The 217,343-nt window shown below is 40.0% G+C and overlaps 1 protein-coding gene across 1 annotated transcript; it reads left to right on the forward strand.

Annotated features, from left to right (window-relative positions):
- Positions 1 to 14,343: 14,343 nt before the first annotated feature.
- Positions 14,344 to 150,158, forward strand: BANP (BTG3 associated nuclear protein). Its single transcript, XM_014942091.1, has 12 exons — positions 14,344 to 14,483; positions 15,856 to 15,950; positions 17,275 to 17,474; positions 35,304 to 35,426; positions 36,169 to 36,344; positions 48,735 to 48,974; positions 69,961 to 70,128; positions 78,276 to 78,406; positions 81,973 to 82,035; positions 83,457 to 83,501; positions 144,863 to 145,006; positions 149,348 to 150,158. Exons 1-12 carry the CDS (start codon positions 14,414 to 14,416, stop codon positions 149,417 to 149,419), a joined length of 1,527 nt encoding a protein of 508 aa, XP_014797577.1. The 5' UTR covers positions 14,344 to 14,413; the 3' UTR covers positions 149,420 to 150,158.
- Positions 150,159 to 217,343: the final 67,185 nt, after the last annotated feature.

Here is a 217,343-nt window from a genome sequence, read left to right on the forward strand (position 1 = left end):
CGCCTCCTCCCGCCGTGGGACGCCGGAGCTGGGCCCTCGGTGGGAGAAAGGGGGGGCCCCCCGCTTGCCTCTCCCGGCGTCGGGCCCGCGGGGGGGGCGCGGTGTCACCCCCTTGAAGGGCTCCTCAGTGCCCCCCCTCTTGTACCGCTGCGGGGAGGGGGGGGGGCTCTGGTCAGCCCTGCGGGGCCTGCGGCCTTTGAGGCGCAGGGTCTGGGCTGTCCCTCCCCCGGCAGTGTCCCCGAAGACCGCTGTCTCCCCCCCTCCCTCCACCTCCCCGCGTCCCCTGTGTTCCCCTTCTGAAGGACGGGGCAGGTTGGAGCCTTCCCTCTGCCGCGCTGCGGGCAGGTTTTTGGGAAGGGGCATTGCTGAGCGCACTCCTCCTTCCCTCCCTCCCTCTCGTAAGAGAGTGTAAATGCCTGGTGACATTGGTACTGCCTTTTCCTTCTCCCTCCGCTGCTCGCAGGTAGCGGTAATGGGAAGGGGCTGCTTCTTTTCACATCCCTGGTAGCGTGCGGGAGAGAAAAAATAGTCTCCTGAGGTGCTGTGTTGCGTGTGTGGTCATTTTCTCATAGTAAGGGTTTTTCACATCCATATTGGGGTTGGTATTTTCTAGCCTGTTCATTTTAAGGATCTGTTTGACAACACACTCGGCCTTCCCTTTTTCCTTATTTGCAATTCTAAGTGTTGCTATTTTTAATTTACTTTTTTAAATCCTTGTACAGTGGGAAGTTGTGTGCTTAACCAAATATAGTAATTTTATCCTACTATGGGCCGTATACTTTATGTATCAGTTTATTTTTAGAGCTCTCAAGGGAAGCTTTTTTTTTTTCCTCTTCAAGTAAACAAGTTTGGAGGGCTATTAGAAACTGAGCGATTGCTTCAGTGGAAGCAGCTTTCAGATTGTTGCAAAATGATAGTTTGGAACGTTTTTTGCAATTTTTTTCCCTTTTATGTGAGGTTACCTTAGGTGTAGTACTGTGCTGATGTCAGTCTTTCAAAAAGCAAACATAAAAATTGTTGCATTTTGAGTACTCAAGCAAGATGTTAAAATGACAAGCTAAAAAACCCAAACAAAAACCAGCCTTTGTCTTAATAATTTTATAGCAGTTCCTCCTGAAAGGGTGGATTTTCTCTGTTAGAAAGTGTTAATATATGTTTGAAATGGATGTTACTTGAAATTGACCAGAACAACAAGAATTTCATTCTGAAACTGCATGAGCCTTACTCCCGATGTTGAATGACATCTTGGCAGTAGTTCAGTTTCCAGTAATACATGAAAAGATGTTGCAAAGAAAGACTAGTCAATTTACTGAGAAGAGCAAAAAGATTTGAGTTCCGAGTTTGGAAACATTCCATTTCCTTCAGAGGATGAAAATACTTTGTAACTTTTTTCTTTGTTTTGTAATCTAGAGTCTGCTTTACAATAACAGTAACTGATTTTAAGTTCTTAATTATCCAGCCATGTTTTAAGTTGTTGTGTGGTTACAGGACAGGTCTTAAAATTTAAGGTTCTCTTAAAGGAGTAATTGAATAATAACATTAGGAGTAGAGTAGTAGTATATTTAGCGCTAATTATGAATGTTCACAGTTGAAAGGCTTCTGTCAGCACGTGTTCTGCTAAACATGTTTGAAAAAGGCTTGTTTCCTGCCTGTGCTGTTTTTAACGCAGTAGAACATACATGTTTTACAGTGTTTTGTACTGATTAGGTGAAGGAAGAAGAGCTTAGAGTCAGTTCCGTGTAACCAGAGGTGCTATGTACAAGTTTACCTTGATTTTGCAAAGAGTGGTGCTGTCTTGTGGGATTCAAACCCACGTTAATTGGAGTAATATGCTCACATTTGCAAGGGTTTGAGGTTGTTTCTGGCTTTTATCTTGAGCTTTTTCCTAAACCTATAAATCAGTGTATGTGCAGGAAGAATACATGTATTTATTTTGTGAGAACTTGAATATCTTCATATCTTTCACTGAAGAATGCCTTGAATTGAAATTGCTCTGATGCTTCTTAGAAAGGAAAGACTCTCTTAGTACATTCGTTTTGAGAGGAAGAGATGGGTATTTCTCTTTGTGCACAGGAGCCCTTGTCCCAGAGATCTACAGAAACTCTTTATGTGAATTGAGCAGAAAGCAAGAGCTGCTTGTAGGAGAAGACAATGTGCAACTAATGATTAGAATTAGAACAACAAAATGTCTATGTATCCTAAACTTTGCCAATAAAATTTTTTTTTCACAGATTTGATTTCCTTTAGTTTGAAACTTGATTTTTAGTTGTTAACTATTGAAGTAATTTTGTTTTGTTTTTTTTACGTATTCATTAAAAGCCTAAATCATAATCAAAAATTAAAAGAATAAAATGTCTTTAAAGTCATGTCTAACACTTGTTTTCTTGCAGCTTTAGGTTTTTAAAGCTACTGTTAAGCGCTTAGTTTTGCCTACCACTTGTTAGACTGCATGTTAAGATGTTAAGCAAAAGTTCACAAAAGGATTAACTACGTAAAATCCTTTGCATTTGGGTCTTTAAATAAAATAATTTGTAATGTCGTCTGTTGAACAAAATTCTTTTATCTCGCTTCCTGTTTGTAAAACTCTGATTTAGATCACTTAAGGGAAAAATATGTTAACTTCAAATTTGCCTCTGAAAATTGGAGCCACCTGTATTTTATGATGAAAAAAGAATACATCTCTCCTAACCATGGAGTGAATTCATAGCAACTGTAAAGTTGAACACCCCTTCCTTCCCTGCTCCTTAGACACAAATTGTGTCTGTTATCTCTACCAACTTATCTCTCTTTACCATCCTGTGAATATAGAATCTTGCAAGTTTAATGCTGGGGTTACTTGTTTTTTTTTTTTTTTTTTTTCCTAGAGGAGGGAGGGGGAATGGCAGAACAGGATCAGACTGTACTAATCAAAGTATTTCAGAATGTGAAAAACTACTTGCTCTACATTTTTCTACTGAAGTGATGCTCTTCAGTTTATTTTCATAAGTATTTTTGGTAAGAATTTAAAAATACTAATATTATCCCTGTGCTATAAAGCGGTGTTAAGGTCTATTTCAGCAGCTTGAATGTTTCCTTTTTCTAGATAACTACAGGAGGTAAATCTATTAAAAGACTTTTGCATAAGCAGGTTAATTGTATATTTCATGTTGGCCATCATGCTTTTTGATAATAACAGCCTTTGCCAACATTGGGGTCTTTGTCCCCCCTGGAATTGCTAGATCAGAAGGTTTATCCAGTGTGTAGAAGATTAGCAGTGCATATACTAGGAAAAATATATAATGATAAAACCCAGAAAAAGTTATATTGTTCCCTTTTGCTTTCAAAGAGCCTGCTTTGGGTAAGCCCATCGCATAAGAATAAACCATTTTGCACGAATTTCCCTTGAACTTGAGCCAGGTGCTTGTCACGGTGCGTACTGGTCCTGGGGTGTCTGCTGTGCTTAAGAGTGGACAACTTTGCGAGGCAAGGCCTCTCAGTGATACAGCAAAGCCTCTTTCCTGCAGAGAGGAACTTAAGACTTTCTAATGCTGTAACCTTCAGCAGTTTAATTCCTTCTGCCCATGAAAAGTCTGCACTGAGCGACGGTGTCTCATAACGCACACTGGGGGAGGTCAGATTCAGGTGTATGTCTTATTCCCACATCCTGCCTCTGCATTTATTTTTTGTTTCTGTAGCAGAGCTATTTTTAACACAGTGAATGAATATGATAGAAGAAAACAGATCCTGGTGTAGTGTGTGTGCTCCACTCCACAGACCTGACACGCCATGTGTCGTGGGAGAGCACCCCGTGACACGCACACAGTGTTTCGCAGCCGAGGAAGGCAGCAGTTCTGGATGTAGAACAGTTGAGCCAGATGGAAGTGGCTTCTCAGCAGTGCTGTTTTGTTGCAAACCAGCACGGGGCAAGATGTTTGCCTCTCTTCTGGTTGGAATTTCACGCTGGTGGGGATTTTCATCACACAGTTCCAGTCCTAGCCTGCCGTGTTGCTGGTGATGTGCTGTACTCATGATGTGGGAGCTGCACTTGTTTGTCTCAGGGTGTACAAGGCTCAGGAGCTCAGCTCTGCTACCCAGGACACAGGGGTTTAGTTGCTGCTGCTTTTATTTTTTACCCAGACAGTGACAGGTCATGTCTGCAGTGTGACTGCTTCCAGAAACACATATGAGCAGTTTTCTGCACTAACTGAAGAAGTTAGTTCTTCGGAACAAGAAGAAAATGATCTTTTACTTGGTTTTAAATAGAGAACATTCTGAATCTTCGTGATTGAAAAATTTGGATGTTATTAAACTTGGAAAGGTCTGTCAGAGCCATTTTTTTTTTAATTTGATCAAAGGTATACTTATATTTGCCTAATGCTGTGATTTCAGTTTGGGATGCACCCTGAGTTTAGTGATATCTTTAACTCTTCAGAGCAAATAATACTTTCCAACTTAAATCAGATGTTTATGAAAGTGAATTAGGTATTTTTTTATTAATTAAAAAGGTCAGTTCTAGCTACTGTAACTTAAAGATTTTTTTTTCCCACTTTTAATGCTTTTTCCTCAGAAAGTGTGAGATTGTGTTATGTTTTTTTGCACGTTTTGGTTAATTTCTAATAAAAAAGCAGGTAATTTAACATATATACCCCTTCCCTTCTCCCCCCTGCCCTTAACATAAACTTTTTAGCAACATATTTAAAAGTAATCATTTTCTATTTACATTAAATTGCAGTGTTTGATCTGTGCAGTGAAGTAATATTTGCTTTGGCAGAGTTAGTAATACAAGATGCGTTTTAGGGACTTGGGAGTTCAGTCCTTTGGACAGAAGTCTTATCCAGCTCATTTTTTTTTTTCCCTACATAGCATGGTTGCTACCTTATTCTTCACTCAGTCTTTCTTCTGGGTCTCTCTATAAATCTGGAATAAATGTTGGAAGGTGTGAAGAACCACAGGCTCTTCTAGTAATGGAAGTGTTTGCACATGGTCATTGATGCCAAAGCTGGTGATGGGCCTTCCTATGGAGTCAGCGAGTCCCATGGCATCTTGGGTGCTTTTTCCCACTGAAGCAGAACCCAATCCCACTGAAGCTTTGTGGTTGTGAGGGGCTCTGAAAGAGGGAATCTTCCTGAAAAATTTTATCTAGTCTAAAATTTGTTCTTTGGTTAACATTTCTTAAGAAATAATTGCATTGAGTTAATGGCCTTGCCGTTTCAGTGGTCATTTGAAGTTTAAAGTACTATTTGTGATAGTATTCATTAAGCTGTTTTATTGAATACAGAGAATGATTTATTTTTTTTTTAATGAGGGGGAGAAATTACTCTATGATACTGAAATAATTGAACAACATAATGACAACCTTGGCTTTCAGCAGTATAAGTTGAAAGCTGTGCTTATTTCCCGAAAATCCCTTTATTACCCATCTTTTGATCTTGACTGTGTACCTTCAGTCTTGCTAAAGGGAAATAAAATAATACAGGTTGCATAAATTTTCACAAATATCAAACTTACACAGTAAAATAGAATTGCAGTATTAAGCAGGAAAGAAACTTATGGGATAAGTATTTAATATTCAAATAGTTAATGAAGCTACATTAGAGATATAAGCATTTGCATGTATCAGGTACAAATTATTATGTATGCTGTCATTTATTCAGCAAGTTTTCACAAGTGTTTCAATGCTTTTTACACCTCCTTTTCTCTCCCAGTAGCATCTGACAGTTTTTTTAGAATTGCTATTTTTTAGCAATTTTACAAATTGCTATTTTTTAGTTGCAACCCTTTTGTTATGCTATTTATTTCCCAATTTCCAAAGGGGATTGAAATACTGAATAAGGAGCTGGTATCTAGATCTGTTATTCTTCTTATACATATAGTCCTTAAAAAAATTCTTTGTGTACAAGCAGTTGTACAGAAAGTATCTCAAAGACTTTCTGACCAACACACAGTATTGTTTAGCTACAAGGCACCTACAAATGTATCACATACAGTCTTAAAAGAGCTGCTGAGCTTTTTGGTGTCCACTTCATATGGGAAATTAGAGTTAAAGTTTCTCAAAATTATTTTGGTCTACGCCATTGAGATTTCAAAATGTTTTCATATCAGTACACTTTTCTCTCCCCCAAATGAAGCAATAAAGCTCAATTTTGATAGAAATTGTGTTCTCCAAAGTCTTCTCTCATGTACAAGTGTAGGGGCCAAAATCTGGTGATAAACTTTGTTTCAGTGTACACATCCTTGTGGGGGGAAAAGTGTTCCCTTGATTCTTCATGACATAATTTATGTTTCATGAGCATAATGCACATCCCGCTGCTGCAGAGGAGGCTCATCTGAAAAAGACTACATTCTGATGCCGTAAAAGATGTTGGTATTGCTTGTGCCCTTCCTCCAAGTGATTTGATTCCTGGGACTGGAAGAAGACTTCACAGCTGTTCTCAGTCAGCTTCTCAGCTACCTCTGCAGATCTTTTGAATAGTGGTGGCGAAGCTCATTTGCTGTGTTACTTTGTCCTGCTGTTCGTGAAAATTACAGTGTGGTACAAGAAGTTTGGGTGTTAGTAGCTCTGAGTTAGTGCTAGGTTTGTTTCGTAGCTGGTGACTCTTCAGCTACCAGTGTTTTCTGGAGTATTGGCTTTCCCACCACCTCAGTTCTTAATCACTTCTCAGTAAGAGCCCTATGATATGTTTAAAAATCACTTGTTTCCCTCTGTTTCCCCTGCAGGAGGATAATACCAACTCATTTAGTATAACACCTTTTTTTCAGGAACTGGGCAGGTACTGCAGCTGGTTTTTTTTGAGAAGGAAGGATTTTTTTTCTTTTCTTTTTTTCCCTTTTTTCTTTTCAATCCCAGATGGGATAATTGAATCATGGATAGTGTGTGCAATGATCCCTTGGTGGACCAGTAGCACACACCGTACTAGACCAGTTGTTGCTGAAGTCTGTACGCTACCAGGCTTTCTTTCATATTAGATGAAACATAACATTTTAATGTCTTTTGGGTTTTGTGATAGAGAATAGAAAACAAAGCACTCAGAAATCAAATTTGTAAGTAGAATGTTTGGCCTGCTGTATAATCTGCTTGCAGTATTAAACTTCAAGCAAAGTTTTGCTCTTTCTCATATATGTAATATTCTGGTAAGAGCTTTTTGCTGAATGGGAGTGCAGCTGTATTTTTACTCCATTCATTTTTCATATTTGTTTGCGTTTCAACCAGAAATAGCATTAGTGTAGTATTTTTGTTTTACTTTTACCTGTTTAGCAGGAATGTCATTTTGCTAGAAACTTACGAAAGTGCTCCTGAATAGGAAATTTACAGGAGCAAACTTACTCTTTCTTTCTGAGGATAGTTTCTGGTGGAGAAAGGCCCAAGAGGTACAACCATCTCTATGTAATGGCACAGGCAGAGTGAGTTAGGTGTGATATTTTAAGGCGCGCTTTGGATCTGACATTGTGGAGCTGCCTTCATTAACTGGAGTACACTCTGCAAGCATTTAAGTCATGCTGATAATCTCACCAAAAATATGTCTATTCCCAACATCTGCAGGATGTTTTGGAGTTTGAGGCGCAAAACCCCCCAATTTATCAGTGTTATGGTTTTTGTAAATGTGTAAGATGTTCCCTACGTAATTCTGACCGTGTTAGGCAGTGGTTTGAAATTCCGAAAGTTGATATGAAGGATCACAGAAAAATAGACTTTATAGAGGTTGTATAGACAATATAGAGGTTGTATAAAAAAGTAGTAACTTCTAACTTCAAATGAAGGTACAGTTACCCAGTGGTCAAAAGGACATCGGGACTACCCATCTCAAAAAAATTCTGGTCGTGGGTAGAAGCTCTTTGAGACTTTTATGTGAATAGTAAGAAACTAATTCCAGAAGTTTGTTCTTTGGATTTAAGTACTTGCAGGGTTATTTTTTTTTTTTTTTTTGAGCTGTTATCGATAAAGATTCTCCATCTAGTGGTTGAAAATGATAAAACACATGACTGAGTCTGGTTCTGCATCCTGCAGTTGCTGTCCGGCCAGTTCTTATTTCATATTTGCTGGTTTTCAGCCATACATACAAATTGTGCCTGGCATTAATGACTTATGTCCTGAATAACTATACCCCAATGCAGAAAACTGACCTCTGCCTTAAGGCACTGAATCTGCAAGCACTTAATGTATATCCAGTCCATATGGGTAGTCTCATTAAGTTCAGTGGGTTTATATGTCTGTGAAATTAAATTCAGACTTTTTTTGCATGTGTAAGCACATGGAAGTGTAGTTGTAATAGGTGTTAACGTATCCTTCCTGGCTCACTTGGGAATAATTATATCAAAGATACGGCGGTTGGGCTGTTGGCACATGACAGCAACAAGAGTGTTTATAGAGGGTCCACAGAGGATTTGTGCTCGAGTTGCTGGTGTACGTGGCCACACGCTCAGCGCTGTCGTTCCTTGTGCTGGGAGGTGTTAGGCTGGTACGAGCACACCCAAAGCAGGACAGTGGTACCTCTACTTCAGCCTGTGTACATTCTGTTAAAATTGGGGCAAATGGCAGTGTCTTAGAAGAATTAGAAAAAGGCATCCAAGCAAAACAGTGGCTTGTACCAGGTGGAATGAAGGAAAGAAAAAAAAAAAAAAGGGGGGGGGGGTAATGCTTCTAGAAGCAAAACAATAAAACAATTATAATAATGTGAGCTTTCATAGCAATATCTAAGAATTTCTGCCTCCCTGCAAGATTTTGTACTCCAAAGGAATTTCAAGATCCTTTATTCTTGGAGCAGCTGGTTCCTTTTTTTTTTTTTTGGTTGCTATCTATATTTTAAGAACTCGTACTGGAGTCCATCAGCATAGTATCTCTGTGAGTGATATTTATTTTATATATCTATCTCCAGAATGTTATGGCTAGTGTCCGTGTTTTCACAGATAAAGAACATTTCTGTCATGTTTTGGGAGGATAGACTTTTTTCCTGATCTTTGGCTGAACCAAAGATGCCTGTATATTGTTACAGTGATTTTTAAAATTGTTAAACTGGAATGCTTATGTTGTTTTATTATGAAATTTACTTAAACCAAAATGCTTTTACTTGCATTTTAAGTTGGATTGAGAATAAGGATGACAGATAAACAGATGCTAAGAAAGATTAGAATCTTATCCTTTATAGTTTTTAGTAGTAATAAAAAAGTGTAAATTCTGATTTATTTTTTTTCCCTGTCCTCCCACTGAAAATAATTTTCCACTTCATATTCTGATAGACTGCAGCTTCTGAGAGCTGGAGCATAAGGGAGGCTGGGAGCTCTTGCATTTACAGTGCATTTAACACTGCATGCTATTAAGTTGTTGCTTTTTATTATGTTATTCCTTGTGTGTTACAGTGCATCAACATTTGCACTGACATGGCTTGTTGGGGAGTTATTAATGAGTGTAGGAAGGCTGTGTTCCAGCTGCCAACTAAAGTGACTTTATCTTGGAGAAAAAGCTAGACTTCAGGATTAGAAAAACATTGCAGGTCACAGAGCGAGGCTGAAAGAGCATTGTCAGGTTCTGAACCTTGCAATACCTGTGAAGAACTTCATGTATTGAGTTACGTGAACGTTTCTCAGTTCTTTCCATGGAACTACTCGTAGAGATGGTTTCTGTGAAGACACGACAGGCTTGTCAATGCAGGAGCCATGCTGCCAGGTTAGCCTGAATGTGCTGGTTATTCTTCTTTAATTTGCTTCCAGAGTGGATTAAACTGAGCTGCACAAAGACATTCTTGGCGTGGGTTATTCTTTGCACAGAGACTGAAAGCTCAGTGGTCCTTCTGGGCTGTTTTCCTGAAGGGACAGGTGCTCAGGCAAGTTGAACTGACCTAAAGCAGTAGAGTTAATGAGTGTTGTGTCCTCTATGGATCTTCACTTTCAAAGGGAAGATGATCTTTATACGATAATCCCTTTACAGAATAAGGTCATTTTACTTCTGCACAACGTTGTCCTCACAGAGGATTAATACAGTTGCATGCACATATAGAATACGTTCTTACCATTAGGCTTGCCTTTGTAGTCTGGGTGGTTTAGTGTTTCAGAGGAATAATATATATTTGTAACAAAAATTACATATTTGAAAATTGGCCTTAATTGATTTAAAGGAGAAGTGTAATGAAGAAGAGGAAAAACATTTGGTGCTTTTGGGTTGGGGAAATCCTGGCACCCTTCAGCTTTTTTCACACAATCATAAGTAAATTTTTGTCATAGTGCAAGTTGAAGTGTGAGAGAGTTTTTTTCATTTATCAATAGCACTGAGAAATACTAGCCAAGGGAGTGCTTAATTGCTTAAATAAGAGAAGTTCAATTAAACGCTCTTAACTAGATCAGAGGTTTGGAAAACGTTTTTGTTTGGGTTTTTTTTTTTTTGAGTATAGTGTTTATCTTCACTAATTCATATGAGAGAAAAGATAGATGTTTTGTGCACATTTTTATATGTTAACAAGGCGTTGGATGTTTTTGATTATACACTTTGGAATGATGCCCTGTGGCTTTGTAAAGCCATCAGATGTTTCAGTAAATAGGTTTGTTTACAAGGGGCTGCTCGGAAGAATTATTCTGAATTAATGTTTTAAAATAGATTAATTAAATTGCATTAAACTTGTGTGTGGAAAAACTAATCTGGAATTCAGGTGTATTTAATTTAGTTGTTTACAAATATTAATTTACTTAATTAAACAAAGGCAACTTCAATTCTGTGTTAAGAGTATCAATTCTGAGTAAGAGTATTGGCAGAGATATTTAGTGCACTTTTGCTAATCTACTTTAAATTTAAACCTTTACTTGTCTCTGATTAGGTTTTTCTGAGAGTTCCAGTAATAGGGCCACCTCCTAACAAGTGGCTGTAGGAGTGTTCTTTAGCCATTTTCCTCCCCTTTTTGCCTTTGTTTTTGGATATGAAAAGCCAAGAATGGGAAGGAGTATTTGTCTTTACTTTCAACTCATAATACATAAATAGGGAAATTAATATTTTTAAGTTTTGATGGGTGATGAAATAGACTGTATTGTTGGAAGATTTTGTTCTGTTACTCCATATTGATAGTTGTTTTGTCTTGGTATCTTAGGACTGTTTCCTTAAATTTTGAAAAAATATTTTTCCTTTGGGAGGTAAGAAGGAATTTAATGCAGTGTGTTTGCTATGTGTGATTATTTCCATTACGCACTGTGATTAAAACCTGAGACCATTTTTAACTTGTACTGCTTTATACAACAGGAATGGGTTTATTAGGCAAGGATTACCAAAGCAATGTCTGGCCTGGGGTGGTAAAACATTTGAGGTAACTGAGATTTGAGGGCACCCAGGGCTGAAGTGGGAGTGGAGGTGGGAGGAAATCCTTCTGATACACACTGTAACCTGTTTTACAGTAAGAGTTGAAGCGATCTCTTCCAACCCCCAAAAAAGCCCTCTGGGAGAAGTGATGAGCACAGCATAGATCCACCTAAGTAGCTCAGCTGGAGTCCATTTGAGTTTGGCTGTAGTGTATGTATTAGGCTTCCTCTAGTGTATGTATTAATGAGATATTTTCCATTGTCTGGTATAAGCTGTCTTCCCATACGCCTCCCCCAGATAATGGCAAATTGACTAGAAAGTACCGCTCTCTTGATCCAACTTCCAGATACGGATTGGGGGAGAAAAACTGGGCATGTTTCGTGTCCCTGTCGTAGTTTATCCCCGGCTTCCTGGCTTTCTGTTAATATTTTTTTCTTATGGCTTAGTATTAGTTCAAGGTAACATTTCAGCATTAGCTTCTTAATGCCAATGTACATATACTTAATTTAGAATTGATGGGGACAAGGGTTTCAGCCAGAAGAAAGAAAGGAAAAAAAAAAAAAGGCTGGAAAAATAAAGGAAATTTCAAGAAAAGTGTTTTACGTGAGGAAGTGCTGGTAAATAATTCACTGAGTAAAATATATGGAAACTATATTGGCAAAGTTATTATTTTGAATTTGTTGACTGAGGCTTTTTAAAGCTGATAAAATTTAACAGGATTGGGTTTAGATTAGTTTATCAGGCTTTTACTGTTGGTTCTCAAAGGAAGGTTAGACCATTGCTAAAATTATCTATTATAAATTGAATTTCTAAATTTGGAAGAGGAGCATTTTATTCAAGTTGGGAGATAGCTGCATTGGGCACTGCAACCACAATAGCTTACTTGGGCACTGCTTTCCTAATCCACGCATCTAGCATTAATAACAAATTTGTTTGTTTTCCCCTTATGTTTTGATACAGGAGCTCACTGTGTCTGGTGAGAGCAGAAGTATATTTTGTTCTGCCTGTTGAGGAGGCAAAAATGTGTTCCATCATGATGTTGGCTAATTGCCTATGAGCTGTGTCTGACTTACAGAAAATGTAATAAAAGTTGTTTCAATGGAAATAAATACTAATGTTGTGAAGACACATTGCCGTGTATGTGTAGTAGCTGTTCTGCCAGTCATAATTTGGTTGTTATGCCCTTGTTTAAAGACTTTGTGACAAAATATTTGGGACTCCTTTTTTGATGTGAGGTTGAATACTTTCAGACTATGACCTATGAGAGGTGGAAAATAGATGTCAGAGGTGGGAAATTATTTTTTGTTTCTGTTGAAGAAAGGTTTAATTCATTTCACTGATTATTTTTTTTTTATATATAATGAGTTTTGGAAGGCTCTGTGCATCACTTGAAATATTAAAATGGGTTTAAACAACTGCATTGGAAATCCTTCGGAATGTTGTATAAAATATTGTTGTAGCTATAACTGGCTTAAGTGCAACATGTGAAGTATCAGAGAAATCTTGAATCTTGTAAATAGACAAAGTTTTAAAAGTGAGGCTTTGTTCTAGTTTGTCCTTTTTTAGTGTTTGGAGTGGCGGATGTCTTCCTTCAAGTTGAGGGCAGGGTTCTTAATATTACTAGCAGTATGTGACATTATGAAACAGTAACTGCAGCACAGCTGTTTTATTATGCTCAGCCTGGCTGGTTACCAGGATTTCTCAGAAATGGCAAATATAATTTGCCAAAATGGCATCCATATGCACTAATGTATTGCCAGTTTTTTTTGGGCGTCCTGCCACGGTCTGTCCTGTCCCAACAGCTTTTCACCATGATCCAAATTTCAAATGACTCAGTATTGGCAGTGCTGGTATTTTGAGTAAACAATTCTGATATGTGGGGAGTCCTCCTTTTGAGATGGGCTTTCACATCGCGCAGCGGTTGCTGGGGCCAGTCTCAAAACTCTTCTGGAGGTTGCGTTGCTCTCTTCAAAAATTTGTGCTCCACCTGTCTGGCTTAATGACTTTCGTGTGCTCGAGTGGAAGAGGGAAAGAGGAAAATCCTTATGCATAGTTGGATTTGATTCAGTGTTGAGGGATGAATTACCATTTCCATTGGTAAACCTCAAATTATCTCTCCAGTGTTTTTTGCTTCAGGTTAGAAAGGAAAAAAATTGGCTGATGTCTCGGTCTTCATTGTCCATCCTTTTGTAAACTATGGGAAAGCACAGATATGAATGGTTCCAGTGATTTTAATTCAATTTTACAGGCTGAAGGTTTCTCTTAAAACGCTAATAAATAACCTTGACAGAGAATTCCAAGGGAGCAGGGCTGAGAAATATTTTGGCTTTAAAATCAGGACCATATTCTGAAAATAGTTTCATTGGAATTGAGCTGTAGAAAAACTAGGCAAGTTCAATATCCAAGAAAAAAAAAAAAGTCAAGTTTTGCTTCAAGTTGTAATTAGCTGCAAGGAAGCTCCCTGGTCTCACCGAATGTTTATGAAGATTTTAGAAGCCTGTTAAAATTCCTATATGCAAGGATCTTGTGTTCATATAGATCTGTACAGAATGCAGCAATTGCAAATCAAATGTGGCTTGGAAGCTTCATATGCTTTCGATACCTCAAGACTAAGTACTAAAGTCTGATCACTTCTGAGGGCTATGTAATAATTTGTAAATCAAAACCCTGCAATCTAGGCATGGTCTTGCCCACTCTTAAAACTTCTAAAACAAAAATCCATTTAAAAGAAATTATTTTATTTTGTATTTTATACGGATGAGCTGCCAAATCTCTGAAGCTAAATCTTCTCTTTATCCATTGGGAGAATGCAGAAAGGTGGATCAGCAAGGAGACCTTGAGCTCTTGTCTCAGTCTAGTATATAGAAAGATTACTCATGGAGGTGGTGCAGTAGTTCAATCCTTGGCTCTTTGATGAGGCTACTGAATAAAATACCAGTTGGTAGCACTGAATGATTGCTTTGTAGGTTGGTCACTTCCATTAGGAACTGCATCTCCTTTTCTAGAGGAAGAATGAAAAAATAAATGCATTATTGATCCATCAAGTATATCTACGTTCACACTCTTCTTGCTCTTGTTTTTCAGGATTGCATGACTTGTAAAATTACTTGTCTGGGGGCCTGAGGTGGTGTTTGACTGGATATTGCTGCCTGGTTCTGAATGATGTCAGAACAGGATTTGGCAGATGTTGTTCAGATTGCCGTTGAAGACTTGACTCCAGATAACCCAGGTACAGTAGAGATGGCAGTGATGGCATGAGAGAGATCATTTATAGTTTTGCCCATTGACAAGATGGAAATCGCTGTTGAGCTTTTCTTGACAAACTGCAGCACTACTTTTTTTTTTCTGAGGCACTTGTTAAGACTACATACCGAGTGTTCAATAACCTAACTTGCGTATCTTCAATGCCCCTTAGATCAGATTATTTGTTTTATTTTACTTTTATTTTAAAGTCCTTATTTTAGACATAGCCTAGTGCCAAAAACTTTGACTGAAATATGGCCTCCTGCAATCTTTTGTTTTTCTCCAGACAACATATGTGTTTTAGGCTTTTGCTCAGGTGAGAACCATCACTTATCTATTATGTGGTGGTGTTTTACTTGTAAAATAGTTTCTCTGATACATTATTAAAATTCTTTGTATGTATAACAAAATGACAGTAAAAGACTTCGGAAAGCAAATACTGTGATACCCCTTGCTTAGAACTTGACCTACTAAGGGAAAATGTGTTTAGATCAGCTATAGACATTAATGCTATGCTGCTGTTACAGCGTGAGTGACTGAAAGAACAGTACATTTATAGAAAGCAGAAAGACATCTCAAAAAACTTTTTTTCTGAAGCAGAACAAAAAAGTTGCTTCGGAAATGTTCCCAAAGAGTTGGAGGAGAAGCTGGGACCTGCATGTCCCAGCCCAGGTGGTAACTTGGTGTTTCAGGATTGTCACTATGGTATGGTTGACCTTCAACAAGTCTTTGCTCAGTGTGCTAAAGGAACTAGAACTTGGCCCAGTCTCAGGTGATGCTTTGACTAGGAGACTGTTCAGGGCTCTACCTCTTGATTTTACCAGCCAGACCTTCCAGTTGGAAATTCAGTTCTTTTTTGTTACTGTTTTCTTCAAAATGTTTAGGTGAAAGGCTATGAGAACATATAGGTCTGCATATGCAAGTATTTATTTTGGAAAGCTTGCAGGATTTCTTTCATCTACACTGAGCAAAAATAACCCGCTACTACACTGAGGTGTAACCCTGTCTTTGTTATAGAACTTCATTAGTACTTTTTCTGGTTTTGTATAAACGTGAGGGTTCAGAAGCCTGTAGAATCTGTGAAAGCAAAACAGCTCTTATGATGACTCTATTACCTTGTGGTAAATTCCTCATTAAAGTGAGTTTGAAACAAAGTCTCAGATTTGGATAAACATCCTTTGAGAAGCAGTAAACCATTGTCATATATTTAAGAGACAACCCAAGTAAGTTTAAAAAAATACAATATGTTAATTAAATGCCTTTCATATTTTTTTTTTGTTTATCCATTTAATGTATTTTTAATTTGAGCCTTGTCCTTTTATATTATAAATTATGGCAATGCTTATTTTTCTTCACAGTTGTGTTGGAGAATCATGAAGTGGCAGATGATGATGTAGAGCCTGCTCTGAAACGTCAGCGTATAGAAATTAATTGCCAGGATCCCTCTATTAAGGTTATGATAATGCCTTTTCCTGCTTTTATTCATAATACCAATTAAGTTAACTTCTTGGAGAAATGTATTAAATAAAAAGAATGTAAAATAAACTGTTTATACGTAATACTGGAATTATTCACAGTCGTCTTGTAAATGTTGGTTCCTTTTTGTGCATAAATTTTAAAACCTGGATGAATGGCTAATCTTCCACTGTAAAATCACTAGCAAGATTTTTATATGTGATATAAAATGTCATCAGAATTATTTTCAGTGACTCAAACATCACTATCAGCACATTTTTTGATAAAGTGAATAAAGTTGACCTAAAAGATAAACTTGAGCATGCATTTGTATTAAAATTTGTAGATACTTTCTGCATGCTTTAAATTATTATTTTAAGCTAACAGCTTTCTCCTTATAGTTAAGCCATATTTGGTTCAGGCTCAGTGGCTCAGGCTTTTGTGTACTTGCAGAACTTCCCCCTCTCTTCCCACCAGTGTGCTTTAGGTGTGGGATTTTTTTATGTCTCAGAGCACAAGTGTCTAAGTAGTACTTTCCTGCCTCACATGTTAAATGGTATGTAAATCTGTGTATTTGAAATTGACATAGAAATTGAAGCTCAGTGTTGAGAGAGCAGCTGGGGCAGCAGCATGGTAAACCAGCTTGATTAGATGGGTAAATTGTAGTGGAGGGCCACAAGATGGCATAGTTGCTGTTTGCAAAGGAGAATGTGTGTAACGTTACCCTTTAATGGCCTATTTTTCTCAAGAGAAACCAAGTAGAATTATGCTCTCTTTTAAATAAAATTGCTTAGGAAACCAGCTTTTATTTATTTGCTTTTCTTGATTTGCTGTTCAGGAGAAAACTTAACTGAGTGGCATTAATTGTCTCTGAGGTTATTTGTGTTGATATAATTTCCACTGTAATCATCTGAATTTATCTGTTTGGGCAGGAAAAAATCTTATTTAACTTTATCCAGGAGGATGCGTTCATAGATTTATAATCCTTTTGTTTTTACATGTATCGAATGAAAGGCCTTGGCATGTCATTTGAAATGATTTTGTGGTGTATGAAATCATACTAACAAAGTGCTTAGGTGAAAATGTGTTTGGCTCGGATGCTTTTGGCTTCTAAATAAAGATCTGGAAGAATTTGAGAATGCTAAAATGCTCCTGGATGTCATCAGTTTTGTACGTGGCTGAGTTTTGTCACTAGGAACACTGCTAGTTCCTTTAGAATTGTTTTCCAGTCACATTTATCTGGAGCTTCCTTATGTGTATGTTGCTGAAGATAAATGCTTAAGTCTTTAAAATCAGTTTCTTTTGCCTTCTCCCTTTTCTAGTCATTCCTGTATTCCATTAATCAGACGATATGCCTGCGGCTGGATAGCATTGAGGCAAAGTTGCTGGCGCTAGAGGCTACCTGTAAATCATTGGAAGAGAAGTTGGATCTTGTCATGAACAAACAGCACAGCCCCATCCAAGTCCCCATGGTGGCAGGTTCTCCTCTTGGCGCTACACAGACCTGCAATAAAGTGCGATGGTAAGACAGAACAGATTACTCATCGGTGTGCTTTTTAAAATAATGTAAATCCATTTCTTTGGCATCAAGCTCCGCAGCTTTCTGTATAGCTGTCAAGAGCTTGGTGTGCTGTTTATGAATGTAGAATTAATTTATCTTCAAGGTAATTTTTTGTACCAGTTTCATGATGTTACTTAAAATGAGACGCTGGTCCATGGACAGTTTGCAACTATTTCCACATTTCATTTTGACTTAAACCAGACTGATTCATCCACCCTCTGGAAAACTTTCATCATCTATTTTAGACAGGTTTTTTAGGCTTCCTTTACTTTTATTTATGTGGCTGTTTTGAGTTAATGAGTTCATTATCATTCTAATTGCTTTTCATTTTACTTTTATCCACCAGAAATACAATAGTTTGTTTTATGGGCTTGTTTTCTAAAGATTCTTCCTAGAATAATATCTCTGCTTATTTTGGGGTTAGAAGTTGGAGATGGAAAATCTGTTAAATAATCTAATGCACTTTGATGAAAGAGCAGGTTTGACCTGCAATACCTTTATGTATGAGTTGCCTAATATGGTTTTAAACGTCTAAATCTTGATGTGCCTGTCATCTTACTGTGGAGATGATTCCAGCCAGAGAAATATGCTTGTGAAGGGACTCTTTTGTCTAACAATGTTTGCCTCCTCATTCCTATTTTTATAGCTAGGGAAAAAACTTCTCTAAGGAATAACTTTTTATTCTCCATTACAAAGGTGTATAGGTAACTTTCATGTCACACCATTCTAGTTGACATAAACTGATTTAATATTTTAAGTCTTTTTTTTTTTCCCATCTACTGATCTTTTTCATTTTCTCTGAACTTTCTCAATATCTGAAATTTTTTTTGAATATATGTTTGGTATGTTGCTACTCAGTGCAGCATTTCAGGTGCAATCCTCTAGAGCTCTATAGAAAAACTTAGTTCCTTGCTTTATGTTGTGAGACTCATCAATATGAGGTAAGGGGGGAGGAGGGGGGGGAAACCAAAGCAAAGCACCACAAACATTACCCTTTTTTTACTAGGCCGCTACTTCATGCTGTATTTTTTTTCACTTTCAGAATTTCTAGTATTGTAATAGCTATTTTAAGTTAATAATGTACCTCAAGTTATAATTGTGTTTTAGTATGATATCTATCAGTTCAAGCATTTATGAAACAGGATGGAGTACAATCTTACTACCACAAGGGCTCAGAGCTGGAGATTTTTCCGTAGGAGGGTTACACTCTGCCTACGTAGCTCTATCTGTTGCCTTATCCAGACTGTTGCCTCACACTTGTTCAGTGAGCATGATTACTTCTGATAAATGTAGCCTAATCTTTGTAAAAGGTACCTTATCTGTATTTAAAAGTCTAAATGATGCAGAACCCAATGTGTTTGTTAATCTCTATTTGAAAAGTTCAAATGTCGTATTTATTTTCAGTGTAATTTCGAGTGCTTTCTGCTCTTTTTGCTAACAGTCATCTGTCCAGTTAGGAGCAGCTGATCTCCTCAAACTTTTCCAAAACAACTGTCCTTTTTAGATATCCAAATGTTTGAGCCACAGTTCAGACTTCCTTTACTGGTCTTTATTCTTGTGCTGGTGATGGATATCCTGACCATTGGACATTCTCCTTTTCCTGTTTTATATTTAATTTTTCTTTAAAATAGGTAGTGTGTCTACATATGCTTATACTTTTGAAGGCTTCCCAAATATACGTTGAAGAGGTCAATTATGGCTAAGTTCTATGGTAAAGAAATAAAATACATGGAATAACTCTTTGGATAATAGAGTAAGTAACTACAGTATTATACTGGTGGTTTTGCTAAGTACTCTAACTATTTCTCAAGGAACCTTCTTTAAATCTGTTATTTTTTTTTTTTGTCTTTATGTTGGAGATCTTCAAGTTCTTGTGCATAATCTGAACTTCTTAGTGAAGTTTGTGCACAAAAGAGACTTCAAATCCTTTTTCAGAAATACACGGCCCCTTTGGGAATCTATTAACTCATGTTCCATGAATGCTTTCCTCTGTAAATTGTACTATTTTGAGTTTCCTATGGGATTTGTCAGACCCGAGGTGGTTTTTTTTGTTTTGTTTTGTTTTTTAATCTCTATAAACATTGGAAATCTGTCCTGTGTGTTAATGATGGGCTTGGTGTTTAAACTTTTGTTTTGGGTGTACAAATTTATGATGGTGGTTTTTCAGACAGTCTGAACATAATTAAGATAGAAGTCTTGAAGACCATAAGGTTCTCTGTGAACCTTGGTGTGAAGTTGCACATTATCAAATTCATCTTGCCAATAAAGCACTGAGGGTTTTTTGTTCTTTTAGCAGTCTGTGGCCTATATGACTCAAAAGAAAATAGTTTGGGGTGTATGTGTTTAACTTGGCATTAGAAACACTTCAGTTTCACAGGGACAGAATGTTTCACTGAATTCCCTGTCTCTCATTCATAAAAAAACTTTTATCACTTGTTCATCATTTCCAATTAAAACCTACACAGACTGTTCTGTTGTATCAACTCTGCATTGTTCCCTCTTCCCCTCGCGTTGCAGATGACAGTGGAGAGCTGCCAACAAGGGTTAGCATTTTGGATAGTGATTTTCAGATTCTGCATCTGAATGAGATTCTTCAACTTCCTCCTCCTCTTTCTGCCACTACAATAATGCTGGGTTTGCCACTCTGACAAAAAATGGGTAGTTAGCAAAAGCATGTCAATCAGATGGAGCTGCGCTGCCACTGAAGCAGACTCTTATCCTTTTTTTCAATAAATACCTTAGGGTTTGTGGTCTTTTCCATTCTATAGTGAATTCTGTTTTTCTGGTATTTTAGTTAATTGCATTAATTTGGTGCAGATTTAACATAATCAAAATTTATTTTACAGCAGTAAAATACACATATTACATACACACAGTAAAGTGTATGAATTTTGCGTTATAAATTCACACAGTTAGATTGCTTTGTGCTTTCTTCTTCTCTGGAGACATTCAAAACCTGCCTTGACAAGTTCCTGTGCACCCTGCTCTAGGTGGACCTGCTTTGGCAGGGGAGTTGGACTAGATGATCTCCAGAGGTCCCTTCCACCCACATGTGATTCTGTGTTTCTGTAAATGAGGAACCACGCCATGTTATTAGCTCCCAGGACAGAAATGTAGTGCATTTTAAAGTCTCATTCTGCTTTCTGTCTCTCTATTCAACACATGAGGGGTGATGTGTGTGGAAATCTTCCAACATCCTTTTCTGGGTATGTGATTTTTGAAGACTTGCTGATGTTTCTTGGAAAACTACAAAATGTTGAATTCAGAAATTACTGTCTACTGCTCTTGATATTTTGCGTAAGTTCGTTTTCATGAAAGCTGGATTGTGTTCTCAGTTCTTTTGTTCTTATTGTTTACTCTGATCTGCTGTTATGGTACTTCATTGTATACTAGCTAATTGCAGTGCAGATAAGGAAGAAAATAAAGGGTACACGGTGCTGTGTAATGAATAATTTGTATGAACAGTTGAGATACAGAGGAACAATAGGCTAACTTCTAGATCTCCAAGTAAGAAGTTTAAGCCACAGCAAAAACTGACAGGAGAAAACGCCTTTTGAAAGGAAATAATTCCAAATTTGTGAGATGTAAACTGTTTTTGAGGCGAACAGTGATAGACCACAAACAATATGGAAAGGCTTGTAGTTACATTTCAACAAATCATCACATGAAAAGCAGAACTAAACAAGGGTAGTTTCATAAGGGTTTTTGTCCTGTCCTCCTCTACCTTTGCACTGGACAAGCCTCATGTTTCCTGTATGGTCCACGATGCTTCGTGCTGTGGGATTTTGAAATCTTCTGTGCTATTCCCACAATAGTAGCACAGATGACTGCTGGAGCCAGCTGCTGTGGGGTTGTAGGTGAGACCTTTCTGACTTTCCCTTAGTGGGCTTTCTGGCATTTGGGCTTGTCCTTACCCCAGCCCCAGATGTTAACAGGTGTTTAATGTCTCTCAGACCTCTTTCTTTTTGTCAGATTTGGTCATAAGAGTGCAAATTGTTGGGATTGAAGAAACAGCATGATGTTAAATCTCATTTGCTTTGGGGTTTAGAAAGTATTTTCTCAATGTTTAGTAGTTGCTGCTTAAAAATACAAGTCTTTCAGGATTACCTACAAAGACATAGTGTTAATAGAGTTTTTAAAATTTCTTTCTTGGAAGAAAAGCTGTTGGAAGGTTTCAGAACTAGTAGAATGGATGGCAAAAATCCTTAGATTTCACGGAGTGATGTTGAACTATATGGAGCTTGAAAAAAGCCAAGAACGGTAGCAAAATAATGTAATAAATTAGTAATGGGAGTATGTGTATTGTCCCAGTGTTCTGAGCTTAGTCTGTCTTTGTGCAGCATTAGTACAGCCCTGCTTTTCCATCCAGGGAAGAGATTGTCTCTCTTCCTCCGTCTGCAGCGTTTCCTGGCAGTATGGCTATTAAAAACCTCTAATTTCTTTTCTTTATGAGGTACCATGCTGGTCAAAAATTCCAGTAGCTGCTGAAAGTTTCTTGGATAGGAGAATTGGTGCAATGCCCGATGGCCTGTCACTATGGCAGCCTCAAATGATAAGTTTGAAATTCAGCATGTGCCCAGGTCTTGAGATTTATAAATTGATGAACACACAGTATGACAGTGTGAATAAAACCTTTTATCCATGTTTTGAAGAAAATATTTCACCTGAAAGATTTCAGTCCAGAAACAGTGCTATTTTTGTCATCGTCTTTCCATTAATCATTTTTCTGAGTGGGTAAACCCAAGTATAAATGGTTAAGGTTGATTGCTTCAGATAACATAGGAATTTGTTTTGATTTCACAGAACCCTCTGTCATTTATTTTTATGGGTATTTTTTGCCAACACTCCATTGTACAGCTCTGCTCTGTTATTTTGGAAATTTTTATTGGGTAAATAGATGTAATTGAGAGCAGTTTTACAAATTATTTAATTTTGGAGAGGATTTAGATTTAAAATTGGTATTTTCTTCATAGTTAATAATAAAAGCTTTTCTGGTGAAATACGGAAATTCATAGGTAAATGGGGTTTTTCTTTTGTTCAGCTATTTTCCTTGAGCCTTTGTTATGGTAAAATTGAAATACAGACCACATACATTTGGTTCTTTACCATCTGCTTTTGTGGCTAACCTATTAAGCATACCGATCGCTAAGTGTAGAGATAGAATTGCATATATTTTTGTCTTTAATGGGTACTGGAGAGTTAAATGGAATTGCAGAGTTCAATGCCCTCAGTTCCTGTGCAAAGACCTAATGTGGTAGCCTTGAAGAAGACTTGTTGGTGGGTTGGGCATCAGCTTATTAAAGTGAGGTTGCTTCAGATAGTCTTGTCTGCAGTTAATTGTGGTGGTGTTAGATTCAATCAGTTGGATGTAGAAAACAGCATTTATCTTTTTTTGTCTTAAGATACAAACCAAATTGGTTTTTTTTTTTTTACATGGAAAAGAGAAGACTCTGCAGTTGTATACCAGATGGGATGTACGAACTTGCTTTATTTTTGTAGGTGTAGATCATTAATGTGTTTGTTTTACCATTAAGTTTCATCAACAGGGTGTAATAGGTTTTTGAAAAGCAGGATTTGTTCATCCAGTTGGTTTGCAGTGTGCCAGCTGGCAAGCCTGTTGGCTCCCAGTTGTTTCCCAAGTTCCAGATCTATGTTTCTGATGTGTGATTGTTTCTTCATTTATTAAAGTGGTTTTGTCGTCAATTAATGCAAAATTGAAAACTGAGCTTATTTTAAGTGAAGCTGTAAAGCAGGGGGAAGTGGGGTGCAAAGAATTGTAGGATGACTGTTCTCCTAGATTTAGAAAACTATTGTTGCTCCTGCAAGCCTTTAGGGGAAAAAAAAAGCAAACAAACCTAAAGAAATATAATCAAGGTATTGGTATAAGAAACAAAATAGCTAGAATTCTTTCTTTTTTTTTCCTGTGAGTTACAAACCCCTTGACCCACCTAATTTCATGTTATCAGGTGTTGAATAGCTTTTTCATTTTTGTTGCATTTTTATCATAAGGATTTTTATAGATTATAATAAACTAGCCTACTATACTAATCCAGGCTTTTAAAAAGAACAGTAATTCTTTAGTTCTTATCGCTAAATAGTGGCTGCTGAGTCTCTAGGGTATATAATTAACCTCTTCCCCACATTTGCTGCAATTGATACTATAACTCATTAGGTGATGTAAACTATTATCCAAATTTAATTTATGGCTATTTCTTCTTTCCTTTTTTTTTTTTTTTTTTAAATGCAATGATAAATAAATGAACATTGTAAACCTTTGGGGTAGTTAATGTCTTTAATTGAAGTTAAGAACTAACTGTACCTTCCTGGAAATACACCCCATTCAGGACTGAAGGCCCTCAATTTGCAGGCAATTTTTATTTTTTTTTTAAGTAGCTGATTTGAAACAAAGCCTGTATTGAGGAATATAGTATCCTGAAAGACGTATGGTATATGGTTTATTTTCAAGTTACTCAGCCTGCTATGAGCCTGATCTTGTGCACTGAACTCTAGGCTTGACAAAATATTTCTCTGGAAGCAGATTGAGTCCTCAAGACAACCCAGTGGCAGCTCAGCAGAAGATGTAAAATTAAGCCATGTTTTGGGGGTGAAAGGGAGAGGAGTGTTACAGATAATGTCTTGAAAATAGAGTTAGTGGTTTGGGATGTTAAACAGAATGTATTATAAAGGTTTTATTTGGAGAAGCTTTGGAGTTCATCAGGTTTTCAGAAGTTCTTGTGAGTTTCTATAAGCAAGGTGGGTTTATTTATCCTTCAGCACATCCCATGTTCAAGACTCTTTCTGGGGCCTCATCCAGCAGAGTCTTTAGTGCAGACCTTTCCGTCTGGGAGGGGCTGACAAAAACACAGATGAACTTTTGTCATTGTTTTGGACTGAACCCTGTGGTATCCATAAATTAACAACTGTCACTTTCTGTCATCAGTCAATGGTACTGTGTGCAAACATTTATTTTAAATTACCAGTTCAAGTGTCACGTCTGTAGCTTCAGCCAATAAGAGTTCTGTTTAAAATTAACGAGTTTGTTTCATGAAGAATTGAGGATGATTGTGCTGCCCTCGTGTGAATGGCTCTTTCATGCAAGTCCAGTCTGTTTATGTCTGGGCATGAAAGGGGTCAAAGGAAAGTAGCACAATTGTCTGTCATCTATTTTCACTGTGTTCATGTGAGCTACACTCACAATTAGGGAACAAAGTCAATATTAACAAAATGTAAAGTTCATAATTAAAACTTCCTGATTTTAGAGGATTCTACTCCTTTTTATGAATTTAAAAATTTTGTTTAGAATCTCAAGTTTTTTTAAAGGGCACATTAATAGAAGCAAAATTTTGGTATTTTGATAAAAAGTTTCTGGTAAGGTGGAAGTTTGATTAAGGGAGTCAGAATTTGAACTGCCATTCGTATTTGTATCGATTGGTCTTCACAACACTCTTACTTTCCATGCCTTTTGGGGCCTCTGTTTTCAATTCTACCATCTCCCATTGTTGTTTTTTTTTTTCAAATCCCTGCTGCAAAGCAGGTCATAAGGGGGCTTCTTATACATGCATTCATATATAAACATGCACAAACTCACATACTCTCATTTTTCAAGTTGAATGTGTGAAGTATGTTTTGTGTGGTTTTCTACAATGAAGGAAATTAGCTGTTATCACCTTGTAATGACAGCAAGTGACCAGCAGTATTTTAGTCTGGAAGAATGGTTGTGGCTTGAAGTATATAAGTGGGTTAAAAACCTAAATACCTTCTTGAGGTGTAGCAGGCATGTCTATCTGTAAATTATGGTTCTGTCTTGCATTCAAAAATTCAGTATATGAGTCGGAAGTAATTAAAGGAATACTTTGATTAGATGTCAGCCCCCCTTTATTTATGCAGGGCTGCATAGTGTTAGTTTCTTTGGCTGTGGTATGAAAAAAAGAAATAAATCTTGACATCTTTGATTCCCTGAAAAACAGGACAGTGCTTTCCAAAGTCTCTTAATTTGTCACAAGAACTTGTCAGCCTCAACATCTTGAGGTCTCAGCTTCAGGTTCTGCATAGCAGTAAGAATACAGAGTTACATCTCTTTATTTTACCTGCATTGAAACATGCATTTCATGTAGAAGTACCTGCTATGAATAAAGTGGGCTTCTTAGTTTCGTTATATTTAGGATCAATATAACTATGTTGAAGATAGTTTAAGAACTCTCATAACTGTGATTGCTATTGTTATTTGCTGTATCCTGTAAGACCTGTAGCAGCAGTAGTGCTGCAGACAATGATAATTCTTGCTTTTGACATTTATGCTGGAGACACATATTTTGAAATTAAGCTTGCCCTGTTATTTGTCTGTCTGGGGTTTTTGTTACAGACCATCAGTAAGTGAAGATATTTTGTTACAAACCATCACTTTGTGAAGATTTTACATTTACTTCCTTTCACTGTTGGGGATTAAAATTCACAGAGGACTAAGGAGAAATGGCATCTTGGATTTAAGAACCCAGTACAGCAGTGTTCTCATTGGAATTTTGCATTCCATTGTTGTTGCACTAAGATATTGAGAAGCCAAGTGTTCAGTAATTTGTTGTTGGGATTTGATAAATTCAGAAACAATGTATAACTTCCAGATAGCCTTTAGGTTGAGAGTGCAAGGTCAGCCATGGAATTAAAATAACAATTTAATACCAACATTTCATCCGTGTTTTGGAGAGTTCAATAATTCATGTATGTATGTGATGGAACTTAATCTATGAAACTCTTCAAACTGACCAAGATTTGAACTGTGTTGATTCATTTTTCCACGTCCAATTTTTCTTAAGTTAATGGTTTCTGATGCAATATTGCTTATAATAGTCCAGCGATTCAGATGAGAGCCTAGCAAGAAGCAGCTGAAATGAAATGGATGCAAAATGTGTGGCTTGGATTTTTTTAATTGTGGTGTAGTATTTAAAATGTGCCTGTGGGGCTTGAACACTAAAAGCATCTTTTAGAAAGATGTAATTTTGAATTCTTAAATATGATGCTAGCTAAGATTTTTCAGCAATATACATTGAAAAGAAAGCCTTAGGTAGTAGGCTTCCTTCAGTTTTTAGACAAAGGTTTCAGTCTTGTCTGTGTTACAGGGCTTAATATCTTGCTGTTTGCCAGGTAATGGTAGAATAAGATTTCCTGGTTGTTACTCTCAGCCCATGACAAATGTGGAAAGCATCGGAAGTAATTTGTGCTTGCTCTGAACCACATGTGGGTAAACAGTTTGTTTATTCCCACTTAGCTAATACACAGGAACTTTGTTCTGCGCCTGAGACCTTAGTGAATCCTTTTAGTCTCATTTTGTAAAGAAAAACCTTATGTGAAAGTTATGGCACCAAAACCAGAAATGCAGTTGTGTGAAGTCCCTTGCGGTGCAATATGTTGCTATTCATAATGGTAAGCTAAGAAGTGAGGGAACTGAACGCGCACAGAATTTGCCCCTTGTGCCAAGACATTTTAGAAGTCAACATCCTTTAATTTTATCTGAGAATGAGAGAGAGATGTGTACCTGGGGATGAAAAAGGCTTTGAGTTTTATACACAGATTAGGGGGACATTTACTAGTATAATTAGCATCTAAGAACATTTAAAACCAATTATAGTCGTATTAAAATGTGGGTTAACCTACCCCCTTGCCAGATCCCATAAGGTCACGTTAGATGAATTCTGGGGAAAGCAGAACATTTACTTTAATTCTACGGTTCCATGAGCAGAGCGAGCTCTTGCACTCAAGAAATAAATGGAAAGGGTGCATGGCTTGAAATTTGGTTCAGGACAAATGGCTTCGTATGGCTCATACTTTTCCGGTTTCCTAAATAAATAACTGAAAAGAATTATTGTGTTTAATGAAAGTGGACAGTTTTTACCTCATGAATGTTGTAAAATGGATGAAAATTATTATTAGGATTATATTTTAGTGAAACTCGAAAAATCTTAAATATATTTAAGGCAGCACACCAGATTGTGGAAGCATATGTTACATACTATATATTTTAAGAGGTAATTTATCAACCATATAATAAACAGAAGGGGGCAGAAAAGCCTTATATATTCATTTAGATTCCAGTTTTGAGTATTTAAGTATTTTTAATGTTATAGCCTCTGGAGATGCTTGGGCGTTTGAAAATCCAGCATTAAGAGCACTCCCAGGAAACTTCTCCTGTGTATCGGGGTATTTAATTCTGAGAGTACAACAAAAGAAGTGAATGAAGAGGAGAGCAGCTGATCAGTTTGGGATTAAAAGGGGCACGTTTTCATTTTCTTTGGAAATGACAGAAATTTAAGTTGGATTTCACAATAATTTATAATTTGCATACCTGTTTACACCAGATAAAAGTACCAGTAATAATATTTTTTAAAAGTTGCAGAAACAACTGGTCTTGGTATTTACGGAAAACAATACATAGTAGTATAATTTTGAGATCGATAACCTGCAGTGTTTTTGGAGAGTCCTAGTTTTACTTTAAGCAAGGTGGAAAAGAGCTGTAGATGGATTCAGAGCTTCAAAAGGATGAAACAGCCTAACATCTAGCAAGGTCTCGGCAAGGTTGGTGAGATGGCAAAGAGCCAGTCTTCCATCTGCTTTATTTGGCAGCAGATGCTATTTAACTGATACATTTCCAGACATAAAAAAATACACTGTTTGGAATCTGAATGTCTTTCCAAACAGAATTTTTCCTTTTTGTGGAACTGTACATTTTTGCATATCTTTAGCTCAGTCTCTTTGTTCCATATTGAAGGGTGGAGTATGAGACAGGAAATCTGCTCCTAATAACTTTTTAAATTGTATTCTTTGTAAAAAGCAAAGAGTGGTGTTTCTTTAACGTCCCTTCAGGCTATATGGAAATTAAAGATTCAGCACCAGCTCTCAGAGCCGCAGCATCTTTGGCCTTTATGTAAAAATGTGTGTGCGATGGCAAGTGTACGTACTAATTGATTAATCATGAAAAGCAAGAAAAACAGAGATACATGGTGGAAATTATTTACGAACCGGCTCTGAGAGCGCTGTGAGTTTGAGTTCAGTTTGCAGAAACCCAGTGTTGTGTTTATATTCGGTTTGTTATCTGGTGACCATCGAGGCTTCAGTTGCTGTAACTACTGTCTTGAAAGCCAGTTTATAACGCTGCTTCCTTCACTCCCAAACTTTTAGTGCCACATGAGTCGGATTTCTGCTGATATTAGAATTTGTAAGAAAATTTGGAAAATAAGTCTGGAAGTTGCTAACTATATAAAAAGGATCATACCTGCATCATTTGAACTTGGGTTGTGGATCATAAAATATGCATTCTTCTTTGTAGTTTATAAAACTTAGTGTACTTAGTCTCCTATTCATAACATAGCTTAACTTAACAAATTGACCTAAACATTTTTTTTAATTGCTTCTGTGTTGACTGCCAATTCAAAGTCTTTACGTTTGTTGCATACAGTGTTTTCTAAACATGCAGCAGTTTCTGTTTGAGTGGTAAGGCTGCAGTAGATCATTTAATTCCTAGTAACTGTGTCTAAGATCAGTCAAGCCCGTGTATTTTGTTACGGAAAAAGACTGTCCTTCCCTCATGGATCAGTTTTTCTCATTTCATGTTTAATACATTTTCCAGTGGGCTGCAGTACTACTGCTTATCTAGCACTAGTTCAGGAAGTTAAGGCTCAAAGACAGTACTAACTGTAAACTTCTTTCTATACCATCTGGGAAGAAAGATGTCTTTGCTGTTGTATTTTTGAGTACGTATATCTTTAAAGGGTATGATGTTGCTTGTGCACACACATACAGGTGTTGTAAAATTTCTGAAATAACAACCTTGACTTTTTAAGTGGTTACTTGTAGCGCTATCTGGTTGTTGGCTGGTTGGTGAACTAGCTGGAAATGGGTGTTGTCATTTATGAATGGTTACACTTGGTTGTACAGGTGTGTTTAGCTTTCCTCAGAACAGAATAATCCACAACAGATCTTAACAGCTTTTTAAATTGTTTGATAAAATTGGTTTTAAAGCCAGTAATTCACGTCTTTCTGGTTGTCAGCCAATTCAGAGGCGCTCTCTGTAGGTAAGGACGAATGCAATAAATTCTACATAGATTTATTTTGTAACTTGGAAATTTTCTGGCTCTTAGTTATTTGAACTGAAGTTTGATGTTAAATGTTCTTAAACTGTTAACAGTATGTTTTAATAAATGGTGCATTAGCTTTATCTTTATTATAAATTGATTACAGCTTTCTCAGTTTTCAGGTCCATGCATCTCTCTCCTGTGACAGCTGGTGTACTTTGGCTTGTGTTTTTACAGGACCTAATCATTAGTGTTATCTTTATAATGTCTGCTCTTCTGTGATGTTCCAGATGCAAAGAATCCAAAGATAATTTTTGATGACTGAACTCTTACTGAAAATGATGGATAACGCTGCTGCTTTTCTGGCAACTGCCTATGACTAGGCAAATGCACAGTTTAGGGAGGTTAAAACTTTAACTGTTCAAATACCCATACGGCTCTGTACCTTGTAGCAAGTGTCCCACTGGTCTTCTCTTGGTGAATGCTTTGGTTGTTGGCAAGTTTTCTCTTTCCTGGGAGGTGAAGAGCTGTGTTCATTTTTTTGGGCATAAATCCAAGATAATTATATGTATGCTTTGCCTGTTTGTGGTTTTGTTCATGTATACCACTGCTTAAATTCATGAGTTTTCTCATTCTGATTTGGATAGGGAGTCTTAACTGTGTGTGCAGAAGGCAAAGGAAGCAGGTGGTCATCAAGAGGAAGGAGCGTTTTAATATTATCTTCCTGAATAGCGATATAAAGATCCAAATAGTGGCTGTTCATACAGATGAACACAAGTGTTAGTGAAAGATAAAAAAGGAAGGAAAACACCACACTTCTAAAATGCTATTTTTCTATATAATTTGAAAAACAAATAGATTTTCTTCATGGTAATATTCTAATTGTAATATTCTTCTGGAGCTCCCCCACCTGCATAAGCTATACATGTAAGTCTTCATGTGCAACCCCAGCAGTAAATACTAGAGTTCAAGGTCTCTTTCCCAGACTTGCTTTCCTTAAGACTGTGTTTGGGAGAAGAACTTTTAGTACAAGCAGTCTGCCAACAGGAACTCCAACTCTTGCCGCCTTGATCTCCTCTCGTTCTGCATCTCCTTCTAATATGTGCAAATAGAAGAAGGTGAGACTGGTGTCCTCAGGAGCTCAGCCTTCCAGATAAGCAGCACACACCATGTGGGCGTCGCAGTGAACACAAAGTATTCTCTAGGCAGGAAAGAGCAGTTGATGTGGATGTGGGTAGCTGAGTGTCTCTGAGCTGAGCTCTGTCTCCGAGCTCTTATTTACCTACTTGCAGATGTTCACATGTCCAAAGGAGGCTCAGAAATGGTCCAAACAGACAACTCTTCTTCCTTTAACTGGTTGAACACTGCTATAAATATTCCATTAACTGGTCTATGTTAATGTGTCTAGGAAAAGAAGAACAACAACTTCTCATCTGAAAATTTCAGTCTGAGTTTTTCCACAAGTAATTCTCATGCATTTGGAGAAATACTTTCAATCTTATACCTTGTGGAAGATAGAAATGTCAGATAGTTCCTTTTGCTTTATTCTTCTATCCTTCTAAATGAGAACCTCATCTGGGAAGAGGAGGAGATGATAGCCCTGGTATTGCCAAAAGTTCTTTTATGTCATTGGCTGCTTTCTGTGTGATTGACAGGTTATTGGCAAAGAAAAAATTAGTCTTAACAGTTAAGACTAATGATCATATCTATGACTCACAAGTTTTCCATGCTGAAAATTACCTTTGGCAGCAATTTTCTTATGCAAAATATAGAACATCCTTTTATATTTAAAAAAAAGGCCAGGGTCTAAATATTCATGCTTGAAAGTCATTATCTGGTAAGTTTGGTTTTTTTAGAAATATTTTCACCTGTAATTTAAGAGATTATCTGGTAAACTGCATTTTTAAAAAAATCACAAAATATAATAATACCTGCAGGTTGCATACATTTTAAATGTTTTTACTAAGTTGTGTCCATGAATAGGCAGAGCCAGTCTCTCCAAATTCTAATACTTATGGGGAAGGGAATATCTGAACACAAGTGGAAAGTACTGCAGCCTGTGCAACAGCACTGGGTTTCTGAAGCGCTCCCCCTGCCCCCTCTAATATTTTCTTTCTGTCTTCTCCACGAGTATAGTACTGGCAGCACTCATAGAAGAAATTGCTTCATTTGGGATCTGAGTGTATATCAGAAGATTTCCTCCTCCTTCTTCGTGATTTTTGTTTTCCGTATTTTAGTACGTAAGTAATGATCACAGCGGACTCATCTTCAGTACAAAGATGTACACGCTGAAGAAAAAAAAAAAGAGAATACCCTAGTATGAGAATGCACTAGGCTGCAACAAGTTTTAATGATTTCCTCTGATGGACTTTGCCCAGTTGGCCCAATATTTTGACTTCACGTAGAATTCCTTGTTTAACTTTTTGTATATTCAGCATCTTTCTTATTGTTGTCTCTTTAAAACAAATAAATAATTCTGAAAACAGAGAATAGAACATCTCACAGGAAAGTTAATGGGAAGCACATTCCTGTATCTGCAGGGAATCTTGTGGTTATCCGTTCCTCCTGTGTACAAATTGGATTTGAAGACAGTCCTGGGAAACACTCTGTTTTCAAGCATAATGGTGCCTTTTTCTATTGGTCCCAATTGTTATTTTCTCTTTCTTCCAGATAAGTAACTGTTCAAGTTTCACAGCATCAGCTCTGAAAAACTTCTTCCTCTTGATGCCTCATTGTCTGAATTTGTCAGCAAATCCTGTAGCCATTCTTGTTCCCTGTAGCCCATGGACCAGAACTGTAGTGTCTTGGTTAACGTTTATGAATGGAAGGTTACCTCATCTTCCCCGTGCAGGCTGATTTTGAAAGCATCATTCTTCAGGAGTTAAGCATTAAACATAAAAAATTCCTTCTCCTTTAACACTGAAAGAGAATTGAGTGAGTTTTACTGGAGTCTTTGTGTTAGGAGATACAGAACACAGAAATAATCTGTTATCCATCGCTAATGATTCCTGGTAATAGAGAAGAAACTTCATGGAGTTATTTTCAAACTAGATGTCAAGTTCCTACTCAGGCAGGTTAATCACAGAGAGTGGTTCATTAGTGGCTGTAGATTTGTCGTGCTGGGTCGAATGTTTCCAAATGGTTATGTTAGCTGTTCTCTACCACTGTGACTCAGTTTTCTCTTCAAACTGCTTTATAGATTTGAGTCTTTTCAGCTTGATAATGGTTCTTTTCCAAATGTAGAACAATTGATGGACAGTTTGGTGGTTGTGGCTTGTTCCAGAGGTTTACCTTGTGTATGTGGTGTCTGGTTTTGCCTTTGTGCTGTATAGCCAGGAAAATGTGTCAGTAAAATGTTTAGTTTGTGGCTTCTCCCAAAACAACTGTGAAGGTGGATTTTTCCTGTCAATAATTCACTCTACAAACGGGGAAAAGTTAATTCTTAGAGAGGAGCTGGTATTTTCGTGGGTGTTTATTGATATTGACATACATTGATGTGTTGAAGAGGGGGTAAATCTGTACTGGTGGGTTGTATAAAAGTATAAAAAAAAGTATAAAAGCCATCTGGCTTGTTCTCTAGATTGTCTTTCAAAAAAAAAAAAAAAGCCAGCCCCCCCCCCTTTTCCTTATTTTATATCAAGTTTTAGTGCTAAGACCCTTTTTCAAATATAAACTTAATAGGAGCAAAATCCTAAGGACTTTATAAATGTAATTTTATTGCATTTATCTCTACAGCTGAAATTAATTATTCAGAGTGTTCATTAAAAATAAGCTTTGGTAAGTGACATTTTAAACAGGCGTTCAGAAGTGATTGCGAGAAAGATGGTGATAAAGAACAATGTCTAAAAGGAAGTGTAAAATTCTCGAACGTTTTAAACTGGCCTGTAAAAGCTTCAAAAAATGTAGCTGTTTGGCCAATTTGGGAGACGGAATGAGAACATGTATTGATGCTAGATGGGGGGGGACTACCATCATTGCCACAGACCAGTATTTTATCAAGTATTTGGGGTAGTTTTTTAAAATGTGCAGTGCTGGCATTGAGAAAATAGACAGATGTTGCCATTTTCTAAAAAATAATAAATGGCCCTTTTTTTTTCCTCTAAATAAGGGAGAAAATTTTGAAAAGGTGATTGTGAAAACATCATAAACCCATATACTGTAGATAGCAACTAAAAGAAAACCACAACAGAAACCCCTTGTTTATTTCTTAATACAATTTGAATTTCTCATATCCATGAAAAGCTATAGTACACTCTGTACTTGTCTGTGATTAGACAAACATCTTGCAGAGCTTCTCAAGGTTTGCAATCCAGCAGACCATTGGCAGCCCATGAGGAATCCCATTTGTTGCCAGTAACAGATGCAATTACTTTAAGAGGGAGGCAGGACTTCAGGCCCTGGGGCTTTTTATATCCAAAAAAACTGTGGTCAACCCTTTTGTTTGTGCCAAAATTGAGATCCATTTACTGCTAGCTCTTATGACAGTTTCTTATCTCTTCTTTAGGTCTTAATGATGGATATTGTAGCACGTAAAGTCTTATGTAGACCCATGAAAATTCTGCAAGCAAGTGCTCAATTACAGCTGAAATAAACAGAGAGTTGCTGTCACCAGATTTGTTTAATTTGTGTTTCAACAATTAGCCAAGGAATACAGTTAGGAAAAATAAATGACCATCAGTCACGTTTGAGATGTTGGACCAGTAAAAACAATAGTGGACTATTTACTGTGGGAAGTGAAGAGAAAGAATAAAGCCTTCTCTGTCACTAAAACACAAATTTTCTTCAAAGTTTTCTCCTTAAGTTTACCATAAGCATAGCGGAAACAGTCTTAAATATCAAAACCATGCATTACAAGATTGACTAATGGTGTGGGAATAATGGTAATAATCTCTGAAACCAAATTAAATGATAAGCTGCATGCTGGAGACAATTATTTACTTCATATTTACTTTTGTATTACAGTGTAGACTTAGTACGTTTTCCTATGCAACACTTCTCTAGTTATTTCCTTCCACGTTGTCATCATAAGCAATAGAGAAGGCTTTCTGGTTTCTCACACACTAAATGCTTTTCTGTTGTTTGCTTTAGTGTTTGTTTTTTTTTTTTGTATGGGAAATGCACACAAGAAATAATTTAGTATTGTCATTATTTAAAGTTACAGTCTGTCCCCGTTGTGCTCTGATGCCCCTAGTACCACTCTCCTCTCTCAGCCCTCCAGAAGCCTCAGCCCTGGAAGACAACACATGCATTTTAACTAAGCTCATCATCCAGTTTTGCTATAAATACTTCTACATTCTTTTCCCTGTGAATTATCCTATGAAAAATGGTCCATTACCATGTAAGTTGGCCATAATAACACTCACTCTCAGACTTTTCAAAACAAGAATTTGGTGACTTTCTGGAGCTGTGATTTACAGACTTCCTCTGGTGTATCTTGAATCGATGAATTCTTTATCACTCTGCCAGGGGCTGTGGACTTTTATATAATTTCATTGAAGCCATCCGTCCTCTGAAAAAAATTGAGTACTTGAGATGGTACAGATGTCAAATTCGATGGATTACCAGGTTTTGCATTCGATACATAACCAAGATGCTGGGAGAAAGAGCAAGGCTTAGAGGCAGTCTCTGTTTTTAAGTAGACTATTTAAACTATAAGCCTGTGTTAATGTATTATTTATAAGGTCTCCTCCTTTACATTCCATTTTCCTCTCTGATTTTTGTCTTGTAGTGTTGTCCCTCAGACCACAGTAATACTGAACAACGACCGGCAGAATTCGATTGTAGCCAAGATGGTTGGGCAGGAGGAGCCATTGAGCAGAGCAGCGGATTCTCTGGAAAATATCCTTAGCAAGTTAGTAGCAGTTATGGGAATCCTCCCCCTTCGCTCCTTCCTTTGACAGATCAGTATCAGTCTCTGCAGCAATTTGAAGTGCAAAGTGAGGAACGTTCTAGGTAATAGTGGGGGGGGGAAACATTAAACCCGTACTCGAATATTTTATCAGGCTGACAGTGCTGCTGCAGGAAACCTCATACGAGCAGCGAAGGCACAGAGCGATGCTTCGCTCCTGCTGGGGAGAGAACATCTTGGAGAAGCTGCGATTAGTTAGTTCAGTGTTAGTTGACAGTTAAATGAAAGAATGCCTATAGCTGCGTATTTTTAACGTGGGTGTACAATCAGGTGGGAGTGTGCCAAGATCATGTATTTAACCCACTGAAGAAAGAAAGTGCAGTAGCCCAGTAAGGCTTGTTAAAATTTTAAATTAAGTGCAAGTGGAGATTCTGGGTAGAAAATGTTCTTAAATGTTACATTTTTATAAATTTCTTACTATTTTTTTTTTTGGACACTGGGCCTAGACTTTTCCATTGATGCAAATGTAGAAAGTGTGCTTCTAACATTTTTTAGTTCTGCTATTTTCCTTCTGTTTTATTTTGCTGGATCGCTCTTAGTTATAAACAGGAGTAGGCTTGTTTAAAGGACTGTGCTTTTATAATAATTTAATTTTGTCAGTTAATGTTTTTAATTCCCTTATAACGATGCTACTCCTGATCAAAGATTGTGTTTTCCCCGAGTTACCTACTTTTCTTTTCCATAGTGCTGTTCCTGGCCGTAGGCAGAACACCATAGTGGTGAAAGTTCCAGGACATGACGACAGTCACAATGAAGACGGAGAGAGTGGCTCTGAGGCCAGTGACTCAGTTTCCAACAGTGGACAATTAGGAAGCCAAAGTATTGGGAACAATGTCACGCTTATTACGCTGAACTCTGAAGGTACGCTGGGCTAACTATAAAGCTACTTACGCAAAGTACATGTGGTGGTGGAATGAACTAAGATTCAACTGGAAGCTTCAGAGATCATTTCATGGGTCCAACCTTGAATGGTTAGGCAGTGTGGCAAGCATCAGGCAGGAGTGAAGGAATCTGAATGAATCGTTTGGTTGGTTTTTTGGGGTTGGGTTTTTTTTTGGCTTGTTTGTTTCCATTTGTACCAGTTTTACAGGCAGAACAGCTAATTAAAATGACTTGTAAAATTTAAAAAGCATGCCCCAGTGTAGCTTTATATTTTAAAGGCTTGAAATTAACACATTCAACCTGCAGGATTTCTTATCAGCAAGTTGAAATACTGTTTCAGGAAAATAAATGACTTCTCTGGGAAATAAAAATCTGCAAGTCCATCTCCTCCTGTAACTAAAAAATAGTTACGTTGGCAACTGTAAGCAATATTTATAGGGAAATTCATATTAAAACCACACTGTTAACCTGATAGTGTTTAGTGTCAGATTTTTCTGAAAATTGGTCACAGCAATCAAATGTAGTGAAATCTAAGAATTTTAGATTGGCCTTATAAAGACATTCTGTTTTATGTGGTTGGAAATATTGAAGTGAATGTTAGCTCCTATATTTTAGTCACAAACACTATCATATAAGGGATGCTGAGTTGTAGGTAAAAAAAAAAAAAAGATAAATTATGTTTTATTAGTTTGAAAGTATCAGTGATTTTTTTTAATACAGATGTAATTGGAATCCTAGACTTCAATTTAATGATTTTCCTAATTATTTTTAAAAACATATTTATTGAACATTTAATTAAGTGTTATTCTGGATGTAGTAGTTCATATTTATGTTCAGGTACCAGAGAAGAATAAGCTACTACAGGAAATGGTTGTAGCAGAATGTACTTAGCGGGTGACCTTAGTACTTAAGAGGTAAATGTGTTGTCTTTCGGATTTCTAACATTGAAACAGGACCCTAATTTAGGAGTGATTCAGTTTCTTCTGCGTGGTCTCCATCTCCACTGGTAAGAGCATGTTGGCTGTGAACAGGTTAGGATACAATTAGTGGTAAGGATTAATTCCGGATAGCCTGCAACCAAGTATTTAAGAGTGCATTCAAAAATTTCAGAACTGACTAACAATTCAATGAAATGTTTTAAAACTTTGATACTTAGAAAACTTCAGAAGTTAGTCTACTGAAAGTCTCATGCTTTCTGAAAAGGTTGTTCAAAGGCATTTGAACCTAGGATCTTCACCTTCAGTGGATACTCATATAACATATGTATATTAGAGAGAGTTTTTAGGTTCTGTCCTGTACGTGTGTTGCAACACAGAGTACCTTCCATTTTGGGTCAATGGAGAATGAAGGGAGACTGAGGCTGGCTGAGGAGTTGCTCTCAACAAAACTGACTGAATTGCAGATAGTGCTGATATTATGATGTGAAAGTACACTAAAAAAATGTATTCTTTGTGTAGTCTGTTAATATTTCATCCAGCTCTGCGTCAGCTATGCCAGGAACAAAGTTTCTAGCATTATGAGGATATTTGTTGTATAATGCCCTTTTTGACTTGGTTGGCACAGATTTGCACAGACAAATGTGATGTTGGCCTTTTATGCCATTGTTGTATATGTAAATTTTGAAGAAACAGCTAATCCATTAATGTCTTCAAATCTGATTTTCTTCAGACCTTTAGAACACTCATCCATTAAAAATCTCTGAGATTGATGAATGCTTTGAGAATCAGATTACTAATCCCCAACACCTACCTCTTCTTGCCCTCGCGGAGATGAGAGGGGACTGCTTGCACAGAAGGAATGCTAAGCGAACTAGCCTGCAGTGTGTCGCAGAAATTAAATTATTAATAAAGGAAGTGATGAAGAATAATAGATCTGCTGTGCAGGCTTATTTTCTTCAGCAGTAAAAGGCAAAACTTAGAGCACCCATCAGCTTGCTTTCATCGTCTGTGAAAGAATTCTGAGTGACTTTCAAGTTGCTCAAAAGAATCTTGATTGATTGTAAGATACAAGGAGCTGGGAGTGGTTGTACTTCAGCCCTTACGGACTGAGACTAAACAGCAGGTTTTCACTGTGACTCCCATCTGTCTTCTGGTGTCTGGAAGGCAAAACTAAAGCGTGTTTATAGTTGGGCTTTAGCTAATTTTGGATATGGCACTGACCTGTGGATGTTTTCAGAATTTAATTTAAAGTTTTCTATAAAAGCATTGTTTGTTCTCTGCTGACTGTTTTCAAAGAGCATTTAATCACATGTGGTAGTTTAAAAATACTAGTGTTATTGACTTTCTACTGAAAAATAATTATACAGAAGCAAAAAGCCCAGTTATTGCTATAATGGTTTTGGGTTTTTGTTTTTCTTTGATTAACAGTGTGACTTTATTTGATCTTCAGTTGTATGTTACTTTTTCTGCTTGTGCAGTAAGGCACGTTGCCTTTTTTCTTTGAGCAACAACGATCAAGATTACTTGATTTTTTTTTTTCTTCTGCTTTTCAGAGAACTGAGAATGCTCATCCATTTTACAGATGCAGTTAATGGTCTGCATTTTAAGATGTAGTATTTATGAACTGAAAGCTGAGAGATACTGAAATTTTGTGATTTTTTTTCCAAATTTCATTTTGGAATAGTTTATGTCCTTTCACACGGGGATGACAGTAGAAATATTGACACCTGATATATTCATTGGACTGCAGTTCTAAAAGTGATGTTCATGAAGTAATCTTGCACAATTGAAGATAAAACCCAGCAAGAATAGAATTGTGCAGTAGTGAATTAGGGTGTAAAATCAAATTAAAATAGGGTGAAAGGTTTCCTAGTTAAGTGACTTACTATTTTATTAATGCCATATTTTTGGCATAGAAAATATCAAGTGTATCCTTATTCAGCAGACTAAGAAATAGTGGGTTTTTTAATTTCACTTGTAATTTTACCCCATAGATATTAATAACTGTCAAAAGTGATTAGTCTGTTGTTGTTTTGAACGCATATGTTAGAGTGTGTCTTTTCCACTCTGACTTTGTTGCAGCCCAAGTGGATCTTCTGGAGAAATTAGAGAAAAGCAGTTGGTATGATGTAGAAACAGCAGTGCAAGTTTATAATCATGCGTGCTTTAGATACAAAATTTCTTTTCTACAAATGGGAGGATTATTTAATACTAAGATCAAAGCTCAAAACTCTGTTTTACAAGCTTCTCTTTTAAGATAGTATCTTCCTCCAGAAACACTATTTGAAAGAATTGAATGCCACTGATCATCTCAGAGTTTAAATGGGGAAAGAACATCAAACTGATTAACTTTGAATCTTCAGTTTCTGGAGATCTGGATTGGAGCCTTCATTTAAATCTCAAATGAAAAATAGAAACCTTTCTTTACTGTACTGAACGAGGGAGCCCGGGTGTTACCCACTACTGAGCTCATATTTGTGTAGAAGTGAAAAAACAGAAAGGTGTTAAAACAGCCAACATACGACTTACCAAGTAACACTGTCTCGAGGCTGCTCTATTCTGGTAATTTAAACTGCTTAAGCAATGCTGAAATGTTAGTAGTGAACACTTCCTTTAAGGTCTGATTGATTTAATCACTGCCCATGTCTTTTCATTTTTCTGATTTAGGAAAAAAATCCCCTCCATGTATTTTTAACACAATACATTAATGATGTTTAAAAAGGTCTTTAAAAAGGCTTTTGGAGAGCTCCTCTGACAATTGTGAAACTGTCCTTAAGCGCGGTGTGCTTCACTAAATCAATCTCAGTTCTGGTTTCTTTCTTTTCCCTTTCTCTCTCTGCCTTTTGAAACATGGAAGTTGTGTAGGTAACTCGTGTACGGTGGTAGAAATGCAGCTGAGCAGTTTAAATCAGGACGTATACACCTTTGTCTTTTCCTAGAAAAGTTTTCTTTCTCAAGCATGGCTTTTAGAAATTTGAAGTACCCATCTCTTCCAGGGCTTTAGAAGTCTTTTGTGTCGTAGTTTAGCAGAAGTGTTTTGTGGAGGAAAGAAACCAGCAAACATGAGTTACAGCATGACCTGTCAAACGTATAAACAGACCATTTTACTGTGTGAGTATCTAAGAATTTGGATGGAGGCTGGTTTTCTGAAAGGTTTTGGTAGATGAAAACAATGTAAATATAATGAAAATTAATGGTTTTGCTGTGTTCTCCTGAGGCACTGTGTGCTTTTTCTTTAAGCTGGAGGAAACCTGTATTTCAAAACACGGGGAACTTTTCTTGTTCATTGTCCCTTTTTTTTTTTTTCTTTCCTTCCTGCCCCCAGCATGGATTACACATCTTTCTTATTTTAATGGAATAAACCCCAAACATTTATCACTAAGAAGTGTTTAAAGTAAATGTCAACAATTGATAGATGTGTTTTTCTCTTTTAAGAGTCCAGTTGATTTTGACATGAATATGTTCTTACTGTAAGTTTTGGAGTACAGCATATTTTCAGCTTAAACAAAGTCATGCTTTTTTAAAATCTTGAACTTTCTAATTAGGCTTAAAAATGAGCAATTGATTGATGAAGAACATTTTTTAAAACATCATCATTTGTACATGTCTATGTATGTGTTATTTTTGTAACGAACAGTTGTAGATCTTCAGGAACTGTTACAAAACCCTTGTTTGTCCAGTTGTGTTTGAGGATTCAGTGGCTGTGTGTGCGTTAAGTGGTTTTTAATGCAGTGACTTTTATCCACCTGTTCAGCTGTGATTGGAGTGGAGTTGATACTTGTCTCAGGTGTATTGAAGCTCTGCAGAATTGTGTGACTTATAATGCAAGTAAAGATAGCACAGGAAGGGATTTCATTAATTTCACTGATAGGATTTTGGACTGGGAAAGCCATTAAGTTTTATATACTACACATGCTGATTTTTTTTTTTTAATAGTTGTGTGGGATTTCATTGTGTGCTATGTTAAGTGATGGCACTATTCTATTTTCCTCCTCAGTTTTGGATATTGTACTTTTTACACTTTCAGGGTGGTAGTAGAAGGAAAGTTTAGACTTTTTTTTGAGGAGATTATTTTTCTGTGCTTTCCAGAATTCTTGTACATTTATAAAGTTTTGTAGGCTCTGAATTGGATTCCACTAACCTAAAATGCTACATCTGATATTTAGTTTCCTTATTGCACAGAACTTAATTTGTGAATAGATTTTTTAGGCCTTCATATCTGTGAAGGTATCGATACTAGTTGGTTGCACAGAAAGTAATGCCTCGTGTGCAGTCTCTGTTCACGACAACTTTCATCCTAATGTTGTTGCATTCTTTTGGATTTTGCCTTCCACTGCAAAAAATTAAACTGTGAAGAACATTAGATCCACACAAGTTTTAAATTACAGAAGTTTTAAACCTATGATATTAAGTACCTATATTGTTTTCTGACTTTAATGAATTCTCTCGTACTGGTATGTGGCTGTAATCCCGTCAAGGGTTGGCTTTCAATTGACTAAGCTATAACCTGGCAACCGTATGCACTTCTGTGCTCACCACAAATCTGTTAGAAAATATTCTTACATTCTCAAATATATTTGTCTAAACTTTTTAACTGAAGAGTTTTAGCATTAGACAAAGAAAAGCAATTGCAGTAACTATGAGAAAATAAGTTTTGGTAAGAACAGAGAGTAGATTTTCAAATGATCAATGCTTAGAAGGAACCTTTTGTGTTCTTGATAGGTAACATCTGAGATGAAAATAACACTCTTTTATCCAGGCTCCAGTTACCTCACATCTTATTTACTGTAAGGCCTCCTCTCTGGCCTTATATTCAGATACATATTTACTATTTCAGATATATATTTACTATTATTATTTTTTTAATTAGTTTTGCTGTGGTCAGGCAGTTTTGTGTTTCCTCTAAATGTGTTGAATTTTAGTTTGAAAAATTTTACAAGATCTCGCTTTTCAAAATTTCACATTTGGTAAAACCAGAATTTTCATTTTTTTTAATGCAGCTTATGTACAGGAAAAAAATATTAACTGAAGCAGCTGCTTCAGTTTAGGTGAACAAAGCTCAAGTTTTGAATACTTACTTTTCAACTGAAGAATAAACTATGTAAAGGTGCTGTGATTATACTTGCACACTTCTGTAGGAGATATGAGGACACCATTATTTGGCTTAATAGTAGATATTGCTTTCAAGATACAAGGGACTTGAAGATGTAAGGAATATTGTAATAATACACATACTCAGTGTATGGTGGTAACCTTTAAAATATTTAATCTGTGACTCACTGTACAAACAAGAGGAGCATCTGTTCCGAAAACATTAATGCACATTATGTTACCCTTTTAAATCTCTCACAATGGAGTTACTGTCCTATCTTTAATACGAGAGGGGGAAAAAAAAAAAACGGGACCTCTCATCTTTGTGGTATAAGAATGTCCCATTCAGCATTACTCTGCTGCTTTAAAAGCAGATATTTTTCAAAATGTCTGTGCTAAAGCCAAGACTTTGAAATTACTAAGAAAGAAACACACTGTCCTTAGTATCTCCCAAGTACGTGAAATGCTCTTGAACAGCGCTCCATGAAAGCTGTTTTTAAGTGATATAAATAAAATGGCAAGATCCATTGAGTTAGACCTTGGTTCAGTGAACTTCACACCTGATACACTGCTATAGGATGTTTGGCACCGTGTATGATAGTTTTCTATTTTATCTGCTTTCTCTGCATTACTTTTACTGCACTTAAAGACAATCAAAAAGATAGAACTAGTAATATAAATGTGCATTTTTTGAGAAGATAAGGGCAAACTGGTCTACATAGTGTGTTAATCAAAGTATGAATAATATTTTTCCAAATGAAATTTAGTCACATCTTGTCTCTTCAACTTTGCATCTGAAACAGTCATTTTACAATAGTAGTATGAAATAGTGCTCAGAATTTGCTTTCCGAATGTGAGTCCAAGCAGCTATTTGTACGTGTCCCAGACTTATCTGTCCACAGGATTTTCCAGTTCACTCTAAGATCAGATCTCACGTGTTATATGATCATTTGCAGCACTTTGCTTTTCCTGCCAAGCTCCTTATGACCAGATACAGACAGCGAGAACAAACTTTTAAATAGCAAACTTTTTGTACCTTAAACTAATATTATATGTAGCTGATGTGAATATGCTTATGAGACCTCAGGAGCTTCAGTGACATGTTAAAACCAAAGGAAACCATAGAAATTGAAGTGGTTTTCTTCAAGGTATCTATCACAGTGATGGCTGAAATTAACAATCCAGTCCACTGTGTAAAGTTAAATATAACAAAGATGGAATAAACAAGAAAGTCGGCAAATGAGAAATCTAATTTTCTGGCATGAAACACGCTTTCTAAGGGTTTAAAGAGCCCTCTAAGTCCATGGATTTTAATTTTCTCAATTTTATCTGGATTTTTTTTTTTTTAGCTGATTGTTTTAAATTACAGATGATTGTATGGTCCTGATTTTCTACTTCTGTTGAATAAATTCCCTGGCCTTCAGTGACTCATAAAGTGAATGAATCTCCTCTTTCTCTCGTGGATTTAACCATGTACTAAAATTGAGGCCTTATTTCTAAGAAACTAGTAATCTCACTGATGTTATGCTGAGACTTCTATGCACACTGTAGTATTTGCTGACGCATGTGCTTTGATGCTGTGTGCCCATATATGTTCTTTTGTGCTGTATGTTGTCTATCTGAGGAAACCATGAGGGCAGGCGAGCACAGGATGTATTTTCAGAATATCTCATATAATGTACTGGTCCTCCAACCATAGGGGCTTAGAAGTTAACTGGAACTGGCCATAGAAGTTAACTGGAACTCTGTCTCTATTAGCCTTTGCCGTACAGAAGATTATACTTGGAGCATGAGATTTTTATGGTTATATGTCTTTTATATTTACATGAAAATTAAACCTTTTTTTTTTCCTTCATGAGAATAGTCAGATGTAAAACTCCAACTCTGTGTCCAGGGTTTCTGATATTCCTGGATGTGTGTGTGTGTTGGACGCTTCCTTTTGCCAGAACTCCCAGCGTCTTAATTGCTTTTTGTAGTGGGAGGAGATTTTCGTGAACATAGCTTTAAAGCTAGTTCCTTAACCTTTCTTTTAGCACAAGCTTTAAATCACATTGCTACATTTGTAGGCTAACATATCGTTGCTCTGATCCTTATATTTAATGATTGCTAGTTAATCAAGTCAGTATTCTCTGTCAGTTAATCACTACCTCCAGGAACTCTTGCAGGGGTAAAGACTTGGGCTAATTGATAGAAGTTTATTTAAAAATATGATGTTGAATCTTCTACACATCAGCTAAAATATTATTTCTCTAGAAGTGGGAGTTAATTTTTGTAAGTTAGGATTATTTTTTTTTAGGGTTTATTCATTTTTCTGCCTTTGTACTACAGCTGCCATTTGTTTTTCACCGCCGCAAGTGCCAGTTTTTCGCCCAGCCTTGTTCATAAAATAAACACGACAGCTCGGAATAATGGCACATGTTAATTCAAGTGTTTATGTGGGCAGGTGTTTTCTTTTGTTTGTCTTAGTTTTAAAGGAGTGATTGGCAGCACGAAGCGAGAGCGGAGCCCAGCTTTGCTTCTCCTCTTGCTGCTAATGCTCACGTGTCAAACTGGGGGAGCGTATCCCAATGGAAAGACGTGAGTAACAGTTAAATGTCTGTCATCTCCCTGGGTGGGAAAACACATACAACATGTCGAGAACGAGTCTGAAAGCCCAGCAACTCTTGTCTGGTTTTTGTTCTCTTGATATAGGTTTTCTTGATACTGACCTTAAAGCTGGCTCCCCCTGTTTCCATAGAAATGCTTGTTTGCGCAGCAGCCCCGGCCGCCTCTCGGCGTCTTGCATGTCCCTGACGAAACAGAGGAACGGTCAGCTGTGTTGTGAGATAAAAGAAGTGGACTTAATACAGTAAAAAAAGATATGAAAACGGCATTGAAAAGGGAGCTAGTTCTGGATTCAGTGGGATAGAGATAAAGGCAAATTTTCTGATCTTAAAAAAAACATTGAAGAGGAGTTAGAAATTAGTCTGTCTGTCATTGAAATGAGCTTCTGAGTACAGAGAGGAAATCGGATAAAAATGTCAGGACTTTTAACACTGGAAGTAGAAATGATCAAGAGCCACTTCTCTGATCATGTATTTGGCTTAAAGAAAGTACAAGGAAGTACCTTTCCACATAGTACTCAAAATGCAACAAGGCCATTAGGAAAATTAACAAAGGAAAAATACTTCAGAGCAGAACAAAAAAGGTGTGTGATTAACTGAGTTACAGATGAGTGAGTGCAATTATATACTTCATTATTTTTAAGAAAAGCGTTTTCTTTGACTGTATTCCTCCTTCCCAGCCCTTCAGGTTATTTGTGTATTGTTAGTTGTTAAGGAATAGAAGCAGCTGTGTGTGGTTGTACAGGGCATGGGGGAGTCCTGATTTGGTATCTGGCTATTACAATGTATGTACTAAATAACCAGACTCATCTAGATTCTATCTAGATAATACATATAATGCCTGATAATACACGTAAAGAACCATTTCAGGAAGCATAAAAGGATTCCTGTGTACTAGGAACTTCAAATGATGCAGCTTTAATCAATAGTATTTATGTGCTTAATTGTCCAGAGAGAACTTCCATCAGACTTCCAGGCTTTTTTTCCTCTTTCCTTATTCAGTCTGTCTTCTCCCATAGCACACCACTTTTTCAGAGCAGTTCTGCCTCCCTCATAACCAGCACTGTAGTTCCTCTTTTCACCAGGTTTTTGTGTGCCAATCTCATCATATTTGCTTTATGCAAAGTGCCAGATGTGTTGGCAGGCTGGTAGGAATTATTTTTATATATGATAAGGAATAGTTTAGCTTTTGTGCCCTGAAGTAGCGGCAGTGAGACAGTAGAGTCATGTTTAACTTCAGTCATGGGAGTTCCACTTAATGCAAAATGATTATAAAGCACATTCTCTTTCTGCTGAAGCTTTTAAAGCAGGAGGAAAATGCAAGAGATGATTTAATGTGGGGCATGTGTTCATAGGTCAGAATAACAAGATAGTGTCTTTTTTCCAGGCTGTAAGCAATAGAAGAACTGTTGCACGTGGTAAAAACAGTATGTTCTAGACTCTATGCCAGTGGAAAAAAAAAAAAAAGGAGATTATTTTGCAAATTGAAAAAACCCCTTTGGTTCATGTGGGTTGATAGCATTTGTTAAACAAGGCTGCAGGTTAAAGGTGTTCCATAAGTAGTAATAACTCTAGTAGTAATTCTGTGAACTGACAATGCATTAAGATTTCGATGAGATATAGAATCATTTACGCAGGCTTCCTAGAATTTCTTTGAAAAACTTAGACATTTATCCAGAGATGGTTTAACTTTGCCAGCTCTGCCCAAATTTGGATAAAACAGTCAGTTTATCTTCAGGAACAGACTGTTGTTTTCCCTGATAATGTTAACCAGACTTGTGGTGAGGCCAGACACAGTGGCATTCAAAACAAGTTGTAATTAATCTGAACCACTTTTTCAGATGGTACTTGGTACTGTGAGTAGAAAACAGCTAGTGCACCGTTACATAGCTCAGGATGAAAAGTAAGGTTTAAATATATAAAATATATATAAAAAAAATTGTGAGTGTATAAAAAGTATATTCAGAACAGAGCATTAGGTTCTGATTTCAACAGAAAAAGTTTTGAGGGACTACCTGCTACATAAATCAGCAATAAATATTTTCCAAACAAATTATTTGAGTTGATAGTCTGATGTTTATGATGATATATCAGTATTGTGTAATCCAACATTTGCTTCATGCTGTTATTATTCATTGCAACAAACTCGCATCTGACATGTGGTATGACTCAACACAAAGGTCATGTTGGAAAAGTGTTTTTCAGTGTTTGAGTTGCTTTTATGTTATATTTTATTGTGTGCTTTTGGCTTGAAGTGTAGTAAAATGCAGGCTCCTTAACCTATGCCAGTACTTGGAAATAAAGATGCTGCTTCTTCAGGGGTCCTATTCAGTGTGAAAAGAGCCTTGCTTCTCTGTCTGAACTCTCTAACCCTATTTTGTGACTAGAGGGGTTAGGGAAAACAGGACTTTGGTACTTTGTATATACCATGAAACTCTACTTTAAAGGCATTTATTTCATGTAGTTGAATGACTTCCTTCACGTTGTTAACCATTCTGAGGGTGTGAAACAACGACGAAATGCTGTCCAGCTCTAGTATGGAAAGGCTCAGTGACTCTGAAGTCAGGAAGCTTTGTTTTATTCCACAAAGTTGAGCAAACAAAAATCAAATCCAAATGGTCTGTGTCAGTGAATACTGTAATAGTACTGGAATGATGTTCTGTCAAGTTCCTATTTACATTGTCAAAATTTGTACTGGAAATTCTGTTTTTATCTGGGACGACAGTCTCATCCTAGGTCCTGTGTGACATCCTCCACTTCAGCAGGGATCGGTCAGCCTTACAAGTTCTGGTGTAGTTTCTGCCTCGTCTTGAATCCACAAACTCTTAGCGTTATTTGCAAAGATTAATTTCCAGTAAGGGCTTAGTATTCCTCTTAAAATGAATAGGTGTTTTTCCCACCACACTGAGAGGCTGGGACAGAAATCAAAGCAGTTTCTTATACATAAAAAGTGTGTGTGTATACACAAGAGCAGTTAGGTATAGGTCTGCTGCTAATGACCTTATACTGGAATGGAAGATGCACTTGGCAGATGATTAGTGATGGATTCATTATCTTTATGCTGGGCCTGTTCCTTGATTAACTATGTGGGTTTAGGAAATAACGTAGAATACTGGCCAGTAGGTTTGAAGAAAAACCGAAATGTTGATTGGGATCAACCTTTTGAATGATTGTCATTGCTTGAAATACTCTTTTTAAGTGATTAAATAAGTTGCTATTCCTATTGATTATAATTTCTTAAATTTATAATCTTGTTTAGACTCATTTTAATTGATGCTTTGAGGGAAACATGTGGTTCAAAGATGTTAGCTTCTTGAAATTAGCTGTACTTTAAGAATATTATGGGGTTGCAGTAATCTTAATTTTTAGGTGATGACTAACTTGATGAATGAGAACACTGTAAATATTGTGTGCTCTTTCAGCTGTTGACCTCTAATATGAGACACTTAAAAAGATGTCTGAGAGAGTTAGACATCTGGACTAATTGCACCAGTTCCTTGTGTAGGCCAGAACATTAATGGCAATAACTTTTGGTCACTATTGGTGTGGATTTGAGAATAACTTTTTATCTGTAGCAAATCTTGTGATCCTATTAGTCATGCTAAATTTTAAAAAAGTTCATGAGGGCTACGAAGAAAACTGGAAGAACTCGTGGTAACTCGAAATATTGGCTGTAACTTGAACCTGACTGTTTCATTCTGTGTCACAATTCAAACTTTCATAATCTCTTTTTTTAGAGGATTACCCCAATGGGACGTGGCTCGGAGATGAAAATAACCCTGAGATGCGGGTCCGTTGCCCCATCACCCCTGCTGACATGCTGCACATCAGCACGAACTGCCGCACAGCCGAGAAGATGGCACTGACACTGCTTGATTATCTCTTCCATCGGGAAATTCAGGCCATCTCCAACCTCTCGGGCCAAGGGAAACATGGGAAGAAACAACTTGATCCTCTCATGATTTACGGAATTCGCTGTGAGTATAATACTGAAACGTTTGAATTTATACTGCGTAGATAAGGCAGAAACTGTCTGCTGCTTGCAGTTAAACGACATTTTGTAAGAACCGGGTATGTATTTTTGTTGCCAGACAGATGTTTTGTTTGCTTTTGTTTATGCAGGAATCCTAATGGGCTGGTTTAATTTAGTTTGTTGTGGGTGTTCACCAGAAATTCCTCAATCTTGAAATCTGAATTCAGATTTCTTTGCAACTACCAGCTGTGAGCGCACCAAGTGTCGTAAATATCAGAGAAATACTGCTTTCTCAGATGATGGAACAAATAATAAAACAAATTGCACATATTTAAATATTGTTCAAGTGTTCAAAACAGTATGGTCTTGAATCTTAGATTTTTACTTCCCATTGAAGTGTATTATTTCAAAAGACTTTCTGACATTGAGATGGAAGAAATTTGCAATCTCTGCCAAAGGAGAGATTAAGTATCATAAAGTCTGTGGATTCATAACAGGAATGCATCTGATGCTAATGGACTTCTGTCTGCTCCAATGTGCATGAGTCTTTGGTTATTAAAGCTATTATGCAGTAATGAACAGATATTGCTTATATTGAAGCTGGAATTGTTGTCAATTTAAAAGGAATCAAATGTGTTTTGTGTATAGGATACAGTAGGCATAGCTAGTAGTTTGGAGTGAAGAAGAATCTGGGGATGTGCATCTTGCTCTGATATGTTAACTTCTAGTAGAAGATTACTTGGTGAATATGTTGAGGAAAGCCCCATCTGTTCCAGGTGCTGTGGTATAAATGGTTTCCAGCAAAAGAGGCCTCTCAAACAGCCAGGCATCTGACACAGGTGCACGGCTTGTGTGTGATGGCTTTGCTATGCATGTAATGAGGAAACAAATTTAAATGTTAGTGTGGAATTAAGAGGGAGTCTAAAAATGACCAGCTTCACTAATTGAACTAATTTTAATCGTAGAATGGTTTGGGTTGGAAGGGACCTTAAAGATCATCAAGTTCCAACCCCTCTGCCATGGGCAGGGACACCTCCCACTAGACCAGATTGCTCAAAGCCCCATCCAGCCTGGCCTTGAACCCCTCCAGGGATGGAGAAGTAAATATATTTACTATACCAGTAGATCTCACTGTTAAAAGGTTCTTTGTAGTCATGTCTTATGTAGGTCACCAGTGGATTAGTAGAGTGGGAATAATTCGTTATACTAGAGTATTTTGTATGCAGTTGCCAATTTGAAATGCCAATTAAGGCTTAAAAACATAGCCAGAGAGAGCTTATTTTAAATGGTGTTTTAAGTATTTGATGCTTTGTTTTTATGCTTCTGTTAGGGCAATCTGTTTGATAGTTACATGGAAGAAAATGTGAAGAATATTTGATGATGAGACTGCTGGGCTTTCTTTACACTGAGCTGAAGAAATATGGTCCTATTGACCTGCTTTTGGTTCTAGCAATTTGCCGGCTACCCTGGGGAAACTGATGGGCAAAACTAACCCTTTCAGTTTGCTGCATTAGGCCAATTTTTGTGTCGTTACATACCTGAAGCACGAGACTTCATGCTTATGCTGCAAATATATGTAATATGTTTTTTTCAGAGAGATAATAATTCAAAATAATTTTTGATGTCCAAAACCTTTTTATCTATTGATCTCATAGATTTAAGTAACCTTGTTCCATTGTGTTTTTAAAACTTAGAGGTTTTTGAAAACAGTTTTTAGAAACATAAAGAAGTGAATCTTGCTCCAGTGTTAAAGCAAGTCACCAGCAGCCCTTTTCCCCATCGCTTAAATCTCTGAGCAAGTTAAATCAAACGAGTGAGTTTATAACTATTTGTGTAGGAAGAACAGATTTTTGAAAACATGAACATGGGGAAAGAATGTGCTCATGTGACTGAGTGCTCAAGCTAGGGATTGTGTCATTTATACGAGGCATTCTGACCGTGAAGAAGCTGGATTATAGAAGTGATCCCTGCAGTTGGAAAAGGTCTGCGATGGCAGAAATGTAACAGCAGTGGATCCGAAGCAGCAGCGTTATGAGCAATGGGCACAGAAACCTCTGTCTGTGTCTTTGATATCATAAGCACTGTTCGGGAGGTTTGGGATCCAGGTACCTGAAACATCTGTATTTCTTCTTCTCGTTGACTAGTGTGTTGCTTTCTGTTGGGAACCAGTCCATAACAAACTATCTGTATTTCTTCTTCTCATTGGCTAGTGTGTTCCTTTCTGTTGGGAACCAGTCCATAACAAACTAGGGATTGTGTCTGCCTTCTGGAATAAATACACCCCATGTCAATCTGACCAGAGTTTACTCTTTTGGGTACCTAAGTGTTAATGGTTATTGAGATTTGCTGTCAGCAATGACGAAGGATCCTGTGGCAACAAATAATAAAAATGCACGTAAACTTGATGAAGCAGCAAATGTCCCCCTAATGTTAATGGAATTAGCATCCCTAATGTCTGTCAGAGGGGTACTGGGAAGAGCCCTGCCATGCCAGATGCGCTTTGCTTTGCCAGTCCACAGACCATCTGGTTTTTATTGGTGAAGTGTTGTTCCATAAAATCTACCAAAAACTGAGTGCAGCGCTAGCATGGGAACTGAATTAGGTTGTTGTCCTGACAATGTGGTTTGCTTCTGCTCTAAGCAGTAATACTTTGATGCATTATTTTAATTGATGCTTTGAGGGAAACATGTGGTTCAAAGATGTTAGCTTCTTGAAATTAGCTGTACTTTAAGAATATTATGGGGTTGCAGTAATCTTGATTTTTAGGTGATGACTAACTTGATGAATGAGAACACTGTAAATATTGTGTGCTCTTTCAGCTGTTGACCTCTAATATGAGACACTTAAAAAGATGTCTGAGAGAGTTAGACATCTGGACTAATTGCACCAGTTCCTTGTGTAGGCCAGAACATTAATGGCAATAACTTTTGGTCACTATTGGTGTGGATTTGAGAATAACTTTTTATCTGTAGCAAATCTTGTGATCCTATTAGTCATGCTAAATTTTAAAAAAGTTCATGAGGGCTACGAAGAAAACTGGAAGAACTCGTGGTAACTCGAAATATTGGCTGTAACTTGAACCTGACTGTTTCATTCTGTGTCACAATTCAAACTTTCATAATCTCTTTTTTTAGAGGATTACCCCAATGGGACGTGGCTCGGAGATGAAAATAACCCTGAGATGCGGGTCCGTTGCCCCATCACCCCTGCTGACATGCTGCACATCAGCACGAACTGCCGCACAGCCGAGAAGATGGCACTGACACTGCTTGATTATCTCTTCCATCGGGAAATTCAGGCCATCTCCAACCTCTCGGGCCAAGGGAAACATGGGAAGAAACAACTTGATCCTCTCATGATTTACGGAATTCGCTGTGAGTATAATACTGAAACGTTTGAATTTATACTGCGTAGATAAGGCAGAAACTGTCTGCTGCTTGCAGTTAAACGACATTTTGTAAGAACCGGGTATGTATTTTTGTTGCCAGACAGATGTTTTGTTTGCTTTTGTTTATGCAGGAATCCTAATGGGCTGGTTTAATTTAGTTTGTTGTGGGTGTTCACCAGAAATTCCTCAATCTTGAAATCTGAATTCAGATTTCTTTGCAACTACCAGCTGTGAGCGCACCAAGTGTCGTAAATATCAGAGAAATACTGCTTTCTCAGATGATGGAACAAATAATAAAACAAATTGCACATATTTAAATATTGTTCAAGTGTTCAAAACAGTATGGTCTTGAATCTTAGATTTTTACTTCCCATTGAAGTGTATTATTTCAAAAGACTTTCTGACATTGAGATGGAAGAAATTTGCAATCTCTGCCAAAGGAGAGATTAAGTATCATAAAGTCTGTGGATTCATAACAGGAATGCATCTGATGCTAATGGACTTCTGTCTGCTCCAATGTGCATGAGTCTTTGGTTATTAAAGCTATTATGCAGTAATGAACAGATATTGCTTATATTGAAGCTGGAATTGTTGTCAATTTAAAAGGAATCAAATGTGTTTTGTGTATAGGATACAGTAGGCATAGCTAGTAGTTTGGAGTGAAGAAGAATCTGGGGATGTGCATCTTGCTCTGATATGTTAACTTCTAGTAGAAGATTACTTGGTGAATATGTTGAGGAAAGCCCCATCTGTTCCAGGTGCTGTGGTGTAAATGGTTTCCAGCAAAAGAGGCCTCTCAAACAGCCAGGCATCTGACACAGGTGCACGGCTTGTGTGTGATGGCTTTGCTATGCATGTAATGAGGAAACAAATTTAAATGTTAGTGTGGAATTAAGAGGGAGTCTAAAAATGACCAGCTTCACTAATTGAACTAATTTTAATCGTAGAATGGTTTGGGTTGGAAGGGACCTTAAAGATCATCAAGTTCCAACCCCTCTGCCATGGGCAGGGACACCTCCCACTAGACCAGATTGCTCAAAGCCCCATCCAGCCTGGCCTTGAACCCCTCCAGGGATGGAGAAGTAAATATATTTACTATACCAGTAGATCTCACTGTTAAAAGGTTCTTTGTAGTCATGTCTTATGTAGGTCACCAGTGGATTAGTAGAGTGGGAATAATTCGTTATACTAGAGTATTTTGTATGCAGTTGCCAATTTGAAATGCCAATTAAGGCTTAAAAACATAGCCAGAGAGAGCTTATTTTAAATGGTGTTTTAAGTATTTGATGCTTTGTTTTTATGCTTCTGTTAGGGCAATCTGTTTGATAGTTACATGGAAGAAAATGTGAAGAATATTTGATGATGAGACTGCTGGACTTTCTTTACACTGAGCTGAAGAAATATGGTCCTATTGACCTGCTTTTGGTTCTAGCAATTTGCCGGCTACCCTGGGGAAACTGATGGGCAAAACTAACCCTTTCAGTTTGCTGCATTAGGCCAATTTTTGTGTCGTTACATACCTGAAGCACGAGACTTCATGCTTATGCTGCAAATATATGTAATATGTTTTTTTCAGAGAGATAATAATTCAAAATAATTTTTGATGTCCAAAACCTTTTTATCTATTGATCTCATAGATTTAAGTAACCTTGTTCCATTGTGTTTTTAAAACTTAGAGGTTTTTGAAAACAGTTTTTAGAAACATAAAGAAGTGAATCTTGCTCCAGTGTTAAAGCAAGTCACCAGCAGCCCTTTTCCCCATCGCTTAAATCTCTGAGCAAGTTAAATCAAACGAGTGAGTTTATAACTATTTGTGTAGGAAGAACAGATTTTTGAAAACATGAACATGGGGAAAGAATGTGCTCATGTGACTGAGTGCTCAAGCTAGGGATTGTGTCATTTATATGAGGCATTCTGACCGTGAAGAAGTTGGATTATAGAAGTGATCCCTGCAGTTGGAAAAGGTCTGTGATGGCAGAAATGTAACAGCGGTGGATCCGAAGCAGCAGCGTTATGAGCAATGGGCACAGAAACCTCTGTCTGTGTCTTTGATATCATAAGCACTGTTCGGGAGGTTTGGGATCCAGGTACCTGAAACATCTGTATTTCTTCTTCTCGTTGACTAGTGTGTTGCTTTCTGTTGGGAACCAGTCCATAACAAACTAGGGATTGTGTCTGCCTTCTGGAATAAATACACCCCATGTCAATCTGACCAGAGTTTACTCTTTTGGGTACCTAAATGTTAATGGTTATTGAGATTTGCTGTCAGCAATGACGAAGGATCCTGTGGCAACAAATAATAAAAATGCACGTAAACTTGATGAAGCAGCAAATGTCCCCCTAATGTTAATGGAATTAGCATCCCTAATGTCTGTCAGAGGGGTACTGGGAAGAGCCCTGCCATGCCAGATGCGCTTTGCTTTGCCAGTCCACAGACCATCTGGTTTTTATTGGTGAAGTGTTGTTCCATAAAATCTACCAAAAACTGAGTGCAGCGCTAGCATGGGAACTGAATTAGGTTGTTGTCCTGACAATGTGGTTTGCTTCTGCTCTAAGCAGTAATACTTTGATGCATTATTTTAAACTTAAATGAAAAATCTAATGTCATCAGCCTCACGTTTGCCAATCATAGCTAGAAAATCTCAAGCCAATGTAAAGGATTTTATTTTTCCTTTTGTTTCAAGTTTCTTAAACATTGTCAGTGGAAAGATATTCCTTCCTTTCTTTTTTCTAGAAGAAAAAGAAAACACCAACCAAATCTGTATTTAATAGAGAAAATATTTTCTGTAATATGCAGAAAGTATACAACATGAAGAGATGTATATTTATTAAAAATTCTTGATATACTGCATAAGGTTTACCGCAAGAGAGATGAAAGTTATCTTTGGAAGTATAAATTTTCACTTGTGGTATAAATTTGCTTGTGGAGTGGCAGTGGTATTGAAGAGAGTCTTTGGGCAAGAAACCAAAATGACTTAAACACAGTATATGTCATTAAGTAGCTCATTACTTCAGCCCTACTAAAAACATAGACATTTTCTGGTGAAATATAAGAACATCCACAGTTGTAATTCTTTGTGTAACAGAAAATATAGGTCTTTTGAGACTTTACAGCAATCACCCCAAATGAGTTTGAAAAAACAGATTTCCAAACTCAGAGTTTTGCATTTATAAGAACCTTAAATCACAAAGGATGATTTTGGATGTTGTCTTGGAAGAAATTGAGAGGGGATTTCTGAAGTTCATAAAAGGAAAGCTATCAGTAGTTCTTTTTCTTTAAAATAATCTAAGTAATTAAATGAAGGTAAAATAAGATTAGCTATTTCCTGTATGTGTAGTTTTGTTAGTGTGTCATTTCTGTGAAAGCCACTTGCATCTGCACATGTGTGTTTGCAGACTCTCACCAGTAATTTTTTAATATATATCTCAGTTTTGGCCAATTATGACAAGAGGATGGAAGTTCAATAGCTACAAGTTAAATGCCAAATGAGTGTTTGAGTGATGGAAGAAGATACCAATTCACTAATTGCGTTAAGGGGAACCTGTGCCCTTAGTTCAGTTGTGTTATTGGACACCAGAAATCCCTTTTTGGTTCCATACAGTTGTCTGATGCTCAGGGAACTATTTATGCTTATTGAAATAACTCTCACACTAGGGACACGATTGTTGTTTAAAAACAAAACAAGCGAAAAAACCCCCAAACCCCCCAGAACCCACAGAGGGGAGGGTACCGTGGTGAAAGATGCATGAGCAAGTGTTATTGCCAGTTTAGTACTATTCAGTTGAATTATCCTGTCAGGGATTTCAAGACTGCTTCGTAGAGTCAATTTTTGCAGATTTCCACTCATGAGTTAACATCTATTTCATGCAGAATATATCCCTGTCATTTAAATAGCATAGGAAAAAAGTGTTGTCTGAAAATACTTATGATAAAGTCTGATTTTTAACTATATGGAAAATGTCTATTCTGTTTCAAACGGCATGTAACTTTACTTTTTAAGATGCAATTTAAAAAGGAGGCTAGAAAGTAATTCCCAATCAAAGTTTGGCGTTTCTATTGTGTCACAATGTTGCTTCCAGTAAAGATGGGACCGTCTTTCTACTGTACTAATTGAAAGAGATGTTAATACGGTTTGGTAGAAGAGTGAAGCGTAGCGATGTCCTCTTCAGAGGTCTGTTCAAATAGAATTAAGCACAATATTGCTTTACAAAATCCATTGACACAATACAGCTTGGGAAGCAGACCACCCACCTTTGTTTAATGGGAAACACATTTGACTCCTGCTTGATCGTATAATGTAGGTCAGTTAGATGAGTGTATATGTGTGTGTATATATGTGTTCCTGCACACAACCCAAACATAATGCAGGTTGGGCCAGTTTAGGCAACTTGTCACTTGTTAAGTAAAATCTGCAGATCGCAGTAAGTCACTACTGTTTCAGCTTCTCATTTACATTTAATGAAGATTTTGATCTTAATAAAACAACAAATATACCACACCTGTATTCTGTCCTTCCCTAAGCATTACCATGCTTTTAAATGCTGGAGGAAGTACAGTAAGTTGCTTCTTATAAAGATAAATGGTTAGCTCTAAAGTTCTCACCGGTAGATCTATTTTATGAGATGCTGCAGACTGTTGCTACCATATAGAATGTTTTGTATAAATGAACATTACAGTTACTGAAGCTGTACACTATAAATACAGAATGTATTTAGTATTTTGGTTTTTCGCTTTTCCGCTTCAAAAAAGTCGGTTTTATTGCTGTGTTTCTACATTACACCAATTTTTCCTTTTATCTCCTTCTTTTCGCTTCTTAATCTTTGTATGCTTTATTTTTTGCACACTCTGTCTTCCTTTCATTTCCTGTTTATAATTCTTGGCTTCCTGTGTCTCATTTGTGAATATCGTACTAGTCACTAACCATCAGTGTACAGTGTGTATGTACAGTCGTTTCAAACAGTGTTACACCTGGATGCAGCAGAGATTGCTACAAGTCTTGGTTGCCAGCAATTGTAGATGTACATCTAGACCTTGAATTCCATCAGGACACTGGTGGAGAACAAGACAAATTCAAACTTTTTCAAATTGGCACTTTGTCCTATCTCTTTAATATTGCATCAACGCTAGAAATCGATGAATTTCTGTAATTTAGATTGTTGAAACTACATCGCTAATTGTCATTTCAGTCCATCCCCCTTGACAGACCACCTAACTCAAGAATCAGTCACGGTCTGAATATTCTGGAGATTTGGGGGGAAGAAGAATGCGTTAGTGGCAGTGCTCAAGCTAGTATTTTGGTGAGGATCTCTGATGTTTTCTGTTTAACTCGTGCTTCCGTTTCTTCATTATATAGGACATTAACTAATCTTCCAAACTATAGTATTCTGAAACGAAGTTGCGTGGTTTGCATCTGCATGGATGAGCTAATCTTGTGGTGCCTGGAAATGCTTTTTGCCAACGTTTTCTTCTCCTAGTAATAAATACCATGGACTGTAGCTCTTTGGAAATAAAAATTCGCTTCGGTCTGTTCTTTTGAGGACTGCGGTGTTATCGGATGCTGTAGTGAACTTCTCAGCTGCCAGATCACAGCTTAGAGGTAGGACAAACTTCATTTTGGAGGTTGAAGGGTTGAGTGCAAGCAGACAAGAATTTGCTGAATTCTGAAGCATCATGGCTGTGGGAGATGAGGGAGTTGAAGCAGGTTCTTCTGAGACGTGCTCATCAAAACCTCTGCTCTGAACCTCCCCAGGTGGACCACTTCCATCTGACAGTTCCAGAAAAGCTGCAGTGTGGTTCGTTCTGAAGTCTGTGAGGGTGGGGACTGTTGTTAGGGGCAGAACTTGGGAAGAGAGAAGGGAGAGCCTGAGAGTCTGAGAGTTCAGTACATCTTTAAATGGAAAGAAGTGAAAGAAAGCATTTGTTGTGCTTTTCTCATGTTCAAAAAGCATCAATTTTTTTAGGAACAGCACCCTTGGGAAAGGCCTTGTGATGCAGCAGTGCTGCTTTCTGCAAACCTGTTGGCTTCCTCAGAGCTGCAAAAGTCTGGCTTCAGTTCCAAATAGCTGCTTCTTTGTGAATCAATTAAATGCTGCCACATGGAGGGAAGTGATAACCTCTTTTGAGGCTAGGCAAGAAGATAATATGAGAACCCATTGAGTTTATCTCGGCACCGCAGTTCTCATAAATGGCATCAATGCTGGCACTTGCTTACTGACTTTATGTAAGCACTGTAATTTAATGCTGGCTGTTGTTTTCTTCTTTCCTGGGCACTTATGTTTATTTCAATTACTTTCCTGGCCAGTTACCGTTTAATAAACTGAAATAAAGGCAGCAATTTGGGGATATAATATAAATTGTTGGCAATGTGTTTTCTGTCTCCTCACACTTTTCTTGTTCTTCTTGCATTATACAAGCGATGAATTTAATTTTCCATTCTTGAACGTAAGCAGCTGCTTAGCCTGTCAGTCACAACTGTGACTGCATATAACTTGTGTGTGATGTGCTGTCAAGCATTTGTGAGTTTGTAGGCTCTACAGAAAGAAGGACACTAATGCATTAGGTCACTTGGACCATCTCTTTCCAGCTGATGCACCGTTGTTCCATCCTGTCAATACTTTTCTGCTTTGGCTGGACTTATTTACAATACATGCTGAAGTGCCCTGGTCCTCATTTCTTGAGAGGCAGCTAAAAACGTTCAGATAAGCCTGTGAGCATAAAAGCAATTTTCTCAGTGGCTTTAAATGTTGCTTCAGGAGTGTATAATACAAAAAGGGGTGAGTTGTGTAATTTGTAAGAAAGATGTGCTCATTGGGACAGTTACTGCTACAACTAGGATAACTTAGTTGAACAAGGGCTGGTTTTTTTTTTCCTAATGAAAATCAAGGGAGTCTAGTGTGGATTTCAGAAGTCATTACAGGTTCATGCCCCAAGCCCTGATGTCAGCAAGAAGTATTGGACCATTTATAATCAATGTGTTGAGTGTGATGCCCGAGGATCAACTTTATTGATACTGCAGATCCATCCAGGCTATGAAGTTACAATTGAAATAGAGGACTCCTTGTGTCATGGTTGCACTAATGAGTGTTTTCTTTGGACTGATGCCTCCATACGTGGAACTTCTCCAGTGTTATGACTGTCTGCAGGGTAGTTACTACAGTGTGCAGCCGTGGTGACCCTTCAGGGCTTAATTCGGAAGGATGTGGAGCGTGCTTTGCTCTCACCATCGGAGAGGAGGCTGGTGGTTACCCGGTATCACTCAGGCTGGGTGCCTGTGTAAATAATAGATCCTAATGAACTTTCACTGGGCTCCAGACAAGAAATATTTTCTTCACTATTGAAGGCCTATAAATGACAAAATTGAACTTTTACGGTGTGGTTTTAGAAGACATGAAGAGTCTAAGAAAGTATTTGATTCCTGACATTTTGAGAGGAATAGCAGCTCAGCCACCAAACGCAGTTTGATCTGCACAAAAATAATGTACGTTCATCTGGAAAATGCATTGCCGCCTTCAAGGAGAGCTGTGATTTCACAAAATCTCATAAACGGCGTTCCAGAAAGTTTGCGTGGCTTTTCCTTTCCTGGCTTTGAACTTTTTCTCCATTTTACAAGGGTTAAAAAGTGAAGTGAGGAGATGCCTCAAGCTGACTGCGAGTAAAATGTAAATAAATTCCCCCAGCGTTCAGGTTTCTGTCGTGCCAGCCTTTTCCAAACCCACAAGCTCCTTCGGAAGGGGGAGAAATTTTCGTTGTTGATTCATAAGTGAGTTTTTCTTGGCGGCACGTGTGGGGGAGTTTGCCATCCAGCTGGGCTCCCGAGGCTGCGGCGAGGGCTTATGTAAGGGGTGTCTCGGGAAGGGGTGGTGATGGGGGAGAAGCAACAACCCTCCTTTTTTCCATCGGCTCTGCTGCTGCTTCTGTCAGATCACATTGTGCTGCTGCGGAAAAGACAAACAGCTGCTTAATCAACTTCTCTGTAAAATCGTGGCTATCGAAAATGACCTGACGTGTGGTTATTGGCAGCGGCTCCCTAAAATCAGGAGCATTTATTTCGATCAAGCGTTATTGCTTCAATTTAGGTGATTCCGTTTGTTTTGAGCATCAGACTTTGATTTTAAACAGTAAGCTGATCTTTTGGCAGTAAACACATCATATACTTAGGTATGTTCCATTCCAAAACAGAATGACGTCTGATAAACCTTGTGGGATTGTTTCTCCCAGTGAGTAAAAGAAATAGCAAGATCTTTTTTTGCTCACTCTGATTGTAAATGAATGCTCTGACATTTTGAATGTGCAAAACTACAAGGTAAATTTAACTGAAGACTTAAAAGTATGATACCCCGTAAGTGCATTTTTATTATGCAAAAAGAAGGTAGTAGTTATGATAAACCCTTTTGGTATTTTATGTGGAAGGAGGTTGTTAGTGGCCAGGTAAATCAAACAAGCGTTGGGGTCTTCAGGTCCTAATCTTCATGCAAAGCCATTTCTGATGAAAATGCTTGTGCAGTCTGTATGGGATGCTGCCATTGCAATTTTTAGCCATGCAGCTATAGCTATAAGAAGGATATGATTTTGTGTTTTCTTTTAAAAATGAAGAAAGAAATGCAACCATTTTATATCCTTTGTCCTGTATCATTGCAGCAGAGTACCTCTCATGGAATTTGTGAACTGAGGCATCTCTAGTAGATGACATGAAGACCTTTCTGTTTTCAGATTATATATAAAGCCTCTAATTTGGTCTAGAATTATTTTCTTGTGGGGTTGATTGATTCATTTAATGAGTTAGATGCTTCATGTTTTTGATAATTATACTCTGGTTATTAAACGGTTACACTTATGCAGCTGTTGATATGCTGTCACCACCAGAGAAAAGTGATCAAAAGATCCCTATGGGTGCCCTGTGGCCACCACTGCCACACGCCACGTGGAACTCACTTCAATCAAACTGTGCAACCAGGAACATCAAAAATACTCTATTGCTGTAGCGATTAATTCGCTCCCTTCCATTTCAGAGCATCTCTCTGGTTCTGCAGCTCTGCTAACCTTTTGTAGCACTTGGCTCAGGCTGCAAGGGAGCCGGAGATTGAGCAAACATACACATGCACGGGTAAAAATGCTGTCATTTCTTGCCAGAATGGTAAATTTGAGGCTCCGCTAGATGGCATCATCTGCATGCTTATGGCTGGCTGTTGATGTCAAAATAAAACAGGTTCTGCTTTTGGTCAATTAGATAAAAATAGGCTGGCTGGTTTTCCAGGAAGGTGGTAAGGTTTGTCTGAATGTAGGAGCTCTTCTGTTTCAGGTGACACATTGGAATTTGTAGATCCTAGATGCTAATTAATTTTAGTTTTGTTTTTGAAACTTCTGGCAGGGTGCTGTAGATCTGCAATGGTCTCTTTACATTTGTAGAACTAGGGCATTTAAAATAATCTTTAATTTCATGTTTTTTCTGGTTCTGTGATTTTAAAAAAAAAAATTAAATACTCAGGCAAACATTCTAAATAAGTATTAATAAATATTAATGAAATATTTGGACAAATTAACTTTTAAGATTAGATGTTAAATATTCTGATAATTCAAAGCTAGTTATTATTTCATTTGAGGACCAGTACATTACCAGAATTAAATCTGAGCCAGATCTGCATAAAAGCATCAAGAAGGTGATGTAAACATTTGGGTTTGTAATACTTTAAATCTTCTAAAATACAAGACACACTCTCTGTGTTTAATAGAAAGCAAGAATAGAGAAAGAGAAACTTTATGCCTTTTGGGTAGTACTGCTTTCTTTTAACTTTAAGAACAAAAACAAACCAACCAACAAACAAAAAACTATCTGAATTTTGGAGACCATGTATGTTACCCGAAGCAGAAAAAGTTATAGCAATCACTTGTAAAAGATGCATTGTCTCCTGCAGCAGCCTTTGATCTGGTATGAGTGAGATAAATGCAGAAAAATAAATGTGGTTACAGCCATCTGTCTGCATCCACCAAATGGTCAGATCTGCAGCTTCCGATTGACAAAGTTGCAATGACTGAAGAAGTAAGTCACTTTAATCTGTTATTTGAGCCACATGCCCATATGTGTAAATGCTTCTTATGCTGTTTAGTAGATATATAAAATGAGGAAATATTTCAGAAATTAACTAATCTTGATAGAGTAATCTGAGGTTATTGAGGAAAACTTTCTTGCCTCTTCTTCCAAATAGTTTAGTGTTTTATTTACATAGAAATGTAATCAGCAGATTGTCTAAACAGTGTAATTAGCATTTTATAAATAGTTGCTGATTGCAGTTTAACACTTCCTCTGGCTTTCTTCGATGCTGGTACATCAAAATGCCCTCTTTTCATCCCAGAAAGTATTTCTATTAGATAGATACTTAATTTGAACTTGGCTTTATTTTAGGATCTGAGGCAAGAAAACCTTGTTTGAAATTGTTCGTTTTCTTGAAATGGCTAAAACATTCTGATTCCATGTGTATTAGAAAGGAGTTTTTAATTCTAAAAGGGAAGCAATGAATGATAAGATGTTACTTCGACCCATCCCGTTCTTGAACTCAGAGAATTTTATAGTAGTCATAGTTTGGGGCAGATGGTGTCTTGGTAATTGTAAGAGCTGTGTTACTGGATTTTTGGGGAGTAGGAATGGGATGCTGGCAGATTGCTGTCAGTTTGGTCTGCAAAAATTTATGTCCACAGTCTCACTTCTATTCCAGTTATCTTGTAAACGGTAGGAAATCGCAATCTTTAGAATTTGGTTCCTTAATGTGCTGACGTGTGTATTTGCAAAACACCCACATCATGATGGCATCTGGAAGCCAGGAGAATTAGGCAATATGATGAATGCACTCCTGGGAAAAAAAAAGCAATACCATTTTTTGGTGTCCCTGAAGTTAGTCCTTATTCCCTAAATCCTCTAATCACATGATCACACTTAAGACCACTGGCTTCACTGGCGTCTCTCACATCTGGAGTGTTTCGTTGAACGTGCCTGGCTTTCAATTGTGTTCTCAGTGGTATTTAAGAATTTCCTTACTCTCTTGTCATGACATTTAATTTTCTTAGTGTAGGTAAACAATTTGTAGGTATTTGTTGTAAAGCAGTTGTTGTAAAATTAGCAATTGTGTTTTGTCATGAAGTTACCTAAGACAAGACTCCTTGTGATCCCTCTAGAGTAGAGTTTCTGTTGTTTGATTAACATGGTTATATACAGGTTTATATATTATTATAACTTAGTTGAAGAGTACTATAAAATAATCCATTTTCTATGGAATCTTATTTGCAGATATCCTCTATAAGCATATCTTCTGCACCTAGGAAAACAGGCATTTCTTTAAAAGCTGACAATTGAAAATTTCCTGAAAAAGTTCAGATTTTGTGAACGCTTTATAGTGTTTGATTTTAATATTTCGCTGTTTAAAATATTCTGGTTACTGACACAGGTTTAGTAAATTCTTCTTTAGGTATGTGTAGTAGAACAGGATTTCAGTTGTATTCGAGGCTGTTCGCAAGTACCCCCTGGATAGAGTTTGTACTGTAATGTGTGCTCACTCCAGTCCCTGGTAGTCTGTAAATTTATAGCTGTTTGAAAGCTCTGAATGTAACAGTTAAACAAAGAAACTGTAGAAATAAAGTGAAAAACAGAGTAAATGCTTGGTAGCTGAATTTTCCTTCCCTCTTCCCTCTCTCCAAGTTTTTAACGGCTCCCCCCATCTCTTTTTGGACGTTGTGTAGCCTGTGGATGAGAGCAATGTTATGGAAAGTGATTATCTGGTGACATGACTAAGGTTCACAAGCATGTGACGTTGGAGAAGCTGCCAACGTTCTGCTATCCCACCGATGGGAACGGGACAAGTTTTCCTTCAGTGAGGACAATGTTGCCCTCCCCTCCTGCATCCCTTTGCCCAACCCTAAACACTTCTTGAGTTTTGGAGGGGGAAAGTGCCTCCCAGCTGTGGAGATCATACCCCCCCTCCCAGCTGTCAAATGAGTAAACAATTACTCTTTTTAAAATTGTTTCAATATGGTCAATGCATGACCATAATTACGTTTGAAGAATTGAAGCCTGAAGGCGCAAGAAGTAACTTCAGCGGTGCTTAATTTTTTTCCTCCGCTGTTCCAATATTTAGTACAGCAGATTTTGTTGTCATACGCTATTTGTTTAATAAAAAGAACTCCAAATGTATGACCCTTACATGAAAAAATGCATTTTGTTAGCCAAAACCCTAAATAATCGCCCCTCTTCATGATTCTGTGCAAGCAGAATCTGAAGCCCTTGTTTTTCATAATATCCATCATATTCTTGTCAATTAAAAAAAGATTCTCTTCATCAGTTTAATCATTTGAATGTTGAATATGACATCCTGTTGCTTTTCCTCTGGATGTTAAAAATTATGTTGAATTTGAAAATGGAAGGAGCGGTTAACCAAATCTGGTTGGATTACACTTTCAGTGTAAATGTGTCTTTATTTTACACATTTGGCTGTTAGATTCTCTGGGGGTAACGCTCTCCCTAATCTTTCAAAATGTAACAATCACAGAGGGGAAAGTCTGTGCCATCTCAGTATGATGGGCAGCGAAGTCCATGAAAATTATGATTTACCTTTTAATTTTCCAAAGATGACTGGTATTCATGGAGAATGGGAAGCAGCACAACCTCGCAATATCCAAATGCAAGCTATCGACGTGAAGTTTGGTTTTTAGGAGGCTGATTTTTGAACGTGGTATCAAGATGGAATATTTCGTGTCTGGTTTTGCTATTGCAAATGTCTTCTTTTCTGCCTCAATTTGTTCTTAATTAAATTTCTTTACAATTTAAGGTTTTATGTGGATTGTTTTGTCTGCTGACTGACTTATGACCTTTAAGAAAGCGAGGATTGCTTTCTCAGGAGCATTGTTTTCATGGAGTTTTCTTTTCCTTCTTATTAGCCCTGTTCTTGAAGAAAACACCCCTTTTTCCCCCTATTTTGTATACTAGATGCCTGAAAAGCTTGGGAGTGTATAGCCTTTTTTGACATCATTGCTGATGATCTTTGTGTTTGCACCAGGTGATCTTCACTGTATTTGCAAGCTTTTTTTCCTTCCTTTGAACCACAGAAAGATTTATTTTGCAGTGCACGAGAAACATTCTAGAACTTGTTGTGTCCATCGTCTTTTGAGTTTTATAGTAACTTTGGCAAAAATGTGCTGTGTTTCTAATCTAGGATCTGGAAGGCAAAACTTAGTGTGACGCACCTGTTGGCTTTTAAATCTGACTTCTTCAATTTTCCTGATGCACACGTGCCTTCCTCCTCAGCTTTTGCTTGATAAGATTTGAACGTTGGTTTTTGCTTGCAAACCAAAGGGATTTTCTCTACGCCTTTCAGAATAGCCCGTGTCTCTGTGAATTCTTTGTGGACCTTTCTGTCTTCCAGGCTCCTGCTAGAAGGTATCTGGTCTTCGGAAATCACTCAGGCTCTTGCAATTTATTAAATAACCAAACTGTTTTAAGACTCTGGCGTGTTTTCATAGAAAGCTTTGTTTAGGAAGTGAGGTTCCCAAATAAAGCAAACTTTGGAACCTTCGTGTTTTAAAAACAAGCACATCCTTTGTGTTGAATGTTGCCGGAGACCGTCTGTTGTCCTAAATAGCAAGATCGCTACAAACAGCCGTTCTTAGATGATCTAAATCCTTTACTTCAGTCTCCTTGTGTAAGTGCATCTGTCTTCCAAAATACTGTTGTCTTTTTGCCAACGGGCTGAATTATATTGCTGAATGTATTCTTTATGTGTTTTTAGCAGGGTTGTTATGTGGCTCATAGATACTGTGGCTGCTTACAAATTACAGTGCTTCATGCTGCTTTTAACTAGCAAATGATCCGAAAAAGTCAAATCCCTTCTCACTGAAGTATTTCTGTCTTTTCTAATATGGAGTTCCCCAAGTTAAATGTCTCATTTGCAGTATCTTGCTTTAGTGCTGCCTTTCTAACTTTTTTTTTTTTGATATTTGACATGCTCAGGATGAGACAGCTGAGAGCTCTCCTGCATGTGATCGCTTATGGATAGAGAACAGAAAGTCAGCATGCTTCAGTTTTCTATTATTGTTTGCACATGTTTTTGGGCTATATCTCTCTACTACAGGTAAATCATATTTCTAATGTTATAGTGAACTTTTTATCTGTTTAAAAAATACTCCACTGTTGTTAGCATTAGGTTTTTCTTCAGTCATCAGTGGACTGTTAAGAAATGTGGTTGCTGAAGACCTGTTTGTAGAATAACACTTTAGATTGTAACAACAACAGGGTAGATTTATACATCTGAAATTCATTTAATCTTTATATCAACTATCTTTGTACTTAAGGGCTAATTTTTCATGCCTAATTTGCACATGCAGTTACTGTGACTGAGTATGCAGTTCTGGTAAAAATCTGGGCAAACAGCAGGCGTTTTGTGTATCCCAGTTTTACACCTTCGACCACTGTAACAGCTAAGTAGGAATTTCATGAATAAGGAAAAAGAAAAAAACCACACCGGGCCTTGAAAATCTCTGCCTGATGTCTTAGGTCTCTCTACCCTAAAATCTTCTTCTCTGACTCTACCCTGTTTGGCTTGTTACTTATTTTCAGGCTTTCCTTTATAGTCACGGTCTCTCTATCCAGTCTTTCATGGCCATTCCTTATCATGTTGGTAAAATGACAGCTTTTGTGAGCAGGAAGTAGGTCTTTTCCTCTCTTCCCTCAATAGAGCAATTTCTGGGCCTTTTTATGTCACAGCTGTGGCACTTGTCATCTCTCTCAAGCTCTTGTCTTACACGTCTTGGATCTCCTAGTATGAACAGCTCAATGCACCTGAAACTATCTTGTCCCAAGTAATTTATGTTGTGTTTGATTTCTCTTTGAATTAAGTGACATCCTGGAATATCCCATGGGTTACACTGAAATAGTGAGAATTCCTCACTAAACTGCTTCTCTATGAGAGTTTTCTCTGACCTTCTCTGACCTGCAGTTGATTCACTCACTTCTCTAAACAGAGCAGCATACAACGTGAGAGTCATTTAAATGTATTTTTGAATGAAATATGGACTTTTTTTTTTTCAAAATAACCACAGAACTTATGACTGTGTTTTGTGTAGGACTACACAAGTACTTTTGTACGTACTGACAGCCCAAGTGGTATAAAGAGTTAAAGCACAACTATTTTTATTGGACATCACTGCAAACATTTATAAACCCATTCCTCTGTGTAGTGCATATTAGTAATAGATTACACTGAGAAGTGTGTTCTCAGTATTTACAATACAGAATGTGCTTTCCTTTTGCTGACATCTATGGAAAGTGTTGCACGGCAGCAGATGATCATTTCAGTTGATTTTCCTCCTTCCCTACTCCCACCCCCTTTTTGGAGACATAATGTAGGGGCTGTAAAGCAGTCTCTGAGTAATGCATTTGCCAGTGAGAAATCTTTGGGCCTTTAAATTGCTTTTGAATTAGCTCTTTGATGCCAGTATTTTCCTCCTGTATATTCTGGACTTTATTGCAAATTACTTTTTGACCAGATCTATGAAAAATATTATTTAGAGCATTGGAAAATAAGTGTGTTTAAAAACTGATGATGACTTCAGAGATACTGATCTAACATAGTCAATGCTGTAACCTGCAAATTTTAGTTTCTGAGGACTCTGGGCTCATTTGGAATACAAAGGAAAGTACAAAGCTCTTAGATTGTGCAACCCTGGAATTTTGAGGCTGCAGGCTTCAAATCAGTTGTTTTATGGGAGCAAACCATACCCCCCGTTTGTAGGACAATACAACAGCTTAAGCAAGTACTTCACAGGGTCAGGATCCTATTTGAGAGTAAAATTGAAAAACCCAGTAGGTTGAAAAGATCATTTTACTTTGCAGGGTCTGCAAAACAACTGATGCCAAAAGGAAAATAAGAATCTTAGATCCTTCAAGCATAGTCATGTTGAGTGAAAGCATATATTAGTACTTTGGATTGTTTTTCACCTGCACCATTGCACATCTGAATCTGGAAAGTTTAGAAGTACTGAAGTTTTAGAGAATGTTGAATGTTCATATAGTTCTGTTTTAATTCACGGGTTTTGAAACTTTGGGTTTACTTTTTCAAGTGCTTTTTCTGCAGCCAGGAGTATTATAAATTTCCTTAATATACAGTCAGATGCTCTCAACTGTCGATGCTTTTAGCAAAATCTAAACCACTCTGAAGCTTACAATGAAATGGTAAAAATATGTAGCAATATGAGGAGGACCTTGAAACAGCTGACAATGCACATGTTTCCTTCCCAGTTTTAAAGCCATTTGTCCAGATGTTGAGACAAGTATTTCTTGTCATACCTGAAAGAGTCTTTTTTGCTCCCTCTGTTTCTTGTATAACTCAGCTTTCCCTTTGGGTGCAGAGGTTGCACATGGTAACGAACCCGGTTTGAGCTGGCAGCAGGACTCAGTCTGTATGAGCTTTGTTTCAAAATACTCAGTTCAACCCAGGAGTCAACTTGGTGTTTATATTACAGTTTGGCAACTTAGCACCAAATGCTGGCAAGTGCATAATGTGGCTCTTTAAATGAGTTAATAGTAGTAGTAATATATTCAGAAGATTCTAGTTTTGTATTGCATTTTTATTGGATTCTGATGAATTTTGAATTGAGCTTTAAAAGAGGCTTTTATAGGGAGCTTTTTACGGCTTCCTACTGTCGTGGTTTAACCCCAGCCAGCAAATAGAACCATGCAGCCATTTGCTTACCCTCTCTTTCTCCCTCCAAAGAAGGATTGGGGGAAAACAAAAAAAAAAAGAAAAAAAAAGGGAGGGGAAAAGGAGGGAAAAAACGCCCTCATGGGTTGAGATAAAGACAGTTTAATAGAAACAATAACAGAAAAGGAAAAATAACAATAATAATAATGATATGGGTCACTTTCACTGCCTGATGAATTGGCACTGACCCAAGCAGTGATCATGGATTCCTGCCCCCCCAGCTAACCCCCATTTTTATGCTGAACATAACATCTATGGTATGGATATATTTCATTGGCCGTTCCACTGTTCTGTCTGTTCTTCCGTGGGAAGCTGAAAAAAAAGTCCTTGAATAGTGTAAATATCACTTACCAACAGTTAAAACCAGTGGGTATTATTGACAATCTTTTGACAGCAATCACTAGAAAGAAAATTAACTCTTTCCTGGCTGAAACCAGGATACCTGCTATCAGATTTATATGTATTACGGGGCGCTGTCAGTGAAAACTAAAGTTTTATCCATTTTTGGCTTCAGAGTGCTGGATCCTCCTGTTGGTCACTGTTGCACAGCTTGAATGTAATCATGGAGTTCCCATGGACTGACATTTAGATTAGAAAATTTCACAGACTGCTGACATTTTTAAGTATACAACTGTGCTATGTATGATTATTTAATTTGGTGAATTGTTGTTGAAATCACATCACTGTAAAGCTTTGGCATTTTTTGTAATGTCTTGGTATTCCTTTAGGTGATGTCAAGCGTGAGGGCTGTTCTAAAATGTTCAGAGTTGCTTTATTCACGCTGTGTGTGTGACAGTGGGCGTCATCTGAAAATATGAATTTATGCTGATTTTTCACCCTTTGTGTTTCTGTCTAATTGCAGGTCACCTATTTTACAAATTTGGAATCACAGAATCTGACTGGTATCGAATCAAGCAAAGCATAGACTCCAAATGCCGAACAGCTTGGAGGCGGAAACAGCGAGGGCAGAGTCTTGCTGTGAAAAGCTTTTCAAGGCGAACACCTTCATCATCCTCTTACAGTGGCTCAGGTAAAAAAAACCAAACAAACCCGCCAAACCCCACACAGACCAAACAAACCCCAACAGAAGTGGAAACTTATAGTAATAATTTGTTTTTTAATATACCTGAAGATGATTTTGATCTTAAGTTATATTTACAACAGGTGCATGTAGTAGCCACAAATGTGAATACTGTTGTGTAACAAAGGTAAATGCATAAACCCATGTTTTCTCACAGTTGAGTTTTTGGAATGGATTTTTTTTTTTAATTTATTTTGGAAGTACCATTTATCATTGGCAAAGAGGCCTCTCTGTTCCAGTGTATGTATATCAACAGTGCTCCTCAAGGAGTGTCTGTGTGTGCAAAGTGAAGCCAACCATTTGTAGTTAAATCATCATGGGCCTTCAGTGCAAGCCAACCACCTCCTGGTACATTCAGAGTCCTTTGCAGCTTCACGGGGCTTGTTCCAAAGTAGATCCCTGGTAGAATGAGCTTCTAATCCTATTTCATCTACAAATTGCAATCATGCTCCTGGGTACAGTGTGTTAATGGTGCTAGAAAGAAAGTAAGATGTGTGTGTGTTTCACAAAGAGAAGAGGGAGAAGGGAGTCTGTCTCTAAACCAGTAATAAAACACAGATTTGCCAGAAATTAAGGTGTACTGTATTGTGTACTGTACTGAAGGTGTGTGTGAGAGACTGGCTTTGTTGATTTGTACATTATCTGAATGCCTGACTTCACTGAGATGCTTGAGAACATCCATCCACATGTGTTAACTGAAAAAAATCAGCACATGCTGCTTCGTGTTATTACTGAACAGAAAATTAATTCTTTTTTACCTCAAACCAGGACAACGGGGGTTTTCTTACCATGTTCAATTCTTTTGAGAAGGTTAAATTGTTTCTGCAGTTGATGTTCATAAGAAGAGTCAAGTGAATAAATCTTTCTTGGTGTGTTCACATCATTTAGTAGGACGTGCTAAAGTTTGTTCCTGAAGTATTTTCCTCTGAAGAAATTAAATATGTTGTAGGTGATTCTATATTTCCATATAGGTATGCAGGCATGAATAATAATAACAAATGAAAAATACTGACCTAAGAAGTGTTCTCATAGGACATTTCTGGCTCATGCTTTTAATATAAAGCAGTGTTACGGGACATTTGTACATCATATATTAAAAACAGTGTTTTGGAAGTGAGCCCAAAGAAAAGGAAGTAAGTTTATTTGCCTGCATAAAATTTTTGGTTGCATGTTAACACTAACCACTGTATCTCATGCAAAGTATGCCAAAATCTGCTTTCAATGGAAAATTTTATGTGCTGGAACTTGGAATCATATCCAAAATTCTCAAATTAAAACAACTAATCAATGTAATGATAACCATAAGCCATATATGTTGATGGGATTTTTATTTTCAGTCTCTTAGCAATCAGTATTTTAAAATAAAAATGCAGTAGTAAGTAGATATTATGGGTCTGTGCTCATTAGACCATACTCTTTGACTGTTGTTGAGATTTATTATTAAAAAATACTAATCTTTAATCTCCTGGTTTGGAGATTTGGGGAGACCAGTGTAAAGATGTAGAACACAGACTCGGGCTCAGTGAATTCTTGTCCCCAGAAGGCCACGAGGTAGTAAGTTTTGGTGGAGGTTTTTTGTTGTGGTGAAGCTGAAAATTCAATTTCTTTCTCCAGTTCCATTAACCTGATTTGTGAGTAAATTGTTGCATGGGTATGAAGACATCTGAATTAACTGCTGGGATTTCAGCAGCGTGGTACAGACACTCAGGAGCTTGTTCTGCAAGAGCCACCTTGTGTTTTGCATTGGGTGGGCCGGGTGGCTCGTTTACCTGGAGCTGAGCTGTCCACCTTTGCTACATCAGTTTCCAGGGTTTCCCCAGGAGCTCTTATGCCACCAGAGTCCCCCATGGTATAGGCTCTCTCATCTCCCAAGTCCCCCAGATAGCAAAGAGGTGGCTGCGTGGCCTTTTAAAGATGCCTTTGGTCCTGAGGATGATGAAGGTCAGCCAAGGCATCTTGGCACATCATTGGCAGGACTGCATACTGTGCAGCCAAAAGCAGAGCACCAGCAATAACATTAACAGCTGCCTTTGGTAACGGTACATGAAAACGTTCCCATGGATCCAGAGTCTTTTGTTAATTTTCTTTAAAATATTGCTTTTACTCAGAATGTCGTTGGCATCATTTTCTGGGAGGCTGTCGGATGAATTCACCACTACATTTGCTCCCACTGTGAAAAAGCTCTTAGAAAAACAGACCACTTCTCGGAGTCAGGTGGTCCTTTGAAAAACTAATTCGGGTTCCACAGTGGGGTGGGAGTGGTGTTCCACCTGAAGAAAGAGGAGAAGGGATGAGGAAAAATGGGAGAGTGGATTGAGAAGCTGAACGAACATATAGGGAAAAGAAAGAGAAGATGCAAAGGGAAAATGTAGATTCACATAATTTTAAAAAGGTAACTTTTGCATGAGAGGGCTGTAATTCCACCACTCTGTTCAGGTAACTTCGTGAACTGCTCAGACTTTGCCTTTGTGGTTTGACATCCCTGGAACCTCTCAATGGAATTACAGCATCATAATTCACAGGCATCTGTTCCTTATTATATACAGTGTGTAGTGGATATAGCAGAATTCCTGCTGCCAGCTAGCAGGAAAGAGAAGTAATATTTCACAGCTCTGAAGTAAAGGAGGTCTGTATTTCACAGTTATGACAACATAGCTGTCAAATATGGCTTTTTAAAGTGTTACATATGAACCCAGACAGTTTTTATGGTAGCGTTTGTTTCAGGGGGCAATTTAAGGTGAGCCTTGAACGGTCTGGAATTTCAGCTACTTGAGAAACTGTCTGTCCCGCTATTGTTAGTTACAGCTATTGAGACCAGCGTGAAGGTGCTCCGTGTCGGTCTCCACCCACCTGTGGTTGCTGCTGTCTGCAGAAAAACTACCTGTTTTTGGTTTCACTGAGTAATATGTTGCTCCCTGTCAGTTCACGTATAACAAGCATTGGAGTTGATTGGGCAGAATATAGTAGCTCACAAAAGATATAATGAAAAAAAGGCTCTTAAAAGATGGTAAATGGCCACTGTGTCATGGTTACACCATGGGGATGTGCAAGGTGGTTTCTTGTATAATGTCCTCTGAGTTGTTCTCAGAAGCTCTGGGTTTTACTCCACTCAGCCTAAGACTGTATGAGTGCTGTAATGAGGGAAGCTGTAATTATTTAGTTGGATGAGGAAATTTAGGAGAGAGTAGCGCTGTCACTAGCAGGGTTAGGTCATTAAGGACCTTAAGCTGAGTGTGGCAGCTTCTCTGATTGTTTAGACACAGCAGTGCCGTTGCACGCATTCGGTAGGAAAGCACTTTGATTTCACATCTTGTAAATAAGCACTTCAGATTATGCCATGGGGAGAAAAAATTTAACACATCACTCCCCTCCCTCCTTTGCCAGCTTAAATATGATCAACATAAGCTATTTGTTAGAAGTACTTAAACGCACTGATTTTTAGCTAAATGACAGTAATTTGCTAGGGAAGTTTTAGGGCTTACTCTAGAAGATAGCCCCATAGTCTTCAGAAAGCAGTTCTTTTTAAGATGCGCTATTGCCATCAACAGACACCATGAGCAGGCGCATAGTATCGGTGTCTGCCATGCAGCTGAGCTCGTCTGAAAACATCATTAGGAGGTTTAAATGGGATTTCAATGTCCTGAGCCTGAATGAATGAACACCACGTTCCCTGTATGAACTTTTTCCAGAGTTTAGTCAGGTTTTTCCACTTCCAAACTTGTGATTGTAGTATTTCATATTAAAATTGGGACCAAGAGGTGCGACAGAAAAAAAGCTTAAATTCAAACCTGTTGTTTGATTGGCTTGAAGTAATATTTTTTTCGTCACTTATCTCTAGGGGCTGGTAGTAATAGCTTTCTGTTATGGTGTAGTAAAATAATACATGTTTCAATCACCAGAAATTTATTGGCACTTTCTTCAGGTGTTGTAAAGGAGCACTGTTCTCTTATGTGTTACAGAATATTGTCTTAAATGCTGGTATGCTACAAGTCTAGAATAATTGTAGTATTTTCTTTTTGGCAGTGAAAATTGTTGAACATCTTTATATATAATTAAAAAAAAATTTTTGTTAGTCCTGAATTAGTCTGAAATTAGCATGGTCACTGCCCTGCGGGACATCTTCCCCTGTGAATTAGGTGACTTGGTTGTCCAGAACTGCTTTTTAGCAAGAATAAATCTGCATCATTTAAAAATAATAGTAATTAAAAAAATATATAGAGAGAGCAGCCTGAAACTCACCTGTGTGTGGCCTGACTTTGATTTCTCTGGCTCTGAGGAATCTTGAGGATGGTTGAACACAGCAAGAGGTTGCTCAGAGAAGCTGCAAAGACACCATCCCTGGAGACAGTCAAAATCCACCTGGATGCAGTCAGAAGCAAATGGTTCTGGGTGCCCATGCTTTGAGGAAGAGCATTGAATTGGACGATCTCCAGAGGTCACTTCCAACCTCATCTATTTGGGTTTTGTGATTTTTATGGGCATTGAGTTAGTGCACACGTAACAAATAATTCTGAGTTATTTACATCTAAAGAGGATTGCTGTTCTTGAGCTTCATTCTAATGTACTTGTTGGACGTGTCAAAACTTTTAGGCTCTTTCTGCTTGTTGTGCATAAAAGTTTATGTAGCATATGGCTTTGATTTGAGTCATGCAGTTAAAAATTACAACGGATTTCCTCTCTGCTGTGTTTATCATATGGAAAAATTAGCTATGCAAATATCATAGAAAAAGGGGAGGCTGAGCACATAGTCCGTACGTAGCCTTAGAAGTTTTTGGCGCTGTAATTCTGTGATAGTGCTCAAGCATTAAGAGCTCAAGAGGAACTGATCTGCAGACAAAAACATGTCTAAGGAGAAGCTGGTAGGAAAATATGAATGAAAATCTCTTCTCTGTCCTTCACCCCCTCAAAGACGTTAATTGAGATTGCTCTACATTTAATTGACGGTACAGTTTTACAGTAGCCACAAGATTTATAGGTTGCATAAAGTTGGTGTAGCAGACTGTTATATTTAGGCAGAAGTTGGTTTCCCTTTTTTGATCTGGTGGTTCTGTTTGAAGCTGTTGCCTTTTGTTGGAATTGAGGTATTAATTGCAGTGGTTTGTTCTGCTTTTCTCAGAGCCAACACTTCGGTCCTTAATGTGTGTTTTTCTCTTTTTTTTTTTTTCCTTTTATTTTTTTTCCTGAGGAGTTGTACACATAGCTGCCATGATAATTTAGCAAGATACTCTTTTTAAAAACGTCAGCAGTCTGTGGAGGGAAGGCGGTAGGAAATGAGTTTTTGGGGAGGAGGATTAATTGAAGAGTGCCTTCTCCCTTTCTTTTAATTTCTCTTAAGATTGTTGAAGCTGTTATCACAGTTTTCCATGTTGGAATTTTTAATTAGTTCTATGACTTTGGGATTTATATGTAGATTTGGGCTGAAGTGCTCAGCCTATGCTGAGATGTCACATATAAAAATGGATGTGCAGCCAAATCTTCAAAGCCGTTCTGCAAAATTGAAGGCATTTAGCACGGGATGAGTCAGGCTGAGATAATAGTTTACAGTATACAGCTTTATTTCTATTAATTGTTCAGTTATGGTGTTTTTCCTGCTTTGTGGGTTTTTTTTTTTGAGGACTGCTTTGCTTCATCTGCCCATTAACCTTTCCTCGCTAGGACTGCATAGCAAGGACGTAAGGAAACACGTCCCAGTTTGTAAGCAGAAGTGTGAGCTGGGAGGCCTGTACATTAGGAAAACAATTTTGAAGAGCAACATACAAGGAGACTGAGCATGAATCCCCTCTGCTGCAGAATCTGTACCTCCCGCACTTCCTTCCAAAATGAGAAGCCAGATGCTCAACTGATAAATACGAAGTAGAATAGGAAAGAATTAGAAAATGCCAAAAGGTTTTGCCTTTGAAGTGGGGAATTTTAAACTGATCTTAGTTGAGAATTAAGCACACATAGTCTTGAAACAGTTATAAATTACATTTGTCTGACAAATCTAATCTTGTTCAGCAATGTCTGAGGAAGATTAGCTTTGAGAAACGCGGCAGAAATAACTGCTTCAGTGCGGGTGATTTTGCCAACTCTTGAACATTCGTCTGAGAAGAGGGACTGAGGCTAAATTTTCTTTGACTCGTAAGCACATGCAGGAAACAAAATTTAAAAGGCCCACTTGCAACTTGAGAGGAAGGAATATTTCAGCATCGGGGTTTTTCTCCCCCTGCATCACAACTTAATCACCTGTGGAATGGTCAGTGCAGCATCTTTCATTGTGGGGGTGGCTGCAGAGCTGTTGCCTCTAGTGGTGGGTGCTTTGGGGATGCCAAGGACAACGTGCTGAGCAGTGTCACTCCATCAGCTGGTCCTGTCATGTCAAAGTGCCCCATTGGAGCTACTGCCATGGAAAATTTCAAAGCAAGAGTTCAGCTGTGGAGCTTCTCGGTGCCAGGGATTCTCTAATATATCAAAGTGCTAAATGTGAGGCGAGATAGTTTACATGATAGTGATTTATAACTGTTGACATATCCTCTCTTCAAGCTGTGTGCTATTCATGTTTGTGTTTGTTTTTAATGGGGAATGTTTAAAAATGGATAAATATTACTTTTGTCTGGTCAGAGATTTAGAGGGGAAAAACAATACTTATAAAGGATGTTTTGTTTTTAGACACTGTTGAATCCTCTCTCTTCTTTCTTCCTATGAAGAAAAAAACCCCACCAAAATCCAACAAAAAAAGAAAGAAAACCCAACTGTGGTGGTTGCAGTGAAGCCAACTGAAATCCATTTATAAGTGACCGTGTGAGACGTACAGTATGATTGCATTCAGGCTGTATCTCCTGTTCCCACCTCTGAAAAGCATCATAATTTCTAGCATCTGTGAAGCAAAAGACTGTTTACAAATAAAGGCTTTTGGACTTTACAGTTAAAAATATTTTTTAAGTGTGCATATAATATATATGTAAATATATATTTTTATCTCCTGCAGCTCTTACTTCTTTGATACCCTTTTATTGTGCTTTTAAATTAGAAAATAAATACTTATTAGAAATGCATCTTCATGTTTTCTCAGAAGTACAGCAATTGCAGTTTGTATAATGATAAGTGTAAGCTCCAGGAAAAGTAGTGCTAGAAGGTTATTAAATTTGTAAGCAAAACACACATCTTGTCTCACTTGTGTCCCAAGTCTGGTTTTGCTGTTTGTGTATGTGTATTTACATTTACGCTGTATGTGTTTGAGCATATGAAGGTATGTGTGTGTGTTTATACATGCACACATCTAAATGAAGGATTATGTATTTGGACACTGTGGCTTGACTAGAAGTTGGGTTGTGACTCAACTCAGCTGTTGAGTTGCATAGTGGGGGACTGGGAAGCCTGATGGAAAGACAAAATCACAATGGAATGGACTGGTGGTAGCCTGTAAGAAGCCTTCTAACGCAAGTTGTTGTCCTTTTGAAATCATGTGATGGTTCTCCCGGGGGCTGTCACTGTTACCCCAAGATAACACCCAGGTGGCTTCCTTTTTGTAGGGGCATTTTCAGAAGGCTTTACCTTGCAGTGTGTTTAAATTCATCTAAGTCAAAAAATCAATCTCCCATTTTGAGGTTAAAAAAATATATAATTCCAGGCTTGTGTGTCAGTATGAATTATAGATGATGGGTCTTGAAAAACAATTGAGAAATATCCTTATTAATATGATAATTTTGATTAATACAGTAGGTTTTTAGATATATCCCTGTGGTGGTGGTGACAGTAGTAGTTCTCAGCTACGCAGGTGCACAAAATAAAGTGTTGAAATGCTTAGGAAAAGTATGTGCTTTTGCTGTGATATGACTTTTTACAGTTGCAGAACCTTTAATTTAGATTAAAAAGAGGCTCTTTAAAGATACGCTTTCTCAGAGTCAGAATAGCCTTTGGAACTCCTTTGGAATTTGTAGGAAATCTACAGGTGAGCAATGAACATGCATAAAGATATTAATGTATTAATGTATAAATAATCCGCATTTCCTTACTGACAGCTTTTGTTTTCCACAATTTTTATGTATGCATTGTTGCATGGCTACTGACATGAGACGTACATGTATAATAAAGCTGGATTTTTGTTTCTCTTTCAGAGGGTTCACAGAGTTCAGTTTCAGCTTCCAATGAGATCCAGCAGAACCAGCCACAGGCACTACACTATGCACTAGCCAACGCTCAGCAGGTTCAGATCCACCAAATAGGAGAAGATGGACAAGTCCAAGTAGTATGTACTCAATTTTATCTAAATTATTCCACTTAAACAATCTAGATTATTGCAAACTTTGCTTCAGTTGAAATTTCATTTTTGTTTTATTTTGAAGAACTGACCTATCACATGATTTTCAGAAAATAAACATTGAAGGCTTAGGAAAAAAATTTACAGTTTTTTGACACAAATCTTCATGCAGGATTTGTTCACACAATTGTTGCAAGTAAATACACATTCGTTATTGTATCTAGAATTGATTAGTCTCTACCTGGCAGTTTGCTTGCGTTTGCCATAATAACAATAACAGACCTCCTAAGTGTATGATTTACACTTCAGAGGTAGTTCTAGCTATGACTTTCAAAACAAGAATGCATTTATTTATATATTTTAATTAAAAAATCCTGCATTTTTAGCATTTCTGAGTATCTGTTAGCAGATTTTTACATGTGTATTCATTTAGATAAATGTATATAAGTAAAAGATATAAATATTGACATTTTTTAAGCCTGAGACTCCTACCATAACTCAGGCCATGATTATTTTCATACATGGTTTTAGTGTACTGTGAAAAAACTCACCTTGGCTTTAGTTTCCACGTGTCACAGTTTGACTACAAGGATTGTTTTAAATTCAAATTTTAAAAAAAAAAAAAGTAGAAGAAAATAATGAAGTAACGGATTGTGTGGCTTTTCTGACGTGCGGCATTCAGAAATAGTGAATTGTAGTTGCACACTCATTCTTCTGCGGTAGAAACCTGAGAATTTAATGTGTGAAATCTGTCTGCCATTAATTTTCAAAAACTTCAGGCTTTGCCGTTTCCAGCGTTTATGCGTGGTCGTATAACAGAGAACCTTTTTCACTGATGGTATTAGAGTTTTTGATGGTACCCAGAAGGCTGAGTATGGGCCAGGCAGTGTCTAAGCACAGACATGTCTGCAGGATGATCATATAAGCCCACTTTTCTTACATATCAGGCTAAAAAACCAGGTGGGCATGGGCAAGTAAGCAAGAATTCTTGAGTGATACTAGTCAACACTAACCTGTAGCACTCAGTGGTCTGGCTGTTGCAAAGGTTTTGGTCAACACCAGTACAAAGAAGAGTAGGATAATGAAACGTCTTTAGTAGATATTTATAATATTCTTTCCCCAAGTGCGAGAGGTGGTGCAGGAGAGAAGGAGCAAATGTGGCCAACTGAATAATTTGCACATAAAGAATGAAAACTCTCTATCAACACAGGGAATATGCGAGTCTGGTTCGTGTAAAGCTGCAAATAGTCAGTGTGGAAATGGTGAAGTTGCTCAGAAATGTGATGAAGAAAAAAGGGCTGTGAAGGACAGATTCTTTTGGAATGTTATCAAAAATAGACATGTCTGTAAGACCCGATGAAGGTTTAATGGAGTAGCAGTAGAAGAATCAGAGGAGAAAATTCATGGAAGTTAGGGGAAAATTTCAAGATGCGTGGCACAGTGTTGAAGGCAGCTGCTGGAGCTGTAAGCATTGCTTAAAAGGAGGACTTAAATATTAGCCAGAATATTTTTTCAGGAATGCATGGAAGTGGAAGGAGATGGAGAGGAATTCCAGACAGCAACTATAACAGTTGAGGAAATTGCAATAGAGACCACATTTTTCCAAAGTGAAAAAGGTTGCTTAGAAAGAGAAAAGCAAGAGCTGGAGCGTGGGTGTAAGGGCTGCTGGGAACCATGAGCTGGGAGATTCAGGTCGGGTTGGAAAGTCCAGGCCACCCCTTCAGTTTTCCCTTCCCCTCTCCTGTTGGGTACCTGGGTACCATCTCACTTACATGGAAGTTGAGGAGCTAATCCTAGAGAGTAATTGCTTAACGGACCTAGATCCTAAATGCTTTGAGTTACTATTATTAAACTTGGAAGAGAACTACAGAGAGGTTCAATAAATTAATTCGCAAACTTTTTTTCCCTCCTGTCAGTTGAGAGCATTCTCAGTGAAATACAGGAGCTGGATGCAAAGATTCTGTTTCCACTTCACATTTACCATAACTTTACAGTATTGTCACGTGAATTTTTCTCTTGGTTTCCCTATATATTCTACAGAGCATATCTTCTTAGCTGCTGTATAGGTCTTTTTATGAGATTTAATTGATGACCGAAAAGTATTTTTCAAGTCTTGAAAGACAAGGTAGAAGGGAAAATTGTATGAAATTTTTTTAATTCTAGGGAGTGATGCTTATAGATCAGGTTAAGAGTCATTAGCAAGGTAGCAGTTATTTATACTATAAAAAAAATAATCAGTATTGAATTGAATTTGTGAAGAAATTATAAGGCCTGTCCTTGAAGGCCAGCTACGTATCTGCAAAAGATGAGTGAGCAGTTCATTTTTTGGAATGCTGCATGGTACAAAGGTGAAGAAAATCACCTCTCCCCACTCCCTGTAGTCAGAAAGGTTTGATTATATTTGAAAACACTATAAATGGATCTTTTAAATGTTCAGTGCTTTTTCCTGGGAGCCCTGAGAGCTTGATGTTAAGGAGGGAAAGTGATTCTAATCTCAACATGGACTGGGCTGTGTTCTAATTTTATATACAGTCCCCATTGTCAGAGTGATACTTTCAGTATGTTTTTTCTCCCTATAAATAGACAGTTTCCTTCCAAAGGAAATGAAACTGTTTGAAATAGAGGGATCTGTGTTTCTTTGAAAATCACATGCAATTGTTCTTGTGTTATAAAATAAGAAGAGCCTTTGACAGAATTCCAAATGATTATCTTTAATCTCTGTCTCATGCAGGCATATTAAAATGAACACAAAGCCTTATAAACCCTGAAGTAGGTTATTTAGAATCCAATCTCCCTTCAGGTAAATCACAGTAGCAAAGACTTCGCTGGGCTGGTCAGGATGCGCAAGGAATTCCGTCCACTCTCTTATCCATGTTATGATCGAATGGTAGGCTTGATACCATTCTGAAGTGGTGGGTATGGTCAGCAATACAAAGTATTAACATTATTAAAACTGTTAGGGCAGATTCTCTGCTCACATAGACCGGTGTAACTGCAGTCACATCGATGACTTCATGCCAGGTTATAGCAGTTTGAGAGATAATCTTTAGCATGGTACCATACTTCACCGTAAATATGTGAATTTACAATGATACATGGATACTAACAGATAACTTTTTAAAACCTCACTCTTAGTGAGTAGTTAGTCTTGGTGTATCCATTTTAAGAGCTGAGTTTCCAAGGGCTTTAAATGGTGTTTCAGGCACAACTCTAATCTACCAAAGCGCGTTAGTCCCATGCTTTGTGTATCAGTCAAAAATGCAGATACTTTGTCTACAGAGGAATGCATTACATGAATGTTATTTATTATTATGCCTATTTTCTTTCCTCATACATTAAAATGAACCATTCTTCATTGTCACCCAGCTTACACTTTGCATAAAAAGATGGAGAAGTATGGATGCACTTTATTTTTTTTTAAAGCTATCTTTGATGGTTTTCATTGAATAAGCATGTATGTGAAGCTGTATTGAATCCAAGGTAACAGCTTCTTCCTCTAGTGATGATTTTCTTCTGATGCTCCTTGGTGTTTTCTTTTGTTGCGGATCCCACAGGGCCATCTCCACATAGCCCAGGTTCCTCAAGGAGAGCAAGTCCAAATCACGCAGGACAGTGAGGTGAGCCAAAAGTGTGGGTGCCTCTGGAGCACATGTTGGCCAGAACTTTGGGCCCCAATTCTAAAACCTCTGAGATCTGGTACAATACGCTATAGAGACCAGGGATTACATGAAGAAGCAATAGCAAAATAAGGTTAAACATAAATGCATAATACAATTTTAATCTGTATGATTTCCCTGTAGAGTTTTTTTACTCAATGTTAAGCATATCTGCTTGTGAGTTAGTTGAATCCATTTCCAAAGCACCCTAAATTACATCTCATAAAAACACTTTTGGTGCAGAGGAATACTGTTAACACAGGGAGCTACTCTAGAATAAATATTATTGTAAATATTATATAAATATTATAGTTAAATGCGCAGTCTACTTTGAAGAGCTTGTCAGACCTAGAGAGAAATAAGAAAGGATCAAAATGTTCTGGCTCTAAAGGAATGCAGAGTGTGTTAGAATAAAACTGAAGCAATTCTTGGGTAAAGAGCCACAGAAAAAATTATGATTCAGCAGATACTAGTTGTAATTGATCCGGAGGTTCAAGCACGCACGGGTGTCCATTGGCTTCATCTGAAGTTCCCATATGTAAGACTTTTAAGGACTACATTTGCCCGTGACAGATGAAAACATCTGGTTTTAAATTTATTACAATGTACACAGCTTCAAATAAGAGGAAGTGCTGCCAGTAAGAGAAAATGCAGAAAACACACAAATCAAGGAATTGGTATTTTTTCCTCAAATAAATGTGTTATTTCACTGCAAGTCACTGTGTTTGGGGAGCTGTTTTTTCTTAATCTAAGTACACTTTTGAAAAGACATCTCTCAGCATATAAATAAAAACTTCATTTTGTAAAGATACTGCTTCTATTTAGACTTTGTAGCTAAGATTCCTTTAAAATTAATTACAATTTTTTGCAATGGATGTAATTCCTCTAATAGAACTATGTTGATCTTTGGTATTGAATGTTAATAAAATAAAAAGTCTGTTAGCAGAGGCAGTAACTTTATAACAACAAATAGTAATTAGCATTCCATACAGTGTTATACAGCTAATTCTAGTTTAGTAAAGGTTAGACTCAAATTTGCAGTTTTATATAAATAAGGAAAAACAAAAGTCTTACCTCAAGCCATACAAACAGACTTTGCATAAAAATGCTGTACATTATACAGTAACTTTCAAAAAGCAAAACATCCTGGTGTTGAAAAATCTCCTTGCTTTTTAGTCTGTTTATCCTTTGTGGTTAAAGCGCTGACCATTGAATTGCAGCTGGATTGCCAAAAAAACCCTCAGCAGAATTTCCTAAATTAATAGATTTCCTTAATATTGAAGTTGTTATAATAATAAGATGAGAAACAGGCCTTTTTTTCCTGACAGAGCAACTTTTTAAATTCCGAAGTCATGTTCATTGTCAATGCTTTTGTTTTACAGGGAAACTTGCAGATACATCAAGTTCACGTGGGTCAGGATGGGCAGGTAGGAACAGAACTGAGCTTTAAGCAGTATTTTACTTTGGTCTTTAATGTTGCAGTTGGAATGATGTCACATTATTAGTGGCTGTTTTAAAGAGTAAAATCTGTTCTGGTCTTCCTGTTTAAATAAACAACTTGCAAGATGATAAAGTGTAAGCTAAGTATTTTGTCTCTGGATTCAAAGTATTTGACTAAGCTTATTTCATTACTCCTGCAAGATACTTTATCCCTGTGTTTTATATATTTTCTACCTGCTTGTCTTTGGCATCTTCACTCTTACCGTCACTAACTGGATTGATTATATTGTGTATGGTATGTTCTTTTCTCTGTTATCAACTGTCACTATGGCCAGATGTGAACTCAGTCCATGTAAACCTAAGAACATTTATTGCTGAGGTTTAAGCAGCTATTTTTTCATTATATGGCTGTCTTGGGAGAAACAGATCTTTCACATCTGCTTTTGTTCTTTTTGATAAGATGGCTTTATTAGGTGCTTATGCATACATGAGGTAAGAAAAAGAAGCTTTTACTTTGAGTGATGAGTCAACAAGTGATTAAATTAGCAGAATTTCCATGTCAGGTGTCAGGAAAATTGCTGACATTTGATCTCAGACACACTTCACTAAATGTTGAGTTATATTAAAATATCCACAGCACAAAAATATTCCTGTAGGAAGCTTTCTAGCCAGGCTGCTTAAATAAACGTATTATGAATTTTTTCTGCTCCTGTTGAATATTAATAAGTTGTGAGACATATGGCTAGAACTTGAATGTTGCCCTGAATCGAAAAGGCTGACATCATGAAGGTTCTTGAACTCAAAGGCCTTGAGAAGCTACTGGGACTCTGAACTTTTGACCGCATACAGTATTTACGTGGGGAAGCATTCTAACCTGTATTTAAAAAATAATAATTAAAAAACACTTTAAATGTTCTTAACTGAGACTTGAATCAGAAGTACCTTTGCTGAAGTGAGACTAGGAAAGGTGATTTTTTTTGAGATGCGTCAGAACCTTTGTTTTAGTACTTACTGTGGGGATTTTCCTTCTCTGTGAAATACTGCTGTTCAAATTACACGTTTTTAAAAGACTAATATTGGGTGGCGTTATGCCTCTCTAAGAGTGGCATGTATATTATGTTACATTTTTTTTTATTATAGCCTAGTACCATTATTTTTCCTCTTGAAATAGCTATTCATAGCAAGTATTCTACAAATTGATTTTCTCTTCCTTAAATAGAACCAAAGAATGTAGGTTTAAGTGTTGTTGCGAGTTCGTGCTGTGTTTAAGGGAAATGCTTGGATCAGCAGCTTTTCCTGAAACCACCCATGTTAGGCAGGGAGAGGTGAGTCTTTTTATACAACAGTAGCATTGAGCCGTGTCTTGTGTGAAAATAGTCATGGTAAAAAACTGTAAATTCTAGAGTAGAAAAAATTTACGAACTCTAAATGCCCATAAGTGGAGTCTTGCTGATTGCCTGAGTGACTGCATTCATATTTGTAGATTAAGGCTACACTGGAAGAAGGATTTTCTAAAAGTATGTGTTTGTAAATGTGTGTCTACATGTGTCTGTGCATATATATGGATACATGATATATGTTTGAAGTGTGAAGTGTGAGAGCATGCACAAGGTGGGGAAGAAAAGCATAATTTAATTGATTCTTTAGTTGAAATCCACATCCACTTACCTGTCTAAAAGCATCTGTACTGAGAGAGAGCAGAGCAGATCTACCTCGGTTCTGTTGAAGTGGTTGTGGCTGTACGTGTGTAAGTAGGAAATCAGTTTCGCATCCAATTTCTGGTTTTTTTTTTTAAGTAACTGTACTCTGGGCCCTGCTTCTAAACTTTTGTTGAAAACAAATGGTGAAATACTGGGGTTTTTTTTCTCTTCGTGCACTCAGCAAAAGAGTAAGTGCTGTCTCTGGAGAATCGGCAGCCCGGCGCTGTCACACTTCAGCTGACATCTGTGCAAACTCACAGCAACCTTCAGGCTCCTCCAAAAGTATTCGCTGCTTAACTGTTTTCCAGTGGACAGAAAAATAGGAGCAAGCAAATATTTGGGGGATTTTTTATCTCCATTCTGCGTTGAAGCCATGTGGCCCTGTTGTGCAGGGAAGGGGATGAGTAGCTCTCATGTGATTCCCTGCCACAGCTCTGGCTGGGGGAGATGTGAAAGGGGCAGAGGGGAGCTCTGGGGGCTCAGCTGTCTTCTGCTCATCAGCTGATGTGTGTTTTGAGCTATTAGCTCATAAAAACTGCAAAGGAAAATGAGCTAAAACTAAACTGTGTTTGTGGTTTAAAAATGGAAGTTGAAACTAATACATTTTCCTTGGCACTTGTAGCGGGATAAGAGCACAAAAACCTGTCATATGATATGGTTCAGTGGGAATGTAAGTCATAACAATCCAGTAGCTTGCAATCATCTGTACATGACCTGTGATCAAAGAGACTGCTGTAGTTTTCCCACCTGTCCGTTACTTTTCAGGAGAGTAGCCTTTTCTTCCGTGTTTGGAACTTCCAAGGGGCACTGAAGAATATCGATAATAAGGGGAGTGAATAATACGGCACTCTCAAGACTTCAGTAATTGAATATTCTTAGCTGATTAATATATACTTACTAATGGTACTAGATCTTAGCTTGACTACTAAATATTCCCTTTGAAAATTCCTCTCGTGCTGCTGTTTTCCACGTGTTACTGTACACTTACCAGATGTTAGAGATTCTCTCTCTTCCGATGAGGCGTAGTCCTGCCGCCCGATGCGGCTTTCACTCACAATCACAAGTGAAAGGTTTACAAGAAGCTGGGATTGCAAAGCATGGAGTTGTTGACTTCATATGAACTAAAGCGAAAAGTGGCATAAATCTACTGTGAAATTTTGTCAGTAAAATTTCCAAGCCGATAGATACATTTTAAGCTTCATAGCGCTAGTAATAAATACTGACTTCCCTGCATAGTGCTGCCAGTTGTTGATTTTAACTTTTTTTCCCCCCCTCTCGAATTGTCTGTCCTGGTAGTTGCACTGAATTTAGATCTTGTTTTTCTGGCATCATTGCTCGTGGAACTAATGAAATCATGCCAAAAAGAACGTTTTCTACCTACACATGTGTTCTATTAGCTGAAGGTTTCATATTTCAGTGCACGTTTAATAAAAATACCAAACTGCAAAAATAATTAGACTTCATATTAACTAACACTTGAAGTTGTGGACCAGTGGGATTTTTTTTTGGACTTGGCATTTTATACTTATGAATTACCAAGAGTTTTCTAATTTGTCTGTCTGTCCTCTGATTACCTGCCCTCCTTTCATCCAAACTCCATCCTTTTCTTCCTTTGAGCTGGAGTGTTTTGCATCCCAGGAGGTGTTCGATGTGTGCTCATGTAGTGCCACAATGTTGAGAAATACACATTGGGGCATAAAGAGGTAGAACAGGACAATTTCAGTAATTTGACGTTCCTAGATGCTGTATTTTAGACATTCCATTTTGTACATCCTCACAGCCAGTGTTTCTCTAATTTAGAAACTAATTGAAATGACACCGGGCAAATGGTCTTCAACTAATATCCTTATTTCTTAAATTAAAAAGTTAATGCAGTTTAAAATCTAAAATATGATCATGCATATTCCTGGAGAGCTGACAATTTGTTCTGCTCAATGAACAAAATATGAGTAAGAATTAGCAGCGTTTAGTTCATTTAGTATCAGTATCTGTAGGTAAGTTAGAAGCAGCAGGAGAATCCAGAGCAAACAGTATGTACGATAGGTTTAGCAGAAGAAAAGCTAATCAGTGTAAATCGCTTTTCTAGTATCAGTTTTCTTACTGTATGTGCATATGAAATAAACATGCAGAATTGTTTCTGCTACATTACAAATTTCCAAAAACTTGGCATCTCATATTGTTGTCGACACATTGTCTTCCAGATAAGTTTGTAGTCAAAGCTGTGCGATGAGACCCATCCCTAACTGCTGAGTTACGTGTATGTAGAGAGAGAGGGGATCACATTAATAACACATTTTTCTGCAGCTCAGCGAGCATTTTTGTGGAGCAGTGATTGCATTATCTGTTTCTGAACTTTCCCCCTGACCTTGCTGCTGTGGGCTTTGTGGCAGCCCTGAAGTCTAGGAGAGTTCAGATGCGGGGCTGGGGAGGTGGCTCACCAAGAAAGCTTTAGAAGAGCATCCTCATATGTCTAATGATCATATGAGAGTAGATGAATCTGATCTGAGAAGATATTCTTGGAAAATTGCTGTATTAATGGAGAAAATATGGCTGAGTTCAGCGCTATGAAGTAGCAGCTTGCTGCTGTTGGGCCTGAAAGGTTAGGATATAGATGGGTATGAGAAACAGATCAGTGAGAGTTTGTCTTTAATGTCCTCAGGAGGAGTATGAATCCGATGTCTCGTTCAGGTCTGGTTTCAATACACATAGTACGCCCTGTAATATAGCTCAGAAGGAGATGTGACCTCATCACCTATGTTTGAAACATCTGTCCTGTTTCTCTGCTCTGCTGGATGGAGTCTGAAGCGAAGGGCAAGCTGTTAAATCTTAAAGGAATGGAAAAAGGGGGAGAAATGGTTCCAAATGTTCAGGGGGAAAAAATCCCAACCTGTTCTAATAATTCCATGTACTATCCAGTGAATCTTATTTGTGAGTGGATCAAACTAAAAAGAAAATAGGTTGGTTTGTGGAGGTAATTATTTACAAACATATGGGACAGCCTTAAACCAACATTTTCAACATCTAGTTTTTGTACCTCTGTTTACTCCCCTGATCATTATTGAGATGCTCACACCTTGCGTTTCAGTGAGGGCACCGCATTTTTTTAAGGTCCAATTTAATCCATAACACAAGCATGATTTTCAGTTATACAAACAAAAATGTGTTGACATATTAACTCAGCTTCTGCTCACTTCTATGTGTTTTGCAGATGTTATTTTATTGGGAAAGAAACTGTTTAATGTATTTTCTGAATATGTATTTTAACTGCCTTTACTAAGCCTTTGGAATAGATACTGCAGTTTCTACCAATATTAACAGCTTCAATAACGTATTATCCAAAACTGAGAAGTATCTTCCACAGTTCTTAATTTTCATATAATGTGTTCTAATTAAGAAATTCTAGATTTTAAAAATTCTAAAATTCTTTATTTAAGTTCCTCAGTCAAGAATGAATAGGAGGTAGGAGTTCTTTTCCTGTCCCTGATTTTTAAGCAGTAGAGGGCAGTAGTATTAAGATGATTGTCGGTAACTTTCTCGGCGAAAGCTTGAAGAAAATGAGGAGGAAATTTGAAGTGCGAGAAACGCGCTGCTCCGACATCAACCTTGTAAAGTGTCGTACCGCGGGGACAGAGACGCATTCACCGCGTGAGTCTTTCTGCATGCCTTGCTGACACAGGGGCCGTGTGTGCACGCGCGTGTGCTTGTGTGCAACCGAGGGCAAGGAAGACGACCTAAACTTCTGCGTCAGCTGCTCTACGAGACTGAAAAGGCTTTTTCTTGTTTCAGCACATCTGCTTTGAATAATGCGCACGGAGAAACAAACAGGATTGTTAGAAGAAAAACAACAAAATTAAAAACCCAATATAGTTCAGCTGGAACTAAAAAACTGCTTGTATGGTTTTGAAAAAAAAAAAAAAAAGATTATTTTTAGCTTATAGTTCTTCAGTAATAGGTTGTACTGAAGTTTTGCAGGTCTGCTCTATTTTTAGGGACAAAAATGAAGAGAATAGTTTTGAAACAACATGTTCTTTACTCAAATTTCACATAGAAGCACAGTGTACTTATGGATAAAGTAAGATTGCTTAAAATACTTAGGTGTGAGCACTTTAGTGACAAGATTTTTCTTTTTGGGTTTGTTTTTTTTTTTGTGTTGCTGTTGCTTGAATATAGTGTCTTGTGCACATACGCTCACTAACTTGGCATTCCGTAGAAGAGGGGTTCTCCACTTGGACGGTTCCTCAAAGTAGATCTTCGAAAACACTCACCATAAGTTTTAGTTCTGAAAACTTAGTTTGCTAGAGAAAGTAGTATTTTAGCAAATTGAGTTATTTAATTTTAAAGCAGTTAAGTGCATGAAAACTTATAAATGTCTATGGATTAAAAACTTGGGGAAAAAACCCCTTCTGCTTTAGGTGATCAGTACCATAGAAAGTATCTCTAGAAAAATTAGCATTATAAGAAAACCAGTAAATTTTTGTTATTAATTGTGGGTAACAAAAAAAGTAGCTGTAATAAACTATGTTAAGTGTAGGTAAGTGCAGAATTTAAAATGTGTTTGTAGAGGTTTGTACCTTCTTTTATTGCAAAGCAGGGTAAGATGCTGTCCAGTAGGACACCAACTGGTCTCCAGCAGCCCTTGTTGTGTGCTAATTGTTTACTCCAGGTTATTATATTTGACGAGAGAACAACAGAATTCTTCTACCCCAATACAAAGAGACGGTACTTGGGGAAAATGCAGTCCTTCCATGGTAGTCAACGAAACATAACGAAATAGGGAAAAAAACACAGAAACGGAACTGCTACTTGGGAGCTATTGATGGGAAGACTCATTCTCTGTAGTTACAGAATGCAAAGCTAATTCTGGTATTTTTTGAAGATACCACATGTTTTTTACTACATAACATAATGTATCCACTTGTGAGGAAAATGGTGAGTGATTTAGAAGCTGATTGAGAGTCAGCAGCCCTTGCTCTATGACTGAGTTACCATTTTTGAAAAACACCTCTGTGGCAAATCCAGAGATTCTGTATTGTTTTGTTGAGGCTTAAATTCTAATGCACTTACGATGACAGGACCATTTCTTTCCATGTTTGTGCCACTGAGTTGAGGGATCCTTCTGCCTTTTGGCTGTCTTGGAGAGCCTGAAAGTGAATGCACTCTTTTATAGCAGTAAGAGTATGTATTTGTTCTTTGCGTCTAATTATACTTCTGTCCCTGTTAATTGTGTAAAATCTCAGAAATGAGTTATTGGATGTCTTACACTCACTGATCAGTACAGGAAGCTGTAGCAGATACTGAAAGCTACCATGACTGGAAAGTAGCTTCAATTTTTATTCTTACTGTTTTATATTTCAAAATGTGTAAAATTTTTTCTTTGTTTTCTTCAAGGAATAGAAAACTTAAATATTTTACTGGCACATTTTTTAATATTCTGTTATTTAACAAGTGATTAATAGTGGGGTTTTGTTTGGTTGGGTTTTTTTTAAATTTGAGGTAAAGAGAAAAGGCAAGAGTCTCTTAATTTTTTTTTTTATTATTTTTTGAGAGTTTCGCTGCATTTACCCGACCACATGCAGTAATTTTCTCACTTTTTTATTGCTTAAAGATGTATTATAACTCTTTCCTTAAGCTAAGATTTGTTAAAAAGGAGGTGGGAGGGATGACCCTGGCAACTTTTGAGCAGTGTACAAAAAAAGATACCTTGTTCCTGCTATTTATACAAGTCTTCACCTTATTGAGATTTAAGATGTTTTGCTTTCCGTTGTGCTGTCTCCATCTTCTTAGTCATTTATGGTGCATGCTGCTGGGAAGGCAGTAAAAAAACCTTCTGTACCAGAGAGGCAGTGGTATCGGATCCCTGCAGATGTTATTGGGTCATAAGTTTCATTTACAAACTGGCTGCATTTAGTTTTCTTTCTGCATGATTTTGTGCCAGAAAGTACTGCTTTATTTTATGGAGAAAACCAGCTACATCCACATCTGATACATCACCAAGAACAGTATCTTCAGCTGGGTCAAGAGGAAAAGTGGTTTTTTCCAGCAGCATGGCCCATTGTCAAATGTAGTAATTGTTACACCCTGCTGCCCTCAGGACTTCAACATTTTCCACTCTAAGACATGTTTATTACTACGTTTCTCTATTCCAAGACGTAGCAGGTATACATTGGCACTCCCTTGAAGTTGTTTTTAGTCCTCTTGAAATTTGATGTTATTTCATTCATCGTGATGGATATATGTGATATCTTTGTGATATCTCCAGCTATTGAAAAGAATCTTTCATTGCCTGGTTGCTGATCCTGAATGCTGGGTTAGCTTGTTTTCTTTTAATCAAGCATGAGTAGGGGCTGGTTAAAAGACTCTTTTCAAAATTAGCAAATATTTTTTGCATTTTCTTCTCTCCACTTTAAATCAGCCTTTATATGATGTTGAAATAAAAGCAGCATCTCTCTAGAGTGTGGGATGGCACAAGCAGTAACTGTTATACATTTGTGCACTCAATGCACAAACAAACTGATCTGATGTGTGGTGTGAAGTTTTCATGTAAATGTAATAAGAGGGTGGAAAGACGGTGCTTTTATGGTGCTTTTCAGAGAAATGTACCCAAGTAGATTTTACATGTGGGAAAGGAAGGAAACAAGGAAGAAAGAAATGGGCGTAACTAAGTTTATCGGGAGTGGAAGAAAAGAATTGCTACTTTGGAGATAAAGCCAATATTAAGTTGTTTTAGTGTACTTAAGGTTGGGTGCCTAGATATTTATGTGTTGTATTCTATCAAAGGTCATTAATTGTTGTTGTTAATCTGCAGTTCAGCACCTGGTTTAAAATGTGAGTTTAGGAAACTATGGGCATGTCTGCTCTCTGGCTCCACTAAACTTCGTGGGGTCCATAGTGATGGTCTGAGACCTAAAAAGCCATTTTTGTTTTACCATTTGGACATAGCACTTCTTGAAAAATGCTGGACTTCCTTGTGAATCCTTCATCAGCAGCTTTGTAATTGTTATTTGTTGGCACTTGCTCTGCTTCTTTGTGTGAAGTCCTAGATCTTGTCTTGTGGGCAGCTGTAATTGTGATGCCTTTGATTTTATTGTGGTAACACTTTGTCTCATCCAGGATCTTAGTATAGCACCTAGGAGATAACATGTAAGAAAGCTTGCAGTTGCCTTTCAAGTCAACTTGTTTAAGAAGCTTTTCCCCATCTACTAATTATCATTAAATACCATACATCAACAGCCACACAGTGGTTTTATCTTGTGGTTTTTTGTCTTTTCTAGTTTGACACCCAGTCTACCTCTATATGCTAAAAAAAAAAATTAAGTCCTTACTGAAGGCAAAGTAAACAAAGTCTCTGGCAGCAAAATACCATATTCAAGGCTCTTTTTTTTTTTGTCACTTCAGCTTTTGGCAAAATATAACAATAAAGAAATAGCATCCCATTAATAACAGAGAATTCAAATTTGACCCTGCTTTCATGCTTCATTTCAGTGACGCAGGTAAAGATTTGTTTTGGGAGCAAACAGTAAATTCCAGCAGATACTTGGCTGTAAGCACGTAATATAATGTCTGTGTTTTAAACATATGTTTTTTTTTTCCCTAGTGCTTCTCAAGATTTAGACATTATGTCACACAACTATTTTTGTCCTCTGTTCAGAAGTCCCAGTCCCCAATACAATGTCTCTCTTACTGACCCACGGAGCCTTGCACTGTTAGCTTTCTCTCATCACAGACTTGCTTGTTTTTCTTTGGCTTGCTGATCAAAAGTAGTGAAATGTACAGAGAAATGTTAAAGTCGGCCATTATTTTAACATTGATATGCATTAGGATTTTTTTTTTTTTCCAAATTAGTTGTTTCCATTTGTAAAAATGTTCTGACTGGTGGAAAGAATTAATAAAGGTGATTTGTTAAGCTCTTATAGGTATTTTCTTTGATACAGTCCCTGGGCAACAGAGTCCACGAGTGATCTGTGGTGGTTGTATAGCAAGGCTGTTTAATGAATGTTTTGGAAAAGGATAATATTTTCTGTCATCTTTTTTTTATTTTTCTCCTAAGAGGGTGGGTTGTTCCATTAAAATTCCATTGAAGCAGACAGGAGCATTTATAATGCTCCAAAGAATATGTTCTCTATTTTGGAGTATATTATGTTCTTTATTCACCCAAATCTTGTTTTAATATTGCTGTAAACTTAATAAGAAGAGATGAGATATGAAATGATAATCTTTTAAATATAAGGAAAAATAATTTTCTCCACCTTCATAGAAGGCATAGGTCTAAGCTGTCTCTTATTAGAGATTTTGGTAATAAAAATCTCTGCTTGTAGAATAGCAGTCATCACAAAGCTATCTTGCTGGGCTAATCTAGAGAAATCATTTCTTTTTTGTTTTGTTTATTTTTTTTTAGTGCTCTTCATTTATGATTTTTCTCATCATGTGATATGAACCCTGTCTTTATGCTGCAGATTTGCCCTTATCCCATCGCTGTTCCACTAATAGAACTGTATGCTCTAATAGTTCCATGCTCAGTTATTTTAAATATTAGGGATGCCTGTACTCTGTGTGTGTGTGTGTTCAGAAATCACCGTCCCACATTCTAAATCCCGACCCAAGAAGGATTTTTGGGAATGGTTGGTACAATTGGACTGTCAATGCCCGTGATGGGTTGATATTGGATACATTATAATGCTAATTTCCTTGGCTGGATCCCAACTACTTGCTTGCTGCTGGCAGACCCTGCTGATTGCTTAGCTCTTCAACGTGGGGAGATCTCCTTTTAGCCTAATGAAAACCAAAATAAGTGTGTGCATGTGTATGTGTTGTCAGGTTACTAAATGGCAAGTATAGAGTTTGGGCCATTAACTTAATTAATCTTTCCACTATGTTAAGTGCAACGGTAAATCTTGATGATTTAAATCTGTTTCCAGACTTCCATATTGTCTGCCCAGGTTAAATGATCAATGGGATTTCACAAACAGTGGTCATGACTTCAGAAATCTTTTGTGACTGATTTAAGTTTGTGGACATGGGAAACTGCTCTCTTTTTTTAATTTTTTTTTTTTTATTTTTGTCTCCTCTCCACTAAAACAATTGCTTTGTGCCAAGTTTGGTCACAAAAGCTATCCCTTTTAGAAATTAAACCACAATGGCTCTATTGCAAAAGAAGAATGAGCTTATCTTTTTAGAAGAAAACCTGTGATTTACACGGAGTTTTCAGGCTTTTAACAAGGTAATGTTAAATATAGTGAGATTTGACCAGCTGATTGACTTTTATGTCTGTTTTTGATGTATTTAATCCTTTCCATAGTTCAAATATGTTTTTAGTCCAGTTTTCCAGAATCTTTGAAATATTTCAAACTAGCTGAACGAATATATAATAAAATGAAGAAAGTTGATCAAAGACCATAATTTTGTGATTTGTATGCTGAGTTGGAACAAACCATATAGGATGCTGTGTAGTTCAGTGTATTTTTTAAAAGTTAATATATGTTTCTATTTCAAGAACATATATGAAAAAAACCTACAAGATGACCACTTTATTGCTTATTTTAGACATTGAAATCCCACGTCAGCAGCGCAGCTTTCAGTTCTGATCTCAGATGCTATTTTAATTAGCTGATATAAATTCACTTTATTCAAAGTACGCCTCTGTACTACTGTGAGTAGCATTTGGAAAGTATGTCTGGAAGATCACCCACTGTAACTTGTCTTAGCCATTTCTTTAGTGTTCTGTGAACAAAATTCTTCTTTGTGGAATAAGTACTTTAAATTATAAACTTGCTTCATTTTATTTGATCCAGTCTGCTGGGATTAGTTGTTGTATACTGGCTCCATCAATTATTCAGCTTGAGCTATCAGTTCCTGACTGCTCTGGAAGCAAAAACCAGTACTGCTTTACACACAGATATTCTTTTTTCTTTGATAGAAGAAACTCTGGGCTCCAACCAGGGTTGAGCTATGAATGAATCTGTTTTATAAATTGCTTCATTTTTTTTACAACTATTTTTATTCCTGAAATATGTCATTCCATGCTTCTGGAATGTTGCTAAATATTTGTGTTAAACAGCAGAAGTGTTACAGAGTTCACCAGGAGGAAGTGATAGACTTAAGTTATTTATCATGTTAGTGTGATTTTCTAGTTAACTGTTTTGTTAGAGGTGGCTTGTAACGGCACTGAAAATGAGGTATCTCAGTCCCACAGTAGGGACTGAGCAGTAGGACCCGTCTTCACATCCAGCCCATCTTACATTTAGTTTGTGTTTGGTTTCCAAAACTCACTCTGTTTTGCTTCTGAGTTGGTCCTGGAGTTTTAACTCCAAAACTAAGTCATTTCATGGGCTTCACTGGTAAAGGGACTGAGGGTTGCAGAAATTTCTGTAATGCATGAATCCAGTCAGAGGCAAAATGTCAGTGGTGCTGGTAGGTCAGTGGACGAAACAGCTAGCAATGAGAAAATACCTACCAGTACTTGTAAATTCCAGATCTGCCTTGTGAGATTTTTGGGGTTTTGAGTTTTTCTTGTAGCAGAAGGCAGGTATTACAGCAGGAAGAAAATAGTGTGCAGTTGAAGGATAGGACATTACTGTGCTGTAAGTATGAACAAAGGAGATGTCATGTAGAGAGGAGGAAACTGGAAGAAAGACCGAACCAGAGACTGTGCTTTGTGAAAAGAATGAGATCGTTTCAACAGTGGCACGGTGACTTTTCTTGTTGACTTTGGTGGGATCAGGTTTTCCTTCAAGATAAGTTTGTTTTATAATAGGTCAATCTACAAAAAGACTTAGTCAGATGATAGAAACTGGCTTTAAGCATATAGAAAAGAGAATGTGTCCCAGTGTTGCATACAGAGGTAAGCCAAAAGTCAGTAGTGAAGATAAAATTCTTGCCTATAATATTCACTCTGCGTGCGTCTCGTACAGCCACATGCTAATGGGTTGCATTCTGGGGTGAACCCAGGTTGTGAGTCTCCTAAAGGAATGGCTGTTCTGTCTGTGTATCTGTGCACTACCAGGGAACAGGACGCTGATCTTCAAAGGCATATGGTAAAATAGCATGTGATTTTACTTTTTGGTGTGTATTTGTCATTGTCGATGGTGGTATATCAGGGAGACGCTATCTGAAACCTGAAGAAAGGAGTGATCAGTGAATCATCTGGTCTGAATTAAAGAAATATGACTTAGAATTGCATAATGGGAATGGAACTGTCAAAAACATTTGTTGCTGGCCTAATTCTTTTCCAAGTGATGCTAACAATTTTACCACTATTTGGAATCCATTTAGTTCAACAGTGAATTTGTAACAGCAAAAAAAAAATCACTTATGAGTTTCATAAGTGTATTGCATTACCGTTTATGTAAGTATATACTTAAAAACCCCAAACACAAGGAACAGATGCTCCTTCTTCCATGGAGATTTTCCAAATTAAGATGATTCCCATTTGAGTCCATGTACGTTATCTGGAGTAGATAAGTAGTAGTTGAGGAAATCCAGGATTCTGAATGATTGACCTAGAAAAGGGTAGATAAAACTGTTCAGGGGGCACTGTCTTCTGTTCTTTTAGAAAATATCATTATATAAGAGCATTTATTAGGTATATCAGTTGCAAATGTCTTTATTAGAAGTGCTCCTTTCCTTTGGGAAAATTCAATTTAGATCTTTGCTTTGAAGAATACACGTCTTGGCTTAACAATATCTGTAACTTTCTGGAGTTACTTTATTGAAGATAACACAGATGCTTTAGTTTTCCATACATCGAATGGTGTATTTTTCATTATTATGGGAGGAAAGTGGAATATATTTGGAGACTGCTGTCAAACTTGATTTAAAAAAAAAATAATCAAGTATCTGTCATTGACCTTTAAAAGAGCATAATTTTGTCTCACTGATGATAGTGTAGATTGAGACTGACTTGGTTAATGAAAAAGGAAAGACACCCTTAAAAAGTAAGAACATCTGAATTTGGAATTGGGTCCTCTTTTTCTGTGAGCGTGTCTTTTTTTTTTTATAGTAATGTAACACATTTGACAACTTGCAACAGTGCTAGAAGCCACAGTTAAATATCGCTAAATTGTAATTTTCCTTTTCACTGTACTTTCATATCTCTTGGTTTTTCTGGAAAGCTCTCATGAAAACTTGCAGCAAAGCTGACAGTGTCAGAGGAATAAAAGAATTCCTAGAATGTTGCAAAATAACTGACCGAATGGACAGTATTAGTGCTCTTGATCTCGCTGCCAGCAGTAGCAGCACCAGCGCCTTAACATCGGTCTCTCGTTTCCTGTAGCACTTTGCAATGTGCAGTCACGCTATAGTGACCCCATTAGCAAAGTCAGGGCTTTATTAGCTTTGATCAAGAATGATGACTTCTATGGTGTGTTGGAAGCTGGCATCTTCCTGAGGGAAGTACCAACATTCCATGTTTTTAACAGATTTTTAATCTTTTTTCCTGTTCCGTTACATCAGGCTAAGCCAGATTGTTTCATAAGCATTAAATGTTTGTTTTATGATTTTTCTCCTGCCTGAAATACTAAGCTTTTCCTTTCAGCCTCTGTCTAAATATCTATATAAATTGTGAAATTGTAACGGTGCAATCCTACTTCTCAGACTTGGTCAATACTGAGTGAGAGAGATTTTGACCCATTGTTTCTCTCCTTAATGAATTGAAAATTTCAGGGAAATCTATAGTTTTTCCTCTTCAGGATTTCCTGGAGTAAAAAACTCACTCCTTTTAATTCCCTTTTTTACAATTATGCACTAGTCCACAGTTAGAGGGCTTAAAGAAAATCAATGTTATTTAAATTATCCCCTGAAAGTGAATGGTATCTCTTTAAATCTGTTTTGCTTAGACCAGGAAAACACAACCGACAAGTTGGTGGTTTTCCCCAGCTCCAGTTCTGTAATGGCACATGGCATCCAGCAGCTCTTGTTCCCAGCATTTGCAAACACTAATGATCAAGAAAAGGACTTAAAAGTCACAGACTTCAGGCATTGCGGTTAATTGGTTTGTTTTTTATTAGTCAGACCTTGATGTCAGTACAAGAACTGACATTTATTTTGAATTTTTTTCTAAATTCATACAAATGCCATATTAATTCCAAATGTTGAATTTGTTGAGAATTGCGTTTTCCATTTCAAGTAAAACATTTTATTAAAACGATAAATTGATTTGTCATCTGTTTGTGTTTTTACTGTAATTATTATTAAAGCAGAAATTGGTGCAAAATGTTTGAATGAAATGAAAATCCTTGCTTTTGTCAACCCAACTGAGTGCAAAAATCAAAAGCTAAAAAAACCCCCAGACTTCCTCTTTCCTGATTTGGAAAGTTTTTTCTGTATTTGCTTCAGTGAGAAAAACTGCAATATAATAAGCAGTAAAAGTAGGGAAACACGGGAGTAAAAACACACACGAAACATTTAATTTTGAGGCATTCAACCCAAAATGTTTTGAAATGAAATGTTTTTGTGAGGGGAAAAATAAAAGTCAAAATTGTTTTCAGTGTTAAAAAATAAAAAATAATCCAATGTGCATTAGAATCATCTTTTTAAAGAGTATGAACTTGCACAGCACAAATAATGATAGCTGCCTCCTGTGAGTTACGATGTATTTAGTTTTATGGTCCATTAAGTTTTATGGTTCATATGACACTATCTGCTTTGTTGGTGATAGCATCTTACTGGAAGGAATGATTTGTGCCGGGCTGTATAAGCAGCGAGAGCTCGTGTTTAAAGCGAGTTGACTGCGTTAAATTTTACAACCCTATGTGGTTCTGCGTGCGCAGGGTTTCTCCAGTGTGTCTCCTGCAGGTGCTCTGGAAATTGAATTTTAAAGCCCCAGAAGACAGTACCAGTGCCATCTCATTTGACCGTGCTCAGGCTGATGCTGTGGCATTGAGTTTGTAATGCATTCTTAGAGAAAACTATGTGAAAATTACACTTTTTCCTTCATATCTGTAATTGTTACGGGCAGGGCAAAGATTTAAGCGTGTAGTTAAGAGTAGAATTATTTTGAGAATATCTCCTTTAAAAAGTAAAAAATGTGGAGGAAGTTTCCCTTATGCCTTTCTCTGTGAAGCCTGTTACCAAAATAGTGTTGGGGAATGATGGTGCTACGGCCAGCGCAGTAGTTAAAAAATGCAAACAAAATTATTTTCTCTGACCAACAGATGCCGAGAGGAATTAAAAGAACAGTTTAAAGGAATAATTTGGTAGCCACGTGCTTTCTCAGACTGTATATATGCTAAAGGAAATGGACTGTTGAACAAAAATCTTTTGTTTCTGTGGGCAAAGTTTTACAATCTAGTAATACAAAAAAAGCTATAGGGCAAAGATGACAACAGTGGTGTTCTGGAGCATCCTGAGACATTTGTGTTCCTCAGCAACATAGATGATTCTGGCTGGGATATTTTTTGCAAACACATACAAAAATGTTTTCTAAGCTTTGTTGTGAAACCTTCACCTGAAGTGTGAATGCATCGTAGCTGAGAGCAACCCTTGTTACTCATCAAAGACAATTGTGCTCCCTCTATTAGAAAATATGTAGGAAATATGTAACACTTACCTAAATACATATTTATTTTTATATGAGAATTTGGTTCTATGAATTCCACCTATGTCATCTGGATAGCGAAGTCTGTTGTCATGTAGAAGCTTGTGCTATTGATTTTTGTTGTTGTTGTTGTTGTTTGTTTTGATGCTAAACACAACCAGCATTTCAGTTACTGAGACTTTTCGTTGTTAATTATTTCTCTCATCTTTGTATATGTTGGTGGGCACAAGGTAACTTTTCTTCTAAAATCTGTTTTAAATTATGGAAGAGGTGTAATGTGTCTTCTAAGGTGTAATGTTCCCCTGTAGCCTTAAAAATAGGGACATTTGAACAGAGAACCCAGTGAAATGGAGGACCTGGATGCCTTTTAAAATGAGGTTGGACTAGATGCATCCCCTTAAAGCACAGGCCATCTTTTTGTATTTTGGAAGCAGCGTTGATGGGTAGCAGGGAACCTTTGGTTTTGAAAGTAGGGACTTGACAGAAGACAGCTCTTTGTCTTGCACGGTTTGCAAAGACTTCACTAGTACTAGAATATTGTATTATATGCAAACTGTAAATATCAAGTTGCTTTAGAGTTGTTTTGACTCTAGATTTTTTTTTTTTTCTGTGGAAAAACAGGCATGGATTTTCTATTCTTAGGATTACAGAGCACTATCTTAAGAATTAGCTTAAATAAAAAACTTCATTTTTGTGCTGTTCTTTAAAGGCTTTTTGAGCTGTTCATTTGAGGTAAAAAAGTAGACTTTCTGTGCTCTGCTATATTTTATTTACAATAGTCATCCATATGTCTAATCAGGGGCTTGTTGCTCCCCCAGGATAGTCTTTGGCATCTTTTTTTCTGTAGTTGCTCCAGGAAAAGTTTGGCTCCTTAAGAATCTTATTTTGGCTTTGCTTTGGTTTCCCCTGGTCTCTGTTCTCATAGCCCCATCAAAGGCTGCCTGCCTGGCTCCTGGCTGTCCTGACATTCCTCCTTGGTTATGCTTTTTGCTGAATATACTGCGCTCTAGTGCCTTTGAAGTATGCTCATGCCACTTTTCTCGAACTGGTTTCAAAGACCTAACAGCCTTTCTCAAATTCAGAGTGATTTGGGCAACTCTGTCCCTTGGGTTCCACGGTGGCTGCCAGGTAAAACTTCAGCGGCTTGATCGCTGTCGGGCTTCCAGCTCTTTTATCCCGGCGCGGGCAGGAGCATAAAGGTTCTGGCACAGCACCATAAATGTGATCTCCAATTATGACTTCATGTAAAATTCACAACATTTGAGCGTGAGTGGTAATTGAGATCAGAAAGCACAAGGGAGTGCCATTTTTTATTTTTTTTCTTCTAATTTTCTGCACGGTGGTTTTGATATTGCCGTGTTAGTGTCATTTCGGTGGAGTTGCTTGAGACTGCTTTCCTCATCAATATCATATGTTTTCACTATAAATCAGTCCTGTCAGTGTTGCGTTACGTAGTCAGCCCTTCCTCCAGGGCATTTCTTGGTAGCCGTGCAAGAGCTCTAAAATACTTATTTTCAGGAAAAAAAGCTTAATTGTGCCAGGTTGTCACGCTCTCAGCAGCAAGGTGAGGTGTTAGGGGCAGCTGCTTTAAAAGCTGAATTTTTGAGACAAAATACACGTAGAGGGTTGTGAAGGTTATGTTGTTATTTTGCGTAGCCAACTTGGAACAGGAGATATAATTAAAAAACCCCCAACACAAACGTGCACATGCAGCCTTTCAGAAATCTTGTGTGATCGCTGAATTCCATGTGGTTCGAGGCATAAAAAGGAAATAGAAGATATCCTCAGTGGGAGAACAGAGGATGTAAAACATGCATTGGAGTTGAAATTTGCTAGGTGTACAGAAGAGTTTAAAGAAGAATGGACTGAGGACAACAAAAAAGAGTACGGTTGGACAGTAATAGCTGGTTTTGGCACACTTGAGGCGTTTAACAATTTTCTTTTAACTCGGAAAGAGAAAGGTAACTGTGAAATTGAACCAAGAAATTGGAACAGTGCTGCATTCCAGGAAGAATTGTAATACGGGGGAGAGAGGCAGTTTTACCTTCTAAGACAGGTGGTGTTAAAAGTAGTTGAAATCATAGAAAACCGTGGGACTACTCAAAGTTTCAAGAACCATTTTTTCAATTCTGAAGGGTTTTTTTAAGTGTTTCTGTGATAAGAGATCAGAGTGTGATAGCCATCTCATGGAAGAACCTCAAAAGCAAAATGCTTTTTAAAGCAGTAGAATTAGTCCATCAAAGCAAACCACTCGCTTTGTGGTAAAAACTCTGCTGCCGTGGGTGTGAGGGAGAATACAAACTACTACAGGAGAAGAGATCTGCAACCACAAACCACGTGGATCATAGAGCTAGAGTCCAGCAGAAATATATGTGTTAAATATTTTATTTTGTTTAATCCAGCAGCTCTGCCTCCTTATGAGGACAGGAAGACCGTAACAAGCCCATAAAAGGCATAATAATACTTCTATTTGCATTTTAATCCTTTTGAAAGAGACAGTTTTCTCAGATTATCATTTGAGTTCAGTTCAACAGCAGAGATGCTCTGTGGAAAATTGCAGCATGGTTTTGATAGCACAGAGTAGTGATGGCCAATGGACAACCCAGGGGGACAATTTGGCCTGCCAGAACTGTTTATTGACTGGATGCATGCTCATTGTAGCACTCTCAGCTGCGTTCATGTCTCTTTTGAGTCTCAACAGCACCGTCACTATATTTGGATATGTACTCAGCTGGGAGGAAAGGAGATAAATAATGTGCTGGAGATAGTCTGATTTATGGTCAGCAGAACTTGCGTACTGGAAAGGGCCCCGTGGAGAAAGGCAGAAGGTGGTGTATGGCTTGAAGCTCAGATGTCCAGTTCATGCACTGGGGAAGGACTGGAAACAGAAGAGAAGATGGTAATAGAGAGGTGTAGGGTGAGCCTAGGGGCAGAAGGAAGAGCAAGGGCAGGGAGGAGGACTGAAGGAGCACTGCTCTTCTGTGGTTTCTTATCACACGGCTTGGGGTGGGTTGGACAAATCCAGGGCAAGTGAGTGTGGGAGGGGAGGAGCTGATTTGGACATCTGGAATAGTGGATTTCAGAAGAAGCTGTATAGCCGAGTTCGAGTTTTCTTTAAAATTTAATGTAGAGTGTCAAATCCATGTAACGTCAGTAACACATTTGGAGCCACGCAAGAGAGTGTGCAGAAAGGTCACGTTGAAGATGTAGCAATTACTACTGTTCTGTCCTAGACAGCCTAGGTAGAGATGCAGAAGAGATTCCTATGTGAGAAATTGTCTGAACCAACAGCCTAAGAATGCTGATGGGTAAAGGCAGCTTATGGACTTGTTTGTAAATCCATAAATTCTGTACCCTGCCCCCCCAGGCCCCAAACCACCAAAACACAGGAAGCCGAAGGACTACAACCAGCACCAAAATGACTTGGGCTTTCTGGCTTCATACATTTCTTTTACCTCTGTGTCATCAGAACCGAAGGTCAGAAACTGGTATGTGTAGTTGCTAAAAAAAATAATTATGCACCGGTACAGTCAAAAAGAGGAGGAGGTTTTGGCATTAATACAGCTGTGTGAAAAGTTTTCATGATTTGCCTTTGAGAGGCCAGCTGACCATCAGCCACTAACTGGTATTGCCAAATAGAGCAAATGGGTGATATCCCACTGGAATATAAAGATTGCTCTTTCGACTGCAGATATACAATTAGCCAATGAAATACAGAGCTATTAGACATTTTATGTTTGCAGACATTGTTTCTAGAGCTTTTGCCAAAAGCACAGTGGAACGAAGACCAGAGTTAAATTTAGTACATGTCAATCTGATCAAAACCAACTATACACAAACAAAGCCTGGCCAGATTCGGACACAATGTGGCCTGCAGTTGCCAGAGCTACCACAGAAAATGGGATCTTCAGCTATTACAGCAGGAGGCTTGAGGCAGCATATCTCCAGTGTCAGTGTGTGAATTCAGTAGGCCTGGCAAGGACTAGAGGAGGCTTTATTTAAGGTAGCAAACTAGGGTTTTCATCGTTTTGTTCAAAATGAGTCTTTAAGAAGATACACTCTGACTGTTCAATCTTTTTTATTTGTTTTAATCGAAAAGTTTATGGTAGCCTCAGATCCATTAAAATCATTGCAAACCAATCTGTACTGGATACTGTTAAATTGCAGACCAGCAGCAATGAAGCATTGAGAATCATCTTGGGACACTTTGTCCAACAGAAGAATGAAAATGAGAATGCCTACACTGCATAGAAAGTGATGTCTGAAGGACTTGGACTGGAGGATGTCATGAGACTGACCTATTAATAATGTTTTTGGTTTTGTCTTTAAAAATGACACCATGTGGGTCTGCAGTGGGAAAGAATGGTTACAAGGAGCAGGGATGTCTTATGAGCTTGTCCTGTGGTTGTGTGAGAGAGTCTACCCAGACAGGCACAATGTACAGTAACAGAAGAGAGATGCACAAATTCCAGGAGGAAAGGAGGTTATTTTGCCAGAAAAGATTTAAAACATGCGGGGGCTGTAGGGTGAGATCGCGAATGCTGAGGCAGGGGGACCAAGCAACCCCATTGCCTTGCCAGTACCAGGACTTCGAGAGACCCCAGAAGGTTCAAGCACTGGCACAGAGAGCATTTTCCTACCTGGACGATAAATAACTTAACCACAAGGTTGACTGTAAATATTTCATGTTATGTTAATGTTGGTCTTTAAATCTTTTAATGCATTTCTGAGTTCTTACTTGGAAGGGGGGGATGTGATGTTAGGGACCAGGACTTTTAACAGCTGAGCCTCCCTGGTCTGGAGCCTGGGCAAGGTGTTGTGAAACCCTTTCTGCCTGCACGCAGCCAGTTGGAAAGGAAGGCACAGCGAAGCCACGCTCCAGCAAGTGTTTCAGCACTGAGCGAGCACAAAACCGCCACATGAGGCCAGATCATTCCAGCTCCTTAAATTTTCCTCTTGAGCTGATCTTTTAATTTAGGAGAAATAAGTTCTCCCAGCTGGGCGGAACAACCCGTGTTATCTTGTCACCTTTCCCTTTGAGTGCTTCCTGTCTGTGTCTCATCAGCAGGATAAAATGATGATCACTGAGTTCTTGCAGTTTTGATTTCTTCCTTCTGAAGAGAGAGATCTGTTGATAAACGTTTTCACTTGTTTTGTGTCAATTAATACTATGAGATTGTTCAGAGAGTAACTTCAGGCAGCCTTTATCTTTTACATCTTTATGGTAGTGTTTGTGTATCAATGTTTACAGGGAATTGTCTTCACGACGGTCTGTGTATTATCTCTGAAGCAGATTTTATTCATTAAGCCTTTTTCAACCACAGAACTGATCAGAATACGAAGTATTTCACAACAGAGTAAACAAAGGCAAGCTTGCGGTCACAAGTATCCGACATGTTCTCCCAGCGAGGCTGGGAAGCATTGGTTTCACGTTCCTGTCATTGCTGTGGCTTTTAATTCCCATTGCTTGCAGGCTCATTGGAGCAGGCAGGGTGAGGATGGAAGATACCATAAATTTCTCAGCGTTTAAACTTTGGGGAGTGTGAATCATTTCTTTCTTGGACTAACTATAATAAAAAACTAGGATCCAACCTGATGAGAAAAACGTGCAAAACCTTTTCTTCCTTTTTTTTTTTTTTTCCCCTGTTTGAATGGGTTTTTCCACACTATTTTTATCTTGAATGCACGAGCGCTTTGAGAGACCTAAGAAACTTTTGAGTTGTAACACTTACAGAATTAGAGCACTGTAAAGGAGTATTTTGTTAGGAGGAGCAATAGAGTTCCAGCCAATTATTAAAAAAAACCTATTTGTGTCTGGAATAGTTTGCTTTAGATTTTAAGCAATATCTGCAGCTTATGAAAGGTTAGAAATTAGTTGGATATAACATCATTTCTAAGATATTTTACAGCAACCTCAGATGTCAAAAGCATAGGAGAGCTTATATCTCAGAGGCAAGGCCAGAAGTATAGCAATGTGTTCAGTAATTCCCTGGTTTTACAAGAAGCAGTGGATTATATTCACTTGAATCTTACTCAGTTACTACGTAATTTTGGACGTTTTATCTTGATGATTTCAAAATACTGAACAAGCGAGAAGCAGAACCGGCTCAGTGAAGATCAATTTAGTGACTCCCATTCCTAAAAGAAGTATTGACATACTTTGTTGTTTTAGGACTTGAATTTATGCTTCTTGGGGATGTAGCCCATTCCTTAATGTCATATAATCTATTGAGTGCTGGACAGAAACCAAAACTACTACTTCTCAAATCCCGTGCCTGTCATTGCTAAGTGTAACTTTAGAAAAAGTACCTTCGCTATTGGTATGAAGGAGTACAGCCACTAAGAGGGTTTACAAAAAATGTGAGGCTATTTCTGCATTATGAAGCTTCTTAATATGTACTACTTTATTGTCGTAAGAACCGTCCCAGCACAGAGCGAGGGGTCACATTAACCTGCCCTCTCTGCGTGGCTGGAGGTGGAAAGTTTCACCTCCTCTTCCCCCTCTGGTGTGTGTCAAAAGGAGATAACAGAGAGGTACCTTGAATCTGGCTTAATGATTCTGAGATTGTAGTCTTACAAATGATTACTATATTCTTAATAGAACTTGACTTCATTTTGCCAGGTGGGATTCAATCCAGTAAGTTGAAGGAATTTTGGGCAAAAAGCTTCATTTCTATAAGCTTGAAATGATACCATTTCTAATTCACTGTGAGTGACCCTGATGCTGTTCTACTCTAAATCTCTGTGCTTCCTTGGTACTTCTAATTTTGATGAATTGACAAATAATAGTCAGGAAGTTGTTCACTTGAATGCCACTTCTTTTTGAGTGTGTTTTTTATCATCTCTCCAACAGTCCAGCGCCGCTTTTTAACTCTGTGGGATTATAGAGTGGTTTTGATGCAGTAGTGAAAAGGCAGCTTGAAATGATCCAATGCCAGCTTAGCCTGCACCAAGGAAGTGTGACTGTGATTATGGTCACTCGTGTTATTATTGTGGGCATCAGGGATGGTGTGTAGCTCACCCGTGTACTGTAATTTATTTGGCATCTCAAGCAGCCCGATACAGAAACCGCTGTTACAATGCAACTTAGCAGAAGAAAACCTGAAATGTCTTCCCTGCACCATCCCATTTTTGGGGCACCTTGAGCTGAGTAGAAAATGTGGGAAAATGTTTTATGTAGGAATAAATGAAAAATTCTGTTTGATTTACAGATTTACTATGAGTTTCCAGATGATCTTTTACTCCTCGGTGACAGACACTTGAGACAAAATCTCATCTTTGCTGATGAGACTTGGATAAATGTCAGTTGGAAAACTTTTTTATTTATCCATTGAGGAAGTAGCTTTTAAAAACTTTGTGGAGGAATTTATTTTTAGATAAGTATTTTCTTAAAAGAAAATTAATATGTTTACAGGGCCAAGCTCTAGTTGTAATAACATCTTTGACTTCTGTAGGTGCTCTGCTTCTTATTTAAGATCTTTGGCAATTAGGCTATACTGATAAAGGTATGTGTTCTTATCTTGTCCCTTCTTTTAGCTTAGAGGAAATAATTTGTGCATTATATCAGGGATAAGAGCTAGAAAGTGTGAAATCTGATCCCACTTCTGCCACTTGGTGACCTATAGGAAATTGGTTCACCACATCATTTCTTGTCTGTGTGATAGGTAAATGCTCGTCTCATCTGTCCTCCAGGGTATTCTGCAGCTCTTTAAGTATTTAAAAACAATACCAAACCTTTTAGGAAGCTCCTCTATGTATCATTTCAACTGAAGTAAAATAAAAATTAGGTTATCTGGAGCTTACAATAACTGTGAATTTCAGATTAACTGTGAAATCTTTCTGCTTGAAATCAATGTATCCCACTTGCTTGGAAACATTTTCTTATTCCATTATTCATTACAGGGGCCTTAAAATTATACTCCAGTGACAAAGCCTCTATTTATTTTCAGACAATTGGCATCCAACTCTGGCTGACCTAGAATGTTTCTTTGATGACAATGTCTGTGATCCAGCTGGGTTTGCTGAATGGTTGAATAAACAAAGACAGATAGTAAAATGTGGGAAAGAAAAGGCTATTTTTATTATATTAGAGAATCTGTCCGGCCAACTTCAGGCCTGGTTTTAAATGTCATATCTGTAACAGTACACTTCAGTTAAGTGCCCTTGTGGTCTCCATAATACCTCTGGAATTTTATCATTATTAGATTCCAAGGTTATGAGGAGGCTAGGTTCAAAAAGTTTAGAATGAAGGTGATTCACAAAAAAAGGCAATCAATTCGTTATCCAGCCTCTTCCTTCCTGAAGTATGTAGGTTAAAAATGGGAGTAAGAGGATAAGTTGAAGCTTGTTGTTTTCTCCCTTACCGTTTTTTCGTTGATGTTTCATTTGCTGACCATTTATGTTTTTAACAACAGCTTCAAAGTCAACTTAATTTTTGGATGATAATGCTGCCTATAGGCAAAGATCTCCAGGTAGTAAACAGTAGTCTCTTGTTTTGACTAAAATCAAAAGAATATTTCACTACACAGCATCATGATCTGAATTTCTCTTTCTTCTTCAAAAAGAGCAGCCTAAACAGTTACTAGTTACCATGCAAGCAGGTGTCAGAGGGCAAAATTTGGCTGTGATTCAAATTTCACACTAAATTTAGGGAAGTCGATCCATTAGGTGAGACTTAAGACCAAGTGACAAATAACTTTCTTGCAGGCATTTAATTTCTACATTACAAATAATAGATAATAATGAAAAGAACATCCTTATACTCTTATTTCTGACGTCTCAATTGTCAGTTATAGCCTTTGCACTAAATGCAGCTTCAGGGTCTCCCTGGAGCTGCCGGCAGAGAACACCACCCAGCAAGCCCTGTAATAGGATGGGGTGTAGTAGCAGTTTGGGCCAATAAAACCCATTACTTCCACTGTAAAAAGCAATGGCATAGCTTAAGAGTTCCAACATGAATATTGTTCAAGTATTTTAACAGGAAAAATAGTTGGTTTCACAATTTTTTTTTACAGTGGTCATTGCATGTTTGAACAAGAAGCCATTTCTAGTATGTGTAAAATAACCAGATGTGCTCTAGCTTTTAACTACAGCTGCTGTGCTATCAGTAGAGGGGTTATTTCTACCACATGAAACAATTAGAGTACCCAAGAAATGCTCTGCAGGAGCATTCCACAATCATAATCATTGTGTTTGTCTTGGATTAGGAGCCTTAAAGGATTTATTTAGAAGCCTTTCTGTTTATCTGTTTCCAGAATGTAAAAAATGGTCTTTCACATATAATATGCTAAGCTTGATGGCTTCCGTGTAATTTTCCATGGTTCATACTTTCTGCAGTAATAAATGAAATGTAATAAGGATAAATTATAAATATTTATAAGGCTATTTTTGTCTTTTATTAGGTTCTTATGATTTAGAATTTAATATCCCAGCCAAATCTTCAGTCAGAGCTCTTCTCTCTAACATCAGCATGACTGCTCAGAATTTTACAGTTGAAGGCTGATCTAGTTGACTGCAAAAAAACCCCTCACCTGTCCCAGTGCCAAGGAAAGCATCCGGTGAGATAGACCAAATACAGTCAGCAAACCTTAGGCATCCAGATTGGGGTTAGGAAGTTCATATGACCCAAGCAGATTCTAGCTCCCATCTTTATGCCCCCATCTCTCCATTAGTCACTCTTGCAGGCTTGGTTGCGTGCCAGGTGTACCGGATAGGTTTTATTGAAAAAATAATAAAAGAAAAACAAAGGCAAAAAGAATTCTTAGGGTTCTAGAATTCTAGAAAACTTGCTTTTTGTAAATGAGTAACTTTCTTTGCTTAAATTCCTATCACAAATAATGCTAGATGATTTAATTTAACAAATATTTTCTGAATGTTTTTCTTGTTAAATTTGGATTTAATTTATATGCAAAAGAATGTGGTTGATGGTGCTAGGAAAGAAATAAACACACTCTTCTTTTAGTTTATGAAAAATATTTAGTTCCTCTTATTTTGTGCCCAGACTTGAAACTGAAATATCTCCTTTATTTGGCTTGTGTTGATGTACAACAGTTTTGATTTTCATTTCCCTTGTAAAACATGTTGTTCTCAGTTTCATGAAAGTCTCTCCATATGTACGTTCCACTGTGGCTGTTCATATAGCTCATACTCCCGAACTGGGAGTTGTCTTTTGTATCAGTTCTGCATTGCAGAAGTTTTAAGCAGAGGGCTCACAGGGCAATGTCTGCTTCTTTTCACCCTTCGTATGAAGATAGAGCATACTGAGACTTTTCTCCGGTTTGCATCACTTTTTGATTTAGGTACTTTTATATAGCAGGACAATGAAATTAGGGTTTTCAGTTGTCATTGATAACCTCTGAGATTCTTTTAACGCAAGATGAAAAAAATTCTTGTGCCCACAATGGCAACAATCCTTGTTGTCTCATGGATTCAGATTGCTTGGATTTTTCATTCTGAAAGCAGTAAGGACTAAGCATCCTTGAGAGGTGGATTTGTTTTTCCTTCCACCTGCAAAGCCTTCTTCCTCTTATTTAATATCAGCAGGGTTGCAGTAAGATAGCAGCAAAGCATGGAGTCAGGAAACTGGTGTGTACAAGACTGCAAAACCTATCTGCTTTCTCCCATGCTTTTATCCATCCCTTGCCAGCTGAAGAGCAGTAGTGGTATTCTGCTCTAACGAGTCATCCTTGGCCGTGTAATGATGCTAGGGCAGAGTTAAGCAACAAAGAGTTTGCAAAAGGCTTACAGAAGCTGTGGGTTGATGCTGGATGAACCTGGTTGGCCACGGTTGCTGAAAGCCCTGAAATCTCAACACGTTTGGAAACATTTCCCAATCCATCCTGTGTCAGGATCGTTTCTTGCTATGAATGGATGTAATAGCGTGTTTGCTGTTACCTGCCTCTTCACTGGTGAATGTCTTCTGATCATGTTTAGCTCATTGCGTGGGTCCTTGGGCTTCTTCTCAGCTGTTTTCCAGGGCAAAACCAAGTTCACCCCAAGGGAGACTTGGATACAAGCGACGCTTTCAGTGTGTTCTGCCACTTGGGATTGTGTTGGCCTTGGATCTTAGTAAAAGTTGTAACGACAAAGCTGGATTGTACAACGTGAGAGCAGTTCAGTGACACTGTCTGTTCCAAGACTGCTAACAGCCCTCAGCAGCCTGTGCTTGGTGACTGTCCCAGCACAGCCCGAGGTTTGGAGTATGCAGCTGTACACATAGAGACATACTCAGATATTTGTACCTTCTCTCTTCTTTTTTTCCCCCAATGAGTTGGAGGAAGCAGGAGCTGCTCTGCACATCCCACAGCTGTCAGACTTCCAAGATGTTCTGCAGGAGCAGAGTATGGAGTGTTCATGTTTGTCCTCCTGACTTTAATGGAAGGACTCAATCCTTGCAGCTCTTCTCTTGAGCAAGTTGATTACACTAAGTTCAAACCCAGAAGCCTGGATTAATTAGGTAATAAACATATGATTCCATGCCAATGGTTTAAGGTCCATAATGGCCAAGCCCTTTGTTAAGATATGTAGCAGACTTGCGAGCAGCTTGGTTTCTCTGTAGGCAAATTACTCCCTGATGGTGGGGAGGAGCTGTTTTGCTGCCGTGGTTAGGTCAATTTGCGTGTTGGCCTATATGCCTTCAGTGTGGCGGTCACGTCGCGGTCAGTCCGGCTGATTTTTCCCAGAAAAAAAATATAAGAGCTGTGAACCTCCTGGATGAGATGTCCGCCTGTAGAGCTGCCCCGCTGCGGTTTGTAACCGAGGAGGCCTTTAGGTGACTCTTGTTGGCAAGGCTCTTTATGGCCTGGTGTACTCATTTAGTGACTTTCTGAAGTAATCTCTTAATTAACAATGGGCTTTTCTGCCGGCTCAAAGCATCTGCGTTGCTGAAAAGCTCATCCAGCTCAACACGTGTAAGGCTATATTCAGTCAATTACAGCTAGAATTTATTTATTTATTATTTTTTTTTAAGTTCCAAGAACTCAAGCCCAACTGTCACTACTGTTGACAGCACTTGCACCATTACTGCAGAGAAAAAACTTATTTACCTTGCAATAATTAGGCTAATTTTGGGGTCTGTTGCTGGTGTGTGAATTCCATAGCCCATGCTCCTCAGAAGCTGGGGCTACCAGGGGGCTAATGAAACTCTGCTCTGGTCCGTGCTCTCTGCCTGTCCCCGGCGTGGGGAGCATTAAAAAGCTCACAACATGATACGGGGAAGATCCCCTGTTGCAGGAAAAAGTCTTGTGTTTCAGCAGTGTCCTGGCAAAAGATATCACTGGCGTTAAGTACATAATTAAATAAAAAATCTAAGAAAAAAACTTATTTTTACATGTTAAATTATCCATCGTGTTGGGGAAAATATATCCTACAGCCAAGCAGAAAAAGGGAACACTTGGTAATACTCTTATTAAAGCTGATTTTTGCAAAGTTTTAACACATTCCTGACAAAGAAGAGAACAGGTTGGATGCTTTTTTGTTGTTAAGAATAACAAATGTTTTTCTGATCCCTTAAGTAATTTCTTCCCTGGGCAACATTCTTCATTGATAACATACTTATTTTTATTTTGAAGAATGGTCCAAAAACTGGCCAGAAGATAATGAATTAAAGGAAATATGGAAAAAATACCCTACTGAATATATGCTTTCTGTTAGTATTTTACTATTTATTTTTATCCTGTATAAAAATTTTTAAACCCATATGGGTGGGGATAGGATTTTACTGTATTAGTAAAATACACAGGCTTACATAAAACTACTCTCTAATTTACTACCACTGTTTTTACTGCTATGTGTAGGCTGAAGGATTTTAAAAAAGAAATTTTTATTTTCTTGATGTCAAACAGATGTGTAAAAAAGTAAAATTGGTCATTATTATTTTATGCAGATTCTACTGATGGTCGGGGATAGTTTTTTCCATGAACTGCCTCGGTGATTTTATCTGATAGAATATGCAGATTATAGGCTTTTGAGAAAGTATTATTTAGATGTTTGTGTAAAAATTCATAATACATAGAAAGAATGAGATAAGGCTATTTTTTATCAAAGATAAAAGTTTTCTAAACTTTTTCTATTTTAGAGAGTGTTTAGAAAATAACATTTTCTCCGATACTTGTTTGGCAAGGAGAGCCCTATTAACTTAAGAATTTTACATGCTAAAAGTTTGAGTATATAATGTCTTTGTGTTCTTTGAGCTGCGTTTCCAGCTGCGTCTGCTCTATTTCAGTTGACAATGTTTAACTCTCTTCAGCAAAGTAGTAAGAAATATGTATTTGGAATGAACGTCCTGAAAATTGTAGCTAGCAGATAGTGAATTGCCGTAAAGAGACTGCTCACGTTTCAGGAGGAAGGTTAAAGATGAGCCATTTTAGAGTGAGGAATTTGTCCTCACACTTAGTTTAGATTCTGCCTCACGCCCTGCGAGAGCGAAGAGCGTGAAACTGGTAAGAACTTACTATACTTTCGTGCTATCTAATAATTGTCTGGTTTAGTCTCTTAGTTTTCCCAGTTGTTTTTTGTTGAGGGTGCAGTAAATTCATCTGGCTGTGAAATCTACATTAGTAGTTGTTCATAAAGCTTCAGTGTTGACCAAAATTAATAAATATTGTTGTTAGTCCCTTCAGCTGTCGTCACGCAGCCGTTTGCTAAAGATACGCGGTGCTCTGTAGTATCAGTTTCAGTAGTTTTGTCACACATAAGTGTAACTTTAGTTACAGCACTTAGATGTGTTTTTCAATTCTATGATTAAGTCTTTCATTAAAAAAAAAAAAAACCACAAAACATCTTCCTGCTGCTCAAATTCAATTTGGAATTTTTTCTTTATTTGCAACAGCAGTGAAGAAAATAGGTTGATTCTTTTGGAAGCCTTTTCCATTCATTTCAAACATGGCTTCATTTAAAGAAAATTCCACTCATTTTATCCAAACAGCTTTTTTTTCACCCCGTAGCACTCTTGTCCTCTTTATCCTCAGCTCACCCCGTGGTGCCTAGGTGCTACAGCCGCCTTTTCTAATGCTGTGTGTGTAGCAAGGGGACTCCAGCAACGTCTGCAGTTAATCTTTGATAACTGGTTATTGGGTACGTAAACCAAATGCGCCACAAAGCCTGAAATAATTGTCCATTTGCTCTTGGAAGCTACTTAAAATGCTGCACAAAAGCAAAGCTGAAGAGCATCTCATGATGCTGAACTAAACCAGCACGGTGAAAGGGTGTATTTTTATTCAGTGTCACGGTGCAGCAAATGTGGCCCCGTTGTGCCTGTTTGTCTTAGTAACGTTTAAACTTTCCAACTCCTCTTCCACATGAAAGAACTTTTAGGTCTCGGATGTATTTTACTACTTCTCTCAGGGCCACTTGATTTTCTTTCTGGTTTGTTTCTACGATGGAGAAGCTAAAACTGAACTCAAAGGCGTAGTACTAAATGCTATTTTACAGAATGGCATAACATTTTTAATTTCCTTGTTTCCTATGCCTTTCGCATCTATTTAGCTTGAGGTTACAGGCTCTGTTTAACTGCATTTCTATTTTGTGAATGAACATAGTTAATTTGTATGTCTATGTGGTGTTAACTTGCACTCGTTGGTGATGAATTTCACCTGCCGCTGTGCTGCTTTGGTGTGTTGCTAAGTTGGTTTGGATTCTTTTGAAGGAGTTTCTGCTATACATTATCCTACTGTCACCGGAGTGGTTTGTCACCTCCCAGGGACGTGCAGGTTGCTCTGTCATCTGCCTTTCTGAGTGTTAAGGTTTAAAAAAAAATTCCTGCCAATTTAAAACTCTCATAGTGTTTCTCCTAATATTAGGACTTGATAGGGAGTTCTGGGCTGAAGGTTTGCCCTTTGCCAGCTAAGCTGACTAACCACCATTCTTAACAGAAGCTGTATTTATGCTGTTATTAAGGTACATTTGAGAAGAAAAGCATTCTGTAAGCAGTATATTTTGAGTAAAAGTATTGTGAACTACTTTAACATATGCTTTTTTCACTAGTAGATAAGACTACAGCTGAAACAAGGACTTTTTTCCCCCTTTTAAGTTGTTTACAGATATGGTCTATTACTGTTAAGTTGTGTGTAAGTTCTAGATTTCTGGCATTTCTCTCTTTTTTTTTTTGTGGGGGGAAGTAATTCAAAACACTCATAAGGAATTAAATTCATTTTGTAAAATCACTTGAGGGGAATTACATACATCTGCTTAGATAGTTCAGTCTTGCTAAATTGTATTAAATGCTCTTAGAGAAGAAACCCTCGACGTGCAGCTGCCCCGGGCGGGATGCGGAAGGTAAAGCTGTGTGGTTTTCAGCAGACACCCAAGCTCTCCCTAGATTTAAGTACTAAGTTTTTGTGCCGCAACTCACTCTGCCAACGGCGCGTAGCAGCTCTGTGCTCTGATCTTCAGTTTCTGCTAAATGTGTTACCACAGACCTCGGGCAGACAATAACAAGCTTGTGAGCGAGCCCATGGACACCCAAAGTTGCATTTACAAACTGGGGATAGGTTTTGACCCAAAAAAAGCTCAGGCTGTAAACTTCCCTCCTCCTGTATTCACATACACAAGAAAAGAAAAAGAAGTCATTGTTTTAAATGAGGAGATGCTTGTTCTGTGTGTTGCTGTGTGGTTTTGCAGCACTAGCTGCTAGGTTTTGGAGGAAGGAAGAAAATTGTTTTTATAAGTGTCATTTATCTCTCTGCAGATAGAAATAGGTTATCAACACATTTTCAATTATGAATGAATTGTAATGCCTGCAATTATGTACAGATGATCTACAAGCTAATAACTGAAGACATGGAATTCGAAGTTAGGAGACCTGTGTTCTCCTTGTGTCTGTAATTATTCCTGTACTCTTACTAAAAGAGGAAAAAAAAAATATAGACAGTATTTGCCTAATCCAGTTTATGTAAAACATCAAGTTGAAGCAAAATTCAGTTTCTTGAGCCACAGCTGAACCAGAGGCTTTGTTGATACAGAACTAGGACTGAATCCCTTCAAAATACTTTGTATTGCTAGTTCAAAATAATGAGTCTGCTAAAAAAAATATATATCTATGTATGTATATATCTAGTCTTGCACAAGACATCCTTTCAGGTGCGGGTCTGTAGAACACTAGTGGGCTGTTGCTTCTCTCCCTTTGTCCCCATGCACCCTTCCTTGTACACCCTGACACTCCGTACCGCAAACCCTCGTAGGGATATGGTTTTTCCTAATGCAGGAATTCGATCGGCAATTACCATGGGCTCTCAGAAGACCGCTCTGAGGCAGGGATTCCTCTCTCAAATGCAAGCAGAACTCCCCGGGCTTTCCCCTAACAATCCTGAACAATCCCACTTTTAAATCTTGCTGCAGATGCCTTTGTGAGCACCCGGTCTGTGTGCACGAGCGTGTCTGTGCTGTGTGTGCACGGTCTTGGGTTTACGAGTGGGAGAAGAGGATGCCAAGAGGGTTCAGACCATGTCTTTAACCCATCCTTGCTTCCTTAAGAGCAGCCCTTTCTCTGCTTGCTGAACTCGAGCTCTGACAAGAGGGTCGGATTCAGGGAGTTAAAGGTTCCCTTTGGCTGAAGCCCCATCCTGTGAGTCTGACCCTTTTAAAACTCTGCATTTTCCACACGAGACAGTTTCAACTCATATGAAGTTACTTATGCATTAAATCACTGTTTGCCTGAAACATCACTGCAGAAATGCAATGAAAACTGATCCAAAAATGCAGCGGTTTCATGTCCAAATTTTAAGGTCTAATTAACTAATGTCTGCAGGGGTTTTAAGATTCTTTGGTTGCAGCTGGATTTAGAAGGGCAAAATAACAGTAGCAGGGTGGTAAAGAACTGCTAAGGAATATTTTTGGCATTCTGTGTCTTCTCTACTGAATTGACAGCTCAAAACTTGGCATTAAATGAAAAGATAAGCTTTGGACCATCTCCAGAGTCACCAAAGTCACTGGGTTCAGGCTTTGAAGAAGCTTGAATCCAAATATCTCCCCAGAGGTACTTGTTAAAAAGCGCTATGTAGGAGCTAACGGGACTTAATTTATCTGGCAGAGGTTTTTTTTTAATTTTCTGTTTTTAAAACTGTAAAATATTTTTTTCTATGTATAGACTTGTATACTGTTATCTCTGTTTTCAGGGTTTTTTTCTTTTTATGGAAAAAATTGCATATGTAAAGCTTTTTCCTGTGAAAGCACTTGCCAACCCAATCTTTGTTACCGTTATCCAAATGAAAGGCCATTTTTACAAGAGAGACTTTTCCATATATGTTTTCAGACAAGGCACAAACGGCCAGCCAACAATAGCAGTGGCATTTTTCAACTTTAACCTTGTGTTCTCTAAAATTTGTTTAACAAAAAAAAAAGACATTCTAAGAACTTCCATCTTTTCCATGAAGTGACTCTTTTGAAAACTCAGATAACAAAAGAGTAGGAGAAGTGCGAACGTTCAACTCTTTATTTTGTATGCATGAAAAAAATCCTATAGCAAAAACATTGTGTTGCAACTTCCAGAAGTATTTGACTATCGGTAATAGTTTGCCATAAAAAGCAGAATAATACCAACTCAGTATACAGGGTAATTCGTTATTTCTCTTGTAATGAGAGTGTTCCTTTCAGGCAAAAATGTTCCTGTCTTGCATGTTAAAACAGAAACAGAAATCTTGGAGAGCCAAGGTAGCGCAGGGAATTAATCCCTTATGGGAAACCCATCCCTACCAGAATTAGTGGAAAATAAAATTTAAGCCATAATGAGTCAAGAAAATGGGTTTGGTGTTTACTAGGTCCAAGAAACACCCTAGTAAAATCTCAGAAATGACTGTACATCAGTTGTGAGTCTGGCAAAGGTGAAGCGTGGCCAAAAGAGGCCCAGGCCAGCAGGAACAGGACAAATCCCCTCTTTCAGGAGGCGATGGTGCTTTGTCTGTTCTGCCTTTTTATGACATGGAATTTTTCTCATCGCTTTTCCACTCATAATCCTTCAATATTCGACGTTATGTAAATATTGCTCCCATAAAAACTATTAGTAACTACATTGAAAGTTTTGTTTAGAAGGTGAAAGTTAACTCCTCTGTTGAGGTTGTGCCTGGAAAGGCGAGTGACCTTGTCACAGCTTCAGCGCAAGAGCCTCGGCTCTCAGCCCAGGGCTTGGCTTTTACCTTTTTGTAAATTCAGTGAAAATCCCTAAGACACAGCTACCAAAGTAAGCACAAGTATCAGCAATGTATAACTTGCTCCTGTTTTTTTTTTAGCTGTGTGACTTTAATTGGTGTGTGTTTCTGTAGATTGATGCATTAAAATGCTAGTGGGTTTTGTTCCAGTTTGTGTGTAACCGAGTGTACTGAAATGAAACCGTAATGTATTTGACCGAAGCTTTTCTTTTAAAGATTTTTCATGTAGTTATTTCTTGCTGCCATTAGCTACAAGTATTTGAAACAAGAAACAGAGCCCAGGAGTCTCCTAGGAAATAATTCTTCATTAGGGACAGGCATCACCTTCCTCCAAGAAAAGAAAACCTTAAACTTAATGACTCTATTAATTAAATTTTTGGTAATTTCTAAGACTGTTGAAAATGTGTAGATGTTCTTGATGGATATGTTGGGATACTCACTGCAGGAGGCTTCTAGGTGAGTGAGAGTTGGTTTAGGTTTTGCTTTGGCAGCGTTTCAAAAGGGATTGTAAGTAGATAAATGGAAAACACGAGTGGCGCTCACAGAATGCATGTATAGGTTACACTCGTATGTGGGATGGAAGTGCTCTGGGCTTTCTTTGCTTTTTTTAACACATGAAAAGCTGCATTGTGCTTTAGATGATAATAATTTAACAGAAGATTTGTGATCCGTGGGCTAGTATTGTATTACTCTATATTGTCATGCAAGTGAGAATTTGCGCCCTCCTGTCGTGTGATGATTTATAGAGCCGGGGGCTGCTTGTTTGGGGCTTAGTAACGGTGCAGGACGTGGCCAAACTTTGCAGCAGTTAAAGGGTATCATCAGGATTGTAAGTTACCATTTCAATTATAATCTTTCCAGGATGCCTCGGGACTTTCCCTCCCTTCTCCATTTTACTGAACCTCAGATGTTGGAGGTGTGAAAGGTGGAGGAAGAAAGCGGTATGTCCCCTGCAGGTTCTGGGGATCGTACACCTGCAAGTCTGATCTCGGGAGCATTTTAAATCTATTTCTCATAAAGCAGAGGGTGCTGCTTCTCACTCCAGACCTGGACTTGTTTTTGGCATCGGTTCCCACATTCCAGGAACGTTTGCCTCCCAGAGCGAGGGGAATACCCGAGGAGATTTGTTTGGAGGGAGGTAATATACAGTACTAATAGAGTTATAGCTGGAACTGGCTGGCCTCCAAAATATCAAAGCATAACATGGTCCAGGCATCGTTATGAAAGGCTGGTGGTGGGAGGGAGACCTTTTCTATGGCAATTGTAGAGGGGACAGAGTGGAAGTAGAGGATTACGGTCATGGATGTGGGGTTACTACGTACAGTAAATAAAGCTTTCTGATAAAAAGGGAAATATAATTGCATTAGAGACAAAAACGCCTGTGGTGGACATTGATAATCTTTAAGATGGTGTTCTAGAAGGTCAGATTTACTACCCAAAAAATGGTGCGTTTCCCATGTCATTCTGACAAACGTTGGCACCCCTTTGCTGACTTGGGAGACTGAGCAATAACGGGGCGAGTGTGAGATTCATTGCATTCAGTGAATGCTGCTTGGATGGATGCACCCAGGGGCACCCGCAAGAAATAGTTAATAAACATTAATAGTTAATGAACATTGCCAGCAGTAAGCACAGAGCTATGGCAGGTGATTGTTGTGTGCATCAATCTGCATTAAAAATGGGAACAAATTAATTTTTATAGTAGCTTTTAAAAGCATAATAAAAAAATTGTAGATTGAAGTATGAGAATACCTTTGATAATTTTGCTGAACTCATCCTTTAGAGAGCACCTGTGTTCTTTTGGGCTTCTCTGTACAAGAATACTTCAAAAAGCTTATCTAAATTAACCAGATATACATGTAGTGGATTATTTTAAACCATAATAAGCCCCTGTGTGGACACTATTTTACAGAATTCAGGCAGATTTAATTCATATATCTTAATTCACTTTTGAGTCTAATTAGATTGAATTTAATGAAAAGCACTTGAATTATAAATGAGAGTACTGAGGGATTTAATGTAGTTTAGCTTATTCACTTAATTTTTTTTTTCTATGTCCTGTTATAGATAGGCACTCTTAAATGTTTACTTTTACATGTAGCAGGACAGTCTCCTCTGGGTGGTTTGAGTCAGAATTTATCATTCCAGCTGATCAGAAGTACCACACAATATTCTTAGTCTGCTTAGTCAGTGTAAGAGCAAGAAAATATGCAATATATGCTCACTATTTGCAGGACGTGTCACACTGCAATTGAGAACAGAAAGATCCAAGATTTTGTAAGAGTGTGCGCGTGTATATATATTTTATCTTAACTCATCTGTGGCTTTAGCTTCCCTGATAATGTTCTCAAAAGATGGGGAATGGGGAGGCAGAGTGGAGGTATTTAAGGAGAAGCATATAGTTATGCACTTGTGGAAAAAAGCTGTTCCGGCCTTGGATGGGATACAACTTTCTGTGTTTACCTTAATTCTAGAGGTGACATCATCCTGCCACAACTTCTGGGGAGGGCATCTTGGGTTTCCTCAGCTTATCTCAAGTGTCTCAGCTCATGTGTCTGTTACTCATATTCTCGGCTGAATTGTTTTTTCAGAGTGAATATTGGTTATTTATGCTCTTTGTGCTTTTGTTTCATGCTATTCCATTTCAAGGTAGTGGGAATTTTGCCATTCATTTGACAAGACCTGGATCAGACCCTGAAGTTTTCAGCTCCAGCTACAAAAACTCTCATTATTTTGATTGCTTGGTATGTTGTGCTTTGTAGGCTCAGTAGTCGTTAATAGTTGAATCCAGCATTTAGTTACTCCTTCTCATTGTGTGATCATTCAGCTCAGGGTTGCATTTTACCAAGATATGTACTACTATGTTGTATTTCGTTGAAACTTTAGTACTGTGCTTGGAGCAACACAAATCCTATTCAGATGAGATGAGAAGTGGATTATTTTTTTCTGTTTTCCTCTGCAGTTGACAAAATCCTGCAGTCACACTCCTGGCTGTGCTCTTTCTGCCTTATCAGTTCGAAGTTTTAAGCATTCCCAAATATTCTGTGAAAACCCTTTTTACAGTCCCTTTTATGTCCTCGCAGGATTCGGAGTCCAGGAATGAAATATGTGTGAAGTGCCCCCTGGGTTTTGGGAGGAGGTAGGAATTGGTTCAAATTGGCAAATTGTGAGCATCTGACAACATGAGGACTTAAATTTTTTTATTTTTATTTTATTTTATTTTTTAAGAGAAATTAAGAGCATATTGAACCACTTTCCCTAACTGGCCAAGCTAGTGAAATATGTATGTATGCATATATATATACGTATGCCGTATAAAAAAAACCTGATTATTGGAAATATTTTCACTCTGTGACAAATGTAACCATTTGTTACTAATTTTTCATAGGTTGGAGCCGTGCTAAACGGTGCTCCCGAGGCTGGGAGAGTCAAGGCGAAGGGGAGAGGAGTGGGTTTTATTGGCACAAAAAAATAATCTTTGCCCGGATTTTTGCCTTTTATTCTTGCAAGTCACTTGTGAAAAGGAAAAAGAATATCCATGAGATAAATCAAGCAGAAGATAAAAACCCTTTTATTCTTACAAGGGTTTTTATTTTACGCATAGTACTGTAGAACATGTAAGAACAGGGTGTTGGCCAGAACAAACCCTTTCTAAACCTTGATATATTTGCTTTCGGAGAGATGTTGTGGAAAAAAGTTACAAAGACTCTCTGACTATAGGAAAATGATAGGAAAAGATTAAAAAAAAAAAAATGAGAAGAGGAATTCATACAGACTAAGTGTTGTGGACAGATTCGTAAGAATAAAAAATTAATTTAGACCCCAAGATATGTTAAATTAAGCAAAGATCCCATAAATGAAACTGATCTTCTTACTTTAAAAACATGGATTCTTTCTGTGGACTTAATTACATTAGAGTAAAAGTTTTGTGCTTTTTTAGAAACTTTCTAGAAATAGTCTTTCAAAAATATCGCAGTCTATGTGCACTGATGTACCACATAATATTAAACAAATATAACAAATATAAGAAAGAGCATCTGAAACAGTAGAAAACCTTCCTGTTTGTGAATGCGTATGCATGTCAGCTTTTTGTTCTTCAGTCTGCACAGGTTTTCTGTTGTTTTTTCATTACAGTTGCAAATGAATTACTGTCCAAATAATCATAATTAGCACATAAGAATTTGCCTGCTTTCTGCTGAATAGAGAGTTCACTTTTCATGTTATTCACAAAATTTTCCTCTTTATTAGGATAATGAATAATGTTTGAGATACAGGGTAAGGAGTATTTCCAATTTTAAAGCAGAACTATTTTTGCTTGATGATGCATGATTTAAAATCCATAAATTCGCAGTGAGGCAGTGATTGCAGTGTATGGCAGTAATGATATTCAGTGTTACTCCACCTTTTGCATTTTAACAGATGTTCTGCATTAGTACAAAGTCCTAATGTTGTTATAATTTCAGAAACACATCAATTAATAAGGATGTTGTCTTAGAATTAAAGTTCCTTCCACATGCAGTTCTTTGACTGCTGATATGTCTCTTTAATGGCAGTCATAGTTACAGTACAAAAAAAAATAGCCAAATTTCTGTGCATGTGCTGTTTAGTAGTAAGTTTTGATTACTGAAGTACCAGTTAGCTTTGTGGTTAATAGCAAACAAAAATCTCAGACTGATTGTGTAAATATTTCCAACAGTGGAAGTACAGCCACAGACAAATTTCAGCTATAGATCTATACACAGATCTATAGGATCAAAATTGAAAGAAACAAAAGGCAAAGGAAATTCTGTGAGATAAAAACTCATCCCATATAAAATTTCATATTTGAATCGGTTGCCTACTTCCAGAGGGGGATAGGGATTTATTTGCCATTTTAAATGTGGTTTTAAGTGCAGTTCTGACTGGAGTTTCTGCCAGGTGTCTGGAGCTGCTAGAGAGCAGCTTGTAATTTGTCTTTCAAGCCTTTATGTTTCCCGTTCTCTAAATGTCCCTGTAAGGAAATAGTAACAACCTCATTGCACAGGTGAAGAGCTGGTAGCAGTGATTTGCCCAAGAAATTATGAATTCTGGATTTCTTGTCTACATTTTTGAGCATTTTCTCTGATTTATGATAGATTTTGTTGTGCTTTTATTGAGGAAGAAGCTAAAGAAGCCACCTTTTTTTTTTTTGGAGGAAAATGGCTTAATTCCTTTCTGCCTTGTTTGAGATTCCATCGCAGCCCTTCTGCCTTGCAGAGGAGCTTATGGCTGTTAATGGAAAACTCTTCCAATTTTTCTTCTTTTGTGAAAAAGCAGAACATGCACAGAATTCTGTAGGAAAACTGTTTCAAAGTCCACCGTCCCCTGACCCTGTCAGATTTGAACCAGTTGTATAAAAACCACTGGATTTTCACATTCACCTGTATTTTCAGAGCTCTCTGATAGGCGGTGCAGGTTGTAGTGCAGTTCTCTGAGCTAACAACTCTGCTCAATTGCTTTGTGATTTTTAGTGGACAGAGGACCTTGACAAATTTGTGATGGGTTCTTTCCCGAAATCTTCAGGTTGGATTTGATTTTTCTTGTTATGTTTCAGATAAACGAATTCTCCTCTGTTGTGTTGCAAATGTAATCATTTTGGGGTTATTTCTATTTTAGTTGATGATGTGAGGTTACGTGTTTATTCTAAATTACATGTGAGCACACACTCATGTAAGAAACAAAAGCAAGAAACAAGGATTGAAAGGTTAGAAAGTGCCAGTTTTGTCCTTTTCTCTGTTAATACGGAATTGCCCTGGCAGGCTGCATCCCAGCCACGGGCTGGAGGGTCAGCTTGGCTGAGGAGGAGGATTGCAGACCCTTCATCCCACGGAGCCCCCATCTCATTCATTCAATAGAAGGACCATCCATGAGGGCAGGGCTGAAATGTGAACTAGCGATGGTAAATTTGGCACTCTCTATCTTCTGTGTGTTTGATATACGATCCCAATATTCTGCTGTTTGTGTCATTTTGTACCATTTATTTATGGGTTTTCAGTATTGGGTTTTGATGTGCATTTTCCTTAAAAAAAAAAGATTACAGCAAAGGTCCATATGCCTGTACAACAATTCAGAGCCTCCTTGAGAAAAATGTGTTCATTATCAAGTGAAGTTCAAAGAATTTAGAAGCACTTCATAGATTCTGCCTTCTGAAGCATGCCTTCTGAAGTGTTCACCAAATGTTAGCAGAAATAGCCCAAGGTCAGCTATTGGTGTCTTTTAATGAGTTTGGTTTTAATCTCACAATACCACAAATATTTGTTTCTTGTTAGGTAGCTGCAGAGTGTTTCAGTCATCTAGCAGTTGCCTACAGCTGCATATAAAAAAAAAAAAAAAGTAAAGGAACTTAGAGGCATTTATTTTCAGATAAAATAAATAAATGCTTTCCAAATGTTTTTATTTAAAAATATCTGTGACATCTTTGGAATATCTTCATCCTTGTTTTTTACTCTCTCATTCACATCATTAATTTACAAGCTAATGAAAAGGTTATGATCACAATAAAACAACACAGAGCAATAAATTACTAAGTTTGTTAAACTACTTGGCAGTTTGTAGATAGATACAATGTGAGATAACATGGTATGCTCTTCTGAAAAAAGGGTGTAAGAACAGGGGACCCTCCTGGAGCTTCAGCTTTGGGTCCCCAAAAACCTTTGTTAAGCCAGTCCCTGTGTGCGCAGGTTAATTAAACTCTGATTGCAGGATCTGGGTGAGACAGCGCTTGTTGCTTCTTGTCAGTAAACTGCACTTCAGTGTTTCTCAAGTGGAAGATACAGCTTAATTAAGTGTTAGATTTCCTGCTAATGCAAAGAATAATAACATTTTTTCTTCAGTTATAAAGATAAATGCTGGCAAAACCCATTACTGTAGCTGAGGATGTCGTGTCAAACAGATGTGTTTAATTCATAATTTTAATTTTGAAGATTTTCCTTGTTTATAGAGGCAAAAGTGATTTGTTCTCTCCTGACTTTTGCCTTTAAGCAACACAGGGAATGGGGTTCAGTGGTTTGTCCTTCAGAATATCTGGTCAAGGCTCTTCTACTGACTTCTCATTTTATTTGCTTAGCATTTTGCATTACTATTGTGGCTCTACTGCTTTCCCAAGTTGCCATAAAATTCTTTACTTTGACAGAAAAGCTCTCTATAGAAGAAAAGATGGTAACACCATTGAGGTATCTCTTTAAATTTAAAATGTGATATGTTTGACATAGAAAAATTAAGGTGGTTTCATTATATAATAAAACTTTCGTAGCCTTTGAACGTTCCTTCAGTTCAGCCTGTCCCATAGGAGTCCTTTCACAAGTCCTTCCTCTGCATCGTGTTCCCAAAAACACGCGGCTCGTCTTCAGCCAGTTTCCAGAATCTTGGACACTTTGCTGAGAACATTCTGTATCTGGGCAGTTCCTATTTACCTGGGATACCAGTGACGTAAGTCATCAAATTACTTGACAATTATTCACTCATTAGCCAGATATTTCAAAATCCTGAAGTTTTTCTAAGAAATTTTTGGTCGTAGTTCCGCCCTGTAAATCAAAAAGTAACAACATAGACGTTAAATAAACCCCCACAAATATTCTTCATTTAAAACTCTTGGCTTTTTATAAAAATAAGACAATAATGCTGTTAAAGAAATTTGAAGCAGAACTTTCAAAGTCAGGAAAATGTGTCTGATCCCCCCAAATTTTTAATCGGATGCTTTACACAGTGTTAGTCATAGGTAACCAATAGAAACTATATCCTAGTAAAGAAATGTTGGGACCAGTCACTTTTGTTACCATTGAATGAGTAAAAACTTGGAAATGTGAAGGAGATTAGCAGCTTATTACTCATTTTTGTGTGAGCTTTTGAGGTCTACCATAGATTTTATCTAATTAAATTCTGAAGCGATATCATCCTCCCTTTCTTTTTCTTTTTCAATGTACTCAATCATCACGATATTAAAACCGGTTTAGCTTTCCAGGTTGCCTGACGTGTTTAGTAAATCAACTTTATGAAGGTTTTATCACACTTGTCTTTTTCTAAATCTTCTCTGCCCTGGTCCATGTGGCAGGTCTGCTTAGTAGGAAAACCTGGGCATTATCCCAGGGGATAATGATGGTTTACAACCTCAGGGGCTTGTCTAAAAGCTGAAGAGAGATGGGGGGGCCGTGTGTCACGAGTGGAAGGGGGACGACAGAGGACCTGGAGCACTGCACCCACGCTACATTTCTGGCTGAACGAGCTCGGTGGCCAAAATCTGCTCGTGCTTTAGTGTGGAGCAGCTGCGCCCAGAGAAGGATCGAGGCCAGAAACATTTAGAATATTGGATAAGCGTGAGAAATTCCTGGTCCATAAAGCTCAGAGCTGTCTCTTTATTAGCACGTAATTTAACATGATTTGTATTCTTAATATCGCACAGACTGAATCCTCTCTCACCCTTTGGTTTGTCGGGTCGGGTTTGTTGCTTTATTTTCCTTGGATGGAAACCTTCCCTGGTTATCAACCAGTGAACGAACATATTTAGACATCAGACCGAGTATTGTTTGTCCTTTCCTTTCAATCTGAAACCTAACTTCCAGCTGCAGTAAAAACAATAAAACTGATGTTTGCTTCCCCCCGCCCTTTTTTTTTTTTTTTTTTCCAGTGATAAATATGATGCATTTAGAATTTTATCTGTATATCTAAAATATTCCATTGGAAGCTTTTGAAAGATAGCATTGCTTTTACTGCACAACTGGCTGCCGGTCAAGTGGTTTAAGCTGAACGCATGAATAGAAACTTTTGTTGTTTATAGCAAGTACATCCGTTGCTGATGTACTTTGTAACTCACATTTAGAATTAAGTCTGATTTCTCAGATTTTAACTATTTCAAATTGTTTCTCAATACAGAAATTCTCCCCCTCTGTTTCAAGTCTATAATGAATCTGGCACAATAAAAACTAATTGCAATTCTACCCACTGCTAAATTAGCTTAAGATCTAATATTTCATTAACTTAACATCTACAAATTTTCTCAGCTATTTATCTAGATATAAATCCTATCCACTGTGACCCGTGTTAATCTTAACATATAGTAATGCATTTTTACCCCATGTTTTGTGTAACTACAGTGTAACAGCAGTGCTTGGCAGCGGGGTGGTTTGTGTTGGTTTTTTTTTCCCTTGAGTGTCATCAATATTCCACCATAATTTTTATCCTGAGGGTAGTCTGTTGAGAGTCAAATAGGTGGGGGTGCTTTGAACTTTCCATTTTCTCTTTTAGTTCTTTTAGTGGAATTTCTGTTTCTTTTTTACACAGATATTTAAAATGTGTACGAGCTCTGAGATTCACTTTTCCTGCATCATATGCCTAAACATTTTCTGATTCATTCTTGTGCCGTTGTTAGAGTTTTGTCCCCATTGGGTTTTTTCACCTGCACCTTTACCCCCGTCAGTACAGAGCCGTTCTGTTGTTGGCAGTGTCCAACTGCTTTGAAACTTCAGTTACATGTTAGAGACACCTTATTAGTAACATGTTAAGAAATGTCAGGCAGGTTTTTCCAATGTCAGCTGTATTTTTTTTAATTTAATCGTTGCCTTTGCGAAGTTCAGCACTCGTTACTTGTCTGAAGAAGTAATGTTTATCAGTAGTAATGTTAGTAGGCTCTCCAATATATGGGTTTGCTCATGATTGAGAAATACAAAGGGGTGCACAACCTCAGACATAGATTTGTTCCTTTACAACACAGCATCCTGTGCTGCACAAAGTGACAGTGCTGCTCTGTTCCGTAGGTAACTGCTCTGTTCTGGGCTCTCGCTCGTTAAGAGACCCTGAAAAGTCCGAAGGGAACTGTATAACGTAACCATTTCCCCGTGCCCTTAATGCTTTAGAAATTCATTTATGAATGTCAGCAACTGTGGCTGGGTTTTATGTAATGAGATCTGTAATGGTTTAAAGACATGCATCAATCTGTGCGGAGCGGGTTCCTGCTCTCAAAGGGGCTCTTTGTAAATAAAGCTGTAATAGGTCTGGGACTGGCCTCTGTGGGTCCCCGAAAAGACGGCAGTAAATGTCACCAGTAGTTTGGTTCAAGATGACAGTACATTTTTTACAGTGGTAGAAATTAGCACTGTAACAAATTTTTGAACTTAGTGCAGAAATATCAAAGGTTGTCAAAGGTTCAAATTATAATATTTCAATTGTTAATGTTACTTAACGACTAACTTTATCTCACCAAAAAAAAAGTTGAGTTTTTTTTCCTTGAATTGCCTTTTGACATTTTGGAATATGTTAATAAATAGTCAGCAAAAAATCTGTTATGAGCCCAGCGCTCCAGCAGGTCGTTAGCCAGAACGATGCTGGTATTTGCCCCTGCTGTTCAGAAGACCCACAGGATTTCAGAAGGGAAGAACAGCTGAAAAATCTGCAAATTGGCTGCAGCTCAAAGGGGCAAACAGGAGAGTGCATGTTTTGAAATGACAAACGAAGCTGAACTCACTGATCAGTTCAGGTCTGGTTTCCAGTAGTGTTGGGAAGTAAAGTATGAAATTGTCAAGCCTTAATAATAAAAATTTTAGAATTGCAGGCAGAGGAAGATCATCCTTGGCCAAAGCAAAAGTTTCCTTCTCTGGTGCAAAGGACTTGAGCATGTTCTGCACCCAGCAAATGTGCAGCACGAGCTGCTGCAATTTCACCATGCGGAGCTCACACTCATGGGTGGGACAAGGTTTCATAGTCTTCTTCATCTCATTATTTCCAGCTGTCTATCTGGACACTCAGGCAATTAAATTAACCCCCAATCAGTCACATACAGGATGTTGTCATTGGTATGAAAATGGCTAGAAATTTTCATTTTGAAGTTTAAATCTTTCACAAAGCAGACTCTCAAACCTATTGGAAAAATTTCTCTGTTCAGTGTTTCCCTGCTAAATCCTGCCTACCATCATTTAAACTTTAAAATCTAATTATTAACTATTATTGCTTTTTTTTTATAACACTGGCTAATCGTGCTCTGTGATGTACAGTGGTTTACTATTTATCTCAAATGCTAGGATGGATAATTACTAAAGATTTTTCGATCTGACTGTGGTTGAAAGGGAAAGAAGTTTTTAAATTAATCTTTTGCAGTGCCATTTTGTTACTTATCTCCTCCATGGCTTATTTAATATACAATGGGTTTCTTTGTGCTTTGTGTGATCTAATTTCTAAGTTCTACATGCGGGAAAATGCAGTATGCACGTTGGTAAGTAAATAAAAGCAAAGTATCGGAGGGAATACTCAGTGAGCTATAAATCTCCTGCACCCTTGAGGAGTCTGTTTTACCCTTTTCTTCTTTCCTGTGCTTTTATCTTTTTGCTGTGGCAAATGTTTAAGTAGCATTTGCTACCACCTCCCCCTGAAATCCTGTTTCCCCCTTCTCCCCAAAAAGCATCTGTAAGTGTGAAACTTGGATTTGATGGAGGTGGTGAAATAACTTTTGTAGTATGCAGTTTCGAATCCTTGCGCTTTGATTACAGCAAGATACAACCAAAGATTTTTCTAGAGGAAAATGTCGGTACCAGGAGGAGAAAGGTTTCTTAGAACACCTTGGTGTTCAGAAAGAAGGGATAAATGTAAGAGGAAACGTTTCCAGAATTCCAAAATTAGCTGTGAATTCAGAGCCCGAGTCTGCCAGTGTTACTGGGCTGGAGTAATTTCGTAAGTGTAGGTAGTCTCACTGGTTGGTTCCCTGCAGCGAGGTCATCCAGGGTGTCTTAATGATCTTGTTTTGCTTAAGTCTAACATGTTGAATTTTTCAGAGGGGGAAAAAAAAAAGTAGCATGTTCTGTATTAGATAGGAAAAAAAGGGCTTTTTATAAGCATATGCTATATGGAATCTTATATTAATAGCATCTTGGCATTTTACATTCCCAAGGCAGTCTCAGAAACCATGCGAGGGCTGCAAATCTGGTTTATAAGTGCTGTAATTTTTATCGGGACCAGATTTGATCAAGTCCAAATTTATTATTATTATTTTTTAATAAAACGCTGAATCCATTTTAAGCCTTTATGCATCTCTCAAAGAATGACCAGCCAGATAGAGTCAAACTCAGGCTGTAAGATGTAAAATTATTGTGTGTGAATGCACATGTAAGTCATAATAACTCACGCGTTAATGGGCTGGAAGAAGGAATAACTTTTACTGACACTTCTTTAAACTCCTTCAGTAACATTTGACGAATTGCTTTCAAAGTGAGCTCACTTGCTTCATGCTTACCTCTTAGCAGCCTTCAGGATAACATTATCAGGTTGTCACTTTTATTGCTGCATGGTTTTGATTTATGGTTTGGCCATCAAAGTTGCCAAAAGAAGATAATTTTATATACAAGAGTATTCTGTAGATGTAGCTTTCTTTGTTCAGCAGTTTCCCCTATGCATTCCAATAGCCTTAATTGCCCAAGAATTAAAAATTTTGTTACCAGACATTTATAATTCCCACGGACCAGAAAGTAGAAAGTTTCAAGTTGGTCGGGGAGAAGATTGTCAGCAGCCCCGGGAACATTCCTGCAGCCCGCTAGTGTTAGGCGCTTTGATAATTCCTTTCTGATGTTATGAGAAAACCACATTTTAAATGTCTTTGCTTTAAAAACTTGTGTTTTGATTGTAAAACTAAGTAATTTTAACCTTTTAAAAGCAGGATTTTATGCCGCTCTGGTGAGCTTTAGTTCTAGTTTCCAGTTGTGTGGCCACACACATGCACGGTGCCTGGTGTGTGATTTTTTTTTTATTTTATTTTTTTTTTTCCCCTCCTCTTTCCCCTTCATTGATACAAACTTTTCGGTATGTGGGTAGAACGTTAGTCAAGTCAAACTTAATGCATACAAGTATTACTGAACAAAAATATGTGCTTCTAGCATTTATTTTAGGTTATATGCTAGTTTTACATTATCCCAGCTGGGTATTAAACTGAGTTACAGAACTGGCAATATGTTGGGGAAAACCAGATGTGTACTCTAAGAAAACAATAGTTTTGGGTCCAGAGCTTTCATTGAAGTCTGCTTCAAATTCACACTCCATATTCCTCTCCCTTTTCTCACAAAAGGAAAATTGAGAGTTGTTCAAAAATGCATTTTAAAAAATCCAAATGATGATCGGAAAGTTTAACATGTATGCAAATGCTATCTGGATATGGCTTCAGAAAGTAAAGACCTTTGGCTGGCCTGGAGGCTCAGCTGGTAGCAAAATATATTGCCGAATGGGAGACCCTGATTGAAGTTCAACCACAGGCCATTGATGTCTGGAAGCTCCACATAGGTGAAACTTTGAGCTCTACAGCAAAGCAGTAGAGGATTGGGAGACAACGTTACTGATGGGTGCTTCCTGTAACTCCATCCCAAAGTAATTGTCTGCCGTGGATTTCATTGAAGTGGAAAATGAACACAAATGGCAAACAAATGGGTGAATAAATGACATTGCACGCGGATAAATGTGCAAAACCTTGGAGAACCACCAAGGCGGGTGCTCTTGAAGGGTAAAATTGCCCTGATAATAGACAGATGGTTGAAGTTTAATTCACAGGGGAGAACAGGCACTCAACTACTGTGCCAATTGTTTTCCACCCCTCCAAAAAAAGGAGATTTTAATAATTTGTAGCGGAACAGGGTAGATATGTTACCTAATATATTTATAGTGACTTGATACGGTTTTCTAAGCAATGCGGGAGGTGAAGTGGATAAACAATCACTTCTTATTTTTCTTTGTTCAAAATTGAAACAGCAGTTTTGATTGTCATCTGTAATACTAGTTTCTCTGAAAACTCTTTCCCATGTAGACAAACTTGTAGAACTTCATGCCACAGGCTAATACATGCAAGTACAAGATAGATTTTTGAAAATCACTACCAGAAAAATGATTTTACTTATGTTCTCAATGTGGCGTGTAACTGGCAATTCATGTTTTTACAAATTTGTACAATTCTTAAATGTCAGGTTACTGGCTCCAACTTGAGAAAAAATAAAGGAGGAAATTAATTCAGTAACCAGGAATTCATTTGCAAAATTGGGGAAGTATCATCTGCAGTACCATAGCATGTAGTACATGACTTAGTCAAACAAAGTGACACTCTGTTAGGATTAATTTTCATTTTATGACTTTAAATTAGAAAAAGCATGTTTGCATCATTGCAAAGTGAAAGAAGCACCAGTTCCCAAGCTCTTATCCAGGATGTTAGAAATATTTGTCCACTTTAGTGCATTGACTAAAGGGAAAGCACATGTAAAGTTCCGTTACTGAGCGGGCTCCTGATGCAGGAGCTGAGCAGAAACGATATGGCTTCATGTGGAGAGAAGTATTTATAGCTGATGTCTTATCTGTGAATGCTGATGGAAATCAGAGAATGGTGATTTGTGTTAGTCTGACATTATTAAATTTGTCAAAAAGAGGATAGTTTAAAAATGACAGCGGATATATGTAAGAGCATCCACTTTAATGAAAGAAATCAATAATTTTTCCTAATTGCTTTTGTTTGAAAACTATTGTCTGAAAATGTTTTTGACATGAAACGTAAGATTTTCTGCATTGGAACGTGATATATAGCTTATAATATACATTACATCTGCTTTCAGTTTTGGTCGTCATTGGAACACAGTGAGCAGTTTACAGCGACACTATCTTTTTCAGTGTGAATAATTTAAATGAAGTAGATAAAGCTTCTATTATTTTGGATTCTTTTTACATGAACTTTACTAGTAGATAAAAACCAAGACTAGAGATACAGTTTAGGTATTTTAATTCTCTTCCTACTGATATCCTGTAATCTTTTGTATGGGTACTTTGAGAAGTCCAGGTGTTCTTGTCATATGTTTTTCATTCTAAAAACCAGCCACTTCACGTGTTTATTTCTGTACTCAATTCTGGAGTACATATTCCCCTTCCAAGTGTATATACCCTGCTATAATATGAATTGCACTCCTTGGGTTTGTTTCTTATACCTATCTGTCATTCCTGTCTATTTTGAGATTTGAGTGGAAAAGCAAAACCAAACAAGACAGCCACTTTCACTTTCCTTTCCTATCTATGCAAATGAGAGAGCATCTTCCCTTAGGGCTTGGGTTTGGTAAAGGGAAAACCCCAACTGTTTAAATCTCTGCTCTTTAACTTCTGCCCAGTTTATTCTTTTTCTTGTCCTTTTTGGGTTTTTTTTTCTTGAATTATGTCTACAGTGTTATTTTTTTGTGCAAGTTTCTGCAAGAAACTTATTAATGTAATTCAGGTAATTCTCAGGAGTACTGCTTTCTTATTTAAGTATTCTTTAATTGACAAGTACTGGCTTATAACTTTCTCCAACTTCTGATTTATAGTTCAGGCACAGTTACATTTAACTTGCTGTGGTGGTTCTACCATTTTTCTTCTGCTTTTCTTTTGAAGCCATTATGTACTTCTGATACGGAACGATATAAATTGAGCTGATTACATCATTTCATAATTAAAGTGCAGGAGGTAGTATATTAATTTTCTTTTCCTTAGGACTTTTCCTGGCCACTGCAACACTAGAACTTTTCTGTTCCTCTGTGTATAAAAGGCTCATGCCGTCGTCGCATGTGCTTTTTTCTTCCCCATCCATATTTCTCCAACTTAATGGGATCCTGCAGTGTACGGTAGGAGCAGTGTTTTGTTACCCTGACAACAAGAGCCAAACTTTCAGATGTTATTTTGCTAGTATTATAAAAAAAAAAATACATGCTGCCAGTTATGATGTAAACATTTGCAGTTCCCCCCAAATGTCTTTTCTTTCTGGAATCAAAGTAAAATCACCATTCCGAGGGGAAACCGATAAATTGGTTTAGACATTTTGAAGCAAAATAACAGATGTGTGTGATTCTGGTAGATCCTCGGTGATCTGGTCTTACTATTTTTAAGTGGCATATTTACTACTAGCCTCACCAGAGGAGGTGTACCCTCTCATCAGCACTTAGATGCAAATTCTAGTTTTTTAAGTTATTTATGAAAGGATTGAATGCTATTTGTGCTAAAATTGCCTGAAGACCTTAGCAGAATTTCATAGTAAATGCTGAAAGTACTGCAGAATTTATCTTGACCTTTTGCTTTAAGCATCACTAATCCCATCAGGAATTTGAGACCAGAGGATGGGACCAGCACGATGACATTTAAAGCCATGTTTACATGCATTAGACTAGCAGGGACTTGTCACATAAAAAATGTTAAGGAAGCCAGTCCTTTGGGGACTGAGTTATTCTCTCCCTCTTGGCTGGGTTATGTCACAACAAAAAATTTCCCACCGGCCAGATGCCGTGTGAGTCACCATTTATTATTCACTTGAATAACCTTTATCAGTGCTGGTCACTCGGAGGGAGTCTGGGTCACTCTTGTATGACTTGTTTCTTGAGCTTTTGCACTCGGCAGCTACAGCTTAGTAAGATTTCTTTGACACTGTAGTATTTTTCTCTGAACTGTCCAGCCATTTCTTAATAGCACTCAGTTGTACGTTGAATAAAACCCAAAAATAACATTCACTTGGAAAAAAAACATTTAACCCAAGGCTTCTTTAGTATTGCTCAAAATAGTGAATTATCATAGAGAGATTTAATTGTCCACTCTTGAAAAACCTTTCTTTTGGAAGCAGTTCCATTGATTTTATCATAGTTACTGTTAGCAGTAAGCTATTTCATCACAAAATGTTGCAGTTGTGTAGATTTAAATAATATTTACCATTCTTAGATTGAATTACCTCAAAAGATTTTGCAAGCTATAATGGAATGCCGATGGCCAAGCTGAGCTGAAATGCTTAGTTATATATTTCTGCCTTTTCTTCTTTTTTGCCAAAAGGGGATTAGGATATATGAAATAATTGTTGATGGGTTGATTACCTGGCAGTCGTATCTCCATACGCCTGCGTGTAGCTCCTGTGATGTAAAACATTGGTTCACTAGAAAAGAGCTACAGAAAAGAGATGGATCAACCAGAGCCTTGCCTCCAGAGGAGAAGGTGGCCACAAAATACCCAAACTACCTCATTTAGGGAACTCTGGCAGGTGGAGGCACATCAAACTACCTTTTGTGTAACAGCTCAAATGCAACTGTAGGTTACGGGTAGGGAAGTGCAACATCTGAGAAGAGCTGTCATTTGCCCACAGAGCTGTTTTGAGAAGGTTCCCATGGTGGGCGTTTTACTGAGAGTATCTTTGTACAAAGGATGAGTCAGACACATGAGACAGATTTCCTTACGAGCCTCATACTTCCAAATAGCCTCTTTAATTTGATACAGTGGATTTCGATGAGGTAACTCTTCTTTCCATAACCCAGTCATTTTTACTGAAATTACATCTGCAGCTGAACTGCCAATTAATTATAATTAAGTTTTGCACATGTGCTAGTTTCAAGCGTATTTTAAGTGAAAATTAAGTGAAAATCCATGTTTTGTTTTGGTGTATTTTACATCGTTTTATAGGGCCTGAGCCCATCTCTAATTCAAAGGAAGGACACCGCTTGGCTTCTGTGGGGTTGTGTCTTGAGACAATATCTCTCTACTTCATCTATTACTGTCCATATTATCCACATTACTCTCTGTCTACCTGTGATATTGAGTCAAAATAAAATACTGGTGATGTAAATGTGGACTACTTACATCCAGGATTTCATATAATCTCATTGTATTTACATCACATGATACAAAGCTTGATTTAGGCTTTTATTCCTCAGTAATTAACTTTGCATCCTTTTCAGCCAGAGTAGTAGTTCATGGATAAAGTTTTAATTACACTAATTACCCTTTTGTTTGACACCAACCGCTTCTCAAAGGAGCTGTTGGTCTGTTGAGGGACCCCCAGATTGCCATGGGGGAGTTGACCCAGTGAAAGCGTGGGATGCTTTTAACAACTGCACCTTTGTCTTCAGATGTTCAATTTAGGCAGGATGCATTTAACCTGGAGAGAGATCATGAGCCCCATGGGTTTTCTGTGTGTTAGGTGTTTTTAAATAATGTACACCAAAGAAAAAGGGGGTCAGATTCCTTATTCCAGTTGCTTAAGAAAAAGGGTCAGAGAGACAGTGATGGTATGAGCAGGTGTTTTTTTAAAAAAAGTCAACTTGATTTCTGTTAATCTTTTTCTGCCCCTTATTTTTCTCTAGTTTATTCACCAAATTAGATGTGAACACTTTTCAAAGAGCTCAGAATATTTATTTGTAAATTTATTAAAAAAAAAAGCTTGTAGAGGGAATGTTAATAATCATCATGAACCTCTGCCACGCTTTCCCTTCCAAAACTTCATGCAGTTCTGTGCATCTCATTTTTCTTTGCTCAGGGCTTATTACAGCATTTCACGGATGGTGAATACTCTATAAAACCATAGCCCTGGCAAGTATTGGTAGCTTTACTGAATAGAGTTAAGTCTTCAGAGGCAGAGCCTTGCTCCTGGGGCTTGCTGAGCCTTCCCTTCCTTGGGGATCTCTGAAACAAAGATTTAAGAAGCAAGGTTGATACGTTGTGAAAGGGCTTTAAGTACACTAAGCCACAATTTGCCATCGCTTCTCTAGCTCAGTCCAACCGCAGTAGCCAGAAAGATGGACGTTTTTGTAAAGTTTGTTTAAGCAACCACAATAGCTGCAGTTTGTGTTCATGCATCTCTCCCGGTTTTCTACAGGCGCGTTAAGGGAATCTCAGAGTAGACATTACCGAGCCGATCTCTGCTGTGGTATATACTCCAAGTAAAAGCAGATGAGATGGTTTATTTTTTGTTATGCAAGGAAATAATGCCACTGATAAAAACGTACTCTGGAATTATTCTTTTCATTTTTCCACACTTGGTAGAGTTGAAATCAGTTTCACTTTTCATGCCTTTTAGTTTGGGGAATTTAAAGGAGGTGCTCTCAGTTATATGACTCTGTAGGGGTGTTAGTTAATGAAGTTTTGACAGATTTAAGGTCATATTTTTCATGGTTCAATTCAGCACACTTAGAAATACACAGCAGGGAGAGTTCCTCTCTCTGTGAACTGCTAAATATTAGACTCTTATATATGCTGAATTTATTTTTGTATTGGCACATTTTATGTGGGAAATAAATAGCAAATTTAGGTGCAGGTTGTTGTTAAAGGAACAACTTGTAAGTAAGGTTTTATGGTCTAAATCATTAACTTCAGAATGATAACCTAATCTTTAAGAGCAGTGGATCCTTTGTATATTGTTCACAGTTACCTTAGATCAAATATACTTCAAAGTATATTTTGAAAGAAACATATTGGGATGTTAATGGGAATATATTACCTTAATGTAATCAAAGCTGTTGTAGTGTAATTTTCTGCAAAACCTGTATCTTACAAAACTGAAATATTTGAGGACAGGTGAGTGGAGCAATTTGATTTTGTGTGATGGAAAATTGCCAGCAGGATAAATGATTTTAAGGGCTTCGACTTTGATAGTCACTAATTACCATTGGGTCTCTCAGAACCCTTTCTTTTTTTTTTTTTTTCTCTTTTTTTCTCTGCACATCCCAGTCTATACCTGGTGTCTTGCTTAAGTGGAAAAGGGACATCATGGCAGAGTCTTTTGTTCAGCATCAGTTGTCTGGGCACGGCCATTATGAGGAATGCGTTTTTAATTCAGTAAATAAGCTCAGTTTAGAGGAAGTGTTTAGAAAGTAATTAGTAAAGAATGGATATGTGATAGTATGCCTAATGCAAATCTGTGTTATTTTATTAAAAATGGGCTTATTTTTGTGAGCTTGATTGACAGTATACTTATTTGCTTTGCATTTCCAGCATGCTGTTCCAGTCATTTGAAAATGGAGCCCTATAGCGAATGAATGAAGCCAGTGTTAAATTTATTCAAAAGAATTTAGTTGATATATTGCAAAAAGTAATTTTATGCCTTCCAATTTGTATTTTGTGGTGTTTTCCCACAAATATGTTTGACTGTGCTATTCAGTATTTTAATCAAAAATATGAAAGAAAATGAATAATTAGCGATACATAAATGGCAGTGTAATTAAATGCTAAGTAAAGAAAGTTAACAGGTCATTTTTACACTCTGACCCAGATTACTAGATATGATTGACTCAGCCTGCCTTTTAATAAAGCTAGATGCAAAGTAATGTATTCTTCCAAGAACAAATATTTCAGAAATATTGGGTTTTTTTATATTGGTGAACGTTTGGTGGCCTGCCCGACGGGATAAAGTACAGCCTTTTGCCTCCCAAACCTTCTCCTGCAGGGAGTAATGAGAAGACAGAGAAGCTGGGGTGCTGTGGTAGATGCTCCGTGCTATTCTGTCAACTGTGGTATTTAAAATAAAGATGGAATGGCCTCTAAAAGAGATGTTATACTTCTAAAAGCAGCTATAGTTTTCATGGAAAATTGCTTTGTGTGAAGGTCATTAATTTATGCCGTGTTTAAGACAAACTAGACAATGATCAGCTCTTTGTAACGGTAAAATAGAAAAACCTGTGAATTTCTGGAAGCTTTGGTGAGTGGATTTAAAACACATTATTAGAGTACACGTTACGCCCTAGAGGCTTTTTTCTCTGGGGCGATGCTGGTAGTAATGAAATGATAATCCAAACAAGTTCACCTTGAAAATTAAGAAATTAATATGTGTAATTATTTTGGAGAAAATGTGAGTGCTATGTGTTTTGGCTTTTTCCTTTCTTTTAGTATGATCTTAATAGTTTTAAGTCGGACATAGAGCAGCTGTCAAAATGCACCTTATAAAGAAGAGAGGCCTCATATTTTGGAGGCTTCTATTTAAAAAAGGGCTGCCAATAAATGATCTAAAGGACGGATTACATCTTCCATGTGCTTACTCGCACCTCTGTGTGCTTCTCCTCACTGGTTACTGAGAGAGAAAAGCTGGAGATATTCTCTGCAACACTGTGAGCCATCTGTCTTCCTTATCTTTTTGGAAGAGGAACTTCCAGTCTTTTATTGCTGCTAATATTTTTTAAAGTTTGGAAGATAAAACTTAGGCCTTAAAACTGTCTTGTAATTCTATCAAAATGCTTATTGTTTAATTTTAAGTACAACGTAGAAAGCATGCAGCAATATATAGCGATCCTTGGTCCATAGTGTTAGCTGTGCATTTGTTCTGGTTGAATGTAAATTGAACACATCATCAGGCTGTATGCATTCTTACTCTGTATCCATATGGGATAGATAAATACAGTGCAAGGGTTACAGTGGTTTTCAATGCACGCTGCTTGATCTTAGCACGAAGAGGACTCATGTTCTTCTTGGAGAACACTTAGGTCAGTCTGTCCTTTGCTGCCGCTCCTTTTTGTCACGTTAATACTATAATTTTATTGGAACTGGACTGTAAAATCACCAAAATAACTTCGTATCAGCCACATAAAAATCTCAGATATGAGCCTTTCAGTACACTTGACCTTGGTTAAATTGAACTGATGGCTTAAAGAGGAAAGAGAGTAAACTTATCTGTAAGCATGGAAATAAATGTTTTGTGGGCGTTAAATACAGTGTATGTTTTTAGTCTTAAGAAAACTTTAAGACTGAAAAGAATCATCTTGAGGGACTTAATCTTACTTAAGTGAACATGTTTATCAGCAAAGCCTCTTATCATTAGAAGGAGCTGTGTTTGCGGTTCGGATGTGTCCACGTAGTTTTGCCACCAATGGTGAATGACAGTGTAGGAGGATGATGGGCAGGTATTCTCTTCCTGGGAGCCATCTAAACTCATAACCAAGTTTTGTTGGTTACGAGTTGGTTTTGGGTCCACTTTTGGACCCAAACTCTCCTTTTGGTTTTTTATCAATGTTTTAACTAGAGCATGTCTCTAAGATGTACCTTTTTTTCCTATGGCCAACTCATTTCTTTTGTGCAACAAACATTTGCTGAAATGGTTACTTACTGGCTGTAAGTGTTACAGGGTTTTCAGATGTGAGCTTTCTATAAACAACCACTCAGTGATTCAAAGCCTCGTTTTTTAAAAAGGAATGTCATCTTTTATTGCATTCCTGCAGTAGAAATGGGAAGAAACGATGGAAAAAAGGCACCAAAATCCCAATGTGTCTTGTTTTTGAGCTTTTTATAGGTAGGCAAACATATGTGCTTGCCTAGATTAATAAAAAAGCTCACAACAACAGTAGCAAGAATGTGTTTTAGAAGGCTCAATCTGGCAAGGACCAGACTGAGGAATGGGCTTTTTTGGTAAACAAATTTCAGCTATCCCAAAACAGTTACCTGGTTTTGAAGATTGGGGTCTAGAGAAAACTTTTAAGTTACGGGCTTCTAGATGAATAATTCTCGGTGTTAAGTAAAATCAGCAGAGAATGTGATATGAATTGAACCATGGTTGGAAACTATGCTTGAATAATTTTGGAAGAAACTGAAGGAAAACCTATTACATTTTAATCTTTTTTTAAAAAATTTTATTTCCTGCCCTGGCAGTTGAATGTTAAATGGGAACTATTAGTTATGGGCTAAAATAGTCTTTAAATGGAAAGGAAGGGAGCAGAGAAAGTGACTGGTTTTCATTATTAATACTAATTTTATTATTATGTTTTATATGGCAAGCCTCTCGCTGAAGAAGGGACAAAAAAACAGAAATCCAGGACCTTTGGGCTCAATAGCTTGTATATCCCAAAGCATTAAGTCTTCAGAGAGTGAATGATAGAGGAAAAAAGGTGAAGAGAGAAGGAAAAAACAAAGAAAGAGAAAAGCAGTGATTTGGGTCAGTGGGTACCACTGCAAGGGGCTGTGCTTCTGCTCCAGTTCTGATCAGGGAGCCTGGCTTTGTGTTGTTGCTGGTGTAAGGAGGGACAGAGGACATACGCAGGGGCACAACGTGCTTTGGGTGGGTGGGAGGGAGCCGTCTGTCCCTTAGCTCGTTTTATCAAATCTGTCAGCTCTTGTGTCTCTCATTAAAAGCTTATAGAGCTTTAAGGAAAATAAATGTTTGGTCACAGAGACTGTGGTTCTGTATTCACGAACAATGCCAAGAGTTCACACTTCATTTTCAACATCTGAACAAAATACTTTTCCTTCTGGTATTTCTAGGACCATTTAAAAACAAAACTAATAGAAATGCATTTATATTTCTGTCTGAAGGTGTTAGGGAACGTTTTCTTATTCTGAAAGGTGATGGGCATAGTGAGAGAAGGGGCTCTTTCATGCTTGCTTTTTAACTTAGGTAAGTTGTCTTCACCAGGGTCACCGTGCAATGTGGTGGTCTTTGAAGCAACAAGTTTTGGGACGTGAAGGCTTGCAAAGATCAGGCTCGGTCACAAAATGTCCTCAAGAACATTGGTACCTTCAAAGCATTCTCAAAGACATACATCTTCAAACATATTCTCAAATATCTTACAGACGTTTCCTAAAGTATTCTGATTTTTCTTGATAAATGCTTTTCACTAGGTTTTCTATTTGGGGAAAAGCCTGTATCTGTGGTTGCAACTGCAGGCTGAAAGCACAGAAGAATTTTGTGAGCTGCTGTGTTCCAGCTGTGCGATTGCTTATGCTTTTGCAGTGGAAATAATTGTGCAATGTAAAGAGTGTGCTCTGGCTCCGCGAGAGCTAAAGATCTTGTCACTGTCAAGACAATTTTTTACCGCTGACAGCAAGCAATAATAGATGAGCAAACGTACTTTTTCTAAATACTTCACTGAATTATTTAAGAAAAATAATTTTTTTGTCTGCTTGTTAATTTTAAAGGCGCTCTTTTTTAGGACCATTTTCAGCCTTGACTTGGTGATTTCAAGCTTCTTTTTCTGTGTGTGTTTCAGCCAATTCGATTTTGTTACAAGTTAAGTTTATTTTTTTTTTTCAGTTTAACCATATTCTGTTAACTGTTTTGGATCAATAAGGCAGGCTGTTAGAGGAGCCCAGTGGAACTGGGAAGAGAAGTTCATTTTCAGGGTGGATTGTTTATTTTTTTTTTTGGTACAATTCCTTTATTTTTAAGGTCAAGGCCAGATAACAATTACAAAGTTGAAGTCTTGGTTTGGAAGTCAAGTGAGCAGCCAAAGAAAAGCCATGGACTTGCACCTGCCCCATGTGCGATAGGCTCTGCTGCCCAGCTCCTCCATGAATACCATGTTACTTAAAGCCATTGATCCCTGTATGTCTCTAATTTTTGCAGCCTCACTATAGTTTCATATAAAACTTCTGACCTTACAGACAGAACAAAACTATTAGGTGAGGCTGACTGAAGTTTTAGGGCTGAAGTTACATCCTGTTTTTATCTGGCAAAGCACAGTCATACTGATTAGAGAGTCTGTTCAACCCAGGCTATGAGCTCTGTTCTTTGGTTTGGTGGTTTATATCTATCTTTCTATCAACATGTATTTTGACATAGTTTCTTCCCATAGGACCTTTCCCCCGCATAGTTCTTCAGTTCATATTTTTAAAGACAGAAATATAATAAATGTATTTTAATCTGCAGTAGAAAAAAAAATACAATTTATTGCTGGTTTTAATGTCAGTTCAGTTGGATTTTCCTATCTGGATGCACTTGAGATTCTAGATAAACGATGTTATCTTATAAATACAGTGTGGTTAGGTAAGTGATATCTTTAGTGTGCTCCAGGTCTTCATGGTGCCACATGTGACAGAGGTGTTCACACGTAGGAAATGGGATCAAGTGTTCCAGGCTGAGCATCGGATCTTGTTGATCCTCTCTTTGACTCAGCAGATTAAACACAAGGTACTGTGCCATTGAGACTATGGAAATACCTTTATTACCAGATCTCTTTAGAAAAAAAACGAGGTAAAGACAGCAATTCTCCCTTTCTGCTCTTATCCACTTGTATCTTAATTTCAGAAGCTGTACAGTAATTCAAATAGAAACTGCAAAATAATAATTTTGTTTAGAGTGCTATCTATCAGCAGGTATTAAAAAGAGCTTCTGCTCATTCCTTCATGTAAAATTCAGTCAGTTTAATTCAGATGGGATCTTTTCACTCTTCTTGCTTTTATTCTCATTTGTTCAGTCACTGGTTATATCACCAGTTATGCTGCAATAACAAGCCAGGCAGTATTTAAAGAAATCGAAGACAGCTATTTATGTTGGCATGTGCTAGGTGGAGACACATTAAGAAATCTTTTTCAGCTTTTAGTTTTCAAAGTCCAGACTGATTTTTGTTGTTGTTGTTGCTGTTATTGTTCTTTCAGTGTCTGTAGTGTGTCTTCAATAGTTGATTTCTTTCTGTGAATTGAGCAGTAAAAAGCTCTTTAGAGTGTTTCGGTGCTGTCATCTTGACTTGGGATTAGAACACATTTGAATTTAACTGAGTCGGTTTTAATCTGTCTAGTTGGGGGTATTGGAGCAGTGCAATCAACCTATGACCTTGTCAATGGAAATTCATAAATACCTGCGTTTGTCAGCCCCTGCTGACGTTGTCACGTTGTCCATTTTGCCTCCATGAAAACTATGGGAGTTTCATCATAACATTCTGTAAAAACACTTCCCATTTGATTGTGAATGAAAACCTAATTACAAATCCAGCAGGAAGATGCAGTAGGAAAAGAACATAACAATTTGCATGAAACCAAAAAGTGTAATTTGACAGCAAAAAAGTATTTTATGCAAATATTGCTGGGGTGGATTTTTTTGCAGGAAGTGTAGTAAAGGTGGATTATCACTAGGAATGTAACAGGTCTGGTGTAAGATAACACATCGAGGTTATTTGGTCTTTTCCAGAGCATGTGCTGTAAAAGGGAGTTCTTTTGAAGCGTGCTGGAAGGTGTGCAGTTGAGAACATACACGAACCAGGGAAGCTGGTTCTGTTGCGAGTTTAGGCTTCATTGTTGTAAAGCAGTTTGTACAGGAGAATTGCAGCCTTGTTCAGTTGCTCACAGTCTTTCTGAGGTTTGTAGTTCAGAAATAAGAGACAAACTCCATGTCAGACCTGCAGGTAATCAATGGGACAAACCGTGATGTGGATCTGACAGTATGTATTGCATTGTTCCAAAATAAATACTGTAGGATGAGAGAATTTTGCTTACTCCTGTAAAAACAAGATGTAGCATCCTTTTGGAGGTTGATGCCGACTGTATCTCAGAACACCCAAGATCCCTATAAAACCCTGACAACACCCCTGAAGGTCATTAATGAAGGTCGCCTCTTTTTGCCTCCCACACTCCTTAGAGAAATTCTGGTCTGCCCACTCCTTCATGGCCACCCACCCGCAGATCAGCTGAGAAATCATACTTTGTTAAGAAAAAACCTTTGTTAAGAATATTATTTTTGTTCTTTGTTCTCTTTCCTTCGTCTGAAAGATGTCTTTTATTCCCTGTAGTTCAAATACCGTAGCTTAAAAATACATCATTGACGGCATATAGAAATTAAAGCTGAAATTGTATATTTTAGCTGAATTTAAAAAATGAGACTAGGGGCTTGTCATTGTTTACACACATGTATTTTATTCTGATTTGCGTTTCAAGAAGTTGATTAAAATGAGTTTAATCACAAGAACATTTTTAAGCAAGCACTTTTAGATGGATCAACTGTTCTTTGGTTTTTGAAATCAATAGGGGACCTATAGTTTTCACCACTCAAAATGCAGACGTGATTAGAGTAAACACTAATTAGCAGTAATTCTTAAATCTACACCTTCATATACTATAGGACTATAAACATTACTGTAATAAAGTGTCAAAAGTTGAATGCCATTGGCTGTGAGGAGGAGTCTCTTGGATCTGTGTCTGGTTTTGTAACAGTAAAAGCATTACTCAGTGATATTTTGTGTGCTATTAGCATTATCACATTCTTAGTGTAACCTGCGCAGTGCATCCCACCAAGTCTTTGCAATAATCATTAACAGAATAATGAATCTCCTAAGGCAGAATGCAGCGAGCATCTACAGTGGGAATCTTTCCATATGCCTACCATGTCCTCTCCGAAACCCACATGGTTTAAAGCAACTCTTACCGACAGACAAGTTTTCTTGTGTTTCTTTTTAATGGTCTTTGGTTTTGCATCTGTTTTAAGTTAGATGGTCCCTCACACATCTCTGATTGTGGTTGTTTACAAGCCGCTTTCTCCATTGCTTCCCCTGCAGGTGTTGCAGGGCGCTCAGCTCATAGCTGTTGCTTCTGCCGAGCCTGCCTCGGGGGGTGTGGATGGATCCCCGCTCCAAGGGAGCGATATCCAAGTCCAATACGTGCAGCTGACACCAGTGACAGACCACTCTGCGACTAATCAAGTATGTATATATATTTTTTTTTGCCATTTGAATGTACGTAACTTGATTGAAACATCTTTCAGATGAACTATGGATCTATCCACAAATACTCATGTCCCAATGAGTTTGTGATCCTGTTTCCAAGCCATTAAAAAAAAAAAAAATCATCTATAATAAGAAACATCATTTTGTTAAAGGTATCATTTTTGTTAAACGTCGTTGACTATCCCTGCTTCTGTGTTCTTGCTCAATGCCTCCAGAGAATAGTTATTTTGGTCATCATTGTTTTTCTGCATCCTTGAAGGCTGAGAGCCATGTTAAAGGACGGGGCAAAAAAACTTGCTTGGAATCTGTCCAAAAAGTATTTTTCAGACTGAGGTTTCTCCTAAAAATGTTATTCCCTTTCTGACAGCAGTTTTCCAGTTATTTTGATCAACAGCCTGGATTTCCCGCAGGAGTCGCAATGCTAGCAATTGTAAGTGAACACTTGATCCTCTCAGTTACGGTGGAGGAATTTTTTATTATTTTTAAAAAAAAAATCAGTTTGAACAGTCATGTATCTCAGTCTATAAAAGGTTTCTCATCAGCTTGAAGCTGTGACTGGTGACAACACAAGAATGTTGACTTAAAACAGTTGTCAGAATTTTTTTCTGAAGAGGGTTACGCGTTCTTCTGTGAACCCCACTTAGTCGGCTTCTTTTCTAGAGAATGCCAAGTGGTTGTGAAAAATAAGCTGTCGCTTGCTAGCCAAAATATAATGGTATTCTTAGAAGCCAATATTAGAGTGGATTTTTGTCCCATACATACGCAGTTTTGCAGAGAATTCTGATCTGGCTACAAACATTTGAATACTGAGACTCTTCAGGGGAAAAAAAAAAGAAAATTGCATAAGAAATCAAGGGAATCGTGTCCAGACTTTGTGCGCACGGAACTCAAGTGCTTAGTGCTTCTGCCATGGGCAAAGCAACCTGCAGATCACTTCTCTCTATGAAATAGAGCAAATTAATTATCCCAGTGGCAAAGAGGGCCTTGAACAAAAGATGGAGCTGTGGTGTGTGTTGCCAAAGTGCCGTCTGCGCTGGCTGCTGCGGGTGGGGAAGCCAGAGCTCTAAACCCTCTTGGTTGCCCCAGTCCACGCTGGTTCCTCACCTGGATGCTGCAAACTGCTTTTCAGAAAATTTATGCTCCCTGCCAGAAAGGCTCAGGCTGCCTGGCCTGGGAGTGTGCTGTGCTCTAAGACTTCATTCTAGTTTTCTGTACACTGGTCTTCCCATCTAGGTGAGCCCTTAATAGTAATTTTCCCCTCTTTGCCAGATTTGTCTCTGCACTAACCTCAGTATTTTATTCATAGTCACTTCTAATAGTGCACTAGAGACTAAGTGTTGCTTTATATTTGTAGAAATCCTCAAGTACTGCTGGTCCCATCCCATTAATAAAGCATACAGGCCGTCGGGTAGTGAGAGGTGTTTCTTGTGCTGCTGTCCTCACTCTGGGCCTGGGAAATTTCCCCATTTACCTCCCAGGGACTTTCTGCTGGGTCTGTTCCTCGTGCCTGTCCTCCCTTCTCAGCTGCCACCTCCGATGGGCAGGAGGTTATAAACATCAGCGTCCGTCTCCCGCACGACTGGCAGCCACCGGAGGAGTTACTTTTCTCTTCAGGGACACTTTGCACTGTGTTAGGTTTTAATATTGTGGTTAACCGCAGAGATTTATACAAAGCTGAAGAGAAGCAGAAAAGGAATGTGAAATAAGAAGAGTATGAAAGGAAAACCAGGAAAACAAGACTAAAAATAAGTTTGGCATAAATGTTTCCTCAGTTTACACAAACTAAAAACCGAGGATCTGTTAATGAATTGGAGAAACCAACTTGGTATTTGCATTACTCTGGAGTTATACGGATAGCCCCATAGCTTTTTAGGCTAAAATTATGGAATAGTCCTACTCATTTTAGATCTCTTATCTGAAGGGAAAACCCTGTCAGTGAGGCTGCAGTCACACTTCAGTCTGTTTTCAGATGGTTCCTTGACAAGGGATCTGAGATGTTCTCAACGATTTTGAATCTATTTATCAATCAAAGCTTATAAAAGTGAACTTTATTATCCACCTGGGTTGGATGCTATGTCCTACACAAGTTCCATGTTTGAAACACCACAACTGTGAATTTACTTAAGGTCTGAAAACAAGACATCCGTTTTCTTACCTTTTTTTCTTGAAAGCTGTGCCTTTGGAAGCAATTGCACATGCAAGGCTGAAGGGAGGAGTGAGGCTATTTGAAATGAATCTCCTCCATGACTTCAGCCAAAGCAGACAGCAACAGGCACTTCAACTTAGCATTTTCAGTGTATTCCTGGATTTTGTATTTGCAAATTAGCTGCAGAAGTATTAATAACTAGGATTCTGACAATGTTGTAGTGAGCCTAAACCACTTATACAAGCACAAACTATTAATATATGAGCAGTGTTTCACTGGGACAAAATTGCAAATGCATGTACGGAGGGAGACATGGTTTGAAATCAGATGTGTGTAGGGGATTTAGGTTTGGTTGGCTTGTTTTCATGTCTCGATAGCATTCTTTCTTATAGCAGCTTTCAAAATTTAGAAATACAGGATGTGATGGTGAAAAAGAGTATTTGGTTAAATTTTGTGCTCAAGTTCATATGCTGGTGGTAAATTTTGTTAGGTGTGGAAGACAACGTAATTCCAAATCTAAAGCGTGCTTCTAATCCCTTTGGGCTGTCTTCTACTTCTGGTCTAAATGTTGGATAAATATTCACTATTGCTGTTGTCGCTGTTATTTGTTAATTATATTACTTCAACACAGTTTTCCACTAATGGGAAAGAAAACGTTGATGGTCTCTTGAAAACTTACCTGCTATCAAATTTAGCAATCTGGTAGAATTAGCCACCACTTTGTCACTAATTTATTGAACATTTAAGTAAACTCCAAATTACCTATCTTGAGCAGAAAAAAAATATCTTGTGGCTGTGTGCAATAACTGTCAACAAGAAATAATTTGACAACAAAACCTTAGTTTAGGAGCAGTGCTTTATAATTTTGAACCTCCAGTATTTTCATTTGAATAAACAAGTTGCGACTGTTTAGCGAAACCTAAAGGATTGGAAATCTGGTTGTGTTTCCACCCTTGTGTCTTTGTGTATCATCTTGCAGATGCTGGGCTGAGAGCATAGCGGCAGGGCTTCAAGGAAGAGTTTTTCATAACAGAAGTACTGCCACAGTAATAATCCCATATCCAGGGCGTTACATAAAGCATCTATTAGATGAATTTATGGAGGGAAAATCCATCAAGGGCAGATCTCTGGAATCTGTGGGAGTGTACAGGAAAATATCATTAAATGCTTGCCCTTTTCTTGTAGTTTATCTGTGCTTGTGATATTGGTTGCTATCAGGGGAAGGCTTATTGGGTGTGATGGACCTTATCCAGGCCAATGCAGCTGTTCTTAAATGCTATTCATCTTATAGCTCTGAAGACGGAGCTTGTTTCATAATCTAGCTTTCCTTACTCCAACTAACTTGGCTAAAAAGTTTTCTATGGGATTATCCTTTCACAGCATTGTCAGGCTACTCGTAGGCAGTAATTTAATTTTTAAGGAGACTTCCTTTGAAGGCTTAAGTCGATTGTGTTTACTTTAAATTCTTTCACGGAGGACTGTTTTTGCCTGGAAAATGAGTAGAATCAGGCCTGTAGGAAGAATTTTATTTGAGAAAAAGTTCACTATAGTAGCGCTATTCTCATTTTACACAAAATAGAGAAAGACTGCAGTGAGTAAAGTCAGCAGTTTTAGACCGTATCCTGCACCAGGTGGGGAAGGTCCAAGCACAGGGCAAACAGGTAATTTTACTCTCCTTACCTACCACAGTTCTGTCACTCCGGGACTTCCTACTGTCTTTCCTGTGGTCACCCTTGGTGGACTTTCCTTCCACAGCACCGTTCAGCTCCGTGCTCCCGAGCTGTCAGAACGTGCATCAGGCTGGCACAAGTCCTTCCCCAGCTCCAGCACATGCTGTGCCAGACATGGGTTTTATTTTGGTTCTTTTTAGAGCTGGTTCTTTTTTGGGAAGAGAGAGGGAATAATTGTTTTCTATTTGCTCTCTTCGTGCCACTCATGATTTTGTAGATCCTTATCACGATTTCAGTATTTCAGCCTTCTCTTTCCAGCCTACTTAGTCTTCATATGGACTCTTTATGTTATTTTTGGTGCCTTTGTAAGTGTATTCCCGTTTCAACTCTGTCATAGAGCTGATACACATGCAGACTTTATAATATGGGCACATTCCCTTTGGCTACACCAATGGAAAGCATTTTTGTATTGATGTACTGATTTCATCTTTCCTTTTGCAGGGCACTGATACACTTCAATCAGCGATCCAGCCAGAAATGCAGATAGAACACGGAGCAATCCAAATTCAATGAGAGAATTGTGAAAAGCTGTGTCAGCCCAAGATGTCAGTGAACCATGGTCAGAAGTTAAGTGCTGTAGTCTTCGTACAACAAGAGGAGAATGGAAATGCCCGTTAGACTAATGGTCACACCTCGCACATCTCCTGCAAATAGTAGAGTTCTGATGATCTGGTTGGCATCACCTGGAATAAATCAGACCCAGTTACTTAAATTGGAGCTACATCACTGCATCAATTGAGGATCTGGCCTTCAGAAGAAATAAATGGCCTGCCCTTAGGTACACTTAGGGAGAAAAAAAAAAAATCTTTCAGAAAGAAGGAAAGAAATCTAATTAATTAAAACCGTGAGACTAAATTAATGTTTCATCCTGTTCATTTCTTCTGTGAAATACGCCGTTTGAATGTCTGCAGATATCTTAGGAAGTGTATTGCTGCTTTGCAATACTTGCTTTACCACAGATAGAAGATCAAGAGCTCAAATATTTTTCACTGTTTAAACAGCTTTTTTTTATTTGCTATGGTGTTTATAACAAAAATGGAAAATATTTAAAAAAAGAAAAATCCCATAACTGCAAGTATTAGCCTTTTGCTGGTGTTTTCTGTTCAGTGTAATGAAAAATGTATTTGCAGAAGACTAACAATTTTGTTTGTACTGTTGCTTAACTACTTTTCTAGGGGAAAATGCTTTTAAATGCTGTAATTATGCATTTCTAATGAAAAATAAATGTGTATTTATGAATAGTGCAGCTCTACGTTGCTCTCTGCCTTAGGAATGAATACGGTTTGACTGGACTGTGCTGTAAGAGTGTAGTGCTGGAGTATTTGAAGACAGACGCAATCTGGCAAGCTCTGCTGTCAATCTGAGAAGTAAGATTAAGTCTATAAGGAAGATACCAATCTTAGATCATGTTATTATCTAAATTTGCAGTGCAAGAAAAATGTTATAGTTAAGCTTTTGAGTCTGCAAATCCCATTTTATACAATGTATTTATGAAATAATTTTTTAAAAACGTGAACGATTCTTCTGAGCTCTCTCCCTTTTAGTTCCTCCCTTTTAGTCCAGCCGTTTGTGGCAATACCCGAGCTGGGGATTCATCCATAAAAAGCTGGGCTGCAAAAGTCTGGTTCTGACTTTGTTATCCAACCTGCCACAGCAAGGTGAAATCCTCTTTCCACTGAAACTTATGGGAAACATGATACCAATTTCAAGAAAGCTACATTTTCATATTTTCTAAGCTTGAGTGGAAAGGATACGTGTTTGCTACAACCTGATTATCTTAATGGTGCACGTTTTTATACAAATACAGAGTTTACTGGGGGAAGTGTTGCTTTGTATTTGTTTTTCAGCTGACTTGCTAAAATGGTTATTGTCAATACATAGCTCATAATGCAGTTATTGTATTAATGATTCTACAAGGTTGAATACAGGATAACTTGGGGTTTTTTTGATGAAAGGAAGGATTAAGCATACCCCATTTCTGGGAATGTTGTCCCTGGTAAGTATTACACTTTATGTGAATTCCTACTTCTCTTTAGGCTATTTGTTGATGCACAAGTACAATGCACACTGAACCACAGCTTATTGAGTACAATGTTTGCAACTGGCCAAGAATTTGGCTACTCTTCAGTTTCTTTTTTTAATAGTGTTTCTCAGACTGGGTGATGTTTAAAGAGCTTGGCATCCAAACAGAAGCCTAAAAATAAAGGCAGCCTGTACATTTTAGCATGGCTGTTTAATAGTAATTTATCGCTTGGAAGCGTCAGCGAGGAAGCCGGGGTGGCACAGGCGCTGCGTGCTGTCGCATACCACTCTGCTGCTATATTCATACTGGCCACAGTGGCATTCTGCAGAAAGGTTTAGCCAGATTTCCTTCTGCATTCTGGGCATCTTCTGCTTTCGAGGGGAACACACACACATTTAAACTGTAGGGTGTCTGTCTTTGTTTTATGGCACCGTTAAGAATTCTCTTCTCTTTGCATTTTCCAGATCAGGTACAAGATGAAATCAAGTTCAGGAGAGGTTTTCTTTAGCCACTAGACTGCTGCATGCTCAAGTCTCTTCTGGTAAAAGTGATTGTAAAGGCACATCCAGCAGTGAAGTAGCATGCACTAGTTCAAGAGAATGAAATCTGCTTCATCAGTGTGGAATGGAGAGTGTACAAATCCAGTGAAATAAATAGGTAAGGGGAGCAGCTTAGTAAGATCCTCCACTGCATTCAAATGTTAAGACTGTGTGTTCCTCAAGATGTGAATTTTTCTCAGTGTTAGTCAATGTTTACATTAGTCAGAGCTGTGTCACACTATGTTTATAGTTCAAAGAAGAGAGGCTTCAACACTGAGGCAGGTATTCCTATGAGTAATCCCTGTTCCTGTTCCCTTTCTGTAGACTTTATGTCCTGGGAAGATTTATGTCCCTGTCCAGGGAGGAAATGTCCTCTCTTCAAGAATGTTTTATGTGTTTTCTAGACATGACAGGGTGTGTCACGTACAAATAAGTCATTCCCGAGAAGAGTAATTCAGGAATGAATTGTCTTCTAGGAAATGCTTGTGACTGGGAAGGTTCTGTGCGAGTGTTCATACAGGGGTTATTGTAGCAATAACAGACCAGCAGAACAGTCAGAAATCCTAAAAGATTTATAACTCAAGGAATGAAAATCTTGCAGGGGCACTGGGGGTATTGCCTGGTGCTCTGTTCAGGTAGGTTGGTGGTGTTTCATGGATGTGAAAAAAAGCTGCCTGTTTTCAGTAGGTCAGCTAGAAATGAGTTCTCATTATGTCTCCTCCTGTTATTCACAGCCTCTGCCTTTTTAATAGTGAGGTTCTTTTCCCTCAGCAAACCTTCTAACATCCTCATTTGTAACTGTGTTCTTTTTCTCCTCGTGCTGCTTTTGTCCAAGAGGCAGAGTTTGAGAACGTATGACTAAGAGTCTTCAGGGGGACGTTTCATGTAAGGTTAGACTAGGGTCAGCTGCATATTTTGTTTGTAATTCATCTTGTGACCTGCAGAATACTGTTTTCATGGGTTTGATTTTGTTTTGTATGATGATGTTTAGGCATGCAGGCTTTGGGGGAGGAGAGCCTCTGGTTACCCTACATAGTCCCATTGGTTATTTTTGATATAATTTTGAGGTCCTGTAGACAGGACCTCACCATTTATCTTGACGTACTAAAATTCTTGACATGTAGTTATGGCTGCACAGGCAGTAGGGTACCATTCTGATGACCTTTCAGATCACTTAATATTGAATCCCACCTAAAAGAACACCCATCTCATGAATTCTTAGGGGCTATGATGATCCTGATGTAAAAACTAATCAAAATGTTATGGTTTGATGGATTGTACAACTAGAAAGGGGTCTAAGAAGAGTGAAGGATGTGGGTTATTTCTTTTCTGTCTGTCTGTCTCTTTCTTTAATTCCTTGTTAGTTTTACATATTTTGTCTTGCAAAACAAAACTATAAAAATGAGCCCCCTTCTGTGACCCAGATCAACTGGAATGCCTTCATTAGCTGCATTTTTAGGCATTTCAGTATTGACAGTTTGCCTATAAAGCAAGCAATGCTGGCCAAAATGTTGCTCTCGTGCTTGTCTCAGTCATGGAGATCCTGGCATGTATTCGGGTGTGCTCTGGTGGCCCTGTGCTTTATTATCCACTTTGCAGAGCTGCTTATGGAGTCTCAAGTTAGAAGATACAGTGAGAAAACCAATAGTTAACCCTCCCCCAAATCACTGTAAAATCTCACTCTGCACAAACTTCTGCTGACAATCAATGTTCTTTCTGAATTCCTAATTATGGAAGTACAGAAAATTTAGAGCCATAATTGCAATTCAACGAAAACTGTTTCCCATTACCAGAAATAAGAGTCTTGCTTTCATTCGCTGTGATCCCAAAGCAGTTCTATAAGCTCTGCTGATTTAGGGGAGTACTTGACAGTCAAACCTCATTTCCTTGAATGAAGCTGGGAATAAGAAAGCCATTCAGTTAGAGTGGTGTTTGGGGTAAACTGAGATCGCTTTTTTAATGCGCTGGTACAAACGGACGTACTTGATTCCTCTGCTAAACAAGGTTTGACATATTTAGAGGTTGTTTTATACCCCACAAAAAGAGGAGTAACTAACTGTGCGGAGAGTGGAGGCAAGAGGAGTCGTGCAGAGCTGAAGTTAGATCTGAAGCGCGTAGGACACGATTGCCCACGTGCAGTTTGGCCAGGGCCAGGGGTTCACACTCCTCCTCTTTCAAAAGGTGCCAGGGATTTTTAATCAAGTCGTGTTCTTTAGCATGATAAATTGGATGGAATTTGTGAAATCCTCTTTTTCCTCATCCACAACTTCACATGAGAAGTTTAATTCAAGAGCAAATATCTCTGCTGTTTGACTTTCTTTGCCTTTTTTAAAACTTATGTGAATTCTACTTTTGAAAGCTTTCTCATGTTTGTTTCCTATTCAGTTTTTTAAAGTATACATTTTACAAAGGAAAAATAATCTTTAATGATATTTAATAATTTTTTATAATAATAAATTTAATAATTTGGGGCAGAAAATTATCTTTTCAGGATTTTGGTTATCAGCATGGATATTTTAAATTCACCACTAGACTAGGAAAAGTTTTGTTTTTCCAGTCCTTCAGGTTTATCTGTGTTTTTTGAATGTTTAAGTAAATTGTCTGGTTTCATCTCTGTCCATCAGCTTGAGTTAAGCATGAGTTAATATATGTTTATAATCTTCCAGTAAATATTTTATTTCAGATTTTTCATTCTAGTTAAAGGAAACTTAATGTGGTTGTGAAGCAACAAAAGCCTGGATGGAAAACCGAGTTTAGCCTGACATCTCTCCGTGCTGCTCTGTGAGGCCAGCTTTAAGGACAGACTGTTCATTGTCTCTTACTGTGCCATGATCTGGACATTTATGGTATTTAAATTGAAAATAATAAATATCCCTTTTTTTTTTTTTTGCACGCTGATTCCCTGCTTTCCTTAAGGAATCTCTGGGATTTCTGTTTGAAAGATGCAGTGGGGTTTGCTTGTCAAACTGTTGAGTGCATAGTATCAGGATCTGAGAATTTAAGCAAGTACACAGAAATCAAAGGAACTTCACTCTTTTGTTATTACCAGAGGGAAAACAAGTCTTCTGAATGTATATATAAAAGAATTCAATTTTTAATTGATGAACTATATATTAAATTTACTATTGGCTTTCTGGGTAAAGCAGAAAAAAACCTGGGAGCTGGCCAGCACCATTTGACTCGCTGAACGCTGCACTTGAGCTTGCTTCGTGTGTGTATATATATTTCTATATGACTATCTAGTTGCTCGAGTTTGCAGGGGGCTGGCCCACCTCCTAGGTCCTAGAGGCCACCTCTCCCCTGTCCTCGCTTCCTTTTGGTATGTATTTTTAGTCTCCCATTTCTATAGCATTTATTTTTAGTCCTATGAAAAACCTAGATCCATTTTGCTGCTTTGATCTTACCAGAGGAGCTCGGCTGGCCACCTCTAATTAAAAAGAAACAAATCAGAAGCCTTTAGTCTGCTGGATTCTGAATTATATTTAACATAAAAAAAAAAAAGAACAACAACAACCACCAATCAATGGTTATAGACATTACCTGGTGCACGGAGAGTAGCTCTCTTGCTTGGCTTATTTAACACTGGCAAAAATTGCCACAGTTGGAAATTCTGTGTCTGCCCTTAATTAGTAACATTTTCAGTTTAGTAACCAGATTTTTCCCTGCTGTTCCCATGTGGCAGCAAACTTAAACCTTCTTTTGCAAGCACCCAGGTGAATACCCGAGTAGGTGGTACTGGGAGTTGCACTGAGGACTCTGCTGACTTCCAGCCTAGGTTAAACAGCAGCTAAACTCGTCACTTGATGCCTTTCCTCCCCAAAATGCCTGCTTCTATCGCCCCGGTGTCACGACCCTCTGAGGGCAGCCCTCCTCTAATAATCACAAACTGGAATGATTTAATCAGACACAAACGATGTGCTCGTCCTAAAGCAGAGCGGGCTCGGTTCCGCTTCCCGTCCTAGCGTGTGTGAAACGCTGCGCTCTCTCGTCGGGGCCATCTGCCTTGCATAATTGCTGTTATTTAACAAGCAATTTTATTACTCAATCCTACTTCAACTCTCTTAATCCCCCTGCTCTAATGGGCTCCCAGCTCTCTTCCAGCAAAACCAGAGGAGAAATAAAAAAAGCCAAAATGTTTATAAAAGAGGAGGCGGGAGGAATCAAGGAGAAGATGAGGAACAGTTTGTTGATTTATTTTGAATCCCTTCCTCCCTTTTCATTCATTCAGGTTGCCTTGTGCTCCTTTCTACAGTTAAACGTGCAGCCCAGGGAGGTGGTTCACACTGAGAAGTTCTTCATTTTTTGAAATGAGATAGTGACAAAAATATCCTACTTTTATCCAAGGAACAGCAGCTCTGGAGGTAGGCAGGGGCAAGGTGGAGGGTAGAGGTTTGAGTTCTTGGTTTGGTTTATTTTTAATTTTATTTATACCTTATTATGTTTTTAAATATTTGCAAGCATCCTGTGGGTGAACCTCCTCCCCCCTCAGCTTTAACCCACTCGAGGGGGGGTGGGGGGGCGGGGGGGGGGGGGGGGGGGGGGAGTTACATCTGGTTTGGGTTCTGCCTGAAATTCTTTTGAGTTTTGCTAAATTGACCATTATAATGAAATGAGGAGCTTTTCTGGCATGTTCTTAGAATTTCCAACAAATAGCGCATCTCCACGCTTTCCACCTCTGACATTTTCCTCCGTTTTCATGGAAGTTTTCTTGTGGGGCAAAAGGCTGAATGCACCTTAGTGAAAATATTTTCTTTTCTTTTTGTTTTACTTTTTGTAAAGGGTGGAAGGTATTAATCTTTTCTGCCAAAAAATCAGCTTTTGTAGGAGTATTCCCATAAGGAACTTTGACCTCCGCTTGTGTCTTTGCACGGATTGGCATAGTTTTCCGTGCTGATTCCTTTCTTTGAGCAAATGCAACACACTTGGCACTAGTAAAGCTTTATAGAGAGTAAGTAGTTGAGTGTTTTGAGAGAGGTTTTTTGTGTGTGGTTTTGGTTTTACTTTGTTTTTTTCGCTGATCCGACTCACGGCATGGAGCTCTCTGTGCTGTACAGAAATGAGCCTGACAGAGAAGAGTGTGCATGGATTTGAGCTCCCTCGTGGCTGTAGGCTTTTGGCTCCCAGTCCCTCCATAACCTTTGCAGCTCTAATCAATGTGCAGATTTGGGCAAGTAGAGGGTAAGATTTAAAACCCCTTGATTGGAGTGTTGCTCTTGGGAAGAAAACACTGACTGGTGAAGAGCAGGGAGGGAATTACAAGAGCCAGAAGCCAGTCAGATTCAGGTGGGAAATGAGGCAGAGTGTTTGACAATGTGTGTGAAGGAAGATTAGTAACTGAACAAACTGTCGAGAGAGGTGGATTCCTCATCTTTAGGTACCTTCTGCTCTTGATTGGCTGCTGCTGGCGAGACTATTACCAAACGCAGCCCCGCGATGGCATGGCTCCTGATGGTAACTGGAGTGTGCCTTCGTCTGCAGCCGCCTGGCACTCTGTGATAAGTGTGCAAGGGTTGTCCCGTGGGATGCCTGTGGTTCTCACAGTCTGCAGCTTGAATGGTCTCACAACAACGTGTCCACACAATAAAGCCCACTGCGCCGGTGTGGCCCAAATTGACCGTACGTGCTGGCTCCAGCAGTCCCCCATCCAGCTGCCTTTCTGCAGTTACCAACATCATGGGCAGGGTGTAGAGCTTTTTAGTTTGCATTCTCCTTTTGTGTCCTTTACTTTATCCAGAGAAATACATGATGGCAGCAGGGTCTGTGATGCATCAGAGATGCTGGCTCTGGTGAATAACTGGAAGCTCGAGCGTAGAAGTTATTTCTGTAACGGCTGTGCTCGTGTACGTGTGCCAGGTTTGCTCACTGCCTTCTGAGCAGGCTGAGCTCCTCAACAGGGCACCGTTCCTCTTCTTGTTGTTCTGCACGGATCTGAGCAAAGGCGATGGAGAATGGGTAGTGGCAGGGTGCCTGGCCATGTGACAGGACTGTCACGTAGGAAGCCATTGGCTCAGAAATCAGGTTGTTCAGTCTGGAGAAGAGAAGGCTCCGGGGAGACCTTCTAGCAGCCTCCCAGTACCTAAAGGGGGCTACAGGAGAGATGGGGAGGGACTTTTTATCAGGGAGTGGAGCGATAGGATGAGGGGTAATGGTTTTAAATTGAAAGAGGGAAGATTTAAGTTAGATATTAGAAAGAAATTCTTCACTATGAGGGTGGTGAGACACTGGAACAGGTTGCCCAGAGAAGTTGTGGCTGCCCCATCCCTGGAGGGGTTCAAGACCAGGCTGGATGGGGCTTGGAGCAACCTGCTCTGGTGGGAGGTGTCCCTGCCCAGGGCAGGGGGGTTGGAACTGGATGATCTTTAAGGTCCCTTCCAACCCAAACTATTCTATGATTCTATGACAGTGGTAACTCTTTCATCCTGCACAACTGTCCCTGGACAAGGAGCACACGTTCTCCTCTGCTCTGCAGTTCTCAGTGCACGAGGGTTGAGTTGGGCTGGAAGGGCATTTTACCAAGTTGTGACCAGTGAAACAGAAAAGTGATAGGTTCTTGTGCACAGATGCTTGTTTGTAGCCAAGAGCAAAAGTCCTACTAATGAACAATCCTTCTGTCCGTAGGTGGTCTGGGAGCTGAGGAAGGAGGGGTGGGTTGATAAAGATCATATGAAACAGAACTCAAGACAGAAACAATTAAAAAAAAAAAAAAGTCAGATTTGAAGTCCCTATTCCTTTGGAACCAGTTGGCTTCTAAGGAGTCCATAGTTAAAAATATCATCATTAAAAAGAGCTTGCTTATGGCACAGAGTTAGTGAGGAGGGAGCATCTAAGAAAATAAAGAAAATACTTTATTTCTCTGAAAATCCTGCTTCTCTGCAGTCTTTCATACCTAAGAGTTTTTTGTGGGTGTTTACTAAACACTTCCAGCAGAAGGAGAGTTAAGTACATGAGAAGGGGGTGGAGAGGGAATCCCAGCTTGGAACTTGAGACTTTCCAGCTGAGAAAGACAGATTCAGAGATGCAGACGTAATCATACAGCACTGCAATCAACTCCTGTGTCAAAAGAAGTCAGGAAAAGCACATAAATAACTCCACAGCCACACTTAATGTAGTGCAGGACATATATCAATAATGCCACCACTTCCTCCAGGGTGAGTATAGAAAAGCTTCCTGTCTAAACGCTTGCAAAATGGTTTAAATACTTTGAAATGGCTTGGTGTAAACTTCAGAAATTGAGGTAACTTTGGATTCAAATTATTTGGTACCAGGTCAATTAAATAGTCTTTTATCTTATTGCAAGTTTCAGGTTTCCTTGCAAATAGTCTCAAGAAATAAACTGTTGTTGTCTGAATCATGATCTACATTGTTTCCTGCCGTAAATTCAGAACTCCAAATGAGCTGCCAAGGACTGAAAAGCACACTCATTTAGCGAGAATGCAAATTTCTCTGTATTCTTCAATATACAAATTTGAACGTTTCTAATTTAATGGCTTAACTCCTTCCAGCTGATTGCTTGAGTTGCTCTAGTTATCTCCCTGCTTCGGTGTGAGGAGCTGAGTTTTCAGGTAATCCACGTGTTCAGGATGGGCTTTCCTGAAGCTGTCACTTTGAAGTGTCCTCGGTAAATCTGCTGTAGCTCTGTTTCATTTGCTGCCTGTGTAATGTAGAGCAGCTTCTGTAAGGTCTGTGGGGTGTTTGTGGTCAGTCTGCTGGTCTGAAGGATCCAAAGTGTTTTTGATTTATCCAGACAGAATGAAGGATGGAAGAGGAAAGAGATGCTGCTGCCTTGCTTCTCAACGGGGTGCTTTCTCCCCTGCTAGGTGGATGGTGATGTGATGTTACAGATGGTGTGTGATTTATTGCATTATTAATATTATTATTACCAGTCTTTATGGAATGGTTCTTGGTTAATGCACTCGAGTTCATAAACTGTTTCATGCTGGGCTTTGTGTGTATGTGTTTGTAAAATGCCTGTTTTCCATTACAAAACTGGGAGATAAACGAAGATGACAGTCACATTTTCCTAACATAAATTTCTCCCTTTCTCAGTCCTCCTTGGAAACTATAAATTTCAGCAGCGTGTCTGTGTGCTCCAGACATCAAAAAGCCACATTCGGGCAGGCGGTTTTACGAGCCCTCTGTTTTCCTTGGTCAAGTCCTTTGCAGAAGAATGGACAGACATCCAAATGATAACAGAAAGCTGGGAAGGGAAGCAGAGTTAAAGGAGGAAGCTGTACAATGTGGGAGGGGAAGGAAAGTCTCCCGGGAGGACTTGTCTCAGCCGATACAATTCAGGTGGTGGATAGACATTTTCCTTCTATTTCTGGCCAATAAACATCTTCTTGATTTCCTGTTCCTGTACTAAGTGTTTTCAGCCATAAGTATTCAACCTTTTCTTCCTCACAGCTAAAACTCTTGTCCAAGTTGTTATCTCATCATGTCTCGATTAATGCAACATCCTTTTCTCTTGGCCTTGGTGAACGCTGACTTTTGCCCAAATCATATCCATTCAGAAACTTCCTCTCATTTGGCTTATTCTTCTCTATCACATCAAATACTTGTCTGTACTGTTGCGGTCCTTCTTGGCCTGTCCTCATTTTATATCCTGTTGCTCAGTTCAGATCTGTTCTTTCCCCCGCGCTGCCCCTTGTGCTTGACACAAACGAAATATCACATGGAAACAACCTTTACTTCTTGCCCTTCACTCCCTTCCTGTGGTGTGTTGTTTTCTGTGCCTATCATGCAAATCTTGACTGTTTCAGTTGTTGGCCTGCTAAACTACTTCCTATTAGGCCTAAATATGTTGTTTATATTATTCCTAAATATTATTTGTCTGCCCCGTATTCCCTGTCTTTATGGGCCTTCTGTCTCTCTGAGGCTTGGACCATCCTTTCTTCCTCGTGCAGCACCTGGCCCCTATTTGTAGGATATTAATGGTAATTCATTGATGAGTTTCATTTGACACCACTCCACTGGCTTTAGTCATTAATGCATTAGCAGCATTATTTGTCTTTTTAAAATTATTACTTTACATGCTATGATTAAGCATAATTAGCTTGGAGTTAGCACACATTAAGAAAATGAAAACTCAAGGTTGCAGATAAGAAACCTTTTGCTGGTTTTTACTTTGCTTAAAAAACTTTACCATGCCCTACAGAGGAGATAAACTTGCTGATCTGTTGAAATAAAACCCTTCTTGCAGCTTCACTCTGCAGAGTCCTTATCAACAAAATATTTGAGAGGCCACACAGGCCACGGATCCATCACTGTAGCTACCTCGGGGTCTCTGCAGATTTCCTGGCATGGGAATTCCTGCCACGACACTCCCCACCAACACACACACCTTGGCATTGGGCTGTGTTTACTAAATCTTACGAAACTTCTCTTCCTACCAGGTTGCTCCCAGGGGATGATCATTTCTAACCTCAGACTTTAAGAGGCTCCAGCAGAACCAGGAGCTGAGCTGTTCAGTAATGACTTAGAGCCATGACTTTTAGCAGAGACCTGTTCTGTTCAGGGCTTCGTTCTGCGTTGCTGTAACTTGAGTGTCTGAGCAGCACCACAGCCACGTCCAACTGCTTCTTGAAAGTGCCTCTGAAAGGTGTCCCTGCTCATATTCTCTTTTGCTCGCCAAACATAACAATAGTAATAATGAAATATAAACATTCAAATGAGAGTCTGGCTCTGTAGCTTTTTTTAGTAGGTCCTTCACTGTTTTGGCATTTTACACCAGTGTGTTGCACTGGTGATAATAGCAGCAAGTCAGAAAGGAAACTCCAGATCCTGAGTTTACTACAGATGGCTAAGACTACTGACAAGGACTATTATTTCAGGTGCCGTATTTAGCTCCATGTTTTTAGCTGCCATGTCTTCTAGCCAGCTGTATCATGGAAAGAGATTTAATAATCCACATCACCCACTATTTTCTTAATGAAAATATAACTGCATTGTTCTTGTGAAGTTTCTTGGACCACTGATTTTTGTCCTCCTGTTGGACTGGTCTTGCCATATGAACCAATCCCAAGCTACTACTTCCATGTGATTGTTTATTTCAGCTAGCGTAGAACATTTCTCTCTGTTATCTTAGTGCTTTTAAACAAAACCACATCGCCAAACCCAAAGATCCTATCAAGATTAAAAATGTCGTAGGAGTCTACTAGCTTGATCCGGTTGCCTACCTTTGACATCTTGTCTTCTACACTAGATTTGGTATTTGCACTCTTGTGTTTTTTCCAAGCCTATATACAAACTGGTTTATGTTGTTTCATAAATATTTGGGCTGTGAGGCTTATCCAGTTTATTTTAACAAATTTTTTAGAGCAGGAGATCCCTGAATGTGGTAGGTCTGTTTCTGGTAAGGTGAGTGCTGGGTGGGCAGGTTCTTCTGGGGGTGAGCTGGGGCAGGGTGTTGCTCTGGGGGTCCGACCTGCGGCAGGAGGAGATAGCAATCCATCTCTTCAATCAGCAGGTCTCTGAGCACAGGGTGTGGTGGTGTTGCTGCCAACACCATATGCAAAGCTGTTGTTGGCATCACCAGAGCAGCAATAAATGAGGGCATGTACAGTGTGTCTCTGCATCTACCAGGCATTTTTATCTGCTTTGCAAATTGTCTGTTCATAGCTGAAACAGAACTGTGTTCTCAAGGAGTGCCTTGTCAGCCTCTCTTTGGCAGCAGTGACGGTCACATTCATGGATCCCAATCATGTTCATGGTTTGTGGTTCATCACAGATAATGCCTGTCTTCCTTAAGGAGGCACTTCTGCTTTTAAACACACAACCACCAACCGTGGCCAAAATCTCCATCCCTTTTGAGCTTAGTAATTCCATGACCACCAGGATATGAATGACACAGGTCTCCATTTTGACCATGCCGGTGATGGAGACTGTGCCAATATCCTCTCTAGACGTATATTACAGTCTCTAAGGACTGACGCCATGCTGCTTCAGTTCCCACATGGACTGTGTCAAGATCAGCATCCTTTGTTCCCTGGGACAGCTTTTTGTACAGTAGCACTCTCTGGTTGCTAATTTGAGCAGCTGAAGTAGGGCAGCTTTGTTTGCACATCGTCATTCCAGGAAATCCTTGAATCTCCTCGTCTGTTGTGGCAGCCGGGTACGTTTTGCCAAACTCTTCTCTGCCTGATATCTTTCATTTTCAGTACGTGGAATTCAGCTTTAGCTTAGCAGCTCCAGCTCTTTCCAAAGTGAGTTGGAGCTTTCTCTCACGCTTTTTCTGCAGATTTTCCCCAGATGTAAGCATCAGCTCTGTAGACTTTGGAACCCTCCTGGATACACCAACAAAAATATGTTGGATTTTCCAGTGAAACACCTCTGGTGCTGAACTCAACCCAAGTGACAGGCTGAGGAAAGTGTCTCTCAAAGAAAGTGTTGAATGCCCACAAACATGCACTTTATTTTTCTAAGGGCATCTGCCAGAACACTACTGATGCATCAAGCACAGAAATATATTTGGCATTAGACATCTCTCCAAAAATGTCTCTCTTTGTAGGTAATGGAAAAATGTTTCTTTTTAATGTATTCTTACAGTTATTTTGTCTATACAGAATTTTTTCTTGCAGTAACCTATAAAAAATCTGTTGATTCTTTTCCTTGCTCTGGGGTTGATAGTAATTGCATCTTTTCCAGCTCTAGGTGCCATTAGTAAGACCAAGCTTTCTGCACCAAATCCTGAGTTTTACCTCTTTAATTTGTGCTCAATGCTCCTCTTGCTGGCTCCATACTCAGCTTTAAAATCTTCTATTGCAGTTCTGTCTCTTGTTTTTATAAAGCCTTCCCTGAACTAATGCTATTGTCCTCTATTTATCAGCTTTGCATTTGCCTCATTTCTAGTGGATTTTAGCTCTGCTGAGGCTCTTTGCTACTTGGTTTTCCTTGGGATAGTCTTTTACTCTTGGTAAAGTAGTTTCTCAGAGCCAAGAAACAGCAAGGAAAAAAATAAGCCCAGAACCAAAGATGGATCAAAGCTACCAGGGCCATGAGGCGCTGTCTTGCCTTTGCAGCACTTATGGTTAGTGCTTTTCCAGCTCTTCAGAGTTGTTTAGCATAAGGCCTCCTTCTAGCACACCAACTTGTTCCAAATAGTCCGTGCATGACCTTTTTAAAGCAGAGCTTACGCAGGGAGCAGCTGTAGACAGCTGCTGGTCTTTGCTTGGGATCACAGACACCCCAGGAATCCCATGTATTTTTGTAGGGAAAGCCCAGAGCTCCTTTAGCTGCATTTTATGAAGCTTAGTTTTATGGATAATGAGTCCCTTTGCAATCAGGCTGTGGCTGAGGGGTTCCTTGCGAGTTCAGGAAGTATCTCCATCCTTGGCTTATTTTTGGTGTGCAGCAGCAGCTGTCTTTTCTTTCCGTTCTTGATGTTTTCTTGGATCCAGGGAAGAATTAATCCTTTAGGTAAGTCTTAAGCCATAGTCCTGCATGGACGAAAGGAACTTGAAAGTGGCAAGCTGTCTCTGTATTGATTGTAGAAGGGACAATTGGACAATTGGATTGTAGAAGTCTTGGGATAAAAGGCAATGATAGATGTCAGTGCCCAAGAAAGCTCACATGGGAGAAGCGTAGACTCAGACTAGTGTAATCGCTGTCACTGGGCAACAGGTCAACCTGTCCTGGCTTTAATCCTTGCCTGAGTTATTAATTCTGTTGGGCTTTACATCAAGCAGAGTCTGCCACTGTGACAGATGAACTCTAGATTTATACAGCTACATCATTCCTGGGAGGGGGAACAGGCAATCTTCGGTGACCAGCACCCCATTGTAGTGTATGGAATAGGGAATCCTGTAGTATGTAAACATGACTAGCTTTTCCCTTTCATCCATTATTTTAGTTCTTAACTTTTGCCGTAAATAAGGTCAGTTTCTAAGTAATAATAATAAAACCTGATGGTAGTTTTTTACATTGTGGGGTGAGTCTGTCCAGTTAGTCTGAGTTCTTGTCCTCATGTGTCTGGAAAATTTCTATTTATGTAGAATGTACAGAGGCTTTTTCCAGTTTCAAGGTGGGGATTTGTTGAAGGCCTAATCTGGGTCGTAATGAAAACTGCTGGGATAGACTGACTCATTCTCCAGCTATAAACAGCTAATGTACATAAACTTACTATTTCTTTTGCACTTGTTGCTGCCTCTTTTTATCCTGTGTCTTAAATTCACTTGTTTTTATGGCAGGGAGATGAAGCCAAGACCAACTATACTCATTCAACTCCTCCCAGTGTTTTAAGCCTAGTCCTTCGGCTGCTTGAAGCAATATCTCACCATGTAGACTCTTTAGCAGGACAAGGTTCTAAATGCAGGCCTCCTAATTCATTGTCCAGCAGTTTCCTTATATGATTATTATGTCTCTTCTCATCATTAATAGATCATCTAAGATCTTCTAGGTCTGGTCTAGTCCATTATTAATACAGAGTTGCTTCCTGCAATCCACTTTCAATTTATTTTTTTTTTGGTTTGATTTAGTTTCATGTGTTCCCAGAAATGAGTCCTGCACTTCAAGCTGTGAAGGGCTCCACTCAATTAACAAGCTAGCTGGATTCAGTTGAATTCTCTTTTTATCTTCATTCCATGATCCTGTTTTATTCATTAATAAAATAGAAGGTATTTCAGATATATATTGTTGTAATTCATCAACACCGCAGTTTGGATTTCAACTACTGCTGAAGATCCTTTTCCATCGTGAGGGCCAACATGCCTTTGGCAGGACATCAAACACCCCCAGCTGTCCTGTGGAGACATGTCCTTCCCAGAGCACACAACGCCAACGTCTGCCTTCATCACCTTCCCAAAGCACAGAATTCCCCCCCGTTCTGCCCTGTCACATGTGGCAGCATGAGGACCACAGAAACCTTTGTCCCCTCCCTTCCATGCAGGGTAGTTCCAAGAACTTCTGTCGTCTTTCTCCCTATGGAGGGACCAAATTTGGGATCTTCTTTCTGCCGCTGGGATAGCTCTTACCTTGCCTGATAGGCAGGAGAACTGAATCACTGTTGTGCAGACCCAGACCCTGAATCGTGGAGATGTAGTAAGTCCCTTTCCTGTCCTGTCCAGACTGGGCACAGACCAGAGTCCAGGGTCACGCCACTCCATCACAGCAGTACTATTCAGTGCAGGGTTTTTGAAACAAGCATTTTATTTATTTATTTATTTTCCTAGAAAAGCTGAAATTCAGACAAGCCAAAAGGGACTGTGACAAGGTTCTCTCAGTTACAGACCTTAAGGAGCGAGTGGGCAGTGTGGGCCTAGAAAAGCTGAAATTCAGACAAGCCAGAAGGGACTGTGACAAGGTTCTCTCAGTCACAGACCTTAAGGAGCGAGTGGGCAGTGTGGGAGTTTGGAGATAAACGGCAGGAGACAATGGTGAGGAGCTCAGATGTATAAGCAGCTGCCACCTCATCACAGAGCTTGGAAGGAGCTGCATCTGCCAGTGATGGCTTTTTCTTTTCCTAGAAGGAGCCTAACTGCTGCTGCAGGATTCATGCCATGCTGAGACCAAAGCAGAAAGCCCGGGGCAGGGGGAGCTGGTTTCTTTTAGCTTTTGGAACTTTGTTTGGGAGCCCTGGAGAGAGGGGAAGTGCTTCTGGGTAAAAGTAACCTTCAGCAGAGAAGCAGGGTGGCCTGGCAGCCTGGAGTGACCATCTGCTTTTGTTTTAGGGACCAGGTTAGAGCTGTGCTTCACCATTCACTGGAAACAAACCTGTCCTGGTCTAGCAAGTGCTCAGAGAAAGGGGCTTGAGCTGTAGGACGTGCCACCGTCTGCAAGTCATCAACTGTGACACAAGTTTTTAACTATTAAGAAACTGTTTGGTGCTAGTGAATGGCTAGAGATAAAACTAACTTCTGCCATAAAAAAATAATCACTGGCTGGCTAAGCCTGTGGTACTGCCTTTCTTCCTCCAAGCCAGAGCCCTCCCCCTTTCCTTCCCCAGTGTTGCTTTATGGTATATTTACCTTCGGAAACTACTAAAGCAATTGTGGGCCAGGGGATTTGCTGCTGCTACTGTAGCTGGGCTTTAGCTGATGGGTAATTCCTTGAGGAACACTGGCTTACACCCGTAGCCCGACTTCCCTGAGATCACAAAGATTATGGAGGTCATTAGATCTCTCCAACAGCAACAGAGAAGCAGCTTTCTGCATTGTCTGTGTTACAGTTGGAGATGTGTTGCTTTATAGATTTGGTTGCTGAACTCACGCTTGCTCACAAGCACACACGTGTGTGTGGTGTGGGCAGGCACCTGGAAAGGACAAGCCACCTGGTAGGGATTGTGGGGGGCTGTCACCTGTAGAATGTAGCAAAGAAGAGCAGAAGAAAATACACATTTCTTTCTTTATTGCACATGGAAGAGCTGCTGAGTCTCTTGCAACTGCACCATAGACATGCCTGGCAGAAATTTGACATTGTCACGTGTGAGTGAATTCCTAGGCAAGGTAAAGAGCAGGTCTTAAATGCTTTTAGCCACACGAGAAGCTGCAGGTTCACACCACAGCAGGCCCTGTGTACCAAGGTGTCCAGTCACACTGGCCCCCAAACTTCTGGTAGTGTGGCTCCTTCCAGGTCAAACTTAACTTTAGTGCTTGCACCCGTGATGTTTGCCAAATGGTTCTGAAGTACACCCTGTCTCGTAATGTAGCTGGTGAAGATCACAAGGTATAAAACTCTAAATTCCCTCTTTCCTGTCCTGCTCTCATCCTAACTGCAGTGCCTTGTCCTGTTGGTCACTCGATGGCCGTGCTCTGCCACCGTGGTGGGTGTGTTTCATTGTGCAGCATTGCATGGAAAATGGATGTGATCCATCTGGGGATAAAACACACTGGAAGCTGTAAGGGACTCCAGCAATGATGGCTGAACTTCCACAGAAAGACCCAGGCAGGTTATTCTTAGCTTAGAAACTTCTTTCTCACTCATGAGCTGTTCTGTTTGGTTTCCTCTCTAAAACTGTGAAACAGCCGAGGTCCTCTTCACCCTTGTGGTACGGATGCTTTGATAACTTGCTTCCACACAGAAGCCAGCCCTAAAACACACTCTTTTCCTCAGTTACCTATTTTCCTATTTATTCATCGATCTGCACCTTCCCTTGTTGCTCTGCATCTGATCCCCATATGGGAGAGACATCTGCTCTCTCGCACTCAGACTATGACTCAGGGTTCCCATGCCTTGTTTACGCTGTGTCCGTCCTCGGTGGTGATCTTACCGAGGCTGGATTGCGACCTCACTTAAGGAACTGTCTGGTTTTTCTGTCTGCCAAGGTCTGCAGAGCAACTCTTGCTGCAGAAGACATATGTATCGTGGTAGCGTCTGACCTTTGCAGTTTGCTGTTGAGAAGAGGGAGACAAAAAGGCAAGAAATAAAGCAAAGCAAACAAAACAAGGAACAGCTCTTGAAGTGCCAGAAGCAAAAGTCATTCAAGATAGCAATTTTTTTTTTCTTCTATTTTTAATCCACTAAATTTTATTTTTCTCTGCAACTCATGGAAAGAACAAGTTTCTGGATAAGGAAAAGAGACTGAACTTATGCTTAGACATAAATAATCTTGTTAATCAGCAATGCAAGGAAAGGAGACAGAAAACTATGTGACAATTGAGCTGAAGTTTGGTCAGATCCCTCTTTGTTTGAGACATTTTTCCTGATTTTGCAGAGAGCCGTCTCCAAACCAGGATTCAATCTAAGTTCAGTGTTATTAAAATAATTCATCTTTTAAACCTCAGTAGAATTTGTTTGGATTGTTAATTTCCTCAAGGCCTCAGGCCTCAGTATATGGTGAAGTAGATAAAATTCATGGGTTAGCACACAAGGTATCCAATTGCACGGTCTCTCGGGGGTAGGAAATCCCTTTACAAGCATGCCTAATAGTCCAAGTGCGTAGAAATTATTATTGGTGATTACACAGTAAAAAAATAAATGATCAAAGCAGATACCACACAGTGATGTGGGTGCTGAAAGAAAAGGGAAATGGAATGGAGAGTAAGAAGACGCAGGCTCTGCACCAGTTTTGCCATTTTATTCCCCCAGTTTGTCCCTGGATAGAGTCACATCAGTGGCTAAATAACATTTCTTTCAGCAAAGGTTGTTATGAGTGACCGCTTGCAATTACCAGGATGGAGGAGTCTTTATCTGGTGGTTCTCCAGCTCTCTGGGACCCTTGGTAAGATGGAAACCAGTTCATTTTTAACTGGCACTGGTGTTCTCCAGAGTGAGCCCTCAGGTCTCAACCTTGACTTCTTGAACAAAAGGGGCTATGGAAGTGGCCGTCACTGTCCTTTCTGTCTCCTCCAACCACTGGATGTGGCGACACATGAATATACAGCAAAAGCAAGAAGCCACCTGGGTTAACTCTCTGACCTCCACAGCATTTTGTGGACTCTCATTTTCATAACCTTCATAGGCATAGAAAAGAAAGGAAAATACTTCTTTGGCTACTAAATAATGCTTGTTTTTGCCCTAGCGGTCTCCCACAGTTCCAGCCCTGCCTGCCTTTTCCTGGCTGCTCTCCGTGCCCCCCAGTAGAACTTTCTGTTTTCCCAGAAAAACAGAAAATGTATGCCTATTTCTGTATGTTTGTTTCCTATAGCTGTTGTCATGAAGGCTGCATTTGCCAGCAGATCCCCCCCTGTGTCAGCCACCAGCTCCCCAGGTTCCAGTGCTGTGACAGCTGAGGATTTTGCCCTTTGGCTTGGGGGGGCCTCCACCGAGAGACCCTGCTCCCCCTCCCCGAGATGGGCTGCAGCCTGGGCTCCTTGCCTTTTCCTTCTCTCTTACCTTACTAAAGTCATAATCATCCTGGTAAATAAACACCTTACTCCTTTCCAGCTGCTTCGGTGGCCCCAGGCCAGAAAGCGAGGCTGTGGGAGTCACTCCTTTAACGTTTCGTGCTGTCACTGTGGTCTGTCTCAGGACCCCAGGAGGTTTGTTCCCCCCATGTCCCTGCCTGTGAAGGTCTGCAAGTGAGAAAGGCAAGTGGTGTCGGAGGGGAGGAGGAGAGTGGGGTGGTGAGCTTGGGGGAATTCATCATTTCCTCCCTAGGAAATTTTGTTAATCGTTATTTCCAGACGACACAGGGACCTTATACTTAGCTCTTGGCCGGACACAAAGCAAATCCTTCCCTTTATTCCCAGCAGAAAAGGAGGAAAGCCACACAGCATCCTTTTCCAGACAGCAGCAAAGTGCCTGCGGTCATTTTTGCTCAACCGAGATGGTGACCAGATTTTATAAATAAAGTAGAAGGTGTGAGACTGGGAATAACCCCAGTGTCAAAGCGTTTGTGGAAGAACATGTTTCCTGTTACAGCCTGGGGGCTGGGAATGGTCCTGGAGTCTTGGCTCAGGAGGGGGAATCAAGGAAAATCACACATCTAAAGCAAAACACTACCCCTGCAGAATTGTTGGGGGACTGTTGGGACAGTTCCTGTGGTCTGGATCTGTCCCTGTCAACTTGGGGACATTCTGCCTTAGTGCTAACAACACCCACGTGCTTCCTCTGACACGGATGTGCAAGTTGAAACCGAGACAGTGAGCAATGAATCCCATCTCTGTTATTCTCACTGTGCTCCAGTGAGAATGCTTCTCACAGAGTTAAAATTACCCATTAGTTTAAGGGTTTTTTTCATTACAAATTTAGACACAAAGAAAAGCAGCTGACTTTTGCCACATTTTATATAGGCTTCCTTTGCAGGCTTAGCTAGAAACATCTATAAAGCGTTAGAGCAAACAGAGCTGATAAATGTTGCAATAAATGCCTGTCTGGATGTTTTCCGTGGGCTGTCTTAAAAAACATCCCAAAAATTGTTTCAGTTTGAACATAAAAGCTGACAGAGCAGACTTAAACCTGTTTTCCTTAGCCACCCTGGCTGTTCTAGGTGGTTCAGCACCTTTTCCTCATCTATTAACTTGCTTTTGCTAATCTCATTTTTTCCAGGCAAGTAAAAGCCGTGTTCAAATTGTTTCCTTTCCCTGCCCATCCCCTGCCTTTCTGTGACCGCCCCAGCTGGATGGTTGGATGTGACAAATTTGGTTTTAAGTGGTACATCAGGCTGAAGGTTTCCTGTTGCTGGCATACTCTTTTGCAGGCATTTTCCTAACCCAGAGTGCTCCTACATTTGTGTCCCAAAGTACATGGGATAGACAGTGGCTCTTCACTCAGATGAGACATCAGCAGTAGAATGGAACAAGGACTGTATGGAAAAATGTTTTCTTTTTTTGCTTTATTTATTTTCTTCTAAAGCTTCTGCTTTAGAGTATACATTTATTTCTACCAGGTTTTATGGTTTTCTATGGGGTTTTAGACAAACTTAACGTAAGCACAAAATCACCAGCTATAGCATCTTGATCTGCAAAATGTTCCAAGACAAGGAAACTCAGGGGCAGAAAGGGCTATACCTTTCTGCTTTATATAGAGTGATTTTCTTTAAGAATTTGGTCTGAGGTTTCAGAGAAATGCTGAATATCTGCGTAGTCGCCTACACAGGGTCCTCCCCATCACTCCCCTGGATGACCCAGAGGCTGCTTAGACACATCTATGAGAGCATGAAGTTTGCATCCTCTCTCATGTGCTCTGTGTCCTGGGTAGACCTGATGCTCACACAGGTTTTCTGTACGTAGCTGCAGACCCGCTGGCAATTTCAGGTATTTCTGGGTTACTGCTGTGGGGTCCATGAAAGTAACTGAGAAAAGCAGCCTCCCCTGTGCTCTGCAGCAATCCTCAGATGTGACGTTTCTAAAAGGAATGGCATCTACCCTGGGAAAGCTGCTTGTTTTGACAAAAGCAAAAAAAGATTAAAAACGATGGTGTGTAGATGGTAGAAAGTTTGCACGTGTGATTTATTAAAGGAGTTTTGTGTGCTCACGGAACGTGGGGCACCTGCGTGTCTGATCTCATAAGATCGGACATGTCTTGAAAACAACAGCACAGGGAAAATCCTGTAGAATTTAATGGAAATCAACTGTTTCCAATTGTTTCTTAAGCCCCTTTATTTATTTTATTTTCATGTCTGAGGTGGAGCTATGTCCCAGAAAAAGCATGTTAACACATAAACCCATTCTGATCCTTCTCACCAGGCAGTTTTGTTCTTCCTGGAAAAAAAAGGTTTCCTTCGTGAGGGAGAGATCTGCAAAGTGACCTGTGCTCTCAGCCCACAGTAGTTCAAGGTTAGTTGATTTTACATCAAATCTTTTTAAAAAAATCATTGGAACTGCAACAACTTATGAAATTACCTGTTGGAAAATAAATATCACAGGGATATGCAGAGGTGTTTCAATAAAACAAGGTAAGCAGATGAATCTCTTTCTCCCTTTTTTACTATGTCTTTGCCATTCTGGATGGAAGATGAGCGTTTATTTGTATCTTGCAAGATAAGAAATCGGTGCTTTACAAATTGTTGTTGTCATTTGCATGAGTTGTTCATATCATAAATGGAAGGGTGAAATGGAAACACCAGGGAAAATGTGCAAGGAGTTGGGTGTTAATTATTCTCCTGCTGAAGTTTGGCATTGGGCTTCTTGTGTTTAATGATGCTACATCTAATAATGACAGATTTCTGTTCTAGCAGGAATGAGTTAATTCGCTGAGTCTCTTCGTAGCGCTCAGTTTTCCTTATGCTCAAGGGCTATATTCAGACAGCAAGAGCTTGGATTTTTCTCTTCTTTTCTACTTTATAAAATGCAATGTAAAAAAAAAAAAAAAGTTGTAATTCATGCAAATGCAAATTAGGAGGTGAGGGGGAAAAGAATCCAAGCCCTTTTGCTGTGGCTTTGGGAACTCCCACTCTTTCCCTCCCTACCGTGTGTGGACAAGAAAGTGAAAACAAGCAGAGATAGAAAATACGAGTCAGTTGCCAGTGGCAGGGAAGCCACTTGAAGGCATGTTCCTCACCTTGTGTGGAGACCCCTTCCCACCGTATGCCCTGTCCATCCCTCCAGTCTTTTGCAACATCTCACACTCCAGGATAGGAAAAGCATGAGAGGTCAGGAAATGGTGAGAACAGAATTAGATTTTAATTTGCTTTCACCATTTTTTAATAATCCCTGATGCTGTTAATAATACAGGAGTTATATTCCTCTGAAGAATAGAACTAATAAACTTCCTTTTTTTTTAAATGAATGCTTGTTCAGAGGGTTAAACCTTCTCCCAGGTGCTCTTACAAAAAATAGCAGTGATTAAACTCCGATAGTTTTAGTCTGCAGGACAAAAAAAACTTACTTGAAGCTTGTATAGGTCTGGTTTTCAGTGTGTACAACCTCCCTCTCCCCCCTAAAATAACACTTTAGCCATTTTGAATGAAACCTTGGGGCAGGTTTTACAACTCGTCACATGTAAAAATTCTCATGCAATTGCCGGGTTAAAAATGAACTAAAATTTCACGCAAAAATGACAGTTTTGTGACATATGTAATGAGCAGATGGTCCCATGATGTGGTGAATGCTGGAGCTGGTGTGTTTAGAGGCTTCACACCTTGGACTCTGTGGTTTGTGATGGTAGCAAGAGGGAACAGCAGCCCCCACTGCAGATGCCCACCCTCCTTTACCAAGTTATGGGGAACTCTTCTGCAGCTTTAGAGGCAAAAGTTGGTCTGATGTTGTTCACCAGAGGATGGTGATGCTCACCAGCTGGCTCCTGCAATGGAAATCAGAAGAGAAGGGGGGGTCTTGGCTTACTATGTCACCCATTGCGGTTTCCTTATGGAGCTTTTACATACTAGGCACATTGTAGCATCCCTGAGCCTGTCAGCTGGACAAGTTATGGCTATGGAGGGGCAAATCTGTGATTCATTTGGTTTGGGTTTTCTTGTTGTGTTGCTTGACGTAGGTGTGAAGATTTGGGATTTACTCCTGGTGGTGTCCTTGCGGTACTGTTTTCTCTGTGAATGTCGTTTAAGGTTGGGCAGAAGGAAACGTAAGGGGATGAGCTGCCCCTCCTAGAATTCCTGTCTGCAGGTTAAAACAATGTCATAAAAAAAAAATTAATAAAAAATGAAAGGCCTCTCTTCCAGCTGGTTACATCTGTGTGGTCTGCTCCACTGGGAAATTACTGCTTACTGGAAGATCTCCATGGCTCTCAGAGGGCTGATGAAGATGTGTTGGAAGGTTTAGTGAACATCTTCTCTCTTCCGGAGAATTTGTTAAAATTCAGCCTGAGCCACAGAGTTCTTGGTGGCCTCACGGCTTTTTGATGTGTCTTTGCTGGTGTAGCTGGGCATCCTGGGACCCCTGGCCAGGTGGAAGGATGAGCTGGGCCAGCTCCACAGTGCTTTGTGGGGCCAGATTTGGAGCATCAGGAGGGGTACATTGTGTGTTTGGCCTGAGCACAGAAGTGTCAGGATGACAGTGCCATTCCTGAGCTCTGGCAGAACCTGTTTGTCAAGCCACAAAGTACGTACAGTTGCCCAATTGCCAGCCATAAAAATCCCTGTTGAGTCCCCCCTGTCCATCTTCTCCTGCGTTGTGTACATGGGGATTGCCGTGCTATGCTGCAGCAGACGCGTGTCTTCTCGTGGGGCAGAGGTCCCCCTGGAGAGGAACCATCGGGGACCATCACTGATGGCAACACCTCCTCCGTGGTGCTGCAGAGTAGGAGCTGGCTTGTCTGCTAGGGAGGGCTGGTGGCACTCACATTTGGTGCTGCAGAGAGTCACCGCGTTCACCCGTTTACTGAAAAACAAAGAAAGAACCAACTCAAAAAGTAAAAGCAGAGGACGAGAGTTGAAGTTTTGGCTTGGACCCAGTCTAATGGATATTCAGCTCTGGCGCGGAGACTCTGAGATTAGCAGATATTTGTTTTCCTCGGGGATTGAGGAAATCTCCAGATTGGCTTTTGCAAAGGCTGGTTTTCCCCCCTGTCTTGTGACAGGGGTTCATCCTGTGGACACACGTTAGCAAGAAGCAGATGATAAATTAATCGCCTCCTGAGATTTTTCCCTTTTTTTTCCTTTTTTTCTTCTTTTTTTTTTTTTCCTTTCACACAATGGCATCAAGGCCTTCCAAAGGGAGTTTATAGTTGGCTGTGGGCTTCCAAACGAAAACGACTCCGCGATGCAGAGTTAATCAGAGACAGCTGTTACCCACAGCACTGCCGGCCTCACCTCTTTAGCATCAGATTAAAAAATCATTAATAACAATCAGCGAGAAGCCATGGAGGTCGCTGGTGAGCTCTTGCCTTGCTGTAACCACGCTCAGCGAGAGCCGTGGTGGCCCGGGGTGGGCAGGAGGTCTCCCCGATGGCCGGGGCAGGCGAGTGGCAGCCAGCGGTGAGTCAGGATGACTCCGATGGGTGGGTGTGAGCACATGCAGATCTTGCAGCTTTTGGGCACTGTAATGCAAGAGCATGAAGCGAGCGATCTTTTGGAAAAATGCAAATGAGGATGGGCGTGCGGAGCTCCGCACGGGGACGGTCTTGGCTTTGGATTTTGTTTTCTTACTGAGAGTGAGCTGGATTTGAACAACACAACTGGCAGGCGAGCGAGCCTTCTCCCTCTGGTTCAGCTCTCTGTGCTTTTTATATCAACCTCCCTCAGCTGGGTCCAAGCAGAACAAAAGGGGTTGTATTCATTTTGTTGGTTTTCCCTTTTTAAGTCGCTCGCTCTCGGTTGCACAGACGTGGAGGTCCCTCTGTAGTTGCCCCCGTTCACGTCCAAAGCCCTGGCCAGTTGGCAGAGCAGGAGGTTACACGAGCAGGTCCAGGGAAGCACTCAGCTCCTTGGCTGCTTCCAGCGAGAGGTTCTTCCTCCCTCTTTGGTGCCGTCTGGAAAAGCGTTTGCTCAGTGCGAGTGGAAATGTGGGTAAGATTTATTTGATAAAGTGGGGTGCACTGGGACACCCGACAGATGGATTCAGTTTGCAAAACAGCCTTGTGTTTCGCACACGCTCCTATTCTGTGAAAAGCAAAACCATTGCCTGGGAAAGGTCTGGGGCTCGGAAGACAAGGGGGCAAATCCAGGCTGTGATGTAAACTTCGTTTTGGTGAGTCATTGAGGCCAGTTTCTTAAAAGTATCCACAGGCTGACCTCTCATGGCAGTGTTTCTCTTCCCTGCTGCAAACGCTGGGTCGTGCCCACGATGTGTGGCTCTGTCCCCCCTGGTGCCAGTGCCGCGCTGCTTGACTGCCAGCCCTGTTCCCTGTCCATACAGTGACAGCACGGTGGGGCTTGGAGCCTGGGCACAACATCCAGGCGTTGCTGGTGTGGGAAAACCATTGCATTTCTGCCCTGGGCTTCTTGATATCCAGAGATGGACCCTCTTGGGGGTGTTGCAGCGCTCGGTGTGGGCCGGGGAAAGGCTGCTGAGCAGACACCTATGCAATGCTGACATAATCAATAAAGCTCAGCAAGCTTTCTCCAACTGCTGAGGCTCGGTGCTTGGATTTAATGAGCTCCAGAGATCCAGCAGCACCCTGTTGTATTTCTCAAGCTCCCAGAGACATGGAAAATGAAGGGTTTCTTTCAACACCCCAGAAAAAAACCCATGAAAAATGGTCTCCAAAGCATCTAGAGCCCACCCCGGCTTCCACCCACCGTTGCTGCCTCTAAGTGTTTGCTGATGGTCTGCTAGGAACCTCCTGGAGGGAAAAAAAAACACAGGGCTGTTGAGCAGACCTTGCATGAGTTTGGGATAGGACGAGGGGCAATGGCTTTAAGTTGGGAAGGGGCAGATTTAGATTGGATATTAGGAAAAAGTTTGTTACTGTGAGGGTGGTGGAGCACTGGAACAGGTTGCCCAGGGATGTGGTTGAGGCCCCTTCCCTGGAGATATTCAAGGTGAGGCTCGACGAGGCCCTGGGCAACCTGGTCTAGTTGGGGGTTTCCCTGCTGACTGTGGGGAGGCCAGACTAGATGACCTTTGGAGGTCCCTTCCAGCCTGGACGATTCTATGATTCTATGATTCTGTTCTATGAATCAGTCATTTCCTTGGTTCCTTCAGGGGCTACGGGTTCAGAGACAAGCCTGGCCACAATGGTGGCAGCTGCCAGTCATATCATACCTTTCTGTAGCCCGCCTTGTTCTCGGAATAGAGCAGTAACCATGAATCGCCTTGATGCTGATCAGTCTGCTTGATATATGGGCTGTGTCATGGAATAGTGTTGAGCAGGGGTAGAGCTGGGAGAAGAGAAGGCTCAGGCTGCTCTACAGCACTGAGGTTCTTGCCTTGGGCTGCAGGGAGGTGCCTTAGCTTTGTCTCCTGCCCACTTCTGGGGCAAAGCGCCGCTGCACTACTGCGTTGCTGTGGGTTCTACTTTTGTCTTAGTAATTCCTGGAAAAATGAAGCCCAACCAACTCCAAAAAGAGCTAGATACCAGGTGACAGCATGTGCCAGTGTTTCTTCTTTGCTGCTCCTGCCGTCTGGAGCAGCGTCTGCCTTTATCTCCCTATCTCTGACCAGATCTCAGCTGAGAGCATGCCTGTTCTTCTTTGCCCGCACCTCTTAATTTCTTTCTGCTTCTGCTACTTTTTATGACTGAACTCTGTTCCTGTAATAACTCAGGTATACCCAGCTGCCCTCTTTCTACAGAGGTGGTGGCTAAAATGAAGCCAGGTTAGTATTCCCTCACTGAGCTGTGGATGGAGAGTCTCTCCAACTCTGGGGGGGCATTGCTGAGGCTTTTATGTGCTTTTACCATTTTTAGTATGTTATTCTTTGAGAAGCAGTGCTTTCACCCGTGTTGCCTGGAACCCATAAACACGTTGATGGAGTGATTTCTGCAAGTGGTTCATTGATTGGACACTAAGGCACAGAGAGCTGATACAGCCTCCTCCATCCCCTCTTCCTCCACCCTTGTGGTAGTGGCACTGGAGATGCCAAGGGAGAGTTTCAGATGCACCAGCATCCTCCCCAGCCCCTTCCAGCAGTGAGCACCTCCCAGGGATTTGCTCCCAATGGACTATATTCCAGCATTTTGCCTGATTTTAAAACAATAAAATACCCTAGGGTCACTCAATCTCAGACACCCCAAACTGAGGTTACTTATCCCATAGTTCCTCTATTCATGCCATATCTAGCATCTCTTCTGAGGAAATAGTGAGTCGAAGTCATTGCTGTCTTACATGGCTGTATAAAACCCAGAGGTGACAACCATAAGAAGTTCTCACATTGGTGGGAAGGACTTTTTCAATGTGTAAGGTCTGTGCACTGGAGCCTGAATCTTTTCCCCTCACTCTGTTGGGAACGCTTCATTCACAGTGGATGAATGATTTGTTTGTAGTCAAATTAAGGACCAAGCTTGTCCTTTGGCTTTGCTTGTCCATTCAGCAGTTTTGCTTGTGTCTGGCCAGAAAGTGACTCAGTCTAACCATGACCAAGGGGCATGAGCATTCTAAAGCAAGGCAGTGAGAGGAATTAATCCTTCAACAAATAGTTAGAAGCTGATATCTTGATTCAGTACTGAGTTTAAGACGTAGAGGAAACCACAGGCAGTGAGATTTGAATCAAGAGGCCATCCATGGGGAGAAAATGGTTAGAAAAGGACAGGCTGTGCTGATACAACACCCAGGATAAGGACTTGACTGAGGTCCAGTACTCCTTTGAGAGCCCTGTGAGTTACCAGACAGTTTTTCAGCTGGTTAGGATCCAGATGGAGAAGCCAATGGGAGCCAAACTAGTGCGTGGGTTGCTGAGGATGCCTTTCCATTCCTGTGACCCCATCTTGAATCACAGTAATAGTTTCTGTATTGTAGTAAAACAAAGGAATTCTTCACTTTCATAGTAGCACAGGGCTAGTGTTGAGGCATTTTGGGAGCCTATAACAGACCGGAGGCAGCGTAGGGACTGGTAATGCACAATGTGAAAGCATCCCCAGCCAGGTTGCAATGGGGTGTATTAAATTAGGCAGCGTGGAAGGGACGGATGCTGTGTGTCTCTGTGGGAGAGCAAAATCCCTGCTGCGAGCCTTTTTGAGTAAGAGATGCAGGAAAATGGGGGACAGCATCTGCACTGAGCAGAGACTTCTGCAAGGTCCCCTGGAGGACCCCAGCCCTGTGACTCAAAACTTAAAGGACCTTGTAGGAAATCTGCTTTACTCAGCTGTCCGGAGCAACAGCTTCCAAGAACCCCCACCCGTAATAGCTTAGGGTGCATAAAACAATTTCTCATTAACTATAAAACACCCAAACCTCAGCAGAATTACAAACAGATGGTTAAACAACCCAAAATTTCAAACAATGTCAGAAAAGCCCTTAAAAAGCAAAAGCGAGGCTGAGTCCTGCCCAGTCCTCAGAGAGGCAGTCCCCACTCCTCAGCCTTGGCATCCCTTTGTCAGAGCCCAGGTGGTGGAGAGTTTTGCTTACACACCTCGGTCAACTTTGTGTACGATGCTCTAAGACCCCTCTAAGAGGTTGGAAATGGTTTGTGCCAGGATTAGGCTTGATCTGAGCTGGTAACTCAAGTGCTGGGTATTGATGACAACACTGACCCAAAGAGAATGCATGGTTTCATTCTTTTGCTCCAGGCATTAAGGTCTTGGGGTAAGGAGAGGGGAAATGTGTCTTTTATTCCTCCTTGGGGCCTGCTGAGCAGTTGGGAAGTGGCTGCTGAAGGCACCCAAGGGTGGGAGGAAGACTGAGACCTGCTGCAGCAAAGCCCTACATTTGGGCAGTGCCAGGGCAGCAGCACTGGGTGGACACGGTGGGATGGGGAGACACGAGGAGCATCGTGGAAATGGGTTGAGGTTGCTGATGATGCTGTTGAGATCGGTGATTGGAATTTGAATAGTTTGGGGTTTTTTTTAAGATTATTGTGGTATTTTTTAGGCAAAGCGATACTTGGTTTAGTTCATATCAGTAGGGCAGGCTCAGATTGTGCTTGGTTTGACATTCATACATTTGCAGAAATCTTTGTAAGAAGTAGGAATGGGTCTAAAGTGTCACTTCACTTTTTTACCTACTGGACACCTGAAAACATATTAGTGAACAGTGAGTGGGAAGCGCTGCATCTTCCCTACCTGCAGAGAAGCTGTATCCCTCTTGGCTTTTGCCTTTCCTGAGCAATATCATGGTCCCAACCCACACCCTGAAGTCTCTTCTCCAACCCTATGATGATTATTCTCTCTTTTCTTCCCTGGCCCTTTATGGAAAGGGGGCCTCCGTTCCTCATAAGCATGCATCATCATTTCCTGCTGCTCTAATGGATGGAGATTTTGCCATGAAAGGATGTGGGTTTTGTTCCCATCATCAGTGGGAATTTTTGAAAAATAGCATTAAAATTGATGGCAGCTCCACATTAAGCACAGCAGGGCTGTTTTTTCCGGGAACACTCAAGAAATCTTTAGTCTGCATCCGGCTGGGCCAGCAAGCTACAATCCCAGCTCTTTGCTCAGAGCCACTGCGCATCCTGGCAGACCTTCTCCCCCAGCTTTCCCCACTAATGTGGGCAAATGTCTGCCAGGGATGAGACTGGCATCAAGGACTAACTCCAATATTTCCCCCTTTTTCTGTCTGATGGGAAATAGCGGGGCCTGTCACCTAACTTTGTAATCACCCCAGCTCGTTCCAAGATCAAGAGAGGGGACCACTGGTTCTTCGGGGGTCCCTGCCCCCCAGCCACAAGCCTCATGCTTGTGCAGTCACCATCAATTATCTTCTGCCTCTGAGATAGTTCCTTATTTTAGTTAGGCTTCTGCAATAGCGGTTGGCAACTTTTATATAGGGTTGTTTTGTCTTATTCAGCTTTTATTTCAGGGAAGCAGCTGATTTCTTCTTTCTGTGCAGATATGCCCATGTCAAACTGCTAGCTGGCTTGAAGGAATTCTCATGGAGTTGAAGTAAGAGGCTGGGATGTGACCTGTTGCTGAGAAAGCTGTTTGAGGTTCTCAAGCAGCCAGGGTGGGAAAGGATTGCATTAAACACAAGTGAGCTGAGTTTTGTTAGTGCTGGTGGAGCCTTTGGCTTCTTGCTCCAGTGGTGTGTAAGAGACCAAATACGAGAAAAAAACCTGGGATCAGAGAGAGGAACTGAAACCAGAGGAGTTGGAGTCTAGTCTTTTCTCTGTGACCAACTCAGTGCTCTGCACTGAGCATATCATTTAAGGTGACCTCTAAAAGAAACAGCTTCTAATTTGGGGAGTTAGGTCAGGCTCTAACAGTGTGGTTTTCAGAGGCAGTGAACTCCCACTGCTTGGAGGTGACCACTTGGAAACATTCTAAAGGGCATCATCCTTCATCAGCCCTCATCCTTCAAGGGATGGTGGAGAATGAACCCATATTCCTGATTGCTTGAAGCTCTCCACAGAGGTTGGACCCTTTAGACTTTAGGTGGGCAGGAGGTGCACAGTAACCCCCACACTGGGAGGAACAGCATCTCGCAGCCATCTCTTACTAATGGCAGCTGGGATTTTCCATGGAGCTTGAGTAGTTTGTGCACAGAATTCCCATTGCAGTTTATGAGCATTTGGTGCCTGCTTCTTTACATGTTTTTGGAAAACTGCTGCCAAAATCCACCAACCGAATTTTCTGCGAGCAAAATGCATATCCCACTCGAAATGCAGCCGGTGGACCATGGTGATGAGCGTGTTAAGAAAAACCCTGTGGAGTGAACTGGTCTTTTGGATCAGTTCTGCACATCTTCATTTAATTGCAGAGAAAAATAAAAACTTTCTCTGTTGGGCAGGGAGCAGCTCTCTTGCTGGAAGGCCCCATGGATGACTGGATTTGGAGGCTGAACTCAGCCAGAGGCAGAAACACGTTGGTGGTGCTGGGCTACACGTGCCAGATCTCCAGGTGCCTCTCCGTGCTCGATGCCGGCAGATCTGGCTGGTGGGGCATGCGTGTCGCTGCACCTGCTCCTGGGATAAACCCAGGCTCATCCACAGCTGAGCTGGCTCTGTTCAACATGAAATAATCTGCTTGGAAACTTCTCCTGAGGGGCTTTTCACAACCAGAGCAGCCCTTCTCGGTTGTTTCCTTGTGAATTGGTTTCACCACCTCCTAGGACCTGTTTTGCACAGCGCTGGCTTGGCTGCTCCGGGACTTGGCCTCTGCAGAGTCTGTCTGGCCATTTGATCTCGATGCAACGGGTCACTTCTAAAACGTAGTCTGTGATGAGTATGTCAGCTCCAGGGAACCATAAAGAAGGAACTAAGAGTTCAAGCAAACAAAACCTGGAAGCTTTGATAGAGTAAGGTCAGTGGAGACACCCTCTCCATGGCAGGACACTGTGTTTTTTGAGACTGGGCTGCTTTGCCTGGCTGGAGATCTCTGGCACATCTCAGAGTTTGCAATGGACTCCGTTGAGCTGGGTGTTGAGTCTGTTCACGCTGCAGGAAGCTGCTTAGACTCTGGGTAAACCAAGAAGAGTTACTTGATGCCAACACAGTTGTTAACCAAAGCACAGTGCACGGGGAGCACATCAGATGTCTCCTGTCTTTACGGACTAAATGCTTCCTCCCTCTCTGCTCGGAGTCCAGCCTCTGCAGGGCACGGGAGGACACAGTGTTTCCCAGAGAAATGGCCTAGTCTGAAAAATCAGGATCTCCATCTCAGGCAGGGAATTTGCTCCGGTTGACTGGCTGTCCCTGGAGCAGCTGCCTCACTCCACAAATGGGGAGATTTCAGCTCTGTCTGAATCCTGACTCGCGCTGCATTGTCCCGGCTGATAGATGTAGATGGACCTTACGAGGCCCAGCATGGGATTTGTTTGCTTCCCTCACTGCTCAGTTTGGGACTGATTCTGGCAGCCCATAATTGCCAGAAACCTGGTGGAAACGAGGTTTTCAAAACCCCTCTTCCCTTTCAGTGCGCAGGCCTGAGGCTTTAGGGACCTGCTCCGCCGTTCTGGTGGCATCTCCCCATCTTGAGCAGGGCGTTGTATGGCAGAGGATCCTATCCAGAAACGGCCTGCTTCACCAGGTCAAATATTGGACTGTGAACCTTTTCTCCACCCATGAGGCCGGGCAAATGGCTTTTCATCTCCTTCCTAAAACCCTGCGAGACCTGCCGGCACACAACGCTACTGCGAGCGAACCCTTGCTGTTATCGTTTAGCGTGTCCAAATATTATTTCATCCCTGTACCGCAGCCCAGCCGGCACAGGAGCCAACAGAAACGTGGCCACAGGACGGCCACAACGTCGCAAGGAGGGATGGGGGCTGCCGGGATGGAGTTGGCTTGCAGCCCCCATCTCCTAAACATCACGTTTGCAGCCCCCAAGGTCTCCGCTTTCTGTGTAAGGCCTGGCCCCACTTAGTCCCCCGCAAGCACCAACGTGTTGAATGGTCCCAGTGCACCACGTGTGAAGGGACAAACTGGAAACAAATGCTAGTCTCTAAGATTTCACCCCCTAAATGTGCCAGCTCAAACAATCCAAGCCCTCCTGGGTCTCGTGGCCTTTTAATTTGTCTTCTTGCTCGCAAACCAAGTTGATTTCTGTCAGAGAAGATAAATGTTGTCTACAAAGCTGAGATAAGAATGATGAAATCTGTCCTTCTGCGAGGGCTTTGCTGAGGTTTTGGGGGATGCAGATGGAAAATCGGGACTAGACTTGCCAAGAACACGGAGACTGATCGAGTACACATTAAAGGGGATTGTATGGGTTGGGGAAATGGTTGTGAAACCCTTTATTTCTAGGTCATTTGCTTATTTCCATCCCAGTTTGACTGTGGTTGGAGGAGTGTTTCTGTGTGATCGGTTAAATGCAGGCTGTGCCGATAAACTCTGGTGATACAAGTCTTTGAAATGCAAAGGCAGATCCTGCAAAGCTCTTTCCCTGGCTAATGGGAAGCCGTGTGTGCTGGTCTCCACCCAGTTCAGACAGGGCTAGCATCCACCAAAACCATCCACGCTAACACACACTCTTGCTGAAAGCCTCAGCAAAGAGGCCAAGGTATGTCCGAGTGATGGAGTCTGACCCAAGCACTTACCAGGAGCGGGGTTTTCCCCAGAAACAGGATTTTGGGTAGGGATGGACAGGTGGACATACGCAGAGTCAATGCTGGGATTTTGTTGCAAGTAGGGGAACATGTCTTGCCTTTGCCCATGCTGTATCTTGTCTGGAGATGCAGACCTTGGATCTCCCAAGCTGTTGGGATGCAGGAAGAGAAGTGCCGTGCTGCCCTGTGGGGCTGGTGGTCCCCTCTTAGCTGTCCCACTCTGGGAACACGCTCAGTGTCAAGTGGGGTGGAGGCCGTGGCAGCTCTGCACCCCAATCATGGCTACATCTCGCCTGGGTGCACCCCGTTTGCCAGCAGTAAATTTGTTAAAACTCTTAGGGAGCGCTGCTTAGTGAGTGTAGGTGGTGTGAAACATGAAATTTTATCCAAAACGCTGCAAAATGCTGTGTGGCAGCCCCAGTTCCCCTGGTTTCTTTAAAAGCACAGCTCTTTATTTATCTCTGGAAAGTTTCTGAAAGATGCTGTTTGAAGTCTCTGCCTTTTTATGTATTATGCAGGAATTTGGCTACAGGAAGTCTCAGTTCTTTCACGTATTTTCTAGCAAAATCCCTTTATAGACCAAATAATTGCTTTTCCGTGGTGGAGAGATGATGAGCCATGCACAGTGAGACAGATTGCTCCAACCTGTTCATGCTGCTGAAGGGAACTGAAAAGACAAGTCTGTAGCTTTTCTCTTTATTTCTCAGACTTCTACTGTTTTTCAGGGATGTTTTTCAGAGAGGAGGCAACTCTTTGCAGAGCTTTCTGCTTGTTGCCTGCCACGCTGGCTTCGTCCACCCCAGAGCATCACCGAGGTGCTCAGCGGTCAGAGCATTGAGTCTATGGCCCTGTAGTCACCTTCACTGGCACTTAAGGAAAAGACTTGCCAAAAAAAAATTCCTGTGGTTTCTGAACTCTCAGCCTCTCGGGGAGTTTTCCACCTGCAGGGAGCCTGTTTTGCTCCATGTTTAAAAGCAGACCTCACATCAGCAGTGGTTAAATCCACCCTTCAGAGCCAGCAGCTGCTGATGTTCCTCTCCCGCCCAAGAGAGGCTGATAACCAGCTCGGTGAGCGTGTTATCATCACACCCGCTGACACAGAAGCGATGGCGATGAAGGCTGAGGCTGCTGGAGAGAACGAGCCTCTCATCCTTGGTGTGGTACACCCGGACTTCATTAGGGATGTGCTCGCCGGGGTGTTGCAGCTTGAGGAATGTGACGTGCCCCCTTGTAGACGACTGCAAGCTGCAGACGCTGCCCTCCCTGCAGCAACAAAAAGTGCCAAAAGGAGCGAGGGCAAAAGTAATTAGTTGCAGGGAGCCGGGATGACAAAGGGGGTTGGAAGATAACGATACGTTTTTAATTTCAACATCACGTTGAACGGAAGGAGAAATGTTCCCGTCCCGGCAGCTTGTTCGCGGTTCTGCGTCGTGCCGTTGCCGTCGGGTTCTGCAGAGGCCAGCAGGGACCCAGATGTCTCCGGGAGTGAAATCCCAGAGCAGCTCTGCCTCTTCGAGGGACTGCAAATCCCAGCTGGCTTTATCTCCTGGGCCTGCACAGTCATTTACGCTGGGTGGAATGGGTGGCAATTCCCAGTGTGGCTTTGCAAGGCTGGAAAATGAGGAGAAGGCAAGTTCCTGACTGCCTGTTACAAGGGACAACTTGGCTCTTTCAATGTCAGATTTTAGGGAGGCTGTGAGTTTGCTGGCCCATGGGCTCCAGTATGAGAGTGGGAAGCTGCTGTTTCAAAGGGAGTAGATGGAAATAAAACATGCTGTGATGACATTTAGTTAAGTGGCAAGGAATCACCATGGACATCTCTCTGTATCAGCGTTGTTCTGGGTTTCCCCTGGGGGTGTCTGTTACAAAAGTCTCCTTGCCTGTGTCCCTCGGGAGACCCACAGCTTGTGGGGAGGGGGAACGGTATTTCCAGATTGCCAGGCTGGAGCAAGCTCGTTATCTGTGGGTCTTGTAGCTTCTGCCCAGTCTCTACAAGGCTTTGCAAGTGGAAGCGTGACATCCTTTGTATCCTTCACCCATTTCCATGGGGGCACCTGACCAATAGTGTGGTTACGTGCATGACCTCAGATGCCGTGGAGGAAAATCCCCCTCAGGCCAGCCTTTGGTATGGCCAGGTCTGCTTTGCAGAACGAAGCGTCTGTCTCTTCTGCCGCAGACAGCTTGAAGCTTTTCACATCAGAGCCCTGGCTACAAGGATTTTGAACGTGCACCTGGAAAAGCTGCAGAAGCATTATCCCGTACCAAAAAAAATCATCGTGCCTCCCTGAATCTGGAAAATTACTTTTTGCACCCTTCAGATCTATCACGTTGATAGCTGATTGTGAGCAATGGAGGAGCCACAGGCAGGCGAGTTCCCACCTGTTGGCTGGGTTGTTGCCCTCCTGCCTGCTGCTCACCGTGCTGCTTTCCACCTACAGTGGCTCAGGAGGATGCGTCCAGCCCATTCCTGCAGCTCGGCTGATGGATGAGAGCTGATGAAATCACAGTCCCAGGACACTGGTAATCCGCACATCCCCCGAGACACATTTCAGAAACTCCTGGACAGGATTGCCACCCTGTTTCCATTAGAGACAAAAGGCTTTAGACTCCGTGAGGACTCGATTACTTTATTTTGCAAGCAGTACAGTATTTATCCCCTTGACCAATATCAGTAATTACCACTGCAGGGAGCCAGGTCCAGTTTTGCCTGACCTGTTGGTGCTCTTGGAAAGCCAGGGCTTTCAGCGTGCGCCTGTATCTGCTGACCTTCATCCTGCGCTAACATGTGTGGAGCAGATCCTTAGCCTCACCCGCACAAAGTGCAGTGTGACCTCAGTTAAGAAAACACTTGCTGTAATCGCCTCCAGATCTGCCGCTGTCTTTGATCAGTTTAAATATCGGTTTATCTTATGATATAAATATGTAAAACATCCATTTGTTTTCGTGCAGGATGCAAATAAATCATTGCGTAAGTTTATACATGAGCTAGGAAATGGAGGGGGGGGGGGCGTGCAGAGATGTGTTCATAACTCATAAGTTTCCACCTCTTTGAAGGTCATTACTTCATGAACATGCCGTTTCTCTTCCCAGCAAGTCCCTATTTTGCATTATTCAGATAGTCTGTGTTCATCCACGCAGAGCTCTGCCGCGCGGTGCCAGAGGAGCGTGTCTCCAGCGGTGCATGGTGCCACTGCCCTCTCGTGGGTGCAGAGCCCGTCCACCCACCCCGCTCCCACCCCCCAAAAAAAACCCACAGCTTCAAACTCCTCCCGAGACCACACGTCAGAGCTCGGCAGGTCTGATGTTCATCTCCCAGCTCATCCTCAGCCACGTTCAGCTCATTTCCACCCCTTCGCTGGTGTCCACATGTGTGCACCAGGAACAATTAATTAGATCGCAGCCTCAAGGACTGCAAAGGATTTTTTTTATTATTCTTTTAATCCTATGGCTGTTTCCCTGCAGAATATGCCCGTCCCAGACCCCGGTCTCCATCTCTGCTGTGGTCCTAGTGCAGTCCCCTGGCAGGATGGAGATGACCCTGCAGTGTGGATCTGCTTCCCCGGGGACGGCCCCGTGCGATGCTGCTCTTCAGCTGGAGGATACAGTTAAGCCCCTCTGAAAGCAGCAATTCCCACATGTCGTAAGACCAGCTTTTCAGCAGGGAGGTTGTTTAAAGCGTTGTTAGCGGATAAGTTGTTACAGGGATTAAGCTGAGTCCAGAGCTCAGCATCTTCTCCTTCGGTTCAGGCTTTGTGGAGCAAAGCTGGTGTCAGCTGGGCTCCTGCTGCTGGGCCCAGCCCTGCTGCTGCTGCTCGGTTGATGGGAAGGAGAAATTGGGGCTTTCTCCTTCCAAGACACCTAAAAATCAGCTTTATCTATTAGTTCCCAACCCAGGTATGAACACACCCCGTATTTAACATGCCAGAGAATGGGTTTCTCTTGCCAAGAGATTTGGTAACAGACTATAAAAGTGCATAAGAATTGTTGACTGGGGAGTCTTGTCCACCAAGCCATAAAATATGCAAAAGAACATTCACATTTCTTCCGTATCTAATGAAGAATCAGACTCTCACACCAGTTGTGTTCTCCAAAGGTCTGTTAGTGCTTTCCCAAGAGAGAAGGGATTTTGTGTGGTTCTTCTGTCTTAATTCCTCCTTGCGCCCTTATATTCCACCTTCATTAAGGGCTGGTATTTTTCCTCACTGTTAGAGGATTTTCCATTTCTTATCCTAAATGATACATCCCACCCAGGAGGTGGCTGCATTTTGGGGCAAAGTAATGCCTGTGTTCACATCTCCATAAGTAATAAGGCAATTTTGGTGAAGAACATTGGTATATAATAATATTAATCAATATTTTACTGCTGTCACTTCTGCTCACGCATGTCCTGTAAAGAGAGTATAGGGAGCAATCCAAAGATAAGATATGGTGCATAAAATAGTGCAACATGATTAATGAACCTTTTGTCCTGGTGAGCGAGATAAAATATCTCATGCTACTGCCCAATGCTAACAGCATTTATATCACATTTTAAATATTTTTTCTTATTTCAGAGGTATTTCACTATCTGTCTTTGTTCAAGGGCAGATGAGGAAGGGACGATGCAAACACTGAAATTTAAAATCTTCCCCAGCTTAATTTTATTCTTAGATCACAGAGATTCTTTCTTAGCTGCTTGTTTGTTTGTTCCGTTTTCTCACCTCTGCAGACTCCAGACTTGGAAGAAATCCACATCAATTACTGACACACACCCCCCTTCTCCACCTCCCCAAACCTCCCGCGTCTCAAGCAACGCGGTTTATCTCCTGGCTGCCGCTGCTGAGGGGTCTGGGGGCTGTCCCTGAGGTCCCTCAGGCCACAGGCACCTTTGCTCCCTCGGGTGACCAGGGCAGGGGGAGAGGTGGACCCGTGCCAGAGTTTTGTAAATGCCACAAAACGAATTTCAGATGAAAAGTGGAGGGGAAGGAGGCAGAGCACCCAGGGCATCTCCCAGGTCGTTCAAACTGGTGGTGGGGGAGTGGGAGAAGACATTGGGCTGTAGATGGGGGCAGAGCTTTGGAGCCGGTACAGACGTGAGCTTGTGAAACTCCCCGGGGCTGGTGACTGAAAAAGGCTTTTCTCCTCCTCCTCCTCCAGCTCAACTTTCTCTTCTCATTCTTTCCTTTCAATTTTACTGCAGCTCATCCAAGGGAAACCCTTGCAAGTATGAGAGACGCATCAGGCCAGTGCTGGGATTGCTTCTTCTGGGACAAGAAATCCCCTGGGGTGACAGCGGGTACGGGGGAGGGAGACTTAGGGCACTGCTTGAAAGTGAAGAGAAGCCCAAAGTGGGAGCTGAGAAATGCCTGGGCTGTGGTGGGGGGTCCCTGCAACTGAGGGTTCCCTCAAGTGAGCGTGGTGGTGAGGGCAGGTAGGACAGAAGTGTGTGATGGTTAACGGGCAGCAGCATCTCCTGGGAGTAGCATCCCCACCTCCAGTGGCCAAATGACAGATGAAGCTTTCTGGGAGATACCCCTCCAACTTTTAATGTACAGAGGCTTGTATTTATTTAGAAATCTGGGTTGTGTCGATGCTGTCTGGAAAGCCTGGCCATGCAGCAGTTGCCTGTGCAGGGGCTTGGACTGACCTGATTTCCACTGCCGGTTGCAAAACTGTGGTGTAAGAAAAATCCGATGACACCAGCATTATGTTCCTCCCGTAAAGACTGGCTTGCAGCGTGGCCAAAATGAAACGCAATACAGTGCTGCAGTGGCACCGTTTGACCTTTCCCATTTTCTGGGTATTGAGTTTTATTTGAATTTCAACCTTTCCCCCCGCCGTTTTCTTGGCTTCTCTTCTCGGCAAGCTGACGGATATTTTGCTCGGCGTGGAAATGCACCCCACCTCAGGTGCTCGCTGCTGCCATGGAACTCAACGGGAGCTGCTGCCTTCAATTCACATCTGTTCCTGATACCGCTGCAGATGAGGGTCTTGTGAAGGGCAGCATCCCGCCCATCCGGAGGAGCTTTGGATGCTGCAAACCTCCCTGCTATTCGCTTATTCCCATTGAATTCTTGTCACGCGATGAGCACACATCTATGGCGCTCTCCCTGCAAAATAAGGCAGGGAGAGACAAAAATGTTGTATTTCCTGTGTCTGAAGCGTTTTCTCCAAACTGTACCGTTGCAGAGTGAGTTGTACTTTTTAACCGTGTCCACCGATTTTCCTGATAGACAATCAGACCTCCCTGGTTGACTGCAAATGCCATTTCCTTCAGTTTTGGCAGATTTTACAAAGCCAAATCAGCCTCCAAGCACAAAAGCAATGCGCTTCTTCACTGTAAGGCTAAGATTGAAAGTGGGACAATTTATAGCAACGTTTCCTGCTGGGGAGAGTGGTGCTGCTTTTACACCCATTCAATACTTCTTGGACCTCAGGGAGTTTACTCCCAATTCGTTCCATGCTGTGTGAGGTCAGAGTCAGACAACTAAAAGAAGATAGAGATCTTTAAAAATGTTTGCTGCTTGCTCTGATGAAAGGAATGCAATAGCTAAAAATAAACCTAAAGCGGAAAAAAATAAGGCTATTTTTGGAGAGGTGGGACGGACACGACAAAGCCAAGGACAAGTCATTGTCTGCCAGCAAAGGAAAGCAAGGTGCAGAGACGGTGATGTCTGTGGTGATAAAAATGGTGATTTGACAGATGAAAAGCAGGAATTTGCAGCTCCCCACAGTTTGTGGGAGTAGGTACGTTCGCAGATTCCCAGGATTTCTGGCTGAAAGTTGCCCATTGCTGATCTTTGCTAAGGGCTGACTTCTAATAATCTCCAGTGTGCTGTGCCTGGGGGTTTGCCTGGCACGTGCATAGCTGATTTTGGAACCATCCATCCATCCATCCGTCCATCCGTCTGTCATCTCACTTTAGGGTAACTACCATCAGCATCCGACAGCCTTCTGGCCCCAGCTGCTCTCCTGTTACCACTTCCCATCAAGTGGATGGCAAGATCCTTATTTTAGGTGGCTAATTAAAGTGCATTGATTTATAGCCAGCACTGCTCATGTGCAAATCTCAACAGGGCAAATATTCTTAGCCAGGGCTTGCCAGGCTGGCTGTGGCCTCCAGCTCATGGGTGACCTGATGACCCCACATGCTCCACAGGGGTTCCTACAAGTGCATCCCAGCTGCGTTGCTGCCATAGTATTCTGGGATGCTACAGCTGTTCCTGCTCAGTGCCCACTCTCCCATGAAATACATATTTGTATTTAGTGATGGTTTTAGCACTTACCAAGCTGTGACTGCCTTCTGAGTTGGGAGCATTTTGGGGTAGCTGGGATCATCTTGCCAGGGCTTCTTTTATCACCTTGGAGGACTCCATAGCCTTGTTTCCGCCTCCTTCTCCCCTAACTGTGGCTATTAACAGCGCAAAAATACTGCCTATGAAGGCAAAAGTAGAATGGAGAAGAGAACCCTCTCCAATAGTTACAATGCTGGGTTGGATGTTAGCACTGAAGTTTATTCTTGTAAAAGGCACGGTCTTCAAAAACATCTGGAAAAGAGCAGAATGAAAGATCCCCCTCTCCATCAGAGAGACATAACAGACTTCTTAGGCTGGGATGGCACTAAGTGCAACTTAATCATTCATGTCACAGTAAGTAGGAAATATCACTGCGTTACCAACTTTCCTGTAAGAATGCAAACCTGGTCCTTTTTTCACAAGAAAAATGGCTGGGGACCCCATTTCTCATCTCTGAGTGGAGAAAATGCCATGCTGATTCCCAAAACTGTCATATTAAAGTGTCTAACGGGTGAGGAACGTGGATTCTGTCAACCTGCAGGAATTTGTGCTCTCAGATCCCCTTAGGGGGTTTGAAAACCCTCTTTCCACAACGACTGAGCCTGAAATGGTTGGGAAATTCAATTAATACTTGCACAGATAGCTGTTCCTGAGTATTTACACAGTACACCTATCTTGGTGGTATGTAAACACTCTGCAGGGTTTAGCAGCATGATTACAGCTGACCTGCCAAGGGTAGTCATTCCCTTTACTATTTTCTTATAGGTTGAGTCCAGGCTATAGAATCTGAGCCCATTTTCTGAGAGATTTCATTTGAAATTTGGAGTTTGGTCTTGCTCTGACCAGATAGGTGTGGAACAACATTGCAGGAGTAAAAACTGTGGGAAGGTGACCCCTCAAAAAGTAATTTTTATATATATATATGTTTTTAAATTTCCTATTGGGCAGTGTTTTGTGCTGAGAATTAATTTTTATTATAGCTGATTTATAACCCCATGAAAATGGGCTTCAGTCTTGGAAAAAAATGCATACACTGCAAATACCAGAGGTGTGCTATCCAGTTTCCATACAGCCCTCCAGCATTCATATACAGCATATTTGTAGGGGTGTCACAGCTGTCTTTCTCTTGGCCATATTTTGCTGGGGAGCTAGGAATGTTGGCAATTCTGAATTTTGTTGCTCTTCCAAAAAGCAGAGTCGACACCATTACTGCGCGATGAAAGGTTTCTCCATAGGAACTACATCTCATAAGTTAGTCTGGAGAAGAGCTGTCATTCTCTGCCTTCCAGAAATAGTGTTTCCCTGTGTGATTGCTCAGGGTCCTCCTTCTGCATTTTCTGTACATCCACAAAATGGTCGAGGTGAGCGTGGCGTGCGAGGTTCAGGTGTGACAGAGGTGGTCAGGAGAGTGGGCTGAGTCGCATGGTTGTGGTGAAACTTTGTGAGGGGATTTCTTGCGCAGGGATTAAGTGTTAAAGCCAAACTGAGCCATCTCTCAGAGTCCTGCGGGTGTATCAATACCTCTTTAAATATAAATATACAGAGTGGCTCACCTCTGGGTCACAGGAAAGTTAATTTCAAAAGTAAAAGACCCAGCTCTAGCGGCCAGGTGTCTTTTAAGCAAGACTGGGGTTCCTGAAAGGCATCCTGCTACTGATGGAATTCAGTCACTCGATTGTAGTGACTCAGGAGCAGCAAGAGCAGGTCTTTGGTGGCAGGAGGGGATGCCCAACACTCCATAGCTGCCTCCACCCTGCAGTTTTTCCACATGGTCACAGGAGATGGGTGCCCAGGCACCTCTTGGATTTCATTTTGCCAGGGAGTAGAGAGGCTTTGAGAAGCAACCCAGGGTCCAAGGTGTGTTTGGGGCAAGACAAAAGCAGCTGTGTTTGATAACTTCCATCCTCTGCTGTCAGGGCATGAGCTTCAGCGCCCCAATGTGCTCAGTTAGCCATGTTCACCTCTTCGGGACACTTTTCCCACTTATCCCAAGAGAAGATGAAGAATCATAGGTGGAAGAAAGTAGAGGAGAAACATGCCTATTCCCTGGGGAGTAGTTGGGCAGAGAAAGGACAGGCTGTGGCTGCAGAAGAGGTGCACTCACAGCTGCTGATTGTGAAGAATTTTACAACTGATTTGTGGTATAAACCCAGGCTATTTCACAAGTCACCAGGTGGGTAACGATGGTTGGGGTTTTTTTCAGTTTAAGAAGCACTTTGCTGTCATTTTGCAGTTCTCTCTGCAACCCTATGTATTGAGAACTTAGTCCTGGATTTTGAGCAGTAATTACTAGAAGGTAATTCTTGTGTATTGCTGTGATTCAAAGCACTTGGGCTTGGGGGAGAAGCACTGATAGCACAGGATACGCAGTGATGCAGCAAGAGCTGCCAGCGCTGCCTTTCTGTACTTTCTGGTATCTGTGCTTTCCTCTCCATTTTCCAGTGGAAACTTAACCTTCAGCTTCTCAACTCTGCAGGCTTTTTTGTTGTTAGGACACTGCCACATTCTTGAAAGACTGTGCTCTCCTTCCCCCTCTCCATCCCCCAGCTCAGCCTCTGGTTTGGTGGCAGATGAACACAGGTGGTGGTGGTGAAGGTGGGATTAGGATCAGATTTTTCTTTCTCTGTTGGGCAACTTCTCCCACTGTCCTAAAGCACTGATTCTTGCTGTCATTCTGGCTGGTGTCAAAGGTGCTGGCTCCATCTTGCTTTCCTTTAGCCCAAGCTGAAAAGCCAAGTACAGCTCTGTACTTCTTGCCTCTTGGTCTGTTGTCAGGGTCAGTACAGGAATGTGGTTGCTTTTAGGACTGTCGTAGCTTTTAGCAGCACATGTGGTGAAGACACCCACCCTTCTTAGCCAGGGTTTGCAGAAGTGTTTGTTAAGAGCACCTTGCTCGTGTGGTGTGTGAGGGGCTCCAGGAGCTGCTGTGATGATGCTTAGGCTCCCAGAGCAAAGCAGATATGATGGAGGAAACCATCTGTATAAAGAATAGACAGGAAACACTGCTGAAAAACAAGTCCTGAAGTGACTCTTAGGAGTAGGTATCCATAGGCTCTGCAGGAGACACCAGCCCTTGCTTTCCTCCCCACAAAGGGCTCTGCTGCTGCCCCAGCTGCTGGCTGGCCTGGAGCTCCCCAGGTGGGACAATCAGTGGGCAGCTGAAAGAGATTAACGGGATGAGAGAGCCCAGCCCACCCTCCCCACCTGGCAGCAGACTTGAAATCACCCATGAGTGCTGGTTCCCCTCTTTAGAGCTGGGGTTTTATTTCTCATTTAGTAGCTTGCTAGAAACATTAGAGGAGTTAGAGGAAACTGGTGGTAAATCTCCCCTTTCTGGGGGTTCCTGACCTCCTGGATTTTGGGTTGCAAGGTGCTATGTTTGCACTGCTGCTGACCTTGGAAATTTTGTCACCTCTTCTGGGTCCTGGCTGGAGCCCTGGGCATCTTCTAGCGCTCTCCTTTCCTTCCTGAGCAGCAGCCTCTGAGCTCAGCAGGTTAGTGAGGTGCCTCTCTCCTCTGTGTCCCTGAATTGCCTTTATTTGATTTTAATGGTTTGTGATTTACTGGTGTGTGCATGTGTGGGTGGGAGGCTGAGCTGTGGTTTGGTTTAGCTCCCTCTTGGTTCAGTTATGCTACTGTGCTGCCTGCTCTGAGTTAGGAGAGATTATAGCTGTGTTGGATGCAAAGCTTGTCTTGTTGCTTCCCTCTCTTGTTTTGAGCAATATTTGGTGCCAGTCTTTCAGCCCTGGGGCTGTGAATTCTCAGAATATAGAAACTGTTCCGCTTTCAGAGGGATATTCCCTTGTAACAAAATAGCTCTCAGTTTTGCCTCTTCATTCTCCAAAAGCTTCATCCCTCTTGGTCAAGTGCTCTTCAGTCTCATCAAGAGGTAAGTCTGTATGTTATTTCTTACAAGCCCCTTTTTTTTATAGCTTTCAAGTGTTGGCAGGTGGATGTACCAAGTGTCTTGCTTTTGCTGTGCTAGATGTTGCTATGATCCTCTTCTGTTCCTCTCCTTGTGAACTTGTAACCTTGACTGAGGGCAATGCCCCCCTGCAGTCTTAAAAATTATGTGATGTCTCTGGTGTGCATCAGGTACTTTCTGCTTCTCTGCTCTCACTTGGAGACTGCCACCTTTCTTCCACTAAAAATTGTCTTTTTGTGTGTTGCAACAAGAAAACAAGTGCAAACCCTTACTGCTCTTTATGGAAAGGATGAGTTTTGCTTGATGTCCTCCCTCCACACTGCTGTATCTTTTGTGGGGAGCTGGAGTGACCCCGTCCTGGGCTCTGCCACTGCGACCTGCTCTGCATCAGCTTTCCCTGTTCCTCGGGCTCCACATCTGGAAAATGGGAACAAAAAGGCTTTTTGTTCTTTCTCTAGTAAAGTCATTGTGAACTGTGGATGAAAAGCAGCTTCTGGGTCTGATCCAAAATCTTTGGAAGCTGTCTGAAAGACTTCCATGGATTTAATGGTCTTTGGAGTAGATGCTATGATGTTTGCTTCACTTTTGTTTAAAAGTCTCTCTTGCCTTTCCTACCAAGCTGAGTGTCTTCTCGTTGCAGCTGCAATCACTTGAGAGCATCACCACCAAACACCTCATAGACAACTGAGTAATGAACTCCCTTGGGCTCTGTGCTAAACAGATGCCTTCACCTTTTTGGTTGAACTAAAAAAAAAACTGCCACGTGCCTTTTCAGATGGGATTGTTATCAAAATGTCCTGAATCTTGATTTTCTGTTCCAAAGTGAATCTTTCCAGCACTTCATAAAAAGAAGATAAAAAGGAAGCGGTGGTTTGGGGGAGGAAATATGCCAAACCCCAAAATAATGCTTGTCTATGAGTTTATATATGTCTATGTTTAATCCTTGGCAGGAGGGCACGGGCTTCTGTAGCTGTGTGAAACCCAGGTCCTGATTCGCTGGGTATCTCCTGTAAAGTGTTGATCATTATGACTTAAGTCTGGAAATAGGTGTTGACTTGCAGAGTTCTCCCAAGTAAAATTCATCCCGCCTGACTGGAAGCAGAATATTGGGTACCTGGAAATCTTTAAATCTGCTTTAAGCATCTCTAGGGCCTGAGTGTTTCTAGGATTAGATAGCGGCTGAGTGGTGATTTTTTTTTTTTTAGAGCCTCTCTGGAGATTTAGTTGTAGGGCTTGCCTTCACCCGTTAAGTATCTGAAGAGCTTTGAAAGAGTGATTTAAGTAATTTCTAGTTGCACTCTTGAACCTCTGCAGCGAGTGCTTATATCTGTGCTGTGGTATATTCTTCTAGAAAAAAAGCTATTTCCTCAGGAGTTACTTCCCATTAAGCACCTGCAGAAGTTGTTTCCTGTTCCTTCAGAGGTTGCTTCTGAGAGTAGGAGACAGGGGGGCACTGGATTTGGGGGTTAGTAGTTGGACAACACTGAGACTGCAGAAATCTGTAATAGGGAGTTGCTGGTTTTCATGGAAGCCATGGAAAGGAAAAGCATGAACTCTGCTGCAACCCATGTGTGCATGTGAGCTCTCTGTGATATGGTTGTCCTCTGGAAGTGCTTTTTGAAGATGGAATAGCTGGCTTGTTTTGTGGGTGGTGGTTTTTTTTTTTTTATGTTACTGAACATACCCTACTTTATCTACAGGGTACACGTTTCCTTCACAACAGTACTGGCTAAAAATGAAACAATCTTTCAGGGAGGAAAAAATATAAATCCTATCTTTGATCGAGGACGTTGCTGCTGGCACTGGAGAGTGGATAGGCTTGGCTAGTGAGTGGGGCTGGGTGCAGAAACATCTTGGTACCAATCCTGTCTCTAAGGGGATGGTAGGACTCACAGTAATATCACTAGTGCCAATTTCATCGCTTGATTCAGTGTTATGGAGTGAAATATTACAGTCGTCCAGGCTTGACTGTTATCCTTGTCTGTGAAGTGGCTGTGATGGTACATGTATCAGCACCTATGAAATTAATTTATTAACACTTTGAAGTGCTTGGAGATCTTTGAGTGAAAAAAAATAAATATTAACAGCTTGGAAAGAAAATAGGGTCAGGGAGCAGTGTGTGTCTGCTGCTCATCTGCTGTCTCAGCATCTTGCATTCATGGGGGGACTGAGTTTAAGCTATCGAGGTGGAGGGAATGTGCAGTCTACTTCCGAATCAGACTGCAGTGCAGTCCTAGTAAATTAGCATCCCATTTTACATAAATAGAGGAACACAATCTGGATGGGAGATGGAGGTATCAGTATATCTCTTTAATGGACTTGTACTGAGAAATACTATGATTCTGTTGAAATGTGATTTTAATAGTTTCTCCATTTTCCCTGGTTCTCCCTGCAAAGCCTTTTCAGCTGTGAAGGATGTGGTGGATAGTTTGAATACTGATTCTTTGTGGGCAGCCTAGTTAAAATATAATTATACTGTTTATCATTCAGTAAAAGCCTGTCTCGGAGAGGAGTCCTTTTAGGAAAGGAGAGGGGTTTTTTTCTTCTATTTGTTAGATACCAAAAATGAAATGGAACATTTGATACTGTAAGCAGTGTCTATTCACCCGCCTTCTGCCATGCTAACAAAAAAATGAAAGAAAAACGGAAGACTTGATGCTTCCTCTAATGCCAAGAACTACAAAGAAGGTAATTTTAAGTTTTACTGGCTTGTTAATTCAAGCTGTTAACTTTAAGCGCATCTTTCCCATGCGACGGCACAGCCTGAAGATGTTCTTTATTTGAGTTTGGGGGATAAATAGCTCATATGGTGAGATTGCAGACTCTGGAGAAGAGAGCGGGTCAGAAGAATGAAGGAGATATGTCCATGTTGCTAATTTTATTACATATAAAAGTGATGCAAAAGGAAAAAGCAAACCCTTTGCTAAATGTAGGATGGGAAGTTGGATGCAACCACTTAATCATTGCTTTTGGTGAGCAGAGAGCAGCTGGCTGGGGGATGTTGCCCCTTCAGGACTTTTTTCTTGTTGTATATCAACAAGAAAGTCAGTCCTGAAGGGGCAACATATATAAGGGAGCAGATCATAAGTGGTTGTGACTCTCCACCTGCTGTGTCCCCTGCAGCTGACAGCACAGCTGTATGAAGTAGCACCTGTGTCCTTCATTAGGAATTGGAGTAATGTCAGGTGGTGGAGACAGTGTGACCAATTTTGTTAAAAGATTTTGTTTTCTTAAATGGCTGTAATTAGAAATGCATCGTTGCGTTGGTGCTGTTTGCAATTCTTTCCCTGTTTCCCTTTGGTGAGTGCTCCCATCTCACTGCTGTGCCGATATCAACATGCGGGGAGTGTTTCTTTCTCAAACAGGAGTTGAGATTTAACGGAGTCCCAATTGCTCCCTTCTATGTGGTCTGGGCATTGATGTGCACTGAGGGAAATGCGTTTTACCTCCTCCTTGGCATGTGAGAAAGCAAACGTTGACCAAGGAGACCCCTGAAAGTTGTTGGCATTGCCAAAGCAGAATGAAAATGCAGATGAAAAGGGCATGTGCCACTGGAGGATGGCTCCGTCCAGGCCTGGGGAGGCAGAATTGGCACCCAAACCTGCACACCCAGCTGCTGTAAAATTGCTAAAAGGGGGTAATAATGTCATTCTCCCCGCCCACCATCCCCATTTTCTTACCTTTCTCTGATCCAGGTCTTGCCGCTTCTCTCTTATGGTACCTGCAGGAGCTCAGCTGGGGTTAAAACATGCATCTTACAGGGTCGAAAGGTTTTTGGGGCTGGAATTAGGGGAGAGGGAGGAGGGTGGAAAAGCTCAGATGGGATGGAGCTGGATCCTGGTTTTGTAAAGTGAGGCTGTGGGTAGAGAGGAAAGGTTAGCCTTCAATTTTTCTTTCTCTTTATAGAAGCCAAAAAAAATTCGGGAGTTGTTTTTATAGTCAAAGCTCTTTATGTTCTTGTGGAAATAAGGTAACTCATCCCTTTGGCTGGAGGGCCAGGGAGTAAAAGCCTTCCTGGCTCTGGGCTCCCCTGCAGTGGCTTCCAGCATTCTGGGGACTCCCCCTTGGTGTCCTGTCCTGCGGTGTCACCTGTGCTTCAGCATGAGTGATGATAGAGTGAAAGTTATAAATGACCAGAAAATAAAAATCTGCTTTGTACAAACATAGACGTTTAAAATGTGGTTGAGTTCCACAAAGGAATGAAAACAAGACTTTTTAGTATAAGGGTGGTGTGGGGGTTTTTTTGTTGTTTTTTTTTTTTCCTGAATGGAATGGAGACAAAACATTTGGTTTTGGATAGAAAAGGCTCCCACTCCCACCAGTTTGCCTCCCTCTATCTCTCTGGAGGCAGCAAATGGCTCACGTTAGACCTCGGATTCTTTTCCACCAAATATTGTCAGAACTAATTCATGTCTCTGTGGACTGTTTGGGCAGAAAACGTGAAGTTCCTTTGATGCAGCCAAGAGGAACCATATCCCTTGTCGTAGTCCCAAAGAACTGGGATGAGAAACTTCACTTCCAGCCAGCAGAGGAGGTCCTGCTTAAATCCAGTGCCACAGTGACTGGTTCCCAGTTTAAGTAGTTAGTTACAGTGCAAAGTCAGGGTGCCTGCAGCTTATGGTGGAGATGGAGTCCTGGTCCAGTGGCTGCGCTGCTGGATCTGCAGCCGCTTCCTGTGGGACCTTGAGCAAACAGATTGTCATCACCTGCAAGGAGGGGACATCCCTTGTTGGGAGTGCTGGGTAGGAAGAGCTGTGTTGGAGCTGCTGTTACCACCACATAGTGTAATCTTTTCTCTCTATTTGTTTTTTTTCTTTTCCTTTGTACAAGGGCAAAGCCAGCCTTGTTTTTCCAAGCAGCTTAAAAGCACTTTTCGAGTGTAACTTTTGGCTGTTTGAGCCTTTGAGAGAGTATTGAGTTGCAAAAGGTGGTGGCTGCCAGTTCCTATATAAAAACACTGCATTAGTCAAAAACCCCTTTGGAAGCGCCACTGATTAATATATCAGTTCCTACGAGAGCACGCTGACCTAGATTCTGCTTTAGCTGTTTAGGTGGAGACTCAACTACAATGTGGCTTTTATCTATTCGCAGAATGGATTTGGAGGATGTGGAGTCTACAGAGAGCTTTTATTTCCTTTTTAAAACCGTTGTGTTCAAATGTGCTACCATATGGGTGTTTTTTGGTTCTTTTAAATCTCACCCACTGATCATTTTGGGAGGTTTAGAAGGTCAGTGGTGTTAAGAAGCTTATCAGCCACCTAAGAATGGTTGGGGAATCCAGTAATTTGTGCGTGTTTCATGGCATAACTTGATTATCAGACACCTGAACAACACTGGAGGCAGGGGCTGCAGCAAATACGTGCTGGGATGAGCAGGTTGTCTCTTTGAAGTTTGGATGTGTTAAAAGTACAATCGTAACACTTGTAGACAGGCATTTCTTATCTGGCTTATTTTTGCCGGGGGGAATGTAATGCAATGTGAAAGGCGTTTATATGGAATTTCTGGAATAGCGTTTTACAGGGTGGGAAAAACAGGATGTCTGCAAAAGAGTCCAGTCTGTGAGTTTGCAGCAAGGGCTCTGTGGAAAGGCTCTGAGAGTCGGTGCTGCTTCCCCGCTGTAACTCTTGCGCTGCAGAATCTCAAAGCTCTTTCAGGGCTTTCAAGGTGTTGGCTTCCTGATGCTGCTGGTCTCCCCGTCCTTCCACTGAGATTAAAAATCAGGCATGGAAGTTACTGCCATCCTGTGGATTTGAACAGGGCGGGGAATCCCTGATTGCTGAACGCAGGAGGATTTCCTCAGCTCGACTCCTGTAATCCCTGTGGTTGTCATCTCATGTTCCTGAGAGGGTTCTCCTCCAGGTCTGCATCTCGGGCAGCATCCAAACCAGGGGAAATGGAGTTGAAATGAGCACTCGGCTCATTAGGATTAGCCATGGTTCAGGTGTGCACCGATGACAGCAGCACACCTTGTCACTGCTGGCCAAGCCATGTTGAGGAGGGGGAAATGGTTAGCAGGGGTGGTTTAGTATTTCTCACTGCAGCTCGATTAAAAGATTCCACTATCTGCCTTTGATCTACCATGTGTACTCACTCTGCCATTGAGACAGTGTATAAATTGTTTCTTTGAATAGCAATATTTACAACGAAGTCTTACTCATTTTTGGGTAAAGGACAGTCCAAGCACATTTCTTAAATCTTGATTTCATTAGCACAGCACTGCAGTTCATCAATCCCCGTAAATATTTATCTTTTCAGCATTCTTTCTATGATTTCAAAACACTGGCCGTGTTTTAACGGGACGCTTGGTGTTGTTTATTGTGCAATAGCTTTGCCATAGATACGCTGACAAAGAAATCTCTGATGGCCAGGGAGGCATATTCTCTTCCAGACGTGTTTATGAACCTGGTAAAAGCCGCCTTTGCATCAGCGCTCCCCGGGTGGGTGGGGAACGAAGGCCAGTTGGGGATTCCCTCACGAATGTTATGAGTCAAAAGGATTTGCAGCTCTGCCAGCCCTGCACACTTAGAAATCGTGAGCCAGTTGCTAAAAATCATGAGATTTATAATAAATCAATGTAGAGCACTTCAGCTGGCTTTCTGAGGGCTGTGGTGCTGGGTGAAATGGATACCTGTGTTCTGGATTTCTCTGCAACCTAAGTGGCTTGGGGGTTAATTTTTAATTTTAATGGCATTGCTGAAATATTTGCTGACACTGCAGCCTTTGGGTCTTGAGATTGTGTAAAGTGTTTGGAGACTTTTGTGGATAAAACCATACAAGCTGGCAGCAGAGGCTTCAGGGGGCAGCGATGGTTAAGCACGTCTTGTCCTGGTGATAGCTAGCTCTTCCCCAGGGACTGGGGACTCCCCAGGGGAGGCTATCACTTGTGTCTGCTCACTTTAGAGGCAAGAAAACACAATCTCATCTCAAATATATGAGAACCTTACTTGGCTTTTAGTGGCTTTGAATTTGGAACCTTATTCTTGCTGCTCTAATGAAACAGGTTGGTTGTTAAGCCACTTAATGCTTATGGAGGACACTGTTAATGGCAATCACAACCGCGTCCCTGAAATTTTAGGTGTGTGTTTGAATGTTTGATTTTATTGTTTTTAATGCTAAGATGACTTAAAATGAAAAGAAGCGGCCTTTCATGAAGGTTTTTACGAAGTTCTGTGGAGTGTATAGGATGCATGGTTGTTGCTAACATTTGTTCTACCAAAAATTACCTGATAGACTTCTTACTTGACATGAAGGAATCAGCTGCTGAAGAAGCCTATTCATGAAACTTTCCCATTATAGGATTATTTAAAGGCTATTTCAGATTTTTCTTCCGAGCATTTTATTTGTTAGAAAAAAATATTTTTGGAGAGTAAAAAAGAAGTCTGAACAATTATTATTGTAAACCTTAGTAACTGTCCTTTATAGAACAGAAAAAGGTTCATGGTGTAAAGAAAAAAAACCCAGGGTCCCTACTTCATGAATAAGCATGCTTAATGAGTCTTGAAAGTTTTAACCAGTTAAATGGTGTTTATTTTGTTCAATTATGGAAGAATTATTTGAAGTTCTGAAAAAGTATTAATTACTTTTTCCTTTCTCTTTCCAGGCAGGATTATTGATTCAACACGCTGAGTCTGTCCTGTGTGAATTCGTCTCCTGAGCACCTGCACCAGGTACTTCTTTTCTTTTGTTGCTTGTTTGTGCTGTCTGTGCTTGCTTTCCATTCAGTGCCACTTCAGAAAGGCCTGTATGCTCTAGTAGATACCATGTTTGGATTTTAGTCTTGCTTTCAGGAGACTGGGCTCCGTATCTTGCCCCCATCCTGCTGGCAACCCCAAATGTTTTTTTTTAATGCCAAAAAGATGCTTCTGCTCATTGAAACTGGGAGATGGGGCCCTCAGAAATAGGGACGGGATATTGTTGTCGTTCAGAGTGAATCGAATGGTATGTGGAGGCCTTACAAAAAACAATTATTATTTCCAATTGCTCAAGGAGCACGTGATGAGGGCTGGATAAAGGACCCTGGTTGTACTCACAACTGTGAGTGCTGTGCCTGTGAGAAGCAATCGACTTCCCAGCTGTTTCTTATCACAGATGTAGCATGTCAGGAGGAATAGCCCCACGTGTGACCTGAGACATCCCGCATTTCTGAAGTGTCTGAAATACTTTACTACTTTTGTCAAACTGATCCCCAGTCCCTTTTCATCACGTTGAAGTTATGGCACGCTCTGATGACCACAGAGCCCGAGGCAATACTGAGTTCTGGCCCTATGATTAATAGGCATGAAGTACTTCCCCCCATTTATGTGATAGTTTTCATATGTTTTCTTATTGATATATACTACTATATGATACCTTTATTTCTGCTTATAAATGAGCATGCGGCTGTGAATGTAGAGGGGGGAGAAGAAAGTGAGTCAAACTTGCCCTCTTGCCCTGCAGAGGGAAAATGATGTATTGCACAGGCAGCGAGCCATTCCTCGTCACACGGCCGGGATCATCCTCCATGAGTATTTCTCTATCTAGAATTCACTGATCTGCTTTACTGGTATTTTTTGACCACACTTCTTTGTTTATTCCCCAACCGCTTCAGATGAGCAAAAAACTGCGTTGGCAGGAACACTTGTGGGAAAGCAACATCACGTTGCATACTTGTGCGAATAAATATTCACAAGAGAATCCACGTCGAGAGCGCTCGCACGGCCGCTCGCGAATTCTCTTCCCATTACTCACCAAAGAGGCTTGTTGAATGTTTATAGCTGTTTGGTGGGCAACTGGCAAACAGGTTGGGAAAACTTGCAGTTTGTCTAAGCCTTTGATGGTCAAGGCTGGGAGAAAAATGAAAGCATCTGGCCTGGGCTGACTAATTGAGTGGCACTGGTGGCCCCAGCTCGGAGCAACTCCAGTTTGTCTGTTCAGGCTGTTCATCAGAGCTAAAGGCTGGAGAAATTCATGGAAGAATCGCAGTCTGTTTATAGATTGTTATGACTTAAACTAAGAGCTGGATTTGCTGGATAAATGAACAGAGTATTATTTGACCAACATCAGGGAAATGTGACCACTCTATTTACCTTTCAGTTTTGAGTGTTCTTGAAACAATTACCAGTTAATGCCTGTGCTTCTGGAGAGCTCTTACTGAATGATGATTATCTCGTGGGAGTTCCAGATTCTCTGCTCTCAGTGCCCTGCGCTGATGGATACTTTTATCTGATTTTTCGCTTCTCTCCTTGCAAAGTACTGGAAAGAGCAGCTGTTGTCTTTAATACTTGGGTAGATTGGCCTTTCTAACTGAGTGAATGATCACTACTTGATTGCTTGCTCTGTTTCCATGTGAGTTTTCCTGTAGAGGAAGAAAGTGCTAATAAACTGTTCCAGTTGCGGTTCTGTAGACAAATGTGTTTTTTGGTGGACAGCTTTTAAATGGAGGTCAACTGGCAAACAAATTGCCTGATTCTTTAAGTATTTGGTTGACAAAGGTAGCTGAAATAAAGTTGGATCTCTTTCTGAAGTGCTGGATGTGTATCTGAAGAAAACAATTAACATTTTACAGCATGAAGTGCACACACCAAATGGATTAAGAATTGGCTGATACATCTGAAAAGACTAGTCATCATCGGGGAGCCCTCATGAAATGAGAGGTTGGTTGCTGGGCTTCATGGAGCTTTATTCCATCCTCTCATCAGTGACCTGAAGTCATGATAAAATTACTGCTGATGAAGCTTTTGTGCAGCTTGCGCTTTGGCTGGGAAGTGCCTGGTGGTGACTAAAGAAGTGATGCCGTGTGGTCTGGAAGGCTTGGTAAGCTCAGCCCACGGAAATAAGACGTGCTTTGATGCAGACGTAGCTCTCCATCTGGGAACAAGGCAGGCGAGCGGTACCGATGGCACTGCTGGCTGTGCTGCAGAAAGAAATGCCTTTCTGAAAGGCAGAACGAGCTCCCGGTGTCCCAGGCTGGCAAAAAAAAAAAAAAGGCCAGTGTGATGCTGGGATGTGTATGCAGGAGAGCTTTGTGTTCCCCCACCAAAGCGTGTGGGTTTAGTTTTGTTTCTTTTTTTTTTTTTCTTCTCCAGAGGATATCAATAAATAGAAGTGAATGTGGAAAAGGGCTAGAAAAAAGATTTGGAAGCTGGGGAAAGCAAGATATTTAAAAGCTCTTAATCTGCTGAATTTCTGAGAAAAAAAAATAATATATAAAGTGATTTGGTATTTATGCACTGGGATCATTTTAAGAGAGAAAACTTTTGAAACCAAAGGAAAAATAATATATGAAGTGATTTGGTATTTATGCACTGGGATCATTTTAAGAGAGAAAACTTTTGAAACCAAAGGAAGAGATAGAGTGAGAATCCTTGCTGGAAGCTAAACCCCAACACATTCAAACTTAGATACAAAGCATGTGTTTGTGAGTACGAATGGCACGGAGGATTTACTGTCTCTTGGTGCTTGTCAAATTGAGCCTGTGTGCACAGGAGGGGAGCTTTAGCCAGGACCCAAATGAAGGTTTAATTGTAGGGCTTTAGTTCTTGGGCTTTTATACAGCCGGGTGAGTGGGTGAAATGTAATGGTCAGGGTGATGCAGGAGGTCAGAACAGATGATATCATGGTCCCTTCAGGACTCAAAGCTTTATGAATAAATGCATTTGAAAACCCCTGTTAGATTCTAGTGGAAAGCACTGGCGTTCCTGGAGATAAAAAGGAGAGGTTGAGATTTGCAACCGTGATAATATCCTTGTTGGCTGGAGTGTTGCAATGGGCAGTGCTGGCTCAGCCCACCTGGTCTCCTGTCTCCTCAGAACGTTCAGCAAAGGAGCTGAAGCACTTAGGGATAATGCTCATTATCAGCTTTGGTGTTGTCTCTCATTAGAGATCACAGAAAATAATACTTAGATGAAAGATTGCCCAGGCAACAGTTGGTTATTAGATATCTTTAGGTGTCTTTACAGAATTAATTTTTAAAAGCCAGGACAGTTTTATGCCTTGCTCCAGGAGCTCTGAAACACAGGCAAACTGGTTTTGTCAAGGTAAAGGAAACTTGGGGTATATTTTTCCTTCCTTTCATACCTGTCTGATTCTTAAGACCTCTCCGTAGGTACTGTTCTCCGTGTTACATTTCTCAGTGTTGCATCAAAAGAGATAGTTCTGATGAGACAGAGTGGTAATAAATCCCTCACCTACCAAATCCATTTATTCACTTAGCAAAAGAAATACTTAACAGGATTTTTGCAGGCTGCAAGGTGCCCATCTTGCCTCCTGGTCAAATGCCATTTTCCTTCTAGTGTCACAGAATTGAGTCAACAAGTTTAATTAGCTCTATTGTGTTAAATGGTTTCCAGATTGGAGGTAAGTGCCTCTAAGCAATAGGTAAAATAGTATTATCCATCTGCATCCCTCTGGAATATGGATGAAGGATGCTGTGTATTTGCTGTGATATTATTACCTCGATAGCTCATGTGGCCCGGAGAGAGCAGGCTCAGAGTCCTTGACACGTGATTAGGGGTTTTGGTGGTGTTCTCTGTCTCTTATGTTGTTGTTGTTTGGCTGCAGCTGGAGAGGAAATACCTTCGTGTTGTCAGCTGAAATGTAAACAGAATGTCCATCATCAATCAGGAGTCATTGAGGTTCATCTGCTCTTGCGTTCTCTCATAACCACGGGAGAAGCAGATTAATGTGAAAAATACTGGTGCGTGCATGTGGTTTTGTGCATTTAAAGCTAACCAGATGTTTGAAACATCTTTCTGAAATACAGATGATGATATAATGACTCCATAGTAATACAAAGCATTGGCAAGGGAGACATGAATATCCCTCAGTGTGGCATATAGAGGTGAACTCTTGATTCGTAGGCTTGGATGAGTTCAGGAAGTTCACGGGCTACCTAAGGACAAAAGATTTTTGTTCCAGGCGTGCACTCTGTCCTTGGTAACACGCAACGCTGCTGGACTGAGAACATCTTCAGGTTATTTAATTTAAGAAAAGCCTCCACTTGACGATCAACTTGGCACTCGCAGGATGCCTCCGATCCAGAGGCTTTATACAACACTCATTCTTCTGTGAGGTCCCTTTGATGGTACGTGGCCAGAGGGACGTGGCGAGCTGCCTGTGGTCACCAGGATGGCCAGGAGAGGTGTTTGCTGGGGTGGCAGGGGCAGGCTGAGCCCCCTGCCCCATCAGGCAGCCGTGGGGTTGGGATGCCCGGCTCCGGCTGCATTGCTGTTCCCGGGACGTGGCGCTTGCTTGATCCTCTAGCATCCAAAAAGGAAAAAGCACACGAAAACCAGACACGATGACTAGACTGATAGGGGGTTTGGCTACTTACCTATAAGATTTTTAAAAGCTAAAATGTGAACGAGGGAGGGAAATAAAATGCTCTGGGGTGCAGGTAAACTGATACGGAGGCACCGGGCTCAGTTCCTCAGTAGGAACAATATTGTCCTCAGTGAAGCTGTGCGTACGTTTCTTTTTATACCAAATGAACAGATAGCAATTTCCTGCCTTGCTTATGTTTCAAGGCCATAGTCTGCCTCTGTCTTTCCCCCCGCTGCAGAAATTCACGGCAGCATGAGGAATGCGGCGTCTGTCAACGCGTGCTGCGAGAGAAATACAGAAGCCTAAAACGGGGACTTGACAGGAGGCGGATGCCTGTGTTTTAAATCATAAAATACCCTTTCCTGTTAATTTTGTTTGGGTGAGTTACAGGAGGAGGAGGAGGAGGGGAGGAAGGCTGTAATGAATGCCATGCTTTTGTGCTCGGATGGGCAGAGAACATGTCACAAATGCAGCAGGTAGCAAAAGGGTGTCAATCTGGAGACAAAAGCAAAACATAACCTCAGCAAGGTAAATCTGGAATTATTTTGCTAAAATGAATAAACTTCACCAGCAGTTAGTCTTGAGCAGCTTACACCTTCCTTACACCTGCCTGCTAGTTGGCTTTTTTTGGCAAGAACCTTGCTTCTGTCCCTCCTGTTTCTTCTGCATCCACTTAGTAGTAGACCAAGACACCTGAAGCGTTGGCACCTGTTTTCTGCCTGATGTACAAGTTAGAGGCTCTACAGTGGCACTCTGATTTCTAACCAGTTACTTCACCACTGGATTTAATCAGAGAGGTTTTTGGACCTGTTTGCTTAAACTTTAAATACTCAGTTAAATTTGAATGGCTTTTCCAGCCTGGGTTGGACCTGTGAGTCTTCTGAAGGTCTTCATGCTGTGTGTAGTCTCTGTCACCCCTGGTTTCTGCAGTGCAGATACCTGCTGCAAAAAGCTGTTGTCCTGTGTGGAGTCAGCTCCAGTCTTGTGTGGAAAATGATAATGCTGATAATTGTGGTAAGATAAATGGCTTGATTTTTTTTTTTCTTGCCTTTTCTGGAGGGGAAAAAAAAAAAAAGAGGGTGTAAGGCTGGTCACTGAAGTGAAGGATCGCCTGAGGTGTTTGAAGATGCAGATTTAATTGGCAGGTTTGCCTCCAGCTACACAGTTAATTCTCCAGAGAAGGTCTAATTGCTTGGCGCTTGCACAACAATTTTCATCTGCAGCACATGATAAATTTGTCCTGCTTTATCCCCTGAGCCTACAGAACAGTGCCCTCTCGTGTGCAGCACAGACATGAGCTGGAAACGATAAATCCTTTTCCAAATTAGACCTAATTTTTGGAGTGTCAGTAAGAAATTAAGACTGACTTGGCACCACATGTTGCTTTGCTCTTTTTTCCTCCTAGTGTTCTATGTGGCATGATGGATGTAGTGGCTTTTGTGTACTGATATTTCAAAATATGTAAATGCAAAAGCACTTTGCTTATACTTCATAGTACAATACACTGAATGAATTTCTTTATTCTAGTGTGTGTGTGAAGTCTAAAGGTTTTGCCTATTTTCCTGACTCCCATGCTGTAGCTAGTGTAGATTTCAGTGATTTGCATGCAAACGGCAGCAACTGGGATCACATGCCAGAAGCTGGAGATTAAGGTGTAGAATGGGATTTCGGAGTAGACCCCAAAAAAAAGTTTTAACATCATTATGTGTATTGCACGTTGCTGGGTTTTCTGCATCATTACTTGTTGCTGTAGTGGGACTGTTTCAAATGCATAGTGAAGTTGAAGTTCTTGGTTTGCCATAGGCTCTACAAATGAGAGAAACCTGTGCGCTTTCCTGTGCTTCTGTTTTAGCATGATCTTCCTTCCAATCCTGGCCTGTTGCTGCGCAAAAACCTGATGGTTTTGCTGGTTGGGCTCTGTTTCATAGATTGCAGTCTCCATGTGGTAGCAACGGTCCCTGTTTTCTTCTGTCTCCATCTATTGTTGTGTTTTAACTATTCTTTCAATTAGCAAACAGTTGGTCTTCTCTTTCTTCAGAGACTTATCTGAGTAAAGTTATCCAGCCTAAAGCTCTTAGGTGCTTTAAAAAGAGAACATTCCTTTTACATAAAGCTCTTAGGTGCTTTAAAAAGAGACGTTCCTTTTACATATGGGTAGATATGAATAAACAAACTTAATTACAGACCGGTATGTATAATGCTGCATGTGGACTAGAAATGCTGTAGTGCTTTTTTTTTTTTTGACTAGTGCTATAATAAAGGCACCTACAAATTAATGCCCTTTGGACACGACGAATCGGAGATGACTGTGTGTGGCATGTCCTTCATGTCCTTTGGCTACATCATGCTGCACTGGGTGGAGTGCTGTCATAGAAGAACCTGTGCTGGGAATCTACTTGGGATGGGGGGGATGCTTGCTTTCTGAACATATTTAGAAATAATTAACCTAGGGCTAAGACTTAAACCTTTTTATGTGGTTTATAACCCTGCTTCTCTGGTGCCTCTAAACTTTGTTGCTTTAGAAGGAGTGAGTAGAGTCTGTCTTCTTTCTTTCCCCACTGTGTTATGGGAGTGTTTGTCTAGCTACGTGTATTTAATCTCTTCTGAGGTGGAGGAAGGCATGTTAAATAAACATTAAGTTTGGGCGCTTTCTAGAATTGGGTGTGTTTGCCTGATTTTTTTTAGGAAGGGTGATGTGTTTGGATGAAGGATTTCTGTTTTGCAGTCGGGTTCCTTTTGCACTTACTCCAACGGCTGAGATTTGATGTTCAGATCCAGGATGCTGCGTTCAGCCAAGGGAAGTCATAAGGGGAGTGGAATTGCATAAGCAGGAGATGTTCTCCACATGGGTGAGCCTCTGGAGTGCAGGGTCCCGTTCAGCAGGGGTGTGTGAGGTGCAGCAACTGCCCTTCAAGATCTTGCTGTCAAGCTGTGAGTTGGAATTGATGGCATTTCACCACTCTTGGTCCCATTTCTTGCTTCCGGTAGACTTCTTCCATCAGTCACCTCTTACAAGGATGGCGCTTTCGGAGTGGACCTCTTGATCAGTGGCTGGTAGCTGCTCCACTTGCAGCACCATCTTAGTGGGAGAAACAATCAAGCCTTTTTTTTTTTTTTTTTTTTTTTTTTTCTGTAAAAAAAAAAAAAAAAAAAAAAAAAAAAAAAAAAAAAAAAAAAAAAGTTCTAGGAAAAATATTAAACCCCACTTACTCCAACGGCTGAGATTTGATGTTCAGATCCAGGATGCTGCGTTCAGCCAAGGGAAGTCATAAGGGGAGTGGAATTGCATAAGCAGGAGATGTTCTCCACATGGGTGAGCCTCTGGAGTGCAGGGTCCCGTTCAGCAGGGGTGTGTGAGGTGCAGCAACTGCCCTTCAAGATCTTGCTGTCAAGCTGTGAGTTGGAATTGATGGCATTTCACCACTCTTGGTCCCATTTCTTGCTTCCGGTAGACTTCTTCCATCAGTCACCTCTTACAAGGATGGCGCTTTCGGAGTGGACCTCTTGATCAGTGGCTGGTAGCTGCTCCACTTGCAGCACCATCTTAGTGGGAGAAACAATCAAGCCTTTTTTTTTTTTTTTTTTTTTTCCTTTCTGGCCAAGGTAACTGGAACAATAGAAAACGCTACTCAAAGCACTGGTCTTTCAGAAAAACTAAATCTGAACTAACTCAGGGTAATTTGAAGGGTTTTCCCAGTGTGCAGCTGAGAATACAGGGCTGGAACCCCCACTGGCTTGCGGGTGTGTGAGTCTGTATGTGTCAGAAGTGGCAAATGGGCCAGGAAAAATCCACAGAGGCGATGGTGCTGTGCCCCAAGATGATGCCAAAAGAATGAGAGGTTTCTCAGGCAGCGTGTTGGCTATGAAGGTAGGCTTGGAAATGTCTGCAGGGAAATTCTCCTTCTGTTCCTACTTGAGTCTGGGAAAAATGACTTTGTGTGCACATTTTTTCAGTTAAACAGGAAGCTACTTGACTCTTTCTCTTGGAAACCAGGCAAGAAGATGCTGGGTATTCACTAACCACGTAGGTTGAAAGGGCCAATACTGAACCTCTGATTCTTCTGCCTGTTGCTTGAATACCAGAGCCTTCACTCTGGAATGTATTGAATCCGAAGCAGAAGAGCAGTGCTAATCCCACTGTTGAAACTGAGGATCTATGCACGTTGGAGGTGGTGCAGAGATCTTCAGATGGAAGCAGTGTAGCTGAATGATGCCCCAGTGTCCTTACTGGGAGACCAGGCTCATGCCACTGAGTATGGGACTGGTCCACAGTTGTCTGTTGTGGTCCATGGTGGTCTGGGCTGGTCCAGCAGCATGGAGGTGGCTGCTGAGGGCTCAGAGCTCTAAATTTCCTGCCTGTTATGGATGTAACACTAAAATTGTCTCCCCTGACATTGTGTTTGCACGCAAAAGCTGTAACAGCAATTCCATATTCTTATAATCCTTCTGCTTGGATAAAAATCAGATCTTAACAAATGCGAGCACATGAGGACTAAAGACTTTTATTACAATATCTTTTTAATTATCAAGGTGGGGAATCACATTTTACAAACTACAATAAATTGAATTTTATTATGGTTTGTGTGAGGACTTATTTAATAGTAGATTAGACTCTAACAAAATTCTTTTTCTTTCTCTAAGGTTTATTTGTCACTTGTTGAACTCTAGAAAAATGAGCTGTGAATTGAACCAGAGGGTTACAGATATAACCCAAATGATGGTTCGTATTTATGGTTTAGATTAGCCTAGTTTAATTCCAGATTGTGAGCACTTTTAACATCTGTGAAATCCAAACCAGGCTGTTATGCTTTATTAAATTCTAGCTTCTACTATTTTCAATAGGTAATTTGTGAAGTCTCAAGCACTGAATTATGGCTGTTTGTTTTGGAAGGAGCTTCACTTATTTTTCTCTTGTCTGTATGCATTGGTAATCCTGTTGTTACAGTAACTCAGGGCTTCTGTGGAGCCCACTGCCACAGGCAGATACGGTGAGGGGATGGCTTTGGTAATGAGGAGCCTTCACCCTGGACTAGTAACCACTGGATTATTGCACCTCCTGTTCAGGGCTTGGCTTATTGCTGGTCCTTGTCACATTCTCCTGATAAGCAGCGACTCTGTTCTCCTTCCCCTTCTCTCTTATGCTTTGCCTTTGTCATGAAGACCGTGCATCCATTGAGTAACCTATGAAAAGCGTTTTTTCAAGTTCAAAGCTTTTTTCCTAGTATTTTGATGTTTATTTTCATATGCAGAAGCCCCTGAAGAACTTACAAGGTCTCTTTCCCAGTGTGAAAGATGGCTTGCAGTGGTGTGCTTGGGCTGAGATGTGGCAGCATTGAGCAGCTGAGAGGTTAGAGAGGACCTGTCTTCTCTGGTGAAAGGAGTGGAGAGTACCTGCTTAACAGAAAATGGCAATTTCCTATCTAGACCTCTCATGGGACCTTGGTACAGCCTGAAAGAAAAGACCATCTCTTATAGGAAGTGGGGAGAGAACCAAGTAGAACTTTGGGGTGTGAGTTAAAGGAGATGCTCAGGGGTTGTATTTACATAAACAAATGCATCAGAAGTGTTTGAATAGACCTAGGGAACACGGCATATTTTTCTTGTTAAACAGATGTGTGGAGTGAGGCTTCTCAGTGCCTGACTTAAGAGAAAACTCCTGAAAATGGAAGAGTCTCTGTTTAGCAAGTGTTAATGATTGGTGATGGAGACTGGGACTGTAGTTGACAGCAGTTGGAACTGGACTTGCTGCTGCTGAAATAGGATCAGTCCAGGCTGTGGCAAGGCTGGGTCACTGGACCAGAACAGCCACTCCGTGTGAAGCAGTCACAGGACTTTTTGTTCTTTTTGAACAGCACTAAGACTTGAAAAATCTTTCAACAGTTTATTCAACTCTTGGTGATGAAAAGTTCCCCTCTCAGATTTTGGGGTGGTGGTGTCTTGCAAATACACTGTGATGGTCAGTCTATGCAGAAGAGATTCTTGCAATTCTGGATGCTGCTGTTGCAGAAAATTTGCAAGCAAGTGTATACAGGGTACACATTTTTGTCTGTTGAGAAGATGCTGGTACTGAGGAGGGGGGTCAATGTGCAATTCCCCCAACTTGCTCTGGGTGTTCTGAAATGCAGCAGATGACAAAACTGAGCCCTGTGCAAGGGATGCCAATACGGTCAGATTTATACTTCCATGTTAATTCAATTCCCCAGGAAAACTTCAGGAAAGAAATCCAATAAATCTGTAAAGAATGGCAGACGTTTTCTGGCCCAATGGCTGTAGCAAGCATACACGTTTAAGAGATTATTTTCATATGCACGTAGTCATCTTAGAATTCTGGAAGGGAACAGTTTGTCTGTGATTTGTAATAAATTATTCATCCTTTTTTATTACCATAATAATCGCTTTTTATGGTTACCCAACTGAATGCTGTTATGAAAGCACAGAAAAATCTATTAATTATTTTTCAGGATTTTATAGTATTTAGGTTTTTTCCTAGAGTTTTTCCATTCTATAGCTTTTTGATGTTATCAGACAGTGAAGCGTTTATTCTTTTCTAAGATAAAAGTCTCTAAGCACACTTATTTTTTGTATTGTGCAACAGGATTGCTATTTGCAGAGCTAGAAGAACTTGAGAACAACTTATCTAGGGAAAGTGCCAGCCTCTGCAACGATCGCTGGATGCATCTTCCCTGCCTTTTGGTCCCAGAAGCCACATGGATTCTGGGTGTGTTCCCATTAGCATCATGTAGGTACATAATTGACTTAGATAAATATCCCAAATAAGGGCTGGGTTCTTAAAAATAAGAAACACTGGCTTGTGCCAGGAACAAATGGAAGTAGCCTGTAATGGAGGATTTTTCACTTTCGATAGAGGGAGGATCTAGTCCTGTTTAGTAGGAGCCTGCGGGACCCAAACTCGTGCAAATTTTGATGTGGAGGTTGTGTTAAACTTATAAAACCCCATTCACAACCTGGTTACTTGGGCCACTGAAGGACTGCATTCACTGATGGACCTGTATCATGTTTGTTCACTTGTTTTTTTCAAAATAAGTAATTATTTAGTCGATCAGCAGCTCCTAGTGCTGTTTATTGCTGTATCTTTGGGAAGTTACTCTGCCCTCACAGCACAGAGAGCATCTGGCAGGTTATTGCACCAGGGTATGTAATAGCTCTGGATTTGGAGTTAAAATCCTTATGAAATGTCACTGGACTGGCATATAGCTGCTGCTGTTGGAGGCTAAGTGAGCATGAAAAGCATGTATAAATCATTCTTCTTGACTCTGTGTCTCATTTTTGATGGGCTGAATCTCGTTTAATGCAATCTTCACGGTGGCATGTAATGCTAATTTGTTCTGTATCTAATGCTTAGACTATGGAGTGCTCACCTTTGCAGTGAAGTGGGACTGAACACAGAGGAATCTCTGCATAATCAAGCAGTAACAACTTTGGACCTCTTTAATGCCTATGAGTCGGATTGGGTGAAGCTTCCAGAGCTGGCTGCTTCTGTTCTATGCAAAACCCAGGGTTCAAGAAAATCACTTGCTTGGTTTGCACGTTTGGGTCATCTTAAAGTGAGCCTATGGGATGTATGTACACAGTTCTTGTATGACACCATACAATGAGGAGATGTTTGAGTGTAAAATGATGATAAACGCCCCGCGCAGCTGGGAGGCTGGATCTTGGTTCATCCTGTATCTCTGCAATTCACCGGTCTCCCCTGCTGCAATCACAGGCTTTGACCCAGCGTAAATCTAGGAGGTCACAGTTCAGCCATACAACTAAGCACATTCCTAGATTAAGGCATGGGACAAACCTTGCTGTGTCCAGGGAGACTAGTCTCATGCTGAAATAACATGCTGAACTGCAGCCTAAATACCTAAGAAATATTCTCCGAGAAACCTTTCCTTTGGAGCTTGTTTTATACTGTACATCTATTTGGCCTTTAAGTGCCGTAAGGGTTGGGAACATGTCATCTTCTGGGGGTTGTGCAGAGCCAGATCACTGCTTAACACAGCCATAATCCTGTCATCTCTAGTTTAGATCATGAGCATTTTCAGAGAGGGAGCTCCTCTTTCTTTTCTGTATTAGCAGAGCACCAAGAGCCCTGTCAATGCTCAGTAAATCCACCAGCCTCTTGGGAGTTGGCCTTTCTATTAAAGTGCTTTTCTGCTTTATGAATGATGGAAGAACTGCAGTTTGTAGTAAAAAGGGGAAGTGTGCAAGAACAGTAAGGTATCTTTTTATGTTTTGTCACATGTGGTGCAAGGAAATAGCACAGAAGGAAATAGCACAGAAGAGCAATTAAAAAGGCTTTGCTTGGGTGAGGTTTAGAAGAGACTTTCTGGCAAGTTTTGGAGATATGTGACCAATCAGTCAGGTGAAGAAACCTAAAATTCCTTTTGCTTTGGGGGAGATGTAGAGGAGGAAGCTCTTCGGCTGGGAGGGAGGATTGTGGGGGGAGTGGGGAGAAGGAAGAACTGTAGGCTGGATACAGGGCAAAAAGAGGGAAGGATGGCCAAGACAGTAATGATGGAACATGTCCAGAGAGACATGAAAAGAAATAATCCAAGAATGAGTTAGGAAACATGACCCTCCTACCCATGCGTGTCTCGGCTGCAAGTTGCAATATTTCCACTTGGGACTGGCACGCAGTGGGGTAGAAAGTAGCATCCTGGCATGAAGGTGACATGTCTTTCAGTAGAAGCTCTGGGAGTTTTGCAAACTGCCAGTGAGTGATATGTTGAAATCTTAACACACAGTGCTTATTCTGGGCTAATTATTGACTGTATGCCAGTCTGTATGTGTGTCCTTCCAAGAAATAATGTCATTCACGTTGGCACCAAAATGAGAGCTGCAGCCTGTAACAGGCTTTTGAGAAAAAAACACAAGTGTGGTATTAATCTGTACGTCCAAGAGCAGTCCATTCACACAGCTTACTTTGGATGGAGCAGTCCTGGTAATTGCGTTTACCTATGGAGATTATTTTACCATTTTCAGGCATAGGTAAACGTGATTACCAAGACCACCTTCTCTATCTTATGCCAACAGAGGAAAGAGATGATCTGGTACATCCCAAATGAAATAAGCCCCCGAACCAGGCCACTGAGGACATCATATGCCAGAGCTTTAAAATGTTAATTCTAAATAATAATCAACACTTGTTAAGAAATCAGTGGGTTTCTGCTTAAAATTACAGGAAACTTTTCAATAATGTAACTCATAGATTGGAAGATACAGCTTTAAGGCAAATCTGTCTGCGTTTGTAGAAATCTACTTGTGTTACACAATACACATGCAAATATGCAATTTCTGCCTTTCTCAATGTTCCCCTTTGTATAAATGATTGAGCACCACCTTTTCTCCTGGTGTGCTCTAAGCTTATAAAGGTTGACTCTCCTGTATTTGAACCTGGATTTCCATTAGCTGGTTGAGTGGCCTCCGTATGAGCTGGTCTGGAGTGGTCAAGTTTTTGATTTCATGGAAATGTTTGAAAGATCTCGAGTTCCTCCTTATGAGGCAGGAACAACTTCAAAATGGTTCTAGCACGTCTGCCTTCACAGCATATTGCTGGTGAACATGCTGACTTGTAGTCCAAGGCTTCACTTCTAGGAAACTGATAATGCAGAAGTACTGAGTACATGCAGAGTCTCTTTCCCATGGTTTTTGCTTCCTCCCTCTTTCACACCTGACAGATCCTGAAGAATTACACTATATGGTGTTTTGACATGCTTTTAACTGGGCCATCCTTTTTTCTTTTTCTTGCTTCTGCTGCCATTAGTAGACCAGCAGGACTGGAAAATGCAGTAGCCTTTTGGCCATCTGGTTTCAGTGCTGGCTTATTTTCAACTTTGACGTGGCACTGGAAGCAAGCGCTGTTTGGGTGTTGGGAGGAAGCTGAAAGAAGCTAATAAGAGATGAATTCCTTACTGACAAATGCCGAGTAAGCCACACTAGAAGAAATAATTGGAGCTGCTTCTACAATTTTTCTGTCCTAAGTTTATTATATTAATCGGGAAGAAGTACTTAAACTTCTTTGTGGTTGCTCAATGTAGCCTTTGGCACCATACACAACAGTGGTCAAAAAAAGCAAACAGAAGTGTTAAGAGGCATACAAATCACATGGAAAATATCTTGCCATTATATAAATCGGCTGAATGCCTGTGCCTGAAATGTTGTCTTCCATTCTAGTAAATTCATCTCCTAAAGGAGGCAGGAAAATGAGAAGGAATTCAGAGGCAGGAGAAATGAAAAGGGTTAGCATTTAAATATATTGGAGCTATTTTCCCATAGTGAATTTTAAAGTCATTGGAAGGAGTATAAAGCAAGGAGATGAGTTGACTTAAATATTCTCTCTGAGAACATGCAACAAAAGAGATGCTCAGTTAAACTGAAAAGTTGGCAAACTGGACTGTCAGAAGATGTTGCCTGCCTTGCAGAACCATGCTGTGACCATGAGTTCCACAGGTTGCTACTGCTGTAAGTGTTAAACAAGACTCAAAAAAAAAAAAAAAAAAAAAAAAAAAAAAAAAACCAAAA

Source organism: Calidris pugnax, unplaced genomic scaffold, assembly GCF_001431845.1.
Source record: "Calidris pugnax isolate Ruff unplaced genomic scaffold, ASM143184v1 scaffold28, whole genome shotgun sequence".
In the NCBI taxonomy this organism is placed as follows: Eukaryota; Metazoa; Chordata; class Aves; order Charadriiformes; family Scolopacidae; genus Calidris; species Calidris pugnax.

Bases quoted from the DNA above. Each gene is read 5' to 3' on its own strand.
- BANP (XM_014942091.1), top strand. From the start codon at position 14,414: ATGATGTCAGAACAGGATTTGGCAGATGTTGTTCAGATTGCCGTTGAA. The intron at 17,475-35,303 runs GTAAGACAGAAC...TTTGTCTTGTAG, and splicing joins ACCTGCAATAAAGTGCGATG to TGTTGTCCCTCAGACCACAG. The intron at 70,129-78,275 runs GTAAAAAAAACC...TTTCTCTTTCAG, and splicing joins ATCCTCTTACAGTGGCTCAG to AGGGTTCACAGAGTTCAGTT.